Genomic DNA, 288,358 nt, shown 5'->3' on the forward strand with positions numbered 1-288,358 from the left:
GCTCATAAGTGGACCTGCTACTTTCAAACCCATGTTGTTCAAGGATCAACTATATTAGGCAAGGTTAGACCACATATTTTTTTGGTTACAACTAAAGGAGGCTGCCCCTTTCCTAAAAAGTACACTGGAAAACCCTAGTAGCCTTCAGTCTCTCTAAGGATCTCACAGTTTGTAGAAGAGACCTATGGAAACTCTAGAAGGAGAAAATTCAAAATGACAATAGATGCCCAAAACCAAATGAATCATTTCGGAAATCTTTGTTATAAAAAGATTTGTATACATGTTGGTAACCTTATTTGAGACTTCTCTAGAAGGCATATAGAGATGTGAAAATTGAGTGATTTTTATTAAAATTGAGTCTTTTAAGTTATAATATGAAATCTTCCTAAAATTCAAGAACTTCATGGTGTCCTGCTCTATTTACATTGATTGTCCAATAACTAGAGATCATATAAGATAGAAATCAAAACAAGTTTATCACCGTTGACACTAGTTGTGGATTTATAGGAACATTCAGCTCTACCTAATTTTTCAGTGTAATGTCTTAGAACCAGGAAGTTTAATTGTGAAAGGAAAGTGGATCTGCTTGGAATGGTAGGTACATCATAGCTAGATAATTCTTATCCCTCCATTCTTTTCCTATTACATTGAGTAAAATTCATAGAAAAAATATGCCAACATATAGATTTATAAACATATTTTTAAAGAGGGCATTATCACATGTGCATTTTGAGCAATCCTTTATGGGGACAATATTGAGGGTGGTTTCAAGTGGAAGAGAACAAAGTCAATTAAGGACCTATTTCATGAATGCATGTGATTAGGAACCTAAGATTAAAAGTCCAGCTGTTTCATTTGTGCCTCAACCCACCACCACTCCTCACTCTTCCACCGCTCAGTAAACACTGAAATGAAATTTGAACAAATAATCAATGGAGCTGGTGTAATCACCCGAAGTGAGAGGTTAGAGTCAAACCACCTGAGATAGATAAGGTGGTGGGCAGAGGGAAGACCAAACCAATATAACACTGTAGGGGAAAAAGGTCGAAGAACTGAAGCTCTGGACCCTAGCAGGGCCATGAGACTATCCTAACTTCAGCTGTCGGTGGAGAAGTCCTCAAGAAAGAAAGAATGGAAAGACTAGAATGTGGAAAGCAATAGAACAGGCCAGCAGTGGTAAAAGATTAATTACAAGCCACTGCAAATTTGAGTAACTGATACATTGTTCACTACAAGGTTAAATGAAGAATGGTTCTACACACAGGTATGGGAGGGGATAGGAAGGCTGGATGAGATTCCTCCACTTGGTTCCATTACTTTATTTGAAAGGCTGAACATTCCCAGACCACCAAACCCACTTGTGTTCAAAGGGAAGTTTAAAACCATGACTAATATTAAAGATAATTGATTTTTATATTATCATCCACTTAAATTTGTTTTATTACCTACTCTGATTATGCAGATAATTTGGAAGAAACTTTTCTTTCAACTCTTTCCTGCCTTTATATTTCATTAATTTTCAAGTACTCACAAAGCATTGAACTTTTAGGACTTCTTTACAACACAAATATTCTAATTTTTAAAGTTACTAAAACTAGCCTTTACTGGTGCTAGGAGATTACTACGTTTTCTATGTTGTGAGAATAATTTGGTAGGGGGAAGAATCAAAGACACTATGAACACAGCTTTGGAAATACATACTTTAGTTTCACACATAGACTATATTCAGCTAGAATCTGGCTAAACTTCTCAAAAGAATTTTGGTGCTATCGGTGAGAATAACACAGGACAGCATTATCACATATAAAGGAGAATAGCATCTTTACAGAAATGAAATCTCAGCTGAGGTCAACACTTCGTTTATAGCCCTAAATTCTCATGCATGCTGTTTCCTCCTTTAAAAGTTAACATTTATAAAAACATTCTAAACATAAAAATAGCCAATTTATTTTTAAATATTTTATTGTAGTAAAAGGTAGCATTATATTCGCCGTTTTAGCCATTTTTTAAATGTACAGTTCTGTGGCATTACATTCACAACATTTTGTAACCATCACCACTATTGCCAAAATTTTTCTGTCACTCCAAATCGTACTCATTAAATAGTGATCCCTACTCCTCCTTCCTCCAGCCCCTGGTAACCTCTAATCTACTTTCTGTCTCTATTAAATTGCCTAATCTAGATATTTCACAGTAGGGGAATCATACAATACTTTGTCATTTTGTGTTTGGGTTTATTTCACTTTATACAATATTTCCAAGATTTATCCATGTTGTTAGAATGTATCCAAATTTCATTCATTTTTATGACTGAGTAATATTCTACCTTATGTGTTTTGACTATCCATTTATCTGTTAATAAACACTTGGCTTGTTTCCACCTTTTGGTTTTTGCAAAGGTTTTCAATTCTTTGGGGTGTATACATACAAGTGGAATTGCTGCGTCATTTGATAATTTTTTTGAAGATTTATTTATTTATTTGGGAACGAGAGAGCACATGGGAGAAGGGAGCAGAGGGAAAGGAACAAGGAGATTCCGTGCTGAGCATCAGCCCAATGCAGTGCTTGATCTCAGGACCCTGACATCATGACCTGAGCCGAGATCAAGAGCCAGATACTTAACCAACTGAGCCACCCAGGCACCCCCATTTGATGATTCTGCATTTAACTTCTTGAAGAATCACCAAATTTTTCCACAGTGGCTGCATCATTGTATATTCTCACTAACAATGTTTGTGGGTTCAAATTTCTTTATATCCTTACCGATGCTTGCTATTTTCTTTTTTATTATTATTATTTGGCCATTCTAGTTGGTATGAGGTTTCATTAGGACTTTGATTTGCATTTCCTTAATGACTAATTCCAGTTTATTTTTAAAAACCACATTAAATAAAATAGTTAATATAGATGTTTCTAAATGCTCATTTCTGGTCTTTTATTTTCTAGGGTGATCTTTAAAACTTTGTATCCTTAGATCAATATTTTAAAATCTGTTTTACAGAAAAGAATTAGCTTATTTGTATTTTTTCATTTGTGATATATTGTAGAGCCAAATTCAGCAATGTTTGGATAAAAATATATTGTTTTAATTCTTTAAGTGTGCAAATATTCATAGAACATTTCAAACCAAACTGATAGCAGCAGAGAACACATTCAATGCATAGATATTACTAACTCTTTAATAAAAGCTTCTTATTCACCTGACTTAAATATATAACACTATTCTAATCCTATGAGAGCCTCTTCAAAAGATAAGACTTTTTTTATATTATGTTTTTGATCAAAGTACATGTCTGCTTACTAAAAATGTAGCTTTGTTTTAAAATACATTAAGAATGCCATCTGATCCACATGAGTTTGTAAGATACAAATAAAAATATGTGTCTATCTTAATACTTAGTCCTCTTTCAAACTTACATCTATTTTCATATGCTTATTTAATTTTTCTCAAAGTGTAAAAGTTGGGATTGATTTTTTAAGAGCTGTTGAACATGACAACACAAGAATCAATCATCATACTTTAAGCATAACTGAAGTGTTCTAAAAATATGATATACATGTTACTTGGTAATTAATCTATAATTTAAACACCCAGTGGTTTTAAATCATTAAATTCGGTATACTGTTTAAAGATGTAGATTACCTGTGCACCTGTCCCTAATATTAAGATAAAGCTTCTTACAAAGAATTTTTTATTTTTATAATGCATTCTCCATAATGTATATATTAATTTGGTATCACCTAATTTTATAATTCATACCAATATAGAGAGAAAAACAACTCATGTGTAAATATACCCTGACTCAATTATATTCAATAGTTTCATGACTATTAAACAAATATTTCTCATTTCTAAATAACATTCCATTAAACATTCTAAAAATAATGCAGGGAGTTGTAGAGTCACTATGTAACTAAAGTAACATTTTGTGTCAGCCATACTTCAGTTTAAAAACCGTTCTAAAATAAGGAGTAATGGGTGCATCTAGGATGTTCACATTGAGAGCAATTATGGAAAGATATGTTTTTATTGACATCATGTTGCCTGTGAATTCCTTGTTGCTATAGATTGTCTCTGTAAATTTCTGTTCTATGTCACTCTTAGATCAGGAACATGACAAGGATGTCTACTCTCGCCACTGTTGTGCAACATAGTACTAGAAGTCCAAGCAACAGCAATCAGACAACAAAAAGAAATAAAAAGGTATTTAAATTGGCAAAGAAGAAGTCGAACTCTTTCTCTTCGCAGAAGACATAATACTTTATATGGAAAACTCAAAAGACTCCACCCCCAAACTACTAGAACTCATACAACAATTCAGTAATGTGGCAGGATATAAAATCAATATACAGAAATCAGTTGCTTTCTTATACACTAACAATAAAAATATAGAAAGGGAAATTAGAGAATTGATTCCATTTACTATAACAACAAGAACCATAAGATACCTGGGAATAAACCTACAAAGATGTAAAGGATCTGTACTCAAGGAACTACAGAACACTCATGAAAGAAACTGAAGAAGACACAAAAAGATGGAAGAGCATTCCATGCTCATGGATCAGAAGAATAAACGTTGTTAAAATGTCTATACTGCCTAAAGCAATCTATATTTTCAATACCATCCCAATCAAAATTCCACCAGCATTTTTCAAAGAGCTGGAACAAACAATCCTTAAACTTGTATGGAACTAGAAGAGACCCCAAATTACTAAGGAAATGTTAAAAAAGAAAAACAAAACTGGGACATGATGTTACCTGATTTCAAGCTTTACTATAAAGCTGTGGTCACCAAGACAGCATGCTATTGGCACAAAAACAAACACATAGAGCAGTGGAAAGGAGTAGAGAGCCCAGATATGGACCCTTAACTCTATGGTCAAATAATCTTCGACAAAGTAGGAAAAAAACATACACTGGAGAAAAGACAGTCTCTTCAATAAATGGTGTTGGAAAAATTGGACAGCTATGTGTAGAAGAATGAAAATTTGGGGTGCCTGGGTGGCTCAGTGTGTTGAGCTTCTGCCTTCAGCTCAGGTCATGATCTCAGGATCCTGGGATCGAGTCCCGTATCGGGCTCTCTGCTCAGCAGTAAGCCTGCTTCCCCCTCTCTCTGCCTACCTCTCTGCCTACTTGTGATCTCTCTCTCTCTCTCTGTGTCAAATGAATGAATAAAATCTTAAAGAAGAAGAAGAAGAAGAAGAAGAAGAAGAAGAAGAAGAAGAAGAAGAAGAATGAAATTCGACCATTCTCTTACACCATACAGAAAGATTAACTCGAAATGGATAAAAGACTTCAACGTGAGGCAGGAATCCATCAGAATCCTAGAGGACAACATAGGCAGTAACCTCTTCAACATCAGCTACAGCAAATTCTTTCAAGACATGTCTCCAAAGACAAAGGAACCAAAAGTGAAAATTAACTTTTTGAACTTCACCAAGATAAAAAGCTTCTGCACAGCAAAGGAAACAGTTAACAAAACAAAAACGGTTAACAAAATAAAAACAGTTAACAAAACAAAAGAGGCAACTCAAGGAATGGGAGAAGATATTTGCAAATGACAGTACAGACAAAGGGCTGATACCCAACATCTATAAAGAACTCCTCAAACTCAACACACAAAAAACAGATAGTCACATCAAAAAATGGGTAGAAGACATGAACAGACACTTCTCCAATGAAGACATACAAATGGCTAACAGACATGAAAAAATGTCTATCATCATTAGCCATCATGGAGATTCAAATCAAAATCATATTGAGATACCACCTTACACCAGTTAGAATGGCCAAAATCAACAAGACAGTAAACGACAAGTGATGGAGAGGATGTGGAGAAAGAAGAATCTTCTTACATTGTTGATGGGAATTCAAGTTAGAGCTGCTACTTTGGAAAACAGTGTAGAGATTCCTTAAGAAATTAAAAATAGAGCTACCCTATGACCCTGCAATTGCACTACTGGATATTTACCTCAAAGATACAGATGTGGTGAAAAGAAGAGCCATCTGTACCCCAATGTTCATAGAAGCAATGGCCACGGTTTTCAAACTGTGGAAAGAACCAAGATGCTCTTCAACAGACGAATGGATAAAGAAGATATGGTCCATATATACAATGGAGTATTATGTCTCCATCAGAAAGGATAAATACCCAACTTTTGTAGCAACATGGATGGGACTGGAGGAGATTATGCTGAGTGAAGTAAGTCAAGCAGAGAGAGTCAATTATCATATGGTTTCACTTATTTGTGGAGCATAAGGAATAACATGGAGGACATTGGGAGATGAAGAGAAGTGAGTTGGCGGAAATTGGAGGGGGAGATACACCATGAGAGACTGTGGACTCTGAGAAACAAACTGAGGGTGTTGAAGGGGAGAAGGGTCTGGGGTAGGGTAAGCCTGATGGTGGGTATTAAGGAGGGCATGTATTGCATGGAGCACTGAGTGTGGTGCATAAACAATGAATTTTGGAATACACACCAAAAAATTTTTCAATTTAATTTAATTTAAAAAATAAATAAAAATAAAAATAAAATAAGGAATATTGGAAGCTTTTCCTTTTTCTCTTCTTAAAATGAGAGTCACTTAGACAAAGGATTGGCACTTTATCTTTAAGTTTCTTCTCTTATCTGTTTCCAACAGCCATGCTCACCAACAAACCTCTCCCACTCAGAAGCATGGAAATAGGCCAAAGATGTGAAAAGGATGTATGTCTGTGATATGGAAACAGGAGTGGGTTGTTTCATTTCTGTCTCCTTCTGGAAGATTAAACTGATACTAATCCTGCAAAATACACAGAGAAAAATCTCCTTTCCAAAACACACACTCACACACAAGTCATTTGAGTAATAAGGGGAGAGATGCTTGAAAAGCCCTAACTTTGAAAAGGGGGAGACTGAGTCTTAATTGCTAATGAACAGTTTGAAACCTACTGATAGGTTTCAAGTATTCTCATAGAACCAGTTCTCCCAGAACCAGGAGATCCTAATAACATCCCTTACTAACATTCTTCAAGTAGTAGTGGGAAGTAATTGACAGACTGTTCACAAAAAAAGAAAGATAATAAGCAGAAATTGCTGACCTAAAAATTAAAGTAAGGGCAAGCATCATACTCTGGCATAAACTTGACTTATTTCTACAAAAGAGGAGAACAAATATCTTAACACTTGTAAACTTTTGAGTCCCTGGATAACATGTATGGTCTTATGAACAATGGTGAAAAGAAACAACCACAAAAAAGCCACCAACTTCAAGTACATTTACCTGGAAGAAATGGTTAAGTCCTTTCTGAATCTGAGGGACTTCATCCACAAAGCAGGATGATGGAACACAATCTGCAGCAATCTCCTGGGTTCTTTTAAAGTCTGAGTGTGTGAAGTACAGAGTAGAGTGCACCTGCCCATGCTCAGGAGGGCTACAACACCTAAGTGACCCCTAATTGACACTTGGGAAAGAGTGTTATCAGTCAGGAAGCTCCATCTCAATTCTTTCTCTTTCATGTGACCACAGGTCCTGTAGAGTAAAAGCAAGAACCTCTCAAGCAAGAGCTCTTCATAATTTACTGCCTCTCGGTGGCAAAGAAGAAAGCATTTAAGTGATAAACGGATTCTGTTCCTCAGCTAAGTGTAGTGATTATCTGAGAAATTCTAAGGAATACGTGGGTACACAGACACACACACACATCCTTCAAAAGCATATCTGAGAGCCAGTGGCTGCGATAAGTCTATTGACTACTAAATATGCAAACCATTCTCTGCAAAGAGAAGTGCCTGGATTTCTTGATCAATCATAGTACATCTCCTAGAATTCTCTTCAGCCATAAATAAAGAAAATCAAAATAATCCCATTTCGAAGCACCCATCATACACAAATACTTCCATCTTCTCTTGATAAATGGGCATAGATGTTTTGAACAGGAATGTATCTAAATGTATTGTTGGGTTTTTTCTTTCTTAGATACATGTATGGTAATGAATGTGCTAAAAAGATATAATATCTTTTACTATATATTATTTAATTTTATTATTTGATATTTCATACAAATACCCCCAGAACTGATATTCAAGGATTTATTTTCATCCATTTCCTCCAGCTTGCAGGAAAGAGCTCTCCTTTAAATATGTAAATAAAAAGTGCATAGACCCCTCTTTCACATTAAAGCAGGAAATTTGATAATTCCACTGGGAATCCAGACTTTTTTTGAGACTCAAAAGCAAAATCTCACATTTGTGGTTGTGGTCAGTTCCCACCTGAGATGATGGCTTGGTCACAGTGGCAGGATTCTCGGCTCTTCCTGCTCAACATAATGTTTTCCAGACTCTTAACTCTCAATTGAGCATAAACTGCTCTCTTAATTCTTCAACACACAGTTAAAATAAGGCTGATGGGTTTTTTTTTAAACTTTTTATTAATTTATTTGAGAGACAGAGATCACAAGTAGGCAGAGAGTGGGAGGAGATGCAGGCTCCCCGCTGAGCAGGGAGCCCAATGCGGGGCTCGATCCCAGGATCTGGGCTCATGACCAGAGCTGAAGGCAGAGGCTTAACCCACTGAGCCACCCAGGCACCCCAAGGCTGAGGTTTTAATGAAACCTTATTAATATGATTCTCTAGCAAAGTCAGTGATCTCAAAACTCAGAGAAAAATGGCCCAGGGAACACTAAACAAATGCCTAATAATCATTAAAAATTGAATTAATACTGTACACCTGAAAGTAACATAACATTATATATTAACTATACTGAAATTAAATTTTTTAAAAAAAATTTTAAAAATAAAAATTTTTAAAAACAGAAAAACTGTGTTCAGGTGGCTGGGCTTAAAAAGATTTAATTAAATGTTGTTCTGCCTCAGGCTTCCCTCTGGATTTAGGTCAGAAAAGGCAATTTTCCTAGACTTCTGTCCTTATTGAAGGCTGAATTGACATTAAACAGTAACAACATAATGGCTAAGAAAATCATCATGGTTCACTCAGGTTATGACACCATGATAATAGGATCCAGGAAGGAGGAAGAGGCATATACCCTCAATGCAATGGAAAGAAATATGGATGTCATATTTGGATGTGACTTTGGAAAGAAAGTCCAAGAACATCTAGAGACTCACCACTGCAAGTTTCTAGGTATCCAATGTTTGCAATATTCCTTTGAGGTCCAAAGGAACACGTGCAACACATCCTGCTTTTTCTTATTTATCTCTTACCATGAAGAGAGTCACAATTATTGGTGGCCTTTTTGGACTTTAGAAGCAACACTTACTGCAATTTGGTGGCCTTCCCTGATAGGTTTACCAAGTAACCCATAAGGCAGACAGTTTTGAGTGGGGTCAGTGCAGATGAGAATCGTAGAACTGGATGCAGCGAGATTCAGGCTTCCCCTCCCGCTTTTAACTGGTCTTTATGAGGCATTGTCCCTTCCTCTATTATGGCATAATGAACCACCCAAGTCAAATTTGTTAAAATCACAACGATCGTTTATCTATCTCACACATGTAAAAATGAAGCAGGATTCAGTAGACAGAACACATCTCTTTTCTGCAATGTCCAGGCCTACGCCGAGAGAGCTAAAACTACTGGAGGCTGGAACAACTGAGGAGTAGCCATGTAATCCCTCCACGTGGCCTCTTTCTATGGCCATCCATGTAGCTCAAACTTCCACACAGCATGGAGGATCTGGGGTGACCAATCTTCTTACACAACTACTTGGAGTTCCAACTGGGGAAAGTAGAATCTGTTGGGCCTTTAAGAAATGAAGCCCAGTATTGGCTGTGTATCACTTCTGTCGTATGTAATTGATTAAGCACTTTAGTAAGCTGTTTCAGATTCAAGGGTAAAGGATTAGAATACTTTCCAATAAGCGTAGTAAAAAAAATATGTAGCCATCTTTAACCATGGCAATCCCTGGATCCAACAGTGCTCAAAATATCTGTGATTGAGCACACTGCCCTACAATCTGGGAGTAGGCCTTAAATACAAGAATCAAAGTAGAAGCTGTGGGAGACACAAGGCTCATCCTAACAAGTAACTGTGCTCTTTCTGAGTAACAGTCTGGGGCTTGCTGTTAAGTGCTCACATTAACTGGACACATGACTACAGGACACCAAGTAATTAAGTGACCTAAGCAAAACATCATCAAGTGGGGGTCATTTGATCCACCAACTAAAGGAAGGCATGCCCAACAGACATGCCGCATGGAAGAGGTACATATTTCCTTGGGCTTAGGCAGGTCCTAACTACACAGTTAGTAATATGGTGTGTCTTCACATTCCTGGAAAGCCTGTTCCTGCTGCACATCACCTACCCCTCAGCAAATAACCTGAGCCTCCTTCAGAATTCCTTCTGACTGGATGACTGAGAAATAAAAGCCTTAAAAGCCTGGTTTACACTTGCTTCTTCATGATATTCTGACATCACACAAAATTAGACTATCAGTCAATACCAATCCCAGTCCCTCCCCATCTTCTTGAGCTTATCCTCCTATACTAAGGGGCCTAGAAATGAAATTTGTATATTAACACCCCAAAGGAAAGGAAACATTATTTCAGTGGATGCAAAAGTAGGAGCACCTGGGTGGCTCAGTTGGTTAAGTGCCCAGCTCTTGATTTCGGCTCAGGTCATGATCTCAGGGTCCTGAGATGGAGCCCCGCATCACATTGCATGGGGTGCTGCACTCTGTGGGGAATCTGCTTTCCTCTCTCCCTGTCCCCTCCCTCGGCCCCTCCCAAGTCTAACACTCTCTCTGTAAAATAAGTAAAATAAAATCTTTAAAAAAAAAATGGGTGCAAAAGTAATATTCCGTTGAGTTCCTGGGTGGCTCAGTCAGTTAAGCAGCTGACTCTTGTTTCAGCTGACGTCATGATCTCAGGGTCCGGGCATCAAGCCCAGAGTCAGGCTCCATGCTCGAAGGAATCTGTCTGAGGATTCTCAAGGGTAGTCTGCTTCTGCTTGAGAATTCTCTCTCCTTCTCCCTCTGCTCCTCCCCCTGTTCTCTCTCACACATGCTCGCTCCCTCTCTCTCTCTCTCTCTAAAATTAAAAAAAAAAAATCTTTTAATAAAACAAAGTAACATTCTGTAAAAATCCACTTGTATTCATGATTCAAAATTCTTAACCAACAAGAAGTAGCCAGCCTTTGACTTCCTTAATCTGATAAAAAAATTTGCCAGCCCTGGCAGCAAAGTCACTTCATATTAAAATGTATATACATTTCTAACTATTGCTTATTATACTCCAAACTAACACAATAAAACAGGAAAAAGAATGAAATATAAATATGAAATAAAACAGGAAAATGTGTCATTGTTTGCAGGTAATGTGTTTGTGTACCAAAACAAAAAATAAAAAGTAGTAATGAAATCAGTTGTAACACTATCATTTATTAAACCCTTTACTGTATCAGTTTTCTAAAATGTCTCTTTACAAAAAGTAACTTAATAAAGAAATCATTAACAAAAATTATATTCTCTTACCAAAAAATAAATACTTTGGATAAAATATGATCATTTTTAACAGTCTAGCAAGTAGTTAGGTACATACATATACAATATACACAATAAAATAATGGTCCTATAATATTGGAATCTAAAAAGAAAATATGAAATTAAGAAGTCTAGTCCCAGTAGAAATAAATGTACAGTAGCCTAGGAATAATCAAATTAATAATGAATAACGCCTATAGGGAGAAATTTTGAAAATATTATTAAAATGCATAAGAATACAAATAGAAAGATATGCAAATGTCATAAAACAGTTCAGTATGTTATATATTTTGTGTCTCTCCAAATCCATCTATAAATCAATGTAATTCAATTCAATGTAGCAATAGAATTTCAGCTAAAAATTGCCAAGTTGATTTTAAAATATATATTTAAAATAAAAATATGAAAATAATTAAGAAATTAAAAGATAATGAAATAAGGAATTAGGGGTTATTTTAAAACTATGGCAACCAATTATTTTATTGCGCAGGGATAGACAAATATATCAGTGGAAATAGCATTGGAAACAAGGAAAACAAACAAACAAAAATTCCTCACTGAAAGGAAAACTTATTATATGACATAAGTGACATGGCAAATTAGGTCAGATAGAAAAATAAAATAAACAATGTGATCCCAGGTGAATTTAAATAAGCAAGTAAAAAAATAAGGTAAATAGTTTCAAACTCTTTGAAAGAAATATAGAATATCTTTAGGATGTCAAGACAAGAAGAAATTTCTTAAAGAAGACATAGGATGCTCAAATCATAAAGAAAAATACATTGGAAAATTAACATATCCCAAATGTCAAAAGTAACTATAAACAAGTTAAAAAGCAGGCTTTGGATAACAGAGATATTTGAAACAATTATTTATCGGAGTATGTCAAGAATTTCTACATATAAAACAGTGAGCAAATAGTAAAGTGTTCTAACAGGAATTCAGTGAACAGAAAATCACGTTGAGCAGCAAATAAATTTTCCATCTCATTTGCATTTAGGTTGGGTCTGTGTAACTGGATTTTGGCAAATAACATGCAAAGAGAAGTGATGAGTGACACTTTTGATTGTGGGGGGATCAAGAAATTGAAATGAAGAAAGGAAGAAGAAGAGGTGGAAGAAGAGGAAAAACAGAGAGAGAAAGAAAAGAAGAAGCAACAGCATCTGCCACCACCTGCGTGGTCCTCCAGCTTTCTTCTGCCTGCTCTAACAAAAGCAAAGGTAAAATGCTCCTGATGGCAGAGCTACAGGATGAAGGAAGTCTGCTTCCTGACATATTATTCATTATGCAAGAAATTGAGAGTTCATGGCTTAATACTGTAGCATAGCCTAACCCTAACCTGATTAATGTGACGCTCAGTCACTCAATCTGGTGTAGCTACAGTTTCTACATTCCGGTTAATGACAACTATGTCCCTTGAAATATTCCACCTCCTTTTTTTTCTTTAACATCCGACATCCAATCCATCAAGGAATCTTCCAGGTCTGCCTCTGGAAAACAGGCAGACTTGGACTTTGATAATCATCATCCAAGTGATCTTCATCTATCACTTGGGTTACAGCAGTGGTCCAGAAATTACTCTCCCTGCTTCCTTATCATTCTCCTATAGATAGTCTAATCTCAACACAGTAACTATAGTGATTCTCTTGAAATGCATCTGAGCATTTCTGTAACATTGTATCAACAATGCTGCTGCTTTAAACCTACCAAATATCTCTAGAAAACCCGACAGATAAACTAGTACAGGAGCTCGGGGGTAGATCAGTTGGTTGAGTGGCCGACTCTTGATTTTGACTCAGGTCATGATCTTGGGGTACTGGAATCGAGCCCCAAAGTAAGCCCCCCTCAGAGCTCTGAGCTCCAGGGGGAGCATGCTTCTCCCCCTCTCTCTCCTTCTACCCCTCCTATGGCTCGTGTTCCCATGGGTGAATACTCTCTCTCTCTCTCATTCTCAAATAAATAAAATCTTAAAAAGAGAGAGAGAGGTGGGCAGGGAAGCGGGGATTTTTGAGGGGCTCATAGAAGGAACCCCCAAGAAATATGAAAGTACTTTGGAAGACAAGGCTTGTGAATCCCAGGGACAAGAAGCAGATCTTTCTAAGCCAGACATAGCTTTGAAAAACAAACAAATGGCTAAGAGACAGAGAGTATATATTTAATCTTTATTGGTAAAAAGAGAAAAAAGAAATTCTTTCACTGTGATTCAGAGAAACCCACTCAAGTCTGACTTTCTCCTCATATCTCAGGAAATCTCATTTTCTTTTTTTCCTTTCAGATATGAGGAACAACAAGAGAAAACTCTTTCTAATGTCATACAAAATCATTACAATGAAAAGATAAATGAGACCTTAATAAATTAAGACAAGCAGGAAGAACTCATCAGAAAAATGAGCTCACAGAGCAGATGAAAACTGCAAGGTAATATTTCATTATTAGAGAAGCTGTGATAAAAACAGCACAAACAAGAAATAGGAAAAGTCAGAAGAAATTAATAGATATCAGTAAAGAATTAAGAAAACAGTAAAGGGGCACCTGGGTGGCTCAGTGGGTTAGGGCCTCTGCCTTCGGCTCAGGTCATGGTCCCAGGGTCCTGGGATCAAGCCCTACATCGGGGTCTCTGCTCAGCGGGGAGCCTGCTTCCTCCTCTCTCCCTGCCTGCCTCTCTGCCTAGTTGTAATTTCTGTCTATCAAATAAATAAATAAAATTTTAAAAAAAATGAAAAGAACACTAAATTAGAAAAACACAAAAGTAAAGAGACACTATAAAAGACACGGTAAGGGAAACAGGAATAAGAGAGAAGAAAATTGAGAGGAAATCAAACAGAAGTAAACAAAATGATTTGAAAAAAACAGGATTTGAAAAATGTATGTGTAGTAGGTGGAATAATGCCCCCTCCAAAGATGTTTATATCCTAATCCAAGGACCCTGTGAAAACATTGCCTTGCATAACGAAAGGATCCTGCAGTTTGATTAAGTTAAGTGTGTTGAAATGGGGCGATTATCCTGGATTACTCAGTTGGGTACAGTACAATCATAAGGGTATTTATTGGACTGGAATGGGAACATCAAAATCAGAGGACATGTGACAACAGGAGCAGAGGTCACAGTGATGGGGGGCCACGAGCTGTAGAATGCAGGCAGCTTCTATCGGAGGGAAAAGATGGAAAGAATTTCTCCTTACAGCTTCCAGATGGAACACAAACCTGGACTTCTGTCCTCTAGAACTCTAAGATCATAAATTTGTGTAGTTTTAAACTCACAAAATGTGTGATAATTTGTTGTAGCTATTATAGGAAATGCGATAGACATTGAAGACAGAAATAAAGAAAACCACATATTTATAACTGAAGTCTTCAAAGAAGAAAACCCAAATTTTCTTAGTGGAAAAAACAAATATTTAAAACCATGATTGGAAAATATTTCCTGAAATAGAACAGTAAAGAGCAAAGCACACTGTGTACCTGAGAAAATGATCATTCTCAGTTCATACTGTAAGCCAAAAAAATTTTTTTTCATGATGAGGGGAAAAAATCGCTTCAGTTTCCAGACAATAAGGCAAAATCACTTTTAAGGGAACACCTCTCAAATTAATATGAGAATTCTTCAAAGCAACATTTATGTTAGAAAAAGAATGTAGCAACTTTTTAAAAAGATTTTAAAGGAGAGAAAATGTGAGACAAGAATTTTATGTACAGTTAAACTTGTCTTGAACGCAAAAGCCATAGGCTAGCAGCTATAAATATGGAAGACTTCAAGGAATAGCATTCTCATTATCACTTGGTGACAAATCTACAAAAGAATGAACTTCAAACATGAAATATTTGTAGAAGGTTTAGCAAATATTTAACTCAGTGGAACTAAGGTTGGAAGATAGGATTAAGGGTGAATGAATAATACAGAGGTTTTACATATTTAGACATTTACATGAATAAAAATTACAAGGTAAAAATTTTGGATAATGAAACAAACCTATGAATTACCACAGATGACTTAATTAGAGGTAAAGTAATAGTACCTGAAGCTAACAAGTTAAGTAGTAGAAGCTGAAGTATATTTAAGACTTGAAATATATCTAAAACTTAGCAGTATCTTTTAGGATAATAAATAACAAAGTAGAAACTGAACTAATTTGACAAGTAGAGATTATCACTAAAATAATGCTTGAGATAGAACTTGGAAAGTGAAGGCGAAGCAGAGAGACTAACTTTAGTCATATGGTAGGAAACCAACAAGCAGTTTCCAAAGAGATGATTAAGAGTAATATAAAAAAATAGTACAAATAAAACTACAAAATTTAAAAGTCACAGCTTCCTATTGTATAAATCTTGTAACTCTTATTTTAATTCTAGTTGGTTTTTTATTTTTTTCCTCCTATTTTACTATGTACACAATTATAGCAGAGCAAATAAACAGTGTTTTTCCTTTCCCATCCTCATGCCTTTAATTTTTTTAAATCTCTTAATGCATGAAGTAGAACCTCCAGTGCAATACTGAATAAAATTGGCAGGGGTGAATTTCTTTGCTTTGTTCCTAATCTTAAGGGAAAGTAATTAATACTTCATCATTATGGATAATATTCACAATGTTTGTCATAGACTCTCCTTATCACATTGAGGAAGTACTTTACTTTTCCCTGTTTATTAAGTGCTTTTATCATGAACAGGTGTTACATTTTGCAAATACTTTTTCCTTATTTACATATTATTTGTTTTATTCTTCTTTATTCTGATAATATGGTGAGGATTATGTTTATTTTTCTAACGCTAAACCAAACTTGCATTTCTGAAATAAACCTAGTATTTGTGATATGCACAGCCCTTTTATGTATTGATGGATTAGCTATATCAGTTACACTGTTAAGAATTTTATTTATACTTATATTAGTGCTATTGGCATATACTTGTCTTTTTAAACATAATTTTCCTAGTGGGTCAGAAATAGTGTTATTCTAGCTTCATAAAATTAGTTAGGAAGTGTTGTCCTCCTCTGTTTTCCGATAGCACTCATACTAGTTCAGAAAAATTTCTTTATAAAATTCACCAATGAAACACCTAGGCAGGGTTTTTCTTGTAGGGAATATTTTAATTACCAATTAAATTTCTTCATATAATACAGGAAGATTCAGATGTTCTATTTCTTCTTATGTATGATGAGATATTTTGTGTCTTTTAATGATTTTGTCCATTTCATCTAAGCTATCAATTTTACTGGAAAAAATCATCCATAATATGCCCTCATTATCCTTTTAATTGTTGTAGGATATTAAATGGTACTCCTGCTTTCCCTCTTAATTTTTGTTATGATGTTTTCTCTCATTTTTCATTGTTAAGACTTCGTAGTGGAGATTTATTGATATTACTGATGATTTCAGAATACTTATTCTTGCCTTTGTAGGTCTTTCCTATTTGTTTCCTCTTTCTTAGATTTCCTCACTAAACTTTATTATTTCTCTTCTTCTTTTGGTTAATTTTACTCTTCTTTTTCTAGTTTTTAAGGTAGAAGCTTATTTCATTGATTTGACATTATTTTTTTTTTTCTTAATGATTTTCTTAACCTGACAATTCTTCCGGACCCCTAATTACTAATTTTGTGGAGAAAAGAGAAGGAAAGCTAGGCCTGAAATGCAGAAAGAACACGTGCAACTTGCCACTCTCAGATGGCCTGGGGTCTTGAGCCCTGGAGCACAAGAGCGTGGCCCAAATGATTCTAGACTAGGACAAAATCAGCGAGGTTGGCTCCTTAGTGGAGCTAGAGTTTGGGCTAATTGGGAGATAATCCCAATGTCATTAAAGTCATCTATACCCTCACTTTAGCTGCCAGACATAGGAAACAATGCTCTGTCTGGAGAAATAGTATCCAAAAAAGGTAGAGCTTCACCTCCACTATTATTTTATACACTTCTGATATGAAATTAAATATTATGAAAGATACAAATATGCAAAGAAAAAGAACACATAATATAAAGATACTGTATCTAAGCGACAAGGACCTTGAAAATGCTAATACATATAAATTACAGTAAAAGACAAAGAATGGGTAAACAATGGTAAATTTCAGCTAACAAACGAAAACTACAAGATAAGATACAATGCAAATTCTGAAACTGAAAAATACACCACCTGACATCCAAAGCACATTAGATAGGCTTACTAGCCTAATAAACACTGCAGAAAGAGATACCAGTGAATCTACAGACAGGCTGACTGATGTAAATTATCCAAGATAATGATAGAGGGAATAAAGGATCAAAGTAACTAAATAGAAAATGTAAGCAATGCTCACTAACTTTTCATACATGAAATTGAGTTTCCAGGAGACGCGGGGGAAAAAAAGTTAAAGAAATAACAGCAGAAATTACTTTGTGTGGCTCAGTTGGTTAAGCGTCTGACTTCTGATTTCTGCTCAGGTCATGATCTCAGGGTCATGAGATCTAGCCTGGATGAGGGCTCCGTGCTGAGCTGAGCAGAGCATAGAGGCTGCTTGAGTTTCACTCACTCCTCTGTCCCTCACACCTCCCCTCCCCTATGCTGCTCCTGTGTGTGTGTGTGTGTGTGTGTGTGTGTGTGTGTGTCTGTGTGTGTCTGTGTGTGTGCGCACGCGCACTTTCTCTCTTAAAAAATAAATAAGTAATCTTTTGTGATTTGTTTTGATGTTTCTTTCCTCGTTATTCCTTATTTTGAAGATTTGAAGCACTTTTTTCATTTTTATTTATTAATTTTACAGATGGCTTATTGATTTTTATCTATTTATCTGTTTTACTTTTTTGTTTATTCTGGTTCAATGTGTTCTGCTTACACCTTTAGTAATTTCTTCCTCTGCTTATCTTCAGACTATCTTTCTACTTTTTTCCCCTAACTTTTTGGAATAAATAATTAACATAATTGAATTATTCTTTCTCAATTTCAAGAATTCAATAAATTTCAAGCTTGTAAATAAAAAGAAATCAGCAACAAAAAGAAGGGCTTAGAAGAATTCAAAGAGAAAAATAGGTAACATAAAAGAAAAATGATTAACAGAGTGACAATTGACTTCTCAGGAGAAAATATGGAAAATGAAATATATGAAATATATGAAATGCCTTCAATTTAACATCTAAATATAACCTTAAAGAAACATGTGCTCACAAAAATCAGGGTAAATATTTATAAGAATGTTCTTATCAGTAATGTTCTTACTAGCCCCAAACTTGAAACTACTGAAATGTCTATTAACAGTAAAACAGATATATAAATGGTACATTTTTCATTATATTATGGTATAGTGTATTCACACAATAGAATACTGTGTAGTAATAAAAATAAATATAGCTCATGCATCAACATGGATAAACCCCAAATCTAATATTAAGTGGAAAAAATAAGCCAAAGAAAAAATCATACTAATTAATTCTGTTTATGTAAACTGTGTAAACAAGCAAAACTATACAAAATATTTTTTAGTAATACAAATATGTGTTAGGTAAAATAATGCCCCCTTCAAAGATGAATTCTGAGGTCCTGGGAAATGCTTTAATTTTCAAAATGGTAAGTACATGGTTGTTAGTTTTTAGTGTTTATTAAACTTTTATAGTGAATAAAATATTGTATTTATAAAATATTTTTAAGACAAAAGCAATAGACTGGGTGTGCATGCCACAAAAATAGCAGTTCCTTCAGCACCCTGAATAGGCATCTGCTTGGGTTGCGAATTTGCTCATCAGCTCAATGACTGGACAAAGAGATGGATGGCCGGGCAGTGAGGTACCAGTGACAGGATAGTTTCTTGCATTTTCTACCCTCTAGAATAGCGTGGTTGTATGAATCTCTCATGGCTGTGTGGACATCATGAAATCTGACCTGTTTTTGAGCCAGCTTGCTGGAGTCCCAGCCAAGACGGCTGCCCACTTGGTGAGAAGACTTTAGCAACAAAAGTCTATGGGGAGACCGCCAGTGACGGGAACAGTGTGGCCACAGTGCGGGGGCAGCAGCTGGCTCTCAGGTTTAGGGGTGTAGAGCAGGAGCCCCAGCATGGCCCTCCTAAGAACCCACACACTGTGCTCACAGAGAGCCAGCATCTGAACACGTGCCATACAAATAAAAACACCAGTAGTCCATTAGTGTTTGTTTCCAAAGCACACACAGCCAACAAGGAGAGAGCTGTGGCCAAAACCAGTTAAATAAAGACACGTTTGCCCTTTTCTCTACATCTCTTCTCCCTGACTCCCTCCGACCCAGTGGAGCTGGGCCTGGCTAGAGGAGGTGGGGCAGGGAGTAAGAGAGCAGAGTGTGCCCAATCTTCATTCCAACTCCCTTGTGCCAAGAGCCTGTCTTGCAATGGAAAGAAAAAGAGTTTTGAGAAAAAAAAAAATTCAAATTTTAAACTGGGCTAAAGTGAGTTTAATAATGGAAAGTGACCAGATAATTATGGAATCTGCCCAAGATATCATCAAGGAATAGGAAAAAGACATTTGACACAGAAAGGTTTAAAACTGTAACTGTAAAATGGAAACTATGTAACTTAATGTGCTATCCAATTGATACTGCTAAAAAAAAGTTACAGAGATGTGGAAGGGTCACATGACCCTGTTTAAACAGTGAAGGGTAATGCTCAAGTTCAAAGATACTGGGGATTGTAGCCCCTACATCAAGGGGCATAGCTCAGCCAGTCTTTAACCTGAGATAATTTAAGCTTTGGTTTGCTCATCTACAAAATGTAAAATAAATCGAAAAATAACAAAGGAGATCAGTTTGCTCAATTTAAAAAAGGATATTACCAATTTTATGGGGTTGCTGTGAGAACTAATTTAAATTATAGCTACAAAGTGAACAGGGTGCTTGACCCATAGTGAGCGCTCATTGGATGTGAACTTTAATGATGGGGCGAGAGTTCCAAAATTCAAGTGACTTTCTGGAGCTGGTGCCTCTTGGACTACAGAATGAATAATCACTAGGAGACAGGGGCCCAGTGAGGAGGTGTTGGTAATAAGGAGGGATGGGGACATTCCAGGCAGTGAAACAACATAAGCAAAGAAACAAAGCAAGAACACAGAAGTGCTGGGATGTTGGAGGGGTGGGGGAAGGGTGAGGCCCAAATATTCTGGGGCTGCCGGAGCAGACATTAGTAGTCAAGGAGAGGAGTCTGGAAAAGGAAGGTAAAGACCAGATCGTGAGAAGCCTCCAGTGACCTACCTCCTACCATACTGTGCTCTGCATCCCAGAGAAAGGCCTGAACTCTTTCATTATTTCATTATTATAGATACAGCGTCCTTTTTGATCGAGCCCCTGCCCACCTTTCAAAATTCAGGTCTCATGCGGTGCACAGACAGGGAGGTAGGGACTCCCACGTGACCTGAAGTTTCCTGAATACATTAAAGTTCTCCGGTCTCAGCACACTGCTCAGGCTCTCCTAAAGGCTGGGAATGCTCTTACTCCAGCTTCATGTGATGAATTCCTGCTTTCAAATTTAATTTAATAGGCACCACCCCGGGGAAGCCTCGTCATTTTTTTTTTTTCATATTTATTGGGCATTTTTTCCTACGTGGCACCGTGGAAGATGCTGGGTTGCAGTGTGAGCAGCTCCCTATCCTGTCCGCGAGAAGCAAGTCTTAGGAAGGAGATGATCCAATGCACAGGCAATTCCTAAAGAATGTTATGACTCAGATCCTTGCAGGGCGCTCTGAGAGCCCTGGACTCCTGACCTCCCAGGCCCTGGGACTCTGAGAAGGTTCCCCTTGTGCCAAGGATTCTCCTCCTGTGTTCCTGTCACACCCACTTCGACTGCCAGGGAAGAAAGAGGAGGAAGAGAGGAAAATGAAGATGTGCTAAAACATTATGCTTTGGTATGTGTCAGCAGCAATGATAAAGCACTTTAGATGAATATCTTATGTAATCCTCACAACAAGCCTATAAGACATCTCGTTAGTATTCCCATTTCAAAGACGAAGAAACGGAAGTCACAGAGGCAAATTAACTTGCCGGTGTCACTCAGCTAGGGAGTGGGAGAGCTGAAACTCCAGCCTTGATCAGATGAATTCTAATTCCAGTCTGTAAAACACTGTACCAGGCTTTCTGTCGAGCCTTAAAAGGTCTACATTTTTAAAAGATGATTAGAGATTGAGAGCAATTATCACAATTCACTGTAAATATTGCTTACGTGTCTGTCTCCCTCATTAGCCCATGTCCTTCTAGATACCAGGTGCTGCTCTAAGACAGAGAGAATAGAGCCTACTTTCACATTTTTTGTACAGTCTCAGGCAGACGACTCAAAATTAGCACTCAGTAACTGTTCTTTGGATGCATTAATGCAGATATGAATGAATGAATCCTTAAGTGAATGAATTCTCTTAAGAACTGGGAAGAACTGAACACATGAGAAAAGCCACAGAACTACAGGAGATGCTGACAGCAGGTAAAGGGTGAAGGTCCAGGCTAGGATGGCAGTTGTAAGCATTCGAGAGGTCCAACCTAAGGCAACAGTCGCAAGTCCTGGCAGCCGGCAGATCTCTGTGGCAGGGGATTTGGCAAGACGAAATAGATGGAAGACCAGACAGGCAGGTGGTTGGCATGGAGGCTTTGGAAAGCAGGGATCACGTGGTGTGGCACTCAAGCAGGACCTCATGGCACTCAGACACTCGAGTGAGAGAGTGACACTCCTATCCCAGACAAGAGAGCGGTTATTCGGAGGCAAAGGGAGCAAAACAAAAGAAGGATTGGAAGTTCCGTTTCAGGATTCAAAGTCAGAGCTGCACCCGTGTAAAAGGCTGGTAGAGCTCTCCGCATTGCCCCTTTCTGGAATCCTCTTGCTTGTTGGACCAAGAGGTCCTGCCAAAACTGTCGGTTAAGTCTGTTTATAGTAATTTATTGGTCTCAGCTGTGGATAGGAGAGCTCTGGAAACAGGAAGTCAAGCACATCATTATTAAAGGAAAGTTTCCGTGATCAGGCCAAAACCAGTGGAGTCATCCTTGATTTCTCAAATTCTTTTATACCGCACATCCAAACAGTCAGCAAATCCTGTAAACTCTACTTTGAAAATGTATCAAGCATTTGCCTTCTCCTTAGTATCCCCCGTGCTGTGACTGTGGTCCATACCTCCACCATCCTGCCCCCTGGTTGGCTGCAAGAGCAGCCCAAGTGCCCTCCTGGCTTCTGGTCCATCCCCCTCAGTGTGTCCTCAGCCTGGTAGTCACAGGGATCCTATTCTTATTTTCTCCATTTCTTATTGGAGTGTTGTCTTTTCCTTATTGCTCTTGAGCAGTTCTTTACAGGGCTGCGTTATACACACATTGCAAATAGTCTTCTCAAAGGCTGTGGCTTGTCTTCCATGGAAGAGCATACGCCAACATCCTGAGCTACAAGGCGGTGCATGATTACCTTCTCTTCTCTCTCTAACATCAAGTCTTAAAACCCCCTCCATTTGTTCACTGTTGTCCTGGGACTGTGATTGACATACTTACCTAAAGGCCTTTGCACTAGCTGTTTCCTCTGCTGGAATATTTTTTCCAGAGAGCCACTAACTTAATCTCTTGCTTCCTTCACATCTTTCATTATTATTATTATTATTATTATTTTTAAGATGCTCTTTATTTGAGAGAGTGAACAGAGAAGCGGGGGGAGGAGCAGAGAGGGAGTGACAAGCAGACTCCTCGTTGAGTGGGGAGCCCAACATGGGGCTCCATCCCCACATCTTGATTCATACCTCCCCCATTAGATCTTCTTTCTATCATATGCATAATTTTCAGAAGGCCTTCTGGCTCACAAGCACATATACTATCCTCTTTGCCTGACTTAGTTTTTCCCTTTCGCTCTTAGAGTTATCTAGCTTACTATATACTTAATTTACACGATTTTTATCTCCATCACTAGAATATAAGCCCCAAATGGGTAGTATTTTTGTTCATTTTGTTTCTTGATGAATCTCCACTACCTGGAACAGTACCTGCCACATAACCATGTAATAGATGTCCAGGATACATTGCCCAAATGAGTTTTAAAAAAATAGAAGTTAGGTACATTTATGTGCGAAGAAATCCTGTTTATGACTTTATAACCAACTAGAACTAAAGCTAAAGTTAACTTTATTTAAATTTTAGATCACAAAATCAATAAAATTGAGATTCTTGATACCACATTTATATGGGCAAATATGTAAATAATGTGTGTGTGTTAGCTCTGCATGTGTGTATGGACATGTCTGTGTGTGGTGTGTGTATGTGTGTGTGAAAAAGAAAGAGAATCTTGGGGTGCCTGAGTGGCTCAGTGGGTTAAGCTGCTGCCTTCAGCTCAGGTCATGATCCCAGGGTCCTGGGATAGAGTCCCACATCCGGCTCCTTGCTCAGTGGGAAACTTGCTTCTCTCTGCCTCTCCCTGCCACTCTGCCTGCTTGTGCGTGCTCTCTCTCTCTCTCTGATAAATAAACAAATAAAATCTTAAAAAAAGAAAGAAAGAATCTTCCCATGCGTTTAGTAGCTATCTTGGCTTTTTATAATCAAGGAGCTTTTCAGAGCCTTTAATATGCTAGTATATTTATCAAACCCCAAGAAAGAAATTTACAGATCAATTTCCATTATCCCAGCTTATTTACCAAATGAATTCATTGTTCTCAGAATATCAATTTTGGAGGAAAAAATGAGAGTTTGAGAGTTTCTCAAGAACTATCATCCTGAATATATACAGCTCCCCTTTTTCAAAACCATTTGACTCCCTATTGACTAGAATAAAGATTTCAAATACTAGACAAATGTAGAAACAGAATATCAGACATTGTTAATAATCATAGTCATCTTTCTTGCTTACTCTCAGATTTGGCCTCAGAATCCTGTACAACACAGTAGTAGAACTTTAGACTTGGTAGGGAGATGAAACCAATTTGACATACCCAAGACTTTCCCCACATATACACACCACAATGTCGCCTCAGTCTACATTTAGAACTTAATAACTTTATGTAACTAAACCACACTAATCAGGTTTTACCATATATATCCTGTTATTCTGAACCAACACACCATCAGGATACCGTATTGTGATTTCCAACCCAAATGCCCTTTCACACATCTCAGCATATGTAAATGGCTCCCATTCTTTGTAGATCATCCCAAGGGCCATAGTCAGCTATAACCAATGAGCTGAGTGTGATCTCTTTAGACTCTACATACTCGCTACTATATCCCTTATCCTATGTCTCATTTTGCAATCTTCCCAGAGTCCTACACAATGCCTAGCATATTGAAGGTGCTTAATATTTCCTAAGTGGCTGTCAACTTAAAGTTTAACAAATAACTTCCTATTTGAATATTATATTTTAAATCCTTCCTTCCTTGAATTCCTATTACAAATCTGCAAAGCCATTCAAAACCAGTTCCCCGGAATACAAAGAGAGTTCCCAATGTGTACTTCAATGGGCCACTTTTATCATTTGCAATTTCTATGCTGTGCAGTTAAGAGTTCTGATTATAAAACATGCAATTTCCTTTTTCATCATTTTCTGCCCTACCTCCTGGAAGGAAAAAATAATACCACATTATCTCAAGTGTTCTCATTGATTTCTTCTGGTTACTTCATGTATGTAAAGCCTATCTCAGTTCAATTATAAATTCATGTCAAGGACAGGAACATTATTTTCCATGGAATTTCTATTTCCCACAATAGGAGGACAGATACTTCTTAAGAGCTCTTTGAGTGAGTGGGTGAATGAATTAATGGACAGATAAGACTGGATGGGCAATCATGCACAGAATTAGGCAAATTCTACTAAAATTCAAATGTGAAGACAGGTGAGACTATGAAAAACTTGAGCATACTACTTTAACATAGTCACACTGTGAAACCAGTTCTCAAGAAATCAAGAAACCACAGGACCTTTAGCAAAACTTTGACAATGTGGATATAGAATTTCTGATTTGCAAATTAAGGATATTGCAACATGGAACTCAAACATTAGTCGCCAGGGCCTTCTAGATCATACACACAGTACACATAGACATGAAGAGAGTTATTAACTTTATGCATCTCTGAACTTGCTCTGCCATAAACCAAAACATAGTAAAGATGTGAGAAACCATCGAGAAATCAAATCACTGCTTCTCTCTACCTTCCTTCCATCAAACCCAGGAGGTAGGTCATACAAAGCAAATGTCTGCTCCACAATCCAGCTACTATCATCTAGAAGCCTTCAAAAAGGGCGCTTGGGTGACTCGGTTGGTTAAAGCCTCTGCCTTCACCTCAGGTCATGATCTCAGGGTCCGAAGATTGAGTCCGGCATTGGGCGCTCTGCTCAGCAGGGAGCCTGTTTTCCCCTCTCTCTGCCTGCCTCTCTGCCTCCTTGTGATCTCTGCCTGTCTGTCAAAAAAAAAAAAAGAAGCCTTCAAAAATCTCAATATAACATCGGCCACTAAATTCTGAAATATTTCTCCATCCACAAAGAATCAGACTATAATAATTGAACATCATTATGTTCTCTAGTTGAGATAAACATTTTGCTATTTCTCCATGGAGAAGCAGAGTATTATCATCCAACCTTATTGACCAAACAGAATGTGAATATGCATAGTCCATCAGATGAGCACTTTTATAAAGTACTTGGGGTGACTGAGACCCAAGTTGTTCTTGTCAAGCCACTGCAGGAATTTATGTACAAAACTGAGCATAACTGATAAAAAAAATCACATAAAGTTCTTTATATCTGCTTCCATGGATTCATCCAATTACGTTGAAGTATAAATGCACTAATGCCTTTCTAACAGAATAATATTGAGCCTTTTAAGTTTAATATTGGTAAGTTAAACAATTAAAGAAACATTAATAACTCATGATTTATAAAAACATACATATAAAATGTGAAACTCTAATTATATCTCATTTTATCTGGGAATCAGACTGTTTCCATCTAAATCAGATCCCTGAAAAGAATCTGTCTCTATGGTTTGATTAAAACCGATTGAAGAAACATGGAAAGTTCTGTTTACCAAGAGTAAAGAAAAATGTGTGTTTAAGCAGTCATATTTTAACTATTTTTCTGGCTCCAGCCCGGAGAAGTTTGCCTAGACAGAGGAGTCAGGATTTTCTAGATTGAAGCAAATTTCCTCCTTTTTCCCCTCTGCTTTTTTTTTCTTTTTTTCTTTTTTTAAGATTTTATTTATTTATTTGAGAGTGATAGAGCACAAGTAAGCAGAGCAGCAGGCAGAGGGAGAGGGAGAATCAGGTTCTCCACTGAGCAGGGAGCCCAATGTGGGGCTCAATCCCAGGACCCTGGGTTCATGACTTGAACCAAAGGCAGATCCTAAACTGACTGAGCCACCCAGGTGCCCCCCTCTGCTTTTCAAAGGTAAAATAATTGCTTTTTTTAAAAAATGAGCATGTTGGAAAAGAGAAAATGAAACATAAAGATGCTACATAATTTCTTCCTGAAATAACCTCCAACGTTAACAGACTCACTGAGGTAGACTTTGGGTCTCCTAATGATGAAAAAGAACCATAATTATGAGTAAGTGTACTGTAAACATTTTGATGTTCTGTCCTTTTCCAATATTTTCTGTCTGTAAATATCTTGCTTACAAATCTCCTGTCTGCCTTACTATGAAGTCATTATGCCAAAATCTGCTGTTGTATCCAGATTCTACTTGAAAAATGCATTCGTAATGGTATGGAAATGATCATGATCAAACACTGATTTTCATAGTTACCTCACAGCTGCTTGATAATGATAAGCCGAAGGAGCTCCAAAATTCTGTGCAAAGAGAAGGCATCTCCATGGCTAAAATGAACTGAAATCCATTTCTGACTCATATATAATAATTTTGTATAACATTTACATTTTTTGCAAAAAACTTGAAGACATAATTCCAGGCATATGGTAGACATTAATAAAGTTTATTGAATTGACTTATTTACCAAGCCACTATTTGGTGCATTGCTGTTGTAGATATTTCCTAAGACCCAGATGTACACATAGATCACATGTAATCAAACTCAATGAGGTGAAGGTCATTATAACTGTGGTCACTTCCACCCATCTCTTCAATACTCAATGTAGGCAATACATCCAGTTCCGACAACATTGTCAATGAAGATTCTAGTTAATGCATAAAGGATTTCACAACAAATTATAACTGTGAAAGAAAGTCATCAGGAAGTTGCATTTGACTTCAGCAAGTAAATCATGGACAGGATATCCAAACTGTCATAGGTACAAAACACTGCCCATGTTTCTATCATTGTACTTTAGAGAAGTTCATGGAAGTAAAAGATCTCTTTTTTGCTGATGATGCTTGTCATAAAGTTAGTTCTAGCAATACAACCCTGGATTCTAGTTTAAATGTGTGACATTGCTGGGCACCTGGGTGGCTCAGTCAGTTAAGTGTCTGCCTTCTGTTCAGGTCATGATCCCAGCCAGTATCCTGGGATGGAATCCTGTATTCAAATCCCTGCTCAGTGGGAAGTCTGCTTCTCCCTCTACCCTTCCTCCCTGGTCATGGGCTCTCTGTCACTGTCTCTCCCCTTTTTTTTTTTTTTTTAAGATTTTTATATTTATTTATTTGACAGACAGAGATCACAAGTAGGCAAAGAGGCAGGCAGAGAGAGAGGAAGGGAAGCAGGCTCCCTGCTGCAGAGGGCCGGATATGGGGCTTGATCCCAGGACCCTGGGACCATGACCTGAGCTGAAGGCAGAGATTTTCACCCACTGAGCCACCCAAACACCCCTACTATCTCTCTCTCTTTCAAATAAATAAATAAAATCTTTTTTAAAATTTAAAAAATTAAAAAATAAATGTGTGGCATTGCAAGGAGCCATCTTTGATAGAGTGGGCAGAGGAAACATGTAGTCTATTTGCATTCTTCTGGGACACAACAGATTCTGATATGCAGCAATGAGGGCCCAGGAAGAAGAAGCATCAGAAAAAATAAAGAATGCTTAAAAAAATAATGTTTTTTCTAATTGTGTTATTTATTCATTCAATCACAAATTCACCCGCTAAATCCTGAGTATATATGGAGGGCCAAATCTTGTTCAGAGCACTAGAGATAAAACAGGGTAAAGTCCAGTCAAAGCTCTCAAGATACTTTATTCAAGAAGGGGAGAAGGAGATAATAAACAAGTAAACAAATGCAAGTTGACTCAGATAGGGAAAAGTATATGGAAGAAAATAAAGCAAGGTGATGCAAGACAGAAGAACTCTGAGGAAGGTTACATTGAGTGGTTAGGTAAAGCCTGAGTAGGTGATGCCCTAACAGAGAGCTGTAAGATATGAAGGAGCCTATTCTAAAGATCTGGGGGCAGAGGACTCCAGGCAGAGGACTCAAGTACTGTAAGCTAGACTTATTCAAGAAAGTAAAAGACATAGGCTAATATGGCAACACTACACATAGCTATGGTCTATGGGAGCATAGTATAAGACACGTAGGCTGGGACAAGATTATGTAGAACCTTCTGGGCAATGGTAAGAATTAGAGGTTGCATTTAAAGTAGAATGAAAACTTGGGATGCCTGGGTAACTCCATTGTTAAGCATGTGTCTTCGGTTCAGGTCATGATTCCAGCATCCTGGGTTTGAGCCCTGCATCGAGCTCCACAGGAAGCCTGCTTCTCCCTCGCCCACTTCCCCAGCTTGTTGTATTCCTTCTCTCACTGTCTTTCTCTCTCCTCAAATAATTAAATAAGATCTAAAAAAAAAAAAAATTACAATGAAAACTCACTGGAGAGTTTTAAAGCAGGCACATGACATGATGTGATTATGTTTTTAATTTTTTTTTTTTAAAGTATATTCCACACTCAGCCTGGAGCCCAGCACAGGGCTTGATCTCACAACCCTGAGATGGACACCTGAGCTGAAATCTAGAGTCGGACACCCAATGACTGAGCCACCCAGGCCCGCTGATGGAATTATGTTTTTTAAAAGATCACTCACCTGTCATTTAGAGAATGTGTTGTTTTGGGGTTGTGGAAGAGAGACTGACTGGTAGCTCTTGTGATAGTTCTTGTGAGAGGAGGTAGCTTAGGCTATGGTTATAGCAGTGGAGAGGGAAAGATATGGATGAACTAGGGTTACATTGTGGAGGTTGAGACAAGGGGTCTTGCTAATTAATTAGATGTAGAGTTAAAAAAAAAAGGAGACAAAACAAAGGTAACTTCTAAATTTCGACTAGAGTAACTGGGTGGAACTATTGAAAGAGGAACAGGTTTGGAGGGGGTGGATATCTGCAGTTCTCTTTTGAGATGTCTGTTAAACATAATAATAGCATATACCTTGTAGAGAAAATAAGAAACATATGTGAAACATTTGGATTAGGACCTATCACTCAGTAATGACTCAATAAATATTAACCAGTATAATTATTCTTCAAATGGAGCCATAAAGGTTGTAGAAAACATAAAAGTGTTCCGTGAGATCAGAACTGAAGATATAAATCTGGGAGTGACACACAGTTTGAGGTTGGCCAAACCATAAAACCTAATTTCTTCAACATTTCTTTGCTTAAAAAAAAAAAAAAAAAAAAAAAATTTGTATCATGGACCAATACTTCTATAAAATCCAACAAAAATGAATTACTTTACAAATAAAATGAGACATACAAGTGCAACTGACTAATGTGCTTGGATAGCAAGGCATGCTAGGGAAGTTTCTAAATGTTGCTCTCAATTTCTGTCCTTATCTCTCATTACAGACCGGGACGGAACAATTTACAGACCAACACCAGCCCAGGGGATAGGCGTTGAAGAACACTGGTACCCAAAGCCATGCCATAGCTAGAGAAAGAAGGCCCTGGAGCAAAGCCTGAAACATCTATTTAACTCAAATAGAGAGGGGGCGGGGGTGGGGGGAGGCCAGGAGGGTGTTCAGTCAGGGAGCCTGGCATAAGAGTAACACTGTTTGAAAGTAGGGGCGCACACAAGCTATGGAAAATCATATATATTTACAAGTAAACAATTTTAAGTACGTATAAGAAAAAAGCCTAATCATTCCAGCCAGGAACTCACTCCTCTTCCCACAGATGTCACATCTGAAGAGAGACACCAGCTTCCCTAATTCGCCCTCACAAACACTTCAATTTAATCACGGGAGATGCAATCTAGCGCTCAGGATGCATTAAGCATCCAAAGCTTCTTCACCATCAAGCTGGGCTCCGCTAGCGAATGGAACAATTATCGGTCCTGAGAGCTACCGAGCTGTCCCCAAAGGATGCTCCAGGCCCCCAGCATCAACACCTCGGTTAGTAATTCACGGCTCTTGCCTTGTCGTCGACTTTTCTCGCTCAGAACTCTGGTCCCAGCGGTCCAGACGCCTGGGACGGAAAACATGCCCCCAGACCTGATCCGAAATAATTCTTTAGGGTAAAGGGTCAGATTTCTGGGAGAGGACGTCAATAAAGTTAAGAACTCCTCCTACGGTCGAGTCCTTCGGGGAGCAAAACTTGCTCGAGTCCACAGTGTCCCGAAGCCCCCCGCAGGGACGGCTTCCCCGGGGACCCCGCTTCTGCAGCTCCTCCCTCTCTTAAGACGAGCCCCGGGTTTCCAACCGCCTCCGCCGGAGCACGAGAAACCGCGCGGACTGCGGGCGGACGGGAAGTTGAAGGCGCCCGGGAGCCAGAGCCGCTCCGATCGGGGAAGGCTCCCGGGTCCCCGCGGCTCCCGCGGCGCTCCGCCGAGCCCCCCGCTCCGTGGGCGCCGAGCCGAGGCGGGCGCGCGGGGGCCCGGCCGCCGGGAGGGGCGGGGCCGTGACTCACGCGGCCGCGCGCCGGGGGCAGCCGCGGCACCTCGGGCCGAGCCGGGCGAGGGGCTGCGCCCGCCGCGGGGCGCATGCGCGCTGCCGAGCGGCTCCCGCTCGCTCCCCGCCCACCCTCCCTCCTCCCCTTCCCCTCTCCCCTCCATCCTCGCCTCTCTCGCTCTCTCCTCGCCCGCTGGGTGCTGAAGTTGGGCGGATGGCAGCAGACCCGCTCCGCTAGAGGACCGAGCAGCCGAGCCTCGCGCCCCCGGACCCCTCGGTGCGCTGCCCACACCTCCAGGCGACTGGGTAAGATGCTGCCTCTGAAACCGAGCGGTGCTAAGTAAATGACACCAAAATGTCTGCTTTGCACCGATGCCTGAATTTTGAAAAGGTGGCGGCTGGGGGAGGTGAAGGAAAGAGGGGGCGGAGAGTGCCACTGCCGGAGCCCGAGCGAGGGCGGCTGCGGGCGCGGGGGGTCTCCGCGCCGGCGGGAGGGAGCGGGGTCCGCGCCGCAGGTTTGGGAAGTTGAATCCCGCGTTGCTGCCACCGCGCGGTCCGCTCGCCGCCCTCCAGCTGCCGCGGAGGGGCTGGGCGAGTGTCCTGCCCGCCCGGGGAGCCCTCGGTCGGGTCCGCGGCGGCGAGCTGGGCGCCTTCGCGGAACCCGCAGAGAGGGCCGGGGGGCGGCGGGGGACCCCGCGGGGGCGCGAGGTCCTGCGGGGTTTTCGTGGTGGTTTGTTAGGAAACCGAATGTGAAATTCACGGTGCCCCGTCGACCGATCCCCTCGGGGTGGTGGTTTTTTTTTTTTTTTTTTTTTTTTTCTTTCTTTACCTTCAGGTGAATGCACTGAGCAGGTGGGGAAGGTGTAAGCCACAGGGGTTGCCGAAATGCACACCTAGAGCGTCGGTGAGCCGAGTGTGCGAGCGTGCGTGTGCGGGTGTGTGTGTGGATGTAGGGCGTGCGGGTCTCTTTTGTTCCTCCCCTCCCGCTAGTCGTAGGAAAGGGAGTTCTCGGGTGCTGGGTTTCGGGTAGATTCACAGCCTCGGGGGCACCAGCAGGAGGAACGCCCACCAAGCCCCCGAGCCGCTGCCCGGGTGGGTGTATCCGAGCCTCCCCGGCCGGGGGTGCCGAGGATTCTGCTGATTGTCGCTGGAATCGGTTGAATCGCCGCCTCTTCGCTAGCCTCCTTCCTCCTCTTCTCGTGCTGCGGCAGAGTCTGCCTGCAGACGTTCGGCCGTTTCCCCTTCTCCCTACCTCCCTGTCTCCGTGAAAAATGTCGGAGGACTGGAGGATGGCGGAGGGACCGAGCCGGCCTCGGAAGCCGCGGCCGGGGAGATGCTCCTCGCGAGCGGGAGGCTGTGGGCAGCGCGTCCCGGGCAGCCCGCGCCAGCCTCGGGTGTCGCGGGGCTTCTGGAGACGCAGAGGGGGTCGCCTGGCCCAAAGGATGCCCGCCGTTCGGGGACCCGCCCTGCGTGCTCAGCCTCCATCCCGAGCCGGGGACGCTGCTCACCTGGGACAATCTCGGTCGCTCCGGGGAAGACGGACCCTGGCTCCTGGCATAGTTTTCCTAACCTCCCTGACCCTTCGATAAATGCCTCCTTCTTTAAAAGAGTCTCCGGAAGGTTTGTCCAGAGAACTTTGCAGGCTTCCCATAGTTTCTTTCTTTCTTTCTTCCTTGTTAGATTATGTCACAGGGAGATTATTTCCAATTTCCACCATGGGAAGGCTATCGTCAATAATAGAGAGAAATCTTACAGTTTGGTTCCCATTTCGAATAAACATTTCTGAGCCTGGATGTCATCTGAATTTCTGGCGTTCATACATACTGGTTTTCGGAGTAATGAATCCTTCTGAAATCATTTAATTGGAGATACAAGAAACAGTTCTTATTGTTGTAGTGGAAAATAAAGTTTTCCTGCTAGTCGTCTATCTCCTAGACATTATGTATATTAAATAATTTTGAAAACTGAAACACTTTAAATTGTATTTGTTTCTAAAGCCTTTTGTAGCAATAATAGCAGGTACCCGTGAAATGTACACTATAGCCTTAATATTAAGTGCAAAGGTGATTTGTACTCATTACTTTAAATGAATGAGCAGTTTGACCTCCTCCAGTTCAGTTACTGTTATTAAGCCATTTCTTCTGTTAGCATGAACTAAAACAGTAATTAGCACACTCATAGGAGAGTAGATTTACTGAGTATTTTTATAATCTTAAAAAACTATTTAGAGAAACCATGGGAGGGTAGTATAGGATTTTTGAAGATGACAAAACAAGTGTTCATTACTATGAAAAGATTGAATGGTATCATTTATTAAATAAGATGAATCTCTGTGGCAGTGACGTCTGATCCCAGAACTAAGGGCACTCATCCTTCCTCCTAGATTTGTAGTCTGAAAGATAAAGAAAACCACCTAGTTTACAAACAACTTAAGGTATCTGTTGTACATACTTAGATCTTTTTGGCTCTGGTTTCTCAGTGATTCCTTGGTGGTTAGTTCCCCTGGAAGTGAATTAACAAGGAGAGTTAATTTGCTGTCCATGTTCAATTCTAAGGCATCTCAGCTTTTCCTTCTCAAATAGGTAACCCATTGCTTTTAGGGATCTCCCTGCAAGATCCAAATTTATTTGAACTCAATATTGAAAGTCTAAGTCATTGTCATTCATATGGACTTCTTATAATTTTTCTTAATAATAATATTCTTAACATTTTTCTATCACTAGGGTCTGGGACTTTGTAGACAAGGAAAAATGTATACTTATTTATAATATATGTATTCTCACTTATTTGATCTTATTAAAACAGCCAAGTAAAAGTAAATGATCTAGGTCTAAATTGATAAAAATTTTGGTTGACTCGTAAGTTAAAAAGTAAGAAAGCATTTACCTGTTAATCTATAGCTGTGAAGACAATAGCCTTCACGTTAGAAGACATTTGCTGAAAGACATGAGGTTTTCTGGAAAAGTGGAAGGTGGGCACAGACAAAGAGGTATGGAGCCAAGAAGAATGGAATTCCATCCAACTGCATTTCTGTTAAGAATCCTTGTTCTGATAGTCCAGTTCTGCTTACTTAACAATAAAAATATTGTACCACCCAGGAAAGCAAACATACAGCCTGTGCTGAGTGTAATACTATATGATGTGTAAAAGCATTTGAGTTCATCTGACTAGTATAATTAGAGTAAAATATGAATGCTTTGTAGAGGCTTCAAATTGTATGACACTTACAGGGGGGTGTCCTGGATCCTCAGAAATATTATAAGTTTTTACGGAAATTTAAAAAAAAAATTCCTTAGATGTATGTAGCCAGGACTTTCAGTGTTAGTCTGACAGTCTCATCTTCCCTCTCCACTTAACCCCCAAAGACTTTCCTAATATCCAAAGAAAGTATTTTAGACTGGTTCTCCTGCTGTTGTGCCAACACCTAGTACAATAGCTGGCAAAAGGCAGCTAAATAAGTATTTCCTAAATGAATAAATGTTGCAGAATTGACGTGGCTCATGAAAGCCTTTGGGATGACATTTATTAAAAGGAGTGCTCGTGCTCATTGCTAAGTACACTAGTGTGAGATCATAAAGATTCTGTTCATGGTCCAACATCATTGAAGAAAGCAATTTTTAGAATCATCACTTTGTGAATATGCTTACTTTAATATAACATTTATATTCTTGATTTGTTTACAAATTATAAAGGTACTAAATGTTTATTTTAGAACCTCTAGAGCCCATAAAAATATATGAAATGGAAAATTTTAAATTGCATGGGCAGACATGGATATGATAAATAGAAACTTTAGGTCAAGCTGACCTTAGCTTATGTCCTCGCTTTTCCATGAAAGAGCTTTCTCCGCGTGGTCAATTTACTTACCTGTTCTGTGTCTCGGTTTCTTCCACAAGGATAAAGACCCACCTCCTAAGATGTTTATAAGCATAACTGTAAGGCAGTGTATATAAGGTGCTGAACATGTGCTTGGCCTAGGCTAAGAACTTAGAATTATCTCAATGCCTAAGGAATTGCTATTGAAGTTACAGGGTAGTTTATCATTACACATAACGCATACTATTTTTTAAAGAATTAGAATTATATTGTAGAATTTCATACTTGCTTTTTAAAAAAATAGCATTACTTTCTTGGTGTGTCCCCCAAAATTAAAACTGATATTTAATGCCAGTTTTGGTAGGTTTAATACAATTAGTGATTGGAAAATAATTCAATGTATGGATGTCTTAATTTACGTAGCCATTGTTTTATTTTTAGATTTTTATGTTATTCCCCATATTTTACTATTGTAACTGATGTACATTCTTATGCCTGGCTTTTGTCTGTATATCTGTTTAGCATGTGTGTGTGTGTGTGTGTGTGTGTGTGTGAGTGTGTAGGCTTGATGCTTGGCCAGAACCCCTGGTTCTCACCAACATAAGATCATCTTTTGAAAAATCTTCGCTAATTTGATAGACGAAAATGGTATTTTTCAAACTTTTATTTCTTTTGTTACTAAAAATGGTAATAACTTTTTTGACATGTACATTTTTTTTTTCCTTTTCCTCTTTAAGGAAGGATTGTTCAAGTCTTTTGCCTATTTTTTTCTATTGGTATTCTGGTGTATTTTTCTTATTTATTTAAGGGCTAACGTGAATTTTTAAAAATGGCAGGAGCAAACAAAGAAAGGAAATGCTTAGTGACAGAGAGGACATGTGGCAGAGACTTCAGAGATCCTTGTGGCTCAACCAGACTCCAACTCAGCTGGAGAGAAGCAAACAGCAAAGTCTGGAGATGGATCAGCCACAGGATTAGGGCTGCTGTGCTGTCCAGAACATAGTGCCACCTCCTACTCTACCTGGGCTTTCCAAAGTGTCCAGTTCCTTCCAGAAGCCCAGGGTCACTTAATAGTTAGGGTCTGCTGTTTTTTTCTTTTGACACTGTGCACACATACGTTACACCTTTCTATATGATCAGTTCCTGGGTTTTCATGGATGATTTCTGTCATTGCCAGTGCTGTAGGAGAATCTTTGGGTTTTCCTGAGATTTAAAAGGAAATATAGGAGTAGCTGGAGGACCTGCAGGGCATTCATTGCAGTTTCTCATCCGAATGCAATCAGTGAAGTTGAATTATAAAACCGTATCAGATTGGAATTGTGTCTTATCTGAAATTTTCAGCTGGATGTAAAATTAAATGGTAAAAATCTAATCTCTTAATGAATTCTGTATCTATAGTGTTTCATGGGATTCAGCATTCTTATAAGCGCCTGGCTTTAACTTTTTAAATTCTATAACTTTTGACAAATTTGGTTTCAAAAGTTTGAATACTTAGCTGAAAAAAATTCTGCAGTCTCTTAGATAAGAAACTACCCAGAAAGGGTAAATTGTTATATGACTGCTGGTTCTGATTTATCCAATATAGTAAAACCTCAGTAATTCAGCATCAGTGAATTTGGAATTTATAATGAACAGGAGGCCCCAATAGGAAAAGCAGTAAGTTGTAGTGGAACAGGAAATCTTGTTTCAAAGAGAATCGGACTTGAATTCTTGCTCTACTCTTTACTAGATATGTGGGCTTTTTCTTTATATAAATGTTTCATACTTGAAATTCTGGCTTAAGTAATAAATATCTAAAAGCTCTTTGAATTTCATAAACTTTGTGTTTGAGATTGTTTTAAATCTGTGTCAAAAATATAATTTTATTATAGACAATGAATGTGGTTCGCAAAGCAAATATTTACTTCCTTGTATTAGGTCACAGGCTTTTCATGTACTGCTGATTGTCTATTGAAATACAAAGGTTATAATTCAAGAGCTATGACATTACAATAAAACAGACACAACCCAAGGGAAATTATGACATAAATGAAATGAGCAGGTAAGTGTTTATTTCATTTCTTCAATTATCTCAGGTCTTCCCAATGGTATAGTGAGTTAAATCCAGTGGAAATTCTTTGTTAAAGTTGACAACACCATCTCTATTTACTTCTAGTCTCAGTGAAAGGCAGGGGCTCGTTTTAGTGTATTATGAAAGGCTATCTAGCGATTTTCTGAGTCAGTTTTGGTTCTGGGAAGACAAACCCATGTCTCTACCCTATTTCTCTCACCTCTTCTACTTATTCAGGCTTCAGCTAATCAAAATCAACAAATATTTGAAAGTCCACTATGTAAAAAGTGGCAATCTGTGTGATTTAATTAGAAAATGTGAAAAAAAAAGCATGTGGAAAATCACCCTTGAGAGAAAGGCGCTTTTTTAGGAGGACAAAAAAAAATAAATCAATAAATCCTTTTAAAAATATGTTAAAATAAAAGGAAAGTTGGACCATCAATTTACATCTGATATATAAGGCTGAAGTATCTGGAGAACTTAATTAAATAAATATTGTGGAAAAGTAAAATTCAGATTTTCCACTTTTTCATGACAAAATATGTAAAGAAATCATTAACTATTGTTTTGAGCAAGTAAGTAAATGGAAATCTTGGGTAGCTGAGAAAAATGGGTGATGAGACATTTCTCTGTGGATTGTGGATATTTCTACATAATTTTTCACAAAATAAATATTTTGGCTCTGTGGGAAAAGATAATTGTACGGTAGCATCGGAAATCATGTACTTTGCTTCTTAGCCTAAAAGGCCTCCACCTAAAAAAAAAAGGAAGAAAGAAAGACACATTTTTAAAGCCAGGAATGTAATTCCATAGAATGAGCCCAGATTTGGGATTCAAATAACCAGAGATTTAGCCTTAACCGTGTTGAGACTTGGTATCATCATCTATAGAACTGAAGACTTGATAGTGTATACCTCAAAAATATACAAGGATTAAATGAAATTATGTCTCCAAAAATGCTTCAAATACTGACAGTCACTATGCAAGTGTTAGACACTTTATTAGGGTCAAATAATTTAAATTAATCCAAGAAACATTATGTAGATGGTAGGTGCTTGAAGGGATTTTAATTTCTTGCCAGTATTTGTCTTCAATAGTGGTCTTTATTAATGTTGAAGTTATTTTCTGTGTGTTTGCTATCGTATCCTTTCCTGACCAGTTTGTGGAACCCACCAGTGAACCAAATATCTATTCACTCATAAACACTCCTGAGCACCTACTGCTTGTCAGACTCTCTGATAAGATTTTTGAATGCAAGAATTAAGTCAACATGGCCCCTTTGTGCAAGGACTTCACATTTAAATTCTTCAGTGTATTGTTTTGTTTCCATCTAGTGAGCACTGATCATCTGTTTATAAATACCAGGGGAATGTCATGAGTAAGGATCTCTTTCGGATTTAGCAGTCTTCGGCAGATTGACCTCAAAGTGTAGACTTCACTCCCCCAAATGAGAGCAGCCAAGCCGAGACTCAGATAAGGGGAAGGGAAAGCAGGAAGGGGCTCCCCCTGGCAGATGACTTCACCACCCACCTCCACAGGCCGACAACAAAAGACTGGAGGCTTACTGTTCTTTGGGAATCCATCCCAGCTCCCATGTCTCTCCTTAAAGTAAAGAAAATGCCTCTACACATCTGTACTGTGCCCTTTCCCCCACCCCTCACTTAAAAATCATCCTGGATGATCATTACAATGTAATTTAAGGTACATTAAAGTGTTGGGGGAGGAGTGAGCAAAGGGAATCCGAGACAGGGATAGCTCCCACTTTCCTTAGGATTCACATTTCCTGTGTCACAAAAATATAAAATGTCATCCTGATTCTATCATACTTCCTTCTTTGATAGTACTTTTTTGTAATGTAGTATATTGACCAGAAATCCAGAATGCCCTTTTCAGATTTAAAAAAATAAAATTATTTGATTTTGGAGAAAGAAAACCATCTTGAGTACCTACTTGTTGAAATCATTAGGCTATTCTAGATGTATCCTGATCTAGGAAGATTTGAGACCATTTATAAAATCGGGGTAAAGACTTCAAATCCTCCCTAGAAAAATGCGAATGGATAGTTAATTCACCTATATGTAGTAATGAAAGATATTGACATTTTGAATGAAGTAACTTGAAGGTGAGCTACACCCTCATGTCAGCCACTAAATTTAACTTGCTTGTCATTAAGCCTTTAACTGGGCTGTTAATAAGTAACCATAGGTGATAATCTGAGATTTGAACTTATTTTTTTCTCAGTTTATTTCTACTCAGCACTACCAGACCATTCAGCATTTTCCTATGCCCTGTGAGTTTAGTACGATCAAGACTTACATGAAAACAACGGAGAAAGCAGTATCTTTTATGGGGGCACTAAGGCATAGACGTACTATAAAGCAATATAGTGACCTAGATAACTTACTTATGACTAACTGAATGCTGTAATTGGAGTATTAAAAACTCTAAATTAGAGTATTAAATATTCCATTGTGAATTGCAGTCTTCACCTACTGTGTGGGTGAAACTTGACGTTTGACCTTTTATCTCTTTGTATTATTATTAGTATGATTGGTAATATAAGTATTATTTCTAAATAGATAAATTGAAAAGGAAGGAGTAGCAATTCTTTTTGTATCTTTAACATTTTACAGAAAATAGGTGTTTGTTATTTTATATAATTTTTAGAGTAGTTACGTAATTTTTGCCTGAAAATTAAAACATATCGAGACCTCAAATATTAAACCTATCAGGAAAAGAAAACAAAACAAAACAACCCAGCTGTTTTATTCTCTTCTGGTAGTCAGGAATAAACGGACTTGATTTTCATATCTCTGTTAGTTCACGAGTAAATAATATTGGCCATTTTGATTCAAGCTCTCAGAGTCCGTATTTCCCTAGTTTGCTCATGTCCAGTCTTCAGTTTTTGCTGTTGAAGAAGTATTTTCGACTAAATTATCTATAGTAAGATAATGCCTGTGCTTCATGAACCACCCATATTTATATAATATGGGTGGAATTATATAATATATATAGATACATAATATATATAGATATATAATATTATATAATATTTAGTGGAAGGATATATTTATGTATCATGTTTAATGCTAAAAACCAAAAGATAGAGAATCCTTATTCACTGGTATTGTCTTCAAAGTTTAATATTTTGAACAGGTAATTTTATGGGCCAGTGCCTGAGAGTATGGGTGCATTTCCCCTTTTTGTTCATTGGTTGATAGTGAGAAACAGACCTGCCCCTGTGTAATCGTAGCCGAGTGTTTGGGAGGAAAAGATGCATGCATTAGCGTACAAGAAGAAGAACCAATGAGATAGGAAGGAAAGTAAGTAAAAGGAAGATGGGGTCAGCAAACAAGACCATTAGCTAAAAACTCATTATATCTTCAAGTATAATATCATTCAATACATTATTATATAATTCTGCTATATTATGTAACCAATTCCAATTTCATGAATTCATGTGACCTAATCTTAAGAAGGTGATTTTTTTTCATTAATTCCGTAATTTCATTGACTGAACATCTGAGTAATGCAAGTGGTGTTTTATGATGTAGAATTTCATTAAAGAAATGTTAATTCCAGGAAGCAAAAAATGGGAAGCACTTTTCTTGACCTGACATAAGTTAAGTTGAATAGTTAAAAATACTTATAGGTAATACCAAAATTTACTCACATCTATTAAAAATCTGCTCCAAATTTTTCTTTTTAAATATAACTACTCCAAAGTCCATCTTACATAAAATCACTGTTATTTTCATGATATAAAGAGACCTTTACTTTTTTTTGAGACCTTTGCATTTTGACTTAAAATACCAGCAATGAATAAATGCATATGCTAAGATTTGTTTATTGAGCAGTGGGCAGTGCAGTGGCTTAGTGGTGAAACTGTTTATTAAGATTTTGGTTGGGGTGTGGGGAGTGACAAGTGTGCTTGGAGAAGATTATGTGCTCATTGTCATTGAGCTTGTTTTTAAGAAACTGTGCATTTATGGCTTAGTAGGATCTCTGAACAGAGTTACTCAGTGATGCTGCTGGTTACAACCAGAATCAGCTTTGGCATTTGGTGTGCTGACCTCTGACCCATAGCCCTGGGAGTTCTAGCCTGGTGGATTTCAGGGAAGAAGAAAGAGTTCATGTGCTGGAGGTAGAGCCCACAACCCAAAACATGAAATCAGAGGCAGGCAGAAATAAGAGAGAGAGAGAAATAACAGAGAGAGTGATCTTTTGGTGCATCTATAAATACTTTCTGATTTTCCAAGTATTTACATTAGATTGCCAAGTTTTCTTCAGGTTTAGCTTGTCATCAGTTTCACCTTTTTTGTTTCCTGGCTCCTTACTTGTAATTAATGCAACTAATTAGAGCCCTACTCTAGCTGGGGATAGTAAAATTAAATAAGCCAAAGCTAAGACGTAAGGGCCTAGAGACCCGCTGAAGAAAGAAATACGTATGTAACTTGCTATCGCTCTTCTGTTCTAGGAGGGACACAAAGTGCTGTGAAAACTCAGGCACTTTTAATTAATTTTTGATGGCCAAACCCACGATCCGGCAAAAGTCTCATAGAGGTTGTGACATTTTTCTCAAGTTATTGAAAGGTAGATTTTTGACAGGCAAACAGGCAAACAAAGGCCTTCTCGGCTCAAAGACAATGTAAATAAAGGTGCAGAACCAGGAGCATTCGAAAAATGCTTTGTGGCACAGTTTTCCAGAAGCGTATAGTACATGCAGGGAGTCACAAGATGGTAAGGCCGGAAAGGAGGCAGGCTCTGGTGGGCGTTGAGATCAGGGTGAGGAGCCAGCCAGGCACAGAGCGCCCGTAGCACCATGCAAGGAGCGAGTGCAGCCGTAGGACCTGTTTTCATCAGGCCTGTCCACGGTGGGCAACTGGAGGGAAGCAGGAACAGGATTTTAGCTGTCCAGGTGAGAGAAGCGGAGCCCCGACTGGGAAACGGAGAAGGGGCTCAACCCACGGTTGCGGGCAATGACATTGTGGGACCACGTTCAACTCCGAGCCTAAGGACTTGGTCACCAGTGAGATGTAGAAGATGGGAAAGGCACCTCAGAGCCGAGCTGGAGGGTCTGAGCCTGTGTCTGGGTAATTCAGACCCCACCGAGATGTGAAAACAACATGTTGAAGAAGCTGGGGAGGATGTAAGCTGAGTTTACTTCCAGAAATAATCTCATGTTCACATCAGAGTTAAAAACCTTGCTGATGGCGTCGGAAGCAACAGGTCCGCCCTTGGGCTGTGTCCACAGAGGCACACGGTGTCTAGAGTGAAGCTGGGGACAGATCTGTTCTGCATATTCAAACCACAGCTGGACTGTTGTTATTTTGAATTTCTTTCCTCCCGAACAAGGTGGTTGAAGGTTTGCAATACACGTGCAAACAGAATCCAGTAGTTCATGGAAGAAGTGATTGGAGGACTTTGTCCTTTCTGAACCTGGGATAGAGTGGTTCCTCTTAGAGAATACGTGTATTTCACCGTTTGGAGACGAGTCATGTGAATAATTAGATCAATTAAAAATTGCCCCAGTGATAGAAGGGGAATAATATAACCACCTGGCAGACTTGTAAAGAGATAATTTGTGAAGAGGCCCTGGCACACGTTGGCATTCAGTGCATCTTAGCTCTTAATGTTACTCTTAAGAACAGCATTGGGGGCGCCCGGGTGGCACAGTTGATTAAGCGTCTGACTTGATTTCAGCTCAGGTCGTGATCTCAGGAGCTGAGATTGAGGCCTGCTTTGGGCTCCCTGCTCAGAGAGGCGTCTGCTTGAGATTCTGTCCCTCTGCCCCCCTCCTGTGCTCAAATAAATAAAGCCTTTTTTTAAAAAAATAGCATTAGAGGGGCACCTAGGTAGCTCAGTGGGTTAAAGCCTCTGCCTTTGGCTCAGGTCATGATCCCAGGGTCCTGGGATCAAGCCCTGCATCCGGCTGTCTGCTCAGCAGGGAGCCTGCTTCCTCCTCTCTCTCTCTGCCTGCCTCTCTGCCTGCTTGTGGTCTCTGTCTGTCAGATAAATAAATAAAATCTTGGGGAAAAAATAACATTAGAACCGGGAGGCAGGTGTCATAGAGATGGATTTTGCCATCCTATTGGAAATAACTTTTTTAACAGTCAAAACCGGCTACTTAGATGGGCTGCTTTGAAAGGCAGTTTGCTATTGAATGCGTGGTGGATACGCACTTGGCAAAGATGTTATACAGAGGAGATTTAAGGATTGGGCAGGTCAGAGAACTGCAGGACTTCATTCTGACTCAGGTTCAAATGTTCCAGGGGATTTGGAACGTGAACTCGGGAGAGACGCCGGGGCTGGAAGTACAGTTCAAATATCCTTTACTTAAAAGTGACCGTAGTAGGTGATCACCAAGAACAGCAGTGTAGAGAGCGGTGAGAGCTGGGAGTAGAATCCTAAGGTCTGCATGCATTGAACGGGCCAGAGGGGAAAGAAGGAAACTGAAACACACACGCGTGCACACTTGCACACTCACACGTAAGATGGTCAGGATGAAAAAAATAACCTGTGAAAGGGAGAGCAAAGACACTGTAGTTGGCCATGAAACCAGGGAAGTGGAGTTGCTTTTAACCAACTTGATTTGTATTTATGGTAGTTTTCCCAAAGGTGTGGAAAAGGGAGACAGGTTTATGAAGGAGGAGCAGCTGAGTTATGTCATGGGGCCGAGAGGGTAAGACTGGGACCGAGGCAGCACGTGGGACTTTGCATGGAGGAAGTTGTTTGTGACTGTGCGGAAGGCACTTGTGATTAATGATTTATCCATCATCTATTTCCAAAAGGTCTGAGGCGGCTTAAATAAAAGCACTTTCACACAGGGCAACGAAAGCGAAACAAAATAGAGATAAGGGGCCGCAAAGAGAAATAAATGTGGGAGAAGGTAGACATCCCATAAAACATGGACAGGCTATTGTAACGGGAGCACTAGGTTCTACCTCTGGGGTTCCAGCAGCCAAAATGAAAGGGTTGCAGGACAGGTTACCTATAACTCATTGCTTAATGAAAGAAAACAGTTTTCCAGAAGTTTTATCTCCTGGCGCTAAATTCCATGAAGAGTATATCCCATTGACTCTTTTTTTTTTTTTTTTAAGATTTTATTTATTTACTTGACAAAGAAAGAGAGAGAGAGAGAAAGCAGGAAAGCACAGCAGGGGGGATCAGCAGGCAGAGGAAGAAGCAGGCTCCCCGCTGAGCACGGAGCCCAGATGCAGGGCTCAATCCCAGGACCCTGGGATCATGACCTGAGCCGAAGGCAGTTGCTTAACCAACTGAGTCACCCAGGCGCCCCACATTGATTCTTAAGGAAGGAAAAGTGACATATTAGACAATGAGATCAACGATGTTTCCGCTTGAAGATGCAGATTTGATTTGAATTGCTGTTTCTTTTTTAAACCCTTGAAGGTCAAGTATGTGGCATTAAGTCTGTGAAAGACTAGCTGGGCATCAGAAGACTCCTGAGTCTGAAAAATCAGCATTTAGGACCGCATTAAAGAAGAGGTCATCCGAGAAGGGAGAAAGCAGAGTAGTTCAGGGAACAGGAACATGAGGGAGGAAAGGCTCTAAGCGCCTTACAGCCTCCCTGCTCTCTGCATTTGCTACTTCCTCTGCCTAAGAAACTCCCCCCTGATCCTTCTCATCGTTCAGATTTCAGTTCAAATGTCACTTCTTCCAAGAGACCCTTTCTGGACTCTCTGCCTCGTGTTGTTCCTAACAGCAATCTGCTTTGTCAAATTCATAGCGTTTACTGCTCTCTTAAATTCTGATCAGTCTCCTTCGTCCCGTAGGGCAGAATGTACACTAGCACAAGGAGCAATGCCAAGGGCAGAATAGGTGTGCAGTGCGTGGAAGGGATGGGTGCTTTGTGGATGGGGAACAGCTCAGCTCGCCTCGATGCCGTCGCTAAACGGAGGTAGTGCTGGAACGGTAAGTTCTCCCTAAAGCGGTAGCTGAGAAGAGAATACGGATTGTAATAATGACATAGTTGTACTGGGAATTTTAAGGACCCGGAGGTTTAAAAGAAGAGCACAGATGCTCGCTACATTTTCCTTTCTACTCACAAGGAGCCTTGGCACTAATAGGAATGGGAAGTTCATGAATAGTCGTTGATCATGTTTCTAAGGGGCAGAGTCTAGGAAAAGCACAAAGGACCCTACATGGTGGCAAATTCCCTTTCTCTCTCCTTCATTAAGATTATTTAATATCACCCATTTACATTTTGAAGAGTATCTTTCAAAAGTATCTTATGCTGTTTAAGCATAAATAATTTAGCAGGACTCTTTGTAAGACTGATTAGCTATGAGGTACATTTTCTTTTAGGATCCATCCTGACAGCGAACAATAAAACCCCTACAGAGTTTAATGTGTGTGTGAGCACATGTGGGTAAGGAGTGCATGGTGTGTGTGGCAGAAAAGAATGCATCAAAACTGGGGCGCCAGGGTGGCTCATTGGGTTAAACCTCTGCCTTCCGCTCAGGTCATGATCTCAGGGTCCTGGGATCCAGCCCCGCATGGGGCTCTCTGCTCAGCAGGGAGCCTGCTTCCCCCTCTCTCTCTGCCTGCCTACTTGTGATGTGTCAAATAAATAAATAATCTTTAAAAAAAAAAAAAAAGGAATGCATCAAAATTGCCTAAAATGTAAATCAAGTCACTGACATACAAAGAGAAAAGCAGAGGTACCAGATGAGGGAAGACCCTTAGTAGTGAAGGACTGGGAAGCCGTTGAGAGACTGGACCCAGAATGGGAACCCAGCAGCAGAGACGAACTTTTTGAAAGAACTAAGGAGAGGACTTGATTGGAGAAGGGTAACAGCAGCCTCCGGTGGGGAGTAGAGTCGAGGAGGACCTTTTTTAAACATTTATTTTGGGTGTAGAGAGGACAAAATTTTTTGGCAGTGAGAAGCAAAATTTATCAATGGAGAAGTTTTGGGGAAAATGCCATAGATTTATCCGGAGAACTCATTTTATTCATTCTTGAAAATTTTTAAATGTTTCTGTATCAAAATAAAAACAAATATCTAATATTACTCATTCATTCATTCAAGGTCAGTCCTGGTACTTGGAAGAAATTTTGATTATTTAGCCCTATTTTGAGCTTTGCCTCTGGACTCCGGGGTAAAGTGAGCAGTTCCAAGGGAGTGGAATTTCCCCAAGGTTGTGGGCAGGCAAGGGATTTAGAACCATGGAGCATAATAAACTCAAAAGGCACCTTGAAACCATCTGAGTCCACGGAAATAATGGGTTCTTTTTCCCCTCCTCTCCTCATCACTAATATTTTAACTCATAGCCAGAAGAAAGATTCCTGGGACAACTATTACAAATTGGGTTTTCCCTAATGGCTTTACTGGAGGCCTCCAAAATGACAAGACGCATTTGCAGCTTAGAAGACAGAATAAATTCTCATTCTAGTTTTCCTTGCATGCTGAATGAGAAGCTTTAATCATAATATTAACTGTATTACTTAGTCAATTTTTTGATGAAGTGTTTGGTTGTTAAAACAAAGTAAACAGACTTTCCTAATTATAATTTGTTAAATCATTCCACATAGGGATGTCCGACCTAATGTTGCCTGTGTTTAATGAGCATAAGTAAATTACCATAGAGTCAACTGAATACAAGTTTAAAAAATGGAAATTAGTGTTAAAAAGAAAAGCAGTCACCTCACAGACTCACTGGGAAGGCAGTCTTTTGAATGCAAAGTGAAGCAAGGACGATTTTCATACGTGTTCATTCTTCTATTTGAAGACAGAACGGTGACCTGTCATTCAAACATAGGGGAATAAACAGGAAACTGAAGCTCAGATAATAACAATGAAAGGAAGAAATCAGTGTTTAACTGCAAATCTTGCAAGCTACAAAGCAGAAGTTATATTCATAATCTGTGATATTTTGTTGTTTCTAACACTGCACTGCATTTGGCTTTTATAGGAATAATCTGAGAATGAAGAATAAGTGATTTGGGGGAAAAGTTGTAAGTAAAATGGATTGTGATTGATCGAGAGACAGAATTTCTCTGCATCACTCATGCAGTAAAGTTTCTCTTTTAACAAATATGCAGGGTCCTGGGATGAGCCCCGCATCAGGCTCCTGGCTCAGTGGGAAGCTTGCTTCTCCCTCTCCCACTCCCCCTGCTTGTGTTCCCTCTCTCCATGTGTCTCTCTTTGTCAAATAAATAAATAAATTTTTAAAAAGTACTTATTGAGCATTTACTATGTTCCAGGCACTGTTCTGAGAGATTCAGATTTATTAGAGAACAAAATGCACAAAAATGCCTGCCTCCTTGAGCTATACTGCTAGATCTTTGATTTTTTTTAGTAGATTTCTAGAGGGAATCATTTGTAAAGCGCTTGGAATCCTTATAAAGCAGGGCTATAAAAAAAATGTATACTCTTTATATATATGTTCTTTCACTCCTATAATAGGTGGGCAAGTAAGTGATGCTGAGTAGGCATGTACCAAAGACATGGTAGCTGTATCAGATTGGAATGTAATGGGAATTTTCTAGACCTTAATTCTTTTTTTAGAATTCTTTATTTATTTGACAGAGAGAGAGAGAAAGGTAGCGAGATAGGGAATCCAAGAGGGTACATAAGGGAAGTGGAAGGGGGAGAAGCTGGCTCCCCATTGAGCAGGACCCTGGGATCATGGCCTGAGCCAAAGGCAGAGACTTATTGACTGAGCCCCCCCAGGCTCCTCTAGACCTTAATTATTTTAAAAATTGGCATGACCTGTATCCGTTCATTTCAAACCAATATGTTGAACTACTACTAATGTATTAATTGCAAGTCAGAAAATACTGGAACGCGAGGTCAGAGGAAGGAGACTGCATTCCCCTACCTTCTTTCATTCAAAGAAATATAAAGTTTTGGACACAAGGGGGAGAAGTGAGCTCATTTTTCTTAGGCTACAAATCTGACTTCCCTCCAGGATTTTCCCAGGAAGGAGCTTCCTGTTTTATCTTCATCCCTTAGCTGTTTCTTGCATTTGGCTGCCAAACTTGCTTAATAGTGTTCTGTGCTCTGAGGTACATTTCAGAGAATTTAGAGCATAATTAACTGAAGTAGAAGAATTCCGAGGTATATCAGAAAATACAGATCACATTTAACAGAGGTAGAAAACCGAAAGGAATAAGTTCCTGAAATGCGTATTTAGACAGTAAGATAGGAATGTGGTTTTATTGTGTCTCAGCTCTGGAACAATTATGTATGGAAGTTGTGTAATGTGCAGAGCCAGCATGGGAGTGAAATGAATAAAAATGAATAAAGCTATAAAAGAGAAGAAGCAGAGGCAGCTTAAAAGTTACAAGGAAGGATATGGTGCTCCCCACTCCCCCCACCCCTTTGGACAGGTGATTAGCGAATTGCCTTGTAACTGACATGTACTCATGTACTTGAGTTTCCAATTATATTACAGGAGAAGCAATATGTCCTGGAAGAGCTGGTTTGGGGCAATCCGAGTGCCCCTTTTACCTGTGATTTGTCTCAGTTCGTAATGGCACATACAGAATCACAGGATGGCTTTGTTTTCAAGGATGGCACTGAAGCAAGACATGACGAGCTATCAAGAGCTGTTAGGGATTGGATTGTTGCCAAGGGGAAATGAAGGAGAGACATCTGAATGTGTTCCTGGAAAAATAAGTAAGGGTAGCTATGCCTTGGTTGCTACTTTATTTGTGTTTCAATAATGGACTTAAGAACACATTACGAGTATTCTGCTACCACTTGCAGTAATTTAAGGCTAAACAGAGCAAGTGATATTTTTACAGCTGGGACTTTAACGTGTTTTTTTTTTTTCAAGTGATGTGTTGCTCAGGTGGAATTAAAATTTGATTATCCCCATGCGTATTGATTGAAAAGATAGTATAGACTTTAAGAGGCTTATTATGTAATTGTTGTATACAAATAGCATGAAAAATTCATCATGGAATTTATTTAGTTTAACTTTCAAGATCAATTAAAGGCTTCATGGAGAGATGAGATCAGCTCAAGTGAAGTGTTACATGTGTTTTTGACACTTCAGACATAACTATTATATTAGGTATTGGGGAAAAACATGGCACCTGGGGCTAGGCTTACTGAACTGCCGAAATGTCTGTTTAATCTTGACGGATTCAGGAGGGTCAAGTTCTCACTCTAGCTGCAAAGAGGTCCAGTGAGCTCGGGAATCTTAGCAGGACAAAGAATTGTGATACTCAGCATCACCATCAGTCTCACCAGGACATTTCTGGTGGCTTCCATTCATCATTTAGGATTGCTGATCCACAGTGGACCACGATGCCTCACTCAGCAGTGAATCCTCTCCCCGAGAAGGAAGATTCTGAAAGCAGACTCCATGTCAGTTGAGGACCAGCCTCTTCCTCCGTTTTCTTCTACCACTCTTCTTACCTGCAAAGACCAATCTTCCTGACCTGCAGAAAATGGTTTCTCTGCTGCTGCTTCCAAGCCTTTGCTCAGACTTTTTTCTGTCTGGAATGCTATACATGTTTGCCTTCACTTTTCTAAATCCTGACCATCTTTTAAGGTCTAAGCAAAAGTCCTAAGACCTTCATGAATTCTTGTTTGGCCGCCTCAGAGAGACCTGTCCCTCCACTGAAACTGCCTGCATCGCACAATGACACTTGCATTCTTGTCTTCTCCATGCGCAAACCCTTCTCCTTCCCACGTTCTTATGAGAGGTGGGCATCTATGCAGTCACTCATGCTGGAACACCAGGAGTTGACCTTGAGCTTCCTCTCACTCACATCTGGCTCCTAACTAATCGATCCCTAACCTAGGCTTTAATTTACCTCTCAAGTACTTCTTACCTCTGTCCCATTTCTCCATTTCTGTTCTCCCCAGTCACCATCATCATCTTGCCCGAACCACTGCAGTAGTCTCCTGCCCATGTGATAACTTAAGAACAGGACACCTGTTCGGCCCACTGGTGCCAGCATGACCAACATGTGACGTCTGTTGCTACTTTACACTCAGAAAACGTGCCATACCTCCCCATCACCTACAGATGAAATCCAAATGCTCTGCAGGGCCCTCTCCGTGATTCCTCCCTACTTAATTTTCTCCAGTTGCTGTTACTTTTCAGGTACCTTATGCCCCAGTCACACTGAATGAATGAATGGGTAGACGGATGGATGGATGAATGAATGAATCCTTAAGAAAATAAGCCATGCTGGTATAAGCCGCCTTGTTTTTCCTCATGCCGTTGCCTCTGGATGAAAGGTTTTAACCTGCCTTTATCCACTTAGAAAACCTCACCTTCCATATTACTTTCAATAAAACCGTCTCTCGCTACTCCTAGCCTAATTCCATGCTTGCTCTTTCACAAGTGAACACTCAGTACAGACTTTTGTGAACCCACCGCTAAGTGATAAGCTGATCAAAAGTGGGGACTGATTTGTGTTGGGGTTGGGGTGGCGGAGGTGAGGAGAACTTTTTTTTTTAAATGCCCAGCATAGATAATAGGTGTCTAATAAATATCTATTTATTAGCTATCCATACAGCTGAAATCTTGCCTGTCAGCATTCTCTGGAATAGGCAGTGCTTTATAACATAAGGTAGAGACAGAGTGCCCTCTGCTTGCCAAGTAACCTGAGATTGAGTTGGACTGATGGAGTCGAATACCTCAGACAGATTCACTGAGGTTGACCAGATTTCAAATTTCTTGAGGCTCTTCTGCCTAAGGTTAATCATTTGCTCTGAGTAGAACCCCAAGTCCTTAAAATGCCCTACAGTATGCCCACAACCTCCACTCCACCTTCTCTCCTCCATACCCTTCGGAAGTCATCACCTCCACTCTCCCCTTGCTACTCTGCCCCAGCCACACAGCCTCTTAGCTGTTCGTGCAGTGGGCCAGAACATGCCTAACTCAAACCCTTTGTTCCTCCTGCCTGGAATGGTCTTCCCACAGATATCCACGTGGCTCACTCCCTTATCTCCTTTCTCTTTGTTCGGATGTCACCTTTTCTGGGACTCCTTCCTTGACCACTGTTTAAAATTGCAGGCTCCCCCAACCTTACTACCCTCCACCTTGCTTCTCTTTGTAGCACCTAGAAGTCCTATGTCATTTTTATGTCTTTTATTCATTTCTGTATTCCAGGTCCTAAAACAGAGCCTAGCTCAAAGTAGCCATTCAATAGATATTTGCTGAATAGATCAATACATCCATCTGACGTAGGCAACAACTCTTCTTGGATATTTCTCTTTGAATAATCTTTATGTCCATGAACTAATTTCAGGTCCGGTCGTTGGTTAATGTCTGACCTTAGTCAAACATGTTCTGGCTTAAGAGTCATTTATCTTAGGTTTCACTCTTGGCTCTGCCACTTACTAATTCTGTGACCTTGAACGAGTCATTCCATCTTTCTGGGTCTGGTTTTTCTCATTGATAAAACAGGGCTAAGGATACCTAGTGAATTACCTAGTGAGTTAGTATGACAAATACTTCAACAAGCAAACATGCTGGTTGGTAACTATTTTTATTTATTATCTGTGCGAGGAACCAGAGAGAAAACATGGCATAATGAATAGTCAAACAGATGTGAATTTGATGTCTGTCTCCACCGCTTATTAGCTATGTGATTCTGAGAAACTTTACCTCCTTTCCTTGAAAAAAGATATTTTATCTCAGAATTGATTAAAATACCAAAACAAGCAATATACCATGTTTCAACAATTCTATATACAGGTGGGTTTTTTTTTTCATATTTTAACATTTTCAGAACTCAGTTTGTACTTTTACTTTACAATCAGTGATGTCTTAGGTTCAGTGAAATGTGGCATCTGCTTCAAAACTTAAATGTTAAACAGGATGGTAATTATAGTTTAGACTCTCTCAGGTCACTCTGACAATTGTAAAATATTTATCTCTCTTCCCTTATTGGGAAAAATTGGCTTTCAGTGAATAATGACAAAGAAGTGAATCTTACCTTATCATGTTTAATAGCCATTATTTTGCAGGTCTCTTGAAAATGTGTTTTGTTTTTTTTTTCTGATTTTACCCCAAAAAAACCAAAACATATATTTATCTAACTTACGAACCAGAAGGCACTTTGCTCAGCCTAGTTCCTGGTAATAAGAAGAGGGCTCTTTGTTTTTCTGGGCCCCTCTCCCTATATCTTCACCTCGAGTTTGGTTTACATTTTCTCCTCCCTTTGGTTTGGTCATGGAGAACAAGAATAGAAGAATATCCTGGCAACCTCAGCCACCGTACTTTAACATAATACGGTTGCTAGGAGAAGAGGGTAGTAGCCGCACTTGAGAAGACATGTGATTCTGCTGGCCTGGAGGAGCCAATTGGCTGTGGCAGAAACCACCAGCCAGAGCAGCCCTTCTCCACCATGCCTTCTGTAAGGCATGGAAATAGAACTCTTCTGCCATGCCCTGGTCAGTGGGTGGTAATATTTTATGGCCTATTTTAAATAAAATATAAACACAAAGGAAATAAAAATGTGATTACTACTAATGAGATCATCATAAAGAAATGGCATATTTCAGCCCATTAGTCCTAAAACCCTCTTCTGTTACACTGAAACTACTAATGCATTGTTAAAATCGACAGTAGGCCATTACTCAAATTTTGTATCCTCTTGTATGTTTTGTGGTTTGTCGTATAGTGCCCTGGTTTTTAGTTAACAGAATTGGAGAACAGTAACTGGCCAGGACTATGTGTGTGACTGCAAGAAATTCGACACTCATTAGCCATGCTCTTTGCTCACTGGACTATAACCATTCTGAGATGGATATATACTTCCATAATGATTTGCAGAGAGAGAGCTCATTGCACAGTTCATTTTATTCATTTGACAATTATGGCTGAGATTCTACCAAGTGCCAGCCGCGGAGTATCAGGGCCACAGCCAAAAATAATTATTTTAAGATAGCATGCATAAAGCAAGACCCATGCACAATGAAAGTAGAAAGCCTAATGTTTGCATTGCACTGTTCCTTTAGTTGAGGAGGGCACCAAAATGTTTTGGGCTTAGCCCTTATTAGCATTTGAAAGGAAGCAATACTCAGACACATAAACATTTTTGGATCCGTCTACATAGGGCAGCCCTCAGTTGGCAACTGTGATTAGGATCCTTCCCATGCTCACGGGGCCTAAGGGAACCCTGAATGACCACCGCTGCCTGTTGGATTATTTTACAGCTGTAGGAGTTAGATAGGCCTGCAAAAGCCAATGAACGATCCCCTGATAATTTTAAGAAAACTCAAATATCATCTGATTCCTACCACTTTTCATTATCTGCTTGATGGGCCTTGGACAAAGTCTGACCCCAGGATACACCTATTACATTCCGCCGCTGTGTTTCTTAGACTAAGGAACGTGTGATTCCTTTCCTCCGATTGCAAGGCCTGTATCGTTCAGCTACCCTCTGTTTTCCTTTCTCTGAAGAACCAATTAACCAGAGCGCCATGGAAGATATTCTTCAAACTCGTGAGCCTGTGGCAACTAATGCTTTGATTCTTTGTTCCCTTTGACCTAAAACATTAAAAAACGAGAACGTTGGCTTCCATTTGGGTATGCTTCAAGCCAAAATAAAAATGGATATAGGTTACAGAGCAATGAGGATATGACTTCAGTATAGAACTTAGAAACAGGTTTTTTTTTTTTTTTCCTTTCAGAAAGACTGAAGATTTATATCCCAGAAAAAGTTCTAATACAGCGAAATTTATCTACTCCTTCTCCGTCCCCAGTCACATTTTTGGGAATGTAACAACTCTAGAACTAGTCTTCCCGTATGCTCGCATATGTTTGTGTATATACACACGTATTATGATTTTACTTAACTTGAAAGATGCGTTTTACCAGTGTGCGTTTTACCAGTTTGATCCCTCAGGAAAAAACAATCAGAGACAAAGTATGGCGCTAGCAGGCTACGCTTCCTCTCCTCTCTCCGGGTGCCCCATGTCTATCTCCCATCCTGGACATCTGTGGTGTCCCATCCTCTGGTGTCTCCTGGTGGGACTTATGGAAGGAGCCAGGTGATAAGGCTTATTCCGTCCCTTAACAGAAGGCTGTGAAGAAGCAAAAATGCCTTCGAAGTACCAAGACAGGTCACTGAGTCTGATGGAATGCCAGGCAATGAGTCTGGTGTGTTGCTGGTAGGTAGCACTTCATACTCATCTAACATAGTCACCTGGGGTCAACTCTGTGGCCACTCCTTCCAGCCTTCGTGTTCCTTTGATGAAGAGATTCTGCTATAGGTAGAAAAGATGTCTGCCATCAATTTCAAATCAATAGCATATCATATGGCCACTAATAGATGATGCAGCAGGAGAGTGGATGTGAACCTTGAAGTCTATCAGACTAGGTTCAAATCTTAATTCCAGTGTTTAGAGCATAGGCCGTTGCTTAAATTAATTAAAACTGGACTTTTCACTTGTAAAGTGGAGAGTATTTACTCATCAGAGTTATAAAGAATAAATTGGGCAAATTAAAACAGCTAGCAATCATGTCTAGAATCTCTTAGTACCTAAACGTCTGTTCCCAGAGTTCAGCAATCCTTTGGCCACGCAGAGACCTAAACTCCGTTAATGAACTGGCCTTCGTCCCCTTGATGTCCTCTGACTCCTGGATGCTAAAACTTTGGTAAACGTTTGTCTCTGGATTGCTATTGTCTAAGCGCTGCTGGGCACATAATAGTTGTTCAATAAATGCTGGATTAAAAGAAGAAGAAATGCATGTAATGAATGTTTGTCTTTTTTCCTTGCTTTTGCTCCTAAGACATACTTGACCATTTTCTCATGCAGTCACAATACATATTTTATCAAGAGTTACACATAATAGCTGACTAGTTCACTGCTTTTCCATTATTTGTCAAGGAGCAAATAAGTCAAAGTGCCCATTAAGCTATTGCATTTCATTCTTAAGTTACAGTCCAACAAGACCCTGAATTGAAAGAACCACAAAACAAACAGGTTCTGCTATCACCAATGTTATTGTTAGAGGAAGAGGCCCTGTGACAAAGAAGGGCCGTCTCTACCTTTAGCCATGTTTTTCAGATGCTTCCTACCATCTTCCTAAAATCCTTCAAAAATATCCATTTATCTGAAATAAACATGAAAGTCAGAGATTTTCAGGTTCCAAGGAAACATTCAACCTAAAGATATGAAGGCTGGTGCCGGGACCCTTTTGTCCATCAAATTTGACAGCTCAAATTTGGAATTAGGACACTTTCCCTCTAGACACACAAAATACCCTATATTTCAGAGGTTAGTGGGAGCTATTATTTACGTGGCCATGGCCACCATGGCCAGAGAGCTATAACAGAATCATCTGTGAGCTGAAAGAGACTTGAGATTGTCATCTAGTTCGAGCCTCCTCCTGTTAGGGGAAACGCCGGGGAACCCCAGTGAGATGAGGTGGCTGACTTCCTGTGATCAGGAAGTGAACCCAGCTCGACACCCACGATCTCTGTTTTGCAGCCGCTCTTGCTTACTGAGTGTTTAAGTGCAGAGCAAACACTTTGCTAGGCCTGTTCACATGCATCACAAAATCCTCCCACTAAGGTAGTGCCATTCCTCTCATTTCTTTCTTTCTTTCTTTCTTGCTTTCTTTCTTTCTTGCTTTCTTTCTTTCTTTCTTTCTTTTCAAATGAGGAAACAGCGTAGAGAGGCTAAGTAACATCTGTATTACACAGCAAGTCAGGGAGACTGTCTTCAGGCTCACTGAATGCATTTTTCTTTCAACAATTCATGTCCTTTCCTACCCTGTGCCTCTGTGTGTGAGGTCTCTCCTCCCTGGCAGGCCTGTTGCCCTCTTCCGTCATTCTATTTTTTTTTTCTTTTAAAGATTGTATTTATTTATGAGACACAGAGAGAGAGAGAGAGAGAGAAAGGGCAAGGAGGGGAGCAGAGGAAGAGGGACAAGCAGACTCCATGCTGAGCGCCGAGCCGGCAGAGGCTTCGATCCCAGGACCCTGAGATCATGACCTGAGCCCAGTCCAAGAGTTGGAGGCTTAACCAATGGAGACACCCAGGCACCTCCCACCCCCAACTTCCCTCATTCTTTTTTTTTTTTTTTAAGATTTTATTTATTTATTTGACAGACAGAGATCACAAGTAGGCAGAGAGGCAGGCAGAGAGAGAGGAGGAAGCAGGCTCCCTGCTGAGCAGAGAGCCCCATGCAGGACTTGATACCAGGACCCTGAGATCATGACCCGAGCCGAAGGCAGTGGCTTAACCCACTGAGCGACCCAGGCGCCCCCCTCATTCTTAACACCCGACTGAAATGTCACTGCGGTGGGAAGTCACTCCAGCCCTCTCCTCTGGATTCCACTTCGGGTCACACTTTGTTCATAACTCTGTCAAAGCCCGTATCTTGTGGCCTTATAAATCCTTTGCTTGCGTCTTTTCCACAAAACGGTTACCTGCCTGAAGACTCTTAACTTTTCCCTTACATTTCTTGGACTTAGCCTTCCTCTAGGACATAGAAGATGCCTAACGAGTGTTAGTTGGATGACTCTATTATAAGACAAACTCTGTGTTTTCAAGAACTGAAGCTGATACATTCAGATTTTCAGAGCCGGAAACAGTTTGGATCCTAAGTATTATTTGTAGTTATTTGCAAACCAAGCTGCAAATATTTCTTATAGACTAAATAATCAAATGTCTTCCCATATGGAGATTTATGCATCCCTTTTATGATTCAGCCAATATGAATAATATATAATTAGATCATTTTTTTCATAATCTGCCAAAAATTGGAGAAATGGCATTCTGGTAACCAACTTGACATCCTTCCTCTTAAAATACTTATTTGGGAATCATTTGGAGTAGTTTTAGAAATTGAATTCTGTATCTCTATAGAATAGCATGTATAATTCAAAACCCTGCTGTACTACAGATTCAATTATTAAATGGATAGATTTTCCTAGAGTAAATACATCTGGTATTCAATTTCAAAATAATTTATCAAATTGCAGCATTTTACCAGAACACAAAGTAGAAATATTTAAAATCGTGAACATAACAATGCTGCTTCAGAAATGTTTCTCCTGTTTTATTCATGTTGTATTCTTTTTGCTGCTTTTGTTTTGTTTTTTTAAGATATCTATCACATGGTGGCCAAGATATACACCCCTTAAATTACTTTTAATAGACTCTCTTTAATTTCAAAGTACTTATTATGGAACATGCTGATTCTCTCTCTGCTACTGAGAATCGGAATGATTTGCCAGCAACTGAACAAATCTGAATTTCAAAAATATTGTGCATGTGCCCTCAGAGAATAAGTCACTTAAATTTGTATTTTCCACAAATTATTTGAATTTCCCCCCCCCCAAAAAAAAAGAAAAGAAAAAGAAAAAAGGATTACTAGTAGCCAGAATTACTGAGACAGAAAGTAGGATAATGGTTGTCAGGGTCAGGGTCTAGGCAGAAGGCAAGAAAGAGGAGTTACTATTTAATGGGTTTACAAGACAGATGTAGTTCCAGAGGTAGATGATGATGAGGTAGCACATTCTGAACGTACTTAATACTACTGAACTGTATACAAAAAAGTGGTTTAGATGGTAAATTTTATGTTCCTATATTTTAACACGATAAAATTTTAGGGAAAAAAGTTAAAATAGTCAATTCAGAGTCTTATTACTCTGGAAAAAAGTGCTAATGAGAAATGAGTTGGTTAGTGATATTTTACCAAAATTTTTTCAGAACTCCATTGAAAAGAACTTAAGAGCATGGTGCTCTGATTTCAACACTGGCATCATTAACTCAATATATTTATTGAATAATTGATCCAGCTTTCTGCCTAGATCTTCAGTGACAGCTTAATAAAAAAATCATACTATTTATCTCATTATTTTCACACTCCATGACAGGCATATTAATGCAAATGAAGGAATCTATACACAAAAATTAAAAGTATATCCATGATGGATTAATAACAATGATATGCATTTTCTAGAAATACATAATGACTCTCAGAAATTCCCACAAAAACATACCAAACAAATATTAAACTCTTAATGGACATGCCTGAAATTTCACGTTATTATTAAAATTATTTTTTTGGAGATAAATGTTTATCTTATTTAATTGATAAAGATTATGTTAGCCACAACATTATATGTGAATGTGGTAACTATAAAAACTATCTGTTGAATAATTTAAAAAAACTATCTGTTGGTAATTTTAAAAAATGATTTATTAGACAGAGACCATGCATGCACATGCCAGGGGGTGTGGGGTGCGGAGGAATAGCGGGGAAGGAAGAGGGACCAGCAGACTCCATGTGGAATGTGGGACTCATCTCATATCCCTGAGATCATGACCTGAGCTGAAACCAAGAATCAGATGTTTAACTGAACTATTCTAAAAAAGATTGAAAATTTTTTAAATGGAACATCCTGACTCAAAAATGTTTTATGGAGATTTAGCTGACAACAATACTAGATATTCTATTTGGAAGAAGGTATGAATCCCCTGCACTGAAAAGATAGTCCTGGGGATGGATGAGAAGGGGGCAAAGAAAGAAAAGGGACCGGAAAATTATGTTGAGACTTTTGCCCTTTTTCCCACTGATTGCACGTGCAATTTTCAATTTATTGATTCATTGAAAACATCTTAAAGAACTACAAAAGAAACAATCTGGTGAAGAATTTAAATTACTGGGGCACTTGGGGGGCTCAGTTAAGCATCTTCCTTCAGCTCAGGTTATGATCTCAGGGTCCTGGAATCCAACCCTTTATCAGGGTCTCTGCTCACTGGGGAGTCTTCCTTTCTCTCGAACTCTCCAGCTGTGCTCTCTCTCTCCCCCCTCTCAAATAAATAAATAAAATCTTTAAAAAAATTAAAATTACTAAGTGAAAGCTCATCTATTTCCTACTGACACAGAGCCAGACTTCCTAAAGTTGCTCAGTGTTCTGAATTTTCTATATTTGATTTTCAAAGAGTAAGTGTCATGATGAAAACATAGAAATTAGGTGGAGAAAAGCAGAGGGCTAGAACTTGTTTTCAAGTAAAGGGGATTTTTTTTCTCCAGTCACCAATTTTAAATGCATATCACTTGAATATTACAGTCCGCCTACCTTGAATCATGGATATGTGGAACATAGTCTAGAAGACTACATACAGAAAACCTCATCCCTTGATGATATCAAATAGAACATAAGCGTATGTATAGAATGCAGTTTCATACACACTTCAGTATTTGGGCTTGAGGACAACCCTGTAGGTATTAGAGGACTTTATCCCTATTTCACAGAGAAACAGAGGCTCAGTGAATTTAAGTCACTTGTTAACGTTTACCCGGTGATTCAATATAGGTAGGGCTGAGGCACAAGTCTTCTGGCTACAAGATCAGTGATCCTTTTCCTAGATCACTTTAAGTTTCTCTCCAGGAAGATAAATGGAAATGTATTGTATATTTATTTCCTTATCCACTTATCTGCTAAACCAAGATTGTGTTGAGTAGGTGCCCTTCTAGGCCTCTCTCTGTTCTCCCTACCTCTGTGTCCTCTGTAAAGTGCATGTACCATTTATCCTACCCTTTAATTATCTTACCCAGACATGTCGCTGTATCCCCACTTGTCCCCTTGCTTACTCCTCATCCTTGAAGAAAGGCGAGGAATGGTCATAATTAGGAGTTGGGTTCTTTGCACGGTAGTTAAGGGGTTTCTGGAAAATAAAGTGAGATTTCTCCTGGTGGAACAAAGAAAGATGAACCAAACCAATACTGAGGTCACATGTGTGTCATTGCCTGAAAAAATGGTCACCATTATTGGGTGACTCACAACAGTGAGTTTCAGCGATTTAGAAAGAACCAGGTCAGATTACCCTAATAGTCCAAAATAGAGTTCATCTGCCTGTAGATAGTAGGAATCTCAAATCCATAGTACCTGGTTGTAAGATGAATTAATTACTGTTGATAATAGCATTTCCTAAGTAACATCTTAATATTTCTTGGTTTCCTCAAGTTATCTGTAGACTTTGGTAGGACACTCTGCTATACAAGAGTGAAAATTTAGTATTCTGAAGCTCTGATAATGTCAGGAGTTAGTCCATGTCCCCCCTTTTACTGGTTTCTAAATGAAAGCAAATCATAGAAGGAAATTGAAACCATAACTGCTTCTGTAACACTTTGTTCCTCAGGGGGCACTTGGACTAAAAGGAATGCACAACAGCAAAACACATTTAAGGTACAAGTTATATGAGTCATCAGATGCTGTTTGTATAATTCCAAAACATTCATAAGCTAAATTGTACTGGGATAATTTGTGAGCAATGTTCTGACCTCTAGCATTTCCAACTTTCCCTTGACTTTGTAGCTTGGAGGTTGTTTTTTTTTTTGTTTTTTGTTTTTTGTTTTTTGTTTTTTTTAAGTGGACTATGTCAGTTTAATTTTGTGATTCCCAAGCTCATTCTACTCCAAGCCATGTAAAATTGTACATTCTTTATTCAAAAGGCAGAATGAGCAAGGATGGAGTTGGAGGTACGTGAAGACAAGAAACACTCTATGACAAAACAACCAAATTAATGTATATTAATTTTTAGACTATTGATACCAAAATACTGTGGGTTCTTAGGGAGATCTTAATAAAACATATTGGTAAAACTTTAGCGTTAAAAACCAAACAACAAGAACACTTTCGACTGTCCTAAAGAAACAAAGACCTAAGTCTTCAACTGTTGCCATGAAAATCATGAAGTTAAAGTTGCACTTTAGTGTATGTATGTATGTGTTCATTTGTTTGAGAGGGGAGAGAGAGAGCACACAAGTGCTCACGCGCGCGCGCGCACCCACACACACACGTGGTGGGGGAGGGGCAGAAGAAGAGGATCTTAAGTAGGCTCCATGATGCCCAGCATGGAGCCCATAGCAGGGCTGATCTCATGACCCTGAGATCATGATCTGAGCCAAAATCAAGAATGGACACAAGCCAACTGAGCCACCAGGGTGCCCCATGCACCTCAGTACTTAGATAGATGAACAGATCAGCATTTTTTTCAGACAAAGAAGACTTTACCCAAAGTAGACAGTCATATAGTTGTAAAATTTTAACATAGCCCTTAATCTAAGTGGGTTAAAAGATGAATTTTATCTACATTTTCTAAAAGAAAAGAATACAAAACAGTTCAGTAATGTTTTGAAAATTTTTTAATGATTTTTTTAAACAGTTGGCTTAAATTAAGATTTCTTGTAGTCATAAACATCAGTCTTAGGATATTTCCAGTCAAATCTGGACGTCATATTTCCATCAGTTTCCCTAATGCACTCTTTCTTTTTCATGTAAGAAGCTCATGGTTTGATCTAAATATGTGTTTGCCAAATACTGATTGAAAATTGATTTTCCTTTTTTAAAATCCCGCAAATTTACAGATTATTATTCAATGAAAAAAGTATTTTGAACTCAAGTATTGGTACTAGAATCTTTATGCTTAAATTATGGATTTTAAATGTTGTATTTTTGAATACTACATACCTCTGGGAACATTAGCCCAACAATCATTAATGACTATTTCTTTAAAAATATTCAAGGGCTTACACTTGACAAAATTATGAGACAGTCCCCAAAATAACTATATTTTTCAAGAGTGAAATTCAGTATCTCAGGACACCAGTGGAAGACATTTTTAAAATCAGTTGTGCTTTTGGACAATTGTATTGCTAGGCAGCCTCAACATGTCAATGTCATTTTCTGGTGAGATTAATTAATAGGAATCCATTCTAGATTCATGCTTTTTATAAACCAAGCTTTTTTTCCCATGTAACTTCCTGAACTATAGAATTAAGTAATTGTAAATACTAAAATTTCTTTAAGATACTTTAAAATGTTTAAATTATTTAGTCTTCATAAATATGTTAATCCTTGCCTAAATCTTGTATTTATTATTGTATTGATGGTTGTTAAATGATGTTATTGTAGGTGTTAGCAGCTAGGGTGTGAAATGTATAGTTTTACCTCAGTTTGTTGTAGAATATCCTTGATAATGAAGTGATCTGCATCCCAACAGTTCCTTTTTCAGAAAAATTGATAATTTTTCTTTCTCTAAATTGATTTCTCTAACACTGTAGAGCAAATAACATCTGTGAAAAGGAAATTTTAAACTGGAAATAATAAGTGATTATTCTGGAAGCTTCATATACTGTTCAATCCTTAAGTCAATCAAAGAAAAGTAGGTCAACAGTAAGATGGTAGTGCCAAGAGATTCCTCTGTTACAGAGTATGTGAACTATATGTTGATGTCTGGAAAAGATTTATTAACACTTTATATTTTATCTGGAAAAAAGGTTTCATTACACATTTAATAAACTAAGCCTAGAGCAAAATATAAAAATTATAAAATTATGTAATTATAAGTTTTCTATATTTTTATTACATGTATAAAATACTAGGAGATTTTCTTTCTTTAGCAGATTGTAAAATGAGTGGATAGTGAAAGAAAAGCCAAATTTAAACAGATCATCAGTGTGGGTAATTGCCTTGAAAAAAAGATTGTGTAACCATATGTATCAATTTTTAGAATCACACTTTTTTATATACATCTACCCAAATTTTCTTAATATCACTTTTTTTTTTTTTTTTTTTTTTTACACAAAAGTGCCATGCCTCTTTAATGTGTTGATGGCAGAAGCAGCATTCACCAAATGACTGGACCACTTCCAAACCATTCCTTTCAACCACTTAATCACCAGCATTACAGTTAGTTTAGAACCATGGTTTTTGGTTTTATTAAAAATGGACTTTCTGTTTCTAGTTGAAACATTTTTTTAGAGTTCTAATTTCAAGAATACAAATGTTTTTACTAATTGGATTCAGTTGGCAAGATGAACATATAAATCTATTTCTGCTTGCCCGAATCACTTAAGAAAGAAATATATATGTATATAAGTATAAATAAGTGTTTTATGATATATCCTTAACAATAATGAAGGAGGAAAAAAGAGTACCATTGGCCGAATCCCTGATTTTGAGGCATTCCTGAAAGAAATAAGACAAGGGGAAACCATAGTCCAAAAAATGCTTAACAAAACTCTTCTAGAGGTGGAAACAGTTCTAGAGCTTCTGTAAACACATAGTCAGTGTACACAGGGTAGGATATGTTTCTGGGAGAATCATTAGATGAGCAATTGGAACTACATGTGGAACAGCAGAATTGCTACTCATTCTTTTTCCCCTTATAATAATCTGTGGGCAGCTGCAGTATTTATCACAGGCTAAAGCAGCAAGTATGACTTAAAAAGCCATGGTATCATCCCAGATGGTTTATAATCTGAAATATAAGTGAGTAAACCACATAGTCCAAAGATAAGCTACCTGCATTCACCTTACCCCGGGCACGGCACACTCTGCCTCCCACAGTCAACAGAAGCACTTGCAGATGGGCAGACAGATGGAAGTCTCCCGTACCATGATGAAGAGACGGCCAAGGAAGACCAAGAACACAAATATCATGAAGGAAATGAAGTAATGCCAACAAATTGAGAGACTAACGTCTGAGAAAACAAAAACTTTAAAAATAATGGTGTCCTCAGAGTTCATATAAAACATGAAATACCTCATTCATAAAATAAAAATAAAGTTCTAAAAAGGAAACAGTTAGACATTGGAAATAAAAAATACATATATTTGTAAACTTAGCAAGGATAATAGGTCAGGTTTAATGGATATGAAATGTTCAATGAAAATAATAAAGCATGGGTTCAGTTTGATATTATACTCCGCAGCTTAGTTATGCACTGTTACCTAAAGCTTGTCATCCCAAAACGTGGTAAATAGTGAAACCAACAAATACTGTCTCTCAGTTTCTGTGGGTCAGGAGCTATTTCTGTGGGTTTTTCTGAGTGCTTCTGACATAAATGCTCTCACAAGGCTGCAAAGAGGGTGTCCCCTGGGGCTCCAGGCATCTCAAGGCTCAGCAGGGGACAGATCTTCCAAACTCAGTCACATGGTGTCAGGAGAAGTCTTCCAGCCAGTGCTCTCTGGCTGTTGGCTGGTCACCTCAGTTCCTTACCACATGGGCTCTGCTACAAAACGGCAGAGTGAGGGATGAGAGAGAGGGGCCAAGACAAGCCACAGTCTTTTTATAACCTAATCTCAGAAGTGACATCTCCTCACTTTTGCCTTATTCCTAATTCCAGAAGAGAGAATTACAAGAAGACAGGCATCACTGGGAGCCATTTCAGGGTTCTCAGAAGTACCTTCTCACTACATCATTAGCTCCAGCTCAGACTCTCCTTTAAATCAGATCCAGATGTGGTGCCACATGGGCCTAGTTCCTTCATTCGAGCTTGCTGCGCACTCTGTAAGATGAAGAGACAGGCTACCTGTCTCCTGCACATCCGACATCCAATGGTGTGAAGGCAAGGGAAAACCACTATAGTCAGTCAAGAATTTCCCTTCAAGAATTGAGGGGGAGGGGATGGGAAACTCAAAAAAATTACTGTTCCATGGAAATTCTAGAAAATGTTAGGGAAGCTGGGAAAATGTTGGAAGTTCCAGGGCTAGGACTAATTCCCTGTGCCTCTCAGCTCTGCATCTGAGGTATCTTTCCTTTTCTTTGAAAGGTACAATGTGTTTGCAGTGGAGTAGTGTGTGCAAATGTTGGCATTGTGAAAGATCAGAGGCTATGTGTACGTGTGGACACACACACAGACACATATGCACACACATACATAGTGAAGGGTTGTTTCTAGGTTATAGAATATTTTTCATCATTGTATCTGTGTTTCTTAAATTGCCTGCAATAAACATCTTCAACTCTTGTAAAAGACACAAAACTTTTTTCTTTAAGAATGGAGAGAAATACACTTAATTCAATATCCAGAGGTAGTCTAATGAACTAATTTTTATTACCAGATCACAAGACACAAAATGTATACATCATATGGCCAGGTTATTTATATTAAGAAATATTATTGCTAGCATTCTTTCCCTATAGCATTAATTATATGAGAACGAAGTAAAAATTTGGTGAACACCAAATTCGAGCAAAGGATACAATGACCATGTAAGTTGACCAGTGTTTCCAGTGGGAAAAACGGTTCCACTGAGTCAGCCTGTTCAGTGATACATGGCCTTGAGCTGAGCTGACTTTGCCATCCAAATCTGTGTCTGCTCTGTGAAGAGGTCCCTCTCTCGTTATTACAGTTTTCCTCACAGTAGCTTAGATTTTACAATTCAGTACCTTAGAGTTCAGTCTTAAAATACACTTGCCTTTGTATCGTGGCTCCCAAACCACTTAATCCCAGCATTTACAAAAAAAAATCAGGAGGGTCATTCTTGCAAGTGACAAACACCTTTATATTTGAATTCTTACTAATTTTATCCACAGAGTCCTGTTACATCTTTGGAAGATCTAACATACTAAGAACATACTAAGTTTCACATACTAAGAACACTCCAGATACACTTCCTAAATCACTTTTCATTATATATATAATATATATATTATATGTAATATATAATATATAAATATGTATAATAATAAATATATAAATATATATTTATATTTTCTGTTTTTAATTTTATTTATATATATATATATATATATATATATTAAAGATCTTATTTATTTGACAGAGAGACATCAGAAATAGGCAGAGAGAGAGGGGGAAGCAGAAAGCCGAATGCGGGACTCGATCCCAGGACCCTGAGATCATGACCTGAGCCGAAGGCAGAGGCTTAACCCACTGAGCCACCCAGGTGCCCCCTAAATTGCTTTTTTAAGATTTAGCATCTTAGACATTGTTAGGCTTTTCTTCCTCTAGAAACCTACCTTCCACCTCAGTAATAGTGCCTACCTCTCAATTAAGTGATGTAATATATTTAGTGTGTTTAGAATATTGCCTGCTGGCATTAACCATGGTAATAATAATGCTTAAGCATTCTAAACGATCCTGGAAGGGACATTGTAGGAATCTGCATTTCCTTCAGGGCAGCTCTAAATATGTTATTCATCACAGTGAATGTGGCATTGCTTCTTCCCCCAGAGATCCTTAAAAACGGGATTTATAATTTCAGTATAATTGATGTGCTGGCTGATTTTTATAAAGTGAGAAAGAAAATCAATGACCACTGGTGTTCTATTTTACCCTGGTGATCCAAAGGTAATTTTTATCATGCTTAGAATTAACTTTCAGGTAGCCTGTGAATTATAGAATTTTTTTTTCATTTATTTTATATCTTTTCAGTGTTCCAGAATTCACTGTTTATGCACCACACCCAGTGCTCCAAGCACTATATCCAAGTTTGTCATTAATTCTGAAAATCAATTCTCATTGAATATGATGATTCATGGCACCATGCTGTCATATATATATATATATATAGTCATTTTCTCCTTTGGGGCAATTGCCATGATGTGTTTTTTTATTTGATCCATAGAAGAATTATTGAAACCATTATTTTAGTTTAGTGGTCAGGAATGACTAAAGGCTGTGAGTTAGCAGGGATGGTGAAAGGTGGTTTCTCTTAGACCAAGACAGGAGAACATGGATCTCAAGAACTCTGCTGGATTATCAAACAGTACAACTGACCAGGCCAAAAGGACATCCTATCTCCTTTACAACTCCATCTTCATATGTGAATCCCTCTAAATTAAACCTTGTAAACCTGCACAGTAAATATATCATGCTCATATTTGTAGATTGGGTGTGTGTGCTTTTTTTCAAAAGCCAATGTCTTGCGGACTTATTTGATTTTGTTAAGGAAGAAAATGTAAGAACAATGAATAAATGTGGCTGTGAAACTCCAACATATTATTTACTAATGCCATTGATAGCTACAGAGAGAACCAGACATTCTGTGAGTCATTTTCCTTTCAATTAGAGCTGTGCTACTCAAAGCGTCATCTGGGGACTGAAGCTGGTATGTGAGCTGATTGCTACTGACCAGTCCCAGAATTTAAAGCAGGGCACTGTTTTCCTTGCTCATTTGAAAATGCCTGATCTCAGTGTGGACCAGTAATACCCATTTTAGACTAGAATTTTGAGAGGCACTGAGCTAGAGGATTATAGTTCCAATCAGTTCTGCTAGCCTGCTGTCCATGTTATGGCCTCAAGGTCTGGTCTTGACCTTGCAACTTATCTGCTCTGTGACCCTGATGAGATTTCCTCAGCTGTTTTGCATCTTGGCTTTCTCCCCCAAACGAAGGATGTGGCACTAATAATCGCTGAGCTCCTTTGCAGAGCTGTAATTCAAATGGATGTAATGACTGGCTTTAGGTATAGACAAAAGGCTGGGTAGATTATGGCAATTAAAAAATGATACTATTAACAGATGCCTATGGATACTATGTGAGATGGAAACATGATTTTAAGTGAAACAAACAGTATGCCCTATACCATCTGCAGAGACTGTATTTCAACTATGTAAAAATACATACACAAAGAAGACTGAGCATACATTTTAAAAAGCAATTTTAAAAGCACTGTAAAACTCTGAAGACTGTGCAGTGATTCTTTTCTTTTTCTGTTACTTAAATTTTTATAACATGGTTATATTCTTCACAAACATAAGTGAGGAGGTGGCATACAGAGGTGTTCAGTTAAATGGAATACACCTACGATTTTGACTCTTTTTCTATATTCCTTAATGAATGTAACTGCTCTGTTTTCAGTATTTGGGATATCCTGTGGCATTTCTCTGTTCCTTCTTCCTGTACCAAGTAAGGCTCTTCCAGAGCAAATACTGGTATTCTTTCAGTCTCTCTGGAGTCAAAGAAACTGTTCAGTGCACACTGAATACCTGTGTAACCTTCTATTACGTTAAAGGAGACACAGCTTCCAGCCAGGCTAGGGCAGCCTGCACCTGTCCTTTGTATCAAAGTCCACTCTTCTCAGAAACCTTAAATCTTTTCCATCTTTAAAAATTAAAAAAAAAAAAATTGGGGGTTCCTGTGTGGCTCAATGGTTTAAAGCCCTTGTCTTCGGCTCAGGTCATGATCCCAGGGTCCTGGGATCGAGCCTCACATCGGGCTCTCTGCTCAGCGGGGAGCCTGCTTCCCCCACCCTCTGTCTCTGCCCACTTGTGATCTCTGTCTATCAAATAAATAAATAAAATCTTAAAATTAAAAACAATAAAAAATTAAAAATTTCCTGGGACACCTAGGTGGCTCAGTTGGTTGGGCATCTGCCTTTGGCTCAGGTCATGGTCTTGGGGTCCTAGGATCCAGCACCCCCTCCCCCCAGTGTGTCAGGCTCCCTGCTCAGCGGGGAGCCTGCTTCTCCCTCTTCCTCTGCTTCTCCTCCTCCACACCCCCCCCCACACTTGTGCTGTCTCCCTCGAAATAAATAAAAAGTCTTTTTTTAATTTTTAAAAAAATAAAATAGAAAATTTTCTCCTTTGACTCTGCATCCTTTTCCAACTATTCTCCATCATTGCTTTCCCCTTTACAACCAAACTTTGGAAAGAGATGTTGAGGCTACTTGCCTCCCTTGCTTTGCCTCACCTTTGAACCTCAGCCTTTCCAATAAGTCTGATGCCTTAGACCATATATATGACCATTTTCTGATTGGCATTGACCCCCCAGTACTTAAGTCCAATAAATTTTCTTGATTTCATTGTCTATCAGAGACACTGCACTACAATAAAACAGAAAGCAAATCTGCTCAGGGCTTTTAAGTAGTTCACAGATTTCTAAGAGGGCCAATGAGAAGCTCTATAGTTAAGTGTCCAGGAGCAAGGCCCAGCTGGAGCATCTGTGGAGAAAGTACCTTTGCTACTTCTGTTCAGCATTGAGAAAGCTCAGGCTGGATGACAGGGACCTTGGTACACCCATCCTTGAATAGCCAGACCCTTCTACCACTTTACACCCCAGAAGACCAGTTCTCTGCAACGTGGCCATCTCTACCCTCTTATAAAGAAATCAGTCACTCGTCTAAATTCCAATGAGTTATTCATCACTACATTTTCACAACCCAAGGTCATACATCATGCCTAAATGTTCTACGTCAATACTGTCAACGTTCCTATTTTATTATAATGAGGTTTGCAATGATATTTTCAGTATTTGCTTCTGTGTGTATATGTGTCCAAAACATAACCACTTAATCTGAAAGCTATCATACAGTTTCTGATATGGTAAAACTAACATTGTCTTCTCGAGGAAAGCATGCCATTTGGTAGGGTGCAGCATTAACAAATTCAAGCAATTTTAACTTCTGACCTGACAATTTTAGCTCAAAAATCTTTAGGTTTTTCTTTGTTAAAATGTGGCTCTTTGGATTTAAATTTATGTTGTCACATTTCTTACAGTTTCAAGATCTAGCCCTGAAGTAATATTTACTGGTTTTGTTTCTTGTTTGTTTCTCCTTCTGTCCTCCCCCCATCAGTATTGTCCAAGAATTAATGAGTTGTGTCCATCAAAGATTAGGACTAATGACCTTATTTCCATAAAAGCAGACTTACCACTCTGCCAGCTTTCTCTTCTGCAAGCTGGCCTGTAGGAATGATCCATTAGTTAAAAGTTTAAAAGAAACTAGATGTTTGTCTCCCATAAATCTGACTATGCCATTGATCTTAACCTGTTTCAGCATTTTAAAAAAGACACTTTAAAAAAATCTGTGATGAAAACTATAATAACTACTCTTTAATCTGTGCCCTAAAAACTGAAAAAGAAAACTAGCTTTCTTAGCTTCATGAAATATTCATTGATTTGTTGTGAATAAGACAAAATGTTTCCTCATTACCGGAATCCAGATAAAACATTTAATTAGCAATACAGTCTGATCTTGGAGGAGGTGGAGACTGGACTTTGTAGGGAAGGGTCTAGAGAGGAGGGAAGTTTTCAGATAAAAAACTGCAGAGACCTGCGTAGGGTCTTCTTGAGTTTTTGCTGGGTACTAGGCCATGAATGCATAAGGTAAAACTCCACAAAATCAAGTTAAGAAGGAGGCAAGAGTAGCAAGAAACAGCTCCCAAGGCTTAACGGTTAGGCAGGAGGCCACTCTGACTCCAACTAGCCAGAGTAGATGGACAGTCCCCAGTAATCAGCTGGTGCATCTAGCTGGGGACCCTGGCAGTGTCAGGCCTTAGTAGGAGAGCTGAACTGTGTTTGGAGTCAGGGCTATTCTAGACTCACTAGCAAAGCTTGCAAAGGGGCCTTCAATAGATCATGCCTATCTGCAAGTAGCTTACTGGCCTGCCAGAACAAAGTCAAACTACGATTAAGAAAACAAAATTTCTTTTTTTTTTTTTTTTTTTTTTTTTTTTATTATTGCAACGTTTAACCTGAATTTATGAAAGAAAGAGCCACGAGACGCAGGGAGTGGAAGTGTAAATAGTGGAAAGTCACTCTTTACAGCTTTTCTGACAGGCTATGTGTCAAGCTTTTGATTTATACACCTGATATTTGAATAGTAGTATGTGCATGTAATATAATTTGTATTTATTTATGTTTTCTTACATTAAAGAGCACTTATATACTTCTTTTCTAGTGAACCATCTATATACATCTTTTGTCCACTTTTTAGTAGGTTTTTGGTCTTTTCTTCTGTTTAAAAGAGCTCTTCAGATCGGCACATTGTAACCATGCCCAGACCAAATTATCTCTGATAGTCCTCACACGTCTTGGTATTTGTTCCCTACGTATCCCGTTGTCGTAGTTGCTTCTTCCTGTGGAAATTAACCCTATAAGCTATAAATTAAAAACAACAACAAATAAAAACCTCTTCTAGTTTAGCATTTGTCTATTGATTGTGCTTATGGTTATGTTATTTTTGCTTCATTTCTTGCCATGCAAAGTCTTTTATTTCTTCTAAAATTTGATCGTGGCTTACAAGATTTTCCCTTCTCCCAGATTTTAAAGGTATTCACCCATGTTGTCTTGGAATACTTGTATATTTTCAATGTTTGCATCTATGTCTGTAATATATTTAGAGTATATCCTGTGATATAGTTGGAAGATTCAGTGAACATTACCTCTTTCTTAAAAACGATGCATTTCTTATAATGCCACTTAAAAAAAACCTTTCACTTTTATTCTGTACTTAATTTCCTTTCTGTGGCTATAAATAGTAGTATCAGTATTGAACTAGGTTTACCTGTGAATGACAAAGAAGGATGGAATTTTGCAAAACAAGGAATCAAATTATTTCTGGTTTATTTAAAGCTGGGTTACCTAATTTGAGCTATGTAAATGGTTTTTTGGCTTTGTTTTCTTGACCTATGCAAATAATTTTAAAATACAGCACAGAATAAAATGTATGAATTAATTTATTTATATTGTTACTTATTCACCATTTTGTAAATTCATGTTGTTGACGTAATCAGCCCAGTTTTGCTCTCTATTCTGATCAGCAACCAGGGCAGGACAGCTCATGGTTTCATGCAGAATTGCACTAATACAAGAGTAGATGATGGCTTCTGCCTCCTCAAGCTTCTTCCCTCTTAATAGTGTAGCTCAAAAGGAAAACTCAAAGAATGGATTTTAGTTCCTTTCCCAAACTGAGGTTTCCATATGAAAGTCAAACAATTGATCAACCAATAAACAGTCTACCTTGGATACCAACCGTGGGCTGTTGTACATACCAAATCCTTTTTAAAATATCACCAACCCAGTTAATGGTGAGACCATAGATTGTAGACAACATCCAATTTACTAAGGCTAAGGAGGAATTTCTGACAAACTGTATTCTATTTGTAATATCTATATACCTGGTAACTGGGAAGGCAGCCTTTTTCCTGCCAATTTTTATTTAAGGATATCCTTCCCCCCCCCCCCCCCGTTTTACTCCACAGTCATTTCAATATGTTAACTAGAGAATTCCAGATATTTCTGACATCCATTATGCTTTGACAAGGACTTTGGTAGTGAGGAAGCTGTTGAGAGTGAATAGTGTTCTATATAACCTATTTTAGGTGACTAGTTAAAACAAGAGATGCAGAGCCAAACAAAATGAAGGGCATGGATTATTAGGAGGTATACTACTCAGGAGGAATTGAATTTGTCTGCCTGTTAAAACTCAGAAACCCTGACTTGGGATCAACAGACCACTGCTGACTTCGAGTCGTGCTGAAGTCAGTTGTTATCCAGTGAGCCACAGAAAACACTATTCGATTTGGAAATGGAAGATGGTATAAATTTGTATTCTAAATTAGGGATAGCTCTTTTCTTAGGAATAGTAAGGTTCAATTCCTCCTCAAGAATGTTTTTAAATGTTGGGAAAAAAATTCCTTCTTTTTGTATGTTAAGAGTGACAAGAAATACTATCTTAATAGTCTTAAGATACATCTGAATTCTAACTCACCTCTTGAGGAAGGTCTGAGTTTCATTTCTGCCTCATTTTAGGTCTGGATGACAGACTTAGCAACATTCAGTAAGGATCATTGAACTGAACGCCTTGGGATACATTTCAGCATCAGTCAGTGACAACACAGAACACACGTGAACGTGGACCAACAGAGCAGCCATCAATGGTGGATTGGCACCATTGGTCCCTCTAAAGTATTCTCCTCCCTTCTCTACCCTCCTGTGTCCCAGGAGACTTATCAGTATGGCCTCAGTTGAAGAGTTTGGCTGATAGGGAGCATGGCAAGAGGTTAAAGGGAAGGCAGAGGTGATGGTTGGGATATTTACTATCTACAAAGTCACCTCAACTGCCTGCTTCTCTTGATCTACCTCAGATCACAGCTTTGGTCAGAAGGCCTCTTCCCACATCACCCTTGTAGTCCCAGTCTCCTCATAACCATTTACTTTCCTTGCACCTATCTGAAGGAACCATAACATCACCTATATTACTTATACCTCTCACCTGTTCTCCAGAGTACTACCTTGTCCCTTGGGATCTCCCTATTTTTTTTCCCCACACCCTTTTTAAACAACCCGTTATTAAACATTTTTTTAAACCTGACTGTGCCATCAGTTACCTCCTGGGACACTGACTGCTAAACCCTCTCTGTAAATTTCACAGAATACCCTCAGACTGTCACAGGCATGCCTGTGGCACTCAAGATAAGGCTGGAAAAGTAGCAGATGCTAATAACACTTTCTCAAGTGGAACAAGCCTGTTTGGATAAAGACCCAGGAACTGTCTCTTCTGGACAGGACTTAAAGAGGAAGAAAACTGGAAGAGAAGGTTGAGCAGAATCAGTGGTGGCACAGGAAATGAGTGACACGTTTTTTTATGGTAATTGTTGTGAAAAATAACATTTATGTTGTTTCCTGAGTGACACCTTTCTTTATGGTAATTGTTGTGAAATAACATTTATGTTGTTTTCTGAAATGTTTTATTTTATTTATTATTATTTTTTAAAGATTTTATTTATTTATTTGACAGAGACATAGCAAGAGAAGGGAACATACCAAAGGGGGAATGGGAGAAGGGAAAGCAGGCATCCCTACAAACAGGGAGCCCGAAGGGGGCTAAATCCGAGGATTCTGGGATCATGACCTGAGCCCAAGGCAGACATTTAATGACTGGGCCTCTCAGGTGCCCCTATTTTGACTTTTTAAAGATTTTACTTATTTATTTGAGAGAGAGCTTAAGCGAAGGTGAGGAGAAGAGCTAGTTGGAGAAGCAGGCTCCCCTCCTGAGCAGGGAGCCAGATCCTGGGACTCTAGGATCATGACATAGTCAAAGGCAGAAACTTTATGGACTGAGCCACCCAGTTGCCCTCAGAAATATTTTAGAAGCCCCTTGGGAGATGTATTTATGTTGAAGGGGATACCCTCTTATTGCAAACCAACCTAGAAACTCCCATGGCAAACCAACTTAATGAAAACAGATGGGTCATTAAATGAAGAACATGACGCCATTTTTAGACGAGATGAGTTGTACCTAGCATGTTCATTGATTTTCTGGATTTGTAAACCTTCAATTGCAAATCATGAACTTTACATTTTTAATTTTGTATCAGATATTTCACAGTTCATATGAAATCAAAACCAAGTATTATAAATTTATGTCTATAAGGAACAAGCATCTCCAACAGGTATTTAAATAAATGCTTACTTTTATAGGCCTCTTCACTGAATAAAATAATTGAACTCTGATAATTTCAAGTTACTGTGGAAAAAAACAAAAGTGTAGACAATCACAGAAGATTGACAAAATCATGCATCTTGGGTGGACTGAGCTTTCTCGCCTTCTGGAGCTTCTGGGATATGCCCATTGCCCAGCAGAGAGATTTACATGAGGGCTGTTACCTCAGGTTCCAGTCACTTCTTGGATCCTATCAGAGCTTTGCCCTAGAAATCTGTGCCAGAGGACATTGCTTAGGAATTATTAACAAAGAAAGAAGAATCATAGACTTTGGAGATAGGCAGGCTTAAGTTTAAACCTGTACTGGGCATTAGCTGGATACCAGGGACTAATCTCTCTGGTCTCAGTTGCCCTATATTTAAGTGGTAATACCTACCTCACAAGTTTGTTTTGAAGGCTGCATGAGAACCTATGTAAAAACTGCTCAAAAAAAAAAAAAAAGTGTGACAGAGTGTGTAATGGCACAGACACTTTGGAAGACAGTTTGACAAAACTAAACATATTCTTACCATATGATTCAGCAATCACACTCCTTGGTATCTACCCAAAAGAGTTGAGAATTTATATTGACATAAAAACCTACATACGATGTTTATAGTAGCTTTATTCATAGTTGTCAAAACTTGGAAGCAACTGATGTCCTTCAGTAGATGAATGTATAACTAACCCATGATACATCCAGACAATGGAATATTATTCAGCTTTAAAAAGAAATGAGCTATGGAGCCATGAAAAGACATGGAGGAACCTCAGATGCATATCACTCAGTGAAAGAAGCCTGTATGGTTTGCACTCTAAAACATTCTGCAAGAGGCAGAACTATGGGGACAATGAAAAGATGAGTGGTTGCCAGACGTGGGGAGCAAGGGGAGGGATGAATGGGCAAAGCACAGAGGATTTCTGGGGTAATGAAAATTCTCTTAAAATATTACGGTGGATATATGTCATTACCCATTGTCCAAATCCATGAAATGGTCAACACTAAGAGTGAACCCTAAGGTAGGCAGTGGACTTTGGTGATTATGATGTGTCAGTGTAAGCTCACCGTTCTGGGGAATGATGACAGTGGGGAAGATAGGCAGGTGTGGAGGGTATATGGGAAATCTCTGTACCTCCCTCTCAGTTCTGTTGTAGACCTAAAACTGCTCTCAAAACAATAGTCTAAATTTTTTAACAAAATTATCTGCATCCCACTTCTATTTAATTACATGATCCATTTCTCTGTAACTCAGTAACACAATATCAGAAGCCCTATTTCATGAGGCTGACTTTTGCTGAGACCATAATAACTGCGGAGTGTTTTATATTTTTTTTGTATTCTAATGGTTTATGATTTATGTGGAATAGCGCAATGTAGTAGCATTTTTTCCAACAACAACATATGAATTCTTTATACTTTCTCACTCTCCAAGTATACTAATATTTCCATTCCTATACGACAAATCATTACCATCAGCATTAACTGGGCAGCTAATGACAGTGGGGCACGGCCTTAGATACTGAAAATACATATAGTAACTGGACAGTACCTTTCTCTTCAAAATATTTATGTAGAAAGGACAAAAGCATACAAATCAGTGTAATTACCATAAATTGAGAACTCATCCTGTGCCCAGCGCTGTGCTTATTACAGGGATCTTTTCATTTAATTTCACACATTTTGGTGAATTATTAGGTAATGTTACTGTCCTGACTTCATAGTTGCATGTGCTAGAGCTCAAAACGGTTAGGTAACTTGCTCACAGAGTAAGAGATAGAGCTTTAATTTGAATTTTCGACTACTGCAATAGAGTATATTCTCCCTAACAGTGCTCATCTGACATCAGGTACAGACAATTAAAAGTTAGGACATGGCTACTCAATGTGTGATCACATGTGATTCCTGCGCTGATGTGCAAAACATTTGTTACTGGTCCATGACAAAGTAATAACGCAATGGTGAGTAAGCTTTTAGAAATGTTTAGAGCAAATTTGACAGAGTAATTATATGTCTCTTAAATCTAATAGTAGGGAAGAGTAACCTCTGCTAACATTAAAAAGAACAAAACAAAACAAAAAACACCCTAGTTCTTCCCTATGGATAAGTGAGAGTCACTTTGCCAATCCAGAGGGTTAGTGGGATGGCCGTGGGTCGGAGGTGAAGTAGGAATTAGGACCGTGTTAGGACAGTGTGAATAGCTAACGATGATTGAGTACTTACTATATGCCCAAGACTGTGCTTCATTTCTCTCTCTCTCTCTCTCTCTCCACATCTACGTACACACACATACCATATAAACTACATGTATACCATACAATGTGTATGTATACGCACATGTGTAAGTATATCCATGCGGTACCATATATATGTATATACACATATCTCTTTGTATAGAGTTATCATTTGATATCTTTACGACAACCCTAGAATTTTGAAATAGATATCTACTCTGTCCATTTACCTGATTATATTCTGGATATTACTGCTAATCTTCACCCAGAGCTATTCTTTGCTAAAAACCAAACCAATGAAGTTCCGTTCATTACCAGTTCTCTTTTGTGGATATATGAGGATGGAGAATAATTGTGCTTCTCCACCACCCTCTCCACCAAAAAGTAAAATAAAACCTGTCACTTTACTACTTGTCTTTTCTGTTATTCAGAGGGTACTTAGTGGGAGGCTGGGAACAGCTGTGTCAGGGGCTTCTGGGAGAGCCTTTCTCCCCTCATCATGCTTAGTTTTTCTAGTAACTGCTGCCCACTCTTCCTGGAATGAGTAAACATGTTTTGCTCTGTGAGTGAAGAGTGCTGACTGAATTGATTCCATCGCTTGTGTACTTCCTGGAGTTTGGTGAATTCATTAAAAAAACAAAACAAGGAAACTGAGGTGAGGTGGTATGAATTTTCTAACAGGACCGGTTTGCTGAACATGCCTGTGTGGAAGGCAGAGTGAAGGGAAGTAACCGTCTTGATGAAAAAGTCCTAAAAAGGTGCTATAGGGAAAGGGGACCATGAATCCTCTTCAGGGGATTTTTACCTTGAGTAGAACACACACGGGCTTTTGAAAAAGTTTCCTGGTTACTGGATGGTGTCGTTAAATGTTCTTCTGTTTTTTTAATAAATGTCTATTAGTGTAAGATAATATATATGGGACGCAGCTTTGGAAAGAATAGATAGTAGATGACCTCACTTGCTGAGTGAATCTGAGGAGGTGGCAGAGTGAAGCTGCTCTTCAATATAGGAAGTTTCAGGACGTACCAGAGAGATCAGAGATAACTTACATTGTCTTGGTTGTAGAGAAAGAATTGAATGTATATAGGGATATTATGTGAAGCACAAACATAAATGGGCTATAGTTTGTGTTTTAGTTTTCTTCTGGCGATGCTTCCACATAGTATTAATCTGTTTATCCCCATTTAATGTGTTTAGATAGACATTGATTGAATTTCCATAACAATTATCCCTGTTTGTGTTACCATCTTAAATAATTATATGAATAATTACTATTAGAAGAAACAGCCTCTGGCATACCCTTTTCAAATGTGATTTTGTTTTCTCTACTGATTTTTTTTTTTCTGTTTACAGTCTTTTTTTTCCATATGTTATCTTGCTTATCTTTTTTTTTTTTTTTTTTTAAGATTCTATTTATTCATCTGAAGGAGAGAGAGCATGCGCGCCCTAGTGGGGGGAGGAGCAAAGGGAGAGGGAGAAGCCGACTTCAGGATGAGCAGGAAACTCAACCCACCGGCTCCATCCCGGGACCCCTGAGATCAGGACCTGAGCCCAAAGCAGAAGCTCAACCAACTAAACGACCCAGGCGCCCCTTTAACTTATCTTTTTTATGTGAATTGTAGTAATAAGCATGTCCACTCTCTGAAGAGCAATTCAGTGATTCCCAAAATGAGTATGTCACATAGATGAAAGTGCTGTCAATACTTCCCTAAGTTAACACGTGATGATTCCTTATTAATCAGTGGTGTTGTCTAGAATGGCACAAAGAAAGTACCGGCTGTGCTAAGGATTCTCTTTGTCACCGTGCAGTGTTTATGGCAAAGATTTTGTCCCATTTCTAAAACACTCACCTTAAGCTAATGCTGCTATTCTAAACTAAAGCCAAGCCTGAATAAGTCAGGTTAAGAGAAGGTTTTTTTTGTTTTTTTGTTTTCGTTTTAAGCTCTACTTCATCTGTATTGATATTTTAGACTTTCTACTATCGCCAAGTAATTGAATAACCTTCTTCTTCATATAAACTGAGAAGATCTAACTTCTGGGGGGGAACCTGTTTACACCCCTATGCTAGAAAGACACCTTCTCTTTATCTTGTTTCACTCCTTTAACACACATTGTCAGAGCTCGCTGGTTCTCAAGCTTATTCATATGTGATGAAGTTCCTGGAACATACAGTGCTTTTCACCACGATCATGTTGATGATGTTAACACTGAAATCACTGATTTTTAAATTTATGTGTAAAATTAAATACTGGTTTATATTAGATTCCAGAATATACAGGCAGTAGTAGACACCAACATTTTAAGAAGAAAAAACATGGGAGAAAGTTTATGAGAGACATTTTTCCTCTTTAAATTAACTTTTTTTTTTTTTTTCTGACCAAAACAGAGAGAGAGAGATGGTTCTAGGTGGAATGAAATACTTGCTCCATCTCACAAAATTTCAGTCCTTGGTGGGAGCTTAATTGAAACACATAATTGCTCCTTTATGTTATATCAAAATTATCAAGATGAATGACCCAGCCTCTGCCCTCAAAGAGCCCATGCTCCTGTAGGAAAAGCTCACACATGGCAAAACTATAAAACAATATGAAATTGGAGATCAAGGTCAAGTGTTGCTAGGTGCTTTTCCATAGGCTGGTCTGGCCGAGACTGCCAGGAGAAAGAACCTCTGTGAGGTGCTAGTGATTCCACAAAAGAAAAAGTCTTTAGGATGTCAGAGTCCAGTAATGTAACAGGCTTGTGCACAAATTACAACTCATGTGCGAGGTGCACAATACTGGGTCAACACTGAGAGGTCAGTACTTACTTCTGCCCAAATGGGTAGAAGGTAGAGGGCATGGTAAGTGAGATGAGCATGAAGGGGTAGTATTTCAAGAAGATTTTGTGATTTTTTCCTCCCACTTTGTGTTTAACTAAAATATACCATGTCTTTCCTACTCGTGGATCTATCACCTTTACACACCAATCACAATCCCCTAAATTCCCAACTTAGCGTGGCCTGAACCATAGCTTTTGGGGCCTTACTGGTTACAAGGATCGTCAGGGAATCTTGTTAAAATGTAAAGTCAGATCTAGTAAATCTGAGATGGGGCTTGAAATCCTCATTTCTAACAACCTTCTGTGGGGAGGAGGGGTGTGATGCTGCTGATCTGGGGACCACACTGTGAATGGCAAAGGCCTGGTTTTTAACTCTGCATACGAGAACCTTGGCAATTACCAAGCCCATCCGTCACCCTTGCAGTTATATTTAAAAACCCATCATAAAATTTTCAAGAAAAATCTTTATGTAAACATGAAGACAAGTTGTCTAAGAGTAATAAGAACAAGTATTGTGGTTCTGATTCCAGATGAGTGAGTGCTGTTCCCTTGGCACACTGCTAAGGTTAGTGATCATAATAGCAATAAATATGCTTTCCCTTCCTTACACCTACCGAGTGAAGTGTATACCATTCCCCCATTTTACAAACAATGGCAGAAGTTAAATAAAACATACTCACTGCCAGGACAAGGCCAGGACCAAGACAGACCCCCTGGGATTCTAGTCCGGATCTCGCCTCCTCCAAGCCACTGCACTCTAGAAAGCATAGTCAAAAGAAGAAAATGGAAAGTTGATAGAAGAGCAGAATCATTGGAGTAGAAATTGTGATGTTCTGTGGAAAAAAAAATGGCTGAATGTTTTGAGCCTAGAAACTAGCATCAACTTTGTACGAGAGTCCTTACCAAATCGTCCTGTCAAATAACACTTCCGATAACACTTTTCCCATAGATGCACAGGAGCGAAAAGAAGAGGGAAGGACTCTGATCTGATTCTGTTCTTTAAAGCTTAAGGAGGACACAGCGGTGATTATATTTAATCTTATATATATTTATATACTTATAAATACATATGAAAATATTGTTATCATGGAGAGAGAATTGCAGACTCAACATAGTGTGATATTTTAGCAAGTTTTATATATATCACCTAAGAAAAGAAACACAGGGACATATTTACTGATGGAGCCAGACCTAACCCCCCGAAGTATTGACCAGAATCACATCCTGAGGTGTATTCACTCTGAGTACACAGAGGTGACTTCTTGAATTCCTCATAGTTTTAATGTAATTATAAAATGGTATTTTTGAAAACAGCACACACACACACATATAAGTCCCTTAAATACCCCCCAAAAGCAAAAACTAGTTTGGATACAAATCTTCTCAGATCAACATGTCATGAGATGGGAAATGACATTGAAAGCTCGCTCCGTCACATAGATAAATGCTGGCTTAGGTGAAGCAAAGTAGTTATCAGAAATTTTAAATCGAGGAGTAAATTGTTTTCCTTCATAGGGAAAACACATCACAACCGGGAATAAAAATCTGTACATAGTGAATTGCTTCCTTGTCCACCCTAGTGCTAAAGAAGGCCTCACAAATTTGGCTTATTTAGCAAATACCTTTTTGGGGCTAAACACTAAATCAACAACTATATGGCAAAACCGAATGCTTTCACTAAACATGAGAAGATGCTGCAATTATAATGAAGTTTGATTGTTGGATAAGGAGTTGATTGTGGGTACCATGAGTCACTTGAGACTCAGTTCATTTACATGTGTTAAAAATTACAGTGTTAGGGATGAAATGAAAAACCAAACTATTAGTCTTCTTTCTTCACTGAGTAAGCCTTTGTGTGGAATCCTGAGATGGGAAGATGCTACCCAAGGGATACAAAAACTCGACAACCCTGGGAGAAATGATCTCTCAGCAAGGAGATAGGGATGGAAATCTTCAACATCTGTAGCCTCAAAACATTGTACCACACCAGCTTTCTGGGAACATGAAGAACAGCTCTCTCCAGTGTTTTCCTGAGAGGGCTGCCACTTACTGAGTGCTTACTCCATGTATAAAAATTTGTTCCAAGCATTTTACATATTCAATCCATTTGACCTTTACCGTAATAATGATGGATTGAGGTGTGCTATTGTTATCAATCCCAAAGGGACACTTTGGGAAAGGATAAAGAGCACTGTTCAAACTTGACAGTATGTCCTAGAGCTATAAGAGTTGTATGTAAAAATTTGAAGTCTCTGTCTTGGGAAAGTAGTTATTTGTTTGTTTGTTTTTTAATAATCTGAGGAATCTGCCATATTCACTGTCACAATACTCCACATTTATTATGCATCTCTTTTTTTTTTTTTTAAAGATTTTATTTATTTACTTGAGAGAGAGACAGTGAGAGAGAGCATGAATGAGGAGAAGGTCAGAGAGAGAAGCAGACTCCCCATGGAGCTGGGAGTCCGATGCGGGACTCGATCCCGGGACTCCGGGATCATGACCTGAGCCGAAGGCAGTCGTCCAACCAACTGAGCCACCCAGGCGTCCCTATTATGCATCTCTTGTTGGCAGAAATTACTGCGAGATTCCAGGAAAGCCAATAGATATGAGATACATTTGTTTCTTTCTCTGCTTCTTCTTAAGAATTTTACAGTTCTATTGGGAAACAATATATAAACAAAAAGAGATGAAGAATCATACTAGTCAATGCTCGAGAACGGGCAAGATGATTGATAAAAGTGCAGAAACTGATAAAAACAGGGGTTCTCCTCTCCCTCCCAACTGTATTTTGAAGATACTGGTTAGCTTGGGTAGCCCATTTCTAGAACAGTATGCTCAGAACTAAGATATTTTCTCATTCTCAGGTGCCCAAGTGGTTCATTCAGTTAAGTGTTTTGACCCGTGATCTCAGCTCAGGTTTTGTTCTCAAGACCGTGAGTTCAAGCCCCATGTTGGGCTCCATGCTGGACATGGAGCTTCCTTAAAAAAAAAAAAAAAAAAAAAAAGATATTTTCTCAGTCTATTCACCCATGTAAAATGGAGGCCTCTGTACATCAGCCTCTTTCAAAGCGTTGCCAGGCCTCCATTAGAATGCTCAAGAATACTTGGCTTGATACCAAACTCGAAGGTAAGTGAAGGTCTCATCTAAGTATCAGACAGACTTTCCATACATGGAAGGAAGAGTCTTCATTGCTTCTATTCGTCAATCCTTCTTCTAACATTTGGGATCTTACAAAGCAGATCTATATTCTTTCCTATGTGACATCATTTCAAATATTAGAAAAGTATGATTTGGATTGTCTGTTTTTTCTTCATTAGAGCAAATACCTTTGTTCTAAAAGTAGTATTCTTATGAGATAATTTCGAGGTTTTTTTTTTAAAATCTCTCTCCTAATCTTCTGAACATATTTTAATTTCTTTCTTAATTTGTGGTGACCAGAATTAACCAACCATTTAACCAGCCAAGAGAAGACCCATCGCCAGCTTTAGAAAACATGCTTCTATTAATGTGTTCTAAGTTTTCATGAACTATTTTGTTTACACTGTACTATTGATTGATACTGAATTTATTGTCCAGTAAATCACCTAGAATTTTTCATATGCTCCTTGTATGCCACGTTTCTCCCATCCCCATCTTACAGAGTTTTTCTTTTATCCAAGCTCATATCCCTATATTTATCTTTTTAAATTTCATCTTGTTTTTTTGTTCATTGCTCAAATTTTTCAGTTGAGATATAAATGACATATAACATTGTATAAGTGTAAAGTGTACAAGTGTTGGTTTGATACATTTATATATTGCAACTTGAGTGTAGCATTACCTAACTCCTCCATCATGTCACATAATTATCATTTCTTCTGTGCAGTGAAAATATTTAAGGTCTAGTCTCTTAGCAACTTTGAAGTATGTAATATGGTATTGTTAACTATAAGCCTAATGCTATGATCTCTAGAACTTCCTCATGTTCTAACTGCAAGTTTGTACCCTTTGACCAGCATCTCCCCAGTTCCTCCACCACCAGCTCCTGAACCACTGTTTGTACAAGTTCTGCTTTTTTAGATTCCACATAAAAGTGGCAGCAAACAATATTTGTCTTTCTCTGTCTGCCTTATCTCACTTAGCATGTTGCTCTCAAGGTTCATCCGTGTTGTTACAAATGGCAAGATTTCCTTCTTTCTCGTGGCTGGATAATGTTTCATTTTACATACATATATACATATATGTATGGAATATATATGAATGGAATATCATTATATTCTTTTTTACATACATAGACACAGACACACACATACACTTTACATCTTTATCCATCATCGACTAATAAACACTTGGTTTGGTTTTTGTATCTTGGGTAGCATGAATAATGCAATTGCAGTGAACATGGAAGTTCGGGTATCTTTTCTGTATCCTGTTTTTATGTTATTTGGACATACACCCAGAAATGCGATTGCTGGATCAGATGGCAATTCTATTTTTAATTTTTTGAAGAACATCCATACTTCAAAAACTTCCATAGTGGCTAAATCAATTTATATTCCCACCAAGAGTGCATGACTATTCCCTTTTCTCCACATGCTCAACTTGTATATTTCTTGACTTTTTGTTAATAGAGCATCTGACAGGTGTGAGGTATTATCTCCTTGTGGTTTAGATTTGCATTTCCCTGATAATTAGTGATGTTAAGTATCTTTCCTTGTACCTGCTGGACATTTGAGTGTCTTCTTTGGAAAAATGCCTATTCAGTGCCTCTGTCCGTTTTGTTTTGTTTTACTGGATTTTGTTGTTGTTGTTGTTGATTCTTGTGAGATCTTTATATATTTTGCAAATTAAGCCCTTTACCAGACACATGGTTGCAAATATTTTCTCCCATTCTGCAGATTGCCTTTTCATTTTGGTGATGATTTCTGTAGCTATGCAGAAGTTTTTATAGTTGGATGTAGTCCCACTTGTTGATTTTTACTCTTGTTGTGCAAAGATGGTTTTGATGATTGTATGTGACCCTTGAAAAGGGAAAAAAGCAACATGGAATGAAACTGTGATCAGGTGGAAATGAGATCACACATCCTCCTTACTTCTTGGAAGATACAAATAATGCCCCCAAACAACAAATAAGCCCTCCCTCATCACTACCTCAGATTTATGGTTTTGCCTTGCTAATAAATTTACCGAAGCTTTGAGGGGGGAAATGATGATTTTCAAGGATTAATCTTTATTCATAAGAGCTTTCCCAACACCTCACTAGAGGAACTAAATGACATATTTTCCAAGGTGGCCAGTGTGAGAAGAGCAGTCTGGTATGCCACTATACATGCTCCCAGTTCTGCTGTGTCCCTGGGTCGTGGGCCCTTCCAAGGCCACAGAGCTCAGAGTCTGAAGTCCTAATTTCGCGCACAGGTATGTACTTCTCTGCACAGGAAAAACCAATTTCCCCTGCCTCATTCCCCTCTACCCTGTGAAATTAAATAGTTTCTTGACAGTCTGTCTCCCTAGGGAGTTTGACTGGAGGAAAGAAAAAGCTGGCCTCCACCTACTCAAAACTGTTTGAGTTTGAGTCCTTGGTTATGCACCCTTTTGCAAAACATTTTTTTTCCCCTTTTTTCCTTTATGACATTAACAAAATCTGTTTTGCTTAAAACTAGAATCAGTTACCTCTAGAAATGAAAACTAGAAGAGTTATGCAGATTTTTGCTTCTGTATTTACAGATAAACCCCAGTGAATGATCATGAGCCCCACTGCTTAGAGGGACACAAAAGAAGTAGATGCAAGTAAGGATTCCAGTATGTGAATAGCCACTCTTCCCTATGCCTGTTCACCCAGAGAGAGGGTGGTCATAAGTAGCTCTCTAAATAGCTTTTCCTCCCCTCTGTGTGTATAATTCTTTGGACAGTGCAACTATGTAGCCAAATATGACAACAGACTGTTTTTCTTAAATATAGTTTTATGTCAGGCAGCCCAGGAGAAGTGTAGACTCCAAACACAGTTGATATAATACCAAATATAAATACTGAACTGCTGGTATTCAGGGACACACACAGATCGGTCAGAAAAACAGAGGCAACCTGCCCCAAATGGTATGGGTACTTACACAAGAGAAATCAGTGAGTAGTAGTTTTATTTTGTTTTGTTATTGACAGAAGGAAAATGTTTATGGCACAGCATACACAGTTACCTCAGAAAAAAACACAAGGTATTTGCCTGTGATCTTTTTTTTTCTAATGAGCCAAAGGATTTAAAAAACAGTGAAAAGTCCTGAAAATTTCATATAGTATTTGAACTCCTTTTCAATGGCTTTAAACCACAACATTGCATGCAGCATAGCATTTCTCTATGAATTTTCCAAAATCGGATAGTTAGCAGTGAGAAAATGAAGGTCTTCAATTCTCAAGAAGGTAATTGAATCATTCTGCAAACTTCCAGGATAAGATACAGATAAGGACCTCTGTCTGGTATAAAGCTTTTTGTATTTATGTATGTGTTGGAGGGGGGTGCTCTGAAGAAAAGATATAGATAAGTACAAAAGGTAATCAAATAAATACTCCTTTGTGCAATACTCCAATTAAAAATATTAATATTTTATTATTGTTGCAGGTCTTTGTAAAAGAAATGATCAGATAAAGTTAAAAATCCCTTCTTTTCCAATCACATTCCCATCATTATCCCCCAGAAGCATCCAAGGTCATGGATCAAGTTCATGTTTTTATCACTTTACTATACATATTATCTGGAAATTAATAAGAGATATTGTTTTGCATACTTATGAAGATTATGTTAATAATACAAGTTATATTTAATATTTTACAGCTATTTTTCCACTCAATGTCATTTTATGATCTCCTCTTTAAAATCTATAGATAAGTTATTCATTTTAAGTGTTGTTTGTATCTCATCATATAGTGAGATCTCCATTTTTATTCATTCCTAAAAAGAGGAAAATATGGATTGTTTTTCAGTTAAGTTATTAAAAATACTGTCTTTAATGCCTCCTCATACATTAGTGTATGCATATGTGAAAGTTTTCTCCAGTGTATAACTAGGAGAGTGAAATTTGTTAGCTACATTGTTATGTAGCCAATAGTATTCTTCAAAATGATGGTTGAGAGCTTTTTGTTTACCCAGATCCTCTCTCAAAATTGGTGCCCTGTGACTTTTTAACTGGGGGAAATTGGTTATGGAATAGTTGTTTTATTCAAATTTTTCTGAGTACAAGTTTTGAGCCTTTATTAATCTAACTTGGGGCATTTCTATTTTCTCTTCTGTAAACTGCCCGCCCATCTCTGCCCGCTTGTCTATTAGGTAATTTGCATTTTTCAGCTGTGATATGTTACTTCTGTCTTATAGATAATAATCCTTTGTATCTTCTAGTCTGGTTTTCATTTTTCACTTTATTTTACTATTATTTAATAATATTTTCCTTTTTGACTTACTCTCGTAAGAAATCCTTTTCCTGCCCTGAAACTGTAAAAGCATTTTTCTATATCTTCTTGCCAGAGTTTTAGAATTGTTTGTAACATCTACCCCTAATTAGTCTGAAGTTTATTTGTTTGTGTGGTACAGCTTAGAGGTGTATGTAATTTTTTTCATGTATAAATCTAATTGTATCAACACCATGTATTGAATTTTTTTTCTAAGTGATAATGAAGTGCCCTCTAACTTAAACCATGATTGCATATATGCTTGAGTCTGTGTCTCAGCTCAATACAAATTCCTTCTACTGATCTATTTATGTATTTGCATTGTCAATGACATACTGTCATAATTATGATTGTTTCATATTATTGATAAGATATCCCCACTTGTTCTTGTTTCCAGAAGTATCATGTTTGTTTCTGTCCATTTAGTCCTCCACATAAACTTTAGAATCTCTTTATAGATTTCCATGAATGATTCCATTAGAATTTTTATTGCAGTCATATTGAATTTATAGAATAATTTGGGACAATTAACATTTTGAAGATATCCCATGTTCCTGCTTGAGAAAATAGCCTATCTCTATCCGGGTTTATTTTGTGTTTTTGACACAGTTTTATAATATTTTCCAAAAGTTAGAAAGTTTTTAAGATAGTCTCCTAAAATTATCTTCTTGAGAATTTTTCATTTGACTACTAGCGCTTATTCAGTTTCTCTCTTTTTTTTTTTAAGATTTTATTTATTTATTTGACAGAGGGAAATCACAAGTAGGCAGAGAGGCAGGCAGAGAGAGAGAAGGAGGAAGCAGGCTCCCTGCCGAGCAGAGAGCCCGATGCGGGACTCGATCCCAGGACCCTGAAATCATGACCTGAGCCGAAGGCAGCGGCTTAACCCACTGAGCCACCCAGGCGTCCCTCTCTTTTTTTTTTTTTTTTTAAGATTTTTAAATTTACTTACATGACAGAAAGACAGAGAGATCACAAGTAGGCAGAGAGGCAGGAAGAGAGAGAGGGGGAAGCAGGCTCCCTGCCGAGCAGAGAGCCCGATGCGGGGCTCCATCCCAGGACCCTGAGAATCATGACCTGAGCCGAAGGCAGAAGCTTAACCCACTGAGCCACCCCGGTGCCCTCAGTTTCTCTTTTTTTAATCTTCATTTATCTCCCATCCCAATTAAACTGTGCTCCCTTCAGCAGAGGCAATGTAGCTCTCTTTTAATTTTTTCATACCTTCTGTTTTCTCTTTTCTTTCAGCCAGTTGGGTCCGAAAGTAGCTGAAATGCGAAAAAGACAGCAGACACAAAATGAAGGAACACCTGCTGTGTCTCAAGGGCCCGGAAACCAGAGACCCAACAACACATGTTGCTTCTGCTGGTGCTGTTGCTGTAGCTGCTCCTGGTATGTGGCTCTCTGGGTAGGACCCCACCCCTGCCCTAGCGGGGGGACTAACTAGAATGAATTTGCGGCTTTGTTCTTAGGATCCTGGAAACTTCTCAGTCCGTCTCCCTTTCCTCCCTTACAAGTAGGAATTATTGGAGACCGTCTCTGGAAATAGAATATTTCCCCAGAATCTACATTTAAATTGAGATTAAGGCAAACAGTGAAAACTCATTTTTTATCCTGTTTTTCTCCATCCACATTTCTTAAAGATGGGTAAAAATAAGATTATGATTAGAGACTTGTTTAACCCTAAACAAAATTCTCCAATGTTCCAGAAGGTACAAGAACATTAAGATAACATCTAGCAGTCCTGTACATCATAGTCGATGTTGTGTTTTAGCCATGTGCTGTTTCTCGGGATGCTGATCATTCTGTCACAGAGTCACAAAACTGTGAATCAGAGTGGCATGCGCAGCCACGGACGCCTGATAAAGGACAGAGAAAGAAGTGCCACAAACTGTGTCCACAGGTCTAAAAGGCCAGGGGCTTTGACCGGTATGAAGGCCAAGTCAGTCAACTTAATCTCCAGATTGTAAGAGCCAGAGAACCTGTTTTCCTTTGTGATTTTATCCCTGACAGGTTCTGTGACATCATCCAAAGTTTAAACTCTGCCTTTTGGCAAAATGATGAAGTTAGACAAGCTGACTCCTGTCTAGTACTAAATGTCCATGATTCAGGTGCCTCAGAAAACCTGCTCCAGTTCCAAATTCCCCAAGTGCCTTCCAATAAGAAAATCAGCAAGACCAAGAGTCCTAAGATGAGAACTCCCAGGGGGGTGCTACACTTAATGGAACTTTCCATAGAACCGTAAGTTTTGGGGTCCTTAAAGATCCAGTTCACAAGTGGATCCCCTGGATTAGTCACGGTCTTCTGGATCTCCCTGACTTAGGTCAAAGCTTTGAAGAAAGGCCCAAATGCCTGAATCGCCTTCTTGTATATGATCTTTACACTCTTCCTGAGGTTATTGGTATGAGATGGTGGCATAATATTCTATCATTGCCAATATAGAGGAGACTTGTCATGCTCTAGTGGTAACCTTGGTCTTGAACAAGCTCTGTTCCTTCTAGGAAACTTCATTTCCAGAAAACCATCGGATATTTTAGTAATTTGGAAGGTTTAGTTTTTATACATATCAAAATTGCCTCTCAGATGATGATGTTTTGTTAAGGAAAATCACAAGGGACTATTTTTCTTTCCTTTGTAAGCCTTAACTATTTCAAATAGGGGAAATATGTCAATAAAATTGTATATATATATTTTCACTTATCTCTGCTTAAGAGATCACCTACCTCTGGTCTGAATCCATGGAGAGAAGTGTAGCGACTTAATATGGTAGGTTGGAAGTCAGACTGCCTGAGCTCAAGTCTTGTCTTCCTCATCACTGTCTGACTTTCAACAAGTTACTTGATGTTCTCAAATTCCTCATATGTCAAAATACAATAACAAGAATCCCTACTTCATAAGGTTGTTGTAAATAATAAATGAAATAAAACACATACAAGCTGAAAGCAGTGTCTGACACATAGTATGCATTTAAGAATTAGGTCACTGGGGGACACCTGGGTGGCACATTCGGTTAAGTGTCCTACTCTTGGTTTAGCTCAGGGTCATGAGACTGAGCCCTGCATCAGGCTCTGCGCTCAGCATAGAGTCCACTTGGACTCGATCCCTGTCCCTCTGCACCCCCACCCCGCACCCCTTCCTTCCCATGCTCGCTCTCGCTCTCTCTCACATTAGCTCACTGGGTTATAGAACGCTTCATATAGGAAAAAATATAATCTCCTTAAAGAGGAGCTGGCTTGAAAATATATATATATTATATATGTATGTATTTTTTTTAAAGATCTGCTTAGGGATATAATATAAAAACTAATCTTAGGAAAGCTCTTTTATTTTAGATTTTTTTGTAAGACATCGCAAATATATTGTTACACAGTGTTGAAGATTATATTTCTATTTCTCATTTGCATTCTGCCATGTTCCAGAAATCAGTATATGATTTTATTTACCTGCCAAAATTTATTTCTGAATTGCTTCAGGATTATAACACCAAAACAGATAAGAGTACTGAAGTTTGGTTGCACTACATACATTCGCTGTCAAACAGCTATTTGGTGAATTTTGTTGTTGTTGTTGTTGTTGTTCTTTTCCTCTCCTACATATATTTAGTGAGACCTGCTTTTATAAAGTGTACACTGAATAACAAAACATTCAACAGGAGCTCATGAACATCAAACGGTCACAGAACACGGCCTATGGATGGAACCCAAAACAGATTTTGGAAGCTGCCTTAACTCTCTATACCTCTAAAGTGACACCAGTTTGAGCTCAGACATTTGGTGCATTGGACGAGGGCTCTGCTAGAGTCAAATGTCATTGTCAAGAATTGTGTTTATTAGCAATGATTCATGGATGCCTGAGTCTAAGCCATAAAACAGACAGTCTATAAATTTTATAAGTCTTCCATAAATGATAAATCATAGGTAATTTCAAATATAAACAACAGGAACAAAATGAAAGTTCAGCTGCCTTAACTATGAATTCTAACTGTGTTATCTCATGGCAAATGAGAATCTCAATACATGCACTTTGAAAATATCATTGTTTTTATATTTTGAGTTTAAGAAAAATATTTTAAAGCCTTATGAGGGTGGAAAAACAAAAGAAATAAATGTTCTTCAAATTTTCCAGGCTGGGTCAGAGGAGCAGAATGGAAAGAAACACTAAAAAATGTTAATTTGGGGACCAAAATAAAACTAGAAATCAAAATATGAAGTCACTGTCACTTGTGAAAATGAACAGTTGTCACGTAGCTGATTTCTCCTCCTTTTAAGGAAATAGAATGCTGAGCAAGTGAATTTCTATATCTAGTAATAAATACAAATGCCTCACCCTAACCTCACATCTTATAGGCTTTTTTAGCAACATAGTATTTCCCTCAAATTTAAATTTCACTTTCATATTTCAGCATCAGCTCTTCTCCCTTACATATTTAAACTTATTCCTGCCTTAATAAAATTACCACTGTGCTTTTTTCGGCGGGGGGTGGGGTGTATGATACAGAGATTATGAAACTGCTAAATATTTCCACAGTTTCCTTCCAACATCTTTATCCATAATGACTTGTTAAGCCCATCTGTTCTCTGTCCCTTTCAAGGAACCACTTCTGTCCCCAAATCAGTCTCTTTCCCTTCTCTCCCTACAGTCTTCCATTTCAATAGGAGAAAACAAGGGAATGTGGTTTAGAGCATGTGAGCCGTGTAACAGAAATGAATCACAGAGGTCTGAGTTTGGGCCATAAAACGAACCAACGAACCATGTAGAAATCTGCGAGTCCTTCCGTACGTGGGACTAAGCTGTTCCTGATCAGGAGGATAGAGAATTTTGTCAAGAGACAAGAGAAACTTGTCTATAGGTTCAACTTTGCCACTATGAAGATTTAATATCCCTTTGAATTCAAGATTCAAACAGAGGTAGTTAACTCACTTCTCTTTTCTTGAACGATGAGGGCTCTCCACCAAACTCCACCTCCAGGATAGTAGGGGGCAGTGAGGCCATTCATACATGCACATTTGAGATGACACAGAGGATGGGCCATTGCAAAGTAGAAACTGCTGTGGGCTCCCAACAGCAAGGTGCCTCAAGAAGGAGATGGAAAGGTAGAGATTTCAAGATTTATGTCAAGCTTAGAGCTAGTTCCCAAATTGTCCCCCAAACCCTCTTGTAATATCAGAGTTTATGTTAAAATAACCCAGATTGTTTTCTTTCTCAAAGAAGTCTCTAGATGCTAATCCATCCCTGTTTTAATTCCTTGTTGCTCCTGGTGGTGTCCTATCAAGCAAGACAGAGTTCCATGTTCAACCATAAAAAATTAGAACTCAAGAGACTTCAGTTCTCATCTTTCCAGAATGTTCCTATTGACGGGACAGATCTAAGTAAAGGTTCAGCACTTCATAAACATGCTTTCGGCTGCCCTCTCCCTCCATTCTTAACAAGTACCCCAGTTCTGGTCATTCAAAACAGTGCAAAAATCATGTCCTGTTTTATCCTCTGATGCTGTCACACTTTAGCTATCTGCCAGTGAAAATACTATGATGCATGCTTTAAACGCCAGAGGTTATTTTTCAAAAGGGAAAACAAAATCCACGTCTGCTCCATGGTGAGGAAACCAGCCCCTGGAAATAAATCTGCTACCACACGCAAGGTGAATCTTTTTTTTTTTTTTTTAAGATTTTATTTATTTATTTGACAGAAAGACACAGCGAGAGGGGGAGTGGGAGAGGGAGAAGCAGGCTTCCTGCAAGGAGCCTGATGCAGAGTTTGAACCCAGGACCCTGGGATCATGACCTGAGCCAAAGGCAGATGCTTAATGATTGGGCCACCGAGGTGCCCCAAGGAGGCACCGGTGATAAACACTTTACCTGTCACGCTCAGAGACTTGATCATCTCACACGAGAGAGAGTAAGTTACATGCCTAGGACTTCCGAAGTCCTTGCAAACAGATCCTCATAGGTATCTCTTACAAACAAGTCTGGTTTCGACTCACCATGGCATAGGTGAATTTCCTCAATAGTTTCTATGACTTACGTAAACCTAAAACTCAGACAGTCAAAACCCACCTACTAAAACGAACCTCAGTTTCCCAGGTCATAGCCACAAGATCAGAAAGTGGACATGAGGACCACAAACTTTCTGTAAAGCCACACGTTTGTTAATTCTCTCATTTACAGTTTACTGAATGCCCCTGTTATCTGGTACAGTTGTACTTCATTGGCTTTCACCAGATTCTCCCTGCCTCTGCCTCGACAGAATAAATTCTCAATAAGCAGTTGAATCCAGAGAGGACACCCTCTAGAAAGCTTGGTATTCACACTGTCTCTGCCCAGTCCGTGTTATATATGACCAGAGGGCTATCTACTGGAAACTGCCAAAATTGGAATGCCTTGATCCTTTTCCATCGAAGGCATGCCATTGGCACTCTTTTTGACTCTGTGTTTACTTTAAAGTTTTTTGAATATCCCGTGGTGGGTATTTAGATCCTCAATGGAAAGATGGAAGTATACAGAACAAAATAATAGAGGAAAATGTTATGCTCAGACTCATTTAGAAGAATAGGAAGAAGGCGCCAGAGAAGGGCTGGAGAAAGAAAGTTAAAATTAATTTGAGTCAGAAGGAGACAAGGGGCAGTTTAGAAGGAAAGGCAGCTCACAGCCAGCTGATTCGGTAAGGAACCAAGGAAGTGTCCTGCTGGGTGCTGGGGGACCTGTGACATGATTCCCCTGAGGTGGGGGGTAAGAAGGGGGGTCTATGGTTTGAGGAGGCTGGTAAGGAATCCCAAAGCTGTAAGAGAATACAGAGAGGCAGAGAGGGGGGAAGTCAGATGACATTAGCCTCACAGAATGTGGAAGAGGAACGCCAGCCCCGACCTTGCCCTGCCTGAGAGACGCCGTCAGAGAGCTGGGTGCCAGGCAGGGCCAGAGCGGGGATGTGGGCTACAGAAGGCTCAGAACACAGGAAGTGTGTTTGCCATGGAAAGGGAGTTCCAAAGAAACAAGGAGTATCCTCAGAGTGGGAGCCTGCCTCACTCTGGCAAAGAAGCCCAGAGGCTGATACTCGGAGGCAGGGTACTGTAGGTGCAAGGGTTGGGAGTTGTGCTGGGACAGGGCTCTGGATGAGGCCGGGTGTGGCAGATGGCTAAGACGACCTTGGCATTGAGCTAGTCTGTTCCTGTGCACTGACATGCCTCCCGCTGCCCTGGATAAAGCTGAAACGGGGGGCCCAGTTTGACACCCCAGTTCATGCTACTGGTTTTCATATTAGTGATTCTCTTTCTGTTTAACATGTATTTTTTAAAGGGTTAATACCTTTAAAATTTTATTCCATGGATTTTATCGTTGAATTCATAAAAATTCATATTGGTCACTTGGCACTGAACATTTCTGTAAACATATACTAAAGTTTTATACTTGAAAATAGCCAAAAATCAGTTGGCGTGTAGCATATTATTTGGCACATAGTAGGTGCTTAATCAATGCTATGGTGTTAAATGGATGACTGAATTTGGGTTTTCTATTTGAGTCCACTTTATAAAATACAAAAATTCATATCACAAAAATTATTTTTTAAAAAAATAACAGGCATATTCTCTCGGGTCTTTGTATAATGTTGTCGCACGTGATGCTAGTAGACACCAGATTTTTTCTTATGTGCCTTCTTCTTTCATCGTCCCGTGTGTGTGTGTGTGTGTGTGTGTGTTGGCAGGAACAGTAGTATACTGGTAGCACTAGCAGTGCTTAGTAGTAGAGAGGGACAAGTGTTCTGGGAGAGAGGCCTAGAATCCAGTGTTACTGGGATAGAAGAAGGACCGCATAGAAGGCTGAAGAGATAGGCAGTGCAGGCACTAAAATGCCTTTAGTGCCCAATTAAGGAGTTAGGGCTTCACACTGCTTTGGATATAAGAAGGGTTTGAAGATTATTATATAAGGAGGAGACAGAGCCCATTGTATGTTTAAGTCTACCCTTGTGGAGCCAGTGGAAAGTATGTGAGAGGACAAGGCAAAAAACAAGGCAAGTATCAGGAGATTCTGGAACAGCCTTGCTGAGAGATGTCGGGGGCCCCAAACAGAGCAATGGTGAGAGCAGACATTCAAGAGCCGCTGGGTGTGCAGGCAAGAATTCGCAGTAGATGAGAAGCAGGATACCTCCTCATCGCTAGCTCCCATGGCCAGGTTGATGGCGACCCCATCAAATGAGAGGACACAGCAACGGGAGGCTGTTTAGGGCTGGACAGGTTGTGAGCTGGACTTGCTCTGTTTAAGGTTAGCTGTGGAATGATCTGTGAACAAAGGACGACACCTCAGGAAATTCCAACTTGAGAGAGAAAGCCGTGCAAGTGCCTTACACATGGAAAGCAGAGGAGACAGTCTGGGAGGTAACGCAAAACACGCTCCTGGCCTGGCACAAGCCATGAGAGGAGCTTCACGAAGAAGGGAATGACTGATGTCCCCGTACCCAGTACACCAGGGAGGTCCACCATGATAAGAACATCTTGTAAAAACATCTTGTCACGTGGCCAGCTGGAAGCTTCTCACTGAGCTCTCTGAGAATCAAGCTTCTCTTTCAAGTGCACAAGAAGGAGTGCCTGGGTTGGTGCAGTCAGCTGAGCGTCACCCAACTCTTGGTTTTGGCTCAGGTCATGATCTCAGCGTCGTGAGATCGAGCCCCACATTGGGCTCCACACTTAGTGCACAGTCTGGTCAGGATCCTGTCTCTCCCTCTCCTTCTACCCCACCCCCCAAGTAAATAAACAAGTCTTAAAAATAAATAAAGTGCACAAGAAAGAAGAATTTAGAGAAAAAAGCAACCCACAGAGAAAATAAGTGCACCTCTCCTCAAAGCTGTGAGGCACCCTGATCTTGGGTGAAGGTCCAATTTGAGGAAATCTGGGGTTATCTTCTTGATTTAATCAAAGCAAAATTATTCAATTTCTAAAACATTAAGAAATTCAGCCCTTTAAATTCTAGGCCAAATTTATTAACTCTCTGGACAATATTTAAGAACTTCCCTTCCATCCTCCCCAAATCAATAATGATATTAGGCATATGGTTATGACATTTTTGCTACCCCTACCCTATATTCAAAATGTAGTAGTTGTTACATCGGATTGAAATAGTATTAACTTTTAACTTTTTTCTTCTCATTAAAACTTTGCATTATTTCTTTTAGGACTGGCTTACTTTTTCAAGGTCAAGGTGCAATAGACGTATTAAAATATGCCTGCTATTTTAGGATATCACTCGGGTAGTAGTTGTTCCTTATCAGATACAACAATGAAATCCAGTTCTTTCAAATATGAAATTTATTATGATATTATTAAGTGTGATAAGTCTGCTTCCTCAGGTTGTAGAAATATTATAATTTCCAATTTTAAAAAGATAAAATTTGTATCTTTGTTTCAGATGCCAATATACCACGTATCAGCCTACATTTGGGAGCATGGATTCCTAAGTAGAAAGCAAATTCCTGCTCTTGCTACTTTTTTCTGTGAAGCAACATAGATAATTTAAAAATACAGGATCATTTTAATCAACTCATTCCGAGTAATAGCAGAACAATAAATAATTCCATGTGTTTTATTCTAAACAGATCTCGTTTTGCCATATTTAAAGACTCTATACAAATTCTAACACATCTTCCTCATCTAAATAACCTACTCAAAAGAGACAGCATGGAGTAGGGAAGAAACAAACAGCGACTCTGGAATTAGGCCTGAATGAGTCCTTGCTCCATGACCTTCAACTATGAGACATTCGGCAAGTGACTCAATCTTTCTGAGCCTCAGGTTCGCCATCTGTAAGATGTAATTAATAATATACATAAGTCAGTGAGTTTAGGTTTCAGTACATCCTAGAAGTCCTGAGTAATCCTTTCTTGATAATTATTACTTCTGCCCCACAACCCCCCACAAGGCTCAGGCTGAAAGGAAACTACCAGATTTTGTAGGGTTTGAGCACTGTAGGCTTCCATGTTGTCAGTGAATGCAGCAGAACCCATTCCTACATTCTCTGTCCCTGGCCCTCTGTCCCCAGCTGTCCCGTTCATCAGCACGGGGACAACTCGGCATTCCTGGAGCACGGACCACACCGCCACAGGATTCCCAGAGGGCTGTACATTCATTCTCTTCTGGGGCTCAATTTCTCCACAAATCCGGATTATTTCTTTCATCCTAATTGTTCTCAGGGGTGCTTCCTGCCTCATCCCATACATATTCAGGCAGCCAGGAACTAGAATGTATAGATACGGTGGGAAGAATAAGTGACCCTACCAACTTTCAGATGTCTTTCTGAGTATCAACTGCTTGAGCTCCAATGTAACTGATTCATTTAAAGACTTAGATGACTACTTGCCATTTTAATAACAGTGTCTACTAACTAAATAGAAGTCCATTTGGACTTTTCACATCCTAGATATTTGCTTTCCCACAAAAGCATCAACTAACTTAATTATGGCTTACAGGAAAAATTACAGTGGGTTGAAGGAAGAGCTTAAAATAGGATTTCAGTCAACCTGAGAACTGAAATAGGAGAGTCTGATGATTGGTGTATATTATATAAAGTACATCTAAATATTCAATCTTGTACTTAACTTTAAGGGCGGGGGTGCGGAAGAAACCTTGTTTATGCCAAATAAAAAACTTTGGTTATTGAACTAAAAATAAGCTTTACATAATGGATCCAGATTTTAACTATGTAATAACTTGTCAGCAGTTGGCCTTCTAAATCAAATTAAATGTGTCGATGAACTAAAATACATGACTTGAAGTTTGAAATAAAACTGTTATACCAATGGAAAAAGGGAATCTTTGAAACTCATCTTTTCCAACAGAAGCATGTGTAGAGAGAAATTGGTAGCAAAGAGAGGATGAATAGATAGAGACATTAGTCCTCAGTTTCCGTGCATCAGAAGACGAATCGATTGCTTACTGAAATGAAAATCTTTTGGAAAATCTATTCTCGAAAGGGCTCTTTTATTTTATTTTATTTTTTTTCCCCATCTGTGGGATGCTTTTATTCAGAAATCATTCTTTTCTTTTGGGGTGTGCCATGGCATAATGGAAAAAGCATAACTTCTGATAAAATCGTGCCTCCTCCATTTATTATAAGATACTGGACAAGCTTTTCTCATCTGTAAAGTGTCTCATTGTGAGAATCATGAAGATACTGTTAATATATATTGCAACACAAAGCCTGGGGCCTAGTAAGCATTCATTGTCTCTAAATCATTGCTGAAATGGAACCAAAGAGTTGAGAATTTGTTCTCTATTCATTATTATTATTATTATTATTTTATTCCCATTTTTAAATTTCTTTTCAGTGTAACAGTATTCATAGTTTTTGCACCACACCCAGTGCTCCATACAATCCGTGCCCTCTCTAATACCCACCACCTTGTTCCCCCAACCTCCCACCCCCCGCCCTTTCAAAACCCTCAGATTGTTTTTCAGAGTCCACAGTCTCTCATGGTTCACCTCCCCTTCCAATTTCCCTCAACTCCCTTCTCCTCTCCATCTCCCTATGTCCTCCATGCTATTTGTTATGCTCCACAAATAAGTGAAACCATATGATAATTGACTCTCCCTGCTTGACTTATTTCACTCAGCATAATCTCTTCCAGTCCGGTCCATGTTGCTACAAAAGTTGGGTATTCGTCCTTTCTGATGGAGGCAAAATACTCCATAGCGTATATGGACCACATCTTCCTTATCCATTCGTCCATTGAAGGGCATCTTGGTTCTTTCCGCAGTTTGGCGACCGTGGCCATTGCTGCTATAAACATTGGGGTACTGATGGCCCTTCTTTTCACTACTTTTAAAGAATTCTCAATTAAAAAAATTTTTTTTCTTGTCTGTTACTAGATAGAAACCTTGTCAAATTAATCTGTTTTAAGAACGTATGACTTATGGGGTGCCTGGGTGGCTCAATCAGTTAAGCATCTGCCTTCGGCTCAGGTCATAATCCCAGGGTCCTGGGATTGAGCCCATCCTTGGGCTCCCTGCTTGGGAGCCTGCTTCTCCCTCTCTCCCTGACTACTGCTACCCCTGCTTGCGCCCTCTCTGTCTTTGCCAAATAAATAAATAAAATCCTTAAAAAAAAAAAAAGGGAGAAGGGACACCAGGGTGGCTCACTGGGTTAAGCCTCTGGTCCTTGGCTCAGGTCATGGCCTCAGGTCTCAGGGTCCTGGGATGGAGCCGGGCTTGAGTCGCTCTTCTCGGCAGGGAGCCTGCTTCCCCCGCCTCCCTCTGCCTGCCTCTCTGCCTACTTGTGATCTCTCTCTCTCTCTCTGTCAAATAAATAAATAAAATCTTTTAAAAAAAGAAAGAAAAAAAAGAAGAATGTATGACTTAAGTTCCATATTATCCCAGCAAGAGACGTCAGAGTTTCAAACAACTTATTATTAGAAAGGATAACTGAAATGTTAGTAGGATAATGCTTGTCTTTTTTTTAAAGATTAAATATTCCTAAGTGAAATGACTTAGAGCTGGGGACTCTCAGAACATTCTCTCAATACCAAGAAGGAAAAATGGGTGCAATTATGTGCCCCTCCCAAGATTAAAAGTATCCCCTTCAAGTTTATTTCACTCACAGAAAAACTGAATGACTCTTCTCCAAATCCTTAGAAAGACATAATTATCAAACCTCCACACACATAAGAATAGATATTTTTCCAAAAAGGATAATTACTCCAAGAAACTTTTTCAGTTTTCTTTTATTCAGTTGATTAAAAAGGATATTTATAAAGGCAACACAGCCATCTAGTGGGCAGATTTTTAACAGCGGATTACTTTACTTTGGAGAGGTTTTAAGTTGATGAAATAAAAACTTGGGCCAAATAAAATACTTGTTTTATGACACATGATTTTATTTCTCACATGTCATACGATTATTACACATGATTATCAGGAGCAGGGGAAATATTATTAGGGACTTTTTTTTTTTTTTTAGACAAGCACTGTATAACATTTCCAGACACAAATTTTTAGCCACCATTCCCATCCCCACATATACTATTCAAAACCAAGCCATTTTACCAAAATGTATACATAAAACTGATGATGCTGAAGTCAAAAGCTTGACTATAACTGATTTGTTTATGTGAGAAATCATGGATGGCATATGGTTACTGCCCCCACCTCTGGTGTCTCTTCTCTTCTGTGTGTCACCGTTTCTACACAAAGCATCAGTGCTCTTCTCCCCTCTGCCCTCCCTTCTCAACGTTACTCTGCTGATGGGAGCAAGCTGTGCTGCCCAGGAGGCTTGGGGCGGTAGGAGCACCTGATCCGCAGTCGTGAGTGGTATCTCTTCTTTTCTTCCTCTTTTAGGCTTTGCAGTCAAAACCATCTGTAACAGCTATTTCCTAGTCATCTCAAATTCCAGGGAATTGAGAAATTGTTTTCTTGCCAGTATCTACCCTATATTCAGCTCTCTGGGCAATAACTCCCATAGCCTCATAGCCATGAGACAATGCCGAGAGAGAAGGTATTTGCGTTCTGGTTTGTATTACAACTGGTTTGTCCTAAGAGGTTTCCCTCTTCCAAACATTGAAGAGCAATCAATCTTTGTAAATAACTAAAAAGGTTAAAGAAAAAATAATTCTTTTATATAAAGAGAAGTGGCATTGAGTAGTGCAGATGAACATGAGACCAGAAGTCAGAAAATATGAGTTCAAGGCCAGCCCTGATATGGCTTAGTTGTGGAAACGGTGTACAGCAACCTCAGGGACTGTTTCCTCTGAAATAAAATGGAAATGATGAATAACAAATCCCCTGCTTACCTTACAGGACTGTTGTGAGAAAGAAGTAGTAAGGTAATGTATGAGGAAGGGTTTTACAATAATGGCAGAGTATAAGGCTTTATTTCTTCAAGATGAAATTAAAAGGTCTTTGGTAAATTTGGAATTGTCATTTCAATATGCAACTAATTTGCTCTTACATTTAATTAAGCATGTGTAATAATTTACCTATTTGTCTCAAGTTTTTAGTCTTGCAACCTTATGTAGTCTTAACATTATTCCCAGTAAGTGTGGAGGAAAATAAGGCAGTGAAAGGGAAGTCATCTTAAAGGAGGTATATTCGACGTTTGAAGAGCACCTCATTGTCTTCTTGACCCGTTACATAAGCACACCTCACTTCCTATTCTAATTTATCACTCCCACCCGGAAACATCTGATTTACCCATTTTGACCTACATTTATATCATGCCTGTTTACTACTCCAAGCCTCTTCTTACATGGGACTTTCCCCCCTCTGCTTGGAATTCCCTTTGTCCTGGTCTCATCTGAAACACTTGCTCTGGTTGTTCAGCTCAATTTCGTCATTACCTCCTCTGCAAAGCCCCTCTCAATTCCCTCCTGCAAAAGTGTAGACACTGTAACTACCTGAGAAGCACTGTATGCACACCACTGTTTTACCCCTCATTTGCAGTGCCCTGTGATGCTTATTTACCTGTCAGAGCTTTTCAGTTTTGGAAGCTCTGTCGTATTCATCTTGACTTTCCAACCCAGGCAACATCGCATGGGCCAGGTGTCTCATACATATTTATAAATTGCTGTTGACTCCTAAATAAAGCTGTAATATTATTTTACCATGGTATTTTTACTGGGGGAAGAAATGAAACATTTAAAGAATAATGTACCAATTTTTTTTCAGAGCCTGAAGGATGTTGATTCCATTTTTGCACCGGAAAATTTGAGGTAGAAGCTGTTAGACAAAAAAAAAAAAAAAAGAAAAAGAAAAGAAAAAGAAAAGAAATGAAACACTGATATACTGTGAGAATTTTAAAATATTGAATAATATTTGTCTTTACCAATCACAGTGGATCTTTCTTGAGCCTTGATGTCACAGTAAATTGAATTCAAGGATCATACTGATTCTTTAGCGGAGATTTTGTGTAAATTTATGTGGTTTTGTGACCGGCCTCCATTCTAGAGTTACCATGGCTACTGCAAAGTTTTCATCTTATTTGCAACCATTTCTAGGGCTCTTCCTAAAAACCAGCTATTTTTCCTACAAAAGTAGACTGTCTTCCAAAATAGGCCCGCACACATCCACAAAGATGAATCCGTAGGTAAGCTCTGTAACGGGCAGCAGGTAATATTTTCCCCATCCCACTCGCCCAGCTGCCCTGTAAGCAAACAAAAAATTCACCCACACACAAAGAAGGCGTATTTCCTTATTTTCTGTATTTTCAAATGTATTTCTCCCTTCTCAAAGTCACCATTCTAGAAAATTTCTAATGGGATTTTAAATACTTATGTTAGTAGACTTATCCTAGATTATTGGCACTGTCTTCTGTAAAATACTCAAGCTTTGATCAAGACTCCCACAGTGAGCCTTGTACCTGCGTTCTGTTCTTTTTATGGCTTCAGATGCTTAAAAAGCAGAAATGTTAAGAACGTTATAAACATGGTAAAAGTAAAAAAGCAAAACAACAACAACAAAAATGTCTCTACATGATCCCTTGCGACTGTTAAGTTTGATTTACTTTTAGAGTTTTTCTCAAGCACATGAACTATGTATATGTTGATTTAGAGCAAATATTTCCTGTTGTTTATTACCTTAAAAAACAAACAAACAAACAAACAAACTCCTGTGTATTACTGAGAGCAAGACCAGGTGAAACTGGAGACAGACCTTAGTCATTCCTAAAACATAGATGGCAAGCAGTTTCATACCAATTCCTTTATCATTTCTTCCATTTCTCTTCTTCTTAAAGTGGAGTTATTAGCAGTTCTTGATAATTGAAACTTTGAAACCAATTTTTTTTTTTTTCCCAGAATGGTGGTAAAGGAAAGTTAATCAAAAGGACACTTGACAATTGGTGAAGTCAATTTCTTTCTACAGGGCAGTATTGAATCCAATATTAGATCAAGAAATGGAGTAAACACTGAACATTAAGCAGTTATTGAATATCTATCATAAGCAGTTTTAGTACAAATGTGTGTCCATATTTTGCCATCTGTAGAAATGGAAGATATAAACAGAGCCCAGTATTTCTTGATGATCACTCTAATATGGTGGCATTTGGGATGTTTGTAAATATCACAGAAACAGATACAGGAGCCAGAATTCATGTTCAGAAACTTGTGAATCATGCATGTGGATTCCAGATTTGTTACTCTACATCAAGGACACAATGGAGAACAATTTTTTTTTCTTAAGATATTGCATAAAGTGAAATATAGCTGCGTTTGTGTGCACACTCTGTGGGACACTGTGGAAATGTAACAGAAATAAATTCTCAAGGGGTTTATTATTTAATCAGTGAAGACAAGCTCATTGTCTGGCCTTTTTATGGTCCCTTACTATGTGTGTGCACACATACACACGCGAACTCTGTAAAGCATGGCAGAATGAGTATTAATTTCCTATTTAAATAGGAAAAGTCTTTCCAGAATTTACAAAAATTTTGCGTATTTTATAGATTTGGCATCATGAATTTCTCTCAGGAAATCTCACAGGGTGTTGTCAATATGTGTTCTTACCTCCTCCCACACAACTTTCCCGTAATTACTGGAAAGATACCAAATTCCAGAGAAGCACTCCTACTCAAAGATACTTTGAGAAGGTCATGGGCCTCCTCTTAAACACATCCCTGACCCAAGCGTGTTGCTACATGGAGGGCTGAGGGTTCCGGACTACCTCAAACTACAGGTGTATTCACCGTATCGTCACACAGAGACGTAAACAACAGTGCGGCCCTCTCTGAATCCACCTCACTGTTTTCCTCATGACTGTCTCACCCTGAAGGCTGTGAGGGTTCTAATCCTGGAGCTGCCAGCTCTCTGCAGAGCACCGTTCAGTTTGCTGGGTGTTTAACACTCAGCTCTGCTTCCCGGAATCCTTTGAGCCACACCACTTCTGCAGTTCCCATCGAGTTGTTCCCTTTTCTCCAGGCAGTTCACTTTCCCAAGGAGATTTTCCTGTCTGATCTCAGGTGCAGGTGGGCTGCTCTTCCTTAGATGCTTCCAGCATTCTCTCTATCCTCACCCTTGCCCATGAGAATCAAAGAATGAATGGATGTTTGGATGCCTGGATGGCTCAGTCGCTTAACGAGTCCGACTCTCAATTTTGGCTCAGGTCATGATCTCATGGGTTGTGAGACTGAGCTCGGTGTTGGGCTCTCACTCTGTGCAGAGCCTGCCTGAGGATTCTCTTCCTCTGCTACTCCCCCAGCTCATTCCTTCTCTCTCTCTCTAATCTTAAAAAAAAAAAAAAAGAAAAAAAAAAAGAATGAATGAATGAGCCAATGTCTCTGCTTTTCAGATTAAGAACAATAGCTTGTTGTAATCCTTGTCCTGCTAATCCCCTTCCTTCTCCACAACCTTTCCTACTGTCCCTTTTCTGAATTCACACAAGTAGTCTATTGCCTTGACGCCTTTCAGAGAGCATGGTTTTTAATGGATACTCAATAAAGATTACAGATTTGTGTGACAGAACTGGATTCACATTCCAACCATACAACATATTTAGTATGTGATGTTGGGCCAAACTGCTAGAAGCTCTGTGGCTCAATTTGCTCATCTATAAAATGGGGATAACAAAATTAGAGAGAAAAGGGGCACATAATAGGCACTAGGAAATAATGGCTCCATTTCCCCTCGTTGAATAAATGAACATCTGACAAATGAAAGACATGTTGTCTGGACCTTTGCTCTCTGACAGGCTCCCATGAAGCTTCTTGACTTCTAGACAGAGGGGTCAGTTTGCTAATTCAGTCGCTTGACTTTGCAAGGCTGCTGAGTCATCCCAACCACCCTGCTTCTTTTTTTTGTTTAAGATTTTATTTATTTATTTGACAGACAGAGATCACAAGTAGGCAGAGAGGCAGGTGGGGGCAGGGGTGAGGTGGGAAGCAGGCTCCCCACTGAGCAGAGACAGATGTGGGGCTCCATCCCAGGACCTTGAGATCATGACCTGAGCCGAAGGCAGAGGCTTTAACCCACTGAGCCACCCAGGTGCCCCAACCACCCTGCTTCTTAGTATCACCCATGACCTCCCTCGTTACATCTTGTTTATACCTAGAGCCTTGAGTGTTTCACTCTGTGGTGCTGCTGAGGGCCAGTTTCTCTGAATCAGACAATTCTTGTTGTGGAGCCCATGGGATTAGTCTAGCTCTTGTAGTCCTGCAGAACTTTACATCCTAGAGACAGACGCACCTCTGATCCAGTGCTTCTACCCAGACCCTCACAGTGGCCGGCCTGTCTCTTCCAAGACATTGAAGACAGACTAAATGGGAGGAAAGGGCAAGGACAAGGTCAAATATAAATCTAGTAGTTCAGACTTGAGTGGATGGAGGAGCGATGGTTTCAGGGACAGGAACACCTAGGATGTAGAAAATGATGATGTGAATTTAGCGAATTTTGTTTCAGATTCTGAAACATGTTACCTTTTTAGCTATCAGTGGGAGAAAATAAATGGAAAGCAAACTGTGAATAGAACTACCCAAAATTCAAGATGACATTACTCCAAGGAGCAATATAATGTGCATATCCAATATTAAAGCACATAATCATGTGAAGTATCTTGGGAGATTTTAAGTAATTCAGATTATCTAAGGACCAAGTCAGAATGTATAACAGGTTCCATTTTGGAGATTATTTACTTCATTATTTCATTAAGTCACTATTTTCCTTTCTTTAGTGAACATCGGCTTCCCCATCCTTTTTAAATGGTTGTCACTCTTCGTGTACTTTATATATTCTCACATAGTTGAGAATAAAATTCTCCTGTAATAGTTTCCTGCAGTTTTTTTTTCTTTTATTTAAATCGTTTTCCCTAGACAAAATAAAATGTTGTACTGCCTTACAGCCTCACCGTGAGGAATGAAGAAAGAGGGGAAAGTGCGGGAAGACCCACGCATACCACAAAAATGGAGAGTATCCAGGTCTTAGAGGAATGGTAAGCGCGCTTCCCCTCGTAACTGCATCTGGCGCTTGTGCACCACTTACATCTACGCAGTGCTGGGGCATTAGCCCTTGTGTCCTGGTGCTCCTCAGAATGGTTTTGTGAAATGAAAGCCTTCTCGGTCCGGGAGATCTTATTTTGTGACGGCAACTGCTTTTCATCCATTTTTTTATTAGCTATGTTAAGCTATCAGCGAAAACACTGCCTGAGTTTCTCTCTCTCTTTCAAAAAGTAATGACTGTTAAGATGAATTAGCCCCTGATTGCCCTGATTCTTCTCTTTCCGTGAATATTTTTTCTAAGCTTTTCTCTTCCTCAGTCTGAAACACACAGAAAAAGATATGGAATTGCCTCAGTTAGTCAGAAAGGGCACCCAGCTGATCCCATTTCCATCAGAACAGATTCTACCCAGGTATTTTCTCCAAAATGAGAATCGAGTTTTCATTGCAGTATCTACAGAATGAAATTAAAATACAAGTCGATTGGTTGTATGATGATAGCTGCTTTCTTTTTCTGCTTCCTATGAGAAGGTTTTAATGTTGGTGCCTCATTGTAATTTTTCCATCTTTAAACTTTTTTAAGTGAAAGAGGAAGTTCAGACATTGTGGATCAGTGACAAATCTATTTAATATACTTGGTCAAAAAAAATAAGAAAAAATAAAATATAAGTACTTCTTGGACCAAATGTATTTTGGGTCAGAAAATTTTTTTCTTTCCCTTTTTTTAAAAAAAAAAAATTCCAGTTAACATACAGTATGATGTTAGTTTTAGGTGTAAATGCAGTGATTCAACGCTTCCATACAACACCTCGTGCTCATCACGACAATCACATTCCTTAATCCCCATCATTTATTTCTCCCATCCCCCCACCCACCTCCCTCTGGTAACCATCGGTTTGTTGTCCATAGTTAAGAGTCTTTCTTGCTTTGCTCCCCCCTTTTTTTCCCGCTTTGTTCATTTGTTTTGTTTTTTAAATTCCCTATATAAGTAAAATCATATCGTGTTTCTTTCTCAGACTTACTTCACTTACGTAATACACTCTAGTTCCATCCACCTCATTGCTGAGTAATATTCCGTTGTATATATACACCATGTCTTCGTTACCCGTTCATCAAGTGATGGATACTTGTGTTTTTTTCCATAATTTGGCTATTGTAGATAATGCTGCTGTAAATATTGGGCTGCATGTACCCCTTGAATTAGTGCTCTTGTATTCTTTGGGTAAATACCTATAGTGCCATTGCTGGATCGTAGGGTAGTCCCCTTTTAATTGTTGGAGGAGGTTGAAAAATTCTTAAAGAAACCGATGGATAGGAAAGCAAGATCGGGATCAATTTAACCATAAGAATCTCTAAGCTTCTCTTTCCATTTCTTTGAAGTATAACCAAAGGGAGTAACAACTGGTGGTTTCTGCATGAATATAGTCACTGAAAACTTAAATAGAAGTATCTAGAAAGTCCTCAGTGTCATTATAAAGGCCCTGAGACTTTTAGCTCTAATAATTCCATTCATGGGCAATACTCTATTCATAATACTTTAGTGGAGTAATACTAGAACTTAGGAAAACATGCGACAAGTGCATACAATTTAGAACCAGTGACAAATGAAAAAGTACCTATCAGAGAGGAAAAGAGAAGCAGTACCTTATGGCTTTAAAGTTAAAATATACATCAAAAAATATAAATACTTAGATTAAAAGACGCAACAAAAAATTCAATTTGCCATTCAAATTAATGCATAGGGTGTCTGTCAATTTGCAATATATTGTTAAGTTTGAACATTTCCAGGCTTCATTATGAATTATGACGACCGTGAAAAATAGTGTGTATAACCCTTTGCTGTTTGAATGCTTTGCTCCCTAACACACATTTGTGACTAAGGGAATTTTTTTTAATACCCAGAAATAAGTAGCCCAGTCCTTGCAGAAACTTGCCAGATCAAAGGAAAAATAATTGCTAGTGACCACTAGATGGCAGCAAAGGGACAGCAATTTCTGTCTTTTCTCCCCTCTACCAACCACGTATTCTTGGATCAGTTGCCTTTGATGATGGCCCAATTCTGTCTTTGCAGCCAAAACCCCACTTCGGAGGAAGTCTTGTCCTGGTCTCAAAATTTTGACAAGATGATGAAGGCCCCAGCAGGAAGAAACCTTTTCAGAGAGTTTCTCCGAACAGAATACAGTGAAGAGAACCTACTTTTCTGGCTTGCCTGTGAAGACTTAAAGAAAGAGCAGAATAAAAAAGTAATCGAAGAAAAGGCCAGAATGATCTATGAAGATTACATTTCTATACTATCACCAAAAGAGGTAAAAATCTGGAAAATATTTATGGGCTTCCTAAGACCAAGGATGAACCCAAAGGGACCTCTGTCCACGTTGGGTAATGCATGGGGTGTGGACAGTCTAGAAGGCTTCCCTGGGGAGATAATTTCGATTTTACTCTGAGAACCTACCTGAACATACGTTGGAAGGCTAGGTTTCCCCACTGTGCTTTGATCATTTATCTCTCTCTGAACCGTGGGGCTGGCTACTTGCTTTTCAGAACTAACATTGCAAAGCCTCTTAAATACAGTTTGCTTAATACAGTGACTTACGCTAAAGAGGAAAAGAAGAATTTACTGTGGGGCAGTTTTTCTCTAAGTGTGGTCCCCAGATCTCCTGTCTAAGGATCACCAGGAGCATTTGTTTGAAAAGCAAATTCTAGAGGCCTATCCAGGACTTCTGAATCTGAATTTTTGGAAATAGAGCCCAGGAATCTAGACTTTTAACAAGCTTTCCATGTACACACTAGTTTGAAAACCTCTAATAGGAGCTTAAAAAAAAAAAAAAAAACCGCTACTATGTTTATTGATGTTCATAGTAGAATTTTTTATAAGGTTAAAGAATGGGCCTTTATGACCCATTAATATTCTTAGGAGAGAGATGGGTAATAGCAATTCTTTTATTTATTTCGGTAATCCTGTTACTGAAAGTGCAAGCTTTTTTTTTTTTTTTTTTTTTTTTTTTTTTTTTTGCGATGGCTGAAACATGCCTAATTAATAAGGAACATTTTAAGGAAACAAATTAACACTTTTCCATCAACTTTTTAAAAAATAATTTGATCCTGAGTAATGCTCCAGCTGCCAGAGTGAAAAGGACTTGATGAGGGAGGAATTAGTAGGGTAGCCAGGCCCCTGCAGTGCTGAGAGACAGAGTCCCACTTCTCACCATCCTCTTTTTGTCTTTCCTGTCTCTGTGCACTGAAATGTCCTGACCTGGCTCCTTCGGCTCCACACTCCTCTCTTGTGTGCCCATCTACAGTATTCCCTAGAAATTCCCTAGAAATATTCTCTGCTTATTGGGGCTTCCTCCAGTCCGGGATGTGGCCCCAAACTGTCCTACACCCCTCACCTTGAAATCTATAAAACGAATCCACGTCTATGTTTGGAAGGCTATATAAACTATTTCACTTCTAATAAGGTGGACCTGAGTAAGTTTTAAAAATTTGTTAGTTAAGTTATAATTGCCATTGGTATTCCAGAGGACCCCAAGAGTATTGTCTCCACAAGATGAGAGACCTGGAATTGGATATACAAAGATTGTTGTATTTTTTTATTTCCCTCATTAATGTAGAGAAAGTATTCCTGGAAACAAGGTGCACAGAATTTTTTCTGTAGCCTCAGTGCATTTCTTATAGATGCTACTTTGTGGTTCTAACCTCGGAACTACATGTTTCAGGTTTGTAGTCTATCTGGAAGCTCAGCCCCTAGCCACTTCTTCTTGGATTTTATTAGCAGATACATTTCATTCTCATTTTTAAGTTTGCATTACATGGCAAAGATATCAAATCCAAATGTGCCCAATGACGTGCTAATGTTGCACATAATTGTTGTTTGGGAAGATTATTTAGCCCGTTTCTCTCCCCAAAATATATGTTATGTATCATGTGAAAATGGTAATTGCCTCGATTATCTAGTCCATTCTTTGTACTATGATGGATGTTCTACTTTAAAATAATGTTGGCAGAAAAAATATGCTCCATATGAAGTACATAGAATTCCTTTATTTCACAGTCTTCATTTACTAGTTTTTAGTTTTTATGGGAAACACTTTCCCATTGTCTTCAGACTCCCGATTTTCAGGTGTCACTGATTAATGGAGCTTTGTAAAATAAACAGTTTTCATAAAATTACTTCTTGGGGCCACAGTTTCAAGCTATCTTAGTTATTGATTACTGAACTAAAAACTATTGGATTTTCATTGTTTTGCAAAAGTAATGGAGTTTTGTTTTAGCCTAATTTATTTTGAATATGAGTTTCACCAAAAAGTCATTAAAATATTATTTTCTGATCAAAAGCACTACCTTCCCTAAGTTAAATGGACTAATATTTAGTGTAACAGAAATATATCTTTTCTCTTTTGTGTATCTATATTTGGGCCATTACCCACTCTTTAATATCCTCAAAATACCACACACACACACACACACACACACAGAGAAGCAAAATGCACATTTTTATCATTTTGCTACTTGTGTACTGACTTGTAATTAACTCTTGACATAGAATCTAAATGATTGGACTGTACGAAGTGCCTTTTTTTTTTCTTTCTAATTTAATTTTTTTTGTGTATGTGTGTGTTCCAAAATTCATGTTTTATGCACCACACCCAGTGTTCCATGCAAAACGTACCCTCCTTAATACCCACCCCTCCTCTCCAAAGCCCTCAGTTTGTTTCTCAGAGTCCACAGTCTCTCGGGTTTGTTTCCCATCCCATTTCCCCCAACTCACTACGAGGTATCTTTGTTTAGCCAAAGGATTGTTCTCCTGTCAACATAGTAATTACATTTGATCATTTGATCATTGTTTATTAGCAAAAACAAATAAACCAAAAGTAGGTATTTGCAATTATAAAAGAAAATTGTTTATAAGTTATATATATATATATATATATTTTTTTTTTTTAAGATTTTTATTTTATTTATTTGACAGAGAGAGATCACAAGTAGGCAGAGAGGCAGGCCGAGAAAGAGGAGGAAGCAGGCTCCCCGCTGAGCAGAGAGCCCGATGTGGGACTCGATCCCAGGACCCCGAGATCATGACCTGAGCCGAAGGCAGCGGCTTAACCCACTGAGCCACCCAGGCGTCCCTATAAGTTATATTGTAAGCCAAGAGATAAATATATGTGTCTTGAACCATGACCTGACTCACTGAGACACTTACAAAATGGCATACACTTTCTGGCCACCGCAGAGTCCTTTCTAAACTGTTACATCTCACTGACCTCTCTGTGCAAAAAATCTCTGATCAGCCACAATACATTAATAACTGTCTGATGATACAGAGTTGTCACCCTTCCAATGTTGTTTGCCAACACTGGAGGGAATACATGTCACATCAAGAGAGCCCTGACTGTATAGTAGTAAGAGCACTGAACTCATCATTCAGATGCAGATGGGATTCTGGTTCTGGATCTGCTTCAAGCTGATCGTGTGGCCTGGGAAAAATAAGTCCACTTCTTTGATTTGTTGTTCAGTTGCTTTGTTTACCAAAATAAAGATAAAATGGGACACAGAGACTAGTCTACCAAATCCAGAATGACAACTGTAAGGCTCTTGTACTACTAGTCCATTCTCTCCACCAAGTGATGTGGCTAATCTATCATGGTTTTTACTGCTATACCCAGATTCAACCAGAGAATTTCTCTCAACGCAGTATTCAAAGCAGCCAGGCCACAAACTGTTAGAGTTGGGATCGATTTCCCATTTGGGGACTAGATAATCTGGCCTTTTTAACTCTGAAATTCTGTAAATGTTTCTGTTTACTTTGAATAGTTTTAAAGAACATGAAAATTTGAATCATTTATAAAATAAGGACTAAATAAAAATTATCAGGATTCCATGGTTAACTGGAACCTCATTTTTCTTCACTAGACTCATTTTATCTTAATTTGATAGAGTTATCGTATTCCTCTTGGTTAAATGTAGAGAAAGTCTACATTCTTAAAATTACTTATATTTAGATAACTTTTTTTTTTTCATGAAGCCATTGTGTTTGAAATTATATTTCATTACTTGAAGAGCATGTTTTATGCATTTTAAATAATTTGAGCATTATGTTATAAAATAGATGTTTGTAATCTGGAGACAGTATAGTCTTCATTTTTTGGTATAGTGTATATTTCGAGAGGGAAAGGACAAATTTTCAATTTAAAAAAAAGAAAAACACGTAAAGAACAGCATTTTTCAAAAGTAAATTTTTTTCTGTGATGTTCTCAAAGACAGAATGAATGGGGGTAGTAAAGAGGAATTTAAGATTGACAGTACTCTTACTGCAAATCGTAGATGCTGATGGCAGTTTATATTTATTAAATATTGAAAAGACAAACCCAGAAAAATGAATAACTTTAGTAAAAAGTCTGTTTGGGTTTCCTGGGCTGGCTCATGGAACTCGTGAACTCTTCTAAGTCTGAGCACCACATTGAGTGTAAAGATTAAAAAAAAAAAGTCTATTTAAAAGCTATTACCTACCATAAACAGCATTGAGCTGTTGAATGAATAATTACAAATCTTGCAGCAAACGTAAGACATACCTGAAATGAAGAATACTGTTCAGCTTTCTACAAATCTCTTTAGTGATGGCATTTTCCTTAATTCAGCTCTCCTGATGCTTACCATCCTTATGACTCCGAGCAACTAACTTACTTTAGGGATCTCTGGCCTCAGTTTCCTCATTTTGCAGAATAATGGCATGGAGAAAGCTCAAAAACTCACTAAATCTCTAACTTTATGGCTCTCTCCCATGGTGATTTGAATACTGGTAGGGGTTGTTTGCTACTTTGATTGCATCCTGAATTTCCAGTTGTTATCTGGGAGAAAAAAAAAAAAAGCAGTAAACCTATTTAAATTCCAAAATTCTCTAAAAATAATGCATAAGTGATAGACATGTGGATTCTGTGTTTGCAAGTATGTACCCCTTTAAGCAAAATTTAGCACTTTTGATGATATAAATTGTTTTTTCTAACCAGGACTCATTTGACTGTATTTTCCTAGATTCATTTATTTGTGCCTGCATATTTTTATTCAAAAAATATTTGATTATTTCCTATGAGCCAGATACTGGGTTAGATGTTGGGAATATGTTGGTGAACAAGAAAAACACTGGCCTATCATTTACAGATCTTACATTTCAGGAAGACAGACAAATCATCTCAAAAGCAAGTAACCACAGAATACCCTCTAGTTCCATTCATGTTGTTGCAAATGGCAAGATTTCGTTTCTTTTGATGGCTGCATACTATCCCATTGTGTGTATGTGTGTGTATGTCACATACACACACAAACACACACACACCATGTCTTCTTTATCCATTCATCTGTTGATGGACATCTAGGTTCTTTCCATAGTTTGGCTATTGTGGACATTGCTGCTTTAAACAGCCAATCAAAGAAAGACCATTATCATATGATCTCTCTGATATGAGGAATTTGAGAGGGAGGGTGGGGGGTTGTGAGGAATAGGGAGGGAAAAAATGAAACAAGAGGGAGGAAGACAAACCATAAGAGACTCTTAATCTCACGAAACAAACTGAGGGTTGCCAGGGGTTAGGGAGGAAGAACAGGGTGCCTGGGTTATGGGCATTGGGGAGGGTATGTGCTATGGTGAGTGCTGTGAATTGTGTAGGCCTGATGATTCACAGACCTGTACCCCGGGGCAAATAATACATTATATGTTAATAAAAATAAAATAAAAAATTTAAAAAAAGCAAGCGACTAAAAAAATGTGATGAATATAACGGGGATGGAGGTCAACAGTGGTATTTAGATGAGGTAAAGTCAGGTAGGGTCATTCTGCAAAGGGAAAATTCAAGTTGATAGAAAGTCTGAAGACACTGGTGTCATGATACTTAAGGCCTATTATTGTTATTATCATCATCATCATCACCTTACATTGGGCTTAAACTCTGTTATTGACAAAATGGTCTCACATATATTATCACAATATAAGTCTCACAAGAATCCTTTAGCCATTGGGAGACAGGGCACCATTTTACAGCAAAGGAAATAAATGGATTCTCAAAGAGGCAGAACAACTATTGTAGGCCATCCTAACTATATTACCTGGTAAAGAGAGGACAGAAGCCCAAGGTCTTCTCGTTCCAAATGTGGTGCCCTTTCAGTGTAATATGCTGACTAGTAATCCCACTGTCCAGTATTTTCTTCATGATACTTCCACAGATTTCTATAAACCCAACCTTAGAACTTGAGACAAAATGAGAAATAATGTTCATAACCACATGCCTGAACTCTCCCTAGACAAGCAAGATAAACTTCCCCATCATTTGGGCACTGCCAGGAATATGGCTACTGTATTTTATCCAGTGATCTTTGTTCCAAGAAATCAATTCCAATGGTCTTATTGGCAATTTATAATTATTTTCAGCAGAAATAATTAACGCAGAATAATATGACTAAAAGTACACATGATATAAATTTATTATAACCAATGGGGGAATCAGATATTCTTCACAAAATTTAACACGAGAAAACCAAGTTTAGTTAAAATTAAAAAGAATATCACTGGTAAAATTGAGTATGAACTTATAAAGGAAAAAGGAACAAAAATCAGAATTTTACTTCAGAAAGAATCCTAAATAAAGCAACTTTGGTAAAATTAAAGATAAAATGGGAAAAAATGGAGAAGAAAAACATAATCATGATACCTAAAAATTGTTTAAGGAAGTCACCTAATTAATTTGAGGAGGATCTCCACAAGGGAAAAAGACTTTCAGTGAAAATTCATCTTTTGCAGCATAATTCTGCCCCAAATGTCCACGAAGTCAAAATTCCCATTGCATCTTGATGGCTAGAACAGAAAGGCAGGGTCAACACATAGCATACAGCCCTCTGGTGACATTCACTCATCTGCGTGTTCTCCTCCACTGGGTGGGGGATGTAGCAAGATTAAGCAGGTGTGTCACCCAGTTGAGCCGGCTTTTCCCCAGCCACACTAGCAAGACCTGGGTCTTCATGGCCTCCGCTTTCGTCCCACACTCATGTGGAACCTTCGGCTCTCATGCCGTTCTTCTCCCAACTGGTTTGTGGAGTTACAGGCGGAACATATTTGTATGTTTGCAAGCCTCTTGCCTTTCTTCTTCCTCTGTCTCCTGCTCCTTGCGTGAGGGTATAGCTTCCCAGCTCCTCCCACAAAGTCCCCTAAGCCTTCTAAACATCACTTGCCACCTCTCAACACTGCCAGCGTTCCCAGCACTGCTCCGGCTGCTGGGTGAATGTGGCCAAACTAAAAAGGAGCCGTGCGGTGCCCCGTCCCACCGGAGAACTTCTTTTTCTGTTAATGCTGTGACTGGGAATGGTGCCTTCCCTTCCCCTACCTAGATGGGGGTCTGTGAGGACTGAGTACTACCAGAGCCCTGTTGCGCAACGGTAGCTCCTCTTGTGCTTCTCAACTTTCTCTTCCCTTAGGATGACTTCTTTATGGGAAACTCCTCAGTCCCACAGGCACTGGACCCCAGATTAGACGGGATCATGAGCCATCCAGTTGTGCCTGAATCCTAGGGTGACTGTGGCTCAGGCCCGTGCTGGGATCCCCCCCACCCCCACTAACTTGTATTATAGATGTTCCACAGTCTGAAGCATAAAGATACCACCAGATGAAACTATACATTTTTACACCCATGGGGTTTATCCTTGTTATTTGACCTCTCTACACTGCTTTTGACTGACAGCCTTTCCAAACAAGCAGAACTTAAGGTAAATATTTTCTTTTTTAAATAGAAATAGCAAATGAGTTTTGTTACAGGTTACTAAATGTCAGATGACTTTCTCTGTGATATTTCACTATGGTTCTTAATTTGCACAAAAATAAAATAAAATTATACAGTGAGAACTCAAGACATTTAATAATTCAAGGTATTTTATTTGTCTTAAGATAACTAATATGGTTCTAACCACAAGCAATTATACTGTATTTAATTATGCTGTTATTTAAGAAATAAATGATCTTCTTTATCATTCATCTAACATTTCCTCCTCCGTTGAAATAAAAAGTTTCTCAAGTTTGAAAGTAGGAGCAAAAACATTTACAAAAACAGTTGAGTGTATTTGGTAAGATTTCACCTTACCAAAACACCACTTTGCAGTGTGAGATCAGCTTGAACTCCAGTGTCAACACATTCCTATTGAATAGAAAGATAAATAATATTTTTAAATAAAAAGCTTAGAAAAAAATTCTGTATTTTTTATTACTTTGTATTTGATGACTTCAGATGGCTCAGATAACACAGAGAATAAAACCTTAAATGACCCATTTCCAGAACATTTTTTAAAAAAAAATTTATAGTTCAGCCATGAAACATTTAATTTTTTCCATAATGTGGTCTAGCTAAGCCATAGACATTTAGTCTGGATCACCATTTCCCTCATAGGACCCATCTCTGGGGTATAGCAATCCATCCAATTCTACATGGGGCACAGAGCTTGGGAATCTGGGGACACCGAGATGGAACATGAGCCACTTTAGTTATTAGGACTGTCTCAGACCCCAGGCTCAATCCGAACAATAGGTGGGAAAAGAAGTCATAACCAAAAGGCTTCTGCAAAATTCTTATGACAAAACATTTAGCTATAAAAATAAAACATTTGTATAGATGGAGTACATCATGAGACAGAAAATATGATCACAGTGCTCTAGTCCAGGCTCAATATTGAGGACTGAGGAAACCAATGAGGACAAGTTTGTGATGGCTGGCCTCTTAGGTTTTGCCAACGGGTCACTTCAGAGCAGAGCTCATTTCTGTTCCCGGAGTATGCTCTTATTCCTATTTATTTATCCCCAGCTCCCTTTCCAGCAGTCCTGCCAGCTCCAACAGGACCAGCATTGAGTGAAGGGAAACAAAAGACAACAAAAAACTATCATTTGCAGGATTTATTTACACTTTTATTTTTAAAGATTTTATTTATTTATTTGACAGAGAGAGGGGGGAAGCAGGTTCCCTCCTGAGCAGAAAGCCCAATGCAGGGCTCTATCCCAGAACCCTGAGATCAGAACCCAAGCCAAAGGCAGAGGCTTAGCCCACTGAGCCACCCAGGCACCCCTTTATTTACGCTTTTTAATAACACTGTCCTGACTACTTGTACAGGTATTCTGAATTCCTACTTATATTTCCCCTTTCAAAGACTCCACTTTAAGATCTCTCATCCGGAGATCTTCAGATACATCTCGGTATAAGGACTATGTAGTTCTCTGTGCCTTGCCAAGGACCCCCAAGACATGGAGAATGCCTGCTCTGGTTTGCTCTACTACACCCTTCCAGATTCCTGGTTTCTTACTTTGATGCTACAGGATTTGTTGGGATATAAAACTATCAGGAATCAGCACTGGATATATCATGCTGACTTTTGCCAGAGAACTACTCCCTGCCATATTTTTACCTTGTCCCATGAAGAGAGTCACCCCAGCAGTCACCTTATAGGAGGAGATAAATTTGTCTTCTGGCTAGGGAATTCTCCAGTGCCTCAACGATGAATAGAAATGGTAAAAAACTCCTGAGTAAGTGCATAGAAAAGATAAATCCCAGTAAACCAGGATATCTGTGAACTAAACTTCTGGTTTAAAAGACAAGTTGTTTTTTGTTCGTTTTAGTTCAACTCTTAAGGTAGACAAGTATGCAAGGTTATATAGTCTTGGAAAAGGTAACCTCAAAAAAAAAGAAAGGTAACCTCAAGATTTTAGATAGTTGGATTAAACTCTTTGAAGTTTCTCTGAAATGTCACAAAACTATATTTACTTGAGATCTTTTGAAAAAAAATTATTTAATGTACCTGTTCTTATTCCTTTTTAGGTCAGTCTCGATTCTCGAGTTAGAGAGGTGATCAACAGAAATCTGTTGGATCCTAATCCTCACATGTATGAAGATGCCCAACTTCAGATATATACCTTAATGCACAGAGATTCTTTTCCAAGGTTTTTGAACTCTCAAATTTATAAGTCCTTTGTTGAAAGTACTGCCAGCTCTACTTCTGAATCTTAATTTTCGTTAAAAAAAAAAAAAATCATTTTGGAGGGCTGGGTTGGGAAATAAAAGTAGTTAAATTACACCAGAAACTGAGTTCCTGGAGAACTACAGTTTAGTATTCCTCAGGCTACTGTGAAAATACAACCATATGGTCTTTGTCTCCATTTATATCAAGGTTATCCTGGTTAAGTTTGGAGAAAACACCACACGAAAACAACGGATTGCCAAATTAAGTTTGTTTTATTCAACACTCATTCTACTTGCAAGCAAACTGTATTTGTAGTCCTATGAACAGTCTCCTAGTGTATCCCCAGAGACTGCATGTGCAAAGTAAAACTGCTTCATTTGCCACATAGCTGTTGTAATATTTAATCCAATGGCATAACTTATATCTGTATTTAAGGACTTTTGTGCAATATGGTCTTATAGAAATAACTGCAAAAAAAATTGGCTGTGGTTTGCATTTTTAAATATAATCTAAGAGAGAAAAAGCCAATTTTTAAGTTGTAACAATGGTATTCAACATGTTATATACTGTGTTCAGTACACTCATTTTGAAGCCAATATTTCTGTACATGGAAAAAGAGCTATTTATCTCTGCTTGTTGGGAAATCCTAATGGGGGATTCCTCTGGTTGTTCACTGCCAAAACTGTGGCATTTTATTTACAGAATAGTTTGTTATGTAAAAACAAAACAAAACAAAACAATAAGAAGAAGAAAAGAGAAAAAAAGCACAAAACAATTTGAAGATATTCTATCTCAATGACAAATCAAAGAGTGATAGTTGTTTTTAATTGTAATAGAGGAAAATCTATGTATATATCAGATGTCCAATACTGTAATTAATTTATTAAAGACTGGCTCTCCAGTTCTGAAATGGTTGTGTAAAGTATGTACTTTAGCAAGAAAAAAAATACTAAGCTCGATAACTTAGTTTTTGGAATATATATTTAAAAAAAGGATTTAATAAAGGAATGCCTAAATGTAGCATCATAAAACATTTTGATGAATAGCATCTGTCCTGTGGCATATTTTCCTTGAAAGCAAAATCCAATGAAAAGCTAAGTTTTTAACCAAGAGAAGTTTTGTAAGGGTTATGAAGAAGATAATTCTCTACTTCAGACCTTAACTGTTTTCATAGTATCTTCAGAATGACTTATTTTAAAAATGTTAAAACCAAACTATTAATACTCATCCATAATTGAAAGGCAGTACAGTGCTCAAATCTTCTAGCTGCCATATTATTTTTTATAAGTACCACTAAATCTTTAAGACAGAATACTTGCCTGATATTGGCATGTACTTTTGACACTCAAGAAAACAGTATCCTATCATGTGCACACACAGAAAAGTCAGTGTCATATTTATATCAAGGTGTTGCATTTGAATATTAATATCCCCTGGAGGCTATTTTTTTAACTTAAACTTAATAAATATAGTAGTGAGTCACCTAAAGTGAAAGTTTTAAAAATATTTATATCCACTGATAATACTGGCCTTATATTAAGGATGATATTAAAATTATAGGTTTTGTCATTTTTTAACTACCTCTCATTTTTTAATTTATTAAACATTTTTAAAATAAACAAGTTTGGGGTTTTCTTTTTAAAATTTATTTTACTTGAAAGGTTGGCATCATAAGTTTTTTTTTTCCATAAAACTTAAGACATTTCAAGGATTGTTTTTTTAAGTGAATTTGATTTTCTAATTTATATAGAATTCAGGAGATATGGTTAAAAGGGCTATTATCTATTCCCTATGCAAATATTTTAACTGTTGCAGTGTTTGACAAAATGGGATTAAAAAGTTTGCAGAGTAGAAAACAAAATGTTCTGTTTACACTGGCGTTGCTGACTATCCTACCATATTCAGCACTTTTAAATACATTATTTATGAAAATGTAGTTAGAATAGAAGATAGAAAATATTTATAATAATCATTTCTTTTAACAAATGCCTGTTTTTGTCTGAAAGTGTTAGTGTGTTAAAACCTACTTTATCCATGTCAATTAGATATTTACTATTTGAATAGTATTCCGTAATACGTTGGAAAAAAGATAGCTACGAAGATGTTTACAAAAAGTCCTATTTTTTTTTCCGAAAGAGTGAAGAAAAACCTATAAGAATCATCACTTCTATTGTGAAGTTCTGTTGTACCTAAATTATTTAATTTTTTCTTGAGTAGAATTGAGTTTATAATGCTTCTATGATGTATTCAAATATATGTTGTGATATCATATTTGTTGCTATCTTTGAGGCACAATAAATTGGTGCACATGACCAGAAAATATGTAATATACTATGATACACCGCATGCATCCATCTTTTTACACATAGACTTTATATTCTTGTTGTTACTATATATGATGGTGACCTGCTAGCCATAAGTTATCTTTATAAGATACTTTGGACTATTAGATGAATTGTCTGTTTGACAATACCTTTAATATTTTACCAAATGTAAAAGATAAGGGCCCTTCTAAAGAGTCCTAATCTCTAACCTGGGCATTTGTAGAATACAGACTTTGAAATTAGTATATCCTTTTAAAACCTGATTAGGAAGTTGGGTTGAGAATGATTCGAGAGCAGATTTACACATCGGATGTTGGTAGCCATGTTATGTGAGCATTTCTGCACTAAATTCCTGTCGGGGGGGTGGGGGGAGGTTTCTCATTTAATTTCAAAATGTCTGAAGTTTCTATCTACGAGTATATCTGTATATTTGCAACTCTACCAATTTTTAAAGTATGGTATAACTCCTTCTGTTTTAATTACAGAGCTATAATAAACAAACAAAAAGCCCTCAACTGGTGTCTATGCTACCATTCCAAGAGCACAATATTTGCTATGGTAGAATTTGATTTTTCCTAGTGAATATATTCCTCCCTGGGGACAAATTAGCACTTTAGAAGGTACATTTTGTGTTTTAGATTGTCAGGATTTCTTTGTGTATTGTTAGCATCTGCTAATGCACATGCTCTTTCCATAGTGCCTAAATTCAGATGTGTCTATCATGGAAAGAAAAGTGGAGGGTATAGATTATATATAAATACATATAACTAAATTGGAGAGCCAGATTTCTTCAGAGATGGATCTTGTACATAGATCACACTAATAATGGATGGCTGATGCTTCTTCTTCTTCACTCTGGATAATTGTTATTATGTTACCCAAAGGTAAAACAGATGTTCCAACAGTGTTATAGGGCAGCTCTAAGCACAATGGGTGCACTGGCATATGAACAACAATAGCAAAACACAATTTTGATATCCATGTTATGGAGTGCAAAAATCAAGGCCATAATGTGGTCTTAAAAAAAAAAATCTTGAAATATGTACATAGGATGACCAGTTCTGATATTTGGTCATGGTGCATGGGGCGTTTATTAGTATCCTTTAATGCTGCCTAGGTTCTTACTTACAGAATGAAATGCATATCATATATTTACCTGATAGTTCAGTTTTACAAAGGACTATAGAAATAGGTAAATAATGTCTATATATTAGGGGCAAAAATACATTTTCACCCCATTAAGCTGACTTAAAATAATACCTGATTCTTAATATTGAATGATCCATTTTTTTCTATACACTTTTAACATATTGAAAAAATGTCATTATCGGAACTGTGACAAGTTACATTTGCAAAAAATACAAAAATATCAGATGCTTTGAGGAATAAATATAGAAGGAAGAAATTTTAAATACAATCAGAAAATAGGAAAATAAGAACTCTTTCAAAAGCCACCTGAAACTTCTTAGGTCTAAATGTCTATAGATAGAACCCTATCAAACATAAATTTTTTCAAACTTTCCTCTGGATACAATGGCATATTATTTTGAAAGGTGATAAAGACAGTTTCAGAAAACTTTCTTGCCTGTGTATTTATATTTACAGCTTCTGACCCTAATTTTCAAAATATATTTTGCAAACATTTATATTTGCATGCTCTTTTCAGTTCTTTTTAAATTTCTGACCAATATAAAATGCTTGTTCTCCTGAGAAAATAGTATTAAATCTGTAAAAGTTTGAGTTATTCCTCACTTGTTACAACTGCAAGTATTTATCAATAAAACTGATACCAAAAACCTGGCTTCTGATCTTCCCTGCAACGTTCTTAATAGTATCTTTACAACACATGAGAGTGCGTAGATTGATACTATTGTTCCCAGATACCAGGCTTTACTTACAAATTTGCATTCAAGTTACATTTCTGTCTCATGGAACTTTGGGCAAATATTATATTGAACCTCTCTAAGCAAGCTTCCTCATCCTCAAATGGGGAATACTCTATTTACAGGGTGGCCATGATAATTAAAAAAAGTCAATATAGAAAGAATAAAGTGTCACATATATTATTATTACTTTATCAAAGTTCTCCAGCTCAGTAATTATTCCCATTTCAAGAACATAAGAATTAAATGCCACTTTAATGTACATTTCCTCTATTCTTTAGCAAACCATACTTTAAAAATCTGATTTAGTTATTTATTAAACAAATACAATCATGCTTATTTTAAGATGGAGGATGGTATGAATCTGTTACTGCTTTGTTCAGGATGACTGAAATTCAGTTTTTAGTTCAAGAACATCACACTGACATACAACCAAGAAGTATGCTTCTTTCAATGACACACGTACACAGATATATGTATACAGATGTGTGTATGCGCATGTGTGTACACAGATATATGTATATAAATGTTTGTATGAATATGTGTGTATAATATTGTAGGCTTAAAATATAAATGTTTAAATAAGATAAATAAAATGAAATCATTTGAAAATTTTATTTCCAATGGAAATAAAAGAACATTCCCAAGGACAGGAAGAATAGAAACATCAAATAAGAATAGAAACATCAAATAATTTGCCAAATAAGTATGTGCAAATAAAGCTAAAACTAAGTTATGAGAGACTGGCCATTAGAAAACACTGAAATTGGCATGGAATAGAAAGTATTCTGGTATGATTTTTTAAAAAAATTTTACCACAAAAATATGAAAATAAAAGAATAAAAGGTGGTGTGTGTTCCTAAAATTTTTCATTAAATGTAGAAAAGTTCTAGATGCACAGAAAAATTGCAAAGATACTAGAGAGGTTCTATATACTGCACACCCATTGTGACATTTGTCATACTAATGACCCAATATTGATGCATTAAGTCCGTGCTTTATTCAGATTTCCACAGCTTTCACCTAGTGTCTTTTTTCTGTTACAGGATTTCATTCAACATACACATAACATTTAGTCATCCTGTCTTCTCAAGTTCCTCTTGGTTGCAAGTTTCTCAAACATTTTTTGGTTTTGATGACCTTGACAGTATTGAAGAGTACTGGTCTAGTACTCTGTAAATGTCCCTAAATTGGAATTTGTCTGATTGTTTTCCCTATGATTAGACAGGCGTTACCAGTTTTGGGAAGACCACAGAAGTAAAGTGCCATTTATAGCACATCTTATCAGAGGTACATACCACCATTATGACTTCTCACTGTTAATACTGACCTTGATCATGTGGTTGAGGTAGAGTTTATTAGGTTTCACCACTGCAAAGCAATACATTATTAAGAGATCATATTAGAGGTAAATGTACTGGACATTAATGCTAAGGTAAAAAAATTCTGAGCAGATTCCTCAGTGCTGCTATTAGGTTCCATTAAATGACTGCTAACAAATACCATGAAAATACAATAAACTGGAAAGTGCAATGGGAAAATAAAACTCCAAAACCGTTAGCTTGCATATTCACTTAATGGAGGTGAAAGTGAATTTTCTCCCTTGAATTACCTTTACTTTATCCACTATATCGCTCGGAGAGTAAAGACTTCAGTTTGTTGTAAGAGGTAATTTTAATCAATGATCATTTTGCTGAGTGCTTTTCCATATTGCCCTCAACAGAACAATGAACACTGATTATTGAAATAATGTGAAAGACTTGATTTTCCACCTTTGCTTTAACCTATTTGTCATAAATACAGCTTCTTGTATATGATTTTAGGGTGTTTGCCAAATATTAAAAAAATTTCAGTGTTTGGTTCTGTAAAATTTATACCGAATGTGTCCAATTTTTTGCTACCATGTTCATTGTACTTAATGATCTCTATTTTGTAGTCCACTAATAATAGCGGACCATAAAGGAGTTTTGAATGCATGAATGCAGCTTGAGACACATGCTTGGTTAATTTGCAATGTAGGTACTTATAAATTGAATAGATAATCTAGATGATTTTTTCCTCCAATTTAAGTTGTTTTGGGTTTTTATTTCCCCGTCCTTGAATCTATTTTATCATTTTACCTGTGTACAAATAATAGATTTCCTGAAAATGCTAGAATCTTCAATATGTAATAATAGAATTTGAGCATGACAGTAATGTAAGGAAATTCAGAAGTCTCAAAGTATCTTTTTTTTGTTTTCAAAGTAAATCAAACTACAGTTGTTTTCATTTAACTATATTGTGGAAACCTATGGATATTATTGTAAAATGCACATGCATTACACTTTTAAAAAATGTTTTGAATTAATAAAGAATTCACCAATGTATCCTTAGACAAGTTACTGTTTCCTCATTGGTGTTAACACCATAGGAGTAAAAGGTACACTTATTTATATTACTTAAATTGCTTATGCATCTTAGGGAATATAATTTCTGGCTGGATTCTTCATAACATTCCATAAAGTTATTTTCTCACATTTTTTCACCTTTTATAAATAAACTATATTCTTGAGTTGACTTGAGAATTCAGCTGAGAGATTGATCATACTAATTTACGTGACTTCCCCTCATTTCTACGGTTAAAAAAATTCAGAGTTAAGACTTGGCAACAGCTGATTCTAATAAAGATACAAACGACTTATCGGTCCTGTTCTATACTAGGATCAAAATTAAAATGGTTTCAACCACTATCTTAAAGAAAATACAATTTTATAAAGCAGTGTGGCTTGAATACACAAAGTGAAACGAATAGTTGAGGTGATCTGTTGGAGCTCTTTAAGTTGCAAAACCTATTTTTGCTCTCTATAGCTTGGAGAGTCCTCTCATTCCTCCACTTCACTTTTCATTTGTAAGGAAGGAATGCAGACAGTGCAAGCTCATCTTACAAGAATTTCATACCTAGCCTCAGTTTTCATTAGAGGACTCAAGGATGATTTAACCTGGCCGAGGGCTCCCGTAATTACCCCTTGATTTTTAAAATTCCAAGTTTTCAGCTCTCTCAACAGTGAAAACATGTAGCAGACGCTGCGCAAACTGGTTAAGTAGTGGGAGCTCCTGGACTGGGTCAACCCTTGCCTCCCAAGGACTGTCTTGGTTCTCCTTACACCCTCCTAGCCATCCCTCAGGTGGGCTGCGAAAAGCTCGGTTGAAAATGCAAAGCATTATACCAATCAACGTCAACATGCCCGGCACCAATCCGCTATTTCAGGATTGTTGGAGGGAGACGGAGGTGGGGCTACCGAAGGCAGGACTCGGTGAAGGTTTTGCTGCGCTCTGGTCTTTCGGAACTTGGAATCCCTCGATCTGTTTTAAAAGTACTAACCATCACTCGCAGGGAGGGGGGACGGGCAGGAGGCTCGGTGAGGCACGGAGTCGTTTGAAAGCAGGTCAACTTCGCGGCCCACCAAGGCTGGAAAGATTTGGGGAAATGACTCCCCCGGGCGCCTTCCTCAGGAACACGAGTCTTACCGTCGAAACGAGGAGAAGGGAAACAGATGTCGCCAGCCCCGCTAGCGGACTACCCCGCCCTCCACTGCCGCACTCGGGATCCTCATTGAGCGCTTGGGATGTAAAAACGCGACGTCAGAAATCCGCGCGACAACCTGCAGCGGCCCCGCCCCCGCACGTTCAAAGAGGCGTTTCCGACCCGGCTTCTAAACGCCGATCACTTCCCGCTCCGCCCCCTACCGGCCTCGGCGAATCAAGCGGCGTTGAAATGCCTGCCGGAAGTTCCCACCGAGGCTTTCGGGAGGCCCTTTAAAACTGGCGCGTGCGCCCGGCTGGCCCCGGTCAGTTCTCGCCGGTTTTGAAACTCCGCGCGGTGTCGCGAGATTCGCTGTACGGAACTTCCGGCTCTGGTTGGGGGCGGTGTTTGCAGTTTAGCTATGCGACCCCAGCTCCTGCGGGGTGCTGCTCGGTGTTTGTGGGCCCGCAAGATTGTCAGCCCGGCCCGCCGGCACCTCAACTGCGGTAGCCTGCCGCTGGAGGAGCTGTTCGCCCGCGGCGGGCCCTTGCGGACCTTTCTGGAGCGCCAGGCAGGGTCTGAAGCCCAGTTGCAGGTCAGGGGGTCTGAGCTACTGGCGACGGCCAAACTGCTGAGCGAGAAGGAGCGGGAGCTGCAGGAGACCGAGCACTTGCTACACGGTGAGGGTCGGGCCCGGGGGAACGGGATTCAAAGCAGATTCTTGACTCTTTATTTGCTTTTCCTACTATGCCGCCGGTCAGGTGTTCACACCTCCCTTAGTTAGAAGTTGTTTACTCAGTTGCAACCCGGTTTGGTTTGGATCAGAGGTCAAGGTATGGTTGTGTGCATTCTCATCCCAATCTTTCGTGTTCGAGCCCTTATGCTCCCTTGGCACAATGCTTTGCCCCCTTTTACAGAATGTCAGTGTATTGATTGCCTGCTCTCTGGTGGATGATCTTAAGCTCACCAAGGACAAGCTGTTAGGGGCTTGAGAGCAGTGTTTCTCCAAGAGTGGTAGAGACCACCTGCGACAGGGCCAAGAGAAATGCATGCTAAAGCCAGACTTTGGACTCAGAATCTGAGACCTAGAAATTGGCGTTTTTAACAAGTTTCCTTAGTGATTTAGTGTGCATTTGAACATGGATGGGTCCTAAACTTCTGCATTTCTACAAGCTCTCATGGACCGCACTTTGGCTAGCATGGCTCTAGAGAGGGTCACAGTGTATTCAGGGAGAGAAAGTTAATACTACAGCTGAAAGTGAGAATAGTACCTGAACAGACTCGTAGGGAAAGCAAGGAGAACTTGTTGGGAAGGCCTGGTGCAAACATAAAGATCCCTTCTTAGAGGATATTCAGAATAGTTTAACCTTTACTGATCTTTTACCGTACTCTAGGCTTTGCTTAAATATTTTTAAGTATTAACTCATCCAGTTGACGTATCAAACTATGAAGTAGGTACTATTAGCCTCATGCATCAGAAGAGGAACATGAGGCATCAACCTAAAATAACTGCTCAGGCTAAACAGCTTCTAAGGAAAGGAGTTTGGATTGGACTCACTCCAAATCTTAGGCTTTTAATCACTGTACTCTTTGTTAACCAGGGAAAGGGAAAGGTTATGGACAGTGGCAGGTTGAGACATTTTATAAGGGTGGGGGTGTTAATTACTAATGTAAAAAGGTTGATTTTATCCTGTTGGCAGAAGGGAGCCAGAGGAAGCTTTTAGACTGCGGGAGTGAATGACAGAAATGGCTTTCTTGCTTGATTTGTGGTAGTTCCAAGCCAGCCTGAAACGAGATTGCAGATGCCATGGAAAACAAGATTAATGCAATAGTCTAGGTGAGAGTTAAGAAGCATCTAAATTAAGTGATTTAAGAGAAAAAGTAGATGCCCCCCAGTTGGCGTACTTCTGGGGGAAAATTAAATTGGTTTCATAGGTTAAGCCAAGCTTAAAAATCAAATGGATCTAAGGTTTAAATATATTAAAAATCAAGCTGTAGAGAAGAGAATGTTAGAAAATTGTTACTGGCAAGAATGGGAGAAGATATTTGCAAAGGACATAGCAGATAAAGGGCTAGTGTCCAAAATCTATAAAGAGCTTAGCAGATTCAACACCCAAAGAACAAATAATCCAATCAAGAAATGGGCAGAGGACATGAACAGACATTTCTGCAAAGAAGACATCCAGATGGCCAACAGACACATGAAAAAGTGCTCCATATTACTTGGCATCAGGGAAGTACAAATTAAAACCACAATGTGATATCACCTCATACCAGTCAGAATGGCTAAAATTAAGTCAGGAAATGACAGATGCTGGCGAGGATGTGGAGAAAGGGGAACCCTCTTACACTGTTGGGGGGAATGCAAGCTGGTGCAACCACTCTGGAAAAGAGCATGGAGGTTCCTCAAAATGTTGAAAATAGAACTACCCTATGACCCAGCAATTGCACTACTGGTTATTTACCCTAAAGATACAAACGTAGTGATCTGAAAGGGCACATGCACCCAAATGTTTATAGCAGCAATGTCCACAATAGCCAAACTATGCAAAGAACCTAGATGTCCATCAACAGATGAATGGATCAAGAAGATGTGGTATATATACACAATGGAATACTATGCAGCCATCAAAAGGAATGAAATCTTGCCATTTGCGACGACGTGGATGGAACTAGAGGGTATCATGCTTAGCAAAATAAGTCAATCGGAGAAAGACAACTATCATATGATCTCCCTGATATGAGGAAGTGGAGATGCAACAGGGGGGTTAAGGGGGTAGGAGAAGAATAAATGAAACAAGATGGGATTGGGAGGGAGACAAACTATAAGTGACTCTTAATCTCACAAAACAAACTGAGGGTTGCTGGGGGGAGGAGGGTTGGGGAAAGGGGGGTGGGGTTATGGACATTGGGGAGGGTATGTGCTTTGGTGAGTGCTGTGAAGTGTGTAAACCTCGTGATTCACATACCTGTACCCCGGGGGGAAAAGATATATGTTTATAAAAAATTAAAAAGAAAAAAAAATTGTTACTGGCAAAACACAACTCACCTTTATATAACAATAGAAAATAACATTCAGCAACTCCTGAGTTTATGTCAGATACCACTAATTACCAAAATAATATGGAACTACTTTTTAGCTCACAGCCTAGTGAAAAAGAGAGATGTTTAATAAGTAAAAATGTAAGTGGGTTTTAATTTAATTTATAAATTGTTTTAATTTCTGCAGTCAACAGCAATGTTATAAAAAGCAAAAGGTGGCATTTAAATATATCTTGAAGAGAACACAGGAGGTTGCCAGACAGTGCAAAAGAAGGAGACTGAAGGTAGAGGGGGTACTTGCAAGAAGAAGGTACCAAATTGGAAGATTAGGATACAGCAGGATCACGGAGGACGTATGGGTGTCAACAGTGTAATAGAAACTTGAAACCAGAAAGACAGATGATAGCCCTTCCTGACCAAGAAAATGGATTTGTTCTTACAGACTGTGGGGAGTTAGCATATGTTTTTAAGCAGAGAAGTGACATCTTTTTTTAAAGATTAATGTTGGCCTCAGTGTTGAGAACGGATTGGGAACATTCTCCAGGGCCCCAGGTGGCTGACAGGCCAGTAAGGAGGCTGTTAAAACAGTCCGAGGAAGAGGTGGTGGTAGTCAGGGACCTCAACAAGACAGATCTGGCAGCTTATGTCCTGAGAAGAGTGAAGAACAGCCAGAACTCTAAGAAAAATGTTAAGCTTATGGGTTCAGAACGTGAGTGGTACTACTAATTAAGATGAGAATATAAAGGTTGGGTAAATTTTAGGAAAAAGATATTTTATGCTGAAAGGGCAGCCATATTAAGGAGGACCCTAAGCACATTCAGATAAAAATCATAATATAGGTGAAAAAAAAAACTGGCATACAAGAAAAACAATCTGAATATTCATGAGAACCTCTGCATACACTTGATAAAGTTCTGAAGCAGATGAGAGTACTCATTTGAAGAGTACTGAATTTGTAGAGATAGAAATAAGATGCTAACAAAGACAGAAATACATAGTATTTGAGGAGCAGGCAGAGGAGGAAGCTATAAAAGATCAAGAAAGAATAGGCAGTTGGGTTATGGACATGGGGGAGGCTGTGTGCTATGATGAGTGCTGTAAAGTGTGTAAACCTGGCGATTCACAGACCTGTACCCCTGGAGCTAATAATACATTATATGTTAATAAAAAAAAAATTTTAAGAGTAAAAAAAAAGAAAGAATAGGCAGACCTTTGGGACCTTGAATAAGATAAATGAAGCTAAAAAAAAAAAAATTAAAATATCAAGTAAGGGATTGTTGATGCCTGATTTAAAAAGGGCTCAGCTTTTCAGCTCACACTGAAATAGGTCTTTAGATTTGGCAATTTTGTAATGGGTGATTTTAATAAAAATGGTGTTATTAATATGATTATGAAATCCAGTGTAAGAACTTGAGAAGTAAATGAGAATTAACAAGAGAAGTAATAAACATGGTATTTAATCTCCAGAAGTTTGGGTAGGAAAAGGGCAGGGGGTGACAACAAGTGGGTAATTGAAAGGTTGAAGAGAAAAAGACCCTTAAACTTGTTGATTAATAATACTGAGAAAGAACTAGAATATTTCCATTGCCTGCGAATAACTATTCAGTTTAAACCCTCTAGAGCCAGTAGCCACATTTGGCTGATGAGCACCTGTAATGTAGTCTGGATTGAGATGTACTATAAGGATAAAATAACAGATTTCAAAGACCTACAAAAAAATAATTTGTAATATTTTTAAAGTACATGTTGAAATGATAATGTTTTGGGTATATGGGGTTAATAAAAAAAGTCATATTAAAATTAAAATTACTTGTAGACTTTAATTCCAATCTCCTTAGCCTTACAGAAGAACTGCATTTCAGAACTGAAAGGGACCTTGGAGTTCAACCAGCCCAGCTTCTTCATTTTTCTCAAGATAATGGAGTCTCAGAGAAATTGTGTATGTTGGCCTAAGAGAACTTAGTGGTTGAACTAGGACTAGAATTCATTTTTCCTTTTACTGCTTCAACACATTTGCCATTTCACCAGATTTCTTCCGTGCTAAATTCTTGCCAGAATTTCTTGCCTCCCCACCACTTCTCATCATGCCTAATTTCACTGTTTGTGTTGTTACCTTTTGTTAATGCTTCTTTCCGTTTTCTGCCCATCCCCAAAATAAACACAGAAACAATCTTTTGGTGTGCTACCATTTTAATATTTAATCACCTAGTGTTTTAGGTTGTTACTCTTTGTGAATTTTTCTCCCTAAAAAATATAAAGAAACTAAAATTATCTAAAACCCTGCCTTGAGAGCACATATTACATATTATTATCTCTAATTCCCAGCATAGATCTTCATTAATGAACAGACATAGAAACCGATATTCTGGAACAGTCCGACCTTTCACCAAAGTGAGCTCAACAAAGAGAGTTATGTGTAAGAGCTAAAAAAAAGTTCTCTTCTCTCCTTTCTGTAGGTTGCATGTTGTCCTAGGATAGAGGGATGAGAAGGTATATTTTGTAAGGTAAAAGGAAAACTCAAAGATGAAGTAAGCGAGTAAAGCGAGTGGGGCAGGGAGTACTTCATGTAAATATGTGAACATGAGGCAGAATCTGAATGATTGGGTGGATATTTATTTTATATTAATGAAATATTTATTAAAGGGACAATAAATAACTTTCTGTTTTTTAATTCAGTTGTCGTTTAACTGATGTAACTTTCTGTTCCCCTTCTATTAGTGTATAGTCTAAGTTGGAAAACTAAAAGCATATTTGTTAATAGGAATATTTCATAGAGGTAGAATTATAGAATAGTTTAATAGCTTTTTTTGTAGATTCTTTTTTATTTTACTTACACTTCTGTAATCAGGAAAAATGTTTAAGTTACTAATAAAAATGAATGCATAAAATGCTACTTTTAATTAATGCAGTTTTTAAAAGGACAAGTTGGACGTTTATTTTTCCTTCAGCTACAGTAATAATAAAATAACAACCTTGAATTCTGTTGGCAATTTGACATTAAGGAAAACTTAACCTACTGCTTTATTTTTGCAGATGAAAATGAAGACTTAAGGAAACTTGCAGAGAATGAAATATCCTCCTGCCAAAATGAAATAACTCAGTTGAAGCATAAGGTATGGGATCCTGCAAAGAATAAGCATTTGTGCTATTACTTCTAATGAACTTTATTAGAAGTTTATAAAAACAACTCAGGAACCGAGTAGCTTATTAGTATTTAGAATTATAAATTTTTTTAAAGCGGGAAAAAAGCATATTCCGTGTGGTCCTATTTTTATTATTCCAAAAGGATTGGAGAGCTGTGGGAAAAAGGTGACTGTCACATCGATAGGATTTTTCAGAAAAGCAATGAAATAAGTAACACTATTATACCCCCCCCCACCTTTAGGTTTTTTAAGAGAGGTGAGAGTGGGGGTAGATAATGCATAGAAGAGTTTATGAAGCAGTGCTATATGGTGAGCTCCTCAGCAGCAGGAATATTTCTTTACTGTTTGTCTCTGGCATTATTAGAGTGCCAGACCTAGAGTGGGCCCTTGGGCTTTTAGAACTAAACTATAGTGCTTCAGTCTTATATCTAGGAGAATCTATAGGCATTAGATCAAGAGTAATCATTATATTAAATTAGAACCACTCTTTGCTCATTCTGGAAACGAGCTTAAAGATTTATAGTAGTGGGACACCTGGGTGGCTAAGTCAGTTAAGCGCCTGCCTTCCGCTTGGGTCATGATCCCAGAGTCCTGGGATCAAGTTCCTCACTGGGCTCCCTGCTTAGTGCGAAGTCTGCTTCTCCCTCTCCCTCTGCTGCTCCCCCTGCTTTGTGTTCTCTCTCTCTGACAAATAAAATCCTTAAAAAAAAAAAAAAAAGATTTACAGTAGTTATCTCTGAGGATATAAGTAAAAGGACATGGCAAGGTGAGGAAGGAGCCCAGAAAAGGGGGAGGTTAATTTAAAGATTCTGTCTTTTATCTACACAAATATGGACTCATCAAAAGTTAATGTCTTTACTACCCATTCCAGAGACCACTTCTACTATGAAGTGTAAAAGCTTCATGTAACTTGCCTTCTACCCACTTTCTAATTTTTTTGTGAAATAAGACATATGTATTAAAGGTTTCTGTTCATTGGCTAGTAATTAACAAACATAAATTCAATCATTTACTCAAGATTTGAATATTCATGTCGTATTGGCATAGGCTAGGGAGATGGAGAAGTAGTAACAACTCTAAGTCCAACCAATATGAAGTGTGATATTTCAAGATTCAGGAAGATCTGGGCCCAAGTTCTAGTTCTTTCACTTTCCAGTTCTATGTTTTTGGTAAACTGTATTATTCAACTAAACTAAGCTTAGTTAAACTTAGTTTTCACATCTTAGGTAGATCTGTTAATGCTATCTTCCCAGGATTGATTTAAGAATTAAAGTATTTAAAATGCTTAGCAGAGTACCTGTTCATATATTAAGGGACCAATAAAATGTTGGTAGCTTTTCTTACTCAATTCACCTAACCTAAGAAGCTTTTATTCTGTATTAGTACTTACTGAAGGCTGAAAGACATCCTAGCGGGAGGAGGAATGATCAGGGCAGGAGCATTTGAGTTCTCATGTCTGCTCTGCCAACACTTTTCCCTTTAGCAAGTCATTTAGTCTCTGTTAACCTCACTTTCCTTTACATTGAAAATAAGGGAAGTGGGCCAGGTCATACATCATTTCTTACGGCCTTTTCAGTCCCAGTATTACAAATTTCTCTTCCAAATTAAAGAAGCTTAAAAAGATACAATTTCAAGTTTTTTTTTTCTTTTCTGCTGTACTAGTCTATAGATTTCAAAAAGATAAGAGTCAGAAACTTCTTTGCATTCTACACACAATATAGTGCCCTATCACAACAAACTCTTACTTATTAACTGAATAGAAGACTGACATAAATTATACATGCACACCAAAAAGAAACAAAACAAAGCAGTGCTGCAAGTTTCAGCTGGATTTTACAGCATTTGTAATATAGCTGTTACACTAATATTTTATAGAAGTTATACATTACTATATGGTTTTCATGTGCAAGATAGTTGAAAATCAATCAGCAGTACTCTTTGCTTAGAGAAACTTTGAGTAAATTGAATATTTAGCATCCTGCATCTAATGATTTAGTTTTATTTTTTAAGTTTTAAATAATTACTAATTATAGGAGGGGTGATATTTTTGTATTTACAGATTATTTTACTTTTGGTTCCCTCAGAAGAAACAGATGAAAGTGATTTGATCCTGGAGGTAACTGCAGGAGTTGGGGGTCAGGAGGCAATGTTGTTTACTTCAGAGATGTTTGATATGTATCAGCAATACGCTGCATTTAAAAGGTGGCATTTTGAAATCCTGGAATATTTTCCAAGTGAAATAGGTCAGTAAACTGTTTAATTCATTTTGGGAATAGTACAGATTTAGTTTATCTACGTGTGTCCTAGGATAAGTGTTGGAAAGACCATGACTAAGCTTTAGAATTTTTTGATAAGGAAGCTTACCCGATTTTATGCTCATCATTTACTTAATAATTTTGAATGCAAATATGCGAATTTTGAAGTGGCCTATAAAATGTTAATCATTCACTCTTCACCATTGAATGATTAGTGGTCTTTTAAAAGTGGTCTTTTAGGTGTGTCGTTGAATCAGTTCATTAATACCATAAATGCTTTATGTTTAGTGGTTATTAGCAGTCAAGGTATTAAGTATTAAAACACTGAGTTTCATGGGCTTGCTAAAGTTTTTCAATATGCTTTACATTCTGTATGCTTATATGGTTTTATAGCTCTTTTAAATACATTCAAGATGGTGGAAGTGATGGCCAACTGCTTATAAATAGCAAGAATAATAATTCTGCTTTCCCAATATTTTCAAGGTGGCCTTAGACATGCATCTGCCAGCATTGGGGGTTTAGAAGCCTATAAGCACATGAAATTTGAAGGAGGTGTGCACAGAGTCCAGAGAGTGCCGAAGACAGAGAAGCAAGGCCGCATCCATACTAGCACCATGACTGTAGCAATCTTACCCCAACCGACCGAGGTAAGGCATCACAATCTCCCCTTGGAATCCTGGGCCCAGCACAGTGCTTTGCCCCCAGAGTTATAACTCACTTTACTGAAGTGATATTCAGTACTAAATTCCTTTTCTTATCATTTGGCCTTCATCACATATTTTTTGGGGGAAAATCTCTTACCTCAATCCAAAAAGTATAATTTCACAATAGATGGTAACAATTAAAGATGTATAAAGGAAGGATGTAATCTTGTACTATTTATTAATTTTTCTCCACCACTAAGCTTAAAGGAGCTATTCTGCGAATATCTTTATTTATTTATTTGACAGACAGAGATCACAAGTAGGCAGAGAGGCAGGCAGAGAGAGGAAGGGAAGCAGGCTCCCCGCTGAGCAGAGAGCCCGACGTGGGGCTCGATCCCAGGACCCTGGGATCATGACCCGAGCCGAAGGCAGGGGCTTTAACCCACTGAGCCAACCAGGCGCCCCCTGAGATCATCTTTATAGGAGAAACATTATTAAATAATTAGATTAGGGCATAATTAAAATAGGGCTTAATGCTGATTACTTTCATAACGATTTTTGCTTTATCTGATTTTTCCAGAGTAGCAAGAATCCTGTTTTAACAAGGGTAACTACTGAACAGAATTGCTGCTTCATAACCCAGTCACACTAAAATGTAAATCTCTTGTTACAGTGTTCATACAGGGCTTTTGTCCTGTGCCAGTTTCCGTGTGCCTCTCCTCTGCCTCGAAATATGTTTAAGCCCTTCTTTACTTAAAATTAAACAAAGTAAGCCTTCTCATAGTTCTTAAGCTAGCATTTTTTATGTTGTTTTTTAAACTCAGAAAGAATCCAAAAAAGCTCACATTATTAGTTCCTATGTTCCCATTTCGAATATTAACATATAACTAAGTTCTTCCGTTCATGTGGTAAGAAGAGGGTAATTTACAGAGAAGTCTAGTTTTTGAGGATTTGGAGGGTTTTTGTTTTGTATTATATTTTGATCCACCACTCTTAGGTGTTTTAAAAATGGTATCCTTCCAACTACTTTATATTCTTAAAATTAAACTTTCTTAATCTTCTATCAGTTCTGTATGTGACATGTATTTATTTATAAATGGATAGAGTTCTTGCCTTTGAACAATTCATATACATGTGATATTTTTAAATCCTAATATTTCCTCTTGTGTGTAGATTAATCTGGTAATTAACCCAAAAGATTTGCGAATTGATACTAAGCGAGCCAGTGGAGCTGGAGGACAGCATGTAAATACCACAGACAGTGCTGTCCGGATAGTTCATCTTCCAACAGGTACGCACTTATCCCTGCAACATAAAACTTGGAAGAAAGAAATCAGATTCTGAATAACTTGACTAATTTTCCACTGTAATAGGTCCTTAATTACCAGAATATATACTACTAAGGATTATTATTAAATACTTTATTTAGAATCCTTAGATGCAACTCTGCAAAGCCAGGAAGATGGAAGGATCTAAGCCCATACTGGTGACCATGAAGAAAAGGTGTGGATAGTCCTTCCAGGTAGCTTCTTGAAGCGTACACTTTATAAATACTGGGAAAAAAAAAATCCAGGGCACCTGGCTGGCTCAGTCAGGTAGAGCAATTGAGTTTTGATCTTAGGATCATGAGTTCAATACCCAGGCTGGTGTGGAGCCTACTTAAAATAATAAAAATAAATAAAAGGAAATCCTCAGAATGAAGTTATTGTCATGGGTGGTTCTTTGTCAGAAAATGCTCTACATCACTAGTTCTTGGACTCCTTTGAGAAAATGAAAACTTGAACTCGCTACCCAGAAACATGCTCACCTGCAAATTACTACACTTAACTCCAGCCCTACTTCTCCATTGAAGTCCACTCACAAACTTCCAGCAGTTCTGACTGTAGATAGGCAATGGAGCTATATCTAAATGTTTCTTTTTTTAAAAGATTTTATTTATTTATTTGACAGACAGACATCACAAGTAGGCAGAGAGAGAGGAATGGAAGCAGGCTCCGTGCTGAGCAGAGAGCCCGATGTGGGGCTCCATCCCAGGACCCCGGGATCATGACCTGAGCCAAAGGCAGAGGCTTTAACCCACTGAGCCACCCAGGCGCCCCTATCTAAGTGTTTCTTAAGTCTTAAGTCTACTATCAGGAAGAACCAAATGTGCTTGACAGTCATTACTGCAGTGATTTACATGTGATAAAGCTCATGGATAGCAAACCTCAGTTACCTAGAAAGAATAGAAGAATCTATTGCAGTGACCAGTCTCAAATAGGCATAATTCTCATGGATCAGCAGTGGTTATAGGACTGGACTGATAGGTCTTTGACTTTTATGGTTATGAGGAACTCCTCAAGTTATACTTTAAGATGATGTCTATGTAATACATAGTATGTAAACAGGAATAGGAAAAAAAGTGGATGAAAATCCTCATAAAAATATGAATAGTGACTATCTTCAGTAGGATTAACTTATTTTTGTTCTTATTACTTTAAAAAAATTATGGTGACTAGCTAAGGATATGGGAAAATAATCCATATTAAATGATAAGTGCTTATTGTTCCATATGTCTGCTTTCAATGAATATATTTTGCAATGTAGCTTAAGCTTAAATTTTCAGTTTTCTGAGAACTCTATAAAAGTTATTTGTTAATAGTCTTCTTTTTTTTAGAGTTCTGTTTTTTCTCCTCATAAAGGAAGAAGAAAAAGAAAGAAAAAGAGTATTCCTTGATAATAAATGAAGATTTTAATAAATGAAGAAGATTTTCCTACTAAAACTCTTTAATAATTCTCATAACACTATCCAGGTGTTGTTTCTGAATGCCAACAAGAGAGATCTCAACTGAAAAACAGAGAGATGGCTATGAAAAAGCTACGTGCAAAACTGTACAGCATGTATCTAGAAGAAGAAACAAGGAAAAGATACAGTGCTAGAAAGATTCAGGTAAAACTGGGTTTAGAAGATGCTCTGAAAGATAAAAATATTTTTAGATAACCCAGTTTTTATGTATGTTAAAACTGTTTCAATGTATTTCTTAAAATAAGGAAATAATTCAAGTAGCTCAACCTAGGGGGTTTTATTTGTGTTATAGTAATTGTAATCTCTGCCCTAGTTTCTATATTCAGGGGCTTGTTTTTCAGACTTTCAGTCAAAGTTACTAAAAGTATATGGAATCCCCATTTTTTAATACTTTGAAAATAATGGAAGAAAGTTGGAAAGCAAACTGAACTTTCTTCCTGTTTGGTATTTAATTCTATAATTACAGAGCCCTTTATTAATTTCCTCCTAAGGGAATTTACTGCTGTCTCATCACTAAAAATGATCAGATTAATTCACAGAAGTTTCATATATATATGAGAGAGAGAGAGCACTGAAATGGCAGAGAAAAGATCAAATGCTATAAATCTGTTGGCCTTTAACGCCAGTATTTAGTTTTTCTATTTTCCTGTGTTATTTGAGGATTCAAAATGTTTAAAACTTGGTTCTTACATTGTGTTTTAAATTATAAATCAAGAGCTTAATCTCCAGATAAGTTAAATTTATCAGTTTAGTTGCCTGAATCTAACTATCTCATATCTTTTTATATAGGTTGGAACTAAAGGAAGGTCAGAGAAAATAAGAACATATAATTTTCCACAGAACCGGGTCACAGATCACAGAATAAATAAGTCACTTCATGATCTTGAAACTTTTATGCAAGGGGGGTATCTACTGGATGAACTTGTACAGTCTTTGAAGGACTATGCTGATTATGAATCTTTAGTAGAAATTATTTCCAAAAAAGCCTGACTTATTAAAGACTTTTATAGCTTATGAAAATTCATAGCAAATTACATTGTGTGTTAAGTACTCACTAGTAAAACACATGAGTTAACTCAGATACACATACAGAAGTAATGTGTGTATTTTTAAGACAGATAATTTATATAAATCTTCTCTTAGTGTATTAGTAAAAAATATACAATACAAACATGACTCTGGTTATATATTTTGGACTTTTCCTATGAGAAGTAAACAAACAAAAACAGTACTTTATTTTATGTAAAACATTTAATAAGTGATCACAAATTTAATGAAAAACTTCAAACATAAAATAATATGGGAATAAATACTGTACTAGTCTAAGTCTGATTAAGAGGCAGAAACCATACCATGAATTTGAACAGGTATAATTTTGATAACAAAGACTTTTTAACTCGTAAAAGAATAAGCTATTAGGAGATAAGAGCAACTCTTATACTAGGAATGAGAAAGAGAACCCAAGGGAAGAACACCTTTCGAAGGGGCTCCCCAAAGGTAGAGTCAGACCTACTCGAGAGACCATGGCTCTAGCCCACTTAACAGCACAGTTCCCTGGGCCAGAGCTGGTCTGCAGGTGGAAATGGATCAGGCCTTGCAGACAAAACCTCAAACTCTCTTGAATGGTAAGCAAGCAGCCTCCCACCAGGGTATCCGCAAAACTTGTTGGGAGGGTTAAGCATCCGTTTGTATCTTAATTAGTCAGGATCCTTGAGAGAAACCGAACCAATAGGATACATGAGACTTACTAGGAGGAATTGGCAGATAGAACTTGTGAAGGCTGACAAGTTCAAAATCTGCAATGTGAGCAAGCAGGCTGGAGAGAGCCAGGGGCACTCGTGCTGCAGTTCCAGTCTCAAAGCAACCTGCTTGGAGAACTCTCTCACTCAGGGGAGGCTAGTCTTTTTTCAGGCCTTCAGCTGTTTGGATGAAGCCATCGACATTACGAAGGGCATTCTGCTTTACTCAGAGGTCATAGATTTAAATGTTAATTTCATCCAGAAGCACCTTACAGAAACATCCAAAGTAATGTGGACTAAGTATCTTGGCGCCCTGTTGACACATGGTCCAAGAGCACCCCGGGCAGCTGTGCCCCCACATCAGAAACCAGAAGAGAAAGCCCTTCCTCCTGCATGTCCTACCACCCCTTACTGACAAAGGACACAGGTTCAGCTGCAGCATCACAGAGTAGGGCAATGGTAGGTAATTTGTTGCCAAGGGCCAACAACTGGGTAACTGGCACAAACACCCATATGTGTTCCCTAATTTCAATAATGCTTCTGTACTTTCTTGGTGTTAGAAGTTACAAATATCATTAAAATATTTCCACTTGCATTGTTAAAAATAAGGATATTCTCCTTAACCATTTACTATCACACTAACAAAATTCACAGTTATTCCCTAATATCTTCAAGTACCCAATTGAAATGCCCTCAGTTCTTCCCAGATACCTTAACTGACTTCAGACCAGGATCCCACTAAGGATCACACATGAAATCTGGTGGTTACATTGCAGTCTAGAACAGCCCTTCCAACTGCCACCCCTTTTTTTCATGACATTGCACTGATGGTCATGTCAGATTAGGCTACTATGGTGTCATTTAACTTGGTCCTCAAGCACAGTATTACCTACAAACTTGAAGTTAGAGCTTAAGACTCCGCTCGTTTTGCACACTCCCTTTCCTCATTGAAATGTACACTAAAGTCGGCTTTGAAGGCACTGATGTGCTGAGACAAAAAAGATTCTCTAAAATACGCTGACAGATGAGACAAATGACTTCACCTTTGTGAAAGGAGAATTATTGTTTAAAGTGAGCTTAAAGCTGAATCGGCATGATCTTTATCAGCACTTTTTCTTCGGAAGATTTACAAGAAGTTCAGTGGCTCTTACTTGCCATGGGATTCCTGGTTATGATTAGCTCCTCTGTGACAAGTGAGACCCCAGAGAAGTAAGGCCTAAAGCGGAAGGAAGCCTGCGAATGTCTGACTGAGGCAGCACAGCTATAAAGGACTTCTTGGTATTGACGGGAATACTGAGTACTGTACTTGATCTATCAGAAGGAGACACCCCATTATCCTTCCAGGGTAAGAACTACTACAGACACAACAATGGGAGACACCCCATTGTTCTCCCAGGGTGAAAATTACTACTACAAGTAAGAGTAGTAAATTCAACTGGTTTACCTAGTGAAGAGAAGGGGACAGCAAAGGAAGAAAGAAAACTGTAGGAAAAGTCCGTTATTCCATAAAGAAGTGAGAGAAGTCGGAAATACTGACTCAAGCTTTTGACAATGTGAGATACACAAAGGACTACGATTACAAGAAGAGCTCTACCTGGTAGATAAGTGTTAAACTTAGAGTAGTTACAAGTAGGATGCCCAAAGGGGAAAAAATGATTTAATTATTAAGGCTATATGACTGAAGTGTTAAAGAATTACAAGAAATTCAGTTAACTTCCCCAATTGCATGCCTTTTTCTATTTGTTGGAATCTACAGTAGAATGAATCTTTGTAAGCATATATATATATACTACATAAATTTAAAACTTTTATTGTGGGCTAATGGGTTTCTTTTCATAAGTCAACCTGTATTAATTACCAAATTTTCTTTAGAGCCTTAACTTGTGCTTTCACAGTAATTTTCTCTTGCTAGTTTATTCTTGGAATTTTAAAGCTGGCCAAATATTATCAAATACATCAGAGAATTTTATTTTGAGAAAAATCCCTCTCCCTTGTAACATTCTGCTTATGAAAGGCACTCTATCTTCACCAGAACATTTGATGAAAATGGTTTTCGGTGACCTACACAACTTAAAAATACAGCAAGTCCCGTTCATTAGACCATATTCTGTTCTGCAAAAGGTCCATGCAACCCTGTGTCTCCTAGTTTGTTTCTTTTGGTTTCCTTTTTAAATGAAAAGGACTTATCTACATGTTACTAAATATTACAATATATTATTACCGAACTTCGCTTGACCTAATAGTTAATAATTAGAAAAGGTGGCTTGAGATTATGAAGGGTCTCAAATGTTAGACTTCATTTGTAAATAAGCTATTAAAAGTCTAGTTATTTCCCCCCTTGCCTCTCTCCACTCCCTCATTCCCAGCCCCATGGGAAGGTATGAGACCTGAACTAATGAAGTCGGAAAAGACCTTTTCATCAATTTATAAACTTCCCGTCCGTCAGAACATCACAGCTGGTTAGAAATCATCACAGTACCTACATAATTCTAACAATGTAAGTTAAAGATACGTATCAGTAGGTGTTTTATGAACACATGCAGAGTAATTGGCAGATTCTGGTCTGTGAACTGACATTGGCTTCCACTTTACTCACTAATCTAAATTAGTTATTCCTAGATTAACATGTAACTTTTGGAACCTAGGGAAAGATAAAAGTAGAGCAACACAGTTTTGGCATGTAGCCTATTGGAACAAGAAGTCTAACGTTTTAAGGGCCATGGAATTTGCAGCTGTCTGCACAAACAATACATCTATATGGTTATCTTCATTAGAAGCCATGCCTTGTTGCTCCTATCTGCCTTTGCTTATGCTGCCCTCTCTGCCTAGAACAGACACTTGGCTTACCTCAGCCGACTTCAAGTTCCAACCTAAAGGGCACTTTAACCCCTGGGCAGAATTAACTGCCCTTCTTTGGTAATCCACAGTACTTTACCATACCAGATGACAACATTACAGCAAGGTAATAACCTCAGTTTACCCCGGTCTCAGGACTGTGTCTAATAAGGAAATGGGAAAGAGTGGGTCAGGGAATAGAATCAGCATGTATTCCCAGACTTCTCACATTGTCTCATTAATGGACAAAAAGTCGTTTTCTTCATTCTTGTTTCCTCAGGACCCAACATTATGCTATAATAGGCACTAAACAGATGTCTAAAAGGCAATTATATCTAAAGTATTTGTCTACAAAGCTGATGTTCAGAAAAAACAGAACTTAATTTGCAAGTGGCCTACAATAGCAGTTAATCAAAACTCATTCAGTTGGAATAGCAATTCTGAAGAAGCGTAAACAAAACAATCACTATACTTAAAATTTAACTTGTCATATTCCTCTAAAACCCATTTCTCACTGTGTAATCTCCATTTCTTTAATGGCACTACCAATCTCCCTCTCTCTCAAATTTAAAATGTCCTCTTAAAAAAAAAAAAAGTTATCTTTTCCACACATGCAGTTTATTGCGAAATCCTACTCTCTTAAACATTCTAATAATCCTCACTGATTCTATTATTACTACTCATCTAGAATTATTTCTCTCCAGGACTACTTTTATGGCTCCCTGACCTCTCCAGGTATCTTCTCTATATGCTAATACAGGTTACACACATGTAACTGCAGATTCATTTTCCTAAAGATTTTTTGTCAGCCTTTCACTCGACAACTTAATAGGTTCCCACGTTCCAAATAAAATTCCAACTTGTAAGTGTGCATACAAAACACATCTATATCCATATCCAGCATCATTCTGTATCAGCCCATTTTACTCACTACCCCCTGTAAGATCAAATTCATTTTTTCTGATAACTGCACTTACCTTTAAACTTGCCCCTGTAAATTCCTTACACCATGCAATCCTCCTCCCCAGTCCCTCAAAAGCAGGGATTTTCATCTACAGGTTTGCCCCTAGAGGCATCTGGCAAAGTCTGGGAGGGACATATCAATGTTTGGAGACAGTAGGAGTTAAACTCCCTACAATGCTGTTAACAATGCTGTTAAACTCCTTACAATGCACGGGACCGCCCCGCCCCTGACAACAAAATGTTATCTGACCCAAAATGTCAACAGTGCTGAAATTAAGAAACCCTGTCCAACAGATTACCTACGCCCTTATCCTGGCATATAAAAGTAACTCCTCTGATCTCTAAAAATTCCCTATGTAACGTGATGTATTTGACTTTTCCAGTGTTGTGTTATTGCTATCCCCCTTAGCTGCTTCCTTCTAAGCTCATGATGCTTTTATTCAAAGATTATTTATTGAGCATCTGCTATGTCTATCAGACAGCAGTCCCTGATAGTAAACACAAGGGCAGGTACCATCTCCCAATAATTTCCAAATACTCCACGATGTCTTGCATGCTGCAGGTCTGCAATAAGAATTTGCTAAAAGAGAGCATCTCTTACTGTGCTTCATTTTGCACCTAAAAATGCAAAAATTCTGATATTGATGTGCAGGAAGAAAGAGATACATAACATCTGTTGACATCTAGTAAAATTCAAAATAGGCCCAAGTTTCTCACTAAAAATGAAATTAAGAGCCGGTCATCACTCCACTGAACAAGTTGCCAATTAAAAATATTTCATAATAGGGGCACCTGGGTGGCTCAGTGGGTTAAAGCCTTTGCCTTCGGCTCAGGTAATGATCCCAGGGTTGTGGGATCAAGCCCCACATTGGGTTCTCTGCCCAGCAGAGAGTCTGCTTCCTTTCCTCTCTCTCTGTCTGCCTCTCTGCCTACTTGTGATCTCTGTCCGTCAAATAAATAAATAATATCTTAAAAAAAAAAAAGAGTCCTTTAAAAAAATTTCATAATAATTAAATTTGAGTAAATTGATTAATTAAATTTTTGATTGATTAAAGCTCTAACAGCTAAAATAAACATTACCCTGAAATACCCTGAAAAAGACTTTCATAAACTATTCTAGTATGCAATAAACTATGCTTAACTATGTGTATTAACTTATATTGCTACAATAATCTTAATTTTTCCAATAATGTATCTTAGCCTTTTCCTGAAAAAAATAAATAACTGCCAGAGAATAGCTTTTAAGCAGCAGTTAAGAGCCAATATAGTGCAGGTGCTCAATTAAATGAAAACTGTTCTTCCCCTCAAATTTCATACATTTGCCTACATTTGAAAAGAAAAGAGGAGTAATGATCTCCAAGGTCAAATGGGGAAGTAATGTGAAAATGTACTATAAACAGTCAGGCTTCCAGCAAATACTATCATTCCTCAGTATAACACAGAGGAAAGTACACGGACTTATGAAGCAGAATGGGACTGGAATTTCTGCTTAGTAACTGTGTAGTCCTGCAAGCATCAAACTACACTTTTACAATCAAAAATGAAAATAATGCCAAGGTTATTGTGAGACTTAAAGGCTAACATTTGCAAAATGCCTAGAAGACAAAAAACTACTGTAGTTTTAACATTCATTCAACAAATCACTCCCTGGCTGAAATCCCTCCAATTACCACAGCAAGCAGAAGAAACTCAAAACTCCACATGTAAACTTACAAAATCCTACAGGATCTGGCTTCTCTCTCTCTGACCTAACCTCCCAATCTTAGACTTGCTCAATGCACGCTAGACATCCTTAGAGCTCTGGAACAAACCCTCCCAATAGTCAGATCTTAATTCAAAGCTCTTGACCAATGGAAGTCATTCCTCTATGCCCCTACTGCCCACCCTCTACCCCATTATTTTTCTATTGCTCTTTTCTGCACTGAATTGGTAACTGTCCGATATCTCTTCCCATAATATGTAAATCTGAAGGGTAAGACTTTTGTCTTTTCAACTCTCCACCTCCCAAGACCCAGCTCCAAGGCCAGGCTAAGACAAGCGAACGGGACGCTATCACTCAGGTGCAAAACTTAACGGGATGCCCAAATTTCAGTAATCCAGAAAAACACTAATTTAAGGCAACATCCTAAAAGATGGAAAAGTAATGCTATACACCATGATGGACTCATTATCACAATTCTGCACCAAGCGGATCCACCCAGCACCTGGCAGAACTCACACCCTCTCAGCCCTGCCCCACCACACTTGCCGCCAATTTAACGGGACGCTTAGAGGTAAATCCAGTATTCAATCTCCCTCAGGCTGCAGAAAAGCAAGAGGGAGAGCCGCCAAAGACCGGGATTCGGAGTCTGGGGAGCTTAAACCCCGTGGTTTCCCTGGGGTGTAAGCTGAGCGCATGGGATGCACGGTCACCACTTAGTGCACACTCTGCAGAAGTTCAACATGACTAGTAACACGGTGCCAGTCGTCCTCGAAGACCTAAGAAATAATTCCACCCATTCCCCTGCCATCACTAAAAAATCCTTCCCTGGCCTTGAGGCCTCCAGCCCTCGGATGTGGGAACTGGAACTCTGACGTCAGGACGTTTTATAAACTTATTTTGGAGCAGGACTACTGTCTCGTGCGCCTGGACCCTGGAGTAAACAAAAACCGAGGAAAGCGTAGATACGAATTTAATAAACTTAACGTCCGTACAAAGCGGTGGTGCCTGGAGAACTGTCGTTGAAAATACAAATACGCTTACAAGACAGAAGTGACTGACTGTCCCACCATCGCCCCCGAGGAAAGGCCCTTGGGAGACGTGGCCCCACATCTCCAGCCAAACCAGCCGCTAGAGCAGCCGTGTGCGCCGGAAGCCGCGCGCATCCACCCTCCGCCGCCCGCTCCTCTGCCGGAGAGAAACGCGGGGGTCCCTAGCGCGCAAGCGCCACCCCGCCAACTCCGCAGCCACGGCCCGCCACAGACGCCTGCGCAGACGCACAGGGCAGAGGGTGGGGCGAAACTGAAGGGGAGAGAGGAGCGCGCCTAAATCCTAGAGAGGCGGGCTAAGTAGGGCTGGGGGGTGGGCTTGTCTTCCGGAAAGTCTGGATTCCCGGACGACCGGAGTCGCCGCTCACCAAACACCCGCTTGTGTGCTGATGGAAGAAAGTCGGCTACCCTTTGTACCCACTGGAGATCTTCGGACAGAAGCCGGAGCTGCCTTCAGGATGAAATTAGGACTTGGAGAAAACCTCTTCCCGAGACGGAAGGAAGCTTGGCGGGTTCACGCATGCGTGGTAGGCTATCTCCACGTGCGGCCTGGCCGCGGTCTCCGCGCGCTCGGAGGCCTCTCCCCTCGGCCCGCCCCCTGCCGCAGCATCTTTCCGGACGCGCGGAGCCGGGAAGAAGGAGGGAGGTTGGGCTTCACAGCTGGGCCCCGCCTCGGCAGCCTCCAATTGGGCGTGGGTGAGGACACCCCCTCCCACCGCCTTCCTATTGGAGCGCGCGTGCGAGCCACGCACCCCATTGGGCCGTGTGGATTTGGGCACCAAATTCAAAGATTTTAAAAGTACCAGCTGGCGCCTTTTAGGAGATACAGCTCTGTGACGCGGACGGCCTGGTGTTCTGCGGTGGTAGCTGTTTCCTCACCTGAGGCCGACCCCACTTCCACTGGCATGAGCCAGCGCCCCTGCCGCTGCTCTCCACGGCCCCCTTCCAGCTCCTGCCGCTGCAGCGCCCTGACAGCCGCCGGGCGCCCTCGCTCCTCAGACGGTGAGTGAGGAGAGGGTGCGGGGGGCACGCGGCCCAGAAAGGGAGTGCGGGGTTGGGGGGCGGCCGCAACCGAACCCGACCCCCTTCCGAGTCCTGTGTGCGCCCCACGGCGGGCCGGGCGGAGCCGAGCGGGCGTCGGTGGCGGTTCCTGAGGCGGGGGAGGGGGGGAAAAGGCTGGGGCTCGGGGAGGGGAGACCCTCAGTGCCGAGGCGGGTGGCGGGCCCGGGTCTCTCCTTTCCAGGCCGAACCTGGACGTCAGCTCCAAAGAAGGTGAAGGGCTCGGCCTTTCGGGGCGCCCTTTTCCCCTGGCAGGATCTACCTATCCTTGTCCCCACCCCGCTTGAAGAGGCGCCAAATGCCCCCACCCCTCCCCCACCCTGGGGCCTGGGCTCTGACAGGGCTCGCGAGCCCCCGGCCCCTGGGGTCTGGCCAGGTGCTTAAGCCCTACTCCCTGCGCCCTTTTGCCGTGTTTACCCCGCACCCTGGGGTCTGCGGGCAATTTCCCCGGGTTTTCGCCGCCTCACTCCTGCTGGCGGGCGCGGGAGATCCTGCTCGCTTATCTCCCGCCTCCTCCACCCGGCCCGCGCCCTGAGGGGCCACCTCTCCGACCCCTCAGGATTTCCATGGTCTTCCCCTACCCACTCCCGCCAAATGGAGGGACCCCCTCGTCGGGCCAGGCTGTGCAGGGCTGTCCAAACAAAAAACATCTCCCCCCCACCCTTTCCAATTTTCCCTTTGCCCAGTAACTCGTTTCCAAGGCCTGGGGTCAAAAGGGGGGGGGGGTGCGGGAAGCATTTTTTTAATACGAAACGGAGAGTTTAGCCTTCTGAGGCTGACTTTCTCAGAATGGAAGGATGGTTTTGTTTTGTTTTTTGCTGATTTTTCCTGCTCTCCTGAAGCACTACATAGCCCTCTATTCCCAAACCCGGTTAGAGTGGAAGGCACTCAAACCGGTTATTTTTATCCTCTTTGTTGCTGTCTGAAAAGGGGTCCAAATGCGTTTATTTTTCCTCAGAAAGTACCACATTTTTAAAAAATTAACAATTCGACTTTGTGATATTTTGCAGTCACTGAAAGATGCTCCTTTCATTAGAAAAGGAGTCTTAAGAGACTGGAGGAAAAATAGTTTTAACAGGTTAAATCTATTTCTAGAAGATCCTCAATCCTAAGTCTCCCTATGAAGTTCTACAGCTTGATGGTTTTAAGAAATGGTATTTTGATTACTTAATCCAGTTGTCTGGTATTACCAGCTCACTCCTCTGAGTGTTTGCTATCTCTAAGAATTTCATTGCCTGTTTACAAATTTGAGAAAATGAGATTAAAAGTTTATCGCATCTAGGTAATTTTTGAAGGCAAGCTTTCCTAAAATTTCTTGTAGAGATGGCTGATTTGCAGCAGATGGCTGCAAGCTTCTGAGGTCTCAAACTCTTAAAGGAATAGCCATGCCTAATGTTGGGCACATGGTGGTTATGGGTACTGCAGATTGTAGAACTTAATCATTTAACATTCAGATAGTTGTAAATATTTTTAAGCATTGTAGTTCATTTAGTTACGGTATTTTAATATGGAGTATTTGTTCTGACTTGGAAAGTTAAATGCAAGTCAAACTTTTGTACAGTTAACTGTAATACCACCTTTTCATGATTGGACAGTGTGTTGGTAAATGGGCTTTAAAAAATGCAGGTTGTTGAATCTTCACCCAATAACATGAGGTAGATATTAGTATCCATTTTAAAAAAAATGAAAGGAACTAATTGAATATTTTATGTCACAAAGCTAGTTAGAAGGCTAAGCAAATATTTTTACTTGAAGTTGGATCTGATTTTTAGAAAAAGTATATAATCTGCAATATAGTGTGAAAGGTATTTTGCTACTTTTTAAACATTTGTGATTTGCAATAAGAGCATTATGAAATATTTGGTTTTAAAATGTGATAAAAATGCCATATGTGATGGGACTGTGCCATACATTTAGTCCAGTTTTAGGTTCTTAAACCCCATTTTATAGAACGGAAAATAGGCTTTAAAAGTTAACTGCCTCAGTTTTCCCTGATACAGCAAATAACACTTTATACCTTAGATAGTCAAGATTTTAAACCAAGGGTATTTTTTTACTTCACTTTCTCTCATTCAGCATCCAAAAAAGCATCAGCAAGTTCTGTTGACTCTCCTAAAGAGACCTCAGATCCACCCAATTATTTTCATTTCCACTGCAGTCATCCGAGTATCAGTTAATCAGCTCTCTGGACACCTATGATATATACTACTAACCAGCCTTCTTTTTTCCACTTGTACCTTCCTACAGTCCATTCTCTACAGTTGCCAATGATCTTTAAAAATGTCAACTGGATATCTCAACTCAATCAACCCCTCAAGGTTCTTTATTACACAATGAATAAATCCAACATACCCTAGAATTCTACCTCTCCAACTTTAAAGTCTATTACATAATTTCACATTTTAAAACTAAACCTACAACCAGGATCCAGATTTTGGAACCAATAAAAGGAACCAGAGTTCTTGGAAAAATAAGTGATTCTAGGCCTGGAACAGGAAAAATAGAAGATGAGCCTAGAGCATCTTGTCATGCCAGAAAGTAAGAAATGCTCCAAAAATGAAATACTAGAAGTATTTCAAGTGGACATGAACTTACAGTAGTGAAAGCTGAAACATTTGAGCAGAGACATTAATAAGGCAATATTGGATTATAACCCACAATCTGTGAACCTATACTTGCATACTTTTTTTATATACTTTTATCTCACTTTCCAAGTGAGATAATGGAATGAACACTGAATTTATAGTAAAAGAGGGTAATCTGTCCCTCAACTACAATGTCAAAATGTGGGCAAGCTACTTTCTGAACTTCAGTGTCCTTTGTAAAACATAAGGTAATAATACCTCTTCATCCTACATCAGAAGATTGTGAGAAGCAAGTGTTTGAAATCAAATGGGAATTGTAAACTTAAAAAAAAAATAAGGTGTTTGAATCATCATTAAGTCTAAATTTTAAAGAGCTGTTCATATTCAAAGAGTGGTGTTGAATGAAAGGGTTCTACAACAAACAGTTTCCCAGTAACTGGGTTCTAAAGATGAGAAGAGGAGGGATGCCTAGGTGGCTCAGTCAGTTAAGCGCCTGCCTTCAGCTCAGGTCATATCTTCCTCAGTTATTTAAAACTGAACAGTAATACAATCTTTCTTCCCAGCCACTCTCACATTCTTATATCTAGTCTTCTACTGATTATAGTATTGTTCTTACTTATCAGATCTTCTGATTAATATCTGAACTATTAATTCATCTGGCTCTTTGGTTAATTAGTCATGAGAAATCTTAGTTCAGTAATTGAAAATTGCAGAGTTTCTATTTCTAGCACATACTAGATGAGATAAAGGGAGGTGTCCCTTTGGTTGAGTTTACTATCTGGCAGAGTAGACAAACACCTTAATTAAATCAGACTAACTCATACCACTGATCGGAATAAAACTTAGAGATGGGAGTTGTGGGAGTTCAGGTAGATTTTAACTGATGGGTGTTTAAATTTACTTAACTCCTAGTTTTTTGTAAGGCTTAAAATAATAGCTAATGTCTAAATCTTATACAAATTTGTATTTAAGAATTTCTTGACTTCAGATGCCACTTGTTGCATCACATTTCCTTATTTGTTCCATAAGTACAGATAGGTGCTAAATAATCCCTTTTTCCAATATTTTTTACTCAATCAGCTGGAGACTCTAAGTCAAATGTTACGATTATACACTAAAAGCCATCTTTTGAAGTCCCCTTTTAAGAATAAGATGTATGTACTTACTAAGAGTTAATTCTATTTCCTCATTGTTACATCTCAGTAAACTTGGGATAATTTCATAGCTACATAGGCAAGACATAGTGCTAAAAGAATGCAAAGTAATTATACCTCTGTGTATCCCAATTTAAGAAGTAGAAATGTATGGAAAATTTTGTCATTAAACAGTTTTTTGTTGGTTTTTTTTGTAGGTTGTAAAGAAGAAAGTTCTACTCTTTCTGTCAAAATGAAATGTGATTTTAACTATGACCATATTCATTCTGGACTTGATATGCTAAAGCCTGATGACACTGGAAGACTAGGTTCTTACACTCCTGCATTTTTGGAAGGTTCTTATAAAGACTGCATTGAAGACTATGTAAGGTTATCAGATATTGGGTCACCAATTGTGAGCCCCAAGGTTGTAGAACTTGAAACTGAAAATGAAAACAAGCTCTTTCACAACAAGGAAAATCAACATGTGCAACAAATACTTAATAGTTCAAATGAAATAGAAGAACTAGAGACCAGTAGACCTTACGAAGACAGTGGTTATTCTTCATTTTCCCAGCAAAGTGGCTTCAATGAACATGAAGAGGGTAGCCTTCCCTTGGAAAATTTCAGTGACAGTCCACAGTCCTGCCTACAGATTCAAAGCCCTGACCAATATCCCAGCAAAAACTTGCTGCCGGCTCTTCATTTTGCAAAAATGGTTTGTTCAACATTAAAAAAGAATGCCAAGCGAAATCCTAAAATAGATTGGGAGAAACTGAAGGAATTTATATCCAGTGAAAATTTTAAACTACAGAATATAATTGGCAGGAAAATGGGCCTGGAATGTGTAGATATTCTCAGTGAACTCTTTCGAAGGGGACTTAGACATCTTTTAGCAAATATTTTAACACAGCTCAATGATATGGACTTAATCAAGTAAGTATGATTACTTTGAGTGTTAGTATAATCCATCGAACATCTTTGTTGGAAGACTTGAGTGTTGGTATAAACCATCGAACATCTTTTATGGAAGACATAATAGGGTAGCCTTTTGCATTGTTTAATTGAGGTAATGACTGCCTAATGGCTGATATTTGACCATTTAGCTGCCACTAAGATGAAAGAAAGATAATTTTTAAAGTAAACACTTAATCCATTTATTTCACATTTCATATTTATACGCTTAGGAAACTGTTTTTGTTAAACTGGGATTTTTGTTCCTTTTAATTCTGAATATTTCTAATATGTAAGCTATATCGTATATTCTTAACTATAAAACAACATCCTAGTTATGGTATGTAAGACCTGTAGGTTTTATGACTTCTGTCATACTCGAAAGTAAAAAATAGTTGATGTTTGTAGGCCATTTTTAATGTAGGCTTTCCTTGGTTTAACAGTGAAAATATGGAAACTCTCAAGTGGATCTGATTATGACTGTTTCTTAAAAACTTTTATATCACCGTTCCTCATTCCACTAAAGATCAGTTAGGATGAGGTAACAATTAATTATATGAACTATTGGAGTAGACCCTGCCCAATCAGATTGTTTTTGGCTTTTTGAAAAAAATTAATAGGTACTCTTTGCAGGTGTTACTTTATGCTGGTCTTTGAAATATAGCTAAAACAAAATAAAAGGGAGTATGGATTTTTATTGTTGGCTAGCTTCTTGAGAGATAATTGACATGTAGGTTGTACTTTTTTTTAACAAAGTGGATTTTTGAAATTGATGTCTACTGATAGCAGTGTGTCCTATAGTATTTTGAAATTTGTCTACAACTTTTATTAATATCAAAGCTAACATGGTGTCCTATATAGAATGGGAGCTACTTATTTGGTGTTTGCAGATGTGACAAAAATGGAAGTACAAAGCAATGGTTCTTAGGCCTGAATGTATTTGGCTTGATAAGGAGCTTTTAAAAACTACCCTAGTCCCTTTTTTTAAAAAAATTTTTTAAATTTTTTATAAACATACAATATTTTTTATCCCCAGGGGTACAGATCTGTGAATCGCCAGGTTTACACGCTTCACAGCAGTCACCATAGCACATACTCTCCCCAATGTCCATAACTGACCCCCCTTCCCCCAGCAACCCTCAGTTTGTTTTTTGAGATTAAGAGTCACTTACGGTTTGTCTCCCTAGTCCTCTTTTTAAGCCAATTAAACCCAAATGTCTAGGCCTGGGGCATCCTTACATCTTGAGTACCTCAGGCAATTCTAATGTACAAACAAGTTTGAGTAGCTCTGCTAATAGAAATTTCTTTTTCTTCGCACTGTTAATGTTTCTGTAGTATATTTATTCCTCTTAGCTCTTTGTGATGCTTTAATTGTTTCCTTTATAATCTTTTACTTTTCCAGTGTGTCTAAAGTGAGTACAACTTGGAAGAAGATTCTAGAAGATGATAAAGGGGCATTTCAGTTGTATAATAAAGCAATACAAAGAGTTACTGTAAGTCTTTGGCAATTGATGTTTTCATTTTGAAGTATAACAGCTAGTGCTCTTTACCTTTACAAATAGGGGAAAATAGGACAGATAACAGATAATCTGGAAATCCTTTACATCCACAAAGCATTTCTGCTTTTCACTAGAACTCTTCAAACAAAATTCAAAGATAAAGGGAAAGGAATCCCACCTAGTCATTTATTTCTTGAGTTCTTCCTAGAAATGGCATGTCTAAAAGGGAAAATTGGTCAGTTCTCCAATAATAAGAGTTGACCATGTTGCTAAGCTTCATTGCCATTTGTATTTTTTCAGTTAAATTTTCAACATATTGAAGATTTTCAGTGCAGAAGGGAATTCAGTTGCCTTCCCAAATGAACTTGGTAAATTTGGAGATGTTTCTGAGAGTATCAATACATGTTTGAAATTTCAGTCCTAGCAGTTGGCAGACTTGGGTCTAAATTTTGGTGCTACTATAAGTTTAGTCAAGTATTGCTTAAGTTCTCCAAGTTCAGTTTCTTTTTTGATAAGGTGGTATTAATGGAAAGTTTTCTAATCTAAAAGGTTATTTTGAATCCATTCATGACACTGATGTGAGACTTAATTAAACATGATGTTCCATTTATTGGTGGTGAAAAGAATGACTTTGTTTTGGCATTAGTGCCTTATAAATGATGTATTAAATGCTATGTAGGCTGAGTATTTAAAGTGCTTTCTCAAAATTTCTGGTTTGCAGTTTCTGTCAGTATTGTCTATATGTATAGTGTGTAGCTATATTTAAAGCATGTGCAGGTAAATTGGATGTATGGAAAAATCTTTTGCAGTCTCATTTGCTCTTTTTTACATGTACAAACAATAAAAATGCCTGATTGTTGAAAATAAAGGAGAATATTCTTAAGTCCTATTAAAACTTTTCTTCTAATTAGGAAAAGAACATTAAGTTTTCACCACATGCTTCAACAAGAGAATATACTATGTTCAGAACTGCATTAGCTCGTATTCAAAAATCCGAAGCTCGGACTTACCCCCAAAAAGGTGCTCAAACCAAGTTATCCAATCCAGGTGATCAGAAAGGTTCTACTTACAGTCGACACAGTGAATTCTCTGAGGTAATTTTTTGTTTGTCAATAAATTAGAAACTTATGGGGTACTTAATTGTTAAAAGGATTTAGAGTAAGAAAAGAGAACTTTAAATTTAATTATAGCATAATTAGAACTAGTAGCAAATTATTAATGGAGATTTTATCTTCTATCCCCTTCATTTTACTCTCAGAAATGTTGACCACCAAGAAAACATTTCAAGTAATTGAATTCCTAATTCAAGTAATCAAATAAGGAAAGTGCACAAAGATGTCTTCCTATGTAGAATATAGATACCATTTGACATTGTTTATGTTAGTTCAGTGATGTTGAGATCTAATTTGGAAATACAAGGAAAACCTTGATTTTAAATATCTTAGCAAACTGTTCAGTATACATTTTAAAATTGTTGCCTTTGATATCTGAGGAATAGAACTCCGTGAATAAAGGCCAACTTTCAGAAATTGAAGCCCTCCTATTGCACCTTCAAATCACTGGGCAATGTGTATTATAATTTCTACTCTGCACATGGATAATTTGGCAAGCTTAATTTAAGAAACCATAATCTTGCCTAAGTGCATATTTGAGATAAAATGTTGACTGCTAACTACCTTCATGTTGGTCAGTAAGTATGAATTATACATAGTGAAGTTTAAGTTTCTGTCTTAAGTGTTAATGATGGAATTTCTAATATAACATTTAACTTTATTCAGAAAACATTGAATATCTGCTGTCAGGTAATTCATGGATAAGAAAACATGGCACCCTTCATAGTCTTGTAATCTAGAATGGACAATGGCTACATAAAAATAAATGCCATATAATGTGATAAGTGCTTTTTTCAAAAAAAGAATTAGAGGTGAAAGAGCAACCAACTCCCAAGTGACGCGAGGAAGACTTCACAGTAAAGGTGACATTTAAGTTAGGGCATTTATGTGTAAGCATTCATGAAATAAAAGAATGTATTCAAAAGTAGCATTAGGAAATAGCCACTAGATCACTTGACAAGTGATAATTATCTCACTCATTGAAGAGTGAGTTCCTTAAGGGCAAGACTTTTATGTGTGGTATGGATCCTTTATTCATATATTGGGGAAGGTTCAGTGGTACCTTTCTTATTTATTTCTACCTAAATTACATTCAGTCCTCACTAAAATTTGTTTATGGATTTTCTTTCTAGGTTGCCAAGACTTTAAAAGAGAATGAAAGCCTTAAAGCCTGTATTCGCTGTAATTCACCAGCAAAATATGATTGTTATTTACAGCGGGCGATCTGTAATCGAGAAGGTTGTGGGTTTGATTATTGTACAAGGTGTTTATGTAATTATCATACCACCAAAGACTGTTTGAATGGCAAACCCCTAAAAGCCAACTATAAAATAGGTCCTCTGCCTGGTACTAAAAAAAGCAAGAATAATTTACGCAGATTGTGATACCTTGTTATATCAATTGTACTTAATCATGAAGGTTAGTTAGCAAATGTTAGGTTTTAATTTAAAAAACGTAAATGTATTTTGATTTCCAATTTTGTGTTGAAATCAATGTAGTACATGGGATTTTTCACCCTGGTGAGTAAAGAGAATATACAGCCTCTTAAAATATTTTACAATTTAATGTGGAAAAAGTTTAAAATTTAGTATAAATCAGAAAATTTTAATATTTAAAAACAAAAGGAAAACTAGTTATCTGATATTTGTGATTCAGGGATAAAATAAAACTGATTCAATTTTTACACTAAAGGAAAGCCATGTAATTTTACCTAGAAAATATATCTTGTTTACCATCTATTAGCATTTGAGACATTTTATTTTCCTTACCAAATTAATACCTATCAAAATAACTTAAGTCTATTAATTCAAGTGTTTTGTCATCTTTCTTTATCCTCTTTTTCAGTGTGTGTATTTCCCAAAAAGTACTCTTTGTGAAATCTTGCTTTTTCCTGTTTATAAAGTCTGTATGTTTTAATATTTTTGTATATATGTAAATATTTCTGTATTGTTTTTTATGTCAAAGAAGAAAATAAAGATTTTTTGTGTATATATATACACACACGTGTAAATGTAAATTTTGTACCTGTTATGAATAAAATTGTTACAAGCTTACTAAGTCATGTGAACTTTTTACTTTGATAAACGTATTAATCTTAGAAACGGATTAGGAAACTGAGAAACTGTATTTGTATGTATGAAGGCATTGAGTTGGTTCCATTTGTGTCTGCTCATCTGGGAAGCTTGTGACATTCCCAGGTTCCATTCTGATCCCAATATTCTTTCCACTCCCAGTATTTTAGTTGTGAAGTTGGGTCTTGAAATAAGCATCCCAAGATGATTCAAGGCAAGACCAAGGAACATGATGAGAAATCATAATGTATTCATCTGTTACTAAACTAATTAAAACTATGGCTTAAATAGCCATATAAAAATACTAGAAAGATTAAAAATATGTAGTATAAAATAAAATGTTATCTTTGACTGCATTCAGAACATTTGTGCTAATAAGAGCCCAAGACAAGGGTATGTACTTTTTTTATTCCTTAATTCTAGAGTTGAATATGTTTTAGTTTCAATTATGAATATGGACAAATTCTGAGAGTTTGAGCTCAGACAAAAGTCCTAAAAGTTTAAGGGTGAGCCTCACTCAGATCCTCTACCTAGAGCTGCAAAGACTCTCAAGGCCTTTGCCTTTCATCTCAGTGGAAGCCTGAGGTAGAGTATATATCTTAAATGGATTTATGGGTGTAACTTATCCAATAAAACTGCCCATGAAATTAGCAGTGACATAAGCAGCTTACTGAGGTAAAATTGACAAAATAGACAATATTCAAAGTATAGTTTGGCATTTTGGTGTATGTACATACATGAACCCATTGCTACAGCTAAGGTAATGAACATAAGTATCCCCAAATTTCCTGTCCAATTATAATCCCTCCTGTCAGTTCCCAGGTAATCACTGGTCTGCCACTGTTGATTATTTTGCCTTTTCTAGGATTTTTATATAAATGGATTAATGAGATAAGTCAGAGTACATTAATTTTGAGATTCATCCCTTTCGTGTATGTCAGTACTTAATTCCTTTTTCTTACTAAGCAGTACCCTGTTGGATATACCAGTTTGTTCATACATTCACCTCTTAATGAACATTTGCCTCCCACTCCCCTCACCCCAAGTTTTGCATTAGAAATGAAAATGCTGTAAACCGTATACAAGTGTTTGTAAGATAAGTGGTATGCTTTCATTTCTCAAAATAGTAGTGGAATGTTTGGATTATATAGGTAAATGTATGTTTAACTTTTTGAGAAAATATCAAAATGCTTTCCAAAGTAGAGATAACGTTTTACATTTACCAGCAATGATAGGAGTTGCATTTACTTCATGTTCTCAACAACACCTGGTATAGTCAGTCTTTGTAATTTTGGTCATTCTAAGAGGTGTGTAGTAGCATACCATTGTTTTAATATACATCTCCCTAATAACATGTTTATTTGATGATATTTGCTATCCATAAATTTTCTTTGGTAAAGTATATAGTCAAATGATGTGAGTTCTTTTATTATTGGTAGTTGAGGATATATATTTTAGATAAGAGCGGTATATCAGGGTGTGGCTTATTTCTCATTTTCTTAGCTGTGCCTTAGTTTTTATTTTTGATGAAGTCCAAATTATCCAATTATTTGTCTTTTATGATCATGTTTTTGGTGTTATATCTAAAATGTGCCTAATCTAAGAACATACATATCTATACTTTCTCTAGTTTTATAGTTCTCAATTTCACATTTAGGTCTATGATGCACTTGTTAAATTTTGAATATAGTATAAGAGGTATGGCAAATAAGTATCCCCCTGTTCCAGCACCATTTGTTGGCAAGACTACACTTTCTCTACTGAAATGACTTTGCATCTTAGTAAAAATCAGTTTTATATAAATATGAAGTATTTCAGGACTATTCTGTTTAACTGATCTATTTGTCTCTCGAGCTCCAAATCCATGACCTTGATAACTAGCTTTAAAATAAGTCTTGAAGTCAGGCAGTGACATTATCCTTTTTCTTTCAAAGAAATTATTTTTTAAGTTGTGTATCCTAGGTCCTGTGCATTTCTACATATATTTTATAATTACCTTGTTAGTTCTTACAAAAATACATGATGAAATTTGGTGATTGTAATTAATCTATTAATTTATTAGATTAGGAGAGGATTGACATCTTGACTTTTTCAACCCTTGAACATAGTTCTATTTATTTACATCTAAAAATTCCTCTTAACAATATTTTATCTTTTAATTTTACATGCCTTCTACATCTTGTGTCAGATTTATCCCTAAGTAATTTATATTTTGTGACATTTTTTATTTCAATTGTTTATTGTTAGTATATTGAAATGCAAATGATTGATTTTGTATCCTACAACCCACTAAACTCACTTTTATAATTGAGAATCCCATCAGATTTTCAATGTAGATGATTTTTGTCTTCTGGATATAGTGAGTTTTATTTCTTCATTGTAGTCTATGTGTCTTTTTTCCTTTTTCTTGCCACATTATACTGGCTAAGACCTCCAGTAAAATGTTCAATAGAAATAAAAAAGACATTTTTATCTTGTTGCAGATGTTAGGGGAAAAGCATTCAGAATGATAACGGCTGTCGGTTTTTTATAGATCCTCCTTATCAAGTTGACGAAGTTTCTATTCTAGTTTGTTGAAAATTTTTATGAAGATTGAATGTTGGGTTTTGTCAAATGTTTTTCCCCTATTGATTGGCATGCTCATATAGTTTCATTTTTTGTTTTTTTAAATATGTATTTTGTTGATCGATTTTAAAATGTTAAAGCAACCCTGCATTCCTACAGTTAATTCCACTAGTTCATAATGTACTATTCTTTTTAGGTATTATTGGAATCAATTTGTTGCATACTAAGAATCTTTACATTATATTCATGAGGGATATTTAGCTGTAGTTTTCTTACAGTGTCTTTGGGACATATTATCTGCTTTTCAATTTTCTGGATATTTGTTTCAAATTATATTTTTTCTTTTACTATTTGTTAGAATTCTCCAAGGAAACCATCTGAGTCTGGAGATATTTTTGTTTATTTTATAGGAAGGTGTTTAAAATATACTTTTTTCAATAAATAAAGGGTTCAATTTATGTTTCTTCCTGGATGAGCTTTAGTAGTTTATGACTTTAAAGGTATGTTTCTATTAATGTAATTTACTTAATTTATTGTAATAAATTGGTCACAGTATTACCACATTATCCTTTTACTATTTGTAAAATCTTTAGTGATGTTCATTTCTCTCATTGCTGATATTGGTTGATTGAGTCTTACTCCTTTTACTGATCAGTCTGATGAGAGGTTTATCTCTTAGATTGACCTTTTCAAATAATCAGCTTTTTATTTCATAAGTTTTCTCTCTTCCATATCATTGTTTTTTGGTTTTGTTTACTTCTATTTACTTTGAGTTTAATTCGCTGTTCTTTTGCTAGATTCTTAAGGTGGCAGCTGAGGTCTTTGATATGATCTTTTCTTCCATAGGTGTTTAGTGCTATAAATTTCCCTCCAAGTTTTGTCTAAGCAGCATGTCCCAAGTTCTGATATTTTAATTTTGTTAATTTTCAAATGCTTTATAATTTTCTTTCTGATTTATTTTTGATCCACAGGTTGTTTAAAAGTGTGCTAGTTTCTCAATACTTTAAAATTTTCCAGGTATCTTCCTTTTACTGACTTCTAATTTAATTGTTGTCAAAGATACTTTATGTGACTTGAATCCTTAGTTTATTGACAAATATTTTATGACCTAGGATATGACCTATCAGGTAAATGTCTCATGTCTACTTGAAAAGATGATAAATTTTGCTGTTCTGTGGTGAAATGCCTTATAAATGTCAACCAATTAGGTCAACTTGGCTAATAGTGTTTTCATATTTTATATATTCTTTCTGATTGTTATCTACTTGTTCTATTATTAAGAGATAGGTATTGAAATATTCAACTGTAATTATGGATTTATCTGTTTCTTTTTGTAAATTTTCAGTTTTTGCTTTATATATTTTGTAGCTTTGTTATTAGCTACATAAACATTTAAAATTGTTATACCTTCCTGGTAAAATACTCCCTTTGTCATTTTAAAAATGACTTTTAAAATTCTTGGTAATATCTTTGCTATGGAATCTACATTGTCTAATACTAAAATAAGCACTCTAGCTTTTTGTTGTTTTTGTAATTAGTGCTGGCATGGTATATGTATATATCCCTTCCATCCACTTTTAGCTTATTTTTTATCTTGTATTTGGAGTGTGTTTCTTGTGGACCTCATATAGTTGAATATTGTTTTTTAATAACTCAATAATATCCACCTTTTAATTGGAATAATTAGGCCATTTTCACTTAATATGAATATTAATACGATCAGATTTTACCATCTTGATTTGTTTTCCATTTGTCTCATCTGTTCCGTTTACATTTTTCTCTTTCTGCTTTCCTTTGGATTATTTTTATGATTTCATTTTATCCCCAATTTGATATTTAATTAGCTATAGTTCTGTTTTGTTTGATATTCTATAAGTATATACCATATTTTGTTTGTTCAGCACTTGATAGACATGTGAGTTGTTTCTATTGTTTGGCTATTATGAATAGTGCTTCTATGAACATTTTATATACAAATTTTTGTGTGAACATACATTTTTGATTACCTTGGGTTTACCTAAGAGTGAAATTGTTGAATCACATGCTAATTCTGTGTCTAATTTTTTTAAAGAATTGCCAAACTCTTTCTCATAGTAGCTGCTTTGTTTTAAATTCCCACAAGCAATGTATGATTGCAATATATAATTCCTTTATAATCTGGATGCTTCCCATTTCTTTTTCTTGTCTAATTGCCATGGCTAGAACCTCTAGTACAGTGTTGAATAGAATAACAAGAGTGGACCTCTTTGACTTTTTCTTGAACTTAAGACATTCTTCTGCTGGTGCCATCCTTCTGTATTGGGTGTTTGGGAGACAAATAAATTGTCCCTTTAGTTCACAGATCCTTAGATTGAAAAAAAAAAAAAAACTGTATTTGAGAAATTGTATTTCAAGAATATGCCTAAGGAGCCTCATCTACACCAAGGTCAGATTTACGTAATGATGGATTTCCAGCTGAAGCTCTAATAGACTTTTGAAAGTTTGAGGAGAGGATCAGTGTAATTTTCCTGTAAGAGGGATGTGAATTATTGGAGACCAGAAAGCAGACTATTAGTCAGCTTCTAAAATGCCCCCACAGTGACTCTAGCTTCATGATATTTGCACCTTTGCTTTACTGTACTGTATCAGTTTTGGTCTATGTAACTAATAAAAAACAGTGGAAGAGATGGCATGACCTTCCTGAGACTAGGTTATAAAAGACATTGTGATTTTTTTACCTCTTCTTCTTCTCTCTCTCTCATGTCACTCACTAAGGGAAGGCCAATTGTGAGCAGCTTCTGGGAAGGCCCACATTGTAAGACATTTGAGGTCTTTGAGATGTCCCAAATGAAGAATTGAGGCTTCCTGCCAATTGCTAAGGCTGAGTCTTCTTGCAAGCAAGTCCTCCAGTCCCAGTCAAGCCTTCAGACTACTATAGTCCCTGACAACATGCTGAGTGCAACTTGAATCATACAACTTAACTGCTCTCAAATTCTTGAAACTGTGAGGTCATAAATGTTTGGTGTTTTAAAGCCTGTACATTTGGGAATGGTTTGTTATACATAGATAACTAATACAGAGTGGCCAAATCCTTCTAGGAGCACTGGACAAGAAAAAGATGAAGTCTTTCCTCATACCTTTTGATTAACTGTATTAATTATTATTAAGAAGATTGTGTTTTCCCCCAGAACTCTTGAGACATGTAATTCCTTGGTCTGGAATCAATACTGGCGTATATATATAGTATCATAAGCCATCTTGCAGCTATGTAGAGCATTCTCTAAGGAAAGAAGTCATGCTCTCAGGCCAAAATAAGTTTGGGACTGGTATGATCACAAAAATTGACTATTTTAAGTTTGCTACACAAGGGAAAGTGAATAAATTTTAAGATGTTAGCATTTTTGTGGTTACTGTGATATATATGGATGGTATCTTTAAAAATTACTCATTTTTTACAGAAATTCACAGTACTGTCATAATATCTTTTTATTCTGGTAACCAAAGAGATGCTATGTGTTTTATGGATTGAATACAGATAAAGTAGATTCCTTACACAGTTCATGTTGTGACAAGAATATATGACGACATTCAGAAGAGCCCTTAATCAGCTGACCTTGGTCAAAAGTGGTCTGACCTAGCATATCTGATCAATGGGAGGCACCATTTACTGGCCAATGCTACTTCCCTGAGGCCTTCATTCTAATGAAGAAAGTTCAGGTTTGGTAGCCTATAGCAGCTGTTCTCTTGTCCCTGAAGGATGCTTTATTTCTCTAAATATAAATGTTAATATAAATGTTAAAATCTCAGTATGCTTGTATGCATTTGTCTTTTGTGGATATTTTCAGTGTCAGCCATACATTTCACTGAAGCAAATACTATTAGCGCATTAGCACTGAATCCTAGGTTCATGCAGCAGTGATTTGGTACCCAAAATTTAGCATTTCCAAGTCTTCTAACTGGGAAGTTCGTCATGCACAGTTCATACATCTTGAGGACCTGACGGAAAGACCGCATATAAAAGAAAATAATGATGGTTCCTTTATTATCGTTAAGTAGCTTCTTATACTAACAATTTTATCCAGATGGTTTGTCTTGTTCCCTTTTCCCCAAATTTGGCTTCAGCAATGTAAACAACACAGAACCACAAGATGGTGCTCTTATAACACCATACTTTTGAGTTTGTTCATTCATGTGAAGTTTAATTAAAAAAAAGTCCACAACATAGTGTTAAGCTAGGATAGGTAGGTATAAACTATTAACTTTTTGGTCTCAAGAGTCAAGTGCCGGTCTTGCTTATCTTCCACATTTTTTTTTACATTGTTGATATTAAAGTCTAGATTTGTACTGTTCAGCGCAGTAGCAACGGGTGGCTACCAAACATTTGAAATGTGGCTCATCCAAATCCAAATGGAGATTTACTGTAAATGTAAATATAAACCAGATATTGAAGACTTGGTATGAGGAAAAGCAAAATCTCTAATAATTTTTATTTTGACTACTTGTTGAAATAGTGATATATTGGATTAAATAAAAGTTCTATGAAAATTAATTTCTAGTGTGACATCTAGAAAATTTTAAATCACATATGTGGCTCTCATTTCATTTCAGTTAGTGTTGGTCTAAGATCATATAACAAATAAGTATCAGAGGAGTCTTTTCTGGCTCCATAACCTAAATAGGTCAGAGTATAATACCTGAATACCCAAATCTTCCATACATTCTAAAAGTAAGTCAAGTTCTAGATATGGAGATAAAAGGGCATTGCTAAAAAATAAAGGATAGAGGTCTAAATCAACTTGGATAATTTTTTTCAAACTCCCATTACTTGTGGTTTTATAGTAAGTTACTCGTCATCTGACATTTGCCTCCTCCTTACTCCCAAATTGACAGATAACTGCTGTTATCAGGTCTTTGTATTCCTGATAACACTGATTTGTAATCACCCAGGAAATGCTTAATATATATTTGTGAAATGGATGAAGGCAGGAACAACTATATGGATTCAAGCTGACTTCTTCTCTGGGAGTCAGTGGAGTGCCATTGAATCTGGGCCTTGCCTCCACATCCCCAGTAGGACTTTATGTGACCATGTTCAAAAAGCTTCTCTGCTCACTTTCCTCAAGAAAAAGCTTTTCCTCACTTCGTGAGCTTTGAGAGAACCTACAACAGGAGATTTATAAAATACTATTTTGCCAATGCCCTTTTTGTTTTTGTTACTAGGGTTTATTTTTTGGTCCAATATCCTTTTACATATTGGACATAGATGAGAATGAAGAGTACAAGAGCCCAGCTGTACCTTGTCATTTGGCTTCAGAAGGACTATAGAATGGACAGTGAAAACAAGTTATTGTCATTCAGGTAGAAGTGAAGAGAAGGAACCATCCCCTTCTTTCTTTTAAGCACTGATGGTTAAACACACATTGCATTTTGTTAATATAGTGCTTGTATGTTGCCAATATGCAGAAGGGAACTCCATCCATAAACAGAAGAGGCCATATTGCCATGTATTAGATAAATTTGAACTTTTATTTGTCCAAAGCACCTGCAGGATACCTGTGTCCCAAAATGGAAAGAAAGTAATAGACAATTTTGGAATGTCTGGAATTCTGACTTTCCACTTACTATCAACATTGGGCAAGTTTTTAATGTCTATGAGCTTTAGTTTTCACATATAGAGAAGGTAATAACACCTACCTTATATTAACAATGATTACTTTAGAGAACATAGGGAAAGACTTAATGCAGTATCCAGCACATAATAAGTAAATGTAGCTGTTGTAATTTTTTTATTTTAGTCAAAATATTAATGCTCACAAATATCTGGATGTTTACAATAGTCTAAATAAATAAGATACTTTCTAAGTCTATAATTTTGATAAGGTGAGAATAATCTCAAGTTAAATTTTTCTTCAGCTATATTTTTTACTCTTAAGAATTTAGAAGCTGTTTTTTGTCTTCAGTAGGCAAACAAAAAAAAAGTCACCTTAATACTAGAAAATAATTTTGTTAAAGCATAGATTGAACAGAAGTTTGTATGACTTCGAGGCTCACAGAAGTTTACCATTATTCATCTATTTGTTTATTAAAAAGCATTTATTGAGTACCTTCTATGTGCAAGGCAGCGTGCTGGGTGATGTCAAATGCAGTCTTTATCAACCAGTGTTCCAGGAGAGAACTAAGCTTTGATGATGTAATGCATGTATTATATATAATAAATTAATTTCTCTTAGGCATTTAGAATGGCACTAGTTATGAATCTTCCCTGTAGAAATTAATGATCACCCGAATAATTCATATTCCATGCATATGATAAAAAGTCCAGTTGAAAAAGTCTAGGTGGTAAGGAGGAAGAGGGAAAAAAAAACCCTACTAAATTAGCTGTAATTGAAACAAAATAAAATAAATATAGAGTAAGTAAAATATAGTAAGAGAATGGAAGGAAAATTCTAACAAGAGGATCGGAACAAAGGAAATATTGAAAAAATCTTGGGCAATGATAAGAATCACCTTTTTTCTTGTTTCCTCCCCTTCCCCTGTTTTTTTTCCAAATGTGCAACTATTTTATGATGCCCCTGATTAATTCAGAAAAGAACCGGTCAAGGAGCTTGTGTGGCTTCTGGAGCAACGGTAAGCTCTATAGAAGAGTTACACGAGCAAATCACTGTGGGAATTCCAAATGAGAATTCAGATGGCCTCAGAAGTCCCTTTACTACTGTGAAGAAAAGAAATTCTCATCAACCAATTTCTTCGCACAATAGGAAAAAATGGTATTTATTTCATGCCAAGACTTAGAAAAAATCCACTGGAAGTTGTCTTCAAAGACTTCAGAACAAGGTGGCAGAAGGGGAGAGTAGGAAGTGATGTTAGAGACTGTGACAACCCAAAGAAGCACGTACCTTGTTGACCTAACTTCTGGACACATATATTTTTAAGGGCTACACTAAGTTTTTAAAACTACACTTTAAAAAAAAAAAATTGAGTAAAAATGCTTCAGTATTTTTAAGGATGAGTTTTTTCTTCCCAGAGGAGGAGTTTAAAACACTAAATGAGAGGTTAATGGATTATACACAGATAAAAGGGTAGAAAACAGTAATGCCAGTAGGTCAGCCTCCTGAAGGATCAATTTTCTAGTTTTAGAGCATATCCAATCATGTTATTTCTCTCTGAATAAATTATTTCCATGTGAAGTCCCAGATTCTCAGAGTGTGGCCACACTAGGGATGCCTCGGTGGCTCAGTTGGCTGGGTGCCCAACTCTTGATTTTGTCTCAGGTGATGATCTCAGGGTCATGAGACTGAGCCTGGCACATCTCTCTCTCCCTCTCAAAAGAAAAGAATATCGATGCCCAGTTACTCATTTAATGTCACCACCATCCTCCTGAGAGACCCCAAAAGGAACAGAGAGCATGGTTGAGGCCAGTAGCTTCTCGCCATTCCAGGGAACACTAGGAATTAATAGTGTCTTTCTGAGCACCTCCTGGCCTCCTTGGAGCAAGGTGCTATCACTTCTGGGACTGAGGGGAAGAGAGAATAGAAGAAGAATAGGGCATCACTTCCCACCTTCCTGTGCTGCGTGAGCACAGGGAACGCATCAGTATCTGACTTCATAGAAAATGCTATGTGGTGGTCATAGTGTACTGGTTGACTTACATTTAAGGCCTACTGGCTTTAACCAGTTGCATGTATAGCCTGATAAACAAATAATGTCTTATTCTGAACCTGCATTTGCTGGAGGTATGGACGGTACAGCACACAGAGGATGCCTACAGGCCCCTTAGGAGAGCATGACCCAAGAATTCATGAATCCTGAAATTCTAGCGCCATGATCAAGGAAATGCCACAATGCTCCTTAGCAAGTCGTTCCTGACCGCTGGTGTGCAATAGCTTCTTGCTCATGCTTGTGACATGTCAACAAATACTTGTTGAACTGAAATGATCTCTAGTAAACTGCCTAATTCTGCTCTTTACCTTTTGAAATTTTGCCTTACAATTTTTAGACACAGTTGTCACTCCGGAGACTTCGCTGGGTGTAGCCAGTATGTGAAGCATCTGTGTCGTGTTCACTGTTTTGAGTCTTACTCATCATTTTTATGTCTTCTTCCTGGGTGATTTCCCTGCCACCTTCCTAAGCCTATAAACTTTCCAAGAACCAAGAATGTTAGTCAACTCATAGCTTTCTCTTCCCGCAGCATCTAATGCTCCTTATTTTTGTTGGTTTTCCACCAGAGGGCATCACAAACCTATCTAATACACTACTTGGCACAGATGCTTTTAATACTCAAAGTCAAACTTTTCCAATTTGTTTAAAATGGTTCTAATTTCATTACCCTAAGGTGTTGTGGTGAAAAGTAGGGTCTTTTGTAGCCAAATTCTCTGAGTTCAGATCCCAGCTCTATTGGAACTGCCCCAAGGCCTGGGAAATGCCTTCATTTCCTCTCTAAACATCAGATTCTCATCCTTGTAAACTGAGCCTGCTTCTTGGGCTTTGGTGAGGATTACAGTACAGACAACTACCTAGAGCACTTAGAACCCTGCCTGGCTTATGGTTTAGTACTGTGTAAGTGAGAGCTCTCTGAAAGTATATGAAAATGGCAGTTCTACTTATCTAGGAGTTACCCTGAGAGCATCAAAGAGTTGACAACTACAAAATAAAACTAATTACTGCCATTTTTTAGTGTTGGCTGTGTGCCAGGCCCTACTTTTATGCATTATTTGTACCCAATAGACATATGAGGGAGAAGTCTACGCTCATCGGTTCACAGGCCCATCCCAAGGGCCAGAACAGCGCCTGCACACTGGAGCAAGGTGCTATCACTGCTGGGACTGAGTTATGTATGTTTTAAATGAATGTAAGCTATTTTTATTAACCCACATTCACAGATGAGAAACAAGGTTCAGGAGTTGATGTACCTCTACTAGGATCACACAGGTAAGTAGAATACGATGTATGTAGACCCAAATTCTCTCCCAAGCCTAGCCTCTTTCCATGGGGTTTTCTTACTTTAAGAAAAGTTGAGAGGGTTCGAGGTTGAGGAAAATGAACTTTGGTTGACTCTCCCAACCAAACTGCCAGGCTGCATTTTAATAGTGTTTTCAGGGAGAATGGAAGACATTCCCTTTAGTACTACTTTACAAGGATTGTTTCCTCCAGAATTTAAATGGTACTTAGTCAACTTAATGGTGAATTACTAATTCTCAACCAAGTCTACCAAATACTCCTAACTCATTTTCCCTAAGGCCTTTTGCTACCAAGTTTCTATAACTGAAATGGAATAAGCAAAACATAGAGGAAAAAGAACTTCAAAAGCCCACTTACACCTAAAATTATTTAAAAATTTTAAATTTATTTTGATTGAGAAAATAAATTTGACATATGACATTATATTAGTTTCAGGTGTACAACATGATTCGATATTTATATATATTGAAAAATGATAACTGCAATTAATATCCATCACTACACAGTTATGATTTTTTTTTCCTGTGGTGAGAACTTTTAAGATTTACCCTCTTAGCAACTTTAAAATATACAACACAGTATTATTAACAATAGTTACCATGCTGTGCATTAGATCCCCATGACTTATTATTATTATTTTTTTTGTAACTGGAAGCTTGTATCTTGTGACCCACTTCACCGATTTTGCCCACCCTCGCCCCTCTATTTCATGCAACACCAATCAATTCTCTGTATCTATGAGCTTGTATCTTGTTTTTGTTTTCTGTGTGTGCTTTTGTTTGCTTTGTTTTGTTTTGTTTAGATTCCACGTAGTAAGATCATATAATATTTGTCTGTCTCTCCTTGGCTTATTTCACTTAGCATAATGCCCTTGAGTTTCACCCAAGTTGTGGCAAGTGGCAAGATTTCTTTCTTTTTATGGTTGAATAACATTCTGTTACATATCTATATTCCTTATATATATAATTTCTTTATATTTCTCTATAAAGAAATATACTCATTGATGAACACTTTGGTTGCCTCCAGATCTTGGCGATTGTTAACAACACTGCAATATGTTCGCAAATGCTGAGTTTACTTGTTAGAGGGCACAGTGACTCATTCACAGTTCGTGCTCAGTCTGTGTTTGTTGAGTGCCTGTGTGAGAGAGGGAACAGAAACAAGTAACTATGGCTACGTATTCTAGTCCTTTGGTACAGTGTGTGTGGTCTGCTGGCCTGCAGCCCCCAGAAACTGGTTAGAAATGTGAAGTCTTCGCTTGGAGCTACTGAATCAGAATCAATAGTTTAATAGACCCCCAGGTGATTTATATTCGCAATAAGTTTTGAGAAGCGCTGCTCTACCCAATATGGTTAATTGTGGAAAACAAATGATTGATTCCCATTAACTAAGCAATTAATCACACTTTATTGAGTATGTTTCAAAAAACTAGGAACTGTAAGAAAATTTATGCTAGGCACTATAAAACTCCAAAATATTTTTTTGAGGTGTGGAGGGAGAACTCTGTGTGAATGTGGCAAAAAATGGAGATGACAAACATTTATTTTTCGTTTTTTGGAACTTGTGGCCTTCATACCAATTTAGGATAGGTTTCTCCAATTTAAAAAAATGATTTCTTATGTGGATTACTTGCATGAAAATTTGATTTCCCTTTATTTATGGGTTTATATAGCCTTAAGTCACTTTATTGTCGATACTACTCTTCACTATATGGGTGAATCATCAAAATGTGTTTCTTAAATCCAAGGTAGAGATGGATAGCCAAGCTTAAATTCATAGAACTGTCATTCTTTATAACAGATATCTCCTGGTAGATATAAAACTTCTCTGCCTATGAAAAGGCAAAGACATCTGCAGTGATATATATAGATTTCAGCTAAATGGAAACATATTATAAAATCATCTTTGCCAAGTATACTATATAATATACATATTCACATATTTTATATATATATATTATGCATATATACATATATATATGTAGCACCACTAAATATGGACAGTTTTTATAAAATTTATAGTATCATCTTAGAGCTTTTCAAAAGTTTGTAGGCACAATAATTGTTATAGTAAAAACAGAAATTTGTCTTTGTAAATCCTAAAGAATTTTTACATAGTAACAGCCCTGAAATATTTCAGTAAGTTTTTTTTTCTTTTTTAGTACTTAACCACCTGTATAGCCTGTAAGTACTATGAAGAATTATTAATAAACTAGTAACAGGAATAGTGATAAAGCATGATTAACAAATTCTTTCATTAGGGGCGCCTGGGTGGCTCAGTCAGTTAAGCACCTGACTCTTCATTTCAGCTCAGGTCATGATCTCAGGGCCCTGGGATTGAGCCCTGTGTCCGGCTCCATGCTCAGTGGAGAATCTGCTTGAGATTCTCTCCCTCCCTCTCTTTCTGCCCGTCCCCAACCTGCTCTTTCTCTGTCTAAAATAAAAAAAAATCAATGTTAAAAATAAAACAAATTCTTTCATTAAATTATCTGCACATGTACTTTGCATATGCCAAATCTAAGTGTTTCTTTTTAAGAAAGGAACTTTATTACTATCCTTGGGTAAGTCACTTGTGCTTCTCTGACCTTGAACTCATCTGTAATACAAAAGTTTTGATTAGATTATCTCTGATATTACCATGAGTTCAAAACCCCAATGGTAGTATTTCTTTCCCTTTAATTCTCTGTGAAATTACACAGAATCATAGATTTTACATCGCTCATGTTCTGTCCTTCCTTCAAACTCTAATTGCATAAAACACCAGCATGAGTTAACTCTTTGTTTGCTTGAGGACCCTTTCCCTTCTACCAAAAGAAAAAGGGAGGAAACAGCGCCAGCGCCTGCAGTGTATTCACCTAAAAAATACTGGCTTTCACCTTCTGTTTGATATGGACTGCCATAAAGCAGGGGTTTTATCCTGCAGAAAGTAGTTCTGCACTTGTTTTTGAAGACAGCTGTGCCCTCTTGCTCTTTCTCGGTCCCTCTTGAATGCCGTTACAGATGCCGAGTCCACAGGAGCTAGAAGGATCTAGCTTTAGTTTTAGTGATTATCGGAGCCATTTGGAGATGTTGTCAAATTGAAGAATTGCCTCAGTAACAATGGAAAATATTTCTTATGAAGCAAAATTTCGGTTACGTAAAGTGTTTAACATATTCCTGTTTTATTTTCGTTAAAAATGGTTCCACAGTATTATGGAATCTTACTATTCAATATCTGTAAGAAAAAGGAACATGGAATGAAACGAAAGGCATACTATGATGTTATTTTAGCCAGTGAAATATATTCTGTGAGAATTTGATCTCTGGGGATTAAGAAGCAAAGCATTTTCAAGGGATTTCTAGTGACAAATAATTTATGATATTTAAATCGATAAATGAGTAGAAAATGAAAATTTTCACTAGTGGTAAGACTACTTCAAGAGTTTCTTGGAGCACCTGGGTGGCTCAGTGGGTTAAGCCTCTGCCTTTGGATCAGGTCATGATCTCAGGGTCCTGGGATTGAGCCCTGCATCGAGCCCTGCATTGGGCTCTCTGCTCAGCAGGGAGCCTGCTTCCCCCGCCCCCACGCCCTGCCTCTCTGTCCACTTGTGATCTCTCTCTGTCAAATAAATAAATAAAATCTTAAAAAAAAAATTTTTTTTAAGTTTCTTAATCAGTCTCCCTGCTTTCACTTCCATCAAATGTCTACCAAGTGGTATTTTTAAAAAGCAAATCAGATTATGTGCTATATTTTCCCAAGGAACAAAAATCTTAGAAAAAATGGTCCCAACCTCAAGGAGGTTTCAATTCATGGATAGCCTTGGGAGGGACTCTAGTCTGGTCCAGCTTCATGGGTGTTGACCTGTGCAGTCATGAAAGGCTCAACACTGAGGAGGTCCAGAATGTCTTAGTACTCTATTCTCACTCTCTTGAAATCCTTCATAATTTCACCTATGAACTTACTTTTTGTAAAGGAAGTCTAATGGGATAACCTTGTCTTGTTATTCCTTTAAACGAATTAAAAAATATCTTCTGCATCTTTTTATTTGTTTTCAGTGGGGCAGGAATATTTGAATTACTAGTTTGCCCATCCCTGACATCAAAGTCCTACGGGATAGATATTTGACCTCAGATTTGATTTCAGTAGTACTTATATATTTGTTCTAATTTACTTTTTTTGAACTGATTTTATTAATATGTATTTCATTTCATTTAAAATTCATTGTCATGAAGGGAGTCATTATGTGCTCTTCTAATTCTTTTAAGCTTTATCTACAGTTCTTTTTTTTGTTTCATTCCTGATATAATTTATTTGATAATTCCCTTTGTCTTTAGGAATCCTGTTGAAAAAGAATTTTATCACCAATTTCTAAAATTAGCTTTTAACTTTTGGGGTGATTTTCCTTTTATTTCTATCTTAATTTATGCTTCTATCTTTGCAATTTCTTTCCTCATGTTCTGTCCTTCCTTCAAACTCTAATTGCATAAAACACCAGCATGAGTTAACTCTTTGTTTGCTTGAGGACCCTTTCCCTTCTACCAAAAGAAAAAGGGAGGAAACAGCGCCAGCGCCTGCAGTGTATTCACTGCAGTGTTTTTGCATCTCTGCTACTGTTCAGATTCTATATACTCTTGAGTGAAATAAATACATAAATTTCAATCTTGCTTTTATTAACATATACAATGAGGACAATATATTTCCTTCTTAATACTATAGGCCAAAAGTTTTAATATGTATTATTTTCACTGTTATGTTATTCTCAATGTTTTATTATTCCCATTCCTATTTATTTTTAAACCCCACAAATTATTTACAAATAAATATATTAGCATTTCTAAACAAATAGAATTTCAAGTATACCTTTTTGCTCTTGACTTTTAACTTTATTTTACACAGAAAATACAATGAGAAAGTCCATATAGGAGATTGATTTTTTGAGATTTGCTTCGGGGACTAGTATGTGATCCAATTTTATAACTCATCTATATTTCTTGTGAGTCTCTTTTATTGTCAAATGTTTCTATTTATATCACCTAGTGTTTGACAGGATTAGAAGCAGGGTGTTAGTTTCTCCTAATTCCAGTCAATTTCTGATTTATCTTTATGCCAAGGATACAGGACTCCTGACTCTACAAGTCCCAGACTTCCTTGGCAGACCCTGAACACCAACTACAGATCCTTATCCCCTTACGTTTGCACAAGTCTCTGGTGAGCTCTTCAACCTCTCAGTAGCCTCTTCTGGAACCAGTAAATAATAATGGAATCAAATCATGAATGTCCAGGTATTCCCAATGCCCTGAAGCCCTTTGAAAATCTCAAAGGATAAAATGTGTTTGCTCCCAATGCGAAAGTTGCCTTATTGATATTTCATTATACTCAAACTTTGGGAAATTCTGTAGTGCAGGGATAGAACCCAGCTACTGTGATTCATTTAAAAATGCATCTCTTCAATCCTCACAAATGGACCAGTTCTTTGTTTACTACATTCCTTGGAGTAAAAAAGAAAACATCAATAGCTGAGAATCTCTGATGTTTAAATAAAGCTTATAGAATAGTTTTAAAAATATATGTCACCTCAAGAAAAGGTGGGAAGTGCTATTAATAAGTAGGAAATGCTGTAAACAGAAATCTTGTGTGTATGTATATCACAAATATTAGTTCTAATATATAGTTCCAAGATGGTTAAAATACATAGTTCTTGGGGTGCCTGGGTGGCTCAGTGGGCTGAACCTCTGCCTTTGGCTCAGGTCATGATCTCAGGGTCCTGGGATGGAGCCCCCCCCCCCCCCCCCCCCCCCCCCCCCGCAAAGGGCTGTCTGCTCAGCAGGGAGCCTGTTTCCTGCCCTCCACCCCCCACGCCTGCCTCTCTGACTACCTCTCTGACTACTTGTGATTTCTCTGTCAAATAAATAAATAAAATCTTTTAAAAAAATACATAGTTCTTTTTTTTCCCTAAATACATAGTTCTAATGACAATTCTTTAGGAAGATTCCTCCTCTAAGGAAATCCCTAGGATACTATTCCTAAAGATGTCTCCCTTAATTTTGAGAAAGTACAGGAAGACACAAGAAGAGAGAGCCTGCCTGGTAGCAACTCAGGAAGGGCTAAAGTTGAAGAAAACTGTGATATGTCTGCCTGCGGAGTCTGATATCCAAGAAGCAAAAACCCAATGAAAATAACATTTCAGATATTACCATTATCCACTGTATCACGTGATTCAGTTAAATTGTACCCAAAGGAATAGAACAAAAAATTTATTATCTAAGTGAATATCGTAATCTAGTTTACCTTAGAGTTAACCAAAAATTCTGTATGAATTACAGTTCTTTCTCAGCAGTTACTTTCTCGTATTCCTTTCCTCCTGTTTGTTTATTTAGTGTAGGAAAGTGGTAATTTCAAGACTTGGGTTTGGAATTTAGGCTGGAGAAGGAAGTGAGAGACAGAACAGACTTCTCTGTCTGTTTTAGTTTCAAGTATGTGGGCTTCCTGATATAGCAATCATGTACTTTCCATGTGGTCTTGTTAACGCAATAGACATCTGGTTTGGGGGAATCAAGACTCAACTAAAGACAAATTGTGGTTTGTTTTCCTTCCGTATATTATCTGTTTCCCTGAGGTGAGTTGGGTGTGAATATTTTCACTTCACTTAAAAAATAAACTGTCAACTGAATTAAATACTCTTCTTCCTTAACCAGTACATTTCTCCTAGGTAGGAAAACCTTGTAGACAAACCCAGTTATTATCAAAAAGGTGCTGGTGGGAATGCCTGGCTGGCTTAATGGGTAGAGTGTGTGACTCTTGAACTTAGAGTTGTGAGTTCAAGCCCCCATTGGGCATAGAACTTGATTAAAAAAGGAGGGGTTGCTTATGATTTTTGTAAGTTTGGTATTCAGCTGTGAGGGCATGATTCATGATTTTCCACTGTTGAAAAGTAGGTTGTCTTTGCCACGGACATGGCTCAAAATGCCTAATAATCTAATTCTTATTGTACAGATATTTCTTATAATTCATGCAGCCTACTTCCTGAGATAATTGACATATATCCCAGTTTGCCTCATGGTAATTCCCTTCCTATGGCTCTCTGAGGGGGCTTCTGTCACATTAGTTACACATGCACTGGCATCTCTGAGTGGATTATTTTTTTGTGTTGTTCAGTGTCCTGTTTACTTACACTGTGTGAGGATTTATCCTAACCATAATTCATGATTTATGTAATTAAAAGCTTTATTCCTATGGACTCATTAATGAAAGCACCACTCATTTAAATCTAGCATATTCTGCCTGACAGTCTCTAGCAAGAACATAATTTCCAGTGAATTAAATTGCTCTGAGAATAAAACGTTCTGCAGGTTTATATAAAAAGAGCAAAATGCTTTTCACATTCTCCACAGAATAGATGTGGAGCGGCTTTATGAACACTGGCATCAGTAAGTGAACAACTCTTTGAACAATCATCATAGGGCCAGTGTTTCTGACTAAATGCAAACATTAATAGTCTCCAATCTGATTAATCTTCCTTCATGATTTTGCCAGGTGTACAGCCACGTATGCCTGATGTATCTGCCATGAGAATTTTTCTACTTTACTTTCAGAAATAAGAATAATTATGGCAGCTAACATAATTGAGTGCCTTTTATGTGTTAAGCACTAAGCTAAGCTTTTACATGGTGTGGACTCCTTTGAGCCATGTGACCCCTTTACCCCTCCAGGAAGCCCCCCCAAAACTGTCACTTTTTTGACTGTCATTTTAAAAATGTTTCTCATGAGAGCTACGTAAGCCAAGCCCAGGTATATCTGTCTCCTATCACCATACGCCCAGGTTTGATGCCTACTAGTTCTATCCATTTTGGGTTCTCAGGATCTTTGTATCTTGCTCCATCTCCTCTCTGCTTTTTCAATATACTAAACTATCTGTATCTATGTAGACAGGTTTACTTTGACAGTAAACATCACTATAAATTTAAGTCAAAGTGTCATGTCTTTGAAGAACCCCTATTTTTGGCTTATCCCTAACTAAAGTAAAGCAATATATCTTGTGGAATAAATTTTGAAGTTGATGGGAAGATATTTTAGGAAAAGGAATCTTGCTTGATGCCTCTGAAATCATACCCCACAGATGTCCATCTCATTTATCTATGACTAAGACTGACCTTTTGGAGACTATTGGTTTTTCTCTCACCTCTCCTGAGGCAATGAACGCCATCTCAGAAGCAAAAAAAATAAAAAGGCTATATAAGATGTAGAAGTGAGTCATAGGAAGAAAATGATAATGTATCTATTCCCAAACAACAATTATATTTAGGATAATCAACCTTTCATCAAAGACAGGGTGCAGACAGAGTTATTTTTTTTATTACTTTTGTAAAATATTTTATAACATACTTCAGAGATTTTTATGATAGCTTTTAACCAGATTTTAAGAGAAGTAGACATGTCAGACAGATAAAATGATGTTTTAAAATGTGATTTAGCATCATGTATTTGGTTTTCATACTGATAATTCTCTTTCGCATATTTACACATAAGCACTATCAGTCAATTTAGGATATGTAATGTCTGTTTTTCATTTTTTCTGTAGTTCTTATTTCATACCAGGTCTATATTATATTTTTAAGTGCTTTACATTTTTTCTTTAAACTTATTTGAAATATGTTTAGTATAATTGCTGTGAGACACTATTGATTTAATAACTTTTACAGGGCAAAAGACTACCAGGTGGAAATAATTGATGATGCTGAAATATTGAGCATTTTATTAAAAGTGACAGGTTTATTCAGGCAGATTGAAGAACGCAAGCATGAATGATATCTGTGCATATGACTATGAGATACTATAACTTTGAATAATTCAGATCTTAGTTATCATTAAAGTCAAAAGAAAAATAAAATTATTCTAAAGTCCTAGAATACTCTTAAAGAGACTTTCTCTTACCATAATGTAGTATCAAAATGCATTAATTAAATAATCCCATTTATTATTTTTAAGTGTTCACTAAGATCATATAATTAATCACAGAAGTCAATTAGAAAATAATAAATAAGTAGATAGACCAAATATTCCCCACAGGTTTTCTGTAAAACAGATAGAAATATCTAATAATCTGCTAAAATGTATTCTTTTTTCTTTCCTGAACTTTAGGTATACATTTATCTTTAAATCACACATTTATTTTTTTTTTTAAGATTTTATTTATTTATTTGTCAGAGAAAGAGAGAGTGTGAGTGCACAAGCAGGCAGAGTGGCAAATAGAGGTGGAGAGAGAGGCAGGCTCACCACTGAGCAAGGAGCCCGATGCCGGACTCGATCCCAGTCTCTGGGATCGTGACAGGAGTTGAAGGCAGTGAGTTAACCTACTCAGCCACACACGCATCCCTAAAGCGGTCATTTCTAATTATTAGAAGTGACTATATATTTCTGTTTTAAAATGTTCTTACAATACTAAAATGAGTTTGAAAGATAAAGACCATAAAAAGTTTTCATTTATAGGCACCAGACTGTGCTAGTTAGATGGTTACCAGAAACATTAATAACTTGATGGAAATTCAAATTTACAAAATATTTGGCTTCAAAATACAGAGGGCTCTGGAAAAGTGGGCAGAACAGAGGTTAGAAAAAGGCAGCCCCAGTGATGTCATACATCAATCATTCATTCACGCTGGAGTTTATTTTTATACAGGGTGCCAGATTCTGTTAGGTGCAGAGGACTCATCTAAGAAGATAGCAGAAAGGGGCTTTGGTCTTGTGGCACCTACAGCACCAAATCTGGTGGGAAAACAGAGAATTAAACAATAATAATCAAGAGTAATGAATTTTACAGATCCTTATCTCCACCATACCTGACCGGGGAAACTGCCATAGACTGAGTATTTGTGTCTCCCAAAATTCATATATTGGAATCTAATCCCCAGTGGGATGATATTTTGAGATGGGGCCTTTGTGCCATGATTAGGTCAGGAGGGCAGAGTCCTTGTGAACAATTTTAGTGCCCTTACAGAAGAAGCCCCAGGGAGTTCCTTCAGCCCTTCCACCATGTGAGAGCACAGTTGAGAAGGGGGCATCTGTGAACCAAGAAGTAGGCTCTCACCAGGCTCCAAATCTACCAGCTCCTTGATCCTGGACCTTCCAAACTCCAGAACTGTGAGAAATACATTTCTCTTCTTTATAAGCCACCCAGTCTATGGAATTTTTGTTATAGCATTCATAACAGACTAAGATGGAAAACTAACATCGTGTAGGGGAGAATCAAGAAAGGCCTTCCCGTCAGTTGAGATTGAAGAATGTGTTGGAGCAAAGTAGATGAAAAGAAAGGAAATATTTTCTAGAGAGGCAGAATATGTCCAAAGGTCAGAGGAAAAAAAGAGCATGATGGTAAGAAGAATTAAAAAACAATTAAAAAATTAAAACATTTTAAAAAAAGTTCAGGGTGGAATCCTTCAAATACAAACTAGGAAATCCCTTCAATGGGACTCATGGTACCAAGAACAGAGCAAGAGCCACAACAAGGCATACTAGAGCCATAGACCCTGGCGTCCTCAAAGCCCAGCACAAGGGTCACTCCTGTAACACATGACAAGATTGACCCTGGTTGGTCATTGGTGGGATTTATGTAAGGCTGGGTTCTCATTCTCCAGTTCCTGGCAGTTCTGGTAAGCTGCATAGGGAGTACATTCAAATGCCGATGGTGACCTTTAACAAGAACAGTTTAAACAGGAAAAAGGTGAGATCAGGTTTGCTCTTTGGGTACATTGCACTGACTGTTTCATGTAGAGTAGATTCAATTTTTTATTTTCTAAAACTGAGAACAAAAAGAAGCCAAAAGAACACACCAAAATATTTTTTCTCTTTCAAAAAGAAAAGATGCCAAGAACACAAATCTCTAGAATAATTAAGAGTTGGATTTAGCAGGGGTACCTGGTGGCTCAAATTGGTTAAGCATCCAACTCTTAATTTTGGCTCAGGTCCTGATCTCAGGCTCCTGGGATCGAGCCCCATGTGGGGCTCCCCGCACAGTGAGGAGTCTGCTTGAGGATTCTCTCCCTCTCCATCTGCCCTTCCCACTGCTCCCGCTCTTTCTCTCTCTAAAATAAATGAATCTTTTAAAAAAAAAAAGTTGGATTTAGTTTTGTTTTTTTTTATTTTCACTTGAGATGATAGAATAGGCCTCAGAGAAACAGCTAGAAGTTGTATGTAACCAGTAACCATATACTACACTTAAAGTTTTTGACACCCAATGCACAATGAGAACAAAGAAAACTATAATTGAATTAATCAGTGATTACCGAGAGTTGATGATTTATTTACTCCTTCAACAAATTGGCCTACCCAGCCCACCATTCTTCACAGTCCTAAAATCATTATCGGCTGAGTCCACTTAACCTCCAACTCCATGCCTGAATTCTCTTTTTCCCACAGGGTCAATCTTGTCATGTGTTTCGGGACCCTCACCCTGTGCTTTGAGGGCCCCGGGGTCTCTGGCTCTAGTATGCCTTGTTGTGGCTCTTGCTCTGTCCTTGGTATCATGAGCATTGAAGGGATTTCCTGGTTTGTATTTGAAGGATTCCACCCTGAACTTTACAGATCCTGCCAAGCCTTCCCAATGCCTTGGCTCTCTGTCAGTGGTGTCTCCCACCTCTTAGATGGACACTGTGGATGATAACAGTGATGATAATGGTAACAATGATGGTGATGGCTGCAATAACAATGATTTCTTTTAAATATTTATTTATTCATTTTAGAGGGGAGTGGCAGAGGGAGAGGGAGAGAGGCTCTCAAGCAGACTCTATGCTGTGTGTGGAGCCAATGCAAGGCTAGTCGCAGGATTCCATCTCAGCAACCAGAGATCATGATCTGAGCTGAAACCAAGAGTTCAGGACTTAGCCAACTGTGCCACCCAGGTGCCTCTGTGATAGCAATAATAATACAAGCTTATATTTATCAGTGGCTATTACCTTCATTCATATCATTTGGCTCATATAACTTTCAGTTTAACATTTGTTGTTGAACATATCTCTTAATATTGTTCTGCCTTCCAAGGGTATGGATCAACATGTCCATCCTGAGGTAATAGTATCAAAGGTTCTAGTCATTGACTGGTGTTAAATGATAAATTCCATTGTTTTTCTCTCCTGATAGAAAGTTTCTTTTGGCTTAGTTTCAAGCACTTCTAAAGTGTAAAAACTTAAAAAATTTTATTAGTGGAACTTGAAATAGTTATTTTTGTAATTCCACAGTTGCTAAGGTTTTAAAATGTTAGCACATTTTAGCAAGAAAATTAAGACTAAGTAGCTAGCTCCAGTCATCAATGCTCCTAGTTTAGATATTTAGAAATTCATTAATTGATTACTTCTGTCAGTAAGTACTGACTGGACAATTACTGTGTGACAGACACTGAATGGGCTGTGGTTCAGGAGATGTTAGTCCCTCTGGTGTGGACTAACATCCAACATTTCACTTGTGATGACCAGATAAACCATACACCATTGACTTGAAGGTCTATAAAAGACTTGTGGAGGTGATTTATACCATTTACCAAATCTTTCTAAACAGATAACAATACAGTGCATTCTACTTGAAAATACTTTCAAAAATTATTAAGCTCCCAAAATTAGGACTATGGACTTCTGTATTTTTGCCTTGTCCTTGTCCAAGGTACTGTTTCCTTTCTGTCCACACCATTGTTTATCACCTCCTTTCATCCCTTAACAGATAGTAATTTTTTTAAAGATTTTATTTATTTATTTGACAGACAGAGATCACAAGTAGGCAGGGAAGCAGGCAGAGAGAGAGGGGAGGAAGCAGGCTCCTTGCTGAGCAGAGAGCCGGATGTGGGGCTTGATCCCAGGACCCTGGGATCTTGACCTGAGCCGAAGGCAGAGGCTTTAACCCACTGAGCCACCCAGGTTCCCCAAAAGATAATAATTTAAAATTTACTTAAAACCAGTCAATCAACAGATGCATTGATTTACCATCAACTCTATGAATGGTGCTATTGGACTTGAGAGATGCTTGGAATCCCCCTTCTACACATTGCAGGCCAAGAGCCATCCTGTGTTGTGCGTTTTGGGAGAGAAAAGTGGAAGACATGATGCTTTGATTTTTCAGGAACTTATAGACAAATTTGAGGGACATGAGTAATATGTATGACATAACAAATAGTACACATGTATTTAAATGCTTAATTTTGAACTATTCTGAGATTCTAGGAAGAGGAAACCTAACAGGGACTTGATCTGGTTGGAAGATGTTGGGTTACCGGGAATGAGAAGGCTGCAGATCAGGGAAGAGATGTAACATGGTCTGGAATTTGAAGGATGGGAAGACACTGTGATGGGAAGAGGACTTTCTCTGGGCAAAAGAGGCAAGATGATGGATGACAGCAGGGGGGAAAGGAGAAGTAAGAAGTATCTTCATAGGGATTACAACCATAGGGAGTAGCACAGTACTGGACAATATGTATTGCGGGTTTATTGCAAAATTACATTGGATACTTTAAAGCCAAATTATGAAAGACTCTGAAAACCAAACAAATAGTTGAGGTAGACAGAGTGAGTGAGGCAGATTGATGTTGATGGCTGTGTTCAAATCAGGTGGATCATGCAGCAGCAGTTCCAAATAAAGAGCCAGGAATGGTTTGGGAACTATTCTCTTTTTTCATTTGAATCTGCTCAAAAATCCTATGTATTCACATGCTTCATGTAAACAAAGAAAAAGAGCCCCCCCCAAACCAATAAGACATCATCAAATAGTAATCAGGTGTTAAGATGCATCAATGACTGTCATTTATTTGCATAATGGAAAGATTTCTCTCTCTGCCTTATACATCATATATCCATAAATCTTTAGATACTGGTCACTTAAAAAGTGTTACATAGTAAAGGCTCCAATAAAAAGATAAAAGGCAAGATAGATGTTTATATTTAGCAAAAAAAAAAAAAGTGGTACAAATGAAATATTCTCAGAAAACCCTTTTCTAGGCAATCTATTTTAGTATCTGAAGGAATATGCCTAATGTCAGAGGTCTCATTACTACATGATATTCTTTATACCTGCAGAGTAAACAACTTTCTAACCATATTCATGACATGAGACCGTAATCTCTTCTGGATTCTTTAAGAGACTGTGCTTCAAAGGTGATGTGGAGTCTGGTATGGCTTGAGCAATTCTAGAATGTTAAGTGCCATTGATTGGATTTGTGCAGCCCAGATGTTAGACACCACTCAACAAATTGAACATAATATTGTTGAAACTGATGACAAAGAAGGAAGGACAAAAGGGGATTAATTGTCAATTAGGATCTGAAGAAAACATTTGTTTATGGTTACTCAATATTTAAAGGTTATTTAGCTACATTTTAAAAGTCTGGAAACATTAAGTCATCCTTATTTCTTTCCAAAAATAATGGAAATAGGAAATTACAACTATATGGAATATAACTTTAATTTAATATTTTGACATGCATGTGTACTGTCATAATAAAATTCTAATTTTTACTAGAAAAAGATGAAGGAAATAAATTGCGATTGGCCATCAGTCTACCCCTTTTGTATATTAAATGATGATTCATATGCATTCAACACTGGTCAGAGCATTATTTATACAATAGCTACTTTTCTAAGTCATTACATTTTAAAGCAAGGTAGAAAACATGAATAGGATTCAGGGGAGAACCAGACATCCACATTGTTAGAATATTAATGCATAAATCCCAAGAGAGGAGACTAAAGAGACTAAAGTTACTTAATCTGGGAAATTTTTTCAAGAACGTGGTATCTTCTCTAAGAACAGAACAAGAAAAAAAAAAAACACGCCAAAACTCTAGCTAAAAGATGAGGATTTTGGAATAGGCTCAGAAACACAACAAAAAACCTTCCCTACAATCAATTCAATGAGACAGTTGGTTAAAACATTATCTTTTTAGGAGAGAATCATGTTCATTCATTCATTCACTCATTCAACAAGTATTTCTTGAAAAACAACTAATGTACAAAATATACAATCCCTGGTTTCTTAAATCTTACATTATAGGAGGAGGAATAGACAGTGAAGGAACCAATATGTTAAGAGTTTCAGATATTTAGAAGTTCTGTGAAGAGAACAAAATAAAGCAATGGGAAAGAAAGCGACCAAGACGGAATTTATACTCCAGACTGGTGAGTTAGGGGTGTCTCTTTGGAGGTGGCAGCATTGGCACTGGAACTTGATGAGAGGAAATAGTCATGGAAAATCTAGGAGAAAAGCATTGTAGGCAGGGCAAGTGGCCAATGCATAGGCCCTAAAGAGGGTCTGAACCTGGGAGACTCTTGGGAGCCAGAAGGCCTGTGTGTGCAGAGAACAGGTAAGGAGAGGAGAGACGGGAAAGGTTAGATGGTTGAGGCTGATTCTGCAGCACTGTGGGCTATTCCAAGCCCAGAAGGGAGCTACAGGGTGACTGCCAATGGGGCAGAGAAGTAGGATAGGTAGATTTTTCACTGCTTCACTACTGGCATTTGACAATAGCATACACGATGCTTGTATCTTTTTAACTGCTTCCTTCCATAGAAAAGATCTTATTGTAAGTTTTCCAACTAACTTCTACATACTAAAAACAACGTCTTAGTCTATTAAAGAAATGTGTCCAAAAAGACTACATTAACTTTTCCATCTTGTGAGCCTATTGAGATCTCATCCTTTCTAAATAACATGCCAAGACAGCATTCTCCCTCTATTTCCCATTGCTTTAAAATAAGAAAGAACATGAATAATATTATTGCTGCATTTATTTTCTTTTGTTTCCTAGCTTTATGGTATTGAATCCATATTTCCTATGTAGGAAAGTATGGATACAAAATAATCATTTAATAGTATTTAGTAAGGTAGAGAAAGAAGAAGGGGGTTAGCAAATATTAGTACTTCTATCACTTGCACACTACCTAGAACTTCACCCTCTTTCTGAGAGACTCTCCTGAGGTCAGAGATGGGCTATGGACTGGAACATGGAACCCTGAATTTCCTGTTAACCTTGGACAACTTTCTAGAGAAAGTCAAACCTAGTGTTTGCATATAAAGACTTTCTACATAAGCTAGGCTTTAAAATCCCATGATAACTTTGGCTTTTATTTCCATAACACTCTCATTATCAAAATGAAGGTTTAAAAAAAAAAAAACTATAGGAAATAGGGGCACCTGGGTGGCTCATTCGGTTGAGTGACCAACTCTTGATTTCAGTTCAGGTCATGATCTCAGGCTCAGCAGGGAGTCTGCTTGAGACTCTCTCCCTCTGCCCCTCCCCTCACATACACCCATGTGTGCTCTCTGAAATAAATAAATCAATCTTAAAAAGATTATGGGAAATAGATTTGTGTCTGTGCCCCCACCTTCACCTCCATTTATCTAAATGACACTTATTTCAAAGCCTCCTTTGGGTGCTTAAAGAGATTCAGTTAAAGGGCAGAGACTATGACCACATTCACTGCTCTTCTAAGTTCTCACACTCTGAGGAAGTAAGTAAAGGAGAGTCAGGGCCAATTAACAGACTCCTGGTATGATAAATTATTTCTTTCTCACTATTCTCTAAGGTTTTGGGATAGTCACCATTTCCCCACAGTCTACAGTGGTCATTTATACATAGTGGATTTTCAGCACATTTTGTTGAAGAAATGAATATGTGCTGACATTTAGGATTCTCTATGAAATTCTTAGTTATAAAAATAGTATAGGCTCTTATCTTCTACCAGAGAAATGACAAGAAAATATTTATTCTATTTGAATATCAAAAGGTACTGACAGTCTTTGTGATATCTGACTTAAAATGATTGTTTATGTTTTACGTAACTTTCTAACCAAAAAGGACTTGAGGAAGCTTGACAATAATTCAATGAAGCAAATCAGTCAAAATATATTGGTATCTTCTGTGTGCCTGGCTCAGCAGGATGTGATGGGGATACAAGAATGGATGTGGTGTGTTCTCTGCACCCAAGAAGCTCACTGCCTTCTAGAGGCTAATAATTAACTTATAACTCAAACAGTCAGGACTGCAGAGGTAATGTGAGCAGAGTGCTCTAATGCAGTAAGAAAAAACAAACCCAGTAAGACCACAAAATCATTACCATTCTGACAAAGGAACAAGAGTCCTGCACCAGGTAGTGGCAGATATAAAAACAAACAAAACAAACAAGCAAACAATCCAAAAAAACCCTGGGCTAATAAAACCCTGTTATAAATGATAACTCATTTATATTATCCTCTAATAAGAGGAATCATAAGACTTTCTTAGAATTATTTTTATGACACTAAATTTATCATGCTTGAATTTTTCTGAGTGCAATGCAAAACAAAGCTGACACTACTTCTGTGGTTATACAAATAAATAGAGAGAATTTTAAAAAGAGCATATTTCCATAAACAATGGATTTCAGAACACTGAAAAGAAATAAAATAAAATGAACAAAAAGAGTGTATTTTTCTAAAATCAATATTTGGCAATAAATGATAATGCAATCATATACTGTATTTTACCTCCATGAGGACATTCTTGAAGGAAATAAAGAAGTATAGTCAGGCTGAGAGATTTTTGATGATCTGATTCAGTATGAGAGTTTAATCTAGATGTTACAGATAAGTAAAGAGCATATTCCATATCCCAGATGGACAGACTACTGTACCCACTTTTGTCACACCCCAGGGAGTTCCTCCTCCGGGCGTGGCAGAGAACATTTATATTGCCTTCCTGTAAATGCCCAACAGTCACTTTGCCAGCAATGTCTGCAATTTCTTCTTCAGAGGCTTGTTCCTCAAACTCTCCACCTATCTAAAAGACAGATCTGTAAAGCAGAAATTGGGTTTCTTGCAAGTAAGATTTGCACAGTACTAGACTGATAATGAGTGTCAGGGTTTAAGATACCTGGAACTAATCCAAAGAAACAGATTTGCCTACACAACAAAATTGATCTGCACTTGGACAAGGTTGCATGAGAGGGGAAATGACCTCTCATAGCAGGAGGCTGTCCAGAGGCTCGGGGGTGGGGGGTGTCCTCCCTCCCTCCTGGGGGATGAGGGAATCAGAGAAAGGACTTAGTGATGATATCACTCAGCAGCACCATGGGAAACCTCAGGGTCCCAAGGGCTATAGTCATGTGAGGTCTTATAACCACAAGGCTAGATCTTAATGGCCAGCAGACACCTAGTGAAATTTTTGCAGTGAGATAAAGTAGCAAGGTTCTAAATGACTCAAAATCTGCTTCTTTTCTTGCCATTTTAAAAATAATAGAATGGGTAAACGTTTGCATTTGGTGCTTCATGAACTTTTGAACTAACATGTTGCAGCCTGCAGTGAAGACGCAACCTAGGGGCCAATACACAGAAGACATCTTTGGCTCATTTATGAAATAATGAATTTTTGTAATGGGGGAGGGGCAGAAGGAGAGGGTGAGAGAGAATCTTTTTTTTTTTTTTTAAAGATTTTATTTATTTATTTGACAGAGAGAGATCACAAGTAGGCAGAGAGGCAGGCAGAGAGAGGGGAAGGGAAGCAGGCCCCTGCTGAGCAGAGAGCCCGATGCGGGACTCGATCCCAGGACCCTGAGATCATGACCTGAGCCGAAGGCAGCGGCTTAACCCACTGAGCCACCCAGGTGCCCGAGAGAATCTTAATCATGCCCCATGTCCAGCGAGGAGCCCAACCTGGGGATTGATTTCACAGCCTTGAGATCATGACCTGAGTCGATATTCAGAGCCGGACCCTTAAACAACTGAGCTACCCAGGCACCCCTCCTGTTTTTTGTTTTTGTTTTTGTTTTTCCTTACAAAGAACCATCCTCAGAGATCTCTCCATTGCTTACGAAGTACCAATAAACAGAAGTTTATGAAAGTCATGGAAAATACTTTAGTTATTATCTAAGTTTAGGAATTTGAAATGGAGTAGAAGAAGAAATATTCTGCAGGGTGTTTTCATAACCAATGCAGATCTCATGATGCAGAAGTCAGATGAAATACAGTTTAATGAATCTTATGAGTCACTTAAGCTCAATTAATTAAATTAAGTTTGTGAAGAGTAAGAGACCCATCAGATCTATTTGTGAATGCAGAAATACACAACAAAGTGGTTTCTTGTCTTCTGAATTAACCTACGCTCAGGATTCTTTACCCCCTCCATACCGATAGAACCACTGGATAAATAATTTTTTTTTTTTTTTAAGATTTGTTTATTTGAGAGACTGAGAGACATAGAGAGTACAAGCAGGGGGAGAGGCAGAGGGAGAGGGAGAAAGAGACTCCCCACTGAACTGGGAGCCTGTTGTGGGGCTCGAAGATCCTGACCTGAGCTGAAGGCAGACATTTAACCATCTGAGCCACCCATGCACCCTGGACAAACGATTCTGACTTGTAATTTAATCGTCTCTGGTCTGGTTAAGCAGCAGTAATAATTAAACGTTCCTTTGCTGTTTTAAAAGAATTTACATGTATGTTTCCATGTTTATTGTCCAACAATATTAGGTTATATATATTTTTATTTTGTAAGTTTTGTAAGTAGTTGAACAAAACAGTTTATACAAATTTTACAAAACTTCAAGGAATAATTTTCCATAAAATTTTTGGAGTTAACATTTAGTAAGTGTTGAATGGTTCTATTATGATAATAAACATTTATCAAGTACACTTTCATATGTAAACAAGTCTAGATAATTTCTTTTCAATGGTCTTAATTTGTGTATTTTAGTAGCTTTTTTTAGTTCTTGGCTTAATATTAAACACACTGCTAAACTCTAAAAATTCCATCTCTAAGTTTTAATCTGATTTCTTTCATGCTATGATGAATTATTTATCTTCTCAAATATTGAGAATTATGATGAATCTGGTAATATTATCATTTTTTATTTAGAAAATACAAATTATTCCTCTTGATATTTGAAAGCATTTAAATTCAAAATATAATAATTTAATGAGGAATGTATGTAATTTTTTTTGTGTGTGTGAAAAGCCATTGAAAGCAGGTTTAATCTAGTTGAGAAGAAAAGACATCTATTAGAAATAACGTAAAACAAATTTACTGAAATACATGTCCAGGGTTGTATATACAGAAGCTTCAGGTTTTCAAAATGAATTTAAAAATCTAAGGCATATTCTATTCTAAAACAAAAACTTGATGTAGCTTTATTAAAAATCAGCCAAAATAAATTTTAAGGCAAAAAATCATTCGAGATGAGAGTTGTAATCTATCATAATACTAGAAGGTTCGATTTCCAAGGAAGACACAGTTGTTTTAAAATGAAATGCCTCTAGGGACATCTGGGTGGCTCAGTTGGTTGAGCATTTGCCTTCAGCTCAGGATCAAGCCCACATCAAGTTCCACATCAAGTCCTGCATGGAGCTCCCTCTTCGGTGGGAGTCTGCTCCTTCTTTTCCCTCTGCTGCTCCCCCAGCTTGTGTGCTCTCTCTCTTTCTCTCTCTCTCACTGTCTCAAATAAATAAATAAAATCTTTTTAAAAATAGGAAATTAAATCAAATGCATCTAGTAACATAGTCGCAAACTTCATATAGCAAACATTGACAAACTTATAAGGAAAATTGGCAAAATCATATATATAATAGAAAATGTGATGTATTTTTCAGTCAGTGATTGAACAAGCCTAGAAAAAAAAGATAAAGGAGATTTGAACACAGCAAACAAAATTGACACAAGGGACACTGCACCTAAAAAGTGCAGAGTATATACATTATTTTTAAGTACACATGTCATATTTATAAAACTCTTGGTCCATAAGGCAAATTTCAACAAATTTTAAAAGTCTGAAATTGCATAGATTATGTTCTAACTCACCAGAAGGCAACTAATTTAGACATCAGTAATAAAATGATAGTTACAAAAACCCATTTGTGTCAAACTTTGAAAACATATCTGTAAATAGTCCATGAAGAAATAGATGCCATTTTGATCTGAACAGTAACAAAGACACCATATATCAGCTAATGCAAGAGGAAGTATCTATCTTTCACTGTTTCTAGTAGAAAAGAAGGAAAGCGAAAACATAAAAAGTTAAATAACCACCTCAAAAACAGTTTTGTCAAAAATTAGCAAAATGTTTCCATCTCCTCAGCTTATCAAGATCAGTAAATGTGTGAGTGTTCTGTGGTCAATAATCACCTCCTAGACCAACGTCATCAGTGGTACAGGTCTGTTCTCAATGCTCTGCATTCCTTAGGGATCAGTGTCCTGTGTTGCCTCTTGAACAATATTCAAAAGCACTTGTCATATATTTCTTCCAGTCTTCTATTTGCTTAGCATTTAAGAGTAAACCCAGCCTTTATGACTACATTCTGATTGGAAATGGAATATTCACCAGTCTGAATATTCAAACTTTCAAATAGCAGTTAGTTCTTGAGTTCTTAGTCTAACAGTTAAAAATTCCTTATTCTGAAATTCTGTGTTTATTGCTTTGAATAGTTTTCCACACTGCTAGGATAACTGGTCCCATGATAATTGACACTCTCATATTAAAAACATATAGAACTAGGATTTATCAGAATAAACTATTCTGGAAATTCTATACACATAATTAGAATTTGTTATTCATGTAACACCTGCCCACTACAAAAACTATAAGTCTATTGTAAACTGATTCTTGTTGAAAGGAATTAGAATTTGTTATTCATGTAACACCTGCCCACTACAAAAACTATAAGTCTATTGTAAACTGATTCTTGTTAAAAGGAATAATGCTGGAAGATGGGGAGAAATATTGAATATCCTTTTGTTATAAATTAATGATTCTCTATTGTGTGAGAAGCCATTGTATGCTTTTAAATCTTATCATATATTAATACTTTAGCATAGAACATAATCATTGTGTGTGAATGTGAAAACTTCCTTTCCCCAGAAGTTTCCAGAGATCCAAAGGTTTTCATAGCTTGAAAAATTTGCTGCCATAGCCTTTTTTTTTTTTATCTTCAGGAAAGCAGCTTTGAATATTAATGAATGCTTTTATCTTTCAAATAAATTCCAAGTTGAGCACATTCACCACCTATTGCAGACTGCATATAGTCATAGAAATACTCTGTACATTCTGTGATGTTCTTAACAAAAAATAAGTTGTTTTGTTTTGTTTGTTTGTTTGTTTGTTTAAGAGAGAGAGAGAGAGTTGGGGTGGGGTTGGAGAGGGACAGAGGGAAAGGGAGCAAGAGAATCCCAAGAGGCTCCATGCCTAGTGTGGGGCTTGAACTCAAGATCCTGAGATAATGACCTGAGCCAAAATCAAGAAGCAGAAGCTTAACTGACTGAGCCACCCAGGAAAAAAAAAACTTTTATTTGATATGAACATAATTTTGGAGAAATGTTGCACAATTCATTGACACTATTGTCAGGAGAAAAGTAAGCCAAGAATGAAAATTTTTGCAGACACTTCTTCAATAACCATAGGTCGATCGACTGTCATCTATGTATGGGTTCTGAGGCAATGTAACATCTCCCCCTTGAATGAAGAAATTAGAGTGAAGGAAGAAGAATTTCCCATAAGATATGTGAAGGAGCAATGTGTTTCCAGAAGAAGGGAGAGGCATAAGGCAGGACATAATAAATGGTGACAAAAAAGGAAAAGGAAGACACAAAATAAAATATATAAAATAAAACCAACACAAACAAAAGAAAAACAAGATATCATGAATTCAGAAAGAGCAAAATAGAATATTAATTAGATTTGTCTCCCTTGCTTAAATTTTTGAAAATTTGACTCATATCTAATTAATATACTTAAATTGTAAACACATCCAAATAAGTATGATTCTCTTCACATATATCCTGATATAATATATATGTAGATATATCTATATACCTATAATCTATAGTGGTTTATCTATATCTATATACCTATAACCACATATAATTTATAGAATAAGGGGATATTTTTAAATTTTATTTGAGAATTTTCTGTTTAATTATAAAACCTATTTGAAAAAAAACTATAAAATTCTTCTGAGGGTCATTAAAGAATGAAATATCTGGAGAAACCCACACCATATTTTAAAATATCAATTTAATCTAGTTAATATAGAGAGAGATTATAATCATAGTTCAAATCCCAGTGGAATTTTCTTCTTTGGTTTGTAACCAAGTCGGGAGGAGGGTAGAAGAGGGTGAGAGAGAGAATCCCAAGCAGGTTCCACACTCAACATGGACCCCATTGCAAGGCTCGATATCATGACCCTGAGACCACCACCCAAGCCAAAATCAAGAGTCAGACACATATCCAACTGAGCCACCCTGATGCCCCATGGTTTGTAACAGCTAATGTGAATGCAAAGTATTTGATAAAAGAAGCAACAAAATCATAGAGGGTATGTTACAAATTACTCTATTATCTAGGATTATCCCTTCAGTGCCACTGATATATCCATTCATTTGTGTAGAATTTAATTATTTTAACTTGAAAATATTCTTTTAGAGCTCTTATTTTTCAATCCCAACATTTTAAAGCTATTCTTCTACTTATTCCAGATTAATTTTTATAATCATTTGGTCAAGCTCCACATTAATCATTGAAATATTAAAATTTCAATAGAAATTAAACAAATGAAAGAAAATCACATCTTCTTGGTCTTCCAATTCATGATCATAGATCTCCTTCTATTCAGTCAGGTGACTAAAAAAAAAAAAACCTCTTGATGCCATTTTTTTTTTTCATTTAGTAGCCCTTTATAACTTGTGAGATTATATCCATGATTTTATGTATTCTTATTATTATAATAAATGGAACATTGTACGTGACATATTGTGCTACCTAGAAGAGCTATACATTTTGTAATAGTAATAATAGCTGTTATGTTTTGAGTAATTATCATGAGATAAGTATAAGGCACGAGGTACAGTATCAGAACTTTATAAGCACTAACCCTATGAAATGAATACTTTCGGTTAGTTCTTCCCTTACTTAAGAAAAAACTAAAGAGAAAAAAGACAGTACATTTTCTTATAGTTTCTATCTCCATATATCACTGTTCATCTTTTCTTAAATGTTATTTTTTCCTTTAGAGTCCTTAGCATATTAATCATGGTTACTTTATTTTATTTTATTTTATTATTATTTTTTAAGTAAGCTCCACACCTAGCTTGGAACCTGGCCCTGGCCCTGAACTCATGACTGTGAGACCAAGACCTGAGATCAAAATTCAGCTACTTAACTGACTGAGCCGCCCAGATCCCCCTAATCATAGTTACTTTAAATTTGCTGTCTGATCATTCTAAAACCTCTGCCACATTTGAATCTGGTTCTGACTCTTGTTCTGTTTCTCCAGACTGTATTCTTTGCCTTTTGTCATGCCTTGTAGTGTTTTGTTGAAAGCTGGATGTGACCTAGTAGGCCAAGGGAACTGAGATAAGTAGGCCTTTAGTGTGAGTTTTGATGTTTATCTGGTTAGAACTTAGGTTGTGTTTATTGATTTTTTTGGTGACTTTTGGAAGCTAAAATTTCCTCCGTCCTTCCTGTTTTTGCTTCCTCTGTCCTCTTTGGATTTCCCTAGAGACTTTTTCTTACATAGACTCTGAGTTTTGAAGTTCTTTCAGTTGTCATCCCATTATTATGCAGGTGCCCTATTGATTGGTGATAACATGGGGAGGGGTTAGGGAAGCAATCCATAGGCCAATGATTAGGTCTCAGTTCTTTAGTGAACTTGTGACTTTAGTGACTTATGACCTTCACAAATGCTTCTCTGCTTTCCCTTCCTCCTCTCCCTCAAGTGAGACAGGAAGGCTGGAAGGGGCCAGACTGGGGCACTTTCCTTCTCCCACATTGATTAGGATCCAGTAAAACAGGTTCCCTGGAGGGCAATCCTTGGTTAAGGAGAAGAGAATGTTCTGGGCATATTTCGAAATGACTACTTTACTTCTCCACCTGCTGGAAACACAGGGGATTTTCTCCAGTTTTCACAAGGAGAATCTGGTGGGGCTCCTAGAGGCAAAACTCATGAAAAGGTGGAGACCCTCTTAAGATGGGCCACTTTAGCTCTCAAACTAGTCTACATTATCCTTCCAGCAATCCATCCACCACAATTTAGTGTTCCTGCTACTGACTCTAGCAGCAAATGCTACTCTAGGTTTCCTGCAATTTTCTGTGTTCATCTCGCTCCAGTTTTCAGGGCAGTGGCTTCCCTGTGACCCCGGTTCTCTCATGGACTGAAGAAAGGGTTTTTTAAGGTTTTCTAAAACACTTATTTTTTCATTCTAAGGTTTTTTGTTAGAAAAGAGTGATGACCTCCAAACTCTTTACATGTCAGACTGGAATCCATAAGTATCCAACAATAAACTTTTTAAATGCTGCAATATTAAAAGTTGACGCAACAGTTTCCAAATCAGGAAGAATCTCAGAATCTACACACTAAACTACTGTGTGTTTATAAATAAATCTAGCGGTTCATTGAGAATTCTGATGCTCAATATTTCCCAATATTTCCTCTAGCTAACATAATTTCCTATCACTTGTAGCCAGAATAACTTAAGTAAATATAAGGTTATCTCTGAGAGAAGCTTCTCTATATTCTATAGGTTTCAGCTGCACACTCTTTTTTTTTTTTAAATTTAGATAAATTACTTTTATTATTTAGGTGATTATTGCTATTTCTAGCATTCTTGTGTTTCCTTCATCCAAAATTTCCATTCCCAGGTATCTATCACTGTGTCTTTCATCCATTTTGCCCCCTTTTCTGTATGTTTTTAAAGAGCATACTTCTTTGTTTTCCTGATCACTGATTTCACTTTTGCAGGACTGGTTGCAAACATTACCTCTTCTCTTACAGTTTGGATTTTCTGAAATTTTCTTCTTACTTCAGTCAGCTAACTCTTCATTTTTTACTTGATCTCACACTACCTTCTTTTTATGACTTTTTTCTGCTTCTGTTGCATTGCATTGTTCTTGAGCTTACCAAGGAAATCTTTTCTAAAATGCTCCCCCAGTTCTTATTGAGAATTGTATTTAGAGGTAACTTTCTCTGTGCTTTTAGGAAAACACAATAATGAGGCAAGACGTTTTGTCTACAACACGAAGATCTGCCCCGTGCTTTGCTCAGCTTTTAAATAATGTGTGAGAAATGTCCTTGGCTTTCTCACTACCTCCTAGGGCTGGCCGAGCTTCTTACCTGGGTCTGTACCAGAATTGCAGGTTGAGTATGCAAAGTAAAGAAGACTTTCAACCTCTAGTAGATATTCATCTAGCTAACCTGATATCTTATTGCCTTTATTTTGGGGTTACTGTACAACTATAGAGAATGTCAGCTACATGGCTGGTTGTTTAATTTTTTTTTTAATGGGTTAGGCATTTGGTTATTTTATTTTCCTATATGGTTATCTATGCCTTCACCCATTTAACTTGTCTGCCTATACATTCCAAGAAGCGAGGTATTACTTCTTGCCACATTGTATTCTGTCCAGATCACGGACTAGGAGTTATAGTCCGTGATCAAACAATTTTTTAAAAAGACTTTAAAAAATTTAAAGGAGGAGCAGGGGGAGGACCAGAGGGGGAGGGAGAGTGGAAGGGAAGAATCCCAAGCAGATTGCACACTGAGCACGGAGCCTGATGCAGGGCTCAATTCCACAACCCTGAGATCGTGACCTGAACTGAAATCAAGAGTTGGACTCTTAACCTACTGTGCACCCAGGTGCCCCTAAAACGATTTTTGAAAAATAAGAAATAAACATAGAAATGGGGGTGGGGATTGAGAGGACATACCTCTGCCCTCCTGGAGAAAGAATCCTCATGAGGTTGGATGTCGGTTTTCTGATTAGGTTTGATAATGGAGAGAATTAAGTGGTATAAGCACTGCTAACAGGATTATTTAAAAGCTAGGAGGACACTGGGTACGTGGGGCTTATGTCTGTCTTCCATCTCAAATTCTCAAAATTTGTGCTGATTTCAGCTAAAACCTAAGGCTTCTGCTATGTGTTAAAATGGACATAAATGGACTTTGTGCCCAAGACTAGCCCTAGCAACTAATCACATGTAGATCAGTGTAACTGTAGCTCTATCAGCACCAATCCCATTTTGTTCAAAACATTTATGTAAATCCCCTCCTTTCTCTTTAAAAACTTTAACCTCCTTTGTCTCTCCAGAGCCCACTTTCAGTCAACCTGTCTCTCCCATAATGCAATGCCTAAGACTCCCAACAAATGCACACATTTTATTTTGCAGTTTTCTCTTTGGTTGGCGGGCAGGTTTTGTTTCCAAGTTACTGGTGAATCCTCAGAAGTGCAGCTTCACAGGAAAACGTGTCAGTCTTGCTGCAGTTTAACTGAGACTAAGGGTAATCTTTTTTCAAGGTGTTTTAGAATTAAAATTATTTCAAGAACGATTAAAATTAGTTTTACATATAATTATTAAAACATTTAAAAAATAGAATATTTAATTCCCTAGTGCCTCAAATTGCTGTTTTTCTGGATTGCTTTTACCCCAGTGGATGCTATGGTAGACACCGTGATCAGCACTCGAATCCCCCTTCATGATCAATTCCTCACTTCTCAGAGGCCAGCTATGATGGCTGACAGGGAGCTCAGAGCCAAATCTCTGCCTGAGAATCACCCCCAGCTGAAAGGAGTTGCCTCTCCTGAGATGTCCTCCCCAACAGGGGCAGATGGCATCCGCTGCTTAAACCGAAAACAACAGCCCAAGCCAGTTGTCCCAGTTCAGGACATCTCTGAAGAACGGCCTCAGCCTCAGACGCTTGCAGAAATCAACTGAGGCATTTCTTATAACTGAACCGCAGTTTACTTTTTGCTCCATCCAGTCATGGTTCTCTCATCCAGGTGTTCTCAAGAGGACGTTCTTATTTTTCCTGCACTCATATCTTTCTGTGAAAATCTGTTCCGCAGGAGCCCAACTGGAGACGATACTTCCATTCATTCTTTGAGATCAACCGTTTGCTCTTCTCTGACTACCTACGCCCTGGGAGGCTGGCCTCTCAATCTTACTTCATTAGGTGACCTTGACCTCCGGTACCCTGTTGTCTTTAGCCATCACTATATAAAGGCAGGAGATCAGAAGGTAGGAGGACAGTGGGAGCGGAGTACTTCACGCCCAACCCCGTCAATGCTTCATGGTTCTAATAGTAACTGAGTTTGTCCATGGTCAAGATTTTGTCAGCCTCTTTTCTGTGGCTCTGGGCCTTGGATTAGTAATGGCTTCCTCTTATTGCTAGTTTAATACCTACCTCTGCCCACATCTCTGTAAATAGTGATTTCATTAATTTTTTTTCCATTTAGTCTGTGTACTGGCTGTTTCTTCCTGGGACCGCAACTAAAGTCATTTTGAAAACATCATTCTTAATTTATTGGTTCAAATTTATATCATCAACCATTGAACAACCCAAGGTTTAAAAACCACCATACAACACATACCATCCTTTCTTGTACAGCAGAACAGAAAAGATGATTTGAAACCAGTTCATCATTAGCATAAGCCTTTATTACAAAATGCTGGACATAAGAAGGTTCCAAAGGAGCACTGTAACCTGGGGAAGGATGGCAGAATTCTTCAAAGATTTTTTTTTTTAAAGTATTATTCATCAGAGAGACAGAGTGTGTGCACACAGGCAGGCAGAGACAGAGGGAGAAGCAGGCTCCCTGCCGAGCAAGGAAACCGATGTGGTGTTCTATCCCAGGACGCTGGGATCATGATCCAAGCTGAAGGCAGCCACTTAACGGACTGAGCCACCCAGGCATCCCATGGATGGTAGGATTCTTTTTTTTTTTTTTTTTTTTTAGATTTTATTTATTTATTTGACAGACAGAGATCAGACGGAGGCAGAGAGAGAGATTGGAGGAAGCAGGCTCCCCACTGAGCAGAGAGCCCTATGCGGGGCTCGATTCCAGGACCCTGAGATCATGACCTAAGCTGAAGGAAGAGGCTTTAACCCAGTGAGCCACCCAGGTGCCCGAATGGTAGAATTCTTAATAGGATTTTACCTGAAGGGGTCAGCCAAGGTTCAGCTGGTTTGGTGAATACAGCAGTCCCCCTTATTTGTGAGGGGATGCATTTCAAGAACCCCTAACACCAGGGATACCTCAGTGGCTCAGTCCGTTAAGCATCTTCCTTCGGCTCAAGTCATGATCCCAGGGTCCTGAGATTGAGGTCCCATTGGAATCCTTGCTCAGTGGGATTTTTTTTTGATGGAAAAAAGTCTTTATTGATAAATAGGTTACAATGAAATAAATAGAGTGACAGTTTGGGGGGGAATAAAAACTCGGGTAGGATTTCCGTGTCTCCACCCCAGCTCTGCCTTCCTACTGGCCAGTTTGGATGATGAGGCCTTGGTGGGCATGCCCGGCCTCCTCGGGCCCTTGGGGGTCTCTATCTTCCTGGCCAGGGGTTCAGGTACCGTCTTAGACCCACCACCCCTGGGACGAGCAGGGGCCTTGGCTTTGGACTCCTCCTTGGCCACATGGGCAATGACCTCTTTAGGGATGTGGTTTTCCTTCTTTATGGCTGGAGAAGCAACACCATTCTTGCCCTTAGGGACTGTGGATTTTATACTCTGACTCCCAGCTTTTGTCTTCCTGGGGGCCTTCTCCCTCTGTCTGCAACTCACCCTGCCTGTGCTCTCTCTGTCTCTGAAAAATAACTAAAAAATCTTAAAATAAAAGGACCCTTAACACCAGATAACACTGAAGCCTATATAGATTATGTTTTTTCCTATACATACGTACCTATGATAAAGCTTAGTCTATAAATTAGGCACAGTAAGAGATTAACAGCAATAACTAATAATAAAAGAGAACAATTATAATAATATGCTGTAATAAAAGATATGTGAGTGTGGTCCCTCTTAAAATATCTTTTCATACTGGACTCAGCCTTCTTGTGATGATATGAGTTGATAAAATGCCTGTGTGGTGAGATAAAGTGAGGGGACTGGTGTTGGCTTTGGAACATAACGGGAGGCTACTACTAAACTTCTGACCCTATGTCGGAGAAGATCATCTGCTCCCAGACTCAGGCTGACGATAAGTAACTGAAACCAGGAAAACCAAAACTCTGCTAATAGAGTGGGGTGGAGAGAACTACTGTAGTTAGCCAAAGATGCTTCTCTTGGAGTGTGAGGGATTTTTCTTACAAATTCAAAGCCATTGTTTGCACATTTTGTATTTGGCCAAAAGGAGTAGAGAGGGTCAGTTAGGGATAGGGACATGGGCCAGAGGGCTGGAGGGAAGCAGTTATGGGGGCAAGGCCGTTGGGAGAGACACATTCTCAGTCCCTTCGTGTGTGTCAAAGTGAGGACATGACTTTCCTCAAGATGGGCAAAATTATAACCAGAATAATTTAAGACATTAAGAATATGTAGGAGGGGCGCCTGGGTGGCTCAGTGGGTTAAGCCTCTGCCTTTGGCTCAGGTCATGATCCCAGGGTCCTGGGATCGAGCCCTGCATTGGGTTTTCTGCTCAGCAGGGAGCCTGCTTCCCCTCCTCTCTCTGCCTGCCTCTCTGCCTACTTGTGATCTCTCTTCCTCTGTCAAATAAAAACTTAAAAATAAAAAAATAAAAAAATTTTAAAAAGAATATGTAGGAGAAGGAAGATAAAATTTTTCTTTTAAGTTTATTTAGACCTTTTACAGAATGAAACACAAAGAACAGAAATGGATTAAAATAACTTAGCACACTTTTGAGACATTTACATAAATTTCTCAAAGTGAAAAATTATGCCTGCTTAAAACAATGAACTAGATACAATGAAGGGGGTACTAGAAAAAACAATGGGGACCATTTTTTAAAGTTTAGGTAATTGAGTCCCTAAGCAAAGAAGGTTGGTTGAGGAAGATAATTTGCCTCAATCATTGTGATTGCAATTTAAATTATATTAGAGAATCTGAAAAAATATCTAATACAATTACTGAGATATGAAAACTCTTTTACTTCTCCCTTTTTCCTTCCGAGTTACCTTGTCACATGCCATCTGACCTTTCACTGAGTAAGAAGAAAAGGAATCCACTGTTCCAGGAAAAAGGCAGCACAAGTTCCAGGGAAATACTAATTCTTCCCCTTCCTTCCCTCAGCTCCATTAGGCTATTCATGCCACAGGTTGGAAAGCTCAGGGCTGGAATAACTAAAATCAACTCTAAGAGACATGAACATTTATGAGGGAAGAGTGTTTGTGGATGATATAAATTTGCTTTTTTTTCGAGTCAACACTAGTGCTGGGGGAAATACCCTAGTCCCCACTCTGGGTGAGATTTGGTCGAGGTAAGAACTGTCTCTCATTTTTACATATTCTGTAAAACTCTGATTTACAACACTGGATAAATTCTGTTCTAAAACAACTACACTCAATGGTTCTCACTGTGATTTCTTCTTTGCTGCCTTTGAAGTTAATACGAATGTATTTTTCAAGAAGTCAAACACATGTTGATTATTTCATTTTTCTTATAGATGGTCAGAGTATTGCATTTCATGGGGACTGCTTTAAAACTCATAAAAACAAATTGGAAAAGAACTTTTTTTAAGCAAATGAAGTAGAAAAAACAGGTTTTCTTTTTGTTTTAATTCTAGGAACTCATGAATCCCTATTAGCAATCCCTTTTACTGCCTGCTGAGGTACCTGGGAACAACTAGACACAGTTTGCTGTTTCTTATCTTACTAACTTATTTACACAGCTACTTTCCTATAGAAGTACCTTTTGAGATTATTCTCACCTGTGCTTTATGCTTACTTCCGTTCTTTCTGTCTGTTTCTTGTTCCATGCTTCATCCCTTCTCATCTCATTCATCTGCAATAGCTGATTTTCCACCTCTAAATTAGCCCCATAAAGTCACTTGCTGTTTAAAATTCTTCAGTGTCTACCTTAGTTTTCAGGACAAAAGTCAAGCAATAAGATTGTCCTCAAATTGCAAAGGGCCAACCTTATTCTGAAATCTTGTTTCTTTATCATTTTGTTAAAGAAAAATTATTCAGGCCATTCATGACGCTTCTTAAAGATGGTTAAGGAAGATTTTATTTAAGAGGGACCACAACAATGTGTTTGGGAGTGGGGAAAAGAGAGGCAGCTCACCTTCTTTTTTTTTTTTTTAAGATTTTATTAATTTATTTTTACAAGAGAGAGAGAGAGAGAACAAGCGTGAGTGGGGGGAGGGGCAGAGGAGTCCCATGTGGGCAGGACTAGATCCCAGGACCCTGGGACCATGACCTGCTTGAGCCAAAGGCAGACGCTTACCAACTGAGCCACCCAAGGACCCTGCAACTCACCTTCTAAACACAAGGGCAAGCAGCAATTTATAGCCAAGGTCCATGGATGGAAAATTACTGAAAAGAAATATCAGGTCTTCAGGGATTCTTGCTAGATTGGCTTAACTGGCTTCTTACGGAAGGCAGGCCAGGATGAGAGGCACCGCGCTGAGGGATGAAGAATTTGAGCAGATATGGAGGGTGATCAGGTTCCAAGGGTGAAGATTTTCCCTAAATTAACTCAGCAGAATTCTTGCTAACACTGGACTAAGTGAGCTTAGGACAGAGCTCAAGGTCAAGGACTAGTGAAGAGGAGACCCACTGTCACTCATTTCTTTTTCGCTCCCATATTAGCTTCCATAATTTGCAGCACAAAATTCTTTCATTGTATTCCTCTGATTCATACCATATGGTAAACTTGCTATTTCCTCAGCCTGAAATTTTCTTTGTACCTGCAAATAGTTTACTCCTACTTATCTTTTAAAATTCAGCATAAATATCTCCTTCTCTTGGAATTCCTCTCTGAGCCACAAGTCCAATTTGGTTACTCCTCTTCTGGGCATCCCCCTTCATTCATTCAACAAGTATTTCTTTAGTGTCAACTATAGATGATTCCAAGAGCGAGACACTGAAGATGTGGTGGAAAACAGCATGAATGAAGCCTGCAAATTCATCTGTCACACGTAATAGTTGTTCATTTAGCTGCTTGTCTCTTCCTACCACCTTTAGTTCTGTGAGAGAAAGGCCACGGACTCTTAAACATGGTGTCTCTAGAACTTGGCCCACAATATGACGTAAATATTTGTGGAAGGCAAGAATTAATGAGGGCAGGAAGCCAGAGTGGAAGATGTTGGGGAAATAGAGTTAAAAACAAACTCTCGTGCTATAATAGTTTGCTAGGGCTACTGTAACATAGTATCACAGCCTGGGTGATTCAAGCCATAGAAATTTATTGCCTCTCATTGGACTCATTTAGAATGTGCATTATGAATCTCTTGTTTCCTGTAAAAACAAGAGGAAGGAAAATGAAGAATTATGTACATAAATTATCACACTGATCAGGTACCTAACTACAGTGGCCTCAGATAAGCTCCTAATTTCTCCAGCGTTCCATTCTCTGAAGACCAGGCTGCTTTAGTCACAGTAACAAAGAATGTCAAGAAGCATGTAAAGATACACTTTTTTTTTCCCTGGAACTAGATATTGTGCAAACACAGTAAACATTTTTTTATGCATAAAAGCAGAACAGCAGGAAAGAATAGAAAGCATGGTGATCAGTAGATTGTGGGATTATAGACAAATTTGTTAATATTCTTGTTTTCTAAATTTTCTACAATAATATGTAAAATAATTATAACAATACTTTTGTTAACACTTGAACATTGAGAATTTCTAATTCCATTATTTTTCTGGGTCATTTTCCCTAATTCTATGTGCTGGGAAAAATAAGTATACGTGGAATTGTTTATCTCCACTCCAATGTCTGTTGTCTTTTGGCAACATGAAATATCCAGTTTTAAAGAGCAGCTGCTAAGGAGAGTAAATAGTTATTAGTGGGGTTGTACTTATTCTTCATGATTTCCGCCAAGATCTTGAAGACAGTCTTATTTACTCCCAAGATAGCATTTGGAGGCACACATCTGGATTTCGTCATTTCCCATGTAGCTTTACTGGAGTATCAGATCATTGAGTTCTAATTATATGTTTTAGCTGTGATGCAAATAAAGAAGTCTTTGGGGTTCTTTTTTCAGCTATTTACAAATTTTCTAACATAATGCAGCTAGATGGAACTCCAGTAGGATATAAGATTCAGCAAAACATTTTGAAAAATATCCTGAAAAAGTGGAGTGATGAATGGCTTACATGTCATCTGAATCTGTGTCTGGACTGTGTGTTAATTATGCATTTCTGAAAACAGATGGAATTGCCAGACCAAACTGCAAGACCATTAACAAAATCCCAGGTGTCTGTGAAAATATGGCTTTACAAAAGGCCACCTTCTTAAGGGTTAGTTGAACAGCCACAAGTTCCACCGTTTGGACTGAGCTGGCAGTGCCCTTCTCTACCAGAGAGGTGCCTGAGGCTGCTGGACAGTGAGTTCATTGTTTATGATGTCATCAGTGAAGAACACTGACTCCCATCTCAGACAGTTGGTCCTGAGGGCCAGAAGAAGAAGAAGTGGGAGTACCGTTCCCAATTCCACAAGGCTCTCAGGCAAGGATCTGAGCCTGGTGGAATTCACATTCTCCTCTAATTTAGAAAGACCTTTGTTGTCATTTTGAGCTCTGTCCTGAAGGTAAAATTTCCATTTTACCATTTTCCATCAGAGGCTTTGCTGACCTTCTGTTGGGAGGCATGTCTAGTCCAGGGCATTGTAGGAACTTAAATACAGAGTAGTAATGAGTGGGGGTTGATTAGGACCTGGGTTTCCAAAAGAGCCCAACAGGATGCCAAAAGTTGGCACTCACTCAATAGGGATATATTGGGCTGCCACTGAGATGGGCACTTAGTCTAAGACCCCATAGAAAGTCAGTTAGATTTATGTTTGGTCCAGAGCTTCCAGGAGGTTTGGTCAAGTGTGACCAAAGATGTAGAGCCAGGTGGGAGTAATGTTGAGGCTTGCTGGAATGCCAGTTAGGCAGCTTCTAAAATGCACTGTTGAGCCTCACCCCTATGGAAGCTGGCAGAATTGTGAATGATTGCATATAGAGAGCAAAGCATTAGGAGAGAACATGAAAAGACCTAGTATGTGCTGTGCCTATCTGAGTATAACAAGTGGTTCAATAGTGAGTAATTGAAGTTTGATGACCAGGAGAATCTCTCAGCCCCTAGATAACCAAATGATGCTCAGAAGCTTAACAGATGAGGCAATGCCTTGGATCTTGTGGGGTGTGGTTTCCCAGCCACACTGCCTGTACTTCCAAATCAAACTGGAATTTGATGAGAACAGAATTGAACACATTAGCTAGAACAGTGGCCACACAGGACACTCCTTGGGCCAATTGTAGGTCTTCTATCAATTTTACTGCAATAGGATCCTTAATAAGGGGAACATAGCTGAAGTTTCCATAATTAGTGGTCCTGGATTAAATACAAGCCAAATGGGGCTATTGAAAGGGGAGACTGTGGGCTTAATAATTCTGTCCCCAGCATATTTTGAATAACAGGGTGTAGGGTCTCAGTGCTCTATTTAAGTTGATATTGGAGGATGTTCACCATCCTAACTAGAAGAGAAAGAGGCATCAGTGTCCACTGGTGGGTTCTACCAGGAAGGCCAAAAACTTGGGCTTGTTCCATACAGAGTGGTGTCAATGCATCCATGCCTGTAATAGCAAACAAAGAGCCAAGGGGACCACAACCAGAGGAAGGTGTTTAAGGCAAGTGGTACCAACATTTGCATCAAGATGGATTTGTACACTGTGTTTTTATTGTCCCAGTGGACCATCAGAGTGGTACAGGGGAGACTATCTCCAGGAGGTGAGATAAGCCCTGTGGGGCTACCAATTTCTTAGGGTAGGTGCTAAGGGGTCTGCCAGTGTTGGGGGTCAAGAAAGGGGCAGAGGGTATATCAGGGACTGATATGGAGGCAGAGCAGTTAGAGGGTAGTTACATGGAAGGTGGATGTAGAAGGGGGCTGTAGCTGGGATATTACTAGTTTTAGGGTCTGCAGTTTAGAGACAGGCTGTCCAAAGATAAAGTGTCCAAGAATTGTGAGATTTCATAACTCTCAGTAGAGGTTTGCCTATGTATTCTCACAAGGGGCAAAATTAGATCAGGGATTTATTAGAAATAAGGGAGTGGGAATAAAAGGGAGCGGGAACCTCCTTTTATTAGGGAAATTTGTGTAAGGGTAACCCCCGTGGGACAACAGAGGCAAAGGGATATAAGTGGAGTATCTGAGTATTTAGGTGGGAATTTCTCCCATGTCTAGCAACCATGTCAATGTCCTCCAGTACTTTTTAATGGTTTTGGCAGTTCCAATAAAATGTAATAGAACTGCCCTATAATTAGGGAGAATACTTTGTAAAATTCTCTGGTTTTGGAATCCAATGGGGCCTTTTCAGGATTAGAAATGAAGAGGGGGTTATTTGGGTTAGTATGGTTATCAAAAAGATAAGAAATAACAAGTGTTACCAAGAATATGGAGAAAAAGGGTAACTTTGTGCACTGATGCTCAGATTGTGAGTTGGTTCAGCCACTATGGAAAACATTTTGGAGATTATTCAAAAATTAAAGTAGAACTACCATACTATCCAGCAATCACTATATCAAAGAGATTTCTGCACTCCCATGTTGATTGTGCATTGCACCATTACACACAGTAGCTGAGACATGGAAATAACCTAAGAGTCCATTGATGGATAAAGGGATAAAGAAAATGTGGTATATAGATGCAAAGGCATATTATTTGGCAGGAAGAAGAAAGAAAGAAAGAAAGAAAGAAAGAAAGAAAGAAAGAAAGAAAGAAAGAAAGAAAGAAAGAAAGAAAGAAAGAAAGAAAGAAAGAAAGAAGAGGAAGGAGAAGAAGAAGAAGAGGAGGAAGGAGAAGGAGAAGGAGAAGGAGAAGAAGAAGAAGAAGAAGAAGAAGAAGAAGAAGAAGAAGAAGAAGAAGAAGAAGAAGAAGGAGAAGAAGGAGAAGAAGGAGGAGGAGAAGAAGAAGGAGAAGAAGGAGAAGAAGAAGGAGAAGAAGAAGAAAATCCTGCAAGTTGCAGCAACATGGATTCACCTGGAAGGCATCATCCTAAGTGAAACAAGTCAGAGAAAGACAAATACTGCTTGTATTTGTCCACTTATAGGTAGAATCTTAAAATGTTGAGTTCATAGAAGTAGATGGTAGAATGGTGGTTACCAGGGGCTGGAGGAGGGGTTGGGAGACATGGGGAGATTTTAAAAAGGACAAACTTCCGGGTATAAGATGAATAAACTTAGGGGATCTCCTGTATAGCACGGTGAGTACAGTGAGCAATACTGTAAAAGTGTAGACCTTACATATTCTCAACATATACGCAAAAGGTAACTATATGAGGTGATTGAGGTGTTAAAACTAAGCTTATTGAGGTAGTCCTTTCATAATATATGCATGTATCAAATCATAACTGCACCCTTTAAACTCATACAATGTTATGATGCAATTATATCTCAATAAAGTTGGTTGCAAAAGAGACTAAAGAAAAAAAGATCCTACTCCATGTACTGATTTATTTTTAATTTTTCTAAAGCAATATGTATGCCCAACATGAGGCTCAAACTCATGACTCTCAGATTAAGAGCTGCATACTCTTCCTACTGAACCAGGAAGGAACCCTTCCATATGTGGATTTAAACTTGGGTTTTTCATTTAATACACAATTTTGAACATCTTCCTAGTTCAATAAATTTAGGGTTCATTATTACTTTTTCATTGTATGAAGGTACCACAGTTTATTCAACCTTCTTGTACATTTAGTTAATTATCATCTTTTTAATCAAAACAATACAAAACAAAATGAATATCCTTCTAAGTAAATATTTGTATTTATCCTGCATAATTTCCTTTAGATAAATGTCTAGAAAAAGATTCCTGAATCAAATGCTGTTATGTATGTGATGTATTATGTTAAGGCATGTATGTGTGTGTATGTGTGTGCGCACATGTGTGTATACACACATATATGTAAGAATAAAAGAGTAATGACACCACAGTGCCTGGAGTTAGAAAGGCAAGAGTTAGCACCTAAATTTACCAGCTGTGTGACCTTGGGGAAGTTTCTTAACTCCTGTGCTTCAGGTTCCCCATCTATGTTAATGAGAATAAATAACTGCCTGCCACCTAGGCTGTCATGAGAAAATGCATGTGAAGGGACAACTGGGTGGCTCAGTCAGTTGGGCATCTGACTCATGACTTTAGCTCAAGTCATGATCTCAGGGTTGTGGGATTGAGTTCTGTGTCAGGCTCCTTTTTGAACACGTACCCTGCTTAAGATTCTCTTTCTCTCTCCCCCTGCCTCTTCCCATCCCACCCCCACTCTCTTCCACTCTCTCTCAAGGAAGCAAGAAAGAAAGAAAAGGGAAGAAGGAAAGGAAGGAAGAAAGAAAGAGCACATGAAGTGCTCAGCACAGTGCCAGACAATGAGTCCTTGTTGAAAAATGCGTTAATATGTTTAAAATGTATGTATTCTTGGGTACAAACCACCACAGATACTATAATGCAAGTGCTCTTAGAAGTCACGGAGAAGCCCCTTCACAATTGAGTTACACTAATAAAAGTAACACACAGTGGATGAGCTCAGATATAGACAGATATCACAAGAGAAAAAGTGTCTTCCAGGGAAAAAGTTTGAAGACAGTACTAGATTGTAACCTAATCAATAATATTAATAAGGCTAAAGATTTGGATAACAGAAGAGGGATGGTTGATTTTGAAATAGGAATATTGGGAGGAGGTATGACAGAGGCACAATCCAGGAGAAAAAGTGTTCCCGGACCAACACGGACGTTGGCTCAGTAACTCCACCCCTTCAGCGGAAGTGGGCACACCACCATCACTGCTGATTGGCAATAGGAGTGAAAATCATTGAGTTCATGTCCCTTGTTCTATCCCGAGGTTGCTTTAATAACCTTCTAATTATAATTTCCATTCCCATGGAAACTGTGCTGTAGAGAAGAGAATGTACTGACTGAATCTAAGTATTTTAGCCCATGTAATAGCTGTATTTTAGGAATAAATTAATAAATCAGTGTTCTATTTTGTTAAAAAAAAGTTATGATAAAATTTATACTTAAAATGTGCATGGAAATATTCTGATAAATTTGAAAGCACTTTATGAATGTTCACTATTATGTTGGCAAAAACTCACCATATTCTGGGAAAAATCTGCATAAAAGGGAAATACCTTCCTGCCTGCCTTCCTTTCATATGTGTTCTGGGAGTGGTGAAGTTGGGGCAGGCACTTAGTATTGAACAACAGACTAGTGGAGGAAAGTCCTTGCTCCAGGAATAATGACCACAACAGTAGCTATGAAAAATTATAAACCCAGATATGTACCTCTAGAGCTAAACCCATAGTTTAATGGTCACTTACAACTTAAAAACGAATTGAATTTTAATTTTCCCACAGATGCATTAAAAAGGAATTTATCAAAAAAGAAAAAAGTGATCTATCATGACTTTTAAAGGAGCTTTCAAGTGGAAACTTGAGGAGCACAGTAATAGATACTGAATGAATTTTATTACTGTTCTGGTGTCTGATAATTCTGTATTTTATTTCCCCCCCAAAGAAATCAACATTAATTAGACTTAACTAATTAATAACCAAAATCAGAAATTTTAAGCTATTTAAGAATTATAAATACAGATCATATCTCCCAACTCACCCAACATTTGTTTGGCCAGAATAGAAAATTTCAACATTTAGAAAATTTCAACATTTGGGTTTTTTGTTTTTTGTTTTTAAGATTTATTTTTTTATTTTAGAGGGAGAGAAACAGAGAGACAGGGAAGAGGGACAGAGGGAAAGTGAAAGAGTCTCAAGCAGACTCCCTTCGGAGCATGGAGATCAACCTTATCACCCCAAGATCATGACCTGAGTCAAAATCAAGAATCAGATGCTTAACCAACTGAGCCACCAAGGTGCCCCCCAAAATTTCAGCATGTGAGTCAAACTCATTAAGAGATCTCAAGGCCTTTATTACAGATGCATTTATCTAAATCATTAACTGTCTTCAAAATCTTGTTGGGAAACATTGTGGGAAGGGGGTAGTGAAGACCAGTTTGTCCATCCAGGGATTATGACAGGTAAAATATATGAAATAATGAAACAAAGCAAAAAGGATCGGAGTTTAAATCAAGAAGAAGATTTTCAGAAGAATAAGATTCTGGATCATTAGTAAAAAGAAATTTAAATTTTGTTTGGGAAAAGAATACACAGAGATTAATCAAAATTTGACAAAATTTGTTCAGAATTTAAATGCACTTCTTATATTAACTGAAGTTGTTGCCTTTATCAGTTATACAAAAACTGTAAGATCCAGGTGTAAATTTGATGAATGTCCTTAAAAGTTTTTAAAACAAATGTAACATGTATTTTAACCATGAAGCAAACGTCCTGTGATCTTTGCTGTTATGTCCTTATATTACCTTTTTATTCACTTTCACTATCCTGTAAACCATACCACTTAAAAGGAAACCTGAGTTCACCTTCCCCTAAACCTGCTTATATGTTTTTTTCAAGGTCGTGGCGTTTGGTGGTAAAAGGTTTACTTCAATCATCACCTTGCAATCATCACCTTGAATCATATATAATGAAATGCTGATAGAAAGTAAGTGTTTGTTGATCATGTAGTTGTCACCTAAAGCTTTTTAGTGAACATAAGAAGTAGAGGGTTTTGTTGATTATTTCTAAAAGAAACCAACTTAGAGAAAGAAAATTTGAGTTCAGGGTCATCTAAGTAAAAGGCCACAGTTTTTTGATTGCCCTAAAAGAAATATCTGTTTCCTAGACATATAGGATCAAGACTTTGGAAAACCAAGTTCAAAATCTAATCCTGGAGTTGGTTAAATAATAATGCAAGATGAATCCCAACTCTCCCTAGTCTCTTAGGTTAATGTTAGGGCATCTATTATGCCTGAAAAATTGGGATGATAAAATGAGAGCAGAAGAGCAGATTCTGATGCAGTTGAGATAATCAAACCCTAAATTTTGTCAAGCCACTCGTGTCACTAGGAGCATCATCTTCTCTCCTGTTTTAGAAAGTTAGTGTGCCCTTACCTGTAGAGGCTTTACAGGTCTCCTGTGAGGTAGATGTCTTGCACAGACTTCTAATTCTCCTCAAGACTTCCTTCCACTACAGCATGGATCTTTGAGTGAAATTCATGAGTGAAATCTCCATTCTTGTGGAAAACTACCAAGCAGCTCTTCTTGTTCTACATTTCTGTATGACTTGACAACTCTGGGGCACCTGGGTGGCTTAGTGGGTTAAGCCTCTGCCTTCAGCTCAGGTCATGATCTCAGGGTCCTGGGATCGAGTCCCACATCAGGCTCTCTGCTCAAAGGGAGCCTGCTTCCCTCTCTCTCTCTCTGCCTGCCTCTGTCTACTTGTGATCTCTCTCTGTCAAATAAATAAATAAAATCTTTAAAAAAAAACAAAAAAAGAACATGGACATTTTCTCTAGCAATGCTCCAAAGCTCTATCAGACCCAAATGCATCTTCATCAATATGAGTCAGTGTATTTAACTCTGTTTGGTCAAGGAATACTACCATGGTTCCAGGTAACACTGGAGATAAGTACAGGTTCACAACAAACTAGGAAGATGAATCTTATATATATAAACAGATATTGAAAAGACTTGACAACCCAGTCTCACCAGACAGCTTAAGAAACCCCATGTGATAAAGACAAAACTAAATAAACAATAGGAAACTACTGTCTCAAAGCTGTCATTAGCAATAAAAATAAAGCATAAACTGAAATAATTTGAAAAAAAAATGATGGAAAAGAGTAGGAAAACAAAAAGAAAGAAATCAGAGAATAAAATGAGTTTATGGGAGTTAAATATATAATAGTAGAGATGACAAATAGTAAAATATTTTGAAAGATAAAGTAATATTCTACAAAATATATAAAAAGGCAGATATATTAATGGGAACAAAAGAATACAACCAGAGGATTAGCTCTGGAAGACGAACTTCATAAAATAGGAAATTAGAAAGAGAATATAAAAAAAAACAAAAGGGAGAAATTGTCAAAAATAGTTCAAGAAAAATTTCCAGACCTGAATGACCTATTTCCATATTGAAAATGTCCACAGAGATGCCTTATAAAAATAAATGAAACAAAACCACGGAAGTATATCATTATGGTATTTTAGAACATTTAGAAGAAATTATAATTACTAATAGGAAAAAAGAAAACAGTTTAAAATGATGAGATAAAATGAAATTGATTTCTCATAGAAATACTTGAAGCAAGGCAACAGTGAATCAGGTCCATTCATCCTTTATATGGAAGCTACTGGAAGATGGGTTCCACTAGAACAAGAGGACATCCAGAGGGTAAGAAAAAGAAACGTGAAATACACAAGAGACATTCAGGGAGTCCCCAGGATTATGGTCGAAAATCTCTTAGGATGATGACCCAGAAGGAAAGCAGATCTTATGGGACTAGGTCAGGAGGCTTCAGGAAAGTTTCCTCCAAAAGATAAAATTAACAGAATATGTTTCAACTTAATGACACAAGAGCTACAGAATGTGTTTCAACTTAATGACACAAGAGCTACACAAATAGGAGACACATGAGAGTTGAATTAATTACAAGTACACAGAAAACCACGCAACCAAATAGTAGAAGATTTCAGGGAGAAAAGATTTCAAGTCACCATAGTATACTTCATGGCTTGGTACTAAAGAGCTAACCAGTCCCAACGGTGATATAGAAAATTGGGAAAATGGAAAAATAAGAAGCAGCCTGCAGGTACTTATAGAGAAAAAGAAGTCAGTACTCTGCTTTCATAGTACCAAATTCATAAATCATTCCCAAAACAGCAAATTTAGGATTGGCTGGTCTCTATAGATTACAGAGACAAAAACCAGAAGATTGAAATTGTTGCCTGGAAGGTGAGATGGAGGTGAAGTGGTAAGGGAGCTGTTTTCTTGGTAAGCCATGTGGAACTATTTGACTCTTTAAAATATGTGCTTGAATAATTTTGAGAGCTCTTTGACTCAGTATGTGCATGTATGGATTTGAGAAAAGTTTAAAAAACCAAAACCACAATTTATTCACAAATGATTAAACACTTCTGATCCTGCATAAGTGAAGTCTTAGGAGATTAAGCACAAACCAAGATAAATGAGTGGATAATTGTAATCAAATATATTATGGTTCATGTAATTTAATCTAAATGTTACTCATCTTAAATTCAGTAGTTAGAGGGAATCAATAATAACACACAGATGACACTAAAAAAAGGAAGAACTTGTTTTTTAAGTCATTCATCTTATTTATTTATTTATTTTTTTGTTAAATATTGCAGGGAATAGTTTTTCCAGGTATCATCATTTCTTGTAGTCTGATGGTGGGGGGGCTTTCCCATAAATCTTGACACTCGGGACAATTTATCTTTGATTCTCCAGGTCAGAGTTGGATATCCCTAATAGCCTAATATAGATGTGTGAATTTCACCATATTTTTATAGATTATTCTTTCTTCTCAGTCAGTGGGGTTTGTGACCAGTCATTGTAGCTTTTCTTTTCTCATTCCTATAAATGTTGGCCAGGTTGAAAGTCTAACATCAAAACGTAATGAGTGTAATTGATTGTTGGAAAGAAAAACCATCTGAAAATGGTTATTCCCTCCCACCCCAAACCAATGTATAGGTTCTGGCAAAAATGTTCCTTCTGTTATTTTTAAGACCTCCCAGGACTGAATAGTTCCCTCATTGAACAAGCAATGGAGAATGAATACATCCAGGTCACAGTCAACCTGGTCCTCAAAGACCTCTTAGTTTATTTGATTAACTTCAGCCAAAAGACAAATTATATAGTTATGTGACATCTGAAAGTGACTTTGATAAAACTGGGTACATGGTGACCTAGAAACCTTTAGACATTGTTGGATAGGAGTAAGTATAATAATGTAAAGCCCTTTTCTCTCTGTGGCCAATATTCACTGGATCAAAATAACTATTACATATCCTGTGTGCTTCTATCTGTCCTGGCTCTTTTCATTTAATCAGATGCCCCTGTGGAAATTCCATTTTTTCCTCTTCAGCTTTATTTCCTAGAGAGAACTTTTTTGGCCATGCTGTCTTGCATATATTCTGTCCTTCTGTTTGGACAAACTTTGGAGCTGTGACTACTCAAGTTTCCCACAGGAGTGACTTGTAAATTTGATGTTTATTAACTCAGCTGAATTGGGATTTATCATTTTCTTTTCTGAGATGTCTTAACATAATACACAGGAAAGTCTTAAACAAGTTTATCCACTCCAAAAGTTGGTTTCTTAATAAGCAATATATTGAAGGAATCCTTTTACTTAGTTCTTCCTTCCTTTGTTCACCATTATTTCTTACTGCATATATTTTTTAGATGGTATAAAGATAGAGAGTGGAGTTTCTTCTTCCCACAACTGCAGTATCCTTTCCTCCTTTACGAAGCTGGAAATCCTTTCACAGTTACATTTACTGTTTCCAGGAATCCTGGTAATAATAATTTCCATTGAATTACCTATTGTCTAATTAGTCCATTCATGGAGGTAAAATCCCAAGCTCCTTTCTCAATGGACTTAGAGTCTAGACCGATACTTCCCAAACAGAACAATTCACTTAATAAAGAAGTATCTAAGAATAAAGAAACGTTTCTTATATCATAGGTTTGCCGATTGTTTCTTTGACTAATTTTGTCTGTTTCTGTTGGATATAGTTTTAACAGTGATTTGGGAGTTTTTATTGGAGAAATGAATACTGTGGGCTATTTGAAGTGTGATGGCAAATTGCTTTTCTGGTTTTCTAAACTTGGTCAGAACGAACAAATCAAGAATAAGAGAATAAGTTGAACATATTCAGGCTTTTTTGATAGCCAGAATTAAATGTTTGTAAAATATTCAGAATAATGAAAGAATTTGTTCCACACTCACATGAATAATTTGGTCTGATGATGACAATGCAGTGATTTTCTTGATTTATTGTCTGATTGCCTGGGCATTAGTTTTTGTTTTTGTTTTAGCATTTATTTATGTGTTTTAGATGAGGTCAGAGGGGCAGAAGGAGAGAGAATCCTGAAGCAGACCCCCTGCTGAGCATGGAGCCCTATATAATTATATCTCAGGACCCTCAGATCATGACCTGAGCTGAAGTCAAGTGTCCACAGCCCAACCGCCTGAGCCACCCAAGTGCACTCTGTGCTTTAGCTTTTTAACAAAAAAGACACTGAAATTTCACTTGTCATTGTACTTGATGTAAACAACTCATGCAGAAGTTACTAGCTGCCTGTCTCATGAATACTGACACCACATATATACAACATGTCTTAAGCAAGGATGAGCTCAGAGAAAATATAATTTATATTCCACTGAGTGAAGTAATCTTTTGAATTTTACTCTATAGTCTCCAAGTTTCTATGAAGCCTTTCATTTATTCTTTCTACTAACATAACAAAAACTTAGGGCAATTTAGAATGTACGTGTCAAATCAATCCCAGCACAATGTTCTATTAACTTTAATGATGTTAGTGGAGAGTACATCTTGTTATCATGAGGGTTCTAAGAAGTCTAAGGGAGAGGCAACACAGGAACCCAAAGCCTTGAAGAAACTTCTCAATGACATTTTCATCAGGCATAGGACCATTCCCCTATCTGAACACTGACAAAAAACACTCATAAAATTCTTCATACTTTATTCAGCAAATGATCCATTAGAAGAATTTTCCAAATTTAGCATTTCTTTAACTTCAACTTCATCATTAGTGGGGGTTTTGAAAAAAAAAAAAAAAAGCCTTTGTATCTAAAGGTAAGTCACAAATTTAATATTCTATCATAGGATGACCAGATCAGGTGGAGGCCAGCAGCATGGGCAGGGAAAGGATTCACCAAGACAGAACAAAGGAGATGGAAATTTATTGACTACATTGCAAGGGAGCAGTGGACAGGGAAGCAAAGGAAAGGAGAGACTGTCTGCCAGAAGGCACTGAGGGGGTAGGGAGGGTGGCAGGGGACTGTTGTTAAGTGAGGGAGGCGAGGAGGTATGAGAACATATGGACTTTTCCTTTTTTGGTACCTGTGCATGCTGGTAAGTGGTGCATTGGTCAGTTAGGGTTTATGGATATTTGGAGATGGTTGCCTAATAAGCTTGTTTGCATTCAGCCCTGGTGGTCACTGTGGGCCTTTTTGCTTTCCAGGCTTATATTGCTCATGCCTGTTGCCTAAAAGTGGCCTCTACACCTACCCTACCCAACTCCTATACCAGTACCAGTAAACTGGTAAGTCCAGCACAACTATCATCCTCCAGGATTTAGGAGTCCTCATTTGCTACTGACATGGATCCTAAATTTGTCATTCTACAAACTAAATGTAACAAGATTGGCCTAGAGATGTTAAAAAACAAGATACAGCTGAGTAAATTTAAAGATCTAATTGGCTTTATTCAATGATTCATGAGCTAGGTAACAACATCGCATTCTAGCAAATAGGACGGAGCTCCCAGGGAGTTGTACAAATGAAAGGTCTTTATAGGCGGATGGAAAATGGGATGAAGAGGTTATTGGGGAAAAAAAAAAAGAGACAGGATAGTTTCAGGCAGAGTCACCTTCCCTTAGGGAGAAGGACAGGAGAACTCATCCTGCCCATTACTTCACTAAGGGCTGATCAGGAAATTCAAGACTGATTGGTTTAAAATTCCACTCCTAGCAGAGGCTGAAATTGCAATTAGATTAGGCATAAGTCTTTGTAGCGCTTAGTATGAGTGACTCCATTTGGGGCCTGTTTCTTTTTAACATGCCTCCCATAAGGCTCAGGGGAGAGAGCTCCCTCCACACGGGGAGGTCGTTCTGACATTTACAAAGACCTCACAAAAGTGATACTGGAGTAGGGACTTGAGGGTTACTATTTATCTACAGGGAAAATGATAGAAAATTTCTGAACTGGCCCTTTAAAGTATTTGATGTGGGGAACAAAGGCTAAAGAAAAAAATTAAATTTCCTTACTACTAACAGCTCATTGACAAGTCCTTGAAATAGGCAGAGTGAGCTTCCTCTGGGAGCTCAGCTGTCTCATCATTGACACTTTGCTAAGGGCAAAAGACAATCTTGGCTTAACATTGTCCTGACCCCACCCCAGGAACCTGGGAGTCTACTTTAAACATACAGAAATTCCTTTGGAAACTGGCTTTATCTCTACCCCGCCTGAAGATATATGTGGACAATCATCCACCAAACATCTCGCCCATTGATACACATCTGAAGGGTCTTATGACTGAGGTTTTACTTAACAGTAATAAAAGACCTTTTCCTAAAAATAGCTAACCCCCTTAGGGTCCTGGAAACCTTGTTTCTAAAATACCTTGGAGGGTTGTGTTGTCTCTAACCCCCTCCCAACTTGAAGGTATATAATCATTCACCAATCACAATCCCACTGCAGCTCTTTCTGCCCATAGGTCCTGTCTCTGTGCTTTAATAAAACCACCTTTTTGCACCTAAGATGACTAGAGATTTCTTTCTTGACCATTTGCTCCAAACCCCAACATTTCCACATCTGTATTCATCTTATTTCTTATATGAGTTACTGTATCAATAACTTGGAAAAACTTCTAGGCTGCTCCTCTTATTTATGAAAATAATATTGTTACTTAATATGGGATAAAATATACTTCAGTAACAGATGCATTTTCCTCATTTTTTTTTTCAGAAACATCATCTTCATTAACCTAAAGCCCAACTATTTTCCCAACTTCAACATGATTCAAATTAATTCAATCATTTTTCATGAAGAGTCAGGAAATCCCAGTCTTTGCAGTCTAGTGTAATGGACAAATGAGATCTAGGAACGGACATCTATAATTAATGATGGAGACCAAAGAAGTAATTATGAAACGGCCATCTTGAAGTATTTGTCTGTGTAGGAGTGCAATATATCATATGAATCTTCATTTTGAGTGGCAATGGTCCAATAGATTTTGGAAACTGAATATTTTTTATACAAGCATTTTCAAATAAGTCATTCTCTTGATCTTGGTGAGCTGCATAGAGTTTTAAATCATATGTTTACTCTAGTTGCTAAAGGCAGGAATGTTTTACCTGAGTTGATAAAGTATCTGGATCTATAGGTAGTTTCACTGCTGAAGTGTGAGCAAGAAGGAGTGAAGGCTTTGAAAACCAGGGGGCACAGCTGCCTCAGTCCAGTTTCCTTACCGGGATGATTCATGCACTTTCACTATTCCAAAGGTCACTGAAGGTTGTGTTTGTGCCAATTTAGGGAGGCCAGGAGCTCAGAAGCGAGCTGGAGGCAAGGTTCTCTCATCATCATGTGTTATCAAAGGATCCGCTAAGCCTTAAACTTGTTTGCAAGTTAAACTCATGCAGGTGATTTCAGCAGAGACCAAAGATGAGTATGCTGTTCATTAAAAATGTGTTTGTTTGTTTGTTCCTGATATGAAGTATTAACACTCAACTGATTTTTACTTGAAGAAAGAGGATCTGGGACGCCTGGGTGGCTCAGTTGGTTAAGCAGCTGCCTTCGGCTCAGGTCATGATCCCATCGTCCTGGGATCGAGTCCCACATCGGGCTCCTTGCTCAGCAGGGAGCCTGCTTCTCCCTCTGCCTCTGCCTGCCATTCTGTCTGCCTGTGCTCGCTCTCTCCCCCTCTCTCTCTGATAAATAAATAAAATCTTAAAAAAAAAAAGAAAGAAAAGAAAGAGGATCTAATGAAAGACGAACATTTGGAATATTTCAGATGGTAAAGAAATAAACCCACAGTACAGACATTGATAAACGAGAACAAATAAGCCCAAATTGGCCTCATCTGTCCCCATTGACAACAAACTCAGGCTTAATTACTGTTTCATCCTATTCCAGGAATTGTAGCCTTTTAAGAGTCAATCTGAATTTTCTGATCAGCACTACTCAGGTCATCTTCATCTGCCTTTCCTTCCTGGACAAAAGATGTCCTGGCCTTAAACCATCCTTTCTTTTGTTTTGCTAATCAATTCTTGCTCCAACCTTCTTCCAGTAAAAACCTTCCATTTCCTAGAACTCCTTGGAGAGTCTCTCTATTTGCTAGATGGAATGGTGCTGATCCACAAGTTGCTTAAGAGAGCCAATTAGATCTTCAAATGTACTTGGTTGAAATTCCTTTTCCTAACAACATGCTAAAACAGAAATTTTCCTCTGGTTTATGGTTTCCATCAGTAAATAAAAATTAACCCCTGATATGGAAAACAAACACAGAGGAAAAATTATTAAATTTCCTTACTACCTACAGCCCATTGACAAGCCCTGGAAGCAGACAGAGTGACATTCCTCTAGAAACTCAACTGCTTTGATGCTGACACTTCGCTAGGGAAAAAGGTAATTCTAGCCTGACCACCACCCCGCCCCACCCCACCCCCGCAATCCTGGCATGTCCATTTGCCTTAATTTTTCTGTTACTTGCACTCTTTTAATGATCTTTTGATGTCTGTATACAGACACACACTTCTCCTTAATTACAAGAGTGGCTTGTCAGGGCCCTGATTCTCAGTCCCAGGAGATGTCACTCTCGTGAATACATCAGATTGTTGATGCCTGAGTGGCGTGTGTGTGGGCGCACGTGTGTGTGTGTGTGTGTGTGTGTGCGTGTGTGTGTGTGATGTGGTGTTGTAACACCACCCAGATGATTTGGAGACATTTTCCCTCTTTCTTCTACCCTCCATGTTACTGATACAATGTCTCTTTTTTGATGTTAAGTGAAAATTTCCTCTGCTATTTCTTAATTCTTTTAACATCTGAGGACATTATTCTCTTCTTGGCTGTTACTTTGGAGTGCTGCCTTTCCAGGGTCTCTTTGCCATTTTTGGAAGGTCTTTCTCTTCTATACAATATTTCTACACAAGAAAGGAATTAGAAGCATCTTTGTCAATTACTGTTCTCAATTTTAATATTGACAAATAAAAATAAAGCAAAACTAAAAAGTCGTCTTTTACTGACCACACTAGCATGAAACGAGGTTCTAAATTGCTTCTAGAATACCTTGGAAAGGTTTTCCTCAGTGAACCACAGTTCACCTTGTGTTGCAGTGGTAAGGTACAGCTCCTAAACCAAAATTTGGCCCCAGGAACAACTTGATCACTCTTATCTTGTGTTTTAAAATAAACTTTAAATTCTTTATTTTCTCCATATTTCCTAGTTTCTCCTTTTTATCTATTTCTGTATGTGTGTGTTTAGTCTTCAAAATGTACTTCAAGGATTCTCATTTGTCAAAGTTCCAATTTTACATATTCATTTACCCATTGTTAGGAGTCTTTTCTAATTCTTCTCCCAACATAAGGCATGTTGAATACTTACATCTTCTTCACCGAGCCAAAAACATACCTAAGGTTGAAAAGATACTGAACCTCATTTTGTCTCTAACGCTTATCACTGTCTGGGAGATGAATGCATAACTGAATGAATTGTGTTTCTTAGACTCTTTTTTCACTTGATTTATATCCCAACTTCTGTGTCAGATTTTTTAAGCATATTTTAATAATCTCCTCTCTTACTTTTCCTGTTCTTGAAAGTATTGTTATGTGTTATATATAAATATATAATTATATGCTAGTATTATAAATATATATTATGTTATGATGTATGATAATATTTTATTTTTTTATACACACACACACACATTATATATAGGCAAAAGAAAATTCAGAAAACTTTACTAGATATGCATATTTTACTGAGTGAGGGGAAAAAAAAAATCACACAGGGAGTCTTCACACCCAGGCTGGTCTGAAGTTCAGAGACATGATGGTCAGGGGATGGCTTTTGAAGTGAAAATGGACACATTGTTTCACCTTTACAGTGAGTGGTAATTACAATGTCAATTTCCAGATGGCAAGGGAGTGGTTTAAAGTGATTATCTTATGCCAATTTAGGATGATGACTTGTTTCATTTATGAGTAGTAGAGGTATTCACAAGAAATAATCCAAGTTGAGTTTAGCTGACATTCTTGAAATAAGCTAGATTTAATTTTATGTGGCTTAAATGGTTTTGTCTGCTTAGATTTTCAACTCTGGTTTCCATTTTATATATATATATATATATATATATATATATATATATATATATAACTTTATTAATTCCATCTTCATAAGTTCTACCTACATTAATCAAGTCTCATAGTTGATGCTGTTCTTTTAAAAAAAAAAATTTATTTGAGATAAAGAGAGCATGTGAGCAGGGAGAGGCAGAGGGAGAGCCAGAGACTCTCAAGCAGACTCTGCATTGAGCAGGGAGCCTGACAAGGGGCTCAATCCCACAGCCATGAGGTCATGACTTGAGCTGAAATCAAGAGTTAGCAGCTCAATGGACTGAACCACCCAGGAACCTCTGATACTGTTCTTAAGATTGGAGCCATGGTGGACCAGTAGCATAAGGGACATGTGGTCAGGGGCAACCTTGGCTTACATATACTTCTTTCCTCAGCAGCATGTTACATCTGGTGATGTTCCTTCCACTTTTCACCTAAATGTCTTTAGATATGCTTTCAATGTTTCTGGAAGCCACTAACTAGAGTCTTGAAAAGAAACTAATGGCATTAGCAAAAGTCTTAAGGAAATACTTAAATGTAATAAATATTCTTTCCTTTAGTGTATCTCACTATTTCTTCTAAGTTTATGAAATATATTTTTTGGCCTGGTTTGAATTTATCTGGCGTCTCATATCCTCTGTTATTATTTCCACATGTTTTAAGCCTCTTTATTTCCTAAAAATAAATTTAGAAAGTTATCTCATTGCTACTTCAGCCTCATTCTGTTAGTCATTTCACCTTTCTCTCAAGAGTCATGGAGAATGTGTGTCAAAGCTTGGCCTAGGAGAAACAAATCACAATGACAACTGCACTTCTAGAGTATTGCCAAAAAAAAAAAAAAAACAGGGAAGAAAGAAAAAAATAAAGAAAAAGCATAAAATGCTGAAAACTGCCAAATAGAGAAGTGAAGTCAGCAGCTATATGTACATCTTAGATTTGCCACTATTTGTATCAACTTGTATCAACTTGAGTAAGTTATTAAGCAGATGAACCTAAGATTTCTTATCTTTCATTAGGACAATAAAAACTACTTTTTCTCTCCTTAGGAAACAACCTCGTAAAATTTCTTGCACTATACTTGGCACTTCCAAGGTGCTTCAGTACAATTCAACACATGCTGTTTGGTCAGGCATGGTGCCGACCCTGGCAGGATAGAGGTGCAAAGACAGGTTTCTGTACTTAGCAAGTTCACCCTCTTGTTGGGTTCCCAACACATCCTGGTCACCTCTTTCTTTCAAAGCATCACTTTGAAAAATGCCCTCCCAGTGGATCACAAGAAATGCCCATCAATGATGTTCTCCAAATCTCATATTTGAAAGAGTCTTGATGTGAGGTTACTGGATGAAAGTCTATGGTTTGGAGAACAATCTATTAATAGAACCGCAAGCACAGATGGCCCAGAGTTCTTTTCAGGGACAGCGTTCTGAACAACATCCATGGCAGCTGGTTTCTGTGACACAGTCTTTACCAGTAGAAGAAGGAATCAGGTGGCCTGGCTCCATTTCAACTGGGTGGCATCTCATGGAACTGGACACTATTTAGCATAAATTTACTGATTTTTGAAACAGATTGTCTTGTGATTTTACTGCTCCTTTCCTTACGAAGAGAGGTTTATCTGCTATGAAGCTTGGCATGGCTACCTCCTTTCTAGCTCATCCTTCGCTTCTGGGTGATTTATCAATGCCATTTGTGTCTCAGGTAGAGATAAAAACCTGGTGATTCACAGACCTGTACCCCTGGGGATAAAAATATATGTTTATAAAAAAAAAAAATTAAAACTAAAATTAAAGGTAAAATTCACTTAAAAAATAGCATGTGGTGTGAAACCGTGAAACAAACAAATAGTCTAATGCCAGTGCCATTTAATTTAACACCATTCTCAACACTGTTCTTTGTCAATTTTCACTCCATGAAAAAAATCTCGAACAGGGAGAAGGCTCAGTGATACCTGAAAATGATCTTTGTTGAGATGGAGCAAGAGAATAGACAAAAGGGAATTTTTTAAAAATTGTTTTAAGTATTAATGCCCCAAAGAACTATCATAAATGTTGTTACACAACAAACTTGGATGACTTTCTGTGCTGGAAATCTCTTATTGGCCACAGAACTTTCAAGCACACATTTTCTCCACCATGAACTCACTGTGTTGGCCAACCAATCCACAAATTCTTTCCTTCTCAGCATCGACCCCTAGGGTCCAACGATAGCTCAGCCATGACCTTTGTTTGGTGGGAGTAGCTGTGATGGTTGTGGTGAAAGAAGAAAAGCTTGAGGAGTCTTTGTTTAGTCCTCCTCCAACCTGAGTAATAGCAGAATGACCTAGAAGAACTGCTATTAAAAGGCATATTTCTGGGATCCATGCCAAGAGATTCTGATTTTCACAGGTTCAGTGTGGGGCTCAGGAACCCATATCATAAAACACTTTAAGTGTTTTTGGTCATGAACCCAGAATTTAAAGCTTACTAAAGGAAATGCTCTTCTGGTTGTGCTTTTAGTAATTCGGCCTTGGTCTTTCTTACCTTGTCCCCCATTTCCAGGAACTAAATCCTGCCTATGCGTTCCCATGCCCAAGTCTGTGGGCTCTACTTGGTGTTTTCCAGTTGACTTTCTCTCCATATGCTCACCTACCATAAGGTCCTAAATTCGAAATCCCAAATAACTTGGGCCATATAAAAGGGAACAGAATGCCTTGTTGCAGGCCTGTCTGGACCTGCATCTTGTCTTCTCATGGGTTTCCTGACCCTGTGCTGTGCTCTGTTTGTCCGTCTGCCATAGAGGATGATCCTAACTTCAGCAACTCCTTGACACTGCCACTTGCTGCCTGACATCAAGTTCCTGCATCGGGACTCTCAGATTTAGAAACTCATGTGCATCAGCTGCCGTGTATGTTAAATAGATTTTTGCACTCTTTTGCTTGCTAATAAATCAGAAACCCTGGGAATTGATCTTAGAAATCTAGATTTTTAGAAGCATCCAGATAATTCTGATGGACATACAGCTGAATCGCACTTTAAGAAAAAGAACCTATGGAGATGCCCACGTGGCTCAATTGGTTAAGCGTATCAGATGCCTTTGGCTGAGGTCATGGTTCCAGGGTCCTGGGATGGAGGTCTGTGTCCAGCTCCTTGTTCAGCAGGGAGTCTGCTTCTCCCCCTGCCTGCTGCTCCCCCCACTTGTGCTCTCTCTCTCTCTCTTTCTGACAAATAAATAAAATCTTTAAAGAAAAAAAAAAAAAAGAACCTACAGCTAGATTCATTTCCCTAAGTTTTGGTTCCTATTTAGTGTGTAGATCTTATTCAAGTCTTAACTCATTTAGGTCTATTCCATCCTGCTGCTGTGAACATGCCAGCCACTTGGCTGTATGATGAAACACACAGCATCCAATTAAATCCAAATGTCACCTCTTCCTGTCCTTCTCTGAACTTTCAGTGCTCTCTATTTGTTTCCCTTTTTTGTTAGTCACCACATCCCATCTTGTTTTATACATATATATCCATCTTAAGAAGCTGTGATGTCCCCCACTGCAGCCTCTCGATCTGGGCTGTCTCTCTTTCCAGTACTCGGCACAGGGACACAGGGCCTGGCACCCAGCAGGTGATCAAAAAGCTTATTGGATGAAAGCAAGAGAGTGCTAGACTTGGAACTGGAGGTATGAAGGACTTATGTGATTTCCAGAGGTTTATTCTCTTTTTAGAAGGCTGTGATTTGAAGGTATTTTAAGACCTTATTTGAAAATGCCAGTAAAAAGGAATATCTTGCCAAAAAGAATGATTGCTTGTAATGGCCAAAGAAGGAATATTGAGGGGCATTTCGGTGGCTCAGTGGGTTAAAGGCTCTGCCTTCAGCTTGGGTCATGATCCCAGGGTCCTGGGATGGAGCCCCCAGTCGGGCTCTCTGCTCAGCAGGGAGCCTGCTTCCTCCTCTCTCTCGCTCTGCCTGCCTCTCTGCCTACTTGTGATCTCTATCTGTCAATAAATAAATAAGATCTTTAAAAAAAAAAAAAAAGGAATATTGAAGGAAGGACTATAACAATGACCGCACTGTCTTTCCATCTAGTCACAGGTTTGGCAAGGAGATTGCCGATGGGTGGGATGTGGGAATTATTCAGTAAATATGAGTTAGATGGCAACCAAACTGGGTTCTTAAAGAAAGGGTGTGCAATACCTTAGTCTCTAGAGTAGTTGCCTCTTTTTAGGTCAAAACAAATGAAGTCAGCTAGCTTTAAAATTTGACTCATCAGAAAGATTTTTTTCAGAATTTCTGAAACACTTTCTTTAAAAAGAGTCCCCAGTGCTGGTCATTATTGTTCCATGTCAACACAAAGAGACCTAAGTTTCTTCAGTGTGCCCAATAAAACTAAGAAGCTAAAGACCAATTCACCTGATCGTTTATCTTACAATGCAGTTGATAACCAGGCTTGGACTCTCAGTTTTATACACTTCTTTTTCTTTCCATCAAGGGAATGGACTGAAGGAAATGTTTGTCTTAATTCTTCATGTATTTCTCTTTCTCCTAGCAACCACAAGAACAAGAACACTGCAAAATAAGGTGGGAAAAACTGAAGCCAACGGCAACTATTTCCAAGGAAATTAGCCAGCATCAGAAAATTCCTGGTTAATATTATAAGAAACCGTCGCGCATTCACCAGCAGGAGCAGTGGAAGTGGAAGCTAACACCAGCAAGACCCAGTGGAAGAGTTTATTAAAAGAAAAAAAGCATTTGTGTACAATGTTCTGGATATTAAGTATATAGGTAAGCTTTCTTTATTTCTTTTTTTTTTATTATTAAGATTTTACTTATTTATTTGAGAGAGGGAGACAACAGGAGCCATGGGGCTAGAACCCAGAACCCTGAGGTCATGATCTGACCCAAAGGCAGATGCTTAACCTACTGAGCCACCCACGCATCCCCTCCAGGTAAGCTTTCAACATGATGAACTCAGGGCACTTACCTAGTCTTTCAGGCATTGTTTCAATCCCTTTTTCTCTACTAGTCAGGATCCAGGCAAGAAAGAAAAGCCACACCAGTTAATATAACAGGGTTTAATTTGAAGAATTGTCCATTAGGGACCTGAACATTTAAATAGATAGGACTAGTGATTCACAGAGAGGGTAACTGCAGGACCTAGGTTCACCCCTATGGATGGGATAAAAGAGAAAACACCAGGATTATTAAATTTAGAAGTTAACTGTAGAGATTGTGGAGTCAAGACCAGGACCTGTGAGGAAGAGGGCTCTCTTACTATAATTAGTAGCATCGGAAACTTATGAGAGAGCACCCACAGAATGTGTGAGGCCTGAAGGTTACAACATGAATGAATGAAAATCTCTGCTCTTGAGATGCTCACAGGCTAATGCGGAAGGTACTAATGTATGTGAAGGCAATTTACAAACTGCAAAGTATGGCAAAAAACTAAATTTCTATCGTGGTTATTATATTTCATATGTATATCTATCATGATCATTCAAATAAGATATTCTGGGGCAGCCTGGATTACATATCTTCCATCCCATTTCTAAAACCACATGTTAAATGTAGGACTTGATTTTTGGTTTGAAATATACAATAATCAACTATAATCCTACATATGCCAATTAGCTTCTAAAGCTACCTGATGAGGACCTAGACTTCTCAAAACTAACACCAACATTTCACAGTCCCCACAGTGCTGGTATTCAAGATCTGTTTATTCTAGTCTAACTTTCCTTAGTTGAGTTCAGATGGTTCTAGTGACTACCTTAGCTTCTTGGAGGCTGGACCACGTTGGGAGGAGAGGGAGAGTGTTGCTTTGTCAAACCTTTTGAGATCTTTTAGGCACACTGAGCAAGGACTGAGTCATCAAATACAGGGTAGAAAGTATACAGTTCTACTGTTGGTGATTCTATATTTTGTTTCATGGGCAAGGCATGGTTTATTACAAAAACTTTAGAGTCAGAAAGGAGTTCATTAAGCATCCACAAATTACATATACTTACAGGGAGAACATAATTGCATATTCATCTTTCTCAGCTCTACTTGTACACAGGTGGCAAAATCATCATTTGTGTTTCAGTTGATTATGAAAGAACATGAAATCTGAGTTTGAAATAATGGGCACAGAGAATCCTTCCTCTTGATTTAAGATAACAGTCTTTTGCTTCACCATTTCATTCTATAAAGGAAACAATTCCCATAAATGTTACATAAATACTCTGCATTTTGTCAACCAAGAAATAGTCTGCAAATATCTGCAGCCAGGACCTCTCCCTGTAATTAGCTTCTCATTATACAGCTCACCCTTCAATCCACTCAAACCGTCCTTTACATAATTGCATAATATTTCATTATTAGCAGAATGTGCCATGGTGCTCTCACCATTTAACAAAAGCTGGATCCTTGATCCAGACCTTTTAAAATAAAGCACATCGCCTGGCACATAGCGCTTACGAAGTTTGGGTTGATGTATCGACTCATGTTTTCGTTAAAACATGCATGTGACATCTTATCTCACAGTGATGTATTACTCAACAATACGTCTCAGGCATAGTACCTCTCTGGATTTCTCATTCTTACATTTAAAACTATAAATAAATGACAAGGAAATTACTTGTGAAACTTAATGATATGACTCATCAGAAGTTATAAATTATAAAGATAGTCATATTTAAAGTATTTATGATCTTTTTTGCAATTATTTTCATCTTCCCAAGAGCAATTTTATGATTGATAAGAGTAATAATAATAAACCTTTTGGAGTCTTTCCTATGTGACCAGTCATGTGTTAAAATCTTTACATGATTAACTTCACAAAACATATTTACGAGTAAGATCCTGTTATTATTCCCATTACAGATTAGAAAATCTAGGATTTAGAGGTGTTAAGTAAATCACTAGAAGATACCCCATTAGGACATGGGAGAGTGGAGATTCAAGGTCAGGTCTTTCTGGCCCTAAATGTTTTCAGAAGTAGACTGGAGTTGGAAAGGAAAGACATATGTTAAGATAATTGGAAAGTGGAGTCTAAAATTCGGAAAAGGAGTAACTTGAACAGTCTTGAATCAGAAACAAAGCCACAAACTTTCAGTCCTGTGTAATGTGAGTAGTACCTGAATATTTGGTATCAGGAAGGGAAATTCTGCAAGATTTTGACTGCCTACCATCCGTCTGTAGGGGAACCGTGCCCTTCCAATTCTGTCGGTGCTGGTGGGGCTGTCAACCACATTTCCCCCTTCATCTTACATATGGATATAAAATGGCTTCTATTTGACCAAAGAACTCACTCCTTCTGGGGTGCCTGGGTGGCTCAGTCAGTTAGGTGTATGCCTTCAGCTCAGGTCATGAGCCCAGGGTCCTGGGACTGAGACAGGCTTTGGGCTTCCTGTTCAGTGGGGAGTCTACTTCTTCTCCCTCTGCCCCTCCCCCTGGCCATGCGCGCTCTTGCGCTCTCTCTCTCTTTCTCTCAAATAAATAAAACCTTTTAAAAAAATTAATTAATTAGGGCACCTGGGTGGCTCAGATGGTTAAGCATCTGCCTTTGGCTCAGGTCATGGTCCCATGGTCCAGGGATCATGCCCTGCTTTGAGTTCCCCGCTCAGCAGAGAGCCTGCTTTCTCCTCTCCCTCTGCTGTTCCCCCCGCTTGTGCTCTCTCGCTGTCTGACAAATAAATAAATGAAATTTTAAAAAGCAAAAAACAAAACAAAAAAAAACCCCTCTCTCCTTCTACCACCCATGCACACAGACATGTGTATACACACACACACAGCACCCCAGAACCCCAGAGATCCATTCAATGATCAGGCACCTGATTGATACCGGGTTATCAGTCTTGTGGCGTTGGTATTTGCATTTGTACTCCTGGATAGGAAGCCGTTCTCTGGTTGTTGCTACCGAGACGCTGTGAATCTTAAGCGGTGGATGGCTATCTTGGTTGGCCCCATAGAATGAGATCATCACTTCAGAGGGAAGCAGAGATAAGGCAGAGCTGATAATATTTTTTTCAGTTCCAGAGCTCATGCCAGAGCGACCCTTGACTTTCCAGTCCTGTGAACCAACAAGTAGCTTTGAGCCATTTTGAGTTTTTTGCCCATTCCTTGGAATAAAGTTTCCTAACAGCAATTTGTTCTCTAGAGTAGATGTTAGAAAGGATAAACTTTAAATGATAAATTTAGAGGCACCTGGGTGGCTCAGTGGGTTAAAGCCTCTGCCTTCAGCTCAGGTCATGTTCCCAGGGTCCTGGGATCAAGCCCCTGAATCGAGCTCTCTGCTCTGCAGGGAGCCTGCTTCCTCCTCTCTCTATCTCCCTGCCTCTCTGCCTACTTGTGATTTCTGTCTGTCAAATAAATAAATAAATCTTTTAAAAAAATAAATGATAAATTTAGCTAAGTGCTGGTGTGGTCACAGTAGAGACAGTATCTTTACTTTGAAGGTAGACACTCTTGTGATGCATAAGAAAAATGAGTTAATCAAATGTTTCTCCCAAACCCTGCTATGTACTCTGCATAGAGGTGTTAATTCTTTGACTGACGGGATGTCTTTTTAGATTTCTTTTTTTTTTTTAAGATTTTATTTATTTATTTGACAGAGAGAGAGAGAGAGAGAGAGAGAGAGTGATAGAGGGAACACAGGCAGGGGGAGTGGGAGAGGGAGAAGCATGTTCCCTGCTGAGCAGGGAGCCTAAACCCAGGACCCTGGGATCATGACATGAGCCAAAAGCAGATGCTTAAAGACTGAATCATCCAGGTGCCCCTCTTTTTACATTTCTTTAAGCTAGAATAATTAATCTACACATTACCTTTGTGACATTGATATTTTTGAATTATCCAGCCAAGTTGTTCTGCATAATGTCCCACATTAATATGTGCCCATAATTAGGATTTATCTGATTGTTTCCTCATGATTAGATACTGTTTGAAATATTTTTCGGGCAAAAAATTTCACTCCATAGGTATACTTTTCAATGCATCACATTAGGAAGCAAATAATACGTTTGTCCAATTACTGCGGAGTTTGGTCTCTAGGTTTTCTCTTCTGAAAAGACGTCTTCTTACACTTCGCGGTTGGTAATGTTTGGGGCAATAATTGAAGACTTCAAGATTATCTTGTTAAACAAACACATCTTACCCAATGGTTTTAGCATCAGTTGGCAATTCTTGTCTGAATGAATTATTACATTGAGAATTCTAAAACAATGATTTCCTAATTCTGTAATTCCTTCTTGATCTATTAGCTGGTATTCTTTTGTAAAGAAGTCAATTCCTTCTTTCCTTCCCTGCTTAAAAAAATTAGAAACTCACATTATTTTTTTCCTCATTTTTAAAATTTTTATTATTTTTTTTATTTTTTTATAAACATATAATGTATTTTTATCCCCAGGGGTACAGGTCTGTGAATCGCCAGTTTTACAGACTTCACAGCACTCACCATAGCACATACCCTCCCCAATGTCCATAACCTCCCCCTCGTCCAACCCCCCTTCCCCTAGCAACCCTCAGTTTGTTTTGTGAGATTAAGAGTCACTTATGGTTTGTCTCCCTCCCAACCCCATCTTGTTTCATTGGTTCTTCTCCTACCCCCTTAACCCCCCATGTTGCAGCTCCACTTCCTCATATCAGGGAGAGGAACTCACATTATTTTTAAAAACTTAATATCTTATAATAAATTCTTTTGATTAATTTTTAAATTCAAATCCACCCATATTTTACCTGTAATAACCCCTGGATCTTGTGCTTATACGTTTTAATGAATTTTCTAATTTTGTGGCAAAACAAAATGTTCTACCCTCTTCTCATCATTTCCTTGCTTTAATTTGCAAGGATAAGTGCTGGAGTTCTCACTGCCTCTAGACTATGTGGGTGTGTGTGTGTGTGTGTGTGTGTGTGTATACACAGACAGACAAATATATATGTTTTATATATATATATATATATAGAGAGAGAGAGAGAGAGAGAGAGAGAGAGAAGAGAATAAGAGATAGTTCACACTGATATCTCAAGGTCCAATTCAACATATAAGATTCTTCATCTCCATCCTCAATTTCATATTTGTGTCTTGTTCAACAATGTCAACACACTTATTCATTGACTCTATTTTACAATAAAATTTTTTATTCCTCCAGTAATATCACTTTCAACAACAAACAAATCGAGTAAACTTCACAATTTCTTGGCAGTTATTTCTATCCTTAGCATATATTCCACTTGGGGTACCATCGGAGTACTATATTCAAAAGTTACTTTGGGGACAACTGGTTGACTCAGTGAATTAGGCGACTAACTCTTGATTTTGGCTCAGGACATGATCTCAGGGTCATAAGATTGAGCCCTGAGATGGACTCAGTGCTCAGCGCAGGGTAGTGGGGAGGGCGGCGGGAGGATGGGCAGGTAGGGGGGAGTCTGCTGGAGAGTGTCTCTCTCCCTCTCCCTTTGCCCCTCCCCTCGCTCATGCTCTCTCCTTCTCTCAAATATATAAACAAAATCTTCTTAAAAAGTTATTCAATTTTATCCTTTATTGTTATATTATTAATTTGATATAGATATAGTTTTCTTTTTTCCTAAATGTGTTCTATTTTCCTTTTTCCCTCTGGTCCTTATGGATCTGTTTTTATTTTTTGACTGCTAAAGTACTAACATTATTGAAAAGTAAAGATTATATGAATAGATATAACAGAGAAATTTCTTTGTTTGATCTCTTTTCTCACAGCCCTTTCGTTCTCAGTGATGCCATTCATTTTGGATATATCCTTCCTTCCTAGGCTGCTTTTTAGACAAAAACTAAATACATACGTTTTCTCTTCCCATCCATTTTATATAATTTTATATAAAATATACAAAATATATGTATTGTATATGCATACAAAGTATATATACAAGAATATATATCCTGGGGCGCCTGGGTGGCTCAGTGGGTTAAGCCGCTGCCTTCGGCTCAGGTCATGATCTCGGGGTCCTGGGATCGAGTCCCGCATCAGGCTCTCTGCTCAGCGGGAAGCCTGCTTCCCTCTCTCTCTCTCTGCCTGCCTCTCTGTCTACTTGTGATTTCTCTCTGTCAAATAAATAAATAAAATCTTTAAAAAAAAAAACAAAAATATATATCCTTCCAACTTGATTTTTTTCACTTAACAATGTATTTTAAAAGTCACTCCATATCATATGTTCATAGAACTTTTTCTACTTTTTTTTTCAGTTGCAGAGTTTTCCATTATGTGGACATAATTTACTATATTTAACTATTCTATTTATGAGCAATGAGACATTTCCTCTATTTTGCAGTTAGACATAATGCCACAGTGAACAAACTTGTTCATATATTTTGGTATTGTTGAAATACATCTTTAGCATAAATTTCTAGAAATAAGATAATTGAAGCAATGGGTAAATTAATATGCCGTTTTATGAGTTATTTTCAAATCTGCGCTAAATAGATTTACCGGGGTGCCTGGGTGGCTCAGTGGGTTAAGCCTCTGCCTTCGGCTCAGGTCATGATCTCAGGGTCCTGGGATCGAGTCCCACATCGGGCTCTCTGCTCAGCAGGGAGCCTGCTTCCCTCTCTCTCTGCCTGCCTCTCTGCCTACTTGTGATCTCTCTCTCTCTGTCAAATACATACATATATACATACATACATACATAAAACAATAGATTTTACCATTTTGGATACCTACCAATAATGTATGATAGAACCTATTTCCCATAGCCTTAGTAACAGTATGTAATAAAGTTTTTGAATTTTGAGGCTATAACATCATCACAAATGGTACCTGTTTATTTTTTAATTTGCATTTCTGTTACTAAGAGTGAGGTTGAACATATTTTCACATGTTTACAAACCATTTATATCTTTCTTTGTGTGTGTGTGTTTTGTGTGAGAAAGAGAAAACTATCTGTGTACTTTGTCCATTTTCTCTGATTTTTCTACGTTTCCCTCATATTTTAAGCTCTGTGTGGATTAGGTATTTATAACACCCCTTGCAGATTAATTCTTGCAGTCTGTCATCTCTCTTGACTTCGCTTGTCCTGTTTTTGTTTTTGTTTTGCTATGGACTGTTTATTTATTTACTGTTGCCATGTATCTGGAACTTCAGTTTGGCTCTCAAATTCTGTCCAGAGTTATTTCCCAAGGAAAACCTATAGCTGTGACCAAGAGACATGGATCAAGGTGCTCTGTTTTTTAATTTTTCCTTGCTTTTTATTTCTATGAAATCTTCATCTATAAAGTTCGGTCACTATAATAGAGTTTTTATCCAATGTGTCTAGAATGCTGTCCGCACCACAGAGGAGGATTTTTGAATTCTGGGCCGAGAACACATCATGTGAGTACATGGCCGTGGAGAACTAAAGCAATTTCCATTGATTACTCAAATAATACACTCAAGTAAATAAATGTTTTATGAAGATTATTAAATTGTTTCATTGAATTTTTGTAGCAAACACAAACGTGTTTCATCACTACATCATTTATTTTTTATTAAAAAAGTACTTTAGGAATATGATTGAGTCCTTAAATACAATGCCATGCAGTGGATATTTGTACCTGCAAGTATGCAGGTATAAAGAAATATTCATTTTCATCAGAACAGTGGTTTTTCACAAAAGATGGATTTAATGAAACTAGTTTCCTTTCCTCTGTCATTCTCTTGACAATTTTTAATGTATGTTATGGGTTCATCTAAGTAATTTCGTGAATTCCTTTCTTTGCTTTTCGGATTTGCCAACTAATTATCAAACACGAAAAATGGCATAAAAAGTTAGTTAATATAATAAATTTTGTGTCTGAATTTTTTAAAGATTTTATTTATTCATTTGAGGGAGAGGGAAAGAAAGACAGAGAAAGTGCAAACAGGGGAAGGAAAGGGAGAGGGAGAAGCAGACTCCCCGCTGAGCTGGGAGACTGAGCCCAGGACCTGGAGATCATGACCTGAGCAGAAGGCAGAAGCTTAACTAGCTGAGCCACCCAGGTGCCCTTGTGCTTACATTTTTTAAATTCCATGTTAAATACTTGGATCTATGACAGTATCAGCATGAGCAGAAAAGTTGAATAAAACTAATCCCAAAAGACCCAGTGAACTTAAAAAAATCATTTAGAACATTCTTTTTAACTGTATATCTTTAAATTTGATTCCAAAATATAACCACTGTTATCATAGACATTTTGAAATAAAAGAAAAAGATGAAAAATATCCCCCTGTTCCAACATAATTAAACATAGAGGGTGTTGTCATTTTGATATGGCTTCTTACCTATGAGTACACATGTATGTAGTTGGAGATTTTTTACACACATATTATTTTTTTACACATATGTATCCTGTTTTATGTTTCTTTATTTATAATACAATATATTTTATTTCATTGGATGTAAAATAACACATAACATCTCTGGTTTTTTTCAGTATTTTAAGTAGAATTTACTCTTTAATTAAATGGCAATATTTTCATTTGCAGGAATATTTGCAGGAATAGCTATAGAAGACAAGAAAGTACAATTAAAATTTTAAATAACAGATACATTGATTAGGAAAACTAAGTTCCATATTTTGTGTGCTTAGTTTCATGTGATATAATTAAAAATAAAATATATAGACCTGAATGATTGACTGATTTGCATATTCTTCAGTAGTTAATGGTAATGTTTATTTTTCTAGATCACATATATTTAAATATTAGGTCTCATATCTCAATCATTTTTGTTTAGCTCATATGCTTACTAGCTCCTCTGTAATTATATGGTCTAGTCTAAGATATGTTAAGAAGAAAACCAGTATTTTCTATTTTTCAGATATTTTTACCTCAATAGAATAGTAAACAGAATTTTTTTCATAACATATGTAAATTTTTTTTTTATTTTATCTAAGGACTTATCACTGGGATCAGAGAGATTACTTTTTTTTTTTATTAAGAGAGAACATGATGCATATTAATAAATTGATGAGGACTCAGGATTACATTTGGAGAGTTTGTACAGGGCAGAAAGTATCAGCAAATATCACTGAAAGAGAACACACCAAAACCGGAATCAAAGGAAATGAAGTTTGAACTCTGATTTGGTATCACCAAAGCCTTTTGCAAACTGTCGACAATCTTTCCTTTTATAACCATTTTCCTGGTGGGGCTGCCATGGCACAACATTCTTCTGGTTCTCTTGCTTTTCCTACTTTCCTTCCTCTTTTGGCTCCTTGTAGTTGCACTACTGTCCCGATATCTCCTCCAAATATGCTTATAGCCATCATTGTTCTTCAAATTAGAATTCTCAACTTAGTAGGAAGGAAAAGAAAAATAATTATGATACCTCTTTAGAAGGAATTACAAAGACTTTTGTAAACTAATCTCTTTTTTAAAAAAGATTTATCATTATTATTATTAATTTATTTTTTAATTTTTTAGAGAGAGAGAGAGTGCACTCTCCCAGGAGCAGGGGAGGGTCAGGAGAGAGAATCTTTCAAGCAGACTCCCCAGAGAGCTGCTCAGAGCTCCACAAGGGGCTGGATCCCACAACCCATGAGATCATGTCCTGAGCTAAAACCAGAAATCAAACACTTGATCCACTTAGCCATTCAGCTGCCCCCTACACTAATCTCTTAATACCATGTACAGTTTCCTCATGCCCTGTGTTTCCATGCAGCCAAGCCCCAAGGAGGTTCCTTTGTCATGCTTTGCTCCCATTTCTCCTGCATTTCCTTTCCAGCTGCCACCATCCAGATCCTTATCACCTGACTCTAATTAGTGACACTCTTCTGGTTTCTTCTCCCATGCACTGTCTATTCTGCTGCCAGATGAGTTTTCCTAAAATAACGTCCTTCATAGTAACTTTCTTGTTTGCAGTCCTCAAAGATTCCACATTACTTATTGCATCACGTGAACTCTTGGCCCTGAAGGCCTTCTGCTCCTGCCTTCAATTTACCTTTCTGGAGTTTTCGTTCTTTCTTTCTTTCCTTTTTTTTTCCCCCTGCACGATCTCCCATCTGTGCTTTCTTTTGGCTTGTCACTTACTGCCTGGGATGCCCTTTCTCTGCCCCTTTTTACCTTCAAATATTTAATGCCAGGTAAAGTCTCAATTTGGGCAGTGGCGGGGGGAGTTTTATAGCATTTAGGGACGCCTGGGTGGCTCAGTCGGTTAAGCATCTGCCTTCAGCTCAGGTCATCATCCCGGGGTGCTGGGATCGAGTCCCACGTCGGGGTCCTTACTCCACGAGGAGATGGCTTCTCTCTCTGCCTGCCGCTGCCACTCCCCCTATTTGTGCTCATGGTCTCCCTCTCCCTCCGATAAGTAGATAAAGAATATCTTTAAAAATAAATGAGTAAAATAAGCATGTGTTTACATATATCATTAATTGGATATGGCATTGGGTGTGGTGAAAAAATAATGATACTGTTATGCTGAAAATAAATAAATGGAAAAAAAAAGATATCAAATTCCATCCGTAATTGTTTATTGTTTACAGATGGGGTGCTGTGGGCCATAAGAATATTATGTTTATCCGTAATCTTGGGGAATGTCCAGTCTAGATCTGTGCTGCTCAGTAGGGTAGTCAATCACCACCCAAGGCTATTCAGAACTTCAAAATATGGCTAATGTGACTGAAGAATTGAGTTTTGAATTTTATTTAATTTTGATTAATTTACATTTAAATTTAAAATCTGAAGTAGTGTAAAGGGTTTTTCTGTTAAACACAGTGTATTATTTTGGCAGAAATATATTGTACTTTGTTGCATCCCATAAATATTATTACTGCACTGCAGGGTGTGTGTGGGGTGGGCGAGAGTGCTAGGTATCCTTCCTAGTATTACAAACAAATCCATCATCCCTCCAGACAGTATTAACAGAATGACTCAGTACAAATGTTTTCTATGCCCTGATGTAACATTGGATGGTGTTTATTTCAGTTTTTAACACTCTAAGTCACTGTGATATCTACTTAACCACAATTAGTAATATGAGAATACTTACACTATTTCAATTATAATTAAATAATTTTAAATATGGTCATAATAAATATGTTCATAATTTAAAAAAAATAAATATGGTCATAATTTTAAAATTTAAATGAAGGTATATTACTGATCTAGAATCAAGATTGCCACAAGCTAGCACTGTGCTGGGTACAGTGAGACAGTGAGAAAAACTAGAGAGAAATAGGTCTCAAATCTCCCAATGAGTGGCAATTAGAATTTGCCCCAGCAGAATGAAAGGAGAAACTATTTGTTGTGGAAAAGATTTTTAAAGATAATAAAGTGGGTAATATGAACAGGTATTTTTAGCAGATGCATAGTGAATTTGATAATAACTCTCTTTCCAAGGGTAAAAAGTTGAAAAGGAACCAACAAAATCAGTCACCTAAAATCAGAATTAACAGTCCAATCGGGGTGCCTGGGTGGCTCAGTTGGTGGTTAACCATCAGCCTTTGGCTCAGGTCATGAAGCCAGGGTCCTGGGATCGAGCTCCAGATCAGACCCCTGCCCAGCTGGAAGTCTGCTTCTTCCTCTGCCTCTCCCCCTCATTCTCTCTCTCTTTCTCAAATTTATTATTTCTCAAAAATAATAAGTATATTTTAAAAAATAGTCCAATCACCACAAAATATTAAAACTTTAACAGAATCTGAGCTTGTAACTGTAGCCTATTAAAGAAGCTTTAAATGAATTGGATTTTTGTATACACAGAGAAAATCATTTTGAAAGGAAATATATAAAAGGAGTTATTATTTCAGAGAGGTAGCTAATGTTAGACAATCTTAAAGAGATATTTTATGAAAAAGGAAATATCTGCGACTAAGCCAGCATACAGCCATAATACAAGAGCTTTCTAACATCATCATTGATCAGCTGGACCTAAACTGGATGTCCTTTTCTTTCCCTTTAGTTGAGTGTTACAATAAAGGAGATATGGTACAATTAGTACGGTGGGCATATTTTATCTAAGGACTTCCAAAGATGCAAAGAAAGGTCAATTCATAGCTGCATGAAATAGATACCTCTGAATCTCCTATATCTCCAAAGAAGAATTTTAACTAAATTGAAAAAACTAGTTGCCATCATGATGACAGTGCTCTAGCATCTTGGAATTTTACAAGAGACTTTTTGTTTCCTTCTTCCTTTAGTCCATTCTATGATTCTACAAAATGTCTCATGAATCCACCTGCTCAGTGTATGTGGCGGTAGACTATGATTCACTTCCAGTTTGGGAACTATTGGAGAAATGCAAGATGAGGAAATCTAATGATCTTGAGTTCCTCACCTATGGTGATGAGTTGAGTTGTGGGGGAGTTTTAAAAAGATTTACTGTACTATTATACTGTACTATTAATTCCAATTCAAGATTTTTTCAAAACAAAGACATGCTTGCCAAATATTTTATAAATAAAGACAAAAAATAGCAGTATAGTTTATATTCTTTCACTGACACTACACTATAAATGAATAATATAAAATTGAATCTCCAAGGAAAGGAAAACCTTCGTGACTAGGTAGAGATGTATGGTAACTTACATCAAAATTAAAACTGTACATAATACAAAACAATAAAGATTTTACACACCTTTATGAACCAGTGTCAAAACATTCTAACTGTAATTGACAATGTTAAATTGCTTGCAGAAACATAGGAAAAATTGGAAGAATGCTTTGTTGATGTTAACTTACAGTTTATTTTTAATTTATGCATAGCCTTTGCATTTAATGTTAGCAATCCTGAGTTGACATAAAAGTTAGGGAATATACTTAATGAATAGGCTAATTTTTAAAAGTCAAGCTAATTTTTTAAAAAAAGATGAACCAGTTTTGTTAACATGGATATAAATATTAAAGGAAAATAACTTTTTTTACTTCATTTAATTATCAGAAACTTTTACTTGTGTTTGGAACAACTTGAACATGTTTTCAACTTTACCTTTTCAATTGTAATGTTACAAAATCTAAATGCAGATTAAGTATTTCTGATGAAAATTTTGCAAATGTATTGAGACTTCTGACAAGTGTAAAATATACACTGGATTTCAAAGACAAAATAAATATGTAAAATACCTCATAATAAATATTTTATATTGATCACATGTTGAAGTGATAACATTTTGGATACATTTTCTTCAGATAACATTTTCTTAACATTGGGCTAAGAAAATATGTTATTAAAATTAATTCCACTAGTTTCCTTTTACTTTTTTAATGTGACTACTAAAAGAATTTTAAATTACCTAATTTCTACTGGACAATATTGCTATGGGCAATTCATATTGTGACTATGTATTATTATGAACTCCTTAGTTTTAATTAGTTTTTTAAGGTGCCTCATTCATGGTCCCTACAAAATTACATTCTACTTGAAAGTGGAGATTGAATTTTTTTTCTCTTTTGTTTGTGCACCTTTTACTGAGAGCTTTCCCAGAGGACAGAGTGTAAAGTTAATACATGTTCCTGTGTACAAGGAACTTACAGTTGCATGGGAAAACATATATAAATAACTAATCAAAATTCAGAAGCAAAAAAGCTAAAAGATATGGGGGTGCCTGGGTGACTTGGTAGGTTAGTAGCTTAAGTGTCTGGCTCAGGTCATGATCCCTGCATTGGGCTCCCTGCTCAGCAAGGAGCCTGCTTCTCCCTCTCCTTCTCCTGCTCTTCCTGCTTCTGTGAGTGCCCTCTCTCTCTCTCTCAAATAAATAAAATCTTAATGAAATAAAATGAAATCTTTTTTAAAATTTTTTTAAGATTTATTTATTTATTTATTTGACAGAGAGAGATCACAAGTAGAGATCACAAGTAGATGGAGAGGCAGGCAGAGAGGGGGGGGGGGAGGGAATCAGGCTCCCTGCTGAGCAGAGAGCCCGATGTGGGACTCGATCCCAGGACCCTGAGATCATGACCTGAGCCGAAGGCAGCGGTTCAACCCACTGAGCCACCCAGGCACCCTAAAATGAAATCTTTTAAACAAACAAAGGACCCCTCTACTCCCTAGCAGAGGGAATGACTGAAAAACCCACTCCAACACTCCAGCAAGCACAGAAAGTCCTTAGTTAAGTGGCTTTGAGATTAATATCATAAATGGAATTTGAACTTTTGAGTGTAGAAAGGAGTCAGAGCCGTGGGGAAAACGCTAGTGGAAAAAAATACCAATCATCGAATGGAAGATGAAGCAAGAACTGTGAGAGAAAAGGAATTAAGTTACATCCTGTGGCCTTGGAGGAAAGTCTCAGTTTCACATGAAGTTCCTGCTGAGAATGAAGGGTGTGATGCAGAGACTCCTAGGTTTGTTGTAGAATTTGTGAGTGACCAAATGTATAGTAATGTGCAAGCATGCATCTCTCATCACATCTGCCTTTTCCAAAAGACCTTTACCTTGCTGTGCAAGGACCATGTCTTTAGAGGGGGAGAGAAAGCCTGTCTCAGAAGCGCTAGGTGGAGGGCTCTCTCTGCTTCTGCTTTGGCGCCCTCACGTGGTCATTTGAGCACTGGGTGTTCTTTTTTAAAAAAAGGAAAAAGAAAAAAGACTATTATCTACACCATCCGCTTTGCAATTACGCACCATTCTTCCATTAATTAGTTTTTGCCAAATATGTCACTAAGATTGCCCCTTTGAAGATCAAGCTTTTGGTAAATTAATCCAGGGAGTTTGTCTTTCTAAATAAATGGAGGAAACTACCACTTTTCAAGTAGATTTATTTTTTTATGTTAGGCATTACAAGACCTATAAGGAGTGATAAAGTGCTGATCTTGGGCTCACTGAGACAAAGAACTGAATCATTAGTCTGTTAAAAATCTCTGCAGGTGTTTCTGTACCAAAAGAGGAAACTTGGGACTTTCCATTGTCAAGTACCATCCCTTAAATGGCCAAGGTTGACTATTGGGGTAAATGACCACCTTCTAAATCTTTATCTACATAATGTACTTCCTTAAACTTCCTGTGGATTGTAGAGAGGGGCATCATGGGTTATTGATAATGTCTGTCCAATAGCCAATCTTAGCCATCCGCATAGGTTTCTGAATGCATAATACTTCATCTAATTAAATATACCTAGAATGTCTCTGCTGTGACACATGCTAGCATCTTCTGTGGCCAAAAGGAAATTTTTGGTTGTTAAAACTTTCACAGTATGTGGATCTATCCCAGTCATAAGAAATGAACTCAATACTCATTCTTCTCAGAGCAATCAGCTGGATTTCATGAGAATATTTTATATCACATTTTTACTTCTGACAAAGTATAAAATGATGCCACTTTGGTGTGATGACTACAATTTTGCATTTATTATAACATCTTTCTCTTGAAAGTTCAAAGCACTTCATAGTCTATTACTTCATTAGTCCTGACACAATGCCTCTGAGGTGGTGTGACTGTAATTCCTTCTGTAGGTTTTCAGATTTTTCAATTTAGTAGGAGAAGAGCCACCAGGACTGGGAAATCAGGAGGCCTTGGTAACTGATGTTTGGCAGAAGGAGAAAGAATTTCAAGTAACCAACGGGGAATTAACAGATGCAAAAGCCTAGCACATTAAGAATAAAAATCCTAGAACATTGACTATATAGCTTGGTGATATTTTATACACTAATATAATTCCAATTTTCTAAAACAACATCATAAAATTTAAGTTCCTCTCATGATAGGTTACAGAGGAAAAAGGAGAAACAATGGTATGGCAGAGTTCTGTTGTATAACTCTGATGAGCAATTTCCATAAATATTTATGTATTTCTGGGATTGTGAGATGAATCTAATTATGATTTTTTATGAGACAGTTATTTGATTTGGACAACAATGCAACTTAAAAATGTTTCCCTGTTGAAACCCTTACACTTTATTGTACTTGATTTGCCCTGCTTTTAATTGGTTGTGGATGAAAAACCTTTCAACGAGGCAGACCTCATATTGAATTTGGATGAAATTGTGGCATCAAATATCAAAAGCATATTATTCATTTAATATATATTTGTTAAATGTCTATCTTGTGTAACTACCAACTCTCATATAATCTCTTGGAATAAAATGATTTGGGGGCTTATATTTGTAAATCTTCAAACAAGTAATATTGGCCTCTATGACTAACTTTTGTCTCACTAGTAAAGCATGTAGAAAAAACCTGTTTTCTTTAAATCGCAGAGTTTATGAAGAATTACTGAGATAATTCACTTAAAGGGCATTTTGAAATTCTAAATTCTAGTTGTAATTCACTCCATTGTTGTATATTACTAGATCAAAAAGACCAGTGAATTCAGAGAGTTGTCTCTGTTCATATGTCTCCATATAACAATAAAAAACCAAACATTTATTAGGTCTGTAGCAAAAAGAAAAAACAATTAAGTGGATAATCTTTGGTTAGTTCACATAGTTATTTAAGAAAAGACCTTTTGTTTTACTGTATTTTATCCTCTCTGTGGTAAATGTGTATTTCTTCTTTGCTTTAGAATTTCCTTGGGTCTAACCCAATGCTTGGCACCAACTAAGTGTCCAGTGTGTTATATTAAGTTTGTTAATATGTTAATAAACTCTTAGAAGCAACCCAAAGTGTTCCAGTAAAGGCTAAAGTGCTCATAATGGCAGTCAAAGCTATTAGTATTCATAACAACTGCAATCATGATTTTGTAATAGTCATTATTTTCATAGTATGTTGAAGTTGGTTCAATCTTATTAAATTATAAAAAGTATTGGAGTGCAGAAGAACAAATTGGTGTGGCAAGGATGTAAAGGAAGTGAACAAAATGCCAGAGAAAGCATAACAGAGGATGGCTGCCAGTTCATGCACCAGGAGAATGATGTCCTACCCTCAATAAAGCAATGCAGAGCTCCACCAAAATGAGACGAGATAGTAGAAACCAAAATAAATGCACTCCAGAGAAGTGAATTCATATGTACACCTGCAAAATAAAATACATTCTTCAATGGACACGCTAATAATATATTGTAAAGGTACAGAGGCAGAATTCTGGAGAAAAGTTCATAAGAATTTTGCATAAAAAGTCCAGTAAAATGAGGGGTGCTTGGTTGGCTTAGTCGATTAAGCGTCCAACCCTTGATGTCAGGTCAGGTCATGATCTCAGCGTTGTGAGATTGAGCTCTGTGTCACGCTCCGCACTGTGTGTGGAGTCTGCTTAAGATTCTCTCCCGCTGCCTCTTCTCCTCCATCCCCTGCCTCAATAAAAAAAAAAAACTCAATAAAAGAAATTCTAAGATGGTCAAGGGACATGACAATGGAAGCTGAGTGTTCTAGGCTACACAAACTTTATTTGTAAATCTATTATAGGAGGATGGTGTTTCTGTGGGCTGGGGATGTATAAGCAAGTTAGCAAACTTAATTTTGTAATAGATTGATCTTTTGAAAATCATAACTCTGTGTTTATTGTTCTTATGTCTTAAATATTAATCCTGAGGTTTCATTTTCTAAATGATTTGACTTCCAGCTCTCTGGAGTAAAATGGGCTTTTCAAATGGAAATATACTTCTATATATATATATATAAAAATCACTATTAAATGTTCTACAAAATAACTTCCGGCTTACGTTTTTATCACATTAATTATGTAGAAATAAGTCCAAATTCTCTAGCATGCCATCCAACATCCCCAAATATGTACATATGCCAAATACATATTCCCGGTTCATTTCCAAACATTTACTCCTGCTTCCCCATATTTTTCTCTCATCCATAACTGGCTTACCACATAATAGCTTTCATCAAAGCTTTCTGCTCTTCCCCAACAAAAACAGACAAACGAACAAAACTCAAACGACAACAATAAACTGGGTCAGACACATAGCACAGGCTACGTGAATTCCTTGACATTTGACATTTTGATTTGTGGTCGCATCTCTCTTGGCTCCATGTTTCACACTCTGGTTTCATGTTGAATCATACCCAGCCAGCCATGTTCAGAAGTCACCAAGTTGGAGCTAATGAGATATTATGAACTTCCCCTTGGGGAAATTCTTTATGAACCAAAAAAGAAAATCAAAGTTGACAACCAGGGATCAATTCTTTGGTAATAAAAACCCGGTGAGATGAGATGTTTTGTAAAGGACTAGAGGGTTACATGCAGGAATCAGATGTCCATGGTCTGAGGGATGTTGTGTTGTGGTGGCAGAAACGATAGGAATTGGGCAATTACTGGGCATGGTTATCAGATTTCTAAGTCTGAGTGACAGGGAGGATATTATTCCTAGTAAAGGTAGATAAAAAAAATGAGGAAGAGGAGAATATCAGTGGAAAGAATTACTTGGTCTTCTGTCTGCACACCGAGGGATAAATGGATAATAGAATTCTAGAATTGTAGAGATGGAGTTTGGGAAGGACAATGCAATTGTCCATTCCTAAATCAAGACAGTTAGCCTTCTAAGGGAGTAGGATTTAGGCTCTAAAATCCACAGCACTATAAAAACAACAAAATGAGGATGATTTCTGGAAGCTCTACATTATAAAATACTCCCATTAGTGTTAATAATTGAGAAGGGAAGAAACCATATAATATTAAAAAAATATTATGGCTAATAATTTCAGCCTATTCCTACAAGATTATTAAGAATGCAACATAATTAGTTACCTCCATATGTATAAAGACTGAAATTCATCTGAGAAATATTAGTTACTTTCGAAGTGTCTTTTGCTGTTTTAAGCACTAGGACTCTAGGGTGGGCAAAGGAGATTGAAACAACACGTTGTAAAGGTTAACGCTGAGGGCTTCCGTCTGGAATTACACTGGGTTGGCTCTGAGGCTCTGTTTCACCTTTTCTGGCTGCTGGGGAGTCTGTTTTCTCATCTGCAAACTGGAGATTGTTAATATTTCACAGAGCGGCGAATTAGTAAAGAACAAATGTTGGAAACTGTCTAACATGCTCCGGTAAGAATGAAAATAAATGATCCTGTCTTAAACCGAGGGTTTAGGACATCTGTCTATTTGGGAAGGTTTCAAAAAATTTTTTGGCTTCCCAAGAGAGAGTGACCTAACTTGGTCTCCTTTCCTATGTTGGTCTGTATACTGGGCAGGGGCTCCTCTCTCCCTTCTCTTCTGAATCACCCCTGTTTGTAGCTTGAGATTTTTCTTCTGCATAAATTGTAACTCATGCTTCAGTCAAGTTTTTAAACTGCCTCAAGACTATTTTATCTAAACCATTTGGCCTTACTGTTCTAACTACCCAAAATAATTTAACTGGCATAGTCCGCTTGGGATGAGAATATTCAGAAATATTTAAAAACCAGCTGCATTGAGGTATACCTTATATACCTTAAAATTCACCTGATGTAAGTGAATAGCTTAATGATTTGAGTAACTTATAGTTGCATAATCAGTACTACAGTCGTGTTTTCAAACACTTCTATCGCCCTCTTCCAAAGTCTGTTAATTCCTTTAGCAGTTAAAGCCAGCTTCTATAGCCAGCCTTGGTTCTACAGTTAAAGCCAGCTTCTACAGCCACCAATCTCTCTTATCTCTAGCAGTTTGCCTTTTAACATTTTAAATAAATGAGATCATACAATATGTAGATTATTGCTCTGGCTTCATTCACTGAGGGTACTGTTTTGGGGATTCACTCGTGCTGTGACAGGTATCAGTATATCTCTTCTTTTTTAGTGCTGTACAGATTTCATTGAATGGATACAGTATATATATTTTTATTTATTTATTCATATACCAATTGATGGATATGTGGATAATTTTCACTCTAGTTTTAGATGAACAACGCTTCTATAAACATCGGTATACATGTCTTTGTGTGAATATATGTTTTCATTTCCTTGATAGAGTCCAAGGATTGGAATTGCTGGGTCAAATAGTAATTTATGTTTAACTTTATAAGAAACTGCCAAATTATTTTCCAAAGTGGCTATGTTCAATTCTTGTCAGTAAAGTAATAGGACTCAGTTTCCCATATCCTCACCAATGCAGGATATTTTCATTTTTTTAACTAATTTAATTAATTTTAATTATAGCTACTCTAATTCATGAGAAGTCATTAGTGATTCTTGTACATTTCATTGTGATTTGATTTTGCATTTTCCTAATTAGCAATGAGTTTCAGCATTTTATGTTCTTATTAGCAATTTGCATATCTTCTTTTTCTTTTCTTTTTGTGGAGACAGTCTATTTACATCTTTGACCATTTTTTTTTAAGATTTTATTTATTCGTTTGAGAGAGACAATGAGAGAGAGCATGTGAGGCGAAAAGGTCAGAGAGAGAAGCAGACTCCCCATGGAGTTGGGAGCCTGATGCAGGACTCGATCCCAGGACTCCGGGACCGTGACCTGAGCTGAAGGCAGTTGCTCAACCAACTGAGCCACCCAGGCGCCCTGACCATGTTTTATTTAAGCTCTTTGTTTTGGAATTGAGTGGCAACTAAACACATTTTCAAATAGTAAACTCTAAAAACACTTGCATTCTACTGAGCCACCACTCAAGGAGAAAAAATATCATAGTTATGTGGAGAATTTTAGCAAAATTAAATTAGAAAAGGATTGTATTTTACAGGTATAGGATGCCTGGGGGAATTCTGATTGAGTTAGTTCAAGGATTGAACCTCACCTTCCTTATGGTATGGCATCTTTCTGTAGGCTTACAAGCAGGCAGAGATGCATCTCTAGGCACACTTCCATATTCCAGATAGAAATAAAGGAGAAAGATACAAGATGAAAGACCCCGATGCCCTGATTTGGTCTGTTTTTATTTGAAAGCTCTACTTTGTACATTTCTGCTTATATCTCATTGAGCAGAGATGGGTCAAATGATCATCCCAACGCCTACCAAACTGAGATGGCATGGGGATGTTCATCCCAGAATAATTTGTAATAGACAACTTAATAAACATTAATTAGGAAGTGGAATTAGCTAATTATTCAGTACCCATCACATAGAATTTTATGCTATTAAAATTACATCTAAAATATTACTTCCTGTTGTAAGAAATATAGTGAGTGAGGATATGCTATAGTAAATAATGTATAAAATGACAATGTTTTTGTTTAGAAAAATCCTACCTTTTGAGATTTAAAGGCAAATGTATCAAAATATTAATGGTATTTATAATTTTATAGGGAATCTAAGTAGAATGGTAATTTACCCCTAATTTTGTTATTTATTAGTTTTTCTTTGCTGAATTTGAAATACTTTTATTTGTCAGAAAAAAATATAACATTTCAACCAAATGAACTTCAAAGAAGTGACAGACCCAACATTGACGTAGAGTTTTCCCTATGGTGTCATTGTAGGTATTAGATGAAACAAGGTGGGAAAAAGTTTCATATTTGTGTCTTGCCCAGGAAGTTGAGTGGACATGCTGTAGTTAGTAACAAAATGTATGAAGACTTGGAGAATCTATGTAAGAGGAAGGTTTGTTATTAGTCTCTTGGGTTTTCTCTCTTTCCAAAAAGTCACACAATCACAGGGAATAACTAGTGTATATTCAATTTGGTTCCCATCATCAAAGGGCTTTAGGACGTAGAAAGGGTCTTCCTTGCAGAAGAAGAAGTACAAATTTGGGATGGGTGTCACCTAGGTAGAGCACAGTGGTTCTGGTGGTAGGAGAATGCCAACAGGGTGTAAAGTCCTCTAAGATGTGTGCATTACTTATTTATAATTCTGTAGGTTAGACACCTCTTCACGTTTCTGTACTAACAAATACCCTAGCATCTGGCACATACTAAGCACTGTAAATTTTATTGAGTGAGTGAACAAGTGAATTAATGAATGTGACAATTCCCTTCTAGGACATGAGGCAGGATCCTGAGACAGGACACCAAACCCGGGGGTCAGCTATGAGGCACAAAGTCAGGTCTGGAGTAGCAGTGATGGTGCTCTGATGTCAGGTCCCCCATCACAGCTCCTGATGTTTCCCCACCTCCATCCTTTCTCCCTGCCCAGGATCAGTCTTGGATCTAAAAAGAAAAATGGGATTGGGTATTCATGAGCATCCGCTGGTGCGAAGTGAGAATTAAAGAGCCAGAATTGTATATATGGACCATATCTTCTTAATTTATTGTTCTGTGGAAGGGCATCTTGGCTCTTTCCACTGGCGACTGTGTACAATGGAATATTACATCTCCATCAGAAAAGATGAATACCCAACTTTTGTAACAACATGGACGGGACTAGAAGAGATTCTGCTGAGTGAAATAAGTCAAGCACAGAAAATTAATTATCATATGGTTTCACTTACTTGTGGAGCATAAGAGGTGACACGGAGGGCATTGGGAGATTGAGAGGAGAAGAATTGGAGGAAATCAGAGGAGGAGATGAACCATGAGAGACTGTGGACTCTGAGAAACAAACTGAGGTTTTGTGTGGGGGGTTAGATGAGCCTCTGGATAGGTACTAAGGAGGGCACATATTGCATGGGGCACTGGGTGTGGCACATAAACAATGAATCTTGGAACACTGGCGGGGGGAGCTAGAACTGGCCAGATTCTGGTGTTTGTCTTCAACTTGCTTTGAAATAAATATTTAAGAAAAATTTAATACTGGTTCAACTACTGACGCAAATTTTTTCTCTTAATGTTCTTTTGATTACGTTGTGTTACCTTCTGTATAGTCTTTGTTATATGTACTTACAGGGGAGAATTATACCCTTCAACATATGAAGACACAAAGTGGCTCTTTATCAGGAAAAAGGAATGGCAAGAAATAATAATAACAAAGGACTACGGGATATTGTTGAAGATATTTTTCCAAAGAGATATGGTAAAAGATCAAAGAAAACAAAAACCCTTGAGAACAAGGACTGTTAATCTTCCCTGAAGACCATACTCTAAATGCTAACTCTTTAGACCAGACCCTAAACTCTAAACAACTTTTGTCATCCTTTCTAAGACAACCTTCCAAAACTTAGGTACTCATATTTTTACTTACGCCAGAAACATTTGGGCATAAGCCTTTCAACTACATTCTTTATTTTATGGTTGCAAAATTTAATTTGTAGACAGATATCATTATAAGGGGTGATGAGGCAGATTTTACCTAGGACCTAGCTACCATGGACTCTATACACTCAATAATATAAACTCAACTAGGTATAAAATTAAGGTCTATTTTGTCTGCTAAACCAAACTCAAGAGAAATATAATTTATCTCATAAACTTTACTTGACTCCAAACTGCTTATTTTATTTTAAATGAATTTTATCTTTCACTTTATTTTTACATAGACTTTCATAAATCTATATATTAACAGGGGATTCACTAATTATTCCATTTGTATATTACACAAAAATGTCTTGGAATCTATTTGCTGAAGAGTTTTTTTGGTAGTCCTTATTCATATCCTTCTTTTCCCATACATTTAAGATATTGGTTGAATAAGCTCTTTGATTCTCATTGATTTCTTTTTTTAGTTATATTTGATAGCCTTCAGGCTGCTTTTCTTGCTTTTGATATATAGAAAGAAATAAACAGATATAAATATACAGATGCATCAATAGATCAGTTTCATAAAAATGAAAGGTATTTAATTATAGATAGGCATCAGTCAACTTATACTGATACCTACTTCTGATTCTAACTATAATTGGTAGCAAGTAGAAGATAATAGTAAACAGAGCTCTAGACCCAGGTGGGAGGACTAGAATTCAAGTTCAGAAATTTCCATGACACTTGACTTGGTTGCTACAGGAAAAAACGAAGTGTAAGACAAATGGGGTAGAAATGAAGTGGGAGTTAGTAGAGAAGAAGATGTAAAAGCAGTGAGGGGCGGGGGGAGCTCTAGGAAAACAAGCCATAGAGCCAAGGATTATCGTATTTTGAAGGATGCTGAGGAAGAGGAAGACCGTTGAAGGACCACTGGCCAGGTTCAGGCTCCTGACCCTACTAGGAAGCTTATGGTTGCCTTTGAGTTCATCTTCGATAGAGGGGAGGCAACAAAAGTTTGATTGGAAGAGTTTAAAGAGGAGCTGGGGAAACCAGAAAATGAGATCTGGTGCACATCAGTTATGGGAAAAGGACTTAGAACAATGCTCTGAGGGGACAGAAAGTCAAAGTGTTTTTGAGTTGTTGTTTTTTTAATTGATGAGAGTGTACCTAAGATTATCAGGCAAAGGATCAAATGTTGTAGAGACTGAGAGATCAAAGGGTGAAAGAAAAAGAGGATTAAGACCAAGAGAAGGAGAAGGTTGGGGACTATGGAGTGAAAGTTTGGGGACTATGGAGTGAAAGTGAAACACTTAACGAGGGACTAAGTATCCCTGTCAGGAAGGCAGCAGCAAACATGCATGGTTTACAGTGGGAGGGGGAAAGAAAGGTGTGAAATAAAAGGATTGTGTAAAGTGTAAATGGTCAAACATTAGTCATTAAAATGTATTCTCACTGAAGAGTTGATGGTAGTGGAAGATCCTTTGGTAGAAAAAGGAACAAAACATGTGCACAGCAGAATATGATCTGTATCAGTTTAGTAGAAAGAAATACAGAAAGAGAGGGAGGCATAGGGAGGGGACGAGGAAGGGAGGCGGGAGGGAAGGTAAAAGGGAGGAAGGGATGCAGGAAGGAAGAGGTCTCGTGCTTCACTGAAGAAAGGCTGGAGGGAGACAGTGGGGAAATGGTTGGAGCATCTCAGCTACTTGTGAACACACTTGTGAACTTGTGAACACACTTGATTTAGAAATGACAATAGCGGGGAGCACTCGAGTGGCTCAGTCAGTTAAGCATCCAACTCTTGATTTTTTTTTTAATTTTTAAAGATTTTTATTTATTTATTTGACAGACAGAAATCACAAGTAGGCAGAGAGAGAGATTGGAGGAAGCAGGCTCCCTGCCGAGCAGAGAGCCTGATGTGGGGCTCCATCCCAGGGTCCTGGGATCATGACCTGAGCCAAAGGCAGTGGCTTTAACCCACTGAGCCACCCAGGTGCCCCCCAACTCTTGATTTTGGCTCAGGTCATGATCAGGGTCTTGAGATGAGCCCCATCTTGGGGTCTGTGCTGAGCGTGGAGCCTGCCTTGAGAGTCTCTTTGCCCCCTCTCCTCCTCCTCCTCATTTTTTTTTTTTTTAGTAGTCTACCCTTTATTCATGTTAGGCCCGGGTCACTTAGAGCTGGTGTAGTAGGTGACAGCCTTGGTTCCCTCAGATACAGCACACTTGGCCAGATCCTCAGGCAGCAGCAGACACATGGCTGTCTGGACTTCCTGGATGTCAGTGGATTTGGGCCTGCGTACTGGGCCAGCCCACAGCCTCACCAGCCAGACATTCAATGGGAAAGAGTCACAGAAGCAAAATTCAGAGAGAAATGAATTTTCGAATGGATTGAAAAGTCCTGATGTGAAAATAGAAGCAATTCTATAAACCTCATATCCTACAGGAATCTGAGAGTCATAAAAAACTGGATGATTTTATTTCCCCTTAGATGCAATGGAAGTTGATGAACTCCAAGATCTTTAGTCTTCAAATTCCCTCCTTCATTACTGTGCAAATATTCAGAATTTTGACATTTAAAAGAGATTTCCCTTGTCCAAATATTTTCCATTAAAAATTAGCAGGACCTCTAGGTAACATTGCTGGATCAAATGGACAGATATGTTTATAAGGGCTTTTACCCACGGGAACAAGAAGATCAGAAGCAGAGGTGACAGCAACAAAATTCTAGAAGCTGGGAAGTAATCCACTCCCAGGCCACAGAAAGCTCCAAGCGAAGCTGGTAGTGGCCGGAGCCCAGAAGCAAGTTCATTAGTGCTGCCAACATCTCAGAAAGTACAGGAATTGGATATATCCAGTCACTCTATAAATGAGGTCCATCTGGGCTGGAACTGAGGACTGTAGAGGTCTACGTAAGAGAAACTGAGATTTCTGTCTCTGGGAGTCCAAGCTATGTATACAGAAAGATTTAGAAATAACGAGAAGTCACCTAAGGCAGATTCTGCATACTGGATTTCCAAATAACTTCTGACAAGATTGAGAAAAGCCGTTGCTGCAGATCTTTGGCGGTTTGCATGCGTGCCCCTTACACATGCAAACCCAGCATTCCCCCAGCGCCCCCCAAATGAAGGTTGACATATTGTCAATCTTTCATTAAAAAATAGGAGCTAAAGTTTTTAGCTTGAGTCATCCCTCGAAATGGGCAGCTGCTGTCTTCTACCAGCTGATATTTCATATTAAATTGTCCCCCCAGATATTTGATCAAAATGGCTTGCAGCGTACACCCTACATTTACCTCATGTCCCTTTTGTGGCTCATTGTCAGTCTGCACAATGGGGAAGTCTGGGCGGCAGCTGCAAATTTTCTGGTTTTCAATACACACAGCATATTTGTCAGCAATTACGTCGCGGGCTCTTTCTGCACTGGTATTCTCGGTACAGAGTAGCGATGGCAAATTAATTATTACAATGATCTGGACTGTGCACTCTCTTCCCTATAATGCACACTGAAGCCCTTCCAGCTCATGGGTAATTCTACCGACCAAGAAGCAGAGATGAAGGAATTACAGTCTCCATGTTTTAAAATTCTTTGTGGCTTCTAAAATATTTTCCTAAAGATAAAAATATTTTAGCTTTAATTCCTAGATAAATTTGCTACACATAATTATTGCCCTTGAACAGTGCTTTTCAAAATTTCCTATAGTATACTTTCAATGATAGAGGAAAGGTACTACCCATCCTTGGAAGGCTGGGATCACAGCATATGATGAGGGAAGGTTTTGTTAATCCTAAATTTTAACTTAAAGATATACAAGTTTTGTGTTCTAACAAAAAGATACATTTTATGTATCATCATAACTGTCAGTGAGGAAATCATGTTGCAAAAGCTTGTGTGAAGCGGCACCTGGGTGGCTCAGTGGGTTGGAGCCTCTGCCTTCGGCTCAGGTCGCGGTCCCGGGGTCCTGGGATCAAGCCCCGCATTGGGCTCTGCTCGGCAGGGAGCCTGCTTCCCCTTCTCTCTCTGTCTGCCTCTCTGCCTACTTGTGATCTCTGTCTGTCAAATAAATATATATATTTTTTTAAATGCTTGTGTGAAGTTTATGTTGCGAATCTGAGGGTACCTTGGCACATTCTCTCATTCCTGGGCTCTGTGCATTCTGGATTTGAAAACAAGAAGAAAGATGCCTCACAAGGATCCGTGACTTCTTTTGCCTCTGATCCCATTCAAGTGTCTTTCTTTTTACTTTTATCCCCCTGAGAAGTTAGCTTTTTTCTGAATTTTGTGGATATTGAAGACTTTCTTATAAATCCTTCTTGATGACTATAGTTTTATGCTCCAATGACCTTTTAAATTTCAGAATTCCAAAGGAACTCTTTTAAGTATGTAAATAGATATTTACCATGGTTTAGGTATGTAGGCTTGTAGTCTAATGATTTGGATTTGAAAAGTGGCTTTTTTTTTTTTTTGACAAATGAATTTGACCTTCTTAACTGTTCTATTCCTTTGTTTTCTCACCTATAAAATAAAGGTGGATGTAATACCTATCTTTTAGGTACTATATACACTAGAAGTGAAATGCTTAGAATGGTACCTGGAAATAGCACAAATTACCAATATTATTAGCTGTCTTTCTTAGATAAGAAATTTGAGTCCGGAAGGAAAGAAGCAATAAAGCTTCTACTAATTTCCACATTATAACCATACGTATTTAGAATCCTCCCATTAAGAAATAGTGACTATTTAAAAAAAAAAAAAAAAGGAAATAGTGACTATTTTTCTCCAGATGGCCATCAATTCTGCAAAACGTTGGCATATTTTTCTCTGTAGCCATTATCAGCAAAAAGCCAAGACAATAGGCTATTGTGGTCATCTTGATAATGAACTCCCAGAGGGAACACAACATATATAATGCACATATTTATCCACTCGTGTGTTCCTTCATTCATTCCAGGCACACCACTGAGTACCTGCAAGTGCATGGTTCACATAATTGGAACGTGGCCAAAAGTTCACACTTATGTCCGTTTTACTACAAGCAACGTGGTAATCTCTAATTTGCTTTAGGGTTTTGGTTTCTGCATTTGGGTACGTTTATAAAAGCTAATGGTTCAAATCGCAACACTATCCTGAATGGTTTGTGCCCTGCTTTGCCAGGTTACCTGGACCTTTGCTACTGCTGGGAAATTTTTCTCCAGGACTCTGTTGCATCACGTTAAACAGCTTCCCTCAATTCCATGACTACACCCCTTCTTGCCAGTGGCCTACAGAAATGTTAAGAAATTTAAGGTTATTTACAACAAACTGTCTCTTTCCCGTCCTTCACAAAACTGGGCTTCTGTGAATTCATTTCTCCCCTTTCGTCTTTCTCTCAGAGAAGCATATATCCCTCTTTGCAATGGCTAATCCTTTCCCCGAGGTTCTTGATTCTGTTCAAGTTCTGCGCTTTATCAAGTCCTGTTGTTTCCTCCTTTTAACCTCGCTCCTTTCGTGGCAGAATCAAAGCAGCATCTTTCCCACACTGGCCACTAACCCCCGTTGGTATCAGTGTGTCAGCAGGAGCTCCTGCTCTCAACATAATCATGTCTTTTCCACCAAAAGATTTAACATCTGTAAGTAAAAGAAATCAGAATTATTTTCAAAACTGAGTCAGCTCAGAATTTCACTGCACATTACAAGTAAATAATTTAGCCTACTTACTCATAATCAGATGTAGTTGCACGAAGCTTTAGTACATTACAAATAAAAGAGAATGTTTGGGTTGCAAAATAATCTCAAAAAATCACACAGTATTTTAAGAAAAGTAGACAATGAAAATCAGGACTAGCTTGTTAAGAAGTTTTTATGTCAATGTATTTACTATGTAACTTTTCTGGGATTTGCACGTGCTGGACATTTATGTGACGAGACCATCTCTCTCCTTGAATATTTACCTTCAAAAGATGCTCTCTGCTCCTCAACAGTCTGGACAATGAATTATCATGGAGGAAGTACAGCAAATGTGCTTGTATCATAAGCTTATGTTATAATCTTCCAATACTTTAGGCAGGAAACGAACAGGTATTAGATTTTCCCAACACTTTAGGCCACAAAAAAGAGTTGGTGCAGAGGTGCCGAAGTTACCTGCTTTTAAATATTTATGTAATGAAATCTCAAGGGAGTACTAGATGATTCATTAAGATTTATTTGTTTCACTGAAGTGATGATTAGATTTCTGAGACTCTGAACAGCAACTACAGATCCATATTTCTCTTCTTCTATTTCATTACTCACTGATAATTTTATTTACTGCTGCTTTGGAATTCATCTCATAAAATGCTATATGTCCTCGTGTTGTGTTGTGTTCCTATTACCTGATCCTTCACGACATAGAAAAGTAAAAGCTCATAGGAAAAAGTAATCTGCCCTTTCTTTAGGACCATTTGGTGAACAAATGATCATGTTTTAATAAAACTATATCCAGAAAAATTTGCTCTTAAATGACAAAATCTTATAATACAGAAGCATAGAAAATAAGTCCTGCTTTCTAAAATGTTTATTTACAATAAAGAAATTTGAAATTCAGCTAAAAGCAAGTTTTATATTTAAAAAAAACTTTTGGGGGGCACCTGGGTGGGTCAGTCTGTTGAGTGTCCTCTCTTGGTTTTGGCTCAGGTCATGATCTCAGGGTCCTGAGGTCCAGCTCTGGGCTCAGCAGGGAGTCTGCTTGAGATCCTCTCTCTCCCTTTCACTTTGCCCCTTCCCTGCTCTCTAAGATAAAAATGTATTTGACAGAGAGAGAGAGAGCATGCAAGGGAGGGAACACAGCAGGCAGGGAGCCCCATGAAGAGCTCAGTCCCAGGACCCTGGGACCATGACCTGAGCTGACACATAATCAACTGAGCCATCCAGATGCCCCTAAAATAAATACATAAATCTTTAAAAAAATTTTTTTAATTTTTTAAAATTAAAAAAAATCTCAGGGGCGCCTGGGTGGCTCGGTGGGTTAGAGCCTCTGCCTTCGGCTCAGGTCATGATCCCAGGGTCCTGGGATCGAGCCCCGCATTGTGCTCTCTGCTCAGCGGGGGAGCCTGCTTCCTCCTCTCTCTCTGCCGACCTCTCAGCCTACTTGTAATCTCTGCCTATCAAAAAAATAAATAAATAAAATCTTAAAAAAAAAATCTCACAACTTTTTTCCTTTTTTCCCATACCCAGGTATGAAGAAGTCACTGAAGCTGACCTGGCCCCAGGTCTAGGGAGTGCGGAGCCCCCTAACTGCCCACAGACCTCTCCGACTGATAGTTGGGGCACCGGAAACAGTAGCCTGCATCTATAGTGCCTTCTAGAACATATTCCTGCACTCTTTAATCTACTGTAGTTTGGCTTCTGACCAAAAACGTTTACAGAAGCTTTTCTCTAAGACTGAGAATTGCTTCCATGTTGCCAAATCCAATGAGCACTTTTTGGTTATAATTTTATTTGACTCTCAGCATCAATCACACCCTTCTCTGCTTCTGTCCTTTGAAACTCTCTCACAGCTTTTGAGGTTTTCCTCCGGGTTTTCATCTTTTATTACCGTTCTTGCTGCCCCTGTGGTTTCTCCTTGGTCACTTCCTCGGCTCCCTTCTTTGATATGGTGCTCAGAATGTCTGGACCCTGGAATAAACGTTCTTAGATATGACTTGGGATTCCAGCTGGGAATAAAGGAATGAACAAGTAAACAAATGAATACATCATCCATTCACTGTTTTGAGTTCAGAGTACCAAGGAAGAACCTCTGTATCTACAAAATGACTCTCCCCCCAACCTACTGAATAATGCCTGAAATACACTTTGTGGGAAACAAAGCTTTGCAAGATGATTTCACACAAAGAAAGAGCCTGGGGTCAGAAGGTTTGGGCACAGCTCTGGCATATACTAGTGTGTGACCCTGGTCGGTTCACTGCAGTGACTCTGGTCTCCGTCCCAGGCTGTGCAAAATATGTCTAATTTCAAAAACATACCTCTGATTCTGACAAAGCATAAAATTATAATTTTCTAAAATTAAACCAATAGTATGTGAAAGAATTTCAATTGGTCATAATATATGAAGAAAAAGATTGTTAGGTGTAATATGCTTGAGATAAAGTGACTTGGCAAATAAAAAATTTATGTAGTATAAACTTACAAACCAAATAAGAAACCAGCGAGTTAAATAATTTTTGTAAGCTATTAAAATATAACTAAATAGGTAAAAGGGAATGAATAGATAAAGCCAAGAAAAAAATCAGAGGCAGATGGAATAAGGATTAGTAAAAGCAGAGCACTAAAGACTTCTTTCTTTTTTAATCTGGAGGTAGAAAAGCATTGAAGCGAAAATATGATCATAAATCATAAAGAGAAACTTGATGATTGACATGAGAGGTTTAAACCCAAGACCCCGATGAGTTCCTCAGGCAAGAAATGGAACTGTCTGTAGTCAAAGCCGAAGGGGTAAAGATTGTTGCAGGATGGCCATTTTCCTTGATGTACTCTTCTCTCTGGTCAAAGAGACAACTGGAAGGGAAAAACATTCTCTACATCTAAAAGAAAAGCATTCTTATAATAGTCTGCCTTCATTCTTCTACCCTAGAAAGGTCTTTCCTTTGCCAAACACTGTAGTTCTCTCTGTTGCAACCTTACCCTGACATCGGGATTACATGATAAAAATATTCCTGTAGGTGATTCTTTGAAGTCAAACCAAAACCAAGAGAAACTAAAACAAGGGTTGTACATTTCCATGGGTATGTGTTTATTTTGTTTTTATTTTCAGGTCCTTTATTATCTACACCCGTTCTGTTTTAATAACCAAATGGCACTTACTTATAATGCAACATAGAATCTCACTGAGGTAAAAGTTGTTTTTAACTGTATCATTCTGGGGAACAGAATGAAAGCCCTGCTTCCTCATGTTGATTCCTGAAGCTGAAAGAACGGGGTAAAAAAGATTCACTTATGAGTTTGCAACTCCATGTTTCTTCCATAACTCTTACAACTCTTACTTGGAGGTGATTTAAATTTTTTAAACTGTTAAAAAACACAATTCAACTGAGTAATTTTTAAAGATTTTATTGCTTTTATTCAATGATTCATGAATTGGGTAACATCCCATCTAGCAGACATAAAGGCACTTTAAGGAACTGCACAGAATGGAAGACTTTTATAGGCAAAGGGAGCAGGAACAAAGAAGTTATATTAAGCAAAAACTGGTTGTTGCAGGGTTATTTTCTTTTGGGGCAGCAGGGGTACACTGGGGTTCCTGTGTGACCGGCCTAAGATTCCATTCCTGGGAGAGGAGAAACTCTGTCTTGGTGTGGTGATGTGGAGTTTAGAATAAGCAACTTGATTTAGGGTCTGTTGTCTTGTTTTTAACAAATGTATAAAATTATGTACACAGCTGCAATTTCTTTTGTAATCCATAAGTTCACTGGAGCCCTCTTGTCTCTTGCAATGTCAGGTATCTTCAGATCTCTTTAGGACTTCAAAGCCCTTTCAGCATTTTCCACAAACCCTAGGAGCTGGCCCTCTCTTACGTGCCAGGCTTCTTGATTCATATATAATGTTCTATTTTGTGAATATCAGTCCAGACATAGGTCACATTTTTCCATAAGAAATCAACATGCACTAGGCCTTTTGTGAGACTGATATTTCTTACTGAAGATTTAGGTGTGACAGGAATGGGTCACCTTTGAGTGCATGACTTTCATTGTCTCATTAAGTCTCTGTCCCCTTTGGCCTTTCCCTGTCTGCTCCTCTGCCACTCAGATTAGCCATTTCTCCCTTGGTGGTTACAGATTTTTCCCTCTACTTAGATTAATTTCCTTATTCTTCAAATGACCTAATCAAAGAACTGCCAGAATCCTGAGGCTGACAGTCAATGAGACTGGTTTTCAAATTTACTTATTCTTCTATTTTCTTTTTATTTTATTTTATTTTATTTATTTGACAGAGATCACAAGTAGGCAGAGAGGCAGGCAGTGAGAGGAGGAAGCAGGCTCCCTGCTAAGCAGAGAGCCCGATGTGGAGCTTGATCCCAGGACCCTGGGATCATGACCTGAGCTGAAGGCAGAGGCTTTAACCCACTGAGCCACCCAGGTGCCCCTACTTATTCTTCTATTTTCAAGAAGAAAATGAAGAAGCATATTCAACGGAATTCTGAAAATAGAATTGTACTTTCTCCTTCCATAAGAAGAAGATGCAATAGACACCAGACATAAAGTCCAAGTTTATATGTCTTACACTGCTGGTTTATATGTCTTACCACTGCTCTAACACCAGGTATAATTCTATCCAAATGTCCACTCTTTTACATGGAGCTGAACATTGATAGTGCAAACAGAGTAAGGATGTCTTGTGTCTTAGTTGATAGCCTAGAATCATCTTAGTTCTTGAACCAGGAATGCTTGTTCTTTCTGGTTGTCTCAAATCCTCTGTGTTTGTAATATATGTCATGACTCATACGAGAGAATTCTCTTGCAACAAATGAACCTATATATATTCAACAAATGAACAAATGAAACCTATATATTCAGTTACAGAAAAGTCTTCATTTTATAATCGAGCAATTCAAGATAAGTGTCTGACCACTTAAAAGGTGGGAAAATCCAGTGTAGGTAACTCCTGTTGTCATGGTCAAGAATGTACCTGAGGGTTATCATGCTAAATTCAGAAATGCTCACTCAGACTTTTCCAGATTTTTTTATTACTTTACCTGTACTGCACAGTCATAGGTTATTTTGTCTTTGAAATCGCTCTTCAATCTAGGTTGTGAAGACTATATTGTTTATGGTATCTACTCCATTTCACAGATCAAATCATTTTTTTGTAACCATGTGATTTTTTTAATCAAATTATTGTTTAATCTGTCTTCCTCTGTATGTGATTAAATTCTCAGCTTCTTCTAGTAGAATAGATTCTAGACACTGAAGTATATAACTCAATTGTATGATTCAAAACTGACCTCTGGGTTTTGTATGTCTCCAGTACAATTATTTAAACTACTTGACATTAAAATATGAAGCCATTTTGTCATTTTGGGGCAATTTCCTGAATAATTTCCAATTTCCAAACCATTTGTACACAGGAAACCGCTGATTAACAAAGGTTGCACCCAAAGTAGTCAGAGGCCTTTCACCTAACCACAAACATTTCTTATTATCTTCAGTTAAGACTACTGTGACCCTGGAACAACTCTTTATGTTTGAAACCAAGCTGTGGAAAGACACTGATGGGTACGATCACTTACCTGCCCAAGCAACTAGGAGTCAGGAAGCCTATCAAAATCCCTGTTGCAGATCTCTGGAGAGACATGTGTTTGAAGCATTACCCATTTATTTATAACAAAGCATCTAATAACATTTAAGAAGAATATACTTTGAGGTTAATAAGTAAATGATAATAATTTTAAATACTAGTTATGGAATGAGTAAGTTATGAGGATGAAAGGTATAGCATAGGGGCTATAGGTAATGGTATTGTAATAGCGTGGTCTGGTGACAGATGGTAGCTACGCTTGTGATGGGCATAGCATCAAAATGTTGTACCCCTGAAATTAATGTAACAGTGCGTGTCAACTATACCACAAAATTTTTTAAATTAATACTGAATCTTTAAAAATTATCTACAAAAGCTTTTGACTCAAAACAGGTGAAAATGTAAAATTCCAAGTTCTGAAGACAACAAGTTAAGAGATACATTGTCTCTTAAAATGGAGGACTATCCAACCTCAGTAATATGGATTCCAGATAAAATATTAATTTATTATTGACCACTTTAGGGAGGCTGATCCAGTCCTATCTCTCAACTCTGAATTTCTAATCTGTCTTTACAGTATGAGCAATAACATCACTGCATAAGTTGTGTTGAATTTCTTATTTAACTTATTTGTATTCTCCTCTTTTTGAGCTCATTTAAATTCTCAAATGTCTACATCCTGGGTACATTAATTAGCATGTTATTTCCTAGGGAGTGACTTTTACTCAATAGCTTTTCCTACATGTCCTCTTTCAAAGTCATTTAAGTTTTTTCAAATCTCTTGCTCTTTATTTGGTGTCTATTGAAAATAAAATCATCTTGCAAAAATGGGGACATCAGATTAAATTTATTTAATGCATTTCTAAATTTCTCTCCATAGTCACTCTGTCAATCTTTTAGCGCAGTTTAGGGAGTGGCCCCTGAGCCCAGTACTCCCTATTTTTCATAGCATCTTTAAGTATTCAGCTTGCTGGCATTCCCTTCTGAATTTTGCCTTATCTAACAAATATCTGGAGGCTGGAACAGCGCTGCTAAGCTGTATTGGAGCCCTAAGCAAAAGGAAAAAAATATGTGTCCCTATCTGTATTTATCAAAAATATCCTCTCATATTTGAACTAAATGGAAAAGTCAATTATAGCTCCAGAATTTAATGAAATTTGACCATATAAATTCCTGTGTTGTCCAATCTGTTTTTACACCATTGTTAACCCTCAGACTTCCTGGACCTGGGTTGAGAGTCTTCCCATTGAGCTATAATCTGGTGTGTAAAACAATATGAATTTATTTAAAATTTTGGTATCTTGTTCATTGGATTTTTTTCATTAATTCTTAGTTTTTAAAATACTGAATTAAATATTATTTATCTTGATTACTGAGGTTTTTGGCACCCTCTTAAATGTTGTGCCCAAGTAAATGTGTCACTGACCACACCCTAACCCTGTCCCAAGCTTGAACTTCTCTTCATAATTAACCTCTGAGCATTCAACATGATACATTCCTTTAATATTTCCCTTCAAGGGAAAAAGGAAACATGTACTTTTTCCTCTGACTTTTCACTAGGTTCAGCTTTTTGACTATCAATACCCTTTGGAGAAGTTAGAGCTGGGAAAGGAGAAGAAAGTCCATCTTCATGAGCTCATCATCTGGTACATCAGACAAATTGCTCTTCCGTGGTTTTAACATGTTTCTCCCTTTAAGGTCTCTCCTCTGAGTCCCTTTAACTCCTCAGCCTCATTTAACTTGGTCACTGAATGTTAAGGTCCAGGATTCCATCCCAGACCTTCTCCCTCTCCCTTACAATGACTCGCTAGACTTCTTGAACCTTTGCCTCATCTTTGTGGACCTCCATTCTCCTCTCAGTAGCATTATATCACCACCTGCTGCCCTCTCTGGCAGCCATGCCACCTCAAGTTCTCATACTTTGGGACTTTGAGAACAATGAGACTTAAAATTATAAATTTTTATATACATTTAATTCAAATACCAACCTGCTTTCAAAGTGGCCCAGACCATGCACCTCCTTTCCTATTTCCTTAAAAAAAGTTGGGGGGGGGGGCGCCTGGGTGGCTCAGTGGGTTAAGCCACAGCCTTCGGTTCAGGTCATCATCTCAGGGTCCTGGGATCGAGTCCCGCATCGGGCTCTCTGCTTGGCAGGGAGCCTGCTTCCCTCTCTCTCTCTCTGCCTGCCTCTCCATCTACTTGTGATTTCTCTGTCAAATAAATAAATAAAATCTTTAAAAAAAAAAAAAAGTTGGGGGGGGTTAGTGTCAAGTTTATTACTTGGGAATCAGGAGTTGGTTATCTAGTAACAAACTAGAATGGAGAACAATTTCTGAGTGGCTGTGTTTAAATGTCATTTTCCCCCTTGAATCAAATGGGATTGTACCAATCACAGACTAAAAAAACAGACTTTCCCCTGACTCTGTAAGGAGAAAGATTGAGTACTCATACATCATACTAATCATGTAGACTCTAAACATTATTTATTGTAAATATATTCATTTTCCTTCCATCATTTTAATACACATATTATGTGTTATTTAACATTTTTAATTTTATATAATTGGATAGCATTTTATTTCACAATGTAATTGCTATAATGAATTATCACCCATAATTTTGAGTACATTGTGCAATTAAAAAATATTCACAGGATGACATGTAAATACTTTTCACTAATGTTTTTTCTCCCAATATATTGTCTGTATTATTTACCAGCTGGACAAACCTGGTAAATGGCTGAAATTTCTGTTTTTTAGTATTCCCACTACAATAATGAGGACATGATTCATATCCAGCTCACGAACTGCTGAGGGATCCGGGGAATCAATCAGATCCGGGGAATCTGTGCCAAGTGCCCAGAACACTGCCTGTTGTACAGCAATTGCCCAACCCAGCAGGCATTAACCACCATCATTATCATTATTAATATGTATGGAGTTCTTCCGTGTCAAAGTTCACTTGTCTTTTCTTGTCTACATTGTTTCTCATGTTGAATAAATTGTATCATTTTGAATTCAAAACAGAACTCAATTATTGTATTAATCTTTTTAGTTTGTGAAATGAATTCATAAAAAGAGGTATCACAACTTATAAAGAAACAGGTTTTTTTTCCTTACTTTTCTATTGAAGACTAGGATTTTCTGGGGGTAATTCGAGTCCCAAATATGATGAATTTGTATTGTTAGTGAACAGAAATAAAGGGTACAGAGTTTAGGGTGTTATTTTTGTTATAATGCATTTTTTTAGGTGGAAGCAATAGGGTCTACTGATTAAATGATGCTCAAAATATTCATTTAGAAGGAGAAGGGACAAAAAATTCTAGAGTTTGAGATATGTCTTTTCTGACTAGGAAAAACCACTTCATAGTTCTTGGAATTTGGAGGTTGGGCAAGATGATATTTGCTTTAGGAAGCCTGGACAAGAATGAAACATAATCTTGGAACAATTGTAGTTAACAAAATTTCAATTGCTTAATCATGGAAATTTGGAGCCTGAAGGGATCTTAGCAACTGCTTGGTTTTACACCTACGTTGTGTTTTAGTGTCAATGAGATCCCACACAAGCACAGAGTTGTTAGGGTCAACCTTGGGCTTAACAACTATGAGCCTCAGCAGATCTAAAACCTAACTTCCATTATCAATCTCTTTGGAGTTGAAATTTTTAATTTCATCAACAGTAGCATTTTGTTTTAATTTCCCATCTAAAGAACTGGATCTTCTGTTATAAATGCAAGTGACTTAGTGGATCACATCATTTTCAGTGACAGAGTGACATTCTATATATTTATCTTATCTTAATATTTCCTTGAATGAAACTTTCATTGTTAAGAGAATGAGTTCTTAAGTCTGAAATGGAAGAATAACTTTCATCCTTTTTCATTCAGAAACATCTGCATTTAAAAGCTACTATTAATTGCATATGGGAGTGAGGAAACACCAGTGAAAATAATCAACATTTCAAAAATTCAGCAAATTAAAAATTTCTCCATCGAGAGCCAAAACGAAAAAGTTAAAGCCCGCTTGTTTATTGTTTCTAACATCTGAAGCTCAGGCAAAGGTAAAATTACACTGACAAATCCTTGTTGTGACTATTTGTCTTAGTTCCTTTTTGCTTTGGAAGACAGGTGGTAGCCCCTTCTTGACTTCCTTGTTTTTGAGTGCCTGGACAATCTTTTACTATCTTTACATGGCTTTTGAACTACTCAGTTCTCTTCTTATCAGTCTGGACTATTATTATTTTTTTTAATCTGAAGCCAGAACTTGTTTATTCATAAGGGGAGAGATTCTCGATGTGGAAATCAGCAATGAGTTTTTGGATATGACCCCAGAAGCATAGGCAACAAAAGCAAAAGCCGAGAAGTGGGACTACATAAAGCTAAAAAGTTTTATTCTACTCCTGAAACAATATTACTATATGTTAACTAACTGCATTTTAAATAAAAACCTGAAACTACCAAAAAAAAAATAAAAAGCTAAAAAGTTTTTGCACAGCAAAGGAAATAATCAATAGAATGAAAAGGCAACCCATGAAATGGGAGAAAACACTTGCACATTATATATCTGATAAGGGGTTAATTTCCAAAATATAACCACTCATTCTGAAATGCCATGTATATGCACAAACACCACAGAAAAGCCAGGAAAAAACCTTGAAATTATGGTGATTGATATATTCCCTTATATTTTACTTGATATAGTCAACACTGTAAGTTATGAAATCATAGCTAAAATAAAATCAAAGTATTCTTACATTCAGAGATATATATTTAATTTATTATAGAACATTTTAAGCTGACGTCAAACATTGTAATATAATTTTCTTGATGGGGGGAGTATAATATGACAAACAAAACACTTGAGAATATTTAGGTAGCTTTTCAAATATATTAACTTGATAGGATAAAATTTAGTCATCAAACTGGAACAGAGCAGTTAAGGTAGCGGGCACTGGCCGATAATCAACTAAGGCTTCCTAATTAAATTGTACTGCAGCAGATAACAAAGCAGTTGATGATGCCCAGCATATTCTATGATTGTCACAAATTGCTGTTACTTATGAAACAGAGTGGTAACTTTCCACTTGCATAGTTTTCAGACCAAAAAGAACTGCTGGTATATGCACAGATGCTTACAGGTGTTTGGTAGTTATTTCGAAGTATTTTTAAATAAATGTTGTTGTTGTTTTTTAAAGATTTATTTATTTATTTATTTATTTGACAGACAGAGGTCACAAGTAGGCAGAAAGGCAGGCAGAGACAGAGAGGGAAGCAGGCTCCCTGCTGAGCAGAGAGCCCAGTGCAGGGCTTGATCCCAGGACCCTGGGATCATGACCTGAGCGGAAGGCAGAGGCTTTAACCCACTGAGCCACCCAGGCGCCCCTTAAACCAATGTGTTAATACACACAGCAAGTTTTAGTGTTTTTTTTTTTTTCTCTTCCGTGAACCGGCAATGTCAAGTACACAATCACTTAGAAGATTAAAGTCGGAAACCTGAAAAATCCTGTCTCGACCAGTAATAGACGTGTGTATATGTATATTTAGTATCACCATTACTCCTGTTGTCCCATATCTCAGTGTATCAGAATATGGGGCTAAAATGGAGTCTTAACTCTCAAGAGGTAATCTTTTTAAAGATTTTTATTTATTTGACAGAGAGAGATCACAAGTAGGCAGAAAGGCGGGGGTGGGGGGTAGTAGGCTCCCCACTGAGCAGAGAGCCTGATGCAGGGCTTGATCCCAGGATCCTGAGATCATGACCTGAGCCAAAGGCAGAGGCATAACCCACTGAGCAATCCATGCACTCCTCAAGAGGTAATAATACTTTAAGCCAGTATCAAACAAACATTCTTATCAGTCTAAAGGACTCACTGAATTTGGAATTGCTGTTTTAAGAGGACTGTTTTCAACACTAGAGGTGTTACAGAATCCTCTAGATAGTGATGTAGCTGTGATGTTGAATTGGAATTTCAAGCACTAGACAATGGTTAAACATTTTTGGCTGACCCATAAGTCCCACTGGTGAGAAACTAGACATAGAACACAGAAACTACAAGTGTGATTGATCAGTTTGTGCCATGCTGGCAATATTTAACATAAACAGTGATTTCTGTATGTTTCTCTGAAAACTGGTTTCAGGAGAGCAGAAAATCAAAGTCAAAGCTAAAATGAAGAATGACCTCAGTCCTCAGATTTGTATATCATTTTTATCGTCAACTCTAGACCACCCGAGCAGTAGTCAATCAACTCATTAGGATGAATTTATCTGACACGCACAGTGTGGTAGATAGTCTAAAGGATTATTCTGTAAAATAGAAGATCTGGGCTATAATTTATATGTTATTTTAGTTGATGGTGGAACCTAGGGAATGATTGTTCCCCTATTACATATCCTGTTATATGTATCACTACGGACCTCACCTCCAGATGCTTATCACAACTACAAATTTCACATTTTAAATAATTATTTGATTAATGGCTGAATGCCTCACCAGACTTAAGTCCATGAGAACAGGAACACTGTTATCACTACGTGTTCTATACCCAGAATTTAGCACAGATCCAAGCACAGAATTAAAGCACAAACATTTACTGAATACATGAATGAACAAGTACAAGTTTTTTGGACCTCAGTTTCTCCATATGTTTATTAGAGAGATGGAGTTGTGGACTGCTATTCCATGGTCTCTTCCTTTCGGAGGCTTAGCAGCTATCTGGAAAACAGAAGACACGTGTATGAAACCGGAGAGTCAACAATCAAGTATTCTCTTGTGGGTTATCGGGTTCAGAAAATAAATAAAGATGTCTACAATTCAGATAATGGAAAAGATTTAGGAAGACATTTCTAGGTTAACAGTAGAGAAATGACAAAAGCAGAAATGAAGATGGGGTGTGCAGGAGAATGTTCACATATTTTCCATCTCTGCATGTTCGTATGATTGAAATATCAACTTCTTCTATTAATGTTTGTTGTGCTATGTAATTAAATGAGGAAGTAAATGTCATAACCCAGATCTTTGTGGCTGGCTTCATCAGAATTATTTAATTGTACTTGCTGGCTCCTGGAAGTTCAGATTATAAACATCACATCCCGAATCTTGGCGAGATCAAATGACAATACAACACTCCCTGAAGAAAAAATGGCCATCCCCATCATGCTGTGTGGAGACAGGTTGTAATAATAGAGATGTATGCTTTCTTTCAAAGATAAAGGGGAAAACTTCAAGTGCTTTAAACCTGAAAAGCAGGTAGATAGTAACAGTTTATAATAGTCTCTGAAATGACCAGAAAGAGAATTCCAATTGCCTGAATGATTAGAAGTGAGACTTGAAGTCAGGAAATTCAAAGGCTCTTTACAAAGCCATGCCCCTCACATTTATTTAAAGATGTATGTGATCAGCGGCACACAATTGTACAAGTCCAGCATCCTTTTTGCTTATCCAAGAGAATATACAGCCACCCAGCACAATGCTTTTGATTAATACCACTGAAATCAGAAAGGAGAAACCCAAGTGAGGATAAAAGGCAACTAAATGTACACGCAATTACAGACAACTCCATGAAGAGTGAAGAATGAGGACTACTTCTTATTTTTAGGTAATTTTTTTTAAAAAAGAAAGTCAACAAAAAAATAAAGAAATAAAAATAAATAAAAGAAAGCCAACAAAGTATTCTTCAACAACTAAAAGCCTCTATGTGTGGTCCAAAGTTTTGACTGGTGATACAAGGAACATTTAAGAATAAATTTTAAACTAAGAGCGATTAGCACTAAGAAAAGCACTTTTTTAGGGAACCTTGCTTTATCTTTTATTTTTATATTTAAGGAACTAGTTTTCACATCGCACTATCCTTCAAGTTGTGAAAACCTCTAAAGCTCTATTTACAAACTTACTGTATCAACCTGTTCCCCAAATCTATCTTTTTGTTTCTCATATATGCTTGCACACTAAGTTAAATATTTCTGCAAATTATTCCTTCAATAATGGTAGGAAATCATAGTTCTTAGTGCCTTGGGGCTACAAAGAAGGGAAAGTTTTGATTCCCACCCTTGGGAGAATTCACAGAAAGCTGTGGGAACATCCGAAGGTAACTAGTAGTGTAGACAGTGGTGTGTTAATGATTCTGCACTGACGATTAGAACAGCTGCGAGCACAATGATCCCTGGGGTCCCTCCGAGAGGCATTGTGGTTTGATGTGGGCTTTGTAGATTGACTGGAATTGTTAGAGCTGCAAACAGGAGACAGAAAAAACAGTGTGAAAAAGGTGTGGATGTTGGATTTGATGGTCTCCTTTGGGTTAACAGAGAGTAGGACAATCTGGTTACAATGGAAGATGCATGAGAATTGTGGAAGGGAGGCGGAATTGATTTTTTTAAATTAATATCATTAATAAAGTGAATGAGTAAGCATAATTATAAATTAAAGCCTTCAATATTACTGATGCCCTCATTTTTCCGAAGTGTTAAGTTTTCCCATGATCTCTGATGTTGTGGGGACCCATGATTTGCGATCTTGGATTACCTTAAATTCAGTGACTTACCTGATTTGGGAGGAAGCAGACTAATCCTCGAGACTTGCCTAGAGGTCGGAAGGGAATTCTGAAAGCAATGCTCTTTTCTTAGCAGCAAGGCTTCAATCTCCAGTGGGAAAATTGTGTTTGAATGTAAGTATCACTTTTAGTATCGGCAAATGTCACAAAGACCTTTTATTTTTATTTCTATAAACTGTACATATGGTATATTTAGTTAGAGCCCCTCCAACTTTAGAAGATCTATTTACTTTAGTGCAAAAATATCACTAGTTGTTACACGGGTCGTATAGACTCATCAGATATATTCCTCTTTTCTAATTTATCTTACCGGATATGGTAAGACAGTAGGTTAGTAATTCTTTACATGCTTTTAATACTGATAAAAAAAAAGCCAATGGTTTTTGATGTTGCAAGTTATTCTTGGTCAGAAGAGGCAATATCCACTGTCTTAAAACTGAATTTTGACCTATTTAAAATTTTTAAATATAATTTAACAACAGTATTAAGAAGTTGTCTCTAAGTTTCTAAAAAGGTTTTTGAGTGCTATTTTTTAAGTTTTATGGATAAGTAAAGCAATTATGCATAATTCCACATTATGCTATGCTTATTCCTATTTCTGATTATTTCTGTATTGGTTTATCCACATGCATCTATAATGCACATTTAATTTGCCCATTTTTCCTTTCATTTGGCACCACATGACAAATATTTTCCCATACTTCTACAGTTTTAAAAATAGTTATCATATTAATTAAACCTATTTCATTTTTTAAATGCTTCTTCTAGATCTTCCTAAGTAATTTTGAAACATTGATTTTTCTGTTTTCACTTACTGCTGCTTTCATGAGGCTCAAGCCAAACTCATTTTTTTCTAAGGTGACAATTATGCATTTATATTTTATTTTTAGGTTGCTTTCAATTCTCTCCTAGAAAATATGAGGTGTAACCTCAAAGCCGTATGTCTTTTCATAGCTCATTAATTAAATTCCAGAATCTGAAACCCCGATTATTTTTATTCCTGAACAAGCTTTTGTTTGTTGCACTAGTGATTTAGACTAATCGGCAGCACCTCTGATCCTTGGAGGACCTTCTTTTACTATCATTGAGCAATAACCCAGGTACTTTCATGACTTTGTTCTGTAATGAGGCAGGTTTCAGAGTTCATCAAAGGCATTAGATCCACCCTCACCCCGCAGTCCATAGTATAATCAGATAGTTTCCATATCATTTAGGATATCCATATATCCTTCTGTGTATTTTACAAAAACAAGTCTTGGGTGAGAAGTCATCTGTGATCTTGCAGTTCCAGAAATACCTTCCTACTGTTTTCACACACAAATGACACCTGGCTAAGTGTTTTGGTCTGTTTGACCTGTTTCCTTTCACATACTAGTCCATGAACCGACGTTGATATTTGTAATAAGATTCAAAGGGGGCCTAATTTTAATGGACTTGAAAGTAAGCTTTCTTGGGGCGCCTGGGTGGCTCAGTGGGTTAAGCCGCTGCCTTCGGCTCAGGTCATGATCTCAGGGTCCTGGGATCGAGTCCCGCATCGGGCTCTCTGCTCAGCAGGGAGCCTGCTTCCTCCTCTCTCTCTCTCTGCCTGCCTCTCTGCCTACTTGTAATCTCTCTCTGTCAAATAAATAAATAAATCTTAAAAAAAAAAAAAAAAAGAAAGTAAGCTTTCTTTGCATGAAGGCTTGAAGAATTTTTTTTTTAAGATTTTATTTATTTATCTGAGAGAGAGAGGGCAAGAGTGGAGACGAGAGGCAGAGGCAGAGGGAGAGGGAGAAGTCTCCGGGAAGAGCTGGGAGCCCTGCTCAGGGCTCAATTCCGGGGGTCTCGGGATCATGACCTGAGCTGAAGGCAGATGCTTAACCAACTGAGCCACCCAGGCATCCCCAAATAATTTTTTTTTAATCTTTAAAGTGTAACGTTTCACCAGACTATGTCTATGGGCTGACTTGTGATTGATTTTTGCTTGCAATACAAAAGTACTTTGAATAGCCAATGCTATTTTTTTGTTGTTCACTTGATGACTGACTATAAAATCTTTTTCATATTCTGTTTTCATTCTTTTTTTTTAAAGATTTTATTTATTTATTTGACAGAGAGAGATCACAAGTAGGCAGAGAGGCAGGCAGAGAGAGAGGAGGAAGCAGGCTCCCCGCTGAGCAGAGAGCCCGATGCGGGACTCGATCCCAGGACCATGAGATCATGACCTGAGCCGAAGGCAGCGGCTTAACCCACTGAGCCACCCAGGCGCCCTCTGTTTTCATTCTTAATAATTCCTACTATTTTGTTGGCTTTCTACATTTTAGCTTCCACACCTGTCCTTTTTCTTTCTTGTTCTTTTCACTAATTATTTTTTCTCTATCTGTTATTACCTATGCCTTTTATAATTTTTGTTCATTTTGGTAGAATTGATTCTTCTACCTATTGCTTGCAATAGAAATCTTATTTGTTCTTTTGCAAAATTACTTATGATCTTTTTTCCTAGCTGTGATGTTTTGTTTTATTGTCCTGGAAATACATAATATTTTGCCCTAAAATATTGCATGTTGTATATTGAGCCTGTTTCTTGAGGATGTTTTTTCCTTTCTTCTCTTTTTCCCTGGAATTTTCACATTCATCCAGAACATTTAGTTTTGCCTTGTTCATGTTTCATTTACAAATATAACTAATTCTTAGAGAATTTTTAAGCAAAGACCCATGTTGCCTTTTCCTCTTTCTTTGGAGCCACTGGGTGGCTCAGTTGTTAAGTGTCTGCCTTTGGCTCAGGCCATGATCCCTGGGTCCTGGGATTGAGCCCCACATTGGGCTCCCTGCTCAGTAGGAAGCCTGCTTATCCCTCTCCCACTTGCCCTGCTTGTGTTCCTTCTCTCACTGTGTCTCTCTCTGCCAAATAAACAAATAAAATCTTAAAAAAAAAATTATCTTTCTTTGGTCATTTATTTATCTAATTTATTTTTTTTAAGATTTTATTTATTTATTTGACAGAGAGAAATCACAACTAGATGGAGAGGCAGGCAGAGGGAGAGAGAGGGAAGCAGGCCTCTGATGAGCAGAGAGCCTGATGCGGGACTCGATCCCAGGACCCTGAGATCATGACCTGAGCCGAAGGCAGCGGCTTAACCCACTGAGCCACCCAGGCGCCCCACTAATTTATTTTTTTTTTAAGATTTTATTTCTTTATTTGAGAGAGAGAGATCACAAGCAAGAAGAGAAGCAGGCAGAGAGACAGGAAGAAGCAGGCTCCCTCCTGAGCAGAGAACCCAATATGGGGCTCAACCCCAGGACTCTGGAATCATGACCCAAGCAGAAGGCAGAGGCGTTAGCCCACTGAGCCACAAAAGGGCCCCTTTTTGGTCATTTAACAACAGAATGTTCTTCCTTCCCATCCCCTAGGTTCCTGAATAGAGTCGGATTCTTTAGTGGCATTTTCAGAGCATGAATTAATAAAACAATTGTAATGGAGAAAGAAGTTGACAAGAAAATTCCTTGAATTCAGAATTGAGGAACATATATGTTTATTTACCTTCTACCATTATCTATCACAAAGAGCTTCTTCACAATCTTGCACTAGAAAAGACTAAATGAAAGATTTGCTTTCAACCAGCTAAACCACTTGGGACTTCTAGAGTCAGAGGATGGAGATAATTTTGGATTCAAAAACCGTTTCTAATTCATTTTAAAATTTTATTATTTACACATGCATATAACTTTGTTTAAATGTGATGATACACATTCATAGAAATGGCCATAAGCAGTTTTTTTCTTTTCTTTTCTTTTCTTCCTTTTTATTTGACTCTCTTTTCCTTACCTCATCAACTTAACACTCTCCTCCCCAGGTAACTCATATTGACAACCTAGTACATATCAATCCATATTTTCTCCATGTTTTCTTTTTCTAAATGGGATGAGATTTTATACATTTATCTGTATCATTACACACTCAGTAACTCCTAGTGGCAACCTAAGTAGCATGATTTATTCTTTTTAATGGATGCATAATATAAAGAGTATATAATGTTTAATGGCATGGGTATACCATAATGTGTCCATTTATTCCTTTATTGATGTGTTTTTCCAGATGAGCAATGTTTTATACTGGTACTTTGATTTCTGTGGGATAGATTTCCAAGTGGACCATTGGATCAAAGGACTTAGTATTTTTTTTATCAAAAACTGTTTTTTTTTTAATTTAATTTAATGTGTGTGTGTGTTCCAAAATTCATTGTTTATGCACCTCACCCAGTCCTCCATGCAATACGTGTCCTCCTTAATACCCACCACCAGGTTCACCAAACCGCCCACCCCTCTCCCCTCCCAAACCCTCCGTTTGTTTCTCAGAGTCCACAGTCTCTCATGGTTTGTCTCTCCCTCTGATTTCGCCCAACTCACTTCTCCTCTCCATCTCCCAATGTCCTCCGTGTTATTCCTTATGCTCCACAAGTAAGTGGACACAGTATTTTTAATTTAATAGATGATTGCATATTACTGCTCTTAAGACCATTGCATATCATATAACAGAAACACATTAGAAAACTTTTTTTCCTGGTGCCTGTCAGCAGTAAGGTTCCTGTAAAGCTTTTTTAATAGTCTAATAGGTAGAAAATATATCACGCTAATATTGCATTTCTGTGACTTTCAGTTTGAGTGTTTTCTCAAGCTTATTCAACATTTGGATTTGATTGTTGATGAATTGTCAACTACCCCTTTTGCTACTGGGATTTTTATTTGCTATTACCTATATTATACTTTAGATATAAACCATCTGTTTTCTAAATTATCAATTGGTTTAACAGTTAATTGCTTATCTAGTTTTAGCTGCAACTGTGACTCATATTTCATTTTCTGTTTGCATATTATCCTCTATATTCTAATAGAATTTATTAACAAGATGATCCTGAAACTTTTATTCATTCTAATTTCCTTCCAAGACACACTGGTGTTTTATCCTCTTTATTATTCCTAATAAAACACAGTTTTTTTTTTAAATTTTTTATTTTTTATAAACATATATTTTTATCCCCAGGGGTACAGGTCTGTGAATCACCAGGTTTACACACTTCACAGCACTCACCAAAGCACATACCCTCCCCAATGTCCATAATCCCACCGCCTTCTCCCAAAACCCCTCCCCCCCACCCGAATAAAACACAGTTTTATTCATTTACTCAAAAACTAATGGAGAAAGAGATAAAACAATTTTGTGATATTGAAAGAAACAGTCCCACCTGAAGTCTGGATTGTATCTTTAAGAGTTCTTTTTAGTGTAATATAATTTAAGATTGTTTTTGAGCAAACAAAATAGTTTTATTTTCTGTAAGGAAAAATCTGAATACGTTTTAAGTTTGAGCTCTATCTTGAAAATTATCTTAGATCCCATTGATGATGGGAAACTTAAGACTTGTTGAATCTTTTGACCATATAGCAGGTGTGGTGCTAGGTGTTTTCTATACCATTTATCATTCAATCTTTACACCACCACCGTGAAGGCATTTTAATCCCTATTTCAGAGTGGAAAAAAACGAAGGCTGAGAATAACTTGCCAAGATTTTGTGGCTGATAAATATGTGAGCAAGGATTCTAGCCAATTCTGTCTTCACCCCTGTAGCTTTTTCGTATAAGTTTAATGGAACAAAGAGTTGACTCTCAGAAAGGAGAGGCAATGCTGAAAGCTACATACAAGTAGTTCTGACAACTGCCCACCTACCTGCTCTGCTGGTTCCAAACACAAAACAGAAAATTAATGTGCATGGCCCCTTTTTTATTTTGTTGAAAACTGTCAAACAAATAACTGACAAAATTTATGAGAACAGAACACAAGGCCCATTTTTCACCTTATAATGAGGAAGGTGAAGCCATCACTTTGGTGGCGTGGAATTCTGTGACTTTATCAAAACAGCCCACTGAATGTGATGATGTTTAAGTACCCCTATAATGAATCATATGGCTACCAGGGAGAAGTTACTGGAAAACGGACTTGGCCCCCGCTGGTCTATGAGCTGCTTTTTACATGCTGACTGCAAGACAATTTCATGATATAAGAGTATACTTTTAGAAACTTTACAGAAATTTGAGAGGATACATTTGTATTTGTGCACTCTAATTATAAAAAATATGGGAGTGTATTTGGATGTTTTTATTTAAAAAATTATCTTTAGGAGCGCCTGGGTGGCTCAGTTGGTTAAACGACTGCCTTCAGCTCAGGTCATGATCCTGGAGTCCTGGGATTGAGTCCCGCATCGGGCTCCCAGCTCCACAGGGAGTCTGCTTCTCCTTCTGACCTCCTCGCTCATGCTCTCTCTCTCGAATAAATAAATTTTTAAAAATATATCTTTAGAAAAGCACGTAGGCATACTTGTTACATGGTAAATAATAATTATATCTTCATTATAATTTTATTATAATAAAATTATTATCATTATTATTATTATTATTTTGTATTACAGATGTATGTTCTGTGATAGATTGGTGAAAATTCTGTGGACTTACATCAGGAGAAGCACTGATGTAGAGCTTGGTCTACTGGCAAACTTCACTCCTGGTAGAGATCTGGGCTTTATCATTTCAACACAAGATCTTTCACCCACTTGCTAATTAGGAGAAAAGAAAAAATTCCACCTTCCATCTGTTTTTATTTCATCAGATATTATATATCCCTGAAATATATAGTGTTGTTTCATGGGGGTCTGAATAAATAGACATATTTATCATAGTTCTCATCTTTAGAATGTAATCTTCCTGAGTAACTTGGTTATTTTGTTTGCTGACTTGTCCCCAGTACCTAATACAGTTCCTCACACATAGAACACACTTCAAATTTATAAATGAATTTTCTCTCTAATTTTACTTTTTATTTAACTTTATGATTCTAAGATCTATTCACATTACTATTTTTGGATTAGCTTATTTGTTCAGGCTGCATTGTTTTCATTAGATTCATATAATTTTATAACTGAGATTTGGATTTTACAATCTTTCATGGAACATCAGTTATGGCACTAAGAGGAAAGATCAGATTGTTCCTATATGGCATGTTATGTACAAGGAAAATGGAGGTGCACGTCCTTTAGAAAGGGTTGATGGACATGACAGACATTATGAAACTTAATACTAAGTTTAATACTTAATACTTTATACTTAGTTTAATACTAAGCCCCATGTAATTGATAAAAACTCCTAGGAAAATGGGTAACAATAACTGCCTTGTGTTTTCTTCTAGTTGTTATTTAAAATTTATGTGAATTGACTTCCCATTTATTTTTATTTTCCTATTGATTCTTTAATCCTCCTGACATTTATTTTTCTGTATGGTATGAGGTCGAGATTGAAAAGTAGCTTATTATATAGTCCTACTGATTTGAAGTACCACCTTCATGCCATATGTAATTTGTATATATTGGGCTTACTTTTTGAACTTTTTTTTTTAATTTTTTTTATTTGTTTATTTGACAGACAGAGATTACAAGTAGACAGAGAGGCAGGCAGAGAAAGAGAGAGAGGGAAGCAGGCTCCCTGCTGAGCAGAGAGCCCGATGCGGGACTCGATCCCAGGACTCTGGGATCATGAACTGAGCCGAAGGCAGCGGCTTAACCCACTGAGCCACCCAGGCGCCCCTACTTTTTGAACTTTATTCAATCAGTCCTTCTATTTGTTATCACCCTTTTAAGCACTACTGCTATGTAATACATTTCTATTATTTTCTTGAAAAATCTTGGAGATATAAGAATTTTTATAAAAATAACTTTAATATATCAGTTTTATTGTGTGCTGGAGAGCTCATTCACTTTATTTGGGACTCAATTTATAAAATCATTGTACAATTTCCTTGAAAACAAGAGTCAAATATGAATATTTGTTTTTAAAAGGAACCTAATATAAAAGTCAAATTTTGATTTGGAAGACTTTTATAGGATTTTGTGACACTCATTCTTAAGAAGTGTTATTTAACAAATAATCTACTCTTGCAATTAAATAGGAACAGGGAGAGGTAATGAATCTAGACATGATTTGAGTGAACCATTGATAATAATTTCATGAAAAGTCTGATATCATCCATCTCTTTGCTGAAAGATCTGCTTAGTGTCTGTGCCTGGCTAACATACAGCTCTTACCAATGAATGGCAATGCTTCTTATCTGAGTTCATTTAAAAGCACTTTTAAGAGTCCAGACAGTGAGGAGTAGATTGCCTTGGATGCAATATGGTACATAAGCATGAGTCATATTGGATGATTTCACCTGAAGAAAGGCAAGAATCTCCGAGTGTAACTTGGCCTAGAACCCCCAAATATTCACCATTTTGATTCATTCATAGTAATACATCTATTCTTCATCTTTTTTATGGATACTCAGGATATGTCATTGGGTTTGAAGTGAACACAGGACATACAGGTGGAAATGTTAGGTAGGACAATAAATATATGTTTCTGAAACTCTATGGAAAGGTATAGAGCAGAGAATTAAATTTGGGAATCATGGAGTTGATGACATCAACCAGAGAGAGTACATAAAACTAAAATAGAAGAGTACAAGATGAAACTCTAAAGAAAACCAAACTTTAAGGGGTAGTTAGAAGCCAATAAAGTAAACTATGGAAGTTTTAAGAAAGAGAAAGATATGAAATCAAGAGAAAGGAATGCCAATCTTCAGAAACAAAGAGGTTTGACGGAAAAGAAACCATTGGATTTTAAAAATAGCTGATTGTCTATGAACAGGAAGAACAACTCTCCTGATGAGAATGATGGTTGTGGCCTTAAATATGTTCGGTAGGAAAAGGTGGAAATTAAGGACACTTTCCTATAAAATATGAGGTAAAATTTTCTGAGAAAAACAAGAGTAGAGGTAAGATACATGGCTGGAGAATGGTTTTATATATGTGCATATATGTTTTTATATATATCATATTTAATATAGTATATATGTTTATATATTATACTTAATATAATATATATTAATATGTATATTAATATATTTATTAGTCATTCAGGACTATGTGAAAGGGGTTGAAAAGTTACCCAGTTTGAGCCTATGGTTGGGAATCATGATAATCCATGCACACAAGCTCATTGTGCTTCCCCATCACTTTCATCAGCCTGGGCATGGAAGCAGAGCTGATGAAGAACATAATTGGTCCAGAGATAGAGGTTTGTATCATAGACAAATTAAAAAGGAATTCAGGGGCATGATCTTGCTGATCAGAGAGTGTCTGAGTGATTCAATCCAGGTTCACTTGAGGAAGGAAAATAGGAAAAGATTTGGAAACCACAGGGAAACAGAAAAATTGATAGGCAGTGAATGTCTACGATATTGAAGACAAGGAGAAATAGAAGCATAAGAAGTTTGCACTAAGAGAACAGCATTTTGAATTTAAATTTTCAGAAGGAGTACAGACTCAGGTGATAACATGTTATAGTCATGTGAGAGATGGTCTGAGTTTATTAGATTTACGTATGTTTGTAGTTAAAGAGGCCAAGAAGCTTAGGTCATATTTCTATTTCTAATAGCTTAGTTATACTACGTATTTCATTAACTCTCACACTGCAAGAAGTAAAAAAGAAATTAAAATTACTGGGTTAAAAAAAATTAAAAGATCTTTTAAATACATGGATGAGCTGGAAAAAAAAAAAAAGAGAAATCTTTAAAGGTCAAAAAGTAAGTGAATAAGTAAAGTCAGAAATGTAAATGGATCAGCTCCTAAATGGAATAAAGCTTTTACCTTGAGGACATTTGCCATCCTTGGTTAGCTTGAACTTCAGATTTCATTGGCTTGGGGACAGAAAGGTCAGAGATAATGCCCAAAGACAACTAAAACTTGTGGAATTATTGGGATGAGCAGAAAAATAAAAACTTCTTGTACTCCAAGTACTACCCATATTGTATATGGATGGGTAAGAAATAGACCCCCTACAGAGAAGGGATCTGAAAGAGAACAGGTGCTTTCTTGTTTTCCTTTTTTTTTTTTTTAAGATTTTATTTATTTGTTTGTCAGAGAGAGGGAGAGAGAGTGAGTATACACAAGCAGGCAGAGTGGCAGAGAGAGAAGTAGGCTCCCTGCTGAGCAAGGAACCATGGGGGACTTGATCCCAGGATGATTATGCTACACATAACAGTGGATGGCTTCTTTTTTTTTTTTTTTTTTTTTTTTCAAAAGATTTTTATTTCTTTATTTGATAGACAGAGAGAGATCACAAGTAGGCAGAGAGGCAAGCAGAGAGAGAGGGGGAAGCAGTCTCCCGCTGAGCAGAGAGCCCGATGTGGGGCTCGATCCCAGGACTCTGAGATCATGACCTGAGCTGAAGGCAGAGGCTTAAACCACTGAGCCACCCAGGTTCCCCCAATGGATGGCTTCTTAACAGAACAATACAAGCCAGATGACAGGGAAAGAAGTGCCAAACTCTAAAACTTTTATTCAGTTGGTACTTCGAGATTTCACATGATACAATCTTTTAAGTTTTTAAATACTTACAAAAAAATCTGTTGAAATGGATAATGTGTTGATTCAGTGTTCATGGTCATGATGTAAGCTTTTTATTAATAAAAAAGTTAAAACTACAGCAAATATCTTTTACCTTTAATTTCATAGATCTAATTCACTTGGCAGCAGCTCTAAAAGCAATCAGAAATTCAGTTTTCTCTTGCCTATAATGAAATTTTGAATTTGTATGACAGATCAGTATATAATGTTTTCCTCTAATGAATTAAAATTCTGGTTTTTCAGCAGGGCTCTGTGCCAGGGCTTAAGTTAGCCTCTAACTAAAACTATTGTCCTTGTTGTTTTCTTATATTCATGATTGATTAAATAATGCAAGGGTTCCTTTATTTTCCTTTTTTTGGGAAACATAACATACCATGGCTTCTTCTTTGATACAGTTTTGCTACATATTTCTTTGTTCTTGGGTTTTAAAAAAGCTGAATTATTCAAAGAACTAAGTAGCAAAGTATTCAGCACTCCATTATTTAAAACTTTTCGTTTTACATCCTGCTTGTTCAGATTCATGGCAAACATTTCTGCTATAGTGATGTGTCTGTTTCCAGGTTCTCAGTGTGGACCCATAATCCTTTTTCCAATTCCCACTCCTGTTTAGTAGGTACAAGAAGCTCAACAGGTAGAAAAGATCTAGAGTTATTTTTGCTCCCTGTGACTCCATCAGAAAAGTACAGAAGTGTAGGGATTGGTTCATTTATGATTACATAACTTGTACAATTTTCACAAGGGAAGTTATGCAACACAAGCATTAAAGAGTATTAAGATATGGTGAATGCACATATTAAGAAAAGAATCTCAAGATTCTGCTAGCAGGTTACTATGTAGTATTTTGTGAACTCTAAAAATTAAGAGTAACTTCCATTGCAAATATGTTCAATTTAACCTAAAGAGATTAGAAAATAGTAGAAACTAAATTTCTAAAACTCCATTAGAGCTTAAAAAATTAATTTTGAGTTATTTGGGAATGGAAAAAGTCAAGAGGGGGCAATCCTGAAGTGAATGGACAACAACTATTCTACTTATAAGTAAATTGGAGGAAAAAAAAAACACATTATTTGTCCTACTTCATGAGAATCAAGTGTTAAATGACATTAAACATCATAATTTCTGGCATATAATTTTAATTTTATGGATCTTTTAATTTTATACCATGAACAGTTTCCCAAGTTACTACAAAGTCTTTAATGTGATACTACTTATTATTCAACCTAGTAGATATATGGTATTTTGGTTGCTACAGTTTATCATTGTAAATATTATGGATTTCTTTGTGATTCTGACATTTTACTTCTGTTGTTTCTTTAGAGTAAATTCCAAAGTGGTATTGTTGAGGGAAATGGTGTGGGAAACGTTTCATTTGTTTCCAAATTTTGCCCAAGAATATAACCCTAAGAGAGTAGAAACATATGGGCTAGGGGAGGGTTAGTCCCAGTGAGGAGGAGAAAGAGTTTTCCTCAGGTTAGGATGCACTGGGAAAGCAGGAAAGGCGGGAAGGAAGGAAGGAGAGAGGAAGGAAGAAAGGAAGGAAGACCATGCACAGAAAGTATAAAGAGAGACAGAACTGTTCACAATTTTGCTTTGGCTTAGCCATGAGCTTTCTTTCTCCAAGATATTAATCAGTTCATAACTAGAATTCATATCAGGAATAAGACTAGGATCACGTGGGATGCCTGGGTGTCTCAGTTGGTTAAGCGGCTGCCTTCGGCTCAGGTCATGATCCCAGGGTCCTGGGATCAGGTCCCCACATCGGGCTCCTTGCTCAGCGGGGAGCCTGCTTCTCCCACTGCCTCTGCCTGCCTCTCTGTCTGCCTGTGCTCACTCTGAGAAATAAATAAATAAAATCTTTTTTAAAAATCACCTAACTTTTGGTAGAAAAAAATGAACCCTTAGTTGAAAGGCATGGACAAGGGTCAAAGAAGTTCACAAAGGTTTGGAACATTCAGGAAGCAAAGTAGATGTATAATGCCAAGCATTGACGGATGAATTTTTAACAAAGAATATAGCAAAATAAAAACATATCAGGTAATAGGCTGTAATTAGGAAGAAGGAAAAAAAACAAAACAGATGAGCTATTATAAGAAGAGCCGATTAAATGTGAGGCTATTCAATTGAAATCCCAAGGCCTGGGGAAACTAAAAAAGCAACAGTCCTTTCCAGGGTGATGGGGGTGATAGGCAGGTGCTTTTATGTTTTCCCAAAGGAAGAAGGTCAACAGCTGACAATCAGCAGGAAGAATCAAGGTGAGGATAGCCATCCAGTAGATTTACAATAAAAATTTTGAGGCTCCTTCACATAATCTGAAATTAATATGTGGAATTTTCAAAGGGGATCCTGAGAGAATTAGTTTGACATAAGACCTATGAAATTTGAAGTATGAGTGTCAGGGAAGACTTCCTAGAAAGACGTTTTGTTTGTCTTTGTGTCGCGATGAGATATAAATTCTACGTGGAAGCTGGCGAACCTCAGAGTAGAGAACATAAAAGGGCTTACAAAAGCTCCACAGTGTTCACTCTGTTTGGAAAGAGTAAAAAATCTCTAAAGAGAAGAAAGGAACCAAAACCAAAAGGAAGTCAGAGACTCAAAGACTCCACCAAGAAATTGTCAGCATTAGGATATGACAGAGAAGAGAGGACTCAACATAACTGTACATAATGATGATTTTAATAATTACTCCTTACTGAACACTTGTCACTGTGTGGCATGAAGACAACCCTTCCTTCTTTTAGTTCTGTGTTTAAGCACCTCTGTTCTAGAAAGGAGGAAACCAAGATTCAGAAGCATTAGTTAATCTAAGTTCGCACAGCTATTAAGTGACAATAAAAGGGTTTGAGCTCAGACTGTTTTGCACTGAAGAGCCCATTCATGCCTCCCATGAAATATTGAGGCTACTGAGAAAGAAAATACATTTCATGCAATGTGTAGAAAATCTACTATAAAAAGTCGGGAAACCTTGATTACTGGAAAGAGAGGATATCATCATTGTTCACCTACTTCTGCTGAAAGAAATGACAGTAAATGCAGCAAGATTTCAGTACAATATTCTATTCCAGATCAACTGGGAACCAAGTGCTGCTTTAGCACATTTCAGAATGGATGACCTCTCTGGTCCCTTCCAATCAGATGATTCTGGAATTCTAATATTCCTTAAAACATAATCCTCTAAGTGATTTAGTGGCTTAAGAACCAACATCATTTTCTGACTCATTGTAACCCTTTCACTGTTTGGCAAATGTAGACTCATTTTGAAGAATATTCAAGAAAAATAAAGAAAAAGCCTTTGGAGGAATAATTTGAAAGACTTAATTTATAAGGACGTTATGAACCAGGCATTTTAGTGGCATATTTTTATTATGTATATTTGTATGAATAAGAGGTGATTTAAATGGTATGGCCCCTTTGAGCTCTTTCCAGTCCCAGATTTCTATGGGATTTTAGACAAAATATCTGTGACTTAAACTGTATAGATTATTAGTAAGGAAGAAGCACTTAGCACATGGTATAAAGAAAAGAATTCAGGGTTTACATGAATTCAGGATTTACATGTTTCAGTTGTTACTAACTGACGCTGTGACCATAGACAGATCTGAATTTTTATTCATCTCTGTTTCTAGGTCTCAAGAATGGGCCAAGTTATGTTATTTTCCCCTCAGCCCTAATGTTAATCGATTTTTAAGAAATCAATTCATTTTGGTGGACATTGTACTAGTTGTACTAGATATTGTAGGATATGTTGTGATTAATAAGATATTATTTCTTCCTCAGTTGGCTTAAATTCAAGAACAAGAATCCCCCCAAAAGAATGACAGCTGATAATTTTAGAAGCGTAAGGGGTACATGGGATAATTATGTACTAGATTCCAAGGAAGGAGAAAGGGGTTTGAGAAAGAATATTTTTCAGCCTAATTTGCTAGAGGGTGGTCAAGTAGAATGAGAATGGATTTTCAGTACTGGGTTTAAACTGGATTGCATTTTCAGGCTGTCACTGATAAATTAGAGCAGTTTTAGGTGGTATAAAGAGGCAAAAGGTTACTGACTTGACAGAACTTTTTCTTTAAACATCACAGGTAGTGCCTTCTGGGAAAAATGTTCCTCTTAGCTGAGGGTAGGGAATTTTTTTTCTGTCCCCCAAGTGAGCCAGGCAAACCCAATACATTTCTTCTGTACATTAGGAAGCATGTTCCCAGCTGACTAGGCAAAGTTAAGTCATTAAAGTTCATCACATTTCTCCAAGTTACGTCATATTTCCTATCCTTGAATTCTTAAGAAAGAGAAATATATACAATGCATTCCTTCAACCAAATTTCTTCATGTAATTTACCAAGTTACACTAGCAAATAAGTGATACATACCAGTTTGCTCATGTTCTGGGTTTTGACATTTAGATGTATGGGTCTGAGATGCTAGTCTGAGGGTGTGGAGGCGTAGGTGGGGTGACAGGTTAGTTTTGTGTCAGCCTTGAGGAATGTCATGCAGCAAGGCTAGCTTCCTAAGACCCTCTAAGCCCAGAATGAATGATAAATATAAATGTTTATGCTTTCTGATCCTCTAGAGATTTGAAGAAATACAATCATAAGATTTGTTGTCATTTTTGAATCATTCAAGCTCAAAACCCAAACATCTACGAAGTCACCATCTTTGACTCATGCATCATACTTCTTAGACAAGGGAAAGAATTCTTAGTGGAGGAAAAATTTTTTTTTCTTGCCAGTCGTAATAGGTCCTTGTTAGAAGGGACTAAATGTTGTGTTAAAAATCACGTCAGATTCCCTCTGCTTTAAACAGACACAACCCTGGTTCAAAACTGAGAAAATTTGGGATATGAGATTCTCTGGGCCAGGGAGTGGTACATGGAATAGGAATTTAACATTCTCCACAAGGGAAGCTGTTTCCCACAATAACACAGAGTCACAAGACCATGGACAATATCAAAATGCGACAGGTAATACCAGAAAGTTATCAGGAAATATGGTGTGGCTCTCTGAATATGTCTAATTTGGAATGGAAATCTAAGAGAACTGGAGTCCTTTCTAGGCTGGCTGTATATGAAATAGGTCTGAGAGTATTTTACCCAGACCTCCCTTCTACACTAGCTCAACATCCATTAAAAAAAAAAAAAAACCAAAAACAAAACTCAGAAACTCTCCCTCAACCCCACACTCACCATCTACCACCCTGTGTCTTTGATCATGTCGTTCACACCCATGCATTTTGATAGAGCACTTTGCTCTCACAGTGCTTGGTATGTGCCCATGGCATGAACAACTCTGAACAAAGCAGTGGCTTATTCTTCTTATCACCTAGCTTTTGTCTAGATTTTAAAAACCTGCTGTTGATCCTTAAAAATATTTTATTTCTTCTTTAGCAAGAAATGCTCCATGCCAAATTTTATTAAGAAGGAATGCCTATTTAAGGTCAAAGAGTAAACAATGTTATGAATTAAAATTTTGTTTCTTTCAAACAACAAAAGTGCCTCTATTTTGAGACTATTAATTTTTTCTGCCTTTATTTTTTGCTGTGAATCATAATTAGAGCCATAGAAAGGGTTATGCTTATGGCCCAATATTTCTAACTTAGATGGAACCAGGAAATAGCATTCATCTGTAAAAGAAGTCAGTTACTGCCAAATTAGTTCATTGACATTTGGGACAGGGACGGAGAATTTAAAATGGTTAACCTAACACATTATAAACAGAATACTTGGAATGAGCCTTAAATTGTGTTGGTTCAGAAAAATCCGAGTTTGAAGAAGATTAAAATTTTGAGTTCACCGGACATGGAAACATATTTTTAGTACAACTTTCCAATGTGATAGTGTCTAAAAGCTCCTCACCTTCAACCCAAAGCACTTTCCCTCATTCCTCACAACTCGCACTTTTCTAACTTATTCACTCTAGAATACTTTTATGAAAAAAATATATCTTCAGTGAGCTTTTTTTGGAAAAAAGTATGAAAAGCATATAATCTGTGTATATATATGTGTGTGTGTGTATAGTATCAAGGCATATAATCCTTATATATGTTATGAAGATTTACAGTATTTTTGAGCACTTAACTCACACAAATTCAATTATACTTATTTTCTCTTTGGGGCAATAAAGTATTATAGAATAGATTTAACATATATACTCTATGTTTTGGTAAATATGGTATATTGATAAATCCATTTTTAGATATAGGCTTATATTTTACATAAATATAATGAGCAATGTGTAAAGTATATCATAGGCAGATTAAGGGATGATTTTTTTTAGAGGAATTTGGATTTAATTCTATTCTGATCTTATTTGCTAACTTTAAGAAAAATCCTTAAGTAAAATATAATCCTACTGCAAATGTATCCTTGAAAATGGTTTATACAGTTTCTACTTAGTGTTACATTCATAGGAGCATTTACTTTCTATGTCTGTGTATTCCATTTTCTTTTTTTTTTTTTTTAAGATTTTATTTATTTATTTGGCAGAGATCACAAGTAGGCAGAGCAGCAGGCAGAGAGAGTTGGGGAAGAGGGGAAGCAGGTTCCCTGCTAAGCAGAGAGCCTGATGGGGGGCTCAATGCAGGACTTGATCCCAGGACCCTGAGATCATGACCTGGGCCAAAGGCAGAGGATTCAACCCACTGAGCCACCCAGGCATTCCTGTGTATTCCATTTTCTCATTCCACATAGAAGTGAGAGCATGCACTATCTTCTTTCCGTGTATGTTTATTTCATTTAGCATAACATACTCCCAGTTCATCCATGTTGTTGCAAAACAACAAAAGTCAGAGTCTCCTTTTTTTTTTTTTTAGGCTGAATAATATTTCACTGTATTTACATCCATCACAATTTCTTTATTCACTCATCATAGGCTTATGGTTGACTATTCCCCTTTGAGAAGTCAGTATCACTGGAAAATAAATGCCCTTCGTTTTATAGGAGAAGACTATTTACAGTGAGAGTAGAGAGGGAGATAGAAGGCTGTGGAAGCTATTATAAAGGATCCGCTGGTAGAATAGTAATATCAACTTTATTATATGTTGATTCTCATTACTTATTAATTGAATGACAATGAGATAGCCACATGCAACACACCGACTAAATATTTGTCTTTTTATTCTTTCTCACATAAATACTGTTCACCCATTTTGTCCATCTTGAGTATTCCTCTAATAATACATTGGTTGATCTTTGAAATATAGGAAAAGATTACCCTGAGTTCTCTGATGCTCTATCTCTGTTTGGGCAACGCATTCAATCAGATATGACATGTATCTTTTTAGTGCTATCCATGATCTCCCTTACCCCACAGACTTTGCCTAGAGTTTAGAAATAGAACACACATCATAATTTGGTGGGGGTGCCTGGGTGGCTCAATCAGTTAAGGGTCTGCCTTTGGCTGCAGTCAAGGTCCCAGCGTCCTGGGATCAAGTCCCGCATCTGGCTCCTTGCTTGGTGGGGAGCCTTCTTCTCCCTCTCTGTCTGCCTCTCCCGCTGCTTGTGTTTCGTCTCTCAAGTTCTCTGTCAAATAAATAAATAAAATCTTTGAAAATAATAATAATGATTTGGTGGAGGAAAACATCAGAATGCCTAGTGTTACAGCCCAATGTCAATGCTAGTCACTCTGTTCTCAAGTCCTTCAATTGCCCAACTCAGGTGCCTTCTGCCTGTCTTCTCCAAGCAAGCCCAAGTTCTCAGCTTCCCTCTCTTTCTTCTCTGGATTTTGTGTGTGTGTGTGTGTGTGTGTGTGTGTGTCTCATTTACTCCCTAAATATAAAAAACAAAAACAAAACCCCCCAAGCCCGAATCACTCTGTTAAGAAATCATTTGGCCATTTCTTATGTTGCCTTGACTCCTGATAGTACCTATGCCCTGGAGGCCTGAACTTTTACCAAAACTGTTTTAAGATACTCACCTCTACAAAGTGTTCCCTGCCCTCAAAAGAACACTTAGGAGCACTGGGTGTTGTATTTAAGTGATGAATCACTAAATTCTATTCCTTAAACCACTATTACACTATATGTTAACTAACTGGAATTTAAATAAAATCTTGAAACATAACCAAAAAAGAAATTAAAAAAAACGAATATTTATGCCAAATATTAAGGTTGTGAAAGGTCCCCCAATGAAAGGTCCATGATCAAAGGAGGGAGACTGATACAAAGCGAAAGTCAAGCAAAGCTTTATTTCACGCCAAGCATGGAGAATCAAACCAACCATTCAGGGCTGCCTCTTACAGAGAGGGTGACCCCTCCCTGCCTTGCCAACTAACTTTTAAAGGGCAAGGGTCATGTGGTTGAGCCCAGCCACACACAGGTGGCCAATAAGATTGCAACACACAGAAAAAGCGGCACAGTCATGCTAGATCACACACAGGTGGCCAACTGAATTACAATTCACCCTATAGTAGCTATTTGAACTAACCTATCACCTTGGTCAGAATTGGCGTCCAAAAGGTGCCCAAAAGGTGGGGCCCATATTCCTTGGTAGCTAGGGAGACAGTACATGTGCCCCACTGATTGGATATCTCCACCTGGCCTGACCTGCCCTTATATTTGGGCTTTGTTCATGGGACTGGTTTCCCGGACTTGCTTTTAAGTAAGTTCCCTTTGGGGCAGGCGGGGGGTGGGGGTGGGGGTGGGCAGGGTCAGTTTAAGTTTTACTGCATAAACAACAAAATCACTGTTTAACCAGATGGAATCGCTCTAGCTAGATAGGCCCTTACAGCTTAAAAAAGCTTTACTAGAAAATTCTCCTTTCCCCTACTCCAACTTACATAGATCAACTCTGGATAGCATTAGAGTTTTCCAAATAAGGATGGTTAGCATAGAATATTCTCATGTCTTGGTTTTTCAGTAAATGGACTGTTAAAAAGAACCAGTTCCAACTATTACCTGGAGACGTATGACTGCTCTTTTCATCTGAATTTAACAATATATACAGAATGGTAATTATGTAAGAAGAATTGGCAGAAAGTAAAATACCTCACGACACATCCCTCACAAATGGTCTATACAGAGAATTTATTCTTTACTCACTGTAGATGGCCAATGTTTAGCAAGTCTATTTTCAGTTATGACTTCCTCATGGACAGAAACAATTTCTTGTCCACACATGATTTCCCCCAGTCCATGATTATTTCAGCTGGGTTTGATGGCACTGTTGCATCACAGTTTGAAAGAGAACATTCACACACACAAATCTACAAGACATTTTCTTATCCAGGGACACAGGAAATGGCATTTTAATGTGCTGTTCTGTCATCATCAACGAGCACTCAGGGAGTCCCTGCTCCTGTATTTCTGTTCAGGTACAGCAGTGAAACTCTGCTGATGGCTGAAGAACCGTGAAAGAGAAACTGAAGAGGCTGAGAGGAAACTGTTCTTCAGATTCAGGCTACTGAGGGGAACTGTGAAAGGAAGGTGTGGCTATGAAAGATGAGGCACAAAAGAACTGACCCAAAATACAGGCACAATTAAAAGAATGTATAAAGTTGTGCCGATGGTTGCTGCATGAATGGTGTTTGGAAGCAAAATTTGGAGACACCTGGGTGGCCCAGTCGGTGGAGCATCCTACTTTTGGTTTCAGCTCAGATAGCCATCTCAGTGTGGTGAAATGGAGCCCCTCATCAGGCTCTGTGCTCAGTGAGGAGTCGGCTTGGGATTTCTTCCTCTGCCCCTCCCCCAACTAGTGTGTGCCTGAGTGCATGAGCTCACCCTCTCTCTCAAATAAATAAATCCTTAAATAAATAAATAGCTCAAATAAATAAATACATTTTTATTTTTATTTTTTCAAAGATTTTATTTATTTATTTGACAGAGAGAGATCACAAGTAGGCAGAGATGCAGGCAGAGAAAGAGGGGGAAGCAGGCTCTCTGCTAAACAGAGAGCCTGATGTGGAGCTCGATCCCAGGACCCTGGGATCATGGCCTGAGCAGAAGGCAGAGGCTTCAACCCACTGAGCCACCCAGGCAACCCTATAAGTAAATTTTTAAAAGGTACTTTTTTGGTACCAATAATAAACATGTAGCTAGACTATATAATGATGCTGGTATAAAATATAGTTTTATTTTATTCCTCTTTTTATCAAGAAGCATGCAGTTAGCCACACTGGTGACCAGTGGTATCACATGGCTGTCTGAGAGACTAGTAAGTAGTCACTGTTACTGTTCAAATGAAGAAGCTCGTAATGGGGATTTTTTTTTTAAGTCAGAAAAATACTGTAATCCACAACATTACACTAGAATAGAACTTACAATCACATTAATTGCAATAGCATTAATTGCAGAGACATTAATTGTTCCATCATACCTAAATTCCCTTATGGGTTAATTTGCTTCATTTATATCCTAGATGAGAATTTCTCTCCAAAAATCTGCTTTCTGGTTCCTACCAACATGTGAAGGTGAGGCTCATGACTCTGTTAGGGTATGAGCCCTTTACTACTTTTGCAGACCCCCCGCCCCCGCACTTCCCAATAGGGGCATGTGGATCCTTAACCTTGGTTTTCTCTCTGGTGTCCATGAGGGAAAGTAAGGGCAGGTCCAAAGCAAGGCAGCCATTGACTGTCTTGTGAAATGTCTCATTTGAGATTTCTGCACAACTTTTCAATCAGAAAAGAGCCCTCAAGAACGTGGTCATAAGTCTCAGATCCCACTTCTTTCCTGTCAGGGCAAGGCTTTGACTCGGGAGAATGGTCTAGGTTCAAAATTAAGTCTTCTTTGAAATATCTGTCATTCTTTCAATTAGATCAAGTGTCTAGTCTCAGCCCCGTTGGTCTCCTGTCTGCAGGACGTAACTGCTTCTGTCAATGCAGCTAAGGAGGCTCCCAACACTCACATTTTGTTTTAAATTGTGGGTCTATATACTTAAGCCTGCTCTCTTCAGTGCATCAATGGCACTTATCAAAGCATTCAATTCTATAGTCCTGAGTACTGTTCCTTTAAAATTCTCAAATGCTAGAGACTTTTTGACAGCTAGTGCACCTCCTCTCATCTATTTTCTGCCAAAGTTCACCACAGGTGAAAATCATTAGCAATCCCACTGCTGTAGCATGCTAGCACTATCAAAAGCCTGCTTTCCACTAGGAATGGTGTCCTGATTGCCATCTGGTCAGTGATTGGTCCACTTTTAGAATTCCCTTATTAGAGTCTGCTTCTCAAGTCCATGTCTGATACCAACTCTCTTAGGTAGAAATTCCTCAGATCAAATCCTGAGAGAATGATTCTTGTAAGAGTGATGTGTCAAGGAGTACTCTACCAGACAGAAAGTGAGGGAAACAAAACAGTAAGAAAGCAAGCACGGAGGTCATCTTGGCTGAAAATGGACCTCATGATATCTGTTCCCATGAGGGGCTCTAAATCAGGAATGATACCCCAGAGTTGGTTTCCTGTTAAACCAAAGAGATGGCCTTGTCTTCTTGGGTTAGTCAATCATTAACTTCTGGCTGTTCTTTGAGAGTAATGACCAAGTAGAAGAGGCAGCACCCATTCAGCAATGGAGGAACAGGTAATTGGACTGGTAAAGGGGATCTGGGTCAGCCCCAACAGCCTCACATCAAACAGATTCCATGAGGCTAATCCCACAGTACTCCAAGCCTCATTGATTTCCCCCAGCTCATAATTGCTCTACCTTTAGTGTTGCTTCATTACAAGTTTAAATTTGTGCATTTTGTTATGTACACCAATAATTTTATATATGATAAGTCATCTCTCCAACTTTCTTCCTTGGCATTTGAAGGATAAGGGTTCGGTAACAGGTTGGACTTTGCTCACAGCAGGTCACAGAGTTGAACCTTTGATGGAAACATAAATAACACTGGGTGATTAGTGGAGTTGGCATATAATCTATGGTATATAATTAACTATTAATGCTACATTTCTTCTAAGCTTATATAAATACTGAATAGAGTCCAACAAGATGAAATAGAAAGAAATTAGAGCAGGCTGTCTATTTCTCACCAATACCCCAGCATACCTCCTTTGATTTCTTAGGAAAACAGATACAAAAGAGCAAGTTTCATATTTGTTCAACTTACCACAAAGAATAAACTTTAAAACTTACATTTTAATTTAAAAATTTTATACAGTTCATAAATAAAGTATATGCCCATCAAAAATAAAACAAAATATAGGCACCTGGGTGCCTTAGTTAGTTGAACATCTGCCTCTGGCTCAGGTCATGATCGTGGAGTCCTGAGATCAGTCAAGCCCCATACCCAGCTCTCTGCTTAGCAGGGAGTTCTGCTTCTCCCCCTGTCCCTCACCAGGCTCATGTTCTCTCTCTTTCACTCTCTCTGTCACAGATAAATAATATCTTCAAAAAAATAAAAATTACAATAAAAAACAAAACAAAAAAAGAAAGAAAGAAATTGAAATTAAAAATCAATAGGAAAATGTGAATGAATAATGGAGTCTAT

General features: G+C 37.9%; 3 protein-coding genes and 3 long non-coding RNA genes across 27 annotated transcripts in view; 4 read left to right on the top strand and 2 right to left on the bottom strand.

Annotated features, from left to right (window-relative positions):
* Nucleotides 1-31,285: 31,285 nt before the first annotated feature.
* RGS17 (regulator of G protein signaling 17) lies at nucleotides 31,286-118,170 on the top strand. Of its 2 annotated transcripts, none has more exons than XM_082730027.1 (5): nucleotides 31,286-31,459; nucleotides 87,637-87,780; nucleotides 105,188-105,277; nucleotides 107,353-107,587; nucleotides 117,119-118,170. In XM_082730027.1, exons 2-5 carry the CDS (start codon nucleotides 87,662-87,664, stop codon nucleotides 117,305-117,307), a joined length of 633 nt encoding a protein of 210 aa, XP_082586153.1. In that variant the 5' UTR covers nucleotides 31,286-31,459; nucleotides 87,637-87,661; the 3' UTR covers nucleotides 117,308-118,170. The 2 variants fall into 2 exon arrangements, with proteins under 2 accessions (XP_082586153.1, XP_082586154.1); XM_082730028.1 differs by having other exon boundaries at nucleotides 31,369-31,459; nucleotides 87,641-87,780; nucleotides 117,119-117,431.
* LOC309864491 lies at nucleotides 113,736-125,127 on the bottom strand. Of its 2 annotated transcripts, XR_014311569.1 has the most exons (4): nucleotides 124,975-125,127; nucleotides 122,798-122,838; nucleotides 115,400-115,453; nucleotides 113,736-114,123 (listed from the first exon to the last, which is right to left on the bottom strand). It is a non-coding gene; the product is annotated as an uncharacterized lncRNA (long non-coding RNA). The 2 variants fall into 2 exon arrangements; XR_014311570.1 differs by lacking the exon at nucleotides 113,736-114,123 and having other exon boundaries at nucleotides 115,174-115,453; nucleotides 124,975-125,115.
* Nucleotides 125,128-125,340: 213 nt separating this feature from the next.
* On the top strand, nucleotides 125,341-138,009 carry MTRF1L (mitochondrial translation release factor 1 like). 15 transcript variants are annotated; one of them, XR_014311559.1, is made up of 8 exons: nucleotides 125,341-125,649; nucleotides 131,045-131,124; nucleotides 133,214-133,270; nucleotides 133,893-134,056; nucleotides 135,227-135,344; nucleotides 135,483-135,575; nucleotides 136,735-136,982; nucleotides 137,628-138,009. XR_014311559.1 is itself a non-coding variant. In XM_082730024.1 (7 exons), exons 1-6 carry the CDS (start codon nucleotides 125,391-125,393, stop codon nucleotides 135,527-135,529), a joined length of 852 nt encoding a protein of 283 aa, XP_082586150.1. In that variant the 5' UTR covers nucleotides 125,343-125,390; the 3' UTR covers nucleotides 135,530-135,556; nucleotides 136,735-136,865. The 15 variants fall into 15 exon arrangements, 5 of the variants coding, with proteins under 5 accessions (XP_082586148.1, XP_082586150.1, XP_082586149.1 ...); XR_014311560.1 differs by having other exon boundaries at nucleotides 136,846-136,982; XR_014311566.1 differs by having other exon boundaries at nucleotides 125,342-125,649; nucleotides 133,239-133,397; nucleotides 137,628-137,858.
* Nucleotides 138,010-145,317: 7,308 nt separating this feature from the next.
* FBXO5 (F-box protein 5) lies at nucleotides 145,318-155,519 on the top strand. The gene is made up of 5 exons (XM_082730029.1): nucleotides 145,318-146,125; nucleotides 150,119-150,836; nucleotides 152,257-152,347; nucleotides 153,265-153,447; nucleotides 154,599-155,519. Exons 1-5 carry the CDS (start codon nucleotides 146,029-146,031, stop codon nucleotides 154,848-154,850), a joined length of 1,341 nt encoding a protein of 446 aa, XP_082586155.1. The 5' UTR covers nucleotides 145,318-146,028; the 3' UTR covers nucleotides 154,851-155,519.
* Nucleotides 155,520-201,354: 45,835 nt separating this feature from the next.
* LOC309864494 lies at nucleotides 201,355-253,372 on the top strand. Of its 6 annotated transcripts, none has more exons than XR_014311571.1 (7): nucleotides 201,355-201,482; nucleotides 202,488-202,563; nucleotides 207,397-207,484; nucleotides 213,056-213,136; nucleotides 222,441-222,676; nucleotides 230,153-230,208; nucleotides 252,888-253,372. It is a non-coding gene; the product is annotated as an uncharacterized lncRNA (long non-coding RNA). The 6 variants fall into 6 exon arrangements; XR_014311572.1 differs by lacking the exon at nucleotides 252,888-253,372 and adding an exon at nucleotides 215,127-215,233 and having other exon boundaries at nucleotides 230,153-230,300; XR_014311573.1 differs by lacking the exon at nucleotides 252,888-253,372 and adding an exon at nucleotides 216,133-216,218 and having other exon boundaries at nucleotides 230,153-230,300.
* Nucleotides 253,373-284,106: 30,734 nt separating this feature from the next.
* Nucleotides 284,107-288,358, bottom strand: part of LOC309864588 — a 5,332-nt gene continuing 1,080 nt past the window's right edge. The window contains exon 2 of the long non-coding RNA XR_014311628.1: nucleotides 284,107-287,734. This is a non-coding gene — a long non-coding RNA (uncharacterized lncRNA). The remainder of the gene's footprint in view (nucleotides 287,735-288,358) is intronic.

The sequence above is a fragment of the Mustela nivalis genome, assembly GCF_964662115.1.
Source record: "Mustela nivalis genome assembly, chromosome: 5".
Classification (NCBI taxonomy): domain Eukaryota; kingdom Metazoa; phylum Chordata; class Mammalia; order Carnivora; family Mustelidae; genus Mustela; species Mustela nivalis.

Excerpts from the sequence above, each read along its gene's own strand:
- RGS17 (XM_082730027.1), top strand. The coding sequence starts at position 87,662 with ATGCGAAAAAGACAGCAGACACAAAATGAAGGAACACCTGCTGTGTCT. Across the intron at positions 87,781-105,187 it reads TGTTGCTGTAGCTGCTCCTG|CCTCACCGTGAGGAATGAAG; the intron begins GTATGTGGCTCT and ends ACTGCCTTACAG. Across the intron at positions 107,588-117,118 it reads CTATACTATCACCAAAAGAG|GTCAGTCTCGATTCTCGAGT; the intron begins GTAAAAATCTGG and ends ATTCCTTTTTAG.
- MTRF1L (XM_082730026.1), top strand. The coding sequence starts at position 125,391 with ATGCGACCCCAGCTCCTGCGGGGTGCTGCTCGGTGTTTGTGGGCCCGC. Across the intron at positions 134,057-135,226 it reads TCTTACCCCAACCGACCGAG|ATTAATCTGGTAATTAACCC; the intron begins GTAAGGCATCAC and ends TCTTGTGTGTAG. Across the intron at positions 135,345-136,845 it reads GATAGTTCATCTTCCAACAG|GTGTTGTTTCTGAATGCCAA; the intron begins GTACGCACTTAT and ends AACACTATCCAG.
- FBXO5 (XM_082730029.1), top strand. The coding sequence starts at position 146,029 with ATGAGCCAGCGCCCCTGCCGCTGCTCTCCACGGCCCCCTTCCAGCTCC. Across the intron at positions 150,837-152,256 it reads AATGATATGGACTTAATCAA|TGTGTCTAAAGTGAGTACAA; the intron begins GTAAGTATGATT and ends TTACTTTTCCAG. Across the intron at positions 153,448-154,598 it reads GACACAGTGAATTCTCTGAG|GTTGCCAAGACTTTAAAAGA; the intron begins GTAATTTTTTGT and ends TTTTCTTTCTAG.